The 241,925-nt window shown below is 42.4% G+C and overlaps 3 protein-coding genes across 6 annotated transcripts; 2 read left to right on the top strand and 1 right to left on the bottom strand.

Annotated features, from left to right (window-relative positions):
* The first annotated feature begins 19,081 nt into the window (after nucleotides 1-19,081).
* Nucleotides 19,082-133,345, top strand: CCDC85C (coiled-coil domain containing 85C). 3 transcript variants are annotated; one of them, XM_074908630.1, is made up of 7 exons: nucleotides 19,082-20,197; nucleotides 88,423-88,499; nucleotides 97,941-97,979; nucleotides 104,543-104,647; nucleotides 119,952-120,047; nucleotides 127,929-128,027; nucleotides 129,643-133,345. In XM_074908630.1, the coding sequence occupies exons 1-7, from the start codon at nucleotides 19,483-19,485 to the stop codon at nucleotides 129,730-129,732; spliced, it is 1,221 nt and encodes a 406-aa protein (XP_074764731.1). In that variant the 5' UTR covers nucleotides 19,082-19,482; the 3' UTR covers nucleotides 129,733-133,345. The 3 variants fall into 3 exon arrangements, with proteins under 3 accessions (XP_074764731.1, XP_074764730.1, XP_074764734.1); XM_074908629.1 differs by lacking the exon at nucleotides 97,941-97,979 and having other exon boundaries at nucleotides 19,084-20,197; XM_074908633.1 differs by lacking the exons at nucleotides 97,941-97,979; nucleotides 119,952-120,047; nucleotides 127,929-128,027; nucleotides 129,643-133,345 and adding an exon at nucleotides 118,234-118,317 and having other exon boundaries at nucleotides 19,084-20,197.
* A 122-nt stretch (nucleotides 133,346-133,467) lies between these two features.
* CCNK (cyclin K) lies at nucleotides 133,468-153,009 on the bottom strand. The gene is made up of 11 exons (XM_074908628.1): nucleotides 152,901-153,009; nucleotides 150,539-150,805; nucleotides 149,430-149,511; nucleotides 148,728-148,859; nucleotides 146,748-146,853; nucleotides 146,548-146,605; nucleotides 144,091-144,260; nucleotides 142,196-142,482; nucleotides 138,090-138,123; nucleotides 136,998-137,072; nucleotides 133,468-134,793 (listed from the first exon to the last, which is right to left on the bottom strand). The coding sequence occupies exons 2-11, from the start codon at nucleotides 150,733-150,735 to the stop codon at nucleotides 134,174-134,176; spliced, it is 1,761 nt and encodes a 586-aa protein (XP_074764729.1). The 5' UTR covers nucleotides 150,736-150,805; nucleotides 152,901-153,009; the 3' UTR covers nucleotides 133,468-134,173.
* Nucleotides 153,010-153,424: 415 nt separating this feature from the next.
* SETD3 (SET domain containing 3, actin N3(tau)-histidine methyltransferase) lies at nucleotides 153,425-216,843 on the top strand. 2 transcript variants are annotated; one of them, XM_074908627.1, is made up of 14 exons: nucleotides 153,425-153,558; nucleotides 170,182-170,320; nucleotides 178,365-178,474; nucleotides 180,081-180,173; nucleotides 183,524-183,672; nucleotides 184,738-184,810; nucleotides 185,335-185,591; nucleotides 201,699-201,757; nucleotides 203,554-203,668; nucleotides 207,971-208,045; nucleotides 210,702-210,868; nucleotides 211,511-211,596; nucleotides 213,353-213,513; nucleotides 214,137-216,843. In XM_074908627.1, the coding sequence occupies exons 3-14, from the start codon at nucleotides 178,372-178,374 to the stop codon at nucleotides 214,578-214,580; spliced, it is 1,782 nt and encodes a 593-aa protein (XP_074764728.1). In that variant the 5' UTR covers nucleotides 153,425-153,558; nucleotides 170,182-170,320; nucleotides 178,365-178,371; the 3' UTR covers nucleotides 214,581-216,843. The 2 variants fall into 2 exon arrangements, with proteins under 2 accessions (XP_074764728.1, XP_074764727.1); XM_074908626.1 differs by lacking the exon at nucleotides 170,182-170,320.
* The last annotated feature ends 25,082 nt before the right edge of the window (nucleotides 216,844-241,925 follow it).

Here is a 241,925-nt window from a genome sequence, read left to right as displayed (position 1 = left end):
CCTGCAGTGACAGCTACATTAACCTTTGCTGACAAGCACTTCTCTTTGCTTGTAAAATCAGCTTAGTGAGTGCAAAATTCTTCCAGACTTTAAAATGGTTACTATCAAATGGAGATACACGCCATGCAAAACAAAACAACCTTGTGCCTTACAATTACTTGTGTGTTGTTAGAGCTGCTCTGAGATCACTGGATGGGCTGATACAGGATGATGTCTGGGCATCTGTCTGCTTTGGCTAATACTGAAGAATAGATGTGAATGTAGGAAAGGACACAGGGTTTTTGCTGCATTTCACTCCCTGGGCATTTTTCTGTGCTTATCACCACATTGTCTGTACAATGAGCAACACAGCAGAGGAACAGTAATATATGCTTGGATTATTTGTCTGTTGCTATTAGACCAATGCTTCAAAATTACAGATAAAGCCAGCACGCTTGCTCCTGCACACAGGCACGCATGCACGTGAACTCAGGCTCCCTTCCTGTCATCCTATTTCCCCCTATTAATTTCACATCCTTCTTGCTTATACATGTGAGCCGTCCTTTATATGCGAGAAACTCCTCCGGTGCAAAGGGAATTTTTCTGGGCTCAGGCAAAAGGAGGCTCGCCAGTCTCCTCCCGCCCTGTCACAGCACCAAGCCTTTGAAACTGGGTCACACGAGCTCTGCCACCTCGTCAGAGTCAAGCTTTTAGATCACCTAGGGCCATTTCAAAGACTTCGTAGCCCCATGGATTGAATTTAAACCATGCGGCAGATGTGATTCTGATGCAGTCAGTAATTCCATAATATTTCCATTACATTTATATTTGCTGACCAGAAATCTCCAGGATTAGGATCTTGGCATAAACCACAAGTCAGGATCCCAATCTGCTCCACTCCTGTCAAAAATCTGTCATGTCTAGGAGACTAGATCTCAACAAGGTACAGAAATCCAGTATATCGCTGAAAAGATAAAAAGCGCTGAGGATAGAACAGAATAGAAAAGAAAAAATAAAAAATGCATTAAAATGCTTGAAATTACCTTTTTGAGTAATCAGCTAATTTTGCAGGATAAATACAATACATTGTTATACTGTCTTTCCTTGAAAGCTTCACTGCCAATCCATGACATTTATTGCAAAACTCCTACTGAGCTAAAAGATGCAAACCTGGCTTGCAAACCTGCCTTTGCACCATATTTGGCAGGACTGGAATTGCCCAAGTCAAATAAATGACTGTTAAAACATTAAAGTAAAATATTAAATTGTGTGTGAGAAAGGAGCAACCTTCTGCTGCAAAAGCAATGGGAAATAATTTAGCTTCAAGCACAGATGCAAATCAGCTTAAGTTACTTTTCTAATAGCTTCCAAATTAAATTGCTTTTATTATTTCCATTTTTCTAGGATGTTGGACTCGATAGTTGTCTTTGTAGAGATGCAAAATTAACTGTCAAATTAGGCAAAAAATGCTAAATTTCTAAGCAGCTTGTTGTATGTACTTGGTATTATCAGGTGAAATTTTGGAATTGATCTGGTCTCCTATGTGAAGAAAAAATAATTTTATACAGCAGTTCATTAGGGAAGAGGTCCGTGAACTCTTGCTGAAACTAAACAGAGTGCCTTGTAAAGTATATTTATGAAAATTTGTTTCACAGTGCTTAGAGAGAAAATGATTTTCTGTCTCCTGTATACTCACATGAAGGACAGCCAACATCTTGTTTAACACAGGTATAATTCCATTATTTTGACACCAAACAAGGAAAGCAATCAAAAATAAATACAGCTGTGAAAATTCAGACCCGCTTTCTGTTGATCACAGAAGCACAATCTTCACACATGAAGGTCAATGGCAGCACAGCCCACAACTTCATTTGGGCCAGTATTTCAGCCAGGATATTTTGTCCTCTGAGCTTGCAAGTGAACAAGTTTAAAATAACCCACTAAGAAAGGAAGAGACCATGGATAATGCAGTCAGGGTACACAACTCAAATGGAGTTTGCAGCTGTACACTCCAGACAGCTCATAAGCCAAAACTCTTATCTCCAAAACACAGCACAGTCATTTGGATGGTGAGCTCCTTGGGACTGAAAAATTTGTTGGGTGCTGCTTGTTCAGGTCCCAGGTGCTCCTGCAATACCTCCGAATATTAAACCTAATTGTGGCATACGGGAAGGAGGTTGTGAAAGAGATTAAAGAAGGTATAAACTAGGAGTTAGAAAGAGTTTTTACAACATATGTGCAGTGATGAGCAAAATTTAAATAAAGTGAATGATAGGGCTGACATACCCCTAGAAAGCATTGCAGGAACACTGGTAGGTCACTGCAGGTGGGGGGCCCATGGGCTCAGAAGAAAATGCTGTAGGTGCCGCAGCCTGATGGTGCAAGCAAGCCCAGAGCTGCCTCCCCAATCAGACTGGCAGCTTTGCTGATTAAGCTACCAGAGCTGGGATTCAGAAGTCATTTTGCTTGTCCCTAGGTCAGCAGACACTGGGAGGAGTGGGAAATAACCCTTCCCAGAGGATTCAGGGCTGAGTTTGCAGAAGGGAGCACTGAGGAGGATAATGTTTTTTTTAAAAGTAATTGGCAGGAACAGGGAAAAAAGCATTAATTCAACAAACAGGGTCGAGATGCAAGTCCTGCATGACCATGCACATCACTCCTCGGCTGCTGCCACCAGTGGCCTCCCCAGCTGCCGCCATCTCGTGGGTGAAGAAGGGGGCAGAGAGGCTCAGCCTGCAGCTCCAGGCTCTCCACGCACTGGTTCTACCACCTGGGGTGCGGTTGGCCCCTTGCATCTTTCTGGGACCGTGGTGCTGGAGACTTCAGGTGTATCGGTACAAGCCAGCTCAGGTCTGGCTAGTACTGCTAGCATCAGCTTGCCATTAGCCAGGCCAGAGCCAGGCTTGCTCCATCAAGGCTCAGGGATGTGCGCTGTGCTTGGCAGCACTGCATTATCCATCTTTCCCCCTTTTCTGTGGTACTCCCACCCATACATACCTGAATGCTGAAGATCTGTCTGTGGAGGCCATGGAGCAAAGCACTGATGTGCTGCTGGTGCCAGCAGACAGCCCAACCTCTCCTTCATGAATCTGCAGGCCAAAGATGCTGGGGGGGGCTGGCACCCCGGGAAATGCCACTGACAACTTTATAGACCCCCGAGCTGGGAGACTGAGATGCTTCTTTCATTAATGGACTATTTACAGATGGGAATCCAAATGATTCCAGTTAATGGAGCTAATGAGATTTTAAGATTGTGCAACATGCTTTTTTTTTTTTTTTTTTTTTTTTTTTAATTTCCTGGCATGCCTGTGCATTTAGCAACCTAGCATTAACAACATGACTTGTGATCAGCTACAGGTCCTAAGATGTCTTCCTAAACAGTATGCTCCTTTACTAGGAAAAGAGATCATTTAAAAGGAATATACCACTCGTCCCTTCTGGTTACCTGTCTCCTCCCTGTAACCTTAAATTAAGATAAATATCAGCTGATCTGCTGCCAGAGGCTCCCAAGTGTCTTGGCCCCTCTGTGCTCATCTTACTCAGACTCCAACATCTTCTGGATGAAGCCTGGTTTTATTTTATACCTTGTTAAATTTAGAGATTTTTTTTTTTTTGTTCAGCACCAACAAATAAATCTGATAATTGGTTCAGACAGAAATTACTTTGGGGATGTTTTTGATTTTATTTTGGTTGGTTTGCACCTAAATTGCTATGAATAATAAAATACCGGTTCAATTTCTCAGCTTTAACAGACACAACCAGCTGCTGCCTTTACTTCACAGTTTCAGCTACAAATGAAACTAATCAAAGCATGTAAAGGAGCCATGGTGTCAGAAGAGTTCAGAAAAGGGTCACTAATAATCTAAAATGTGGTCAGAATGCCTGGATTTTAAAGTCTGAAAGAGCCGTGAGAGTGGAACGCTATTTTTTTCTCCACTTAAGCACTTAAATTCACATGTAGAAATGTTGCCTGCTTAATTTCTGCAACTCTTGTGACTTAGGCTGTCCACAGTTTCTGGAAACAAACTAACAAAGCTTCAGATGGGTGTATGGGAAGCAGAGTGATTATTATTCTAATCTTATCCAAGATCTAAAAGAATTTCTAATTTATCATATCAAGGTTTTCTGATGAGTAGTCATGAGGGAGATTTCAAAGGTCAGGAGAAATGAAATGCAGATTTAAATTCAAATTAATCAGAGAGGCAGACTATAGACTGGCTTACACTTAGTTGGGTAAACATTCACTGTGGGCTATATATCACTCCAAAACATGGAAATATAATCTAGAACTGAATTTCAGAGCAGTGAACAAAATATAAACCACAGGAAAAAAGCTGTGACTGAAGGTGAAAACCAGGCAGTGGATACTGGGGAGCAATGGGGCACAGAAAACAGGTGGACATGAGCTCTGAGTGTACCTGGCTGATCCATATCACACACTGGGACAATCTGAAAGCTGCTCTAATTTATGTCATCGTTAGCCTCATGACCTTTGTCCACAGTCTGACCCCTGACTTGCTCCTTTTCTGGGATTTGCCCCTCTTGCAGGATAGGGAGGGATCCCTAAGGACCTGTTGCCACAGCTTTAGGGATGGCTGTGCCATGGCACAGAGACCATAATCCTGCCCAGGTTTAGGGATTTTATATGTGAGCTGTAAGAAGTTTGGAAAGTTTTGGTGAAAAGTTTGTCAGACATATACAAACTCTGGTATATGTGTTTGCTTTATTTAACCCACATGTTTGCCCATTAAATAATTCAGAAGATGTTATATTAAACAGACTTCAGACAAAAGTGATGGAAGTGCATTTGCTGAAGCAAGAGCTTGTATAATGAGACATTCCATAAAAGAAGCCGGACTTCTAAAGTCAGAATGGATTAAGGGCATGAATTCACATGTCCCATGAGAACTTATTACTTATAAACTCGAAGGACATTCAGAGACCTTCAGAAAGAAGCAGCTCTCATGCTTGAGTTTAATTTTAATATCATTGCAGTTGTAAATAAATTGTTTTTACTGTTGTTTTGGTAGAAGTGAGTAAGAATTTTATCTGATCACCCAATTAGCCGTATGGGTTTTTTGTAAAGAATGAGGAATTTATTAGGGATTATTTTACACATGTTCTGGTTTCAGCTGGCATAGAGTTAATATTCTTCCTACTACCTGGTATAGTGCTGTGTTTTGGATTTAGTATGAGAATGATGTTTGTAACACAGAGATGTTTTTAGTTGTTGCTAAGTAGTGCTGATACCAAATCAAGGACTTTTCAGCTTCTCATGCCCTGCCAGAGAGAAGGCTGGAGTGGCACAAGAAGTTGGGAGGGGACACAGCCAGGACAGCTGACCCTAACTGGCCAAAGCAATATTCCATACCATATGACATCATATCCAGTATATAAACTGGGGAGAGTTAACTGGGAGGGCTGGATTGCTGCATGGGGACTGGCTGAGAGTCAGTCAGCAGGTGGTGAGCAGTTGCATTGTGCATCATTTGTCTGTCTTGGGTCTCATTTCACACTGGTTTTGTTATCTTTCTTTTCATTACTATTACTATTACTATTACTATTACTATTACTATTACTATTACTATTACTGTTACTGTTACTGTTGCTATTGCTATTACTATTACTATTACTATTATTGTTGTTATTATATTTCAATTATTAAACTGGTCTTATCTCAGCCCATGAGTTTTACTTGGTTTTGATTCTCCTCCCCATCCCGTCAGGAGGGTAGGGAGGCGTGAGTGAGCTGTTGTGTGGTGCTTAGTTGCTGGCTAGGGTTAAACCACAACAATGCACTACTGAAGAAAAAAAAACCAATTGTAGCTATAAAAATCATGCCTTTCTTTTAAGACTACGAAAAAGAGAATTTAAATTATACCAAATAAATCACTTTTTGAAAAAAGCCAAATATATTTTTCCCTATCTGTGCCATTGTTGTATCATAATCAAGCTTGGACACTGATAACAACCTTCATCAGGTTCATGGCTGATTTCACGTTCTCATACAGTAATAATCGTATTATGATCACTCTAACTACAGTGTTGCCAAGGCTGCGGGAAAATGATAATTTGACTTAAAGTAATACCTTCAGGAGTGTGTAAAAGAAAGAAACCCAAACTGGAAATTTTCCCATTAGTCCCCAGTTGCAGGTGAGGGTTTTGTTCCCCAAACATGGCTGTGGGTGCAGCCCGGGTGGTGAGGATGAGGACAAGGGTGAGGGGGATGGTGATGTAGGGGCCTCGTGCTGCCAGTACTCCACGCTGGTCTGTCCTTTAGGATTATATTTTCAGAGCCTATTTTGCAAAGTGAGCTCCAGTCTGCTGCTTCTCCTGGGTAACGCAGGTAAGGCTCCTTCGCCTCAGATAACGCAGACTTTCTCCTCTCATCCTGCTCTATTTCCCTTTTCCCCCTCATTTTCACAAAGAATTCAGCTTTCCTTTGGCCATCCCAGTTATGAGGAAGTCGGCCTCCTTAGCGGTGATTAAGCATAGTCAGCAACTTAAAAACAAGAGTCCTGCTCTTAGCTGCCACTAATGAGACAAAAAGACAGAGCTGTATAAATGATGTATAAATGGTCACTCTACTTTCACTTTAATTTTTCTGTAGCAGAAATAACATCTCCCCTGGTTTTCTAGAAAAAAGTTTATTTCAAAAGTGCTTTGGAGCAGTTCAACATTATTCCAGCATTGGACACAAGCTACCCCTGTTACAGGTGTGTGCAAAATGTGATAGGATAGAATAGAATATTTCAGTTGGAAGGGACCTACAGTCGTCTAGTCCATCTAGGCTGCCCCTATATGATGGACTGCTTTTGCCCAGCTCAGGCAGCAGACTTTTAGGTATCATCCATCAACTATGCTGCCTGTGAGACACTTTCCTGCAGTTCTTCAGCAAGGTTTGACCTTACATGGCAGGTAAAAGACAACAACTGATCTAAGGCCTGGATCTCATTTGATGAATTCTGCTAATGAAGTAACACGTGGATAGGCACCAGCTTTCATTAGTAGTCCAGTTTTCTCCTGCAGTAACTGCTATGTGTTAGGTTCATAGCCAAAGTTATGCAGGACTGTAAAACAGGGTCTGAGAAGGGGAAATATTAAGCTCTCTTAGGCACCAGGTTGCCCTCTCATCATAATTTTAGTATTGAATAATAATGTAATCAGTTATCATCATGTTTTTCATTAAAAAGTTCTGATCTCATTTATCAACCGCAAACTAATTTCACCTTTCCCCACCTATAAATTTAAGATTCATTTAAGACAGATGATGCTGTAAGTGAAGACAAGTCCTATTCTTAGCCAAGGGAATATTTGCAGTGTGCTTAAGCCTAAAGTGCATTTCTTGCTCTATCAAGCCTTTTGCATTTCAGCTGTCAAATGAAAATATATAAAAGTTGCAGTTTGGATATTTTTAAACCTCTAGTGTTTTTTTGTTGTGGTTTTTGGTTTTTTTTGTTTTTGTTTTTGTTTTTTTAATAAAACTATTAGCCTAATATTTAAAGCACTTTAATGATGCTATCACAAAAAAGTCTCCTTAATTTGCATTCTCTTTGTTTGGCTTCTGTAGATACAGATCTGCCATCTCTTGCCTTATACAGAAGACTCTTGTGGGCAGGGACAATTTCCCTAAGATTAAACCAATAGACTTAAAGAGTCTTTTAGCACTATCACAGTAAAGAGCAGGAACAATAAGGAGTGTGTGAAGTGGTTGAAAAGTGTAGTCTATCTCAAACCCTTCTGTTTGTCACAGGAGTAGCAAAGGGAAGGGGCAGTTTTGCATAAAACATTTTTTCTCCATCAGCATATTCCGCTTCTGACTTGGACCATACTTCCAAGCTCATCCTGGTGACTAATTCATTCATGTCTCCTTATGTCTACTAAATCACTGCCAGGGATGAGGCTGATAATTGGGTTCTCTTTGTGGTGTTGAGATGTGGACACCTGTTAATGAGAAAGTTGACCAAGGACATCGACCCAATTGACACCAGCTATTTAGCAGCTGTCAGGCAGCAATGACTCACAGTCACTGCCTATCTCGCCTGGTTTTGAACCAGTAACCCAGAGACAAAGGGCTCGTATCTCATTATTGCTGGTCCCTTGAGCCACCCCATTCCCTTGCAGCAGATGTCTATTGCTTTAGTGTCAAAAAGAGGTAATCATGTCTAAAAACCTGCACTGGAAGAAGTTTGTAAAGGCACATCCGTCCAGCACCTAAAAGCACAGTCCTGCACCTAAAAAGTGCTGGGATGTGCTGCCAGGTGACAGGGATGTACTGCAGACTCTAGCCCCTGTGCGGGCTCTTACGCTCTCCCATCTCTTCGTACCCCTGTGCCCAGCGTACTTCCAAATGGGAAAGGGACTTCAAGTCTTTAGTATATTCTTATTAAGACCACTATGTGTGGCCTTTTAAAATAGCCAGGGGACAGAGGCAGGGACATCAAATTATAGAACGGTACTACAAAATCCATTTGAGTTAGCCAAGCTGCTCCCAATTATCCCAAGAGAGGATTCAGCTCACCCGATGAAACTAAAATGACTAGGCTTACCTGTCTAACTTACCTGATAAGTACAAGGACTGCAAAATAATCTGCCTCTAAGAAGACACATTAAAATTTCAACAGCCAAGCACACTTTGATTTTGGCTTCAATATATGAGGAATCTGATCCAGCTAGTATTCAGCAGCAAGCACTAGCCCGGCTGTGTTTACAAGCCCTGAAACAGCCTGCCTCTGGGATAGAAATGCCAATAAACCATTACCTGAAGAAACTACATGTGAGCCCTTGCAGCTTCCTCTCTCCCTTCCCCCAGCTTTCAACCTGGCGATGCTGAGCTCTGCCTATGGAACCGATCAGCTCCTGACCTGTCAGGGATGCTGCTCCCATCAGGGCTGGTGCTTGCTGGCAGGCGGGGTCTCCCCCCAGGCCTCTACGGTGGCTTTTCCAGTCTGTCAGGTCAGGTAAGTGAAGCGAAGAACAAAAGCATGGCTGTGTGTGGGAAGGGGAAGGGCTGGCAGCAGTGACCTGTGGCTCCTGCAGCCCACCTGGCCTTTGCCCTGGCCCCCAGCAGTAAGGAGAGACCTTTGCTCAGGGGTTAAAGCTAAGGAAATGCCACTGATGATGGTGATGAGGTGTGAGAAGAGGAGTTGGCATGTCTCTGAAACCTTAGTAGTAGTAGTAGTAGTAGTACTAGTTGTACTAGTAGTAGTAGTAGTAGTAGTAGAGTTTGTACAACAGTTGCTTCTATGGTCCCCAGCTGCAGACTCCAGCCCATGCAGGGTAACAGCACTGACTGCAGAAAGGCTTCTGCCCCTGATCAGCAAGTCTCTCAAGGACACCAGACATGTGTCTACGAACTATTTGATCTTGATTATCTGTGCCAGAGCAGCAACAGGCAACAGCAATCCTTCTGTACAGTAAACTGTGCAAGACGTTGATGTGCTCAGCAACTGAGGGGGCAAGAAAGGGATGTGCAGCTCCTGTGCCGCCACAGATACCACACAGGTGTGGTTCTGGGAGCGGCCAGCAGCAGACAGGCTCCAGGGGATGAGTGATTACCAAGTGGCTGAAGGGGCTGTCCCATGTGCAGGAGCATCAGTAGAGACTCTGATCACTGCTCTCTGCTCCCCAGGTACTGGGCTGGCTCCTGGGGGATATTTTCCTGGGTCCCTGTGGTGGAGTTAGACTTAACCTAGACCACTGCCCTAAACTGCCTGCCAGGATAACTTCATTATTTACACAGGATTTGCACAGAAATGTGCTTCCTGGTTCAGGTAGCATGAAAACTCCCTTTCCCACAGCCTCTCTCCTTCACTGTCCTCTTCAGGTCCCTCAACTTCAAACAAAACAGAGGTACCATGTACAGCAGTAACTACTGTTTTTCTTGACACAGAGAAATTCATTGCTTGGGACTGTTTCTGTAATCAAATATCCAAAGCTAGACTTATTACAATAAGCACTGTTAAGATAAATCTTTGGAAAGTTTATGGACAGACTGGATTCAATCTTTTGCTGGTGGCAGTGCATGCTACTCCCTTGTTGGCACTAGGTCATTTGCCACCACCCTGCCATATTTTCTACCCCTGAGCCACTGGTTGAAGGCCAGCCCAGCTCAGTAGCAGAGCAGTTACGTCAGTCAGCAGAGAGCAGACATCCACAGGGCCCAGCTGGAAGCGCCAGGAGGGTTGTTCAAGCCACTGCACATTTTAATGGGCAGGTGACCAGACCAGGGCAACTTCACCCATAGGGCTGGTCCTCATGGGAGGTGCTGTTGGTAATCCCAGCAATAAGGCTGACCTAAAGAACATGGGGTTAAACTGCAGGGAGCACATGGGCATAATAAATTGGATTTGATTCACTCTGTTCAGCTGGAACTTCAGTTTCTGGAGTTGTCAATTCTGAAAACTTTCCTGAGCATTACATTCACTTCTAATGAAGGCAAAGCAGGGAGTATGGCAAATAAGCTCCAATGTGCAAGCAGAACTAATCAATTAAGCCTGGTACATCCTGCATGCTATCAAAATCAATGTACATCATGGTTTAAAGTAGTATCTGCAGAGCAAAACTCAAGTTAACCCCAAATGTGAATCCTGAAGTTTGCTCTGGAAACAAAGAGAAGAGGCTAAAAAGAAGATCATAAAGATGGGCATCTTTGCTGCTCTGCCTGCTTGGCACTATAATGGTTCCTGATCTGACAGATTATCTCTGCGCTGTTAAAAACGATCAGAGCCCTAAGGCAATTAATTCCTCACTTTCAGAGTATTGCTTCTGTGGCAACAGGATTGCCCTGAACAACAATGTGGGTTGGTGAGGGGAGGGTTTGGAGCAGAGGTAAACAACCGTGAGCGGCAAATACAAAGGCCCAGCAACCTGCTAGCTGGAGGGAAGGGCCCAAGCCAGACCAGCGCTGCTGCAACCCACCGAACCAGGGGGAAGGCAACACCAGGTGGCATCACGCCGGTGACAGGGGCACAGGAGATTTAATGACAGGCAGTGCCATGCTGGGGAAGGCAAGGAGCCTCACCGTGGCAATCCAATTATTCTGCTGCCACCTGGGTTTCCCCCAGGCACCGGTGGGGAGAGCGTGACCTCCCGCCTCCGCTTTGTGTTCAGATGTCATCCCCAGTGGTACCGGTGTCCCTGTCCATCAGACGTGGGCAGGACACACAGAGGCAGCAGAGTCACCTGCCGCCAAGACCTGCTGTGGCCACCCAGGCCAGGGAGGGGATTTTGGCTGAGGCAGTCAGTGTATGCATTGACTGAGAGGAGCACCAGTTAGGAGGTCCCTTCCCCAGCATCCAGCCTGAAATATCGGACCCAGTGAGAGTCATTGGTCCAAACTAAGAGGTGAGAAGCATAAAGTAGAAAACAGTAGAAACTCCAGGGCATTTCTTATTTTCACATGTGCAAGAAGAGAGGAGCTGGAAGTGCTACATTTATATCTGAATTGCAAGCATGATTTCCCGGAGGGCTTTCCCTCATTCAGTTCAGTGTGACATGAGGCTCTGAAAAAAATGTGAGTCTGGCTTTGATCCAAAACATGCTCAGAATTTAGGGCTTTCTGATGCACCAACACCAGCTTATCTCCAGCCTTTGCTTTGGACTTAATTGTTTTTAAAGGCAGTTGTTATCAGGAACAGAAAGTAAGCCATGGCCTGAAGATCTGGCAACCCAGGGTCTTCTGCAATCTCTTTGCATTAGAATGACCACGGGGAAGGACACATTGTCCCTTTTTCCAGTCTGGGTCTAATTTACTTTTGTTTCAAATACCATGTAAATCAAAGGCGAAGGGTAATGTGTCCGACTGCAAAGAAATCCCTCTGTTTGGTGTATCACCCTACATCTTGTAACACTATTATAGTTCTTCCTTGGAAAGACTGATGACAGTTTTTGCGTAAGAAGGAAATTTGTGGAGTTTTAATTTTTGCGTAGGATGTACTAAAACTGGATGTTGTCACTTACACCACTGTTCCTTTAACTTGAGCTGCTTGACACTATGAATTATTCAGATATCCCTATGATATATAGAAGTGGTGTCAGCATTTTAGGGCATGACTCTCATCTGCTATAAAATCCCAGTGGCTTCAATGAGCTATACAAGGCAAAATTAGGTCCTCAGTGTTGTTGTCTTGCAAGCAGAAAATACACTTTACCACTGAGTGAAGTGTACCAACAGGCCTGGCTTACAGTATAAAACTGGATATTTGTATGTCCCTGGTGCATCAATATACCTAAGAGGTCATTTATTCATTTGGAAATGAGAAATGAGTGTGTAATGAAGACAGGGGATAACGTAACATTGTCTATTTTCTCTGTGGAAGAAGTGCTCAGGTTTCATGGACCTCATGCTGCTAATACCAATGGCCTCATCTGCTTGAATAGCAAGGTGTCTGTTCTGTAGCCACCAGTGCCAGGCCCAAGTACGGATCTGTGCCAGGGAAAAGGAGGATGTACTTGTAGAGGAGTGGCAGCGGGTTAGCCCAGAAGAGCCCAGGGGGCTGCTGCATGCCCCAGGGCACAGGCTGCTTGGGGGCATTCTGCCAAGTCCAGAGGCTGATCGGGCTACAGCTCCTCACCATGAAACTGAACACTCCCTGGGAATAGCACTGATAATTTTTCCATCCTTGTGTTAATTTTTCTTGTTTTTAAACCAGTGATGGCAAAGGTAATTCAGCTGAAACTGGTCTTAAAGTTCATTGTCACCCATGGAACAGCACGCACTCTACCTCCCCCAAAACATTTGCAAGGGGTTGTTAGAGTTGTAAGGAAAACAAAAATGGAGGCAGAGAGAGAAAAAAAATACACATGTAATATAAATATATTCTTGGCAAAGCCAGTGTTTAAATCACCAGTGGCTTAAATGATGCAGGTCTAAATCCCTGGAGTTTTCTGAGCCTTCTGCGGTGGATGGGTTCTGTGCACCCAGGAAAGATGCAATTAAAACCTGGGAGTGTTTTTGTCTTGCAAAACAACCTCCTGCAAGTACCTCCAGGTTGCAGGAACCCAGTTCTGCCCCCACATACACAGAGCCTCCTCCTCCTGTGAGCTCTGCTTGAAACTCAGGGCCAAATTTGTCCTCAGTGATGTACCCTGATGTCAGGGTAACTGAGGGGTGCAGTTTAGTGATGCTGAGACAGATATAAAGCCTTACCTTCCATTTCTCCCACCTATTTGTTGGATCACCTGTGTTTATAAAGGAGTATTTACAAAAGGCAAAAACATATGAAGCTACCTCTGACCTTCTTCCCATGTTAGATAGGATGGTAAATATTTTTGGAAGGGTTTTAAATGCTTCTGGGAAGGAGCCAAGTGATACCACACAGCAGAGAGGAGGAAACTCAACCTATGGGCAGGTTTTTCACAGTATTGTCATAAGCATCTGGCATTTGCCACTGGCAGAGACAACACAGGGGCAGTGCTCTGATCCAACCTGCCCACCTCTCTATTCCGGCTACTGGCTGATTTCTTACCTATTCAGAAAAAAATTCATCAAATTTTTGTTTCTTGATACACACTGGGATTCAAGGACTCAGTGGCACTCCTCTTTGGGTAGATGATGGTGTAAGAGGTGGCTCAGCTCACCAGCACATGGCCTCAGCTCACAGGCACATGGCGATCCTGGTGATTCGAATGTTGTAAGAGGAGTTTGGGGATTTTTGTTAATACTTGAAAAAAATCACTCTGATATTGTATGCTGCCTTCTGACTGCACAGTGAAGTTGGATCCCCACCACACACTAAACTAGCAGTGAAATTTTTGCTCTAGCTATTATGTATGAGTTTGGGAAGTGTCACTCACCTGCAGCTCCCAGCTGGGAGCAGTATATGTGTATTGTTTCTTAGGGTTTAGCTTCCAGTCCTTTACAGATTAGGTGTGAGGATCTGTGGAAATGAAGTTCTGGTGAGCACTGTGGGTGAGGTGATTTTTATGGGCTTTTGCTAATCGACTCAAACCAACCACGTACACCTACTCTGTAGCTGCTACTGAGACAAAAGATCTAACTTGCTGTTGTTCCAACAGTCCTGTAAGGGTGCCTGCACAGAGCGGGTCTGGACCCAACACATGAACGCAGACCTCTTGTGTAAATGCAGGACACTTTGACATTGGACTGGAAAATAGCTATAGTTTAAGGCACATCTTGAGCAGAGACACCTCCCATGCCTTCCTTCAAGGATCAGCTCTCCATCTCCCCTGGTCTCCAGTTTGGATCCTGCTCTTTGTAGCACTGTTTAGAGGCTACTGCTTATGCCTTTCGAAGGACCTGTTTTTCTGGCAGGGTGAAGAGATTGCTGGACACAACCAGAATTCTTCTCTGAATATCCTGAAGGCTTTCAAACAAGTTGGTGCATTTTAGAATTTTACTAGCAGTTTCAGGGCACAAAATAAAAGGCTTTGTGGACACAAGATGAAACCTTCCACTAAAACATACTACTTTAACAAGGAGAGTGAATGAACTGGATGGCCCAGTTATATTGCCAGAAGCCAGCATTTAAGGAGTGCTGTATAATCTTCTAAAAGACTGCTTTTTCCTCATAGCTCAGCCAGATGGGCCAGTGGAGGGATGAAGGCTTTTCACAGGAAAGTTCAGCTGATCTGGGAAAAGAAGGAAGAATGATGCATGACAGTTCTACAGATAGCTGCTACCTGGAACAATGTTCTGGCTGAAAATACTGCTTAATCAGGCTAGAAGCGAAGTACCTATCTTGACAGCAGAGATGAGGAGCATTGCACATTTTCTGTTATCGCACAGCTTTGTTACACAAAACAGAGCTCCCACTGTCGCAATCTGGATTGTGTATTTCAAAACATTAATCAAGGATTAGTCCTTGGTGCTGATTTATGAGAAAATACCAATGCCACAGAGGATTTCTAACCCATGTAAATGATTCATGGAGTACATGTTTTATGAGATGGGTCCTCAGCGCACGTAAACTGGAGCATGGCCTTGATGCACACGCAGCGGTGTGTACTTCCGAGGCTGCCTTGGAAAAGAAACGTCCCGGGAGAGTCCCACTGAGATTCCTCCTGCCCCTCCGCCCACTCCCACACCTGATGAGTGGGCTCTGGGACAGCCACCCCTCTCGGGGGGAGAAGCCGTAGCCCAGACCTGGGCTGTGGTGGTGTCTTCTGTAATACTAGTGTAGTCCTGTAGAGGGAATGCTTTGGTAAGACTTCAATGAGGCTGTGTATCGCTGTGTTATACTAGAGACCAAATTCATCCTTTGTGTCACCTGCTGAGTTCAGGAGTTAACATCAAGAGTAATTTTACCCAGTGGGTTGCTGTTTTTCTAAAATTCTTATCATGCTATAATTCGCTTTAAAATTTCATTCCCTGACTGAAGGGGGTGGAAGTGTCCATTTGATTCATTGCAAGGGATGGGCTTTGATGCTGTCTTACATGGGCATCAAAAGCTTAAGATGACATGCATATTAAAAGTGCTTTTCAGTGGCAGCTTGCAGAAGGCCCAATGGCCAGATGTAGCAAAAGGGAATCTGTAGTGTGTTGTTTACCAACTTCTATGCTTCATCTTATATCAGCACTGGCAAATCGTAACGCCTTCTGAATGCCAGGAAATGGGTTCACTCAAACTAAAATCACAAATCCATCAAAATACTCTGATGTTATGTATTATTTCTGTTGATTAAAAATCTGCTTGCAACACTGAGTTTGCTATTGATCATGAAACTGTGCACTGACCTAGTCCTTTCCCTCCAAGGTATCAAGGCACTTAAAAATTTAGCTCATCCTAGCCCTTGGTTCCACTGTGCCCATAGATCATCTGGGCCACAGACGCTTTCTGATACTTCAAATTTTTGCCCCTCTTCTCTAGCACGGCTGCCTTGCCTTTCCAAGATGAAGGGATTTTCCTCTACTGCAATGCAAGGGAAGGGAGAGAAGCCTTGAAGGGAAGACAGAGCAGAATGGGTGACAATGCACGGTGTCCACTCAATTCAGGTCTCACTCACTCAAACCCACTGACCCCATCTTGCTGTCTTCGTTACTCTTGGAGGAGTCTTTCACTGGGTACTCATCAGGACCAGATGCCATCTGGACACCCGGCAGCTTCAATGCCACCTCTAGAGCGTACAGGCTTCTGAATGCCCAAGCACAGCAGGTCACCATGCTTCAACGGTCACCTGGGCACCAGAATGACAGCAAACCCCTTGTGGATGGCAGCAGGGTGGATCTGTGCCATTAACATTTCTGAAAGCACAGACATATCCACCGAGTACTGAAAGCAAGTCTTAATCATCACAGGGACTTCCTCTGTGGATATTAATAATCTCCTCGCTTCCTCTGAGGAGCCCCCCTGTCTGCTGGGCTCAGTTTCTGCAGAAGCATCCAAAAAGCTCAAACTCTGCAAGGTTTCATCTAGAAAAAACAGCTTTTCTTGGGAAAAAGATGAAGTAAACATCAGGCAGGACCAGCAGTGTGCTGCTCAGGCCAGGCACTGCCATGGCATAGCTGCACCTGTGTCTGTGGTGCAGCCCTGGAAGCTTCTCCTCCCCTGCTGACTTCAGCCAGCGATAAACAATTGCTCTGCAGGGTCCCCCTGCTCTGCTCCCCCTTCCCCCAGCCACCGACTGGGAATCTGCTAGTCAGATCAGTACTTGGGAGGGTCTGGGAGAAGCACTTTCCGGTTCCTGTGGGGAAGGATGTGATTAAAGCCTTGTAAATAAAAGGCTTGGCTTAGAAAATGCCTGGGTGACTTCAAGACACGATGCAGCGCCCTGTTACACAGGGTGGTACCTTCTGGTGGTCCAGCTCAGGGTGGTGAGAAGCAGAGGATGGGGCACAGCCTGATCCCACACCACGCTGGCCATGGCCTGTCTGGGACTTGTCAGAGGGGTCCCAGACCCCAGGAGCAGTGACCTCTCAGCACAGACACCTGCTTGTTTCCGTGTCCTGAGGGCTGACTCTGCTGCTGAGGTGGCAACCTCAGGAGGGGCTGACCAGCCACCGTCGGGACTGCACCTTCTGGAGAGCTGCCACCAAGGTGGGCACCCAGGTCAGAGCACAGCTGGTCTGAGGTGGCCCCTACTTTACCTGCTTGGAGCGATCACCCCTGAAGGGAGCAAAGGGGCCTTGCCGCTGGCTTGCACAACATGATTCCCTCCTCTCTGGGGAACTACCTTGGTATGTGCTAGAAGAGAACTGTCCTCCACATCTTCATGTCTGTATGGCGTGTTACCAGGGATCCATCACCTTCAAATCCCACATGAAGTGAACTAGTGTCCATGCTCTGCCCTAAGCTCCTCTTACACTTTTGATAATAGAGATAAAAGCTACTCTGGGAGAAGAGAAGGGCCAACAGTGCCCATGGAGGGGATGAACTCCCTGAGCAGGGAAGTCCTGCTGTTCTCCTCCAGCAGGGAACAGGCAGCTGTCTTGTTTGCGAAGGGTCTGTCCACACACAGAGTCGTGCAGAAAAACATCTAAGAAACTGCAGCTTTACTGACTGAGATTTAGGAAGATAACACCAAAAGGCAGAAGTTGCAATCCTCCATCTCTCTCTGTTCTGAGGTTTCCTCCATGCACAGGCCATCTGCTCTGCACCCCACGCTCTGGCATCGGATTTAATATTTATAGTTAGAGGGTGTCTTGATCAGCTTTCCAGTGTTGTCAGAAACCTAAAGTTGCACTGGGTTAACCCTGGAGTCAAATAATTTGCTGAGGTTTCTGAGGAACACATAGCTGGTGATTCCCTGGGGGTTTTTAAGGGTACTCATGCAGGACATAGCTGGCAACACTGGTGCATCTTTCATTTTTACAAGGTGATACTGGCCAAAAGCAGCCTACAGAGATAACATAGCCCGAGGAGAAGTGCATTGGACTAAAAGTCAGGGGATATGATGCAAGGATATGGGAAATCTGCCTACATGTTGGCTAGGAAATCCACTTTATGAACTTTCTGTATCCTTTACTGGGTTCTGTCCGACATGTGCAGAAGTGATGCTGGCACACCCGGTAAAGACCTCCAGGACTCAGGCAGATTTTTACCAAGGAATAAGCAATATCTGCGTCTTCAGGGCAGTTTCTCCCCGCACCTCCGAGGTCTGAAGGAACACTCCGGCCCCGGAGCAGGGAGGCGGCAGGGATGCTGGAGCCGGCTCCTTCAACCCGCAGGCTCCGGCCGAGCGGGAGGGACCCGGGGACAAAGGCGGCCGCCCCAGGGGGAGGGCGGGCAGCCGGGCAGAGCGGAGCGGGGCCGGGCCCCGATGACAAGGCCCGTGGCAGGAGGGGGCTGCAGCGGAGATGCCCCGGGAGATCCCGCTCCGCTCCCGGCCCGAGCCGCCCGCCCGCGGCCCCAGGTCCCTTCCCGCACCGGGCGAGAGCGGGGCCGGGGCCGCTCCGGCGCCGCTTCCCCGGGCCGCCCCGCGGGAGCGTTTTCCTGCCTGCCCAACCCCGCCCTTCCCCGGGCTGGTGCTCCCTCCGGTAGTTTTTCTTTTTTAAAAAAAGGAAAAAACAACAAAAAGAAGAGCAAAAAGGAGGGGTGGAGGACGCGGGGTGGGGGGGCTGCGGCGGGCAGGGCAGGGCAGGGCGCGGCGGGAGCGGCTCGTCCCTTTGTACCTGCCGTTTGAAGGCGCCAGGCGGCCCCGCATTGGCTGCGGCGGCCGCGGCCCCGGTAACCCGAGCTGGCGGCAGGGCGCGGCGCGGCGCACCGGGGCCCGGCCAGCGCTCGGCGGGGCGGCCGGCGGGGGAGGGCGGCGCTCAGGCGCGGCGCGGCCCGGCCCGGCGCCCCTCCGCCAGCAGCCGGCCCTGCTTCCCCGCCGCTCGGCTCGGCTGGGGCAGGGCCGCGCCTCCCCGCCCGGCAGGAGGTGGGACCAGCCCCGGCGCTGCCGCCCGCCCCCTCCGTCCCTCCCTCCCTCTCCCTCCCGAGGGCTGAGCCGTTCCGGGAAGGCGCCGGCTCCCCCACCGCTCCTCGGCAGCGCCTCACCGGCATCGGCCGCCACCGCGCCGGGCTCGGCCCCACGTCGCCGCGGGGCTGCGGGCGAGCTGCGGCGGAGCGGGGCAGCGGCGGCGGGTGCGCGGGGCCCGGCCTCCCGCGGAGGGGAGCGGCGGGCGGCGGGGGGGGCGGGAGGACAAGTGGACGGGAACGGGGTGGGGGGGCGGCAGCCGCGTAGTTGTTTCGCCCCGGGGTAAGTTGGCCGATCCCCAGCGGAGGCTTCTCCGGGAGGGGGACAGCGCCCGGCTCCCGGCTCCCTGCCGCCCCCAGCCCCCTGGGCGGGGGGGTGCCTTTTTTTTTTTTTTTTCCCTTCCCCCGCCCCGGGTTGGTTTTTTTTTTTTTTATTATTATTATGATGATGGGGTCTGTGGGGGAGCAGATCTTGCAGTCCGGCGTTGCTCTTCTGCCTTGTCCAGCGCTCTGCGGAGAACTATAATATTTCTTCCCCGAGATGCTGCAGTGAATTTTAGTCCCAGGAAATCAAGCGAACAAAATAATCCGAAGAATAACCCGAACCATTTGTTACCGTGTGAGAGCCCACGCTGCCTAGGCACAGATGATGGCAAAAAATTCCCTGGAAGGGTCTAAAGAAGACCTGAGCAAAATTTCGGAAGAGGAGATGCTGAGGTGGAGCAAGGAAGAGCTGGTGAAAAGACTGAGGAAAGTGGAGAATGAAAAGATGAACTTAATGGTGGAACACGGCAACTTGATGAAGGACGTGAACCGGCGGCTGCAGCTCCACCTGCACGAGATCCGCGGGCTGAAGGAGGTGAACCAGAAGTTGCAGGACGACAACCAGGAGCTGAGGGAGCTCTGCTGCTTCTTGGACGACGACCGGCAGAAAGGCAAGAAGCTGTCGAGGGAATGGCAGCGCTTCGGGAGGCACACGGCCAGCGTGATGTGGAAGGAGGTGGGCATGTACCAGCAGAAGCTGAAGGACCTGGAGGCGAGGCAGGAGACCCTCCTGCGGGAGAACGTGGAGCTGAAGGAGATGGTGCTCATGCTGGACGAGGAGCGGAGCGGGGCCGGCTCGCGGAGCTCCATCGACAGCCAGGCCAGCCTGACCAACCTCAACGGCGGCTCGGCCACCCGGGACGTGGGGGACGGCAGCAGCACCTCCAGCACGGGCAGCGCGGGCAGCCCCGACCACCACCACCACCACCACCTCCACCACCACAAGGCCGGCGACAGCAAGGCCGGGGCCATGCGGAGGTCTATGGATGACCTGTCCGCGCCCCTCCACCACCGGAGCATCCCCAACGGCCTCAACGGTGAGCCCATCCCCCCCGCCCCGCAGCGGCGGGCCCGGACCCCGGGGCTGTGGTTTTGGGGTGCCAGGAGAGGGGAGGCCTTGCCGTCCTCACCCCTGCCCATCCTTGGGCCCCTCTTTGGGCGAGCAGGGCCGGGGAGGGGCACCTGTGCGCGGGGGGTGGTGGTGGTGGGAGTGCTCCTTGATTGTGTTGTCGATGTCTGGGGCTGCGGCTTGGAGCCTTTTTTTTCTGGAGGGTTGGTGGTTTGTGTTGATTGGTTTGGGGTGTTTTTGACAAAAACGAGCCCGAGTTTTCAGGGTTAAGTAAACACTGATTTCTCTCTCTCTTCCTCCGCTCTCTCCCCCTTTAAATATTTTGGTTTACGTTTGGCTTGTTTGTTTGCTAGTTTGATAAGACTGATAAAGAGCCTGGATGAGATTTTGGAAGCATGTGATGAAAGTGCAGGTCTGCCCCACAGAGCATTGCCTGTAAGCTCCATGGGCTCTCGGGCAGGCTGGCAGTTTTGGAGAGGTGCAACTCAGCTTGTCCCGATTCCCCCGTTCCGCTTCAGAAACAGGAGGTTTGTTTGTAGAGAAGAGATTGCTCTCGAAGGGACGCTGTACTCACAATTTTGTTCAGCCTAGTCATTAAAGTTAGAAACAAGCTCCACTGTGAAATCGTGCCAAGCCTCCTCTGACAGTCGGTATTCAAGCAAAGTTTCTCCTGTTGTCTAATAGTGATCAGGCATTAAAATATTGGAATGTCTTTAAAATGGAGATTTTTTTTGTCTTTTGAAACCAAGAAGACCAAATGCTTGACTTCTAGAAGGAGTAGTTTGGCCAAGAGGGTTCAATAGCAATCAAAGCAGGCACCAATCTAATTAATTGTTGTATGTAAGACTCCTTTTAATGCTCTTTAATCCTCTTTTCCAACCAAAGACTATTTTCTGGTTGGGGTACCCCTTCCCGTCTTCCAAGCACAGAGGTGGGGCTGGAGCCCAAGAGCTTGGCTCCAACTGGTGTCAGCAGTGGTTTTGTTTACCAGATAACCGTGCCTTCAGCTCCCAGAGCTTTTGGTGGTCGTGTGGGTACCAGAGTGTTGGTCCTTTTTCTGGTGAATTCTGACAAGTTTTTATGCCCCAAGAGATATGAGAGCATGCAGCACTGATCAACCCAGATCTCAAGTTCATGAATTTGCCATGTGGGGTCCTCCAGCTGTGTGTCTCCACTCACAGCTGGAGGTGTTCTGGCTATCTCACCCAGTATGCAGGGATTGCTGGTTTAAAGGGTGATCTAGTCACCAGATGTACAGCCAGCACCTTCACATGTTTGTTGTTCTCTCTCTTTCTCTCTCCACATCCATTCCCCCCCCCCCCCCGTGAGAGTATCTGTTTTTTAAATCTGCAGATGGCTTCTGCTCCTGATGTGACTTGACTTTATTTTCATTAAAGCATTGATTACTCTGCACAGAGGCCTGGAGAGCCCTGGGCAGATACTGAATGTGCCGTTACTGTTTTGGGACAGAAGAGCGTTGCAGTTCTGGTTTGTGAACCTTAGACCACATCCCTTTTAGTTATCGATAGCTGACTAGGACAAAGCCAGTTAAATTAATTCCTGTTAACCCAGGGCTCTTGAGCGTATGGGACACGAGGGTGGCGTCAGAGCTGTCCCTTAAACCCGGTGTGAGGTACTGTGGAATTCTTTGCGTGGGATTCAAGTCATTCCTGTCTGCATGAAGAGGAATATTGCTGTTGGCAGAGCTCAGTCCTCATTGCCATCCTCAAACGCTGTGTGTGGGACGGTGCCCAGCAGCATCATTCGGAGGGGACTCAGTGTTGAGTCTCATGTCCCACCCTATGTAGGGGAAGTGTAGGGGGGTGGTAGAGCATCCGCACATGTATGTGTTTCCATGTGTGCCTCTGCACCCTTTCCCCTGCTCCTCTATAGAAAGGAGGAGTATGGACTCAAGCCTTTCAGATGTGACCTCAGGTTTTAGTGACTTCTGGTTTTGGAGTGTCTGTGGAAGATGATCTGTGGGAAGAACTGAAGCTGCGAACCTTCCTTTCCGAGGGTGGGACAGATGTGATCAACACTTTTAAAGCTAATAATCCTTGTAAAGAGGCAAACAAGTCTGATCTCTCCGCTTAGGTAGTGAAGCTGTAGAATGACTTGAATAGTTGTCATTCTCAGATAGCATCGGTATTCAGCAAGGCCATTTCCCAGACTGTGCCTTTGGAAATGCCTCTCAATACATATGCAAATGAAAGCTTATCAGGCCCCTTTTCTGACTGACAGCATGAAGTCTGGGAGGGGACTTGCTTGGGACCGAGCGGCAGTTCTGTTAAGCCTGTGGCAATGTGGAAGATCCCGGCAGGTGAACGTGAAAAACAAACCCAAGAGTCGAGCGGGTAGTGGGGCTGTCACGGAGCAGCCTTCCATGTCTCCTGGTGCCGGAGAAGAAATACCCGATACCTGCCTTCCGTGCGTGCAGCTTAGATCTCAGCCTTTTTATACTCCTTTTTCCTGATGTTTTTTCCCCCCTGGGGTAAAATGGAAGGGAGGAAGAGGAGAAAGTGTGGCCTTTCATTTTTAGGTTGCCAACTTCAGTCTGGTTTGCTGTTGTCTCATGTCTTTAAAACACTGGATAACTGGCCGGTGGATAAAACAGAAGCTGCCCAACTGGTTGAACTACTACGACAGCGAACAGCCCTTGTATACTTCCCTTACAGGGGGTGGCAGGGGACCTCAAATGGATACAGGGCAGAATTTAGCATCTGTGGTGAGGACACAGCAGAAGCCTTGGACAACTGGTGGAGGCAAGGCATGGTGAGCTGTTTGCTGGAACACTTTTGCATATGGAAAAGCTGGAACGTCCTGCAATGTGCTGACCCTACTAGTGGTATCAGTGTGGCTTTGTGTGGTGCTTCGCTTTTCTAGGTATTAAGCAGGACTGCTTCACTTGTTTAGTGCTTTTCTAAAGGAGTGAGTATGGTGGCTGTTAAGTCCTCCGAGGGAGGTAGCTTTTTAATGAAATCTTAGTGAGCAAAGATGGATTACATAGTTCTCATTTTCTCTTCATCAATCCTTTGAAAGTGACTTGATAAACCAGGGCTTGATTTATTGGCGCCAGTGACCCACCCCAATGTGAGATGATGAACGTGAATTCACTATAAATGGTACGAGTTTAAAAAACAAAAAAACAAAGCAACCTGCGATCCACCTTCCCTTCACATGTCTGTTTACTTTTATAAACTAGTTTTTTGGAAGCTAATACTTGGAACCTGATGATTAATTATCTGCTCATGGCTGATAAGGTAATAAGTATAACTGATAGCGTGAAAACAACTAATGTTAGATCACACATGTAATCTAGCTCAGCTCTGGATAGTCTGCTGAGAGCCAAGAGGAAGTCTGCTCATTCTGAAAGTAAATGGTGTTTCCTTTCTCCATGTGCGAGCTGGGACCTAGGCTGCGGGACAGGGGCATCTCCAAGCTGCATGATGGGAACTGGCCAGTTTTATCCGTGTGGGTGGTATGCCTCAGATCCCACAAATCTGCCCACAGATACAGGACAGAAATCGAGGCACAGTTGCTGTGTTGTGTGTGAGTGCTTTGGCTTTCCTTTGCATGCACGGCAGAAGTCTCTGTGTGCATATGTACTCTTGCTGCCCATCCAGCTTTAGGCAGCCCCAGAATAAAGTTTCTGGAAAAAAATTAATTAAAAAAAAAAAAGACAGCCACTTTGGGTAATATTGACATGATCTGGGGGAAGGAGAAAACCTTCAGGTACCACAGGATATGTCCCTGGACTGTGAGGTATGTGGGAACATTGGGAGGAGTGACTCGAAGCTCCCTGAGGCCAGTGCAACAGCTTCTACTGCTTTTAGCCTTATCTAGATCTGACTGGGACAACTGTTTATCCATCTGCAAGCCTGGAGGCATACAAACTCACTAGCTGGTGATGTGCCTGGGACAAAATCCTGTGCATGCAGGCAGAGCTTTTGGGCTTTAATTTTTTTTTTCCTTCTGTCAACTGAATGTTGTTTCTAGAACTTCACCTTCCACTGAAGCTGTTTGCTCTGGGTTCCCAAAATGGGCATCTGCTTTATTCCAGTTAGGTAAAATGTTAATGCATTTCTTTATCAGTGTGAACAGTTGTTTTGGTTTTTTGTTAATTATTAAAAGCATCGATGCTTAAAAAGAAATCAGAGAGGCCCAGAAGAAAGCTGTGGATATGCCAGATAGCCTGTAGTAGCAGAGATGTTAATGTATGGCCTCTTGCTATTGTCTGCTCCAAGGGAAGAAGAATGGTCTCTCCGGGTGAGGGGGTGGGAAGATCTCTGCTTCTATTGATTCCCACTTGTAAATGTCCACATATTTACCCAGAGGGTAGGATATATTACAGTTAAAATGGTGGCAAAGAGAAATGACTGTTCCCTGTGGATTGGTATTGATCAGACATGCAGCTACCCTGTACTTATTTCTCCTCTTCTTCACACACTCTTTAGGCCAAAGTCCTTTGTTTTTATTAGCATATTTATAATCAATATACATATTATTTACTATGACATATTAATAAGGCCTTTGAGGTGGGAAGATGCAGAGGCAGAAGCAAAGGGTAAGGTTCATCCCATTTAATTTATCTCCAGTGTAGACTTTAACATCTGCATCCCTTTGGGTTTCCTTTATTGGCCCTGTGGAGAAAGGCAGTTGGTGTCATGATTTATGTCTACTATGTCTGCTTTAGAGGGAGTTGTAAGCTAATCACGCTCTTTCTCTCTGCTGATGGGAAGGCAGCCTGGATGGCTAGTTCATATGCAGCCATCTAAAGTCAGGTGAGATCAGACCTATTTGAGGTGTTGTGGTGACCACTGTCCACTCGTCCAGTGTAGCTGTGCTGGCACTGGTGAAAGAGAGGAAATCACCTTTCTCAGTAGCAGTCACATGTCACCCCTCGTAGTCCCCACACCGCCTGGGCACAGCAGCCTGGCTCAGAGAAAGCCCTGTTCTCTGCAACGGAGAACTCGGGGCTCAGTGGACCCTGCCATGCTTAAGCAAAGTTTGGCTACTGGATCAATTAATATCTTTCTTATATCAAGATCATCCTCTGAACATTAGTTTAATTTTTCTCTTTTTGATATGTGGTATTTCACCTGTTGATATTTTTGGTGCTGTAGGTTGCTACATACAGGTTCCTTGTGATTCAGCCAGGAAGTCTGTCCTGGGCTGGAGCACTAGATGTACGACCTCTGTAGAAGCGCCTCTTTGCATCTCTTCTGTAAGTTCAATGAGTTCTGCTAATAGACTTATCAATGCTGAAGTCTCAGGCACTAACAGTGCAGCTTCAGTTTCTTGTAGCCAGTAGTCATTGGCCAGTTGTCCAAGGGGCTTCAGTGGAGTGCTCCACTTGAGGCACCTTTGTTGTTGCCTGCTCCTGCCTTCTTGCTGGGGCACTGCCTGTGTGCCAGCCTGCTAGGCTCCCGAACATCCAGGTAGCTGGTGTCCCTGAAAACAAGGCTCAAGACACTTAAACTAGGTACTAAAATTGGATCATATCTGGAAATATATTCTCCATAGTAGTACACCGAAATTTGCTTTCCTCTTTCAGTTTTCTATAGAGATATCTTACTCTCAGCTGTCCTGTTGAAGGAAAAAAATTTGTATTGATTAAAAGGCAATTTTCTATGGGCCTTTGATGGAATTACCCACTTACACTTGTCAAAAGCAATCAAAATAAGGGGAATAAACTGTGTTGGTTACATGTAAATGATTTGGTCCTCTGGAGGCATTTCATCAAATAAAGCTGAGGATTGAATTAAATAGTGATCTAATTAAGTGGCAGACATGGGAACCCAAAATGCAGCCTTGGCAGGTGTTAAACTCGGTGTATGTGTGGAGATGAGGGACATGAATGAACACTAACGGAAGTGTTGCATCTGAAAGCTCGAGGGTTAACGTTTTTGTGGGGACAAGGCTGACCACATCCATGCAACCTGGGTGATACTGGAGGCCCACCCTGGGAGGCACTGGGCTTGTTATCTGCCCCAGCATGGCTGTGACCTTGCTTGCATCTCACGCAGACATATCCATGCCAGGTTCTGCTGCATCCTTTTGTATTGGGACTGCCATTGGGGATGCTCTGGGAGCACAAGGATGGGCAATGGCTGATCTCACTGGTAGGAAAGTGGAGGTGAGGTGCTTAAACTGGCAAAAATGTCTGTTATACATCCAAAGGTGTGGAGTGGGTAAATCAAAAAATGTATAAGCCCATACACTTAAAATGCCTGGCCCCAGGAAGGCTGAAGTCCTTTCCATGCTCACAATCGGGCCTTAATGCATCCCATTGCAAAACGCACAGCGTTGTTCTCATGGAAGAGGGCAAGTTTGGGGCCTGCATGTCCAGTTTTCCTGCAAATTAGCCACGACTGGCTGGGTTTGCTTCTGCATTTTGTATTTTTAACCTGACTTTTTGTCTGCCAGCCAGAATTCATCCTGCCCTGTCGCCAAATGTCATCATCCCCTTGTGGTTAACTTGCTGCAATTCATGAAACACTTGGCTGCCATAAATAGTTATGTGCAGAGGTTCTTCCGCAAGCGGAGCGGGCAAAAATTCACAGGCAGCGCTGCTAGGCACTCGCACACTAACATGTCCACCAAGAGAAAGTTGACCCACTTCTGCAAATAGATAACTCCTGGCAGAAAAAGTAACACTGTCTCAGAGAATCTGTCTTTCCCTTGCCTACTGAATTGTGAAGCAAAAAGCGAGCCGGCTCCATCTTCTGAATTAACAGCAATGTGAGCACAGTACTCCCTGTTGAAACGAGAGTGTGTAAATCAGCCCTTGATCTGAGGAGGGCTTAAAATGGCCACAATTGATTTGTGGGTTTTTTGTTGTGGTGTTTTTTTTTTTTTTTTTTTTTTTCTTTTCTCAAAATAACAAGTGCTTTTGTTTGTGAATGAGGTGTGTGGAGTTCAGGTCTCAGCTGCTCTTAGGCATTAGGAAACATTTATCACCATGGCAATTGAAGGCTGCTGTACAGGTTATTTTGAACACTTTTCTAGTGATTCATGTCTGGGTTAAGACCATTTATGCCACCTTACTTCGGACCCCATGCATTCAGGCATATGTATACTCTTCCCTCCCTTAATTTGCTTCTTGCCTTAGTATTTGCCCCTCTCAGGAAGCTCATTGCTTGTCCTGACTTCTTACCTCTCTGGACAGTGGCGGTGCCAAATGTTCACCTTGCTCAGGAACTCTCCTCCTGCAAAGGGTCTTTGTGAACGATGGTCCTTGTGAAGTAGATTACAGGTTATTTATCACTTAGATTTAAGGCTGAGACACTCCAAAGCACTGTGTTAAGTGCTGTCAGTATTGTGGCCATGTCGCTTGGCTTAGCAAGTGGCTGTAGATCCTCCACTTCAGGGACCTTGCGGTGAGACTGAAGTATCTTATCTCATTGTCTGCATGGGCTTCTACAGGCTCACAGGACAGGATCTCTCCCGTTTGCCTGGGGTGGGTGTAGTGGGAGACGGCTGTGGTGTCTGTAGCGGAGGGAGCACTGACAGCAAGGGCTGGGCTAATGGCATCAGGGCTTTGGCCAGTTGTAAGCTGCAGTCACAGGGGTGACACGCTAGCTGTCTTATGTGGTTGTGTCAACCCTAACTTGCTGGCAGAATTAGTTCAATCAAAGCTGGAGTGTTCTGAAAAGCCCTTCAGATGTTGCTTCGTCCCTCAGCTCTGTGCAGTGATGCTTGGGACTGGAGGCTGCTGCCTCTCCCCCATTTCATCCCCAAACCACTCTGCTGCTGGGGTTTCATTTGTGTGCCAGGGAGTCAACAGCATCTGAATGTTTGTGGAAGATGGAGTATGTAGTGTGTAGAGCGAATGTATGGAGCAGGGCTCAGGCTGAGACACAAGAGGAGATACTTTGCTGCTGGCTCAGTCTCCAGGGCAGTAGGATGCTTCAGGGTTGCCTATTCCTGGGGGCTTGGCAGCTATGTCTGACCTGCTCCTGCCTTTCTGGGACAATGAAACGGGGTGACACAGTACTGAGAACACTGTTTGAGTGTGGTGGGGAGAGCTGTGGAGTGGGCACTGCTCTGTCCTCCTGCAGCAGAAGACCTGTGGAGAGAAAAGGGGCAGGCAAAAGGACCACTCATAGTAGAGCTGCAAAACCAAACCATTATTCAGAAAAGAAGAAAAAGTAAGCCTTACAGCATTTCCAGTCCCCAAAGCTTAATATTTCTATGGAAACCAATGCAGCAGGAGTCTTGCTGTCAGTCTCTGATATAGTGGGGTTGACTAGATTTAAAAAATGTTTGTCCTTCCCCACATCTTCCATCCTGGATCATCTGAAGACAGGTTGCTGAGTATCACAAATACAAGGTTAAAACCTGCATTCCTGGTTTCCGACTCTCCATTAAGTGCTAAGCAGTCTCTGGAGGGTTGGCATCCATTTTTCATCTGCAGGTTTTTACTTGCTAAGGTACGTTTCATTCATTCTATGACACTTACTGATAATGCCTTGTCCTATAAATGCCACTCCTGTGACACTGTGCTCCTTGAAGGATGGCTGTGGACGGTTCAGTGGTGTGGTACACCTCAGTGCCCAGTGAAGTTACTATGAGCATGCTATTCAACTTGGAGTTAAGACTTTGACTCTCTATACTTGCTTTAGTCTTTTGTTCAGGGGAGATCCATAGTATCTTTAATCTCCAACAATGAACATAATCTGGCCAATTTAGGTTATAGTCCGCTTGATTTTTGTGTAGCCAGAGGACTACCCCTGGTTATATACACACAGCTATTTACTGTTGTCATGATGATCTTTTCACTGGTTTCCCCCCATCTTTGGTTTTAGTAGGATCTACTAGAAATGGCTCCAGGACAACCTGCATAGAAGTCCACTGTTTTATGCCAGACTAGCATTGTCAGTTGCTAGCAAAGCATCAGTCATAAAAATTAACTTATTTTGGTTGATACTGAATCTTTCAGTTCCTAACAAAGGTGTTAAGAAAATCTTATTTTTATGTACAATCTTAAAGCACTTTTGTGATGTACAGTATTCGTTTGTCTTCCTGGTTTCCTTTTCTTATATCACTTACTGGGGTTTGCAGTCTCATATTTATATATTTCCCAGCAGCTGAATATAACTTTGATCTATGCTTTGTATCTGCGAAGCTTTTAATCCCTTTTCAGTGAGTTAAAAGCCTGTTTGCTGTTGAATGTGATATGTAGTTATAGGTTATATGATCTTCACGAGTGGCTCATGCATTGCACAAAGATGGCATATTGTGAAAAGCTCTGATAAAATGTCCCCTTGTTCGTTTTCCTGATTGCAACTCAAACCCAGCATGGGAGTGAGTCAATCGTTTGCTTCTGTGCAGACTGCTGATATACCTGTCCTTTGCTGTTATGTATACCTATATACTTACTTGCTTTATTTCAATTATTCATTCATTTCTTTGTGATGTTTATTTGTGAGGCTGCAAACCAGTTGAGAATTTCAGCCAGTGCAGCAGGTTTTCTGTCTTCCAATTCTGCTACCATTTGCGGTGTTTTCCTTTTTCATCCTCTTAACTGCTTTTTACACCTCTTAAAAGATGGGGATCAGTTTTTAAAGCCTGCACGTTTATTCCTCTTCTGATGTCTTGAAATATGATAATGTATGCCTTGTTTGTGGAGATCTTTTCTGGAGATGCTGCAGGTTCCACCTCAGGAAAAATAATGATTTCTGCAGCTCTCGTCCTCCAGGCCATGTTGATGTAGGTGTGTGTGTATGACTATATTCAACCATCTTCTGAAAGTTGTTCTTTTTGAGGTTTTGGTGTAGCTATTTGCTTTTTGGGTTCTGAGCAGTTTGTCTTCTGACCTCTTGTAAAAATAGGTCCTCTTTTAAGAGGTCAGTTAAGACTGTCTTGTTTCAGGTGTAAGCTTTAAAATAACCAAAAAAGTATGGATGGTTTTGCAACTTAAAGCACTGGATTGGGATGCAGATTTGGTGTCCTTTCTCACTGTGACATACCTTTCTGATGTACTTAGGTAAATGATGGGGTCTGTGATTCTTTTTATACAACCAGGATAATATGTTTCCTTTGTCTTCTCCAAGTTTCTTGTGGTTCACTGGGTCATTTATAACATGCTTGTACAGTGCTCAACAGAATTAGACCCTTACCTCAGATGGGGCCTCTAACCATTGCTATGATACCAGTGATAACAAACAACACAGGTTTTGAGTTATAATGAGCTAGCAAGGAAAGAGCAGCCTTTATAGTAACTCCAGACATTTGTAATTCCCAGTTTTGGAGTTGCTTCAAATCCTGTTTCAACTTTACTGGGATAAAAGCATTTTACATGTTGGAGTGCTTCTTTCTGCAATGTATATACTTGTTGGGACTGCTGGATGATTAAGTATGGACAGTCTCCAGCCAACTGTGAAAAATATAAATTTGTCAAATAATAATTCTCCCAAATGAGAAGACAAGGAACAAAGTAAGATTAAGAGCAGTGTTTGCCTCTTCATGGCCAGAGACAAGTGCAGAAAGATGCTGCTACTGTCACAGCAACAGGTACCTCGGTCTCTTTCAGAGAGTGGAGACAGCATTTGTTGTTATTTCGTCTTAACCGTTCTTCATTGCCCAGTTGAGTGTCATATGTGTGTATTTATATCTGACAGCCTAGTGCAGTTTTGGCTGAGGTGAAGAACCACAACTGTGAAGCAGACGGGTCCTTGTTGTCACGTTGCCCCCCATGTCACTGCGAAGCAGCGGTGTCTTTGTTGTAATTGCTGAAGACACCTTTCCTCTTTCCAATTAAATTCTTACCTGATCCCTCGATTGCTCTATTTCTGACAGTGATAATTTGGTAACTCCTAACAAGCCCTGACTGAAAAGTCATCAAAGTCAGTTTTGGGTGTAAACCCAATGTTTCTTAACCACCTTGGGTTTTTATTCCCATTTGCATAGTGAAATTTGTAGGGAGGATGTATTTGTCAGCATATCACCAAATCGTTAGGAGGGTGACAAGACCGAAGTAACTCTTCCTAGGCAATTATGTATGAAAGATTGTCAGTATGAGTAGTATGGGAAGTTAAAAGCCTTAATTTTCATTTGGAATTGAAACCCTAATGACTTTTCACTCCCACAGCTCATAAAGACCTTGTTTCAGCTTCAAGTTGACCAAGAAAAAGGGGAGGGGGGAGGCTTTTTTATTGCAGACTTTTTTTTGTGCAGGATTTTTATGAAAAAGCAGATTTATGAGTCACTGTTCTTTGTATAAAAGATAATTACTGGAGTACGAACCTCAGAAAAGTGACATTTTATGACTTTGCCGCTAGCCACACAGTGCGAGCTTTTGCTTTTTCTCTTTTCAATTAGTTAAGTTAAACAACATCTTGGTTTGAAAGGACTAATTATATTCCTGTTTGTTGTTTGCCTTATACACTAATTGTTTTCTATATATAAAGCTAGGCAGTAGGGAGGGGAAGAGAAAGGATCACCCTAAATAAATGCTATTTAATTGTTTAAAATGATGGGTGTAGATCCTGTGGGGTTAAGTGGATTGTTGTATTCAGTCACATCCATCACCGGCATTGTAGTAAGGAAGAGAAAGTGGATCACACAAATCCTTTTGTTAACCCTAGGAGCATAATTAAGTTCCTCTGGAAATTTGTTCTTTAAAAACACATTCCACTAAACTGCACTGTTGTTTAATCTATGCTTAAATGTAAAGCTATGTGTTTATCCGCTTCTGTGTGTTTTGCTGAGGTTTTTTTTCTATAAGTAAAGGGAGCATTTCATAATGCTGTAGCATCTGCTGCGTAACGCAAGTGAGAAGTGAGGGTTGGTGTGTACATAGAGGTGGCGTGTGCTTTGTCTCTGCAGCAGCAGGTCAAGAGTTTGCACAATGGCAGGTGATCCGGAGCATCTCCATTTTTGGGGATCCACCTGAGATACCTGAAGGGCATCTTCTGTTCAAAGGACAGGTGCTCAGCATTTTCAGAGTATTAAGTATTCTGAATATGATTCAGACTTTGCTCTTGGAAGTATCTGAGGTGACTAGCTAATTTTCTTGGCCATGTACTTGGCTGTGTATTTGAGAAAGCATTGCTGCAGAGCTGGAAATGCCCTCTGTCTGTGGACAGTGTACGTCCAACAAGCTTTTGATCCCACAGCTGTGGAGGCAAGTCTGCTCGAAGTCCTGCAAGGTGAGGAATGGATCCTGTAAACAGCAGCTGATGCAGCTGTGGGAGAGGCCTCTTACGTTTCCTTTCAGCCTGTATAACATCTTTGCCAGGCTGGCCCGGGAAGGTTTCTGATGGAAAATCTGCTGTCCTGTCCTTTCATTCTGCCTTATTTGGATAAAAATTCGAGGACTTTCCTTTTTTTTTTTTTAATTATTTTTTTTTTTATTTGGCAGTTCAAAGTGAGGCAAATGCAATGTTTTTGGAAAAGACTTGACTCTGGCCCTGTAAAAGGAATGTTGTCTAAAGGGTAAAACTCTCTTGACTGTGTTATGTTTAAGCATAGCGGTATTTGAATTTGACCTTTAATTTTTAAATGAGAGTTTTCATATCTGGATTTAAACCAAAACCATATCAAACACAAAGGGACAGGGTTGTTCTGTTGAAAACATCTGTAGAGCTGGAGGGAAGGGCTGGGAAGTGTGGAGTGTGTGGCCTGGCATGGGGAACTGTGGAGGTGCCGACCTCCTGGACCTGCTGCAGGAGGGTAGAGAGTAAGAGGGCAGTTCAGGGGAGAACTTCTGTGAAGCTTGGCTGAAGCGCTCAAGCAGCCCTTGTGCTGAGGTGGGGGAGAGATGTCTTCATGGTGGGTAAGGGGTGGGCAGCAAGACTAGCCTGTCTAGCTCAGGATAGAGTTGGAGACCACTGCAAAGGGGTGTAGCAGCAGCTTGAAGGAGGAGATGAAGTAAATTAGTCCAAAGATGTGGTTTGGGAGCTAGCTATTATTTTTAACAGACGATTTCATTGAACTGGATTGAACTCCCTCCAGCACAGCATTGATGATGGTGCCTGGAGCTATAAAGATTGTATTTTGATCAGCAAGTCAAAAGCAAGTCTACCACTAGTTATGAATACATTTTCAGAACTGCAAGCAAAGGAGATCCCAGAATAATAATGGGCAGGAAAAGTTGCCTGAAGGAACCAGTTTCCTCGATAAATGCTGGAGGAGGTGTAGACCCGAACTTTGCACTCCTTCCCATCTCAGCTTTTTAAAAATGTGCAAACAGATCTAGTACCCGAGTTTTGAACCTGTTGAAATCATGAGCAGACATAACGCAAGATGGCAGGAAAACCAATAACGGTTCAGTTGTAGATGTGTGGGATAGGTGAGGAAAAAAAGTGCACGTGTGTCCTGTGCTGTATATTGTTGACCCATTTGGTTATTCAATGATGAAGTCTGATCTGTGTGTTTCAAATGACAGATCTGGGTTCTGAAGTGCTTATGATTAGATTAAGACATTGTAGTAAACCTTAATGGTGCATGAAAAGCTACTGCTGGATTTGCAGTAATACGTAGTTTGCTGCCTTAGAACAGCATGGATAATACTTTATGGTTGTATAACTCCTTCCAGACAAGGAGTCTAGGAGTGCTTTATAAACGCTAATGAGTTCGGCCTCATAGCATATTTATAAGCCTGAAAAGTATCATTATTCCCCTTTTTTATGGTTTGGATGTTGACTAGCCTAAGTATGCAAAGAGCTGGCAACAGAGCTTTCATCTTCCAAACCTTAGTCCTGGGCCTTATCTGGAGGACTCGGTAGGCTTTCTAAGTGTGTCTGAGGCATGCTCAGAAATTTACTGCAGATTCAATCCAGCAAAAGGGTTGTTTTTTTTCAAACCTCTGGGTGTTCTTTGTAAAGCAAAAGGCATTGTAATTAGACGGTAATTTCTTGCTTGCTTTTTCGTTCTACAGCAACAGAGAGTGAAGCTAATCCTCTACTGGAATGAAATCACTTTGGGCATTATGAATATTGTTTCCTTGACCAGAACAAAGCTAATGTGAATGAAAACTCCTGTTTTCTTTACATGGGAGTTGCAGGTGGGTAAGGAATGTGAGGTCAGCTGGGATTGAGAGCAGATAATTGTCTGTGTCAAAGGGCAGTGAGGGTGATGCCTGTGAAAAACGCCTTGCAAAGTAGGTGGGATCAGGCACTAGGATGGGCAAACACAGATTTTTCTTTAGCAGCTCCTTCAGATGTTCATCCGAGAATGTCTTCATTATTCGTACAGATTTATATAGCAGGATGTTCTGCAACATGAACACTGTGTGGATTGTAGATAAATTTTACAAATATTTTGTGTGTGAATTCAGTGTTTGGCGACAACTGCCAGAAAGACAGTTCTACAGGGTTAAGTACCTCTTTAGCTGTAGGATAAACATATGCAAGCAGACATTTCACATACTGCTTTCACACTCCTAACCTGAAAAGCTGCTTCCAGATCTCAGTGCTTTTTCATGGACTAGAGACCAGTAAGGATCCCAGTGAGGAGTCTGTAAAGTTCTAGATGTGGAGGTGGTGGTCTTCGTGATGCGGCCATGCATCTGCTGGCAGAGTTGGTTGTTAGAATGAACAGCTTGTGTGATCTCAGATCACAGAATCATAGAATAGTTTGGGTTGGAAAGGACCTTTAAAAGTCATCTAGTCCAACCCTGCTGCAATAAGCAGGGGGTCTTCAACTAGACCAGGCTGCTCAGAACCCTGTCCAACCTGGCCTTGAATGTTTCCAGGGATGGGGCGTCTACCACCTCTCTGGGCAACCTGTTCTAGTGTTTCACCACCCTCATTATAAAAAATTTCTTATATCTAGTCTAAATCTACTCTCTTTTAGTTTAAAACCATTATCCCTTGTCCTATTGCAACAGGCCCTGCTAAAATGTCTGTTCTCATCTTTCGTATAAGTCCCCTTTGAAAGACTGCAATAAGGTTTCCCTGGAGCCTTCTTTTCTCCAGGCTGAACAACCCTAACTCTTTCAGTCTTTCCTCACAGGAGAGGTGTTCCATCTCTCTGATAATTTTTGTGGCCCTCCTCTGGGCCCCCTCCAACAGGTTCATATCTTTCTTGCCCTGGGACCCCGAGACCTGGTCACAACACTTCAGGTGGGGTCTCATGAGAGCTGAGTAGAGGGGGAGAATCGCCTCCTTCAACCTGCTGGCCATGCTCCTTTTGATGCAGCCCAGGATACAGTTGGCTTTCTGGGCTGTGAGCACACATTGCTGGCTCATGTCCAGCTTTTCACCCACAAATAATCCCTTTTGGCCCAAGGTGGTCAAGCCAGGAGACTAAGGGGTTCCTGAAGCTGTTTTTTGAGCTCCAAGTTGGGTGGAATGGTGACTGTAGTGGAAGTTCGGTGGTGAGGATTGGAAACAGGAGAACATACCTGTATTTTCCACATTATTTTTATTAGAAAAGTCATGGGGAATTTCCTAGGAAGGTTTACATGTGGTTGATTATTATTTTGTTGGCACGATGGAAACTGTAATAATAAGCTAGTTGGCACCTGAAAAAAGGTACAGATTTTATTTTTTTCAGAGGCAACTTCTTTGTTTACTTTCTGTCTTTCCACATGTAGATCAGACTTGTCTCAGATTTTGAGATGTTAGAAGGCCATTTTTTGAGGCTTTTTGCATCTAGTTAGCTGAGTTATACCAAGCGTGAATTTGGCTCGTGGTCTTCTGCTATGTGGTTTATGACCATGTGAACATGAAAAGTGTTGTTTGATTTCTAGCAAATTGATGCCAAACATATGAATGGCAGCTGGGGTCATAAGCAGAAGGAAGAAAAGATTTGAACTGTTCAGTAATGGATGTTACCCAAATCATTTTGGGAAGACAATCTCTGGGACATCAGTGTTCCCTTCTACCATGACATCCACAGACCCAGAGGTATGAGAGCTGTACTACACTGTGTGTTTTGGCACTGAAATTGTGTTCATTGTATTGCTGCACTTTGGATGTGCATCTCACTGAATTAAGTGGCATTAAAGCAGCTGGCTGCTTAATATGACTGGTCTGTGTTTTTAGTCTGATCCTGGTATATTAAATGCTATATTGGCACCTTCTTCCTTATCTGGCTACTTCTGAAATGCAACATAGCCTTAGCTCTAAAGTGCAGAATGAATGCTGTTTGTTCATGCCTACAAATAGCAAACTTCAGGTGATTAGCAACAGTTTTTGGCAAGTTATGCAGATACAGAGGGTGTTTCAGTTATGCGACGTGGCAACGTTGCAGAGCCAGGAGCTGGAGAATCCTATAGAGAGGCTCTTAGTTGACTGTTCAGTGCTTAATCTTTCTAATACAGCCCATAATGTGTAGTGAAAGATCTAGGTAATACAAGAAAACAGTTATTTATCTGGGATTAGCCTACATAAAACATTTACATTGAGCAGAAACTAGGCCAGAATACTATTCTTTTGTAAATGGTGATGAATTGCAACCTGATCCAAAGTCTTTTGAAGTCAAAAGAGCCTTTGTAGTTCCTTCAGTGAATGGACTTTGGACCCTGGACTTCAGCTTAGTGGACCCTTTGGACCTCTGGACTTCAGCTTAGTACTACAGTCTATGTGTAATCAGTGTTCTCATTGCAAGGAGGAAGGTCTTAGTTTAAAAAGAAAAAAAAAAAAACAACTTTAGCCCCACCAAGCACCCAAGCAAACATACCAAATAAGCAGAGTGCAAGTAATATCATATTTGTAACAAACTCTCAGGTTGGATAGATTTCAGTGCCTCCTTATGAAGAATAGCCTGCCTTGCCCGCTTTTCTGAATCCCTGCTTTGCTAGTGGTGAACAAGGTGTTTTTCTGATGATTTATTATGGTAGGAGCTACACACTAATCCTTGGTAAATAGATTTATACACGTGACACTACTGAATAGCAGATTTATACTGGTTGTGCTTATTATCATATGATGATATTTCACTGAAATCAATTACATATCTGCTTCTACTCTTTAAAGGCTAGAAAGGTTTCACAATATTACTTTCTTCTGCTCAGCAGAGCCTGTCAAAGAGGCACTTTCCAACGTGATGGATGGGGTTTGCAGGTGGCATTGTCCCTGGTAGGCCTGGTTGTATGAAGGAAGCTGGGTTTTGGCTGTTAGCAAGACTTGTAGTACTGTTATGCTGCAGGTCTTTTAGAAGTTGAGCTTAACCTTGTCAGCTGCCTGAGCTCTTCCAGAGTTCTGCATTGCAGAACTGACTTGATCTTACAGGCTGTTAGTTGGGAAGATCCTTGTAACTCCTACAGGTCTTAGAGAACGTGTAGCTCTTTCCGCTCGAATTTAGTGTAACATATTTTTACCGGCATATTTACCGGCAGAAGATCAGAATAGAGTATTTTCTCTGGCATTAGGAGAATGATTTAGATTTTTATTAGCTAGTATTTTTCACCTAGTTTCTTTGGCACAGATTCTACTGTTTACTGCTGCTTTCTGCTACATTTTTAACCAGAAAATGTTCTCATTAAACTAAAGTAATTTCTCTCTCCTTTTGGAAATCAATATGATGTAAAATCTTTCCAAAACAGTGGCTTAAAGCAATGGGATCTACTAGGTATTTTACTTAGTATAGATATTTTGGGGAGACACTCTGGCTGCACTGAGGTCTGTGGCAAAACTTCCCTTGTCTTTGGAAGGACTAGGATTTCCTTTATTTTCTGTTTGCCTGTAACTTTTCATTCCTGGCTAGTACATATTACATCTTTAATGATTTCATTTCGATGTGGCTTTCAGAAACCGTGACTGTTTCTGTCCACGGTCAAGCCCTGTGTGGCTGCACCCTTGTGCTCTGAGACCTCATTCATAAACATCTCTCCAAACACGTCTCTTTATCCCATGTCCAGGGATGCGAGAGAATCCCAAACAATAGCGAGGCTGAGACAAAAGCAGCCATTGTGGAGGGGACGCTGGGGTGGGAGTGCGGAGGGGCCCGGGAGCCTCGGCGAGCTGGGACCATTGTGCCCATAATTGGATTTCTGCTGGCGGTGGCCAGCCGGTGGGAGCGGGACCTGCCGCGGCAGGCATGCCCACTGCAATAAACCTGGCAATGATTGGAGGAGGCGGATGACCTTTAAAGCTTGTGTTGCTGAGCGAGACCTAATGCAGTACAAATGCACCAGGTTGCAACTTTATTAGTGATTAGACACAGAGATAAGCCTCAGCACATTGCCTAATCTGCAGAGCCTAATTCCAGGCATTGAAGCCAGGGATGCTGATGCAGACTGAGTGTCCATTCAGTCTGAGTGAGCCAGAGTGACTGCAGACAATATGATAGGGAGATTCTGGATAACCTGGGTCTAGAGCAGATTCTGATCAGCCTCTGCTGTCGGGGTGCTGGGACAGGGAGGCAGGCACTGAAAGTGTGGAACTGGAGAGAGAGTCATACAATTGTCTTCAAACCCAGTGTTAAATTCTGTGGTGGCTGTTCAGAAGAGTATTCACAGTGAGCAAGGTTTGGTCCTTCCTGACAAAGGCTACAGGCCAAAGCAACTTGTCAAGGGTGAAACAAACTCTTCCATATTTCCATTTTTCCATCTGAGGCTGTTCCAGGGTGCTCTGGAGCTATTCTGAGTTCTTCTCATCTTCTTCTGGACAGGTTTTCCTTTCCTGCAGCCCAGGGTGAAGGCGTAGATGGGTTTGGTACATGCTGGATGTTTTAGGCTGTGGCTGAACCCTACTGTCTGCATGAATGGTGGTAGAAAAATGTTAGAGGATGCAAGCAAAGATGAATCACCATAGGCCAAGGGTTAAGACAGCATAGCAAGTATGATGCTGTGGTATGCTCTCTTACTGGATTTCCTCCAAGAATTGCTCTTTGAGGAGCTTTGGCCTCACAGCATGCTGCAATGTGCTGCTTGGTGCCATCCTTTAAACATAATGTGGGAGCCTCCAGTTGGATTGTATACAGATCTTGGTCTGTGTTACAAGTATATGTATTGAAATGTTTGGCAGATTCATGCTGCAAATCCAGACAAGCCCATGCAATCTTAACTTTTAAATCTGTGGCTTGGAAATCTGCCTCCGAGAGCCACTGCAAACTTCCTTATCCTGGACTCTTTTGGGTGGCATCTGCTTTGTCTTCAGACCCAGCCTGACCACCACACAAATATGATCAAAGAAACCAGCTTGCTAATAGCCATACCCTCTTAACTTTGTCAATCAGAGGAGCTCTTTTTGACCTTTGTTTGGGCAAACTGGTATTAAACTAATCCTACCTGATCTCTGTAGTGACAGGGTGACCTTTTTTTTTTTTAAATCTTGTAAAATGATGTTAAAGTTACTGCATCTCACTGCCTCTGCCCCTTGCCTTCAGGCAAAACCCATTTGGGATTTCTGCTTCTCTTGCTTCTCTGGTTTTCTCTTAGCCCTTCATAACTGTATTTTGACTTGTATTTTGGAACACCTGGCTCTGTATTTGGGGGTGAAAAGGGGTGAGAAGCTTCATTTGCTGTAAGAGAGGTATCACTGGGATAACATTTACCCTCAAGAGGTGACAGGTCCCAGAAATTTCCTAGAAGAAACCAAAACCTTGTCCTTGTGATGTTAAATTCTCCAGTTTGTTCAGGGGTAATTTGGAGATGTTAAATTTTCTGATGGTCTGTTCAGAACTGGGTAGTGATCTGGCCAAGGCCAGGTTGTAGGTGAGACCTCAGTAGGTCCCAGGTCAGGGCCCCAGTCCCTGGGAGAGCACCTTGTTGGGCTACTGTATCAACTTCCTTGCAGCTTTGCATTGTTTTCCCTTTTATCACCCAGCCAGGGCTTGTTGTCTGTCTTTTGCCTCCAGAGTTTTGGAGAGGAGCCACTGACTTACCTTTCTCTTCGAGGAAGCTCTGTATTAACTAGTCCTCTCCTCTGGCTAAAAAGGTGTGAATCTGAAGAGGAAGTTTCTGTTGCTTTGAGCCAATCTGGGACTGGGCCTGATTTTTTTGAAGTCAAAATCTGTGAGGAACAAACAACACTAACTGCATGTCTGGTACCGGGTGGCATGTCCAGTGCCATTTGGGCATCTTCCGTGCAGGTATAAAATGTGTATTATTCCACCAGCTTTGTGTTTCATGCATCACCTTCCCTCAGGGTAGGATTAAACTTAGTTCTGGGAATACTTGAGGAGGTGAAGCAGGAGCTAAAGTGCTGGGAGGTTGCTCAGCCCACACCTCCATTGCTTGTGTGCAGTGGGCAGTATGTGTGAAGGTTTCCTGGACTGATGCAAATTTTGGCTTTGCACATCTGCTGGTTTTGTTTTCTGCTTGCACCTCATGCAGCCAGAGCAGGCTTTGCTCCAGAGCAATGTTACTGCTGCAGTAGACAACTCCTATGCCATACACTTCAGCTGGAGCTAATTAGAGTAGGATTGGACCTAAATCCTTAAGAGAAGCCTAAAGCCTTATGCAGCATAAGAGGGGAACTCCTGGTTTGCTCTGTTGTCTTGAAAGGTGGTGGTGTGACTTTTTTCCCACCCACTTCCGTGGTGGTAAGGTGGTAGATAACTTGTATTTGCCTTGTGAGGGCGAGTACGTGTCTTGGAAGGAGGGTCGCTGAGCTGCCTGCTCTTCACTGCCTGCCTGTATCCCCTCTCTCCAAGCCGGCAGTGTTGCAGTCCTCTGCTGCCCAGCCCCTTACCCACCTGTGGCGATGGGGGCTCCTGGGGTGTGCCATGGGGCCCAGGGAATACTTTATTCACTAATCTCCAGACAGTGTGGCCTTAGTTAAATAAATCTGTGCCTATAGGCAGTTTTCTGGGGCTCATTATAATACTAATTCAGTTGAATTCTTAATTAGAGACCAGTGGATCATCCACCAAAAGCTACTTTTTGGGGACAGAGGCTGAAATGAGATCAGAATATAAAAGATGTCTTTAAAATACAACAACTGTTTAAAATGTGTTATAAAGATGGTGTATTACTTCAGATCAGCCAGGGTGCGGAATGAGTCTTTTAGTTGACTTTTTGTGCAGAATCAGCAAGAGAACTGTATGAATGCATCCATAGATGGAGAGGTGTCTCTGCCTTGAAATAGTAGGGAGGACAGTTTTCAAACCCAAGTCCAGTGTTATTTCTCTGGATTAGGTGAGAAGGCTGCTTTACATAATTTGAATTAAGATTAAATAAAGATAGCATTCAAAAGAGGGAGAGAATCCAAAACAAGCCCTGCCTGATGCCACAATAGCTGTGAAGAAATCCCAGCAATATACCTTTTTGACTATTCAGGGTTAAATATGTCCAGAACAAGCAGAACGATGATTACAACACATGTATCTTAATTTTCTAAATTGGAAGAAGTAATCTGTCCATACTGTGTTCTGTGTCCTGGTTTAGGCTGATGATCTCTTCTATTTATATTGCCTCTTCCGTTCAAAAGGGCTATGTTGCAAGGGTTTAGTTCAGGGAGCGTTTGAGCACAGGGTTTTGTGTTGGTGTTGCACTCTGTCATTGCTCTAATGGACCTCTGGAGGAATGTGATACAATAGTTAATGCCAGCTATGCTGTTAAATAATAGCTCTTTCAGGAAGGAAGTGAAGAATAATTTATGTACAGGAAAACAGAGCAGGTATACAGAGGACAATAAAAATAGATAAGCTGTGATTTCATTAAAACAGTTGAGCCAGCTCCTATAGCAAAAAGCTGCTTGGGCTCTGTGATGCCTGCTGGTGCCCTGCATGCCACCAGCAGTGACAGCTCCGTGAGGATGGACGGCCAGGGCTCCAGGAGCTCGGGCGCTCGGGAGGAAACAACACGGAGCAGGCCAAAGCCCGGGGGTTGCTCGGCCAGCGCTGAGCACTGGCACGTGCATGCATCCACCAGCCCAGGTGTCTGTGCAGATGCATTTTAAAAGTCCTGCACTTGTCAGGATTTCACAAGGGAAAGGGTGTTACCTCTTAAGTACAGTTTTGGTGTGAGGGGCTGCTGGAACTTGCTTATACTGGGAATGGACTGTAAACTCTGACCTGCCTTTTGATTTTACCAATACATTTGTTCTTGTCTAAATAGATTTGTGCATTAGGCTACTTAATTATCTGCTGGTCACTCTCAATTTCTGTTTGGTTAGCCTTCCTTTTTTATTTAAATGTAAATAAATACTGATTGAATAGATCGGGCCCCATCTGGGCTGGGGCTGAACAGGAGGCTGTGCCCCTGTGGGCTCCTCAAATAAACAGAGACCTTCTCAAGGGCTACCGGGAGAACTCCCCCACCGCTAATTTTAAAAGTAACCTATAAATCAAAGTGTATCTCTTGCTTTCCTCCCTTTGGCATTCCACTTTTGAGGGAAGTTTACTTTTGCAGTGCACAGCTGAAATGTCAGCTTTTGATTACTCCTTGCCTTTAGTCATAGAGATGTATTATTTAAGTGTAAATACATTTGCTTGAGAAGTGGTATCCTGTGTCTAAGCTGTTAGGAAGCGATCACTATTTATCTTGTCAAAGAAACTTCTTACCCCTTCTGCAGGCTTCACCTGAAAACCCCCCTGAGCTCAGCCTCTCTCTTCCCATTTTACATGTGTGATGGGACCCCTCCAAAACCTCCCAAGCAGGGAAGACATGAAAGCAAAGAAATCCCAATCACATTCTTTTAAAAAAGAAGACCACCTACGTGATGGGTGATGGGGCACCTGGGCACGTAGGTCAGCAGTGTACTTTGAGAATGTGAATTACCTGTGATGGGGCCGCAGTTTACATTCCCCTATGTCGGGGACCGGGGTAATGCTATCTGGTACCTGTGGCTATGGCACCGCTATCGCTTTTCTACTAAAGTTCAGATGGTAATTTTAAACCATGGGAAAACACTTTTTCTCTTTGAAGAGCATTGTTAGTCACTTGAAGTCTCCTCCCTTGTTCCTTTGCTGAATGCATCAGCCCTCGATCAGATTGTGTGGAGCCCACGATTCCCCAGGTGGCCTGGGAGGGGGTCGCCCACCGCCGGGGATGGATGCACGGGGGCACAAGGGGGCTGGCATCATTTTTCTTCTGTGTTTGACTCATGTGGGCGTGCTGGTCTGTGTTTGTGGGGGCAGGAATGCGACAGACACATTTGAATTATTCTCAGATCAAATTAACCAACATTTTAGAAGAGGATTTTTACAAATTCACAAATTACAGTTATGTCAAGAAAATACTAATTGCCTGCAATTTTCCATCTACCCCTTCTCACCTCCCAGCCTATATGTGTTCCCTCACTGAATAATATTCCACCTCTCCGGAAATGTAGTCAAATACCTGCATGTGTTTCAATGGAAATGTCATCACAGTAAAAATGCTTAGTTTATGTACAGCCAGATGTTATTGGCACAGGGGGAAAATCTGCACTTTAATAGAGCCTTGGCTTAATAAAGAAGTGAAAATGATGCCTGGTATCTTAGGGTTGCTTTTTTTTGTTTTGTTTTGTTTTTTTTTGTTTTGTTTTGTTTTTTTAAACTATCTCTGCTCTGCTAGGGACAATGCAAATTCACTCTAAAGTACTTGCATTTCAATAGCATTGTCTTTTTTTTTCCTCAATACTGGGATGGGGGAGATCTGATAATGCAGTCCAGGGTGGAAAACCTTGACAACTTGAGCTGTTAATATAAAACAACATACTCGGTTGCATTAAAAGATAAGGCAACAAAGGTGTGGTGCCTTTTTTTTTTTTTTTTTTGTGGGTTTTTCTTTCCTCGAGGCAAGAGCTGTGTTTGGTCATGACAAAGTCAGAGGGGGCGGGGAGGGGGGGCAGATTCGCTGCTGGTGGAATTGCACCTGTGATGAATGCATGCTACCCAGCCACAGATCCTTTTATAGATGTTATAAATATAAGGTCTCGCCTAGAAGGTGATGAGTGATGGTAGGAAGCAATTCTTGAGATTAGTGTAATATTTTTTTGAACCTTTCTGCCTTTTTTTTTGAGACCCTGCAAACTGTTTCTACTAAACATATTTCCAGTCCCGGGGAGGGTAAGGAAATCCCTGGCAGCAGCCTGGTGCGTGGCAGGCGTGCTGCTTGCCCTCACGTTAAAAATAAACCCCCAAACCCCAACAAAACTAGGGCTTGTGCTGCTTCAAACAAAAGGCAGGGCTGCAGGGATGGGTATGCCGAGAATCTGACCCCGGGAGTGCAAAGCCAAAAGGGCAGCGGCCAGGAGCAGGGTTACAGCCATCCTGGTGCGGCAGCTTCCAAGCTGTTTATTCAGTTGCTGTTTAATTAAAAGCTGGGGCGGTTGCAGGCACGTTGTTATTTATTTATTTGTGCTGGTAGAAGCTCTTTTCTCTAGGAAAGTTTATGTTTCTGAGGGGGTTATGGTTTGAATGTTGGAGAAGCATGATTGCTTTTCTGAAGAGTAACTTGTAGGATTGCTTGCTCTCTGAGGGCCTCAGCCCCATCTTCTTTGGTGGGCTCGTTCCAGTAATAATCTCACAGTCACAAAACTGAAAGTAATGTTGTTAAACTAGAATTAATTATAGTAGAATCAGAATCATTTAGGTTGGAAAAGACCCTTAAGATCATTGCGTAAACCTAACGGTGCCAAGTCCACTACTAAGCCATGTCCCTAAATGCCGTATCTACGCATCTTTTAAATACCTCCAGGGGTGGTGACTCAAGCACTTCCCTGGGCAGCCTCTTCTAATGCTTTACAACCCTTACAGTGAAGAAATTTTTCCTAATATTCAGTCTAAATCTCCCTTGGTGCAACTTGAGGCCATTTCCTCTCGTGCTAATTATAAACATCATCTTCTAATGTGAAATAGATACTCAGAAGATGCTTTTGCCTGGTGTGGGAATATTGGTTCATTTAGTTTTCTTTCCCTGGTACAGACTCCAGCTTGAATTGTACCCTCTGTCATTTATGCCCCAGCCTTATTACTGCTGTTTGTGCTCCAGGGAGGTCAAAGGTCCAATCCAAATATCTGTGTGATCTGGGTTTAAATGCCTGGACATTCCCCAAAATGTGATAAGCTGATAGATTTTTTTCAAACGGGTAGAGCGCTGTTGATCCATTGATACCAGAGGATTTGTAGATATATTTTGCTTCTGTGTACCAAGCCCAGTAATCTTGATGTCATCCAGGACTTGATATTTTTTTGAGGTTTTCAGAAAGAATATTGAATTAAAATTCAGTGGCGTTCTACTGTCTTTAATGATACCCAGGTGAAAAGTACAGGCAGGTAATTACACATAATTTTTCACATTTTTTTTCTGGGACAGACAACAATCTTCATATATACTAGGATGAATGGTGCAGAACAATTTGCATTGAGTGTGCCTTAATTAATACAAATGTTAACTACTCTTACAAATAAGTCACATTTAAATGTCAAATACTTGTTATTCATTGACTGTGAGTAATTTTTCATGCTTACGTATGTGTGAATTAAGCATATGTTTTGAAGCTGTGAGGTATCCGAGGTCATAACTAAAAATGGTGATTGTGTATTGTTTGTTTGCCATCAAGAGTGAGAAGAAATTCTTGATCGCAGATGGTTTCTTGCTGCGTGGTGTTCAGAGAGACGAGGGCTCTGAAGGGTTCACGTGGTGCTGTGGGACCTTCCTGAGTGCTGGAGTTTGTAGGTTAGGGCAGATTTTTTTACTTTTCATTCTGAATTTCCTTGTTTGTACAGTCTGTGGTGAAACCATTGCTGCATGGGTGTCCTTCCCAGGTGAAGTGCTGTGAATCCAGATATGCCACTTTAAAAAGTGTGGGAAACAAAGCGGGGTCCTTCTCTTTGCTTTCCCTTTGTATTCATCAGTGTATTTATCCTATTGCAAAAGGATCAGCAAAGAAATGGTTTCCAGCCTTTGCATTTGAATAGCCCTTATATGGAAATAAGTGGCAGCAGTTTGAACCTAGCCCGGGCTCTGTTGGCTTCAACTTTTGTTTCCTGGTAGTGTTGCTCATTGTAGGCAGTACCAGTGTCACTGCAGCCGGAGGAGCCTGCCCTGCTGCAGGCTGACACGGCCGTCAGCTGCTGGGTTGCTGGATCTTGCAAAGGGCAGAGCAGGCAGGGCAGGCTGCCTGTTAGCCCAGACTGCTCCAGCCCCTCACTGCTGGTGGGGACGCTTGCAAGAGTCCTTGGTGAGGATGCTTGGAAGAGTCCGTATTGGGGATGCTTGGAAAATTCCTCATGTAACCAGTCCTTGAAGCTGTGTATTTGGAACAGATGTTGTTTTTTCTTCATTCAGAAATACTTCAGTCACAGCTTTTTCTATTCTAAGAAGTGGAAAGTGAGGTTTTCCTGTGGTGAAGGAGGTGGAAAGGGAAGCTTGTCTAGGAAGCCACAAGGCAAGTGCCAAGATTCTGCTTTCCAGTTGTGCTTTAAGGCTTTGTGCAGCTGCTGTCGATGAGACGACTGGTTCATGAAAATGCTCCTGGAGCTATAATTCTTTCAGAGCAGCCATCTCATAAGCTTGCTTATGGGACTGTGCAAGGAAGGAAGCAAGCTTTCCTGAAGGAAAAGCAAGCTCACTCTGCTACAGAGCCAGTCCGACACAGAAAGGTTGATTTGTAGAGCAAGCCAGGGAGTCAGATCTGCAGCAGTTGGACCTACAAAACTCTTCATTGCTACAATCTCAGCTGAGTTGACTCTTGCCTAAGCTCGCCTTCCATGTCCTCCGTGGCCTGGCCATTGAAGCTGTGCTTGGATGAGATGGAAGTGCAGAGACTGAGTAAGTGCTGTAGGAGTTGGAAGCTGGAAATGATGCTCTGCATCCAGGCATGCTACACGCAAAAAGTATCCAAATTTTGGTCTCTCCTTCAAAACCTTTTGTATCCATTTACACCTCTTCACCATAGTGGAGCCTTTTCTGATTGTAGTCTCTTTGTGGAAGAGACTGGGACAGGGCAAGGGAGAGCAGGCGAGGAGCAGCAGCATGTGGAGGACTTTGCCCAGCTCACGCACCATTCAGTGAACAAAGCTGTGACACTGTTCATGTTGTGGGAGAAAGGCTACCAGGAACAGCGACAGGGGCCGTTGTTTTGAAGCAGAACTGCTCCCCAAAACGTCTTGGTTTAAGGAGACTGCCACATGGACCTGACTAGCCTCCTCCTCCCCTGCCTGGCCCTCTGCTTTCCTCTGATGCTCAGTGCTGAGACTTGGGAAGAGGCCTCTGATTATTTTATTGCTGGGTTTAGAGCTGCTTCTGCAGCTCTCTTGAGCAATGTGGCTTTGCAGGGAGTTAGCCTGTGCTTTGATTAGGCAATCTCTGCTTTGAGCAATAAAGAGCCTTAATTCTGTTACAGTGAGGGTCTTGCAAGGCAGACATCAGAGCTGGTAAAACAGGTATTTGAGTCACAAGGTCCATCCTGGGCCGCTCAATTCCTTGGTGCTAGGTGGGAAAGAAGAATTTCAGTCAGTATTCCTAATCCCTTCCCATAGCATGGTCCTGGGTGACAACAGAAGAAAAAATATTCAAGACTTTTCTCCCCTGTAATGAAAAAATATGAAGGGTGACCCACTGGACTGTCTGTAACATCCAAGCTTGTCAGAGATACTGTGGCAGATTCCTCTGCCAGCCTGGGTTCCTGCTTTGAAACGCCCCTGATTTTTATCTAATCTCTGCTAAAGCATCCTGAGTGATAAGGGATGTTTTTATTTTGTCCATTCCTCCTCATGCTTTCTGAATGGCCGTAAGTATTTCATAAAAGCACAAAGCTGCTGTTTTAGGCAGCAGTATGCTTGTTAGCTACTTGAGTGCCGTCTTCCTCCAGGTTTCATGCAGGACTTAACCGTCTGGCAGCAATAAATAACAGTGGTTCCCTATTGTGCGGATGAGGCTTTTAAATTGTCCTTGCTTGGAGGCAACGAGTCAGACTGCGGGGTTACCCACAACTGGGTTTCCAATGGCTGCATTGAAATCTTTAGTGACGTGGTCCAGTTTGCATCGTGAAGAAGTTGGTGTGTAATGGGGGTGGCGGTCAAGCTCAGAATTTCCATCCCATGAGTGGGGATCATGAGCTGATCACCCTTCAGAGCTGCCAAAATGTGATTAGCTCCAGGATGGATGGACCGATGGACGGATGGACTTTACCACTCGCCAGGCTCCAAAGTTGCACTTGTGGGGCAAATAGAGCTGCTCCCATGACCTGAGCCTTCCCCTAGAGCCGAGCTGGCAAAACAGGTTCAAACAGGCTGCTGCTGCTAATTTGCTTAATGTCTCCACACATAATGGCGCATCATCTGCTGCTGCTGGTGGTGGGAAACGGGGCTGTTATCAGCGGTGCTTTCAAGTGCCTGGTCATGCTGCTGAAATGGATACAATCCAAATCACAGACCTGACCCGGTTCATTAAAAATTGGGTGCGTTTATTTATTTAATTAAAAATAAGTCATTATTTCCTATAAAGAGTTGAACCCTAAAAAGCCCCCAGTCCTCAGGGAGGGGGTTCATTTGATGTCTTTGGGTTTCTTGTGGCATATCCCTGCAGCTGGTTATAAGGGCTCCTTTCTGAACAGAGAGCCAGGAGTGAGAGCAGTGCTGAGAAGGAGGAGTGTGCATGGTGCTAGATCCGCTCTGTTCTCACATGCTTGCCAGGGCTGGAGGTGGAAGAACAGGAACCTGCCAAGGTGTGTTGCCACAGCAGTACGTACCTGGCTCTGTGGGTTTGGTACCTGCCTCTTGTGTTTGTGTAGTTAGTCCTGGCTCAGGCATAGCTTTAGTTGCAAGAACATGCTGTGCATCACTGTGGCTTGTTCTTGGTGGGAAGAGCGTGGTGGTGGTGAATGCACATGTAAGCTGGTGTGATGGCACTGAAGAAAAGAGGGAGGCTGTTGTTTCTGTGGCTGCACCAGCATTGTTATGGTGATGCGCCATGTGTGTTCAGCAAGGCTTTGGGGAGAAAAGTGGCATTTTTGAACCTGTTTGGCCCAGTGAATGAAGTTCTTGGCAGGGTGGGACCAGCCCTTGCTGATTAGTGTCTCCACTGATCTGCCAGTGAAGCAGGTCCCTAATTAAGCAGAATCAGCCGTGCTCAGAGATTGCCTGGATGAACTCTGCCAAACTTGACTGGAGCCAAGCAATCAAACTCCGGGACAAGAGTCTATATTCTGTTGTAAAGGGAGGAACACTTATATTGTGATTTTGTTTGTTTAAATATGTGTATTTGAAGTGAAAGTAAAGCATGAAACAGCAGGAAAAGAAGGCAGAGAAGCAGTGAGCAATGAAGATGTAGAGGAGGAGGAGGAACATCAGCAAAAGAGTCTAGAACATATAAAAATGTAGACAGAATCAAAGAAAATAAATGCAAGGCAAAGGCATGGTCAGACATAGCTCCCCTTGAGTGCAGGGTGTGCAGACCCTCTCGTGCAGGTGGCTGCAGCAGCCCTGCCTGAGGATGCACTGCAGGATCCATCTGCCTTGGAGAGAGTGGATGGTCTCCTGGGTCACGGTCTCCTCCTAACTCCCCTTGCATCAGCAGGGATTTTGTCTGAGAAAGGACCACTTGCTGAGTGCTAGAAAAGACAGCAGCAATACAGCTGCCATCTCTTCAGTGAAAGAGTAAGAGAGTTCAGTGGGGGTTTTTTTTTCAGCCTGCATTTGAAAAAAATGTTGATGAGAAAGCCTTTACTGAAGCATCTTGCTCTTTTCAAAGCCTACGTAAGATTTCTTTTTTCATGTTCCACCTATTTGAAAAGATGTGGGAAGGTAGGGAGTGATCCGCAGCACTCATCAATATGTACATGAGCTCCTTATACAATAGCTAATGAGATTGCTCTCAAAACGTAGTCTGTGATTTATATGAGTGTGGCTGCTAGCATCAGGCTTATGAATTGCTCCGGGATTTGAACAAAGTTTGTATTTTTTAGGAAATGGCTCTCCAAGCCTTAATAAGCAGTATTTCATTGTCAGAACTGAAAAAAGGCCAACTCCCTAATCTGAGGACAGCGTTTCAGCATGTCTCATCCTTATTTGTCTGTGACGTTCTGCTTCAGTGCCACTGTCCTGCCATGGGGTGAGGAGCTCTAGTATGGAAGTCCCAGGGCCTGAAAAAAGAAATCTCATTTAATAAAACTATATTGCTTTCACACATAAGTGGAACCCAAAGCAAACTCTTCCTTCTTAACAGCCATTTAGAACAAGGTTTAATTTGATCTGGGAATAACTTTCTTTTTTTTTCTTTTTTTTTTCTTTTTTTTCTTTTTTTCTTTTTTTCTTTTTTTCTTTTTTTCTTTTTTTTCTTTTTTCTTTTTTTTCTTTTTTCTTTTTTCTTTTTTTCTTTTTTTCTTTTTTTCTTTTTTCTTTTTTTCTTTTTTCTTTTTTTCTTTTTTCTTTTTTCTTTTTTCTTTTTTTCTTTTTTCTTTTTTCTTTTTTCTTTTTTCTTTTTTCTTTTTTCTTTTTTTTCTTTTTTTCTTTTTTTTTCTTTTTTTCTTTTTTTCTTCTTTTTTTTTCTTTTTTTTTTTTCTTTTTAAGAAATGATTTTAATTTTGCTTCAGCAGAACCAACCACGTTCTGCAGTTGTGCAGGGTGAGTTGTTGGCTGCTGTGCTCAGGCTGAGTTAAGAGTTTGCTGGGGCCACCTGAGGCTTTGGAGACCACCATGGTTAATGTCTGCAATCCCACCTGGCTGTGGGTGGGAACTGATCTTGGGCTCACTGCTCAGTGCCTGGGGTAATGGGGCTGTAAACTCTTTAGGAGTCTTTAGGCACTTCCACGGGAGAAATAACAATTAGGTGTTATGCACAAATTGAGGAGAACATAGGCAGATCCCTTGTGTGTATGTGGGAAAGGTGAGATGGTTAATCACAGCCTGAGATGGGGATGCTCCACCACAGTGAGTATCAGTGCAGGATCACATGCACTTGGTGCAGTTAATCTCTGAGCAGAAGCAGGGAGGCAGCCCTTGGAGGGCTCCCACAGTTCCTTGTGTGTCACTGCTTTAGCTGTGATGTCTCTAGTCACTTGGGGATGAAAAACTTGTCTGTATTTTTGTGTCTGAACAGCAGCTCAGACATGTCTTGTCTATGACTAAGTTTATAATGCAAATAACAACATAATATTTAAGCAAAAGATTGGTACCAGGATTAGGATTGCAATCTGTGGGTTTTTTTCAGTGTTTCCTGGGGTTTTGTTGTTAAGTAAATGCTCATCGGCTCTACCTGACTGCTTCTCAGGAAGCTTTTATGGAGGGGGATTCTTGTGCATTAGTAATGTCTTTTTGTAGAGGTTCATGAGATGAAACTCTGCAGCTGTTTCACTTCAGAAATGCTTTGTTCAGTACTTCCTGGGGTTTTGTTTCTCACCCTGTTCTGTCTCTGCAAGGCTGGCATTTAATGTTATTTGGAGCTTTAAAACAGGCCGTAAGATGGCCCTTGCTTATTACCATCCAGGTCATTTCCTACATTTAGGGGTGGAAAGAGGGAGTTTGGACCTTTTAAATTCAGTAGATTTATTTATTTATTTTGCTGAAATCGGACTACTTGCCTCCCCCTAGAAGCAAGATGCCAGATATGGAACTGCCTTTGGGGAGGGGGCTAGGAAGGAGTCTAAGGATCAGGCAGCATTCCCAGCCCCTGGCCGTGTCCCCCAGCCACGGATGGTGGGTCCCTGCCAGACAAGGCTCTCTTCTCTCATCCACTTCTTTTTCTGAAAAGGGTGGCCAAGGGGAGCTGATGCTCATTTGGTCCAGGCCAGGGAGAGGCGAGTGTCTTCCACTCAGGGAGAGGAAGTGGGGGGGTTGGTGGCTTATGTTGATGCCATTTTAGTCCCTTTGAGAGAAGGGGAAGATTAATAGTTGCTGGACTCTGGTTGTGTCCCTACCTTAGCCACAATGGCCCTTTGCCCTGATGTTTTCTGACATTTTCTTAGCCCCTCATGCACAAATGTGGAAATAACCTGGTTTCAGGAGAGTAGGTCCATAGCCCAGTTTCTCAGTGATGTCTAAGTGACATATATATATATATATATATATATGACATATAATGTATACCCATTGAAGTAGAACTGAGTTGAGTACCTAAATGCTCTTTGAGAACGAGGTCCATTGCTTTGGTGTTTTGGTGAATTATTTGCTATATTAGTTGAGTAATGTCCAAAGTCTCAGACAAAGCAGGGACTGACCATTGTGGCAGCAAAAACATACCTGTTCCAGAGTACTTCCATTTAGAGATTGGAGACAACCCGCACCTACTGGGACACATTGTCACTACATATTGTGTTGCCTGGCCCTTATCAGTGCTTCTGTAATACCACTTTGGGAAGTGTGACCAGTAATTCTGCACTTGCATTGGCTTTTTTTGTGATCCGTTTTTCCCTAGCAATTCTCTGAAGTAAGGGATGCAGGAAACTGCAGATCTGGCAATCCCCATCTTGGATCCTCTTGACCCTTTCAAAAATGGAACAAACATCGTCTGACGCTTTAAAACCTTCCCCCTGCAGGGCACTGTGGATGGGAAGCTGAGCATGTTTAGTTCTTGCAGAGATGAGCTCTTAAATTGATAGTGCCTGTAGTTATATGTAGCTCTTGTGAAGGAAAATAAGAGAAACATCTTAAATCTTTAAACCTCTCAAGGCCATTCTTTCCCTGCCATGCTGTGAGAAGTGTGTAACTCTATAATATCAGAAGAAATCCTACATGAATGTAGCCATGCCAAGATGTGCTTACAGATAAGAAGCCCTCTTGTACTGAGCATGAACGAGTGCCTGCCAGGGTTGCTCGTAGGGGTCTTTAAAGGCTATTGTGGGCTGTCGTTAATGTACCTGGCTTTTGAAAGCATTGCACGTGTGTCAGAAAGCCACGGAGTGATGCTGTAGTTGCTCTGTTCACACCAGGTAGATCTCGAAGATTATTAGTTTCTGTGCTGAAATATTGTTCTTGAAATAACATAGCATGTATAGGATGGCATGTATGTCCGACCAGATCTGCTTTGAGTTCTGGAATGAATGTGAGTTGTGCTTTCATTTTATTTAGATCTGGTTTAACTAATGAGAAGCACAAGTAAATGTTGTTTGTTGCCTAGAGGAAGATCTTGAATATGGATCATTAAGAAATGGGGTCAGATGAAGAAGAGAAAATATCACTGTCCCCAAACTGGAACTTGCAAACCCATGCACTGTGCAACGCCCCACGGAGCTGGAAATCTTCTGTCAATGCTCATACGATTGTGATGGTCTGCAGTGCGGATAGCAGTGCCTGGCTTCGGGGTTTGTGCTACCCCTACATGTCACAATCGCTGTGTTTCAGAAGGCTGGATTGCATTTCCTCCTGGAGAGTTTGTCTGATTGCTCACAGCACATAACGATTTGAAAATGAGTTTGGTTTTAGTAACAAACCTTTATGGCTCTTGCAAAGTGGGTCTCTCCAGACTGGTTGGGGCAGAGGAACAGAGCTACAGCTGACCTCTGGTTTGGGAAGACTGCCAGCCCACATGGAGGTAAGGTGAGGTTGTCAGGAAAGGGGAAATAAAAGGGCTTTCTCCCACTTATTCCAAAAGCCCACAGCTTGGCAAAATATATGTTTCTCTAAAATTCTGAAAAAAAAAAATATTGAATTAATTTAGCTGTAAGTTATGTGAAATGAAATCCAAAAGCATTAATTAGAATTGTGAACCATATGGTCACGCGAATCTGGAGACCCACACAACTGCATTTTCATATCTGATGTTGACACATTAAAATTCATCAGTTTGCAGCCAGAGTTGTCTTAGTTAATTTCACTAATACCATAACATTCCTGAGATGCATCATTACACCTCATCATGTAAATGTAAACCAGAATGATTAGGGGAGAACCACTCGCTTCAAAAAATTAATATAGCTGAAAAACTGCTTACAATTTAGAAGAACTAAAATAAGATGCTAAATATGTCTCCTTATGGCTCCTTGTTAAAGCCAGACCTTTATTAGTTTACACGGTACCTGATTTCTGATGGTGTATTGTAGCCAAGGGCTTGTTTACACTTGTTTCTGTGCCATCCTGATGGTCGTGTGTTTGGGGCCGCAGTGCAGGTTCTGAATAGGAGCTTTAAGGAAGAGGTTGTTTGGCTTGGTGGGCTGAATTGGCACCTTAGCTCCAGAAGTGTGTATTCTCCAATATGAGCTGGCTATTGCAGTGCCTTGGAGGGAAGAAATGATGCCCTCAAGGAGAGGGAGCTGGAAGGAAAACTGTTTCAGCTGACATGCGGACTGGGGGCTCACCTGCACTGGGGTGGGAAGTGAAGCCTGGCCCACCTCTGTTGTTTATGACTAGGAGCCTGGTTGGACCTTGTGTGTGATCTTTGCCGTGGGGAGGTGGAAGAGGCTCGAGTCTCCTCTCATGCATCAGTTTAACTGGAAACTGCTCTGAGGTGAATTTAAGGCAGATGCATGTTGCAAAAGAGTTGAGTTCAAAAGCTTGATACGTTCTTGATGTCTGCTTAGACACTGGGTTTTTTTTTCGCCTCATGGTTAACAGTCATGTTTTGGGTCTTAGATATCTGTGCAGTGTATGCACGTACAAGGCAACAGAATATATCCCTTGTGATTATAGCAGTCAGCTTGCAGGTTTAGGTATCTGGCAACAAAAATATTAATGGAAATTTTCCCTCCATTTGTGTGTACAAGGTTGGGGCTGCATTGATGACAAGCTAACGAAGGGACACCAGTTCGGAAGAGCAACAGCTGCACTCCAGAGTTTTGTGTGATTCTCTGCCAGCTCCACCATCATTGGGAAATCTTGTCCTTGTGAGCAAGACCAGCTCTGGACCTCCTCCACTATGTGGAAGCCAATGTGCAAAGCAGATATACTCTTGTGGTCACCTGTTTTGTCAGTAGGAGTTTGGGACCAGCCTCCTACAGAGCAGTAGTCCTGGGAGGACTGGGCTTAGCATGAAATTGAAGACTTCAAGAACAGGCCTCAAAGCAACCAGTTGATTTGAAAATTGTGATATTGACTTGTGAACCACTGTTACTCATTGAGTAAGTGGCAATAGGACATGAAAGAGTCTTCCAGGGGTCATCTAGGCCACCTTTCTGCTGTATGGCAAGACCAGCTCATATCTAAATAGATGTTTCTATATCCTGGTCTTGAAAGCTTCCAAAGGTGGCAGTTCTCACCTCACCAGGCAATGACTTCCAGTCATTCCCAACTGGAAAGCTTTACCTAACCTCTAACCATTACAATTTAGGTCTGGTTTTGCCTAGTCCGATCTGCTGTGAAAAAGGAGAAGAGGTTATTCTTTCCAGCTACTTGTCATGTATTTTAGAGGTAGTTATCGTGTCTATCCTCAGTTTTCGCTAGACTAAACAACCTAGTTCCTTCAGTCATTCTTTGTAGGTCATGTTTTCTAGGCTGCAGAGAAGTCTTGTTCCCCAGTGGACTGTCAAATCAATCTCCTTCCTATTTTTGAAGTGTTATGCCCCAAACCAGCTGGCTGTGTGAAGGCGATGCTAAGCAGAGAGGGAGGAGTTGGTATAGGGTGTCTGCTGGTCACCAAGAGCTCCATGTGCCAGTCTCTACATGAAATAACAAGCTCCTCGAGCAGTGCATCATAACTGGCGCACATAGTTCGTGGCCTGGCCTCAGAGAGGGAGAAATCTCCTCGGTGCACAGGCTGGTGCCTTTGAGGTTCCCACATGTCCAAGAGGGTTGTTAGAGCTTCAGTGGCATTTGCATCCTGGGCTGAGTTTGTTGGCAGGGCTACAGGGTCCTTGAAGTATCTATGAGCAGGTCCTTGCTTTTGTAGTCCCAACTTCCATTTTTATTTTTACTCTTTTCTATCAAGGAGAAATATATGGAAAAAGAGGATGCTGAGGGAAGGCAGCAGAGTACTTTTTTTGGAGAGGGACTTTTTACAAGGGCATGTAGTGATAGGGCAAGGGTTAATGGCTTTAATCTGAAAGAGGGTAGATTTAGATTAGATGTAAGGAAGAAGTTCTTCACTATGTGGGTAGTGAGGTACTGGAACAGGTTGGCATTGTGGCTGCCCCCTCCCTGGCAGTGTTCGAGGCCAGGTTGGAAGGGCCTTTGAGCAACCTGGTCTAGTGGAACGTGTCCCTCCCTGCCCATGGCAGGGGGGTTGGAACTAGATGATCTTTAAGGTCCCTTTCAACCCAAACCATTCTATGATTCTACTTTCTCCCCTTGGCTCATGCAGCAAGTTACCTGAGTTTCCAGAGAGGCTCTCAAGCTTTACTTCTTTAAAAACTTGGCAGGTTGCCATTGCTTCGGGAATTATTTTTTTTTTCTTTACTCCTAGTGTTTCAGATGATTTCGTAACAACTGTTGGAGTGTGGTGTGTGGGGGGATCTTGTGCAATGAAACCAAACTGGAGGACCATCCTTATTGTCTTAGTGTGATAAAGGTTGAGGAACCTCCTCTGCCTTGAAATCACAGTTTATGCTTGGGCTCAAAATAGATCTTACAGAAAGAGGTTGCATGGGAGTAGCCAGCTACCCAGCATGTTTTCTTCAGTGGCAAAACTGGTTGCTCACCAGCCTCTCCTTCCTTGCCACCAATATGCCACAAGTTACCTGGCCCTCCTCTGCAATGACCAGGAATTCCAGCATCAAATTCAAGCCACCTCCCACAGTCACACTTATGGTGAAGGCACCTCAGCAAAGCAAGCTCCCAAAACATGGCCAACAGGTACCTTGCAGCCAAGCTGCTTGCCCAAAGCTGGGCATCAAGCCTGTGTCCCAGCTGGCATTACCTGTGGCAAAGGAATGACTTAAAGGAGCCCTTGAGCCTTTTTCCCAGAGCTCAGGATCACACCCTCATGCATTTTTCTCTCTGCTTGTTGACGGATGCTGCTTCCGTGCTTTCCCCTCCCCGAACCAGTGGGCCACATGCCAGCCCCAGGAGTTGTGCAAGCGCTCAACCTTCTGAGGCTGCCAGGCGTGGGGATGTTGCAAGAGGACACAGGGCTGTTCTTGCAGCGTTTTGAGGCAATAATCCTAATTTCCCATTTCTTCAGTACTGGCAACAGTTTTAAAGGATGGAAGATAATTACTCGGTGAAATAGATTTTATTTCTTACCAGGGCTTTTGTCTCTGCCAGGTAGTCTTAAAACTCGAGGGTTTTGGAGGGAGAATTTCTAAACACACTCAGCAGTCCACGTGTGGATTTGACCTTGGAGTGTTTGTACAGACTTGGTGGAGCTGTTGAATACAAATGGTTTTTTTTACTTCCTTGGTATTTGCTAAACATTTGGGTCTCGATCATCTGCTGACTTGCTCTTTCAATCTGCACACGCTGACAAGCAAACTCTGCCATTTGCACCGCTTATTTCCCCCTGCCACACTGTGGGTTAAACAGTAACTGAGTCGGGACATTCATTACTTGGGTGAAGCATCTCTTGGAGCTTGAAACCAAGGCTCTGCTTCAATATATGGCAAGATTTGTGGCCTGGTGGATAAATTGGATTTAGCAGAGCTGAAGCCATAATAAAGTGATTGTATCAGATTGCAGCATGTGGATATGGGTGTGGGGGTCAGGTGGAGCTCCGATACCTCCTGAAATTATTAACTTTTCTTTTCCATCCTCCTTCTCCTTTAAAACTTTTCTAAAGCAGTGAGCAAAAACAAAGCAGATAGATTTGGAAAGGATCACTTCTGACTGGCTGACTTCAGAAGGATGGGTAATTTTAAAACAACATTATTTCTTTGAAGTTGAACTGACTCAGAGCATTTCTTCTCCCGTTTCTCTCACTCTAAGGGTTAAATTTTATTTTTTAGCAAGTACAGGTCCAGCCTGAGGAAAAAAAAAAAAAAAAAAAAATTCCTTAATAATTTTTTTGGGGGGAGTCCTCATGGAGGATTCAACCTGTGTGTTAAAATGTCTGAGAAATGAACTTTACCTTAGTGCCTTTTTCTTTCTCTGCTCCTTCACTGTCCCTCCTTGAAACACCTGGTACCTAAAACAGGTAAAGTAGTAAGAAAATGCTGGCAGTAGAAGGAAAGGAGGATGGAAGATCAACATAGTCTTCCTACTCTAGCGCTCTGCTGGGATTAATGCTTTGGCCTTTGATTGTTTGTTTGTTTGTTTTGGACAGCAGACAGGATGTTATTAATAAAGTGCTGGATGGAGATGGACCAAAGCTGTGGAGCAAGCCAGGCCAACAGTGTATGCACAAGCATTGATGCATCTGGAAAGGACAGGCCTGTACCTGGCTTCAAAACTCTCATTCAGGTTGTTGCTGGCCCTATCTGAGTAGGTCTGTCACTGTCTACGATGGCTTTTATACATACTTTGGGTTTAACCACCCATTATTAGTGTGCTTTTCGTAGGTTAGAAGGGTGGGCCGGCACCACTTCTGTGTGATGGTGGGAAGCTGGCCCTGTTTGTTCCTGGGTCTCCTCAATGCAGAATAGATGTAGAAAACTTCTTGGATGTGGATGTATGCTCCAGAGTTCCCTGGAAGGGGATGAGAACCAGCCAGCCACGTGCTGTAACATCCTTGGGATGAAGTGATCTCTTCCTGGAAAAAAAGGAAGGAGGGATAGGCATGTACGAGGGCATCACAGAGAGGAGAGGTGACTCTTCCCCTCAGGAGCAAAGCAGCTGTCCTTTGCTGTGCTTCAGAGCTCCAAATTGCCTCCAGAAGCCTCCAGCCATGTAGACTAACATGAATTATCTTAATATAGTCAATCCAAAGCTTAATTTTATGAAGGCTACAAAGTGAACTGGATTGGGGAGGCGGTCAACTTTCTCCTTACAACTGGTTTTCATTAAAATGATTTAGAGGGTGTGCCTGTACCTTGTCATGGAGCGCAACCCAGGGACGGATGGATGCCTGTGGGAATGAAGGCTGTAGCGGTGGATCCGGGCGTAACGTAACCTCCTCCGGGGAAAGTTGTGCGTCAGGACTTGTTCGCTTGGCCACAGTGCTATCCTGCTCTGCTAGATTGAGATCTGCCCAGCATTGCTCTTGTTTCTCCATGCCACACCTTCTGCAGGGAGCAGATAAGCACTTTTGGGGGATGATGTCAGTTTTTCCATGTTTGAATGCTACAACACTGATTTTAGGGCAACAAAGTGAAATTACATCCTACCTAATAATAAAGAATGCTGCTCGGATAGTTTTGACAGCTTAGTTTCAGATCTTGTGCAATTTGGAGAAACAGCCGATCACGCAGGTGATCCCAATACAAATGCAATACTGAGTGAGAGTGGTTGTCAGGGTGCACAGGGGATTTATTTACATATTATATATATACACACATATTTACAGAGGTAATAGTAATAGCCAATCAAGTAATAGCAATAGTTGTTGCAGTCTGAGAGAAGCGTGTCTGGACATTTTGTGGACACAGACATTTTCTGACATTGACGACTATAGTCAGTAGAAACCCTGCTCGTTCCATTAAAAATAATGTTTGTAATTGGTTGGGTCAAATTTCACCAGTACAGATCATTGCTTCCCAGAAGCAGCATTTTATGCTTTTCATTGGACATTGCTTACAGCATCAGTGGACAGTGCAAGGAGAAAATGTGCTCATTAGATATGAACTTAATTGAGAGTGACATGGCTGGGTATTAATATTAGTCTTGCCGCAGGCTTTTCCTTTCCTTTCTTGTGTTTATAGTCATGCTAGTAGATACTGAGCATGTTATCCGTTTACCAAATTCCACAACAGCACCTTCAATAAAAGGGGTAGATTTTCCAGTTTCTTTCTAAATAGAGATGCAGCATCAGATGTCCATCTCCTCCAGATGCGGGAGCAGGAGCAGCAAAGCGGTAGGGCGCGGCTCTGCCTGACTCTGAGCACAGGTCACCCTTGCTACCGATGTGACCTTTTTTTGATGGTATTTCTGTTTGCTGGAATCTGCATGTATAATCGTTACACTGGCTTATGGAATTTAACTTTGCATATATTTTTCTGGGGAACAGACTGGTGACAAGAAGCTGACACAGATTTCTTTGGGGTCCTGTCCCTGGGCACTCCTACCCCTTTCCCCTCCCCCTGAATGTGCTTGGGAGAAGAAATAAATTAATTAGATGAAACGGAGGGGTCCATTTTCACTGACAAGAGAAGCACGCTGGGAAACGCAAGTGAGCACAGGGCTCTGATTGGCGCGGAGGGAGGCGGTGGTTTGTATAAATAGCAGGATGCACTCCTTTGTGCTTGAGAGTTTTCCCGTGTAAGGCAAAGCAAAGATGCCGGGTGTGTTGCTGTCGCGACTAATTCAACTCTTTTTGGTACATAAGCTCTTTTTTGGGGGCATGCTTCTTTTTTTTGCCAGCCTTTCCTTGCCCTTGCTCACTCTGTACGTAGACCTGCGAGGGGGGGAAGCGCAGATGCCCGTGGCAGGGTGGTTTGCGGCTGCACGGTCCCTGGCTCCACACACTCTCCTGCTGCTCACAGCCAGACGAACAATTATCAGAGCGGTTTGTCTCACAAGTCAGTGCCATCTGTGCAGGGTGCCTGGTTTACCAAACAAAAGGATTTGGAGGGGCTGAGGGGCTACAGCTTTGAAAACCCCCAACTGAATGGAAGAAAGGATGCTGTCACCTGCTTCTAACAGCACGCAGGAGCATTGTTCCCTCCTGAAATGTTCAGCATCACTTTTATTACCTGCAGCCGTACCAGTGCTTGGCAGTGTGGTGTTTTGTTTGGGGACAGGGTAATAGATTCAATCATTCTTCCTGTTACTGATATGTTTTGGTTTGTTTATATATATTTTACAGGGTTTAGTCTGACAGTTTTGTCTCCTGGGTAATTAAGCTGAATTATTGAAGGCCCTGAAATTAACACTGTTATTTTTAATAATTAAAATAAAGTACATCTCAGCCTGTTTCACAAGTTAGGTTATTTCCTCTTCCTGATTTTGAAGGTGCGTGTGAACTTGTTTGGAAGAATGTGAGCACTCAGTCAGCTTGGTTTTAAAATTTTGTTTAACAAAAATATGGGGGAAAACCCTATGTCTCCTGTAAGGTCTCCCAAACATCCAAGCCCTTAAAGAAAAGAGAGTGGTAGGTGGGGGAAGTCAGTGTATGGTAGGCACAGCTGGTAGGAGTCTTTTTTGCCCACTGTTCTAGGCAAATACTAGAGAACAAAAGTGTGTTGAAGAGTATCCTGGAGTGGAAGGAGATTTACAGATAATTATTTTAATTTTTTTCTTTAAGTCATAATACTGCCCTCAAAATTTTTACTGGCCCAATTGTATCATGTGGTAGATATTTCAAACATTTTTATTCAAACGTTTGAATTTGAATTTCTTTTTTCAAGTCAATATTGTAATGGCCTATTAGCTGTGGGTTTGGGAATATGCCTCATCTGCTGTTTGGGAATTCTAGGATGGTGGATTTCAAGGAGCCTGATGTGGTTAACTCCAGTATTATGATTGAGGTTCTGGCCTTCATTCCCTAACTCTGGTCCAGTTGTACCCAGCTCCATGTCTATGAATGACTGACATTTATTTTTCTTGACAAGGGTTTACAAAATCTGGCTCTTACCTTTCTGTGCTGGGTTTTATAATTTCTTCAAGAGTTGAGAGCTGTAAGTGTGGGTAGTGACATCCTCCTGTGCATGGAGCTGCAACGAAGGAAGGGGATGCTCCCCATGGGGGTGGTCAAATGGGGACTGAAATGCTCAAGTCCCACCAGTGCTACTGCCTGCCAGCAGTGAGCATTTTGTGGCAGTGAAGGAGCAACAGGAGTCAGAGCAATGGCCAGGAATGGTCCGAGGGCAATCCAGGCTGGAGGGGACCTCAGGAAAGCTCCACTCCAGCCTGCTGTTCAAAGCAGGGTTGGCCGTGAGATCAAAAGAGGTTCCTCAGAATGCTGTTCTGTTGGGTCTGGAAAACCTCAAATGCTGGAGAGCACGCAGCCTCTTCGGGCAGTCTGTTGCAGTACTGAACTGAAGGAATGAGGAAGCTCAGCAGGCCAGTAGGTCTTTCTGTGTCTCTGCTTGTGCATGCAGTAATGTCTAAAGCCACAGAGAAGGTCACAGGTGGGTTAGGGGAGCTGGAGAACAGGAGGAGTGGCTCCAAGCCTCTGTGAATTTAACTGTTTTTTTCTGTGCACACCCAACACTTTTTATTGATAAACATACTGTTGTATTTCCTTGGTGACACAGTCTGTTATGGCAACAGTTGGCTCTGCGTTTGCAGCCTAGAGGTAAGGGAGAGGAGGTGAAGGAGAGCTTGGTACTGGCCAGGGCAAGGGCTGGCTGGGGCCAAGGGGCTGGTTTTTCTAGAGGGGGAAATACGGGCCATGAGCTCCAGTTGCTGCATGAGACTTCACCACTGCTCTCAAAGTTACTGGCTGCTGTGGGGTGCTTGCCAAGGAAGGGCTCAAGGATGTGGCTTTGCCTTGTGAAATGTCAGTAGCTCTTAAGCTTCTGACCGGTCACCACATGAAAGAGAGGAACCGGTGTGTGGTTAAGGCACTGGGATCGGCTGCAGACGCCTTTTATGACCTTAGGCAAGTCAGCTTCTCTGTATCCTGGTTCCCATCGGTGAAATGGGGATAACAAGGCTTCTTCCATTTGCCGTGTCCAGCTGAACCATAAGCTCTTTGGGCAGCAGTGACTTTCCTGGGCATTGCAAAATGGGGCTTCAGACTCTGCTGTGTGTTGTCGGGCTGCTGGTGTCACACCCAACTCCAAGGCCAGCAGTTTAAAAATAAGGAAAATTGCCTTAGGAACCAGGACAACACATTTCCTAAAGCTTGCCACGCTGTAGTGAGTTTGAACAGACTGAGGTACGGAGTGTCTGGTCCCTTGCATTCAGCATGGTATGGGGGATGTCTCTCCTTCTCTGATTCTGCAGAAGGAGATCCTGCTCGCTCACCTCTCCACAGCTTTGCTGTCTGCATTTCGGGTTTTCGGAGCCTCTTTCCTCCCTGCAGAAGCAGAAACACCTGCTTATCCCATTTAGGGTCCTGCATGGCAGCTCAGACCTGCCTGTGGGGGGGGTTTCAGCATGTTGCTTGGAGGATCTCTTTGGGCTGAGTTTACCAAGCTCAGGGGAAAAAGGGGCTGGTAGGAAGCACTGGAGGTGGCTGTGTCATGGTCCCCATTTCCCAGGAGTCTGAAGGCTTCTGTGTTCTTGCTCCATCTTGCACCTATCCATTGCTGCTGAGCATTTGCAGGAAAAAAGGAGACATGCTCAAATAATGCTGTTTTTAAAGCATATATTTTTAAAGATTTTTAACTTTGCCTACACTGACCCATGTTCCCTCTCATTCCCTCTCAGAGGGATGGGTGAAGTGTGAGAGCATCACTTGGGCTGTGTGTGTTCCTGGGCAATATTCACCAGAGCATCTCCCGGATTACTTGCAAAGAAACATTTCAGCATTTAGATGCTGAGCTGGTACCCCAGAAAGCTCCTTCAGATTAAATACTTGGCAAATCCATTTTCACATCTCTGAAACTGTGGGAAGATTTTTTTAATTGGAAAATCTGGTTCAGTCCCTTCGTAATTTTCAGGAAAGACTGATGGAAGGATTATGACCAACCATAATTTTGCAAATGAGGTAAGGAAGCAAAGCCAGTATAATAAAACCACAGGGTAATGTGTCATCTTATGCCCTTTCTTCACTCATTAGGCACATACAGTTTAGTTGTAATGATGTGTGAACTTTTCTCCAAGTAAATGTTCTGGAATATGTTTTGCCAAAGGAAAGAAATCTCAGTAATACCAGATCTCATGATATCTCCCTGTTGTTTGGGGCATGCAAATTATGGGCGAGTTTCTAATGTGTTAAGTTCCCACAAGCCTAAACCAAATCCTTAAGGAGAAACCAGTGGGAAAGACATTTCCCAAGACAGCAAGACTTTTTTTTTTTTTTCCTTCTAGCCTTGCAAAGAGTTCTGGCTTTGGGTTTTTTTGGTGTGTTTTGGTTTTGTTTTGTTTTGTTTTTTTTAAGTGAGCATCGATATTAGTTAAGATTCCTCCTCTTAGGAACATAAAGCATGAACTTTCCCACTGCCACATGGGCATGTCGCCTGAGCAAGGACTGGTAGATTTTATCCTGTTGGGACAGGGTGCTCCCAGCATTTTCATATCAATGTCTTTTGAACATTTGATGCCAAGCAGATGAAAGCCTGGGTGATCACACAGGAGGGTGTGAGGAGCTGCCTTGGGGGCGAGTGGAGGGCAGCGGGGCTGGGAGGTGCAGGGCATGATGCTGACTGCTGACGTGCAGATGGGTGCTGCCAGAGCAGGTTTGGTGTCTCTCAGGGGCTGCGGTGGCAGGGGAGAAACCTTGCTGCAGGGTCACACCTACCAGCCGTGGAAAAGCCCGACTGGCTTGTCCTGCCTATCTCCCCAGCACTCATGTCAGGTTGGCCCTCTAAAGTACGTAGTCTTCCCAGGCAGCTGCTTTTCCAAACTGGTGATCCCCATATCTGGCTGATACCTGCCAGTGGTGTTGTTTTGTTGGTTTCTAAGTGCTGCGTCCCATTGCAGTCTGGGAATCAGGCACAAAGCATTTGCCCAGTATCTTTTTTCCAGGTAAACATTGCTTTAGATGCTGCAGCTGGATTATGCAAGCAGATAGGTGGGGTCAGTCTTTTTTCTGCTGGCGGTAGAAAGGGAAAGTTGTTTTGCTAAGATAAAAGTGGGATTTTCTCCAATAACTTGGTGCACAATATAACACCCCTTTCCTAACTGTGTTATCCTTGGCAGCTGAGGACAGCTGGAGCTCTGTTCTTGGGGGAAGAGGCAGTGGGTGAATCAGACAAGGTTTTGGAAGTTCATCATTTTTGACCAGGGTTTTGACACAATTCCCTGTTCTCCAGGAGAAAGGGAGGAGAGGGGTGGCAGGCGGGGATGACCTGGGTGCTGGCTGTGCCTGCCCCCTCCAGCTGCGAGCCTGCCTGCGTCTGGGCCAGCGTTGCTCTCCTTGCCATCGCTTTCCACGCGCCTGTCAGCTGAGATGAGCTCCCGGCTGTGTCCTCATGCTGCTGCCCTCCCTGGATCTCACCAGGGGTTTGCTGTTGCTGTTGTTGGGGCTCTGCCACTGGCTGCCGGCTGCCTTTGTCTGCACGGCAGACGTCTTCCCCAGATGCTCTCAAGGCTGTTAGTACTAAAATTAGAATGGCGGGTTGTGGGTCCCCGAACGCTGATGGTGGCACGTGCACCACCATGGGGCTGCCCGCTCCCCGCTGTGGGCAGAGCTGCAGGCAAGGGCTGTCTGAAGCCTGGGAGAGCTGCTCTGCAGGCAGCCAGGCAGCTGCCTCACCCCGCACCCCTGGCTCTGCTGCCTCCATGACACCCAGCAGCACACTGATGGTCTGAATAAAACAAAAGTTTGTTCTCTTGTGCAACAGACTGGCCGGGAATTTGGGGGCCAAGAGGGAAGAGGACAAAGAGTTACATTTTCTGTTTTATATCTGTGCTTTCTTGCCCTTGATGGTGTCCTTTATGGACAAAACCACAGACAAGTATGTGTGCATCATTTTAATATCATAAATTATAATTCACAAAGGGTTTTAAAAAGTCAAGGATAACCCAGTAACTCTGGTAAACTCCCTGTGATAAACTTTCCAAGGACTTTGAGTAATGAAGGCCCCATGGCTCTTCTGGTGATATCAAATTCATTGCTTAAGTGTATAGTATTGTAACAAACTGTCAGTCCTTACATGAAAACATGAGAATATTTGTAAAATATTTTGTTACGGGATTTTTTAAGTTATTGTTGCTGAACCTGTGGTTCTGACATCTGAATACTTGAGATTCTCTTAAAAAATTAAGACAATGCCAGCAAAAGCAAAAAAAACCCAAATAGTGAATCTTTACCCTTTGTCCACTTTCTAAGATAAAAGTAGTTGCCAAGAGCAAAAGTATTTGCACTTCATTATATGGGGACTAACTTTTCTGATTGAGGGATTGTGAGACTGTGAAGAAAATTCAGTTCAAGGATGAGCCCAACTTGGAGTTGTTAAGTAGTGTCTGTCATCTTCCCTTCTTCAGTCAAGCTGTATTAATCTGTCTGAAAGCTCAAATTCCCAAGGGCCACCCAGCACTTGCTATACTGTGGCAGTGACCTGAAGGAAAGTGTGTTACTTGTGTTATTTTCTAGAAAAGCTGGAACTAAATTTTTTACCTAACCAAAACCATAAGTGAAACCAGCAGCTGAGGTGCTAGAGGATCCTAAGCCAAGAGACACTTTGGATTCATTGCCTCCATCCTGGACATGCCCATGACTGCATGTGAATGCATTTGTCCAGAAGAGCCATTATCCCTTTGTAGACACACAGCTTACCTGGTAGTAATGAGACATGGGTATTCAGGTTGGCCAGATTCATCCCTGAGGTCATTCCATTGACTTTGGTAGAATAAAACCAGGACTGAATTTGCTCCTGAATATTTATGTTTGCAAATTAATTTGGGTGGAATCTACTTCTAATTATGCCTTAGTTAATTATACCAGATTTACTATCACAAGGGAGGGATGCTCTAATATCCAAAACAAACACAGTGGGTATGGCCATCCCCTTAGACTGTTACCTTGATACTATGTGTGATGTGTGTGTGTATATGTATTTGTAAAGTGCACAAGTATTAAAGGGTGTATGAGACTTATCGGACCTTTGGGGCTGATGAATGCAGTCTTGTGCTATAGTGAGTGCTTCCACTTGACGCTACCTGCCTTCTAAAATTTTTGCCCCTACTGCTTGTATTACAAGGCAGTTCCTGAATCTCATTACCTCCTTTTTGTAATTTCTACCCTAAACGTCTTCAAATCTAGCGTATGTTCATATTTTCGTCCGTTTCAGCTGCTGAATGTTTTGCTTTCCCTGCCATCTTGTTGCCCAAGGCAAATGCTGCTGAGTCCTGAAGGAACACAAATCTGTCGGTGTGAATCCTGAGTTCTGGTTTCATTATGTCCCTTTCATCCTAATAAAAATATCTAACCTCATGATATATGCTACAGATGTCATAGGCAGCCCTGCAAAACAACTCTTCATCCTTCAGCTCCCACCTGGGAACCTGTGCCAGTGCAGTGGGCTGGAAGAAAATCTATAGAGAGCATAGTCAAGGGCACCCTAAAATTCCCAGTTGGTTGTTACATTTACAGAGAAACATATGTGAGGCAGTCCTGGCTCACAGAAAGGGTAATGTAACTCCTTTGATGTGTACTGTGCTGCTGTGCCTTGCAGCTCTCTGCTCAGCATTTTTGGTTGGGGTGGCCCCCCTGGACTGTTTTGAGCAAAGATGAACATTGGTGCTGAGGAGCGCACAGAGTCCTGCAGGAATGTGCAGCGCTGTGTGTCCTCCACTTTGCCTGTGGTAGCGAGCAGGACGTGTCCCTGCCCCACTGGCTGTGCCAGGGCTGTGGGGAATGGCAGGGAGAAGACAACCCGCTGCCTGCAGTGCAGGGCCTGGGGGTAGATGAAGAAGACACCGCTAGTGGCTGTGCTGAAGGCTTGTGACGCACAGCTCTGATCCAGCAAAGCATATGGGTGTATGACTGACTCTAGGTGATGGCTTTTTATCATTCCTCAGGTTACTGAGCTGTTCAGCCAGGGTTTAACACTTCCTTAGCTCTGCAGGAAGCTTCACTTAGTTTTATTGATATGTAGTTTATCCACATTTTTCCTCTCAAGGAGGAGGCCCCGGACAGAGCTTGTGGGAGGGGGGGTCTATCAGTGCCAGCCTGGGACCCAGAACTTTATTAAGTTGTGTGGGAAGTGCTGTAAGTACTATGCAGTGTATTAACAGTATCAGATTTGTTAATGCTGCAGAGACAACAGGTTTGCTGCCCATCATGGTTGGGATGCTACCTGGACTGAACTATGGCTGTATAACAACACATTGTGCTTTTCATTCTGCTTAGCTGAATATCCTGTGCTACAGAGGGGAAAAAACAGCTGGGAGCTATTAGCTCTGGTTCGGAGATGAAACACTAGGCATGTGGTTTTGTGAACAGCTTCGACTGCCCTTGTGTTGGGCGGCTGTGTTGGGTGGCTGCCAAGGGCCAGCGCTGGCTCCCCATGCCCAGCTGCACATCCCCTCCTGCCTCGTGCCAGCCCAGGATGAGCACAGAAGCCTAGGTCTTGCCCATCGTTAGTGGCAAGCTTCTAACTATAATGCAGACTTTCCAGCTTTCAGGCTTTGGCTCCCAGCTTCCCCCATACTCCAGTTCTTGCCCTCCTGCAATCGCTGTTACAGGATTTCTCAGATCCTAAATCTCTAACCAGGTCTGGTATCTTCTGTGGCCGAAAACTGCACTTTTATGCATTGAAGGAGTAAGTAGGAACCCTTTTATTTTTGTGATCATGCTTAATGCATTTTGCTTGAGGAAGCATTTGTTAAAAGGGCTGAATAGGGTTGAAGAAGATAAATTTGGGCCTCTGGGTGTGCTGTAGCTTGATGGGCATGAAGTTCTGTCTCTGCCTCTGTGAGACTTGCAGAGCTGTCATATCAAAGGCTAGCACTGGCTACTGCAGCACCTTCAGCACTCGCTTTTCTTCTCTTTCTGGCAAGAAATTTGCTGGGAACCCATTTGTATTATTTAACTAATGGTGACTAATACTTCGGAGTGGATGTCTGTGTAATGTAGGGTTGTGCCTGTCTGAGGTCTCAGGACTTGCCCTCTGTTTTCTATGCCTAAGAAGACAGCCTTCCCTAAAAAGATAAAAATGAAAAATATTTTGCAGGAATCTTTTTATTCCCTCTTTTTGAGCGTGAATCATCCTGAAAATGAGTTCTTTGAAAATGCCCATTTCACCCAGAGGTGGGCATTTTAAGAGAATTTGCTGAGGCAAAACTGGGTGGTAAGTAGTTTTGGGGGAGAAACAGAGAAACGCTGGAGGCCCTTGTCTCTTTTGGGACATGCTGTCTTGTGTGCTTTTGAGGGGGTTTTGTCCCAGCACTGAGTGACAGACAGATCTTCAGCATCTTCCTCCTTCTGTCAGTTGTGTGTGGAGATAGGAGGGTGTAGGGACAAGGGACACATATCTCCATGGTTCTGGCTCCTGGTGGCAGCTGCAGATGGCTGAGGGTTGCTGGGCTCTGACGGTGAAGGGCAGCTGGGCTTCTGCAGACATATCCCCATGCAGTTCTGTCCTTGTTGCTGCAAGGAGGGCAGCAACCCACAGCCTGGACACCCTACACTGGGCAAGGTCCGAATAACTCCCAAGCAGCTTGGTATGATGGAGCAGTCTCATGAAGCACCCCAAAATTAATCCACTCTGTGGCATGTGCTTCTGGTTGGGCTGAGCTCACCAGGAATGAAGCTTTTGCCTCACTCATGCCATTTTCAAGCACCATGTTATGATCTGCATATTGCACTGCTTTGGCCTGAGCATTCTGCTGCTGGGTACTGAGAAAGCCTCCAAGGTCTGAGAGGTCTCTGTTTAAATTTTTATTTTTTTTTTAAATGATTTACCCAGTTGCAATCTTACTCTTTTCTCCTCATCTCCTTTCAGGACAGTGACTGCTTCCTTCCTAAAGAAGCCATTAGCTTGCATGCTCTGAACCAAAATGTTAGCTCAGCTGTAACAGATGGATGGATACGGGTATCATGTGGCAACTTAATGAATAATATCTATCACCTAATTTCCTGAAAGTTGGCATGTAATGAGGCTGGTGCCATGATTATTACCTCTGTAAATCATGACTTTAAGATGATGACAATCCCTCCTGCCCCAAGGATACAGGACAGCCAGACAATGATGTACATTTAATTGCTGTGTGAGAGAGGCAATGTGTTCAGGAGCATGCCATTGCCTCTAAATTATCTTCTGCAGCACAGACGCTAGAGGAGATTAGTGCAGATTGGAGGGGAGGGAGGGCCCTGCTATGCCACGAGGTGCTGTATATATGAGTGTTTATTCACTTGAGCCAGCTGATGGTGTTGGTGTGAGCTGGCTGAGGTGGGATGGAGGTATGACTCCCAGGTTTGCCTTCTCAGTCTCTCCCCAGTACGGAAGAAGCAGTGTATGGCGTATGGAGAGGAGATCACTCACGACTGCATAGAGATGCTTCCTTTGTTTTTCTGATGAGTGTTTGTGGTGAATACATCTGTGGACAGAGGACTGTGACCTCCCAAACAGCGACCCGGCTTGTGGGGGTGAAAGCTGCCAAACCTCTGACCAAACCTTCTCCCGCTACAGGAAATCTCTGTCCCTGTTTTCTTCCTACCACAAACTGCGGCTGGCCATAAAGCAGAGCCAATGCCCACATTGTGGGCTCTTAGCTTGCTCACGTGGCTGCTTCCTAGCCGAGGGAGGCATCCCTGCTTTCAGGGCCTTCCCAGACCATCTTGTTCCTCAACGATTGAATAACATCTCCTAGTGAAATTATTACTCTGCTGGGCTTTTAAGGTATCTTTCATTAGGTGCTGTACTATGACAGTTGACAGGGATGTGGCTGGTTTGTGGATGAATCAGATGTTGCAGCTGACCCTTGGAAATCACCTACTGCCAGCTTGCCTGTGCTGCAGGTTAATGCTGCTCTTTCTTGCTGTGTTGCCCCCCTTGCTTGAGTATTTCTTTGTGTTTAACTTTTCCTTTCAATTCTGCCCCTATCTCCCTGATGCGCTGATCAACATGGTTACAAGCTGGCTGGATGGGAGGGCAGAGCAATGGACATGCCGCTGCTCTGATCCTCTCCTCCACTTCAGCACTTCCGAGCCATGTGGTGAGTAGGGGTGACAATAGCCTTAAAACTGGGACAGCGGCTCCTTTGGGTTGGACCAAAGATCCCTCTGGCCTGATGTTCTGTCTCCAGCAGTGCCCAGGGGAATTAAACCTAGGACAGTGTGATGATCACATATGTTGATGTGTCTCCCTACAATACTTGCCCAGCCACTGGCGATTTGCAGCTCGAGGACTTCCCAAGCCCAAGAGTGTTACCTTCAGGTCTGGTGGCCCCTGTGCAGTCACCATCAGCAGCATCATGGCTGCTTCCAGTTCCTGCAGCTCAGCCCCCAAAGCCAGATGCTTGCCTGGTTTGCGGAGAGATATTTTAGCTGTAAAAACAGCAATACTGTGACTGCCTGGATAATGTGAGCAATAGGCCATTTCCAAGGCCATGCAGTGCTCTGAACCGTGTGGGATGGCACTGCTCAGCCATGTGACAGTGCTGAAGGGGAGCCGCCAAGGTGCTGGAGGAGGAGACCCACGGTGCTGGTGGACCCCTGTGTGTGCAGGGGGGGTGACATGGCTGAATTAGCCTCTTGTCCCTTACTCATATTGGGTCCAACAGCAGGGACCAGTGTCACCCTCCTCTGACCCTGGCTTGCAGGGCTGCCATCTAGAAGCGCGGGCAGGTTCTGTAGAAAGAGGGTGAGGGTGTGAGCAGCCTGCAGCATGCAGAGCTGAAGGGGGCATGTGCAAATACCTCCCTGAGATCCTTCCATGGTTCTGTGAGCAGCCACCCTCAGGTTTGCTGTTCCCTGAGGGCACTTGCAGCCAAAAGGTAGCCTGGAGCATTTATTTTTGTTCCTTCCTCCAAGAAAGCAAATACCATCCTGCCAGGGCTTTGCAGTCTCAGAAGATGTTCCCATACCTGCTGGAAAGATGTTGCCTGCTAAAGCAATGGTGGCCATGCTGATTGATTTCTCAAAGTAACATCAGTTTCTTCTCTTTAATTCTCTGCAGTGAATTGGCTGCTGTTGGCCTGAGCCTGTGTTGAGCCTTTTTGTCACTAAAGACATTGTAGTGCTTATGGCATTAGCAGTTACATAAGGTGGCTGTCTCCAAGGGGGTTTTGCCCTGGCATGATGCTCCTTTAGGGTTAGGTAAGAGCCAGCCACAGAGCAGGGGAACATGAAAAAAGAATACACATCTGTAGTTGAGAGACTTATTTGAACTTAACGCACTCCGCAGGAAAACCCGGATTTTGGAGTTTTCTTTGGCTCTGCAGATTAGAGGGGGACTGTGGGAAAGCTGCCAGGGCTTGGAGATCAATCCAGCCTTTGTAAATCCTTTCATCTGACTGGCGGCTTCATACAATTGAGTATTACCCAGTTTATTATTGTTGGTTGATTAAATTCCTGTTGGTCAACACAAATAGTGCTGTGCAGGCTGTGTATTCGTGGGATGGAAATTGGCATTGCAAAGCACTTCCTAGAGAAAGGCAGGGTTGACCTGTCATTTAAAACTGCATTCGGGGGACGTTTGCAGGGGGGAAAGGACAAATCCCCCCATGCAAGCAACTTCCCAGGCATTTCTCACGTGCTTGTGGAGGCTGAGCCTGCAGCAAGCGAGTGTGAGGGTCGGGTCCCTGCTTTTCTGGCAGCAAAGGCAAGCAGCCTCTGCAGGGATGTGCTCACCAAGCCCCTGTGTCTGCAGGGTGGACCCAGCGTGTGTAACCAGGATTAATGGGATGAAATTAGGCGAAGGAGAAAGTCGTCAGGAAATGTTTCCTCAAGGTGAAAGCTATTAGGCTGCAGCACAGTTTCTCAAGAAAAGTGATAGGTGCTTACTTACTCAGGTTGTGTTAAAATGAGAACGTGAGAGAAACCTGGCTTTGGGGAGGAGATGGGTGATAGCAGTGGCTTTAGGGGGCTCCAGGGAGACATGACTGCCCCAGAAACAGCGCACTTCTGGGAGGGATGGAGTGGGCCACGTGTGGCACTTTTGTCTCTCTTGCAGAGCAGCATCTTCAGCTGAGGTTTGGGCTCAGGGGAGCTGGGGGCTGTCTACCAAAGCAATATGTTACTGGTAAGGTAGCATCAGGTATTTGTCCCAGTATGAGGCTGAGCTCTGGCAGGTGCTGAAACAGCACTCCCCAAATTTGTTGGTTCTTCATAATACTCTTTCTAAATAATGCCTGGCTTGTAAGAAGGAAGACATAGGACACATGTCTGCAGAGTGGGAGTAATTAGCAAACAAAACTGTTTGGGAAAACTGTGTGCTAGATGACCTGAAACATCTTTGTGCTTTTATGAATGGTGTTACCTTGAATGTCTATGTATTTTCCTTGCCTATCCTTGTGCCTGAACCAAAGCAACCCTCTTTATCTTTGGGTGTAATGATTTGGTTTCCACCTCTATGCAATGTGCATCCCTAAAAAATGAGCCCACCTGGTTATTTGGAGAGGAGATGGGGGATACCAGCTTTAGGGGACCTGTGCTTAGTAGTCTTTTTTTCTTTTATGCGTGTAAGGAAGAGCTAGCCTTTGGAAATAAGATCACCATCTTCTCTCTGTCAGACAGGGGCTCCAGATTATCTCCTGCAGCGAGTAGTCAGGAGATGCCTGGAGTAACACATGGTTGGGAAGGAGGATGTTCATGTGAGGGTCCCTTTCCATATCCCTTCCCTTTGTCCCAGCTCTGCCATGATGTGTGTAACCAGAACTGACTCATGAATGGGACACCGAGGACTGAGCAGGACTCCATGCTTCTGAGAGGCTGCTCTTCAAGGCCAAAATGCAGAATATACAGTTGAAGGTCAGTGTTGCAGGGGTGGATCCCACGGGTGCGTGCATGCTGCTGGAGCGGCGAGGCAGAGCGTGAGCCATGGAGGCTGCCTTGGAGACCCAGAGAAACACGTTAACCCGCCTCATGGGGAGTGGTCAGCCCCAGTCCAAAGGGCTTGAGTGAGAGGTAATAAACCTGTTAATGAGTAACAGGGAAAGCTGGCTGCGTTGCATAGTTTTAATTTCTGAACATAACTTCAGGGAAACATGGTAAAGCTTTGCACAGTCCTTTTACAAAGCAGTAGCAAGCACTCGTTCAGCTTGTGGGATCAGAAAGTCTCCTCCGATCCCCTTCTCTCTGAATCATAGTGGGATTGATCTTATTATCCCTGGTGGCCAAATGCCTGGGCTCTCCTTGGCTGCCCCAGGCATGGTGGCACCACAGTTCCCTGCTTTGCTCTAATCACCAGGGCACTTGTCCTGAGGGATGCTCCCCGACCACCCTCCCTTGCAGCGGGGGTTGCTCAGCATCCCCTGGAAAGGGCCAGCGCTGGCAAGGACTGGCTTTGTAGAGCGTTTCCTAAACTCCTGGCTGAGGGTGACAGCATGGACAAGAATGTGTCACAGTTATCAGGGATATTTATCTGAGGATTGACTTGCTACTTCTAAATGATTTATCTTATTTTTATTGTAGTAGCATTGTACTATTAACTTATTTTAAAACAGGTTTTGTTCCCTCTTGTCTCATTATTTCAATCCAGCCCAGTGATACATTGTAATCTCCTCCATCTTGTTTCTACTCCCTTTAGGCATTGTGCAGTTAAGAAATGCTTGGGTATTGTCTAGCCTTTCTTTCCAGGCATTAATTATATGTTTTCTGTATTCAGATTCTTAAGTCATACCATGTGTCACTCACTTAGGTACCTGGAGTCCTTGTTCTGCTCAGTTTTGGGTTATAGTATATTTTTGGCTGGCCTGCTGCTGTTCCCAGCTGGCCCTGACAAAGCCTGTGCCGGTTTGGCATAGCCAGCACGTTACACTCGACAGCCCTTCTCCTGTTTAATTTCCTTTTGCTAGCTCCCTTTCGCAGCAGGGCAGCGGGTGCAGGCAGGAGAGGGCTGCAGGTAGGAGGTGGGGCATCACTGATTTCCAAAATAAAGATTTCCCTCCAGCCTCGTGCAAGAACATAGGCAACAATCTCTGCTCCGTTTGTGTAATTTGATGGCATGAAGGGGCTCCTCTGCGACACCATTTTTATTTTTTTGGGGTTGAATTTTATCTCAGGTGAAAGCTGGCAGGGATTGGATTCATGCCATCTTCCAGCTTGACACTGAAGTACAGTGAATTAAATGTACATACTTTATCGTTTTTATGCGTGGCTGTTTTTTCCTGTCTGTACTGAGTCCTTAAAGGTGTTTGGGAAGAAACACACCTTCCTCCCACGGTCACACTGCTGTTGGAATGTGTTTATCAAAAGTGGGTTAAATTACTAGGCAATTGCAGCACATAATGTTTAACTACAGTCTGTGGTAAGAGAGCGTGAGGCTGCGTGGTTTTCTGCTGCTGGGTGGAAAGGAAGAACCAGGCAGGGGAAGAGAGAAGAACCACCTCAGAAAATACCCAATGTCAGAGGGGACTGGGTGGAGGGGGACACGGTCCCCTCAGTGCTGTGAACTGCAGCAGAGCTTTACTTCCCAAAACACTGTCTCTCTGGGAGAGACCAGCACATTAAGCCAGCTAACTGCAAAATACACATAGATCCAAAACTGAACTACGGGTGAATGCTGGGACCTGTGCGGGTGCCCATCCTAGCTGGTAGGAGCCACTGGCTCTACAACTGCAGTTATTTTTGGCAAACAGGACTGGGCACAGGGTTTCTGACAGCAGTTTAGCAAGGCTCAGTATCCTCAGCCATAGAAATTTGTGTGTCTGACACAGACACATACAGTCCCCAGCTCCAGAAGAGCTTAGCGTGCAGGGATTTAGACATTCCCTGGTGATTGCCTTAAGCCATGGGCTCACAGCTATTTTAGGCTTTCTCCCTTTTTCTCTCTGAGGATCTGACCATAAATTTCATCCCGAGCTAAAAATTGCACAAGACTGGATGCCTGTGTTAAAAATGATCTCTTGATAAATCAGCATTTTGCTATGAAAAACTGCTTTACCTAAAAATTCCCACCCAGCCCTTGTCCCAAGTAGCATGGCAAGAGTGAGTGACACCATGAAATCATGCATCTTGCTCATCACTTAGTCGAGAGCCCTTCCCTGGCAGTACCAAGTGTGGGAATGAGGTTTGTTACGGTCCTGCCTGGTACGTAAACATCAGCCGTATCTAGATAAATGCTTTTCTCTGGAAAAAGACCAGCAATTTTTACCACCTTTGCTACCTTACACCTTTTTAGGCTCAGGGGGAGACATGGGGGCAGCCAGTGCTGGGGCTAAGGATGGAGTGTGGGGCAGCCTGGACCGGGGCAGGGGGGATAACAAATTCCTGGGCACACAGAGGCTGTTCAGTGAGCGTTGGGCTTTGGCGGGCCCCTGGGTGGAAGGACTTTGATCTGACTCCAGCTTTTTCCCACCGAGGCATCGCTTTTGAATGCTTTCCTGCTCTCTGCCTTGCCGTGAGCGGCAGACAAAGGCGAGGGGAGTGGGGAAGGGGGGGGGGGCGCTGTTTACCCTCATCAGGAATGGTCGAGTGGCCCGAGTCAATAGAGCCTCTTTTTCATTAACCTAATCATTAGATTTTTCTTGCTGCCAATTACATTTTTCCTGTTGGTGCTCAGAAGGGCATCATTTGCATCTATGAGAAATTTTTTTATTAATAGGGGGCTTCCTGGACATGATGGGGGTATTTGAGGAGTGGAAATTAAAGTTTAATTTCTCTCTGGATGGAAGAGGATTTCTGAGTTTTAATTATCAGGCAACTCGGATTCCTGATGGTTGAGGACTGCCTTGGAAGGGCTGGTTTCCATTGTGTGGAGTGGATAATTATGCAGCCCTCTCCCGGGCTCGCTGCATTTATTGTCCAGAAGAATCTTCCCAAGGAAAGGGGGGGAGTAGATTTACAACCTAAAATGAATTTTCAGAGCTTGCAAAAGTTTCAAATTGACTTTTGCAAAGAAAGACTTTTGAAAATATTTAAGGTGGTTTTATTTACCCTTTTAACAAAAAAATCCCCCATCAATTAATCGGGTAATCTGCCTTTCCCCCCACAGGTTGCTTGGGAAGTAGTTTTGTAAACTCAGGAAAGCCCTTCTGCAGCTGGACTGCTTTGTGCTATCAGTTTCTAAGCAGGATTCCTTCGAGGCAGTGAGAATTTCTGCATAAAACCTACTGGGCTATTTGTATGTGCAATGTCAAATACAAGATTTACAGTCTTCTGAAATTTGGCAGTGCTTCTTACCTAGGAGGTAATCTATCCAGGAGAAAATGTTGAAAGATTCAAAGAAACTTAAAATTTCAAAACAAAACTCATTCACAACTGTTTTGTTTCACAAACTTCAGTAGAAACTTCAGTAAAGTCTGGTCAAATAGGGTGAAGCTTTTGCAATTGCATTAACCCTGCTAAATCTTTCAAGGGTGGGAGTAAATCTGCCTGTGTTTGCGTGGGTTTGGATTTGGGGCAAATGTCCTGCACAGCTTTGGTCAGTGTGATGAGTTCAAAAAGAAGAATACCAATTGTAGATGTTTACTGTGTCTTCTTGCTGAGAAGTGGAGTGGCAGTAGTGCAAAATGGAAACCAGGGAGCAGATTCTGGGATACACTTGCATTTATTCCAGTGGATTTGCAAGAGGACATCTGCAACAGGGCAGCTGGGCATACAAACACTTCAGATCTGCCTGTTTTTCAGAGCTTTTTGGTTGTGACAGAGTGGCAGAGGGCTCTGAACCCAGCTTGTCTTTCATTTGCAACTCCTTAGTTTCAGTAGTGCAAACTCAAGAGTCTTTGGGCTTCTGATAGCTACCTTCCTGTCTTGAAAGATCATGTGGTTGTTTCGGGGAAGGTAGCAGCTTATTATGGGGGTTTCTGGACTATTAAAATAGCTTAGGCCAACCTGGCCTCTATTTCTCACATGTTCAGTTTTCAGATTAGCACCTTTGTACTTTCTCTTGTGCTGTGCTGATACTCACAGACGCAGACACAGCAGTCTCTGTAGCCTTCTCCAGCCCATTCCTTTGTCACGGTGCCTATGAGCCTTGACTGCAGTTGGACTGTCAGTGCTGCTGAGGTTGTTTCCTAACCCACATGGGTTCCTGGCATTCCCCAGCTTGTCTGCATTCACTGAGCTCCTCTTTTTTAAGCTCTTTGGCTAGAGACCATATGTTGTTACTATAGTCATACTGAGCCTCGTGCACGTTGGCCTTCTGTGATGTAGGACTCTGAATTTCTGTGGAAAAGCTGGAAACGGTAACTCTGAAAGATAAGCACTCTCTTTTGGGGGGTTAGTAACTCTTGAAATCCCAGGCTGTATTTTAAAAGATCCAACTGTTTCCAGTATAGCCTTTTCATTGCAAACATCCCATTTAGTATGAGAGGGCCCTACCCCAGCACTTGTACTTCTCTACATGCTCTTGACAGCTCTGCTTTCTTCTTTGCCAGCTAAAGGTAGGACTTTCTGCAGGTGATGGAAAGCCAGAATGCATGGATGGTTTCAGATTACGGAATCTGACATGCCAATCAAAAGCTGTTTAGTGATTTTATTTTTGCCTTCAAATAATTGTGGTGCTTGCTTTCTGGAATTTAAGTGATATAACCACAGATTTTCTCATGTGATATTTGGACAGGGTAGTTATGGAAAACAGAACCGATGAGCTCTTGGGGTCACCTAACCCATCCTTTTGCCCCAAGGCAAGCTCAGCTCTCCCTAAACTATTCCTGACAGATGTTTGTCTAACCTGCTCATAAAAGCCGTCATCGATGGCAGTTCCACCACCTCCCAAGGCAATCTCTTCTAGCCCTTAAATATCCCTATTATTAGAGAGCTTGCTCTTCCTGGGTGGACATAGAGAACAATGTATTCAATTAATCTTTTTTTCATGATCATTTACATATTTGAATCCATCTGTATTTGGTCTTTTCTTCTCCAGGCTAAACAATACGGATTCCTTCAAGCTCTCCTGCTAGATTATGCTTTCCACACTCTGATCCTCCTTATTTATCTCCTGAATTCCCTCCAGCTAGTCCACATGAGTCTTGAAGTGTGATGCCTAAAACTGGACAGAGATCCCTACTGAAGATCTGTAATATCACTGATGAAGGAGAATTATTTCCCCTGTTTACATACAGGGCTCTTGTTTCTGCATCTCGATATGATCCCACATAATGGTTTTGCCCCAGCAGGACATTGATTCATGCCCAGGTTTTGAATTGCAGTAGCCTCAAAGATCTTTTTTCACAGATCTGCTGTGCATGAGGAATTGAAAGATGCTGCCACAAAAGTTTAGGTTGAGCTTGGCAGAGGCTTTGAGTGTAGCACACTAGCAATGAGATGGGCTTAGCCTTTAGTTAGTGTTGTAGTGACGGGCAGTGGCTACCACAGCGGTAACCTAAGTCAGGTGGGAGGTGTTGGGTTTTGGAGTTGGGAGGGAGTGTGGACACAAGTGGAAATGAGTACAGCCTGTCTCCTTGGTTTCAGTGATTTTCCCCTGGGACTGTACCCTCTTGGTGACTTCTAGAGGTTGTGGTGTTTGTTGAGGGGTCCGCAGAAGGAGAGCGTGGAGCAAAGCGGGCTACTCATTCTGGAGTATCCACAGCACCCCAAATGTTTTGAGTCCTTTGTAGCCAGTGGAAAGCCACTAATCGGCTTCAGGGCTTTTTTTGACTAGGTCACGTGACAGTGCTATCAAGATTAAAGCAGCACGAGGAAGGAAAAGAGGCTTAAACAGCTGAGGGTGCCTGGCCGGTCATTTTAACCTTTTTGTAATCATTAAAGCTGCAGAATCCCATTAGCAGTGAGTGACTTGCAGCTTCACTCCCCAAAGGAGGGCGGGTGACACAACTTTCTGTTCACTTCCACCTTTCCCCGAGGGAGAGTTTGTCACAAGTAGCTGGTAGGGCTCAAGCTTCAAGCAGAGAGTCTGGCCATTTCTTCCTGTGCATCGAGGAGTCCATCACACCAATGAGAAGGAATCCATGGGTCTGTCAAAAGTGGAGGATTTATCCCTCTGTATCTAAAATTAAACTCCCATGGAAGGTCCTGCTTAGGCCATACTGTGGTAGATCAGTCCTTGCCCATCTGTGGCAGTAGTAGAGAGGTACAGGATAAGGAAGAGTATGATGTTCTGGTTCACTGCCTTGCCACTGGTCAGTGGGCTGTGGCTTTACTATGCTTGGGACTGGTGACAGCAGCAGATCCTGCACTGCTGCAGTGCAGCTCTGAAATAGGAAGCAATGCTTTTTGGATGGAGGTGTGTTGACTAAGGCACGAGGCAGTCAAAGAGCCTCCAGTTTGTTGTTACTCATCTTTTCCTCTCTTACAAGTTTTCATGAGCACAGCATCACATCCAGTAGTCAGTCTGATTTTTCCCTGTCCTTCCTCCAGCTTCTGCATCTTGTGTTTTCTCCCTTCATATCAGCTAGTAAGCACTGATAGAGAAGTGCTGGTACCACAGTGTCTGGAAAGGCAGATAGCTCTGATAATGGCTTCTAAAAAGGACAAGGAAAACGTGAATTCTGCCTGGTGTCACTGAGCTGCGATGGGTGTTACAGGTATTGCAGCACCCAGAACCGATCCAGAGAGCACTGACTCCCTTGGTTAGTGCAGGCTTCCATGTGCAGGGAACAAGAGTGCTGCAGTGGATGTAAATCAGCTTTCCCCTGTTACATGTACACCAGTCAAGACTCTCTGGCTGTGTGTGTCTTGGACATTAATATTTCTATCACTGTGTTTGCTTATTGCATCTAATTACAAGTCTGTCCACTCTTGCTTGAAAGCTCAGTCTGAGGCTGAACCTCAAAAAACTCACACTGATTGTTCTTGGAGCGATGCCCACAGTCAGGTATTAAAACAACTTGTAAGACAAATGCAGTTTTTTCCTTGCTTTTTTACCTTCAAAATCTCTGAGGGATAGAAGGAAAGATTCCCCCAGGAAACCTGGTTGAACAGTAATAACTAATAATCAGGGCTGAGCTGGTCTGTCATGCAGTCAGCGCATCACGTGGGGAGGCATCTGAACAGCCTGGTGAAGGTGCCATCCTCTGCAAGCAGGCTTACAAGGAGAGCTGTGGAAAGCCCATGAGAGCTGCAGCAGCACTGTCTGTCCTTGCCCACTCCCAGCAGCAGAAGAGCAGCTACTGGTTGTCCCCCTCAGGAGGGGGAAGTGTGGCATCAGACTCTGAGTCTGGGAGGTGTTTTACCACCTTCCTGTTAAGCAGGTTTTACAAGTTGAGTAGGTAAGATATCCTCAGATGCAAGCGATTTCCAGTTGTTCCTTGCTGTGCTGTGCTGGGGTAGAAGGACAAGATCGTAATGTAAAGGTCACCCAAGCAGGGAAGGAGAAACCAGTGGCCACTTTCTGATGGGATGAGACAGCTCTCTGCCAGCTGCACTACAGTACATGGGCACAAACATGCACGCGCTTCTCCTTCCCTATCAGCCACCTCCTAATGAAATCCCGATAACATATCAGGAGCTCTTGAGCTCCTGTTGACAGTCATCGCAGTTGCAGACAGATGTTTTGCTGTGTGCGGAGATGATGTCATGGCTGGAAGTCACAGTAGTGAACTGTAAAAGCTGAAGTCAGGAGAGACCTTATCAGACTGTTACAGACCAACTTGAGGCCGCTAAGCTCCCAGACAGGCCTAATGAACTGAAACTGAGTTGGGAACGTGTGGTCTTGACAAACTTCAGAGCTCATAGTTACAGGCTTGCTATGAAATGTTAATTAAATAGCTAGTGGCATATGTTCCATCCTGCTGGAGCAGCACTTTGCAACAGCACTGCCATGTTGCCAGTGCCTAACCACTGGCTTGTGAGAGTTAAAAAAAAAGTGTATTAGTCTGAGACCAGATTTCTTTGTTATTTGTAATTCAACTGACAACACACTTCTCTGTTGTTTTGTCTAGTGTTTGAATACTTACTCTATACCTAAGCTATCTCCTGCATCTTGAAAAATGAGGCCTGATGCTACCAGTTTTATTCAGATAGATGTTATCATGGGTGGTATCTTTGGATGCTAAATATGGGCCTTTTATTTATTTGCCATAGTCTAAGGCTGTGTCTAATCAGTAAAACTACTGCAGTGCCTCAGCTGTGGAAATAACCAAGATTTGGCCTTACTTCTGTTTCTGTAAGTGCCCTTCTAACACCTCTTTACCACTGCCTGGCAAAGTGCAGAGGAAACTACTCCCTCCACAATCCATGGTGAATGAGGTGGTGGGACAAGAGGTAGAGTAGGTTGGTATGGGTTTGCTTGCAGAGTATCTTGCAAAGCTACAGAAGGCTGGGAGCTTCTGTCTGCCATAGACCTTTTTGTTGCATAGTCTCTTACCACATCCCAAGGGAGGCCCCAAATTGTGCCCAGTCTTCTCCTGGAGAGGTGTGAGGATTGGGGTTAGCAGAGTATGGTAGTTTGGACCTGAGAGAAGAGAAGGAGGGTTTACGTCAGTGAGTTTCTTCACCTTACTTTTGAAATACTTCATTTGACTTCTACCTGCCTTTTGTCTGCAGACCTGCCCTCCCACCCACTTACACTTTCACAGCTGTGTTTAGTGATATGTTCAGCAGAGACTAGTTGGGTTGGAGCCTGGATGCCAGGCTGGAGAGCTGCCTTTGTTTAGTGGGGACAGGACCCAAGTCCCTCAGACACTGGCAGCATCTTCCAGGTTCTAGAATAAATGGCTTCTCCCTGAATCAGGGTGCAAGTCACTGCAGAGCTGAGCTTGCCAAGGCAAAACAAGGAGCATACCCTGAAAGCCCTGCCAGCACCTGCAGAACTAAAGTAACTCAGCAGTGGCTTTGCAGCTTCCCTACTCACATTTAAGCCATCTGCTGAGTTAAGCGTGATGTGAAAACTTGCCTCGTGCTCCGGTCCAAAACAGGACATTGGGAACAGGGTTTGCGTCTAAGAGCAGAAACAATGGGGCTGCCTAGAAAAAGCAAGGGGGTGGGTTTGTCCACCTCTCTCAATAATTTCCTTTAATGACAATATATAAACAGATGTGATTTTGATCTGCTTCCCAGCTGCTCTGAAAGAGTAGTGTTGCCTTAATAAATCAACTTCTTTACAAGATGTAACCACTGGCCCATTTTTCAGCCTGCTTGTCTGTGTCAAGAAGCAAAACCAGCAGAGCAATACGAATCTGAAATATGGTGCTGAAGAGCAGAGGTGTGATAACAAAACTGCCAACAAACAGTGAAATATTTTATTGAGCACAGGTGAAGGCCTTTTTATGAGACGATCTTTGATGGAAGGGTAGGAAGTGAAAATGTCAGCATGCCATCATGAGAAGGAGAAGGCGGCAGCTAGCCGCAAGGTGCAAGCCTGGCAGAGTAGCACTTCTTCCTGCGTCTTTCCTCCTTGGGTTTGTATTTGGGAGAATCCCTTTAGGGATGCTGCTTTTTTTGAGAAGAGGAATAGCCTTGTTTGCAGGACATTGACAAAATATAGCTGTGCTTTACTGTCTTAAATCATGCTTAGTAAAATTAGCTCCTAGGGAAAAATTGCAGAGGGAGGCAGCGGGTGTCCAGTCTTGTTGCTGGAGGTGCAGGGCATCTCTGTGAGACACACGGGGACAGTGCTGGAGTGGAGCACCACGCTCCTGACCTGCCATCCAGCACCCCAGCTGGACACTGCGTAACCCCCGCTTTGCAGCAGACATCAAACCTCAGTGGGATGCTGTGGAAGAGGACTAAGGCACCTCTGTTGGCTCAAGTCTGCTCATGCCGAGTTGTTCTGTTTTGCCCAAGCTGGGTGTAGGGACTGTCCTGCTGTGAGTGAGTCCCATTGTAGGGCTCCCAACAGCTTCCTCCTCTCATGGGCACCTACATTAACTTTTTCTTGCATCTCTGCTGTGAGCCACCCTAAGTAAAGAGATTGCATTTTTTCCTGATATTCATTTAAGTGCTAAGGCCTCATTATGAAAAGGTCTTAAATAAATGTGTTTTGATCCCAACCATGTAGCTACCATGCAAACCTCTGCCCTGTGTGCTTGTGGTTTGGAGAAATGACATACAAGGAAAAAAAACCATTTCTTTTGCTACTGTCAAAATAAATGTATAATTCATTGTATTTACTGCTCTTGACAGATTCCTCTGAAATCTCAGATGAGAATCGGAAAGGCTCCAGTGTCTCCAAGTGTCTTTTAAGATGACACTGTTCTGTGCTCTGCAGGCTGAAAGATTGTTTTGATTGTTAAAACAGTTTCTAATTTCTGTTTTAAAAAGCTTCAGGAGCCAGGCGGTTCCCTGCTCTCTCAGAGGCCATTGAGTTAAAACAAGGTAGAGTGATTTGTCTTGCCTCAATTTAGCTGTAATGAGTATTAAGTGGTTTATCTATGTGGAGAAAAGTTACTCAGCTAGATTACATCCAAGTTGAATTACACCCTGTTCCAGATGGAGTATATTTTTTAAGACAGTAAATCTTGAGGAGGGTGGATAATAACAGTAATGCTCCTTCCTGGGATAGAATGCAATGCTTCTACCTCTTGTGGAGATAATGTGTGGAGCTGCATCCAATTAGTTTTTCAAAGGCTTTGTAAAGAAATGCAACTTCAGGTTTTATGGCTTTGTGAACAATTTTGCTTGAATCATTTACATTGTGCAAGTGAACGATGGCTAATGGTGATTATGGTTTTCATCCATTTTGCTGTTGCGTGTAGCAGCCTGGCAGGGCATGATGCCAACTCTCTCCCCGACTTCCTCTTCTGCACCAAGTGTGATGGCTGAGACAGGGAGGGTGTTGGGTGGGAGGTGAGATGTTTTGGTGGGAAATTCCTTCCCTCTGGTGCCATCTGGTCCACCAAGGCTTCCATTGCTCATGCAGCTGGTGCTACGTCCCTGAGCAGTAACTGGACGAGGATGTTGGCCCCACTGGCATCCCAGGCAGCACCAAGTGCCAGAGTATCCAAAAAGATTATCCTTGGCCACAATCATTTTGTGCTTCCCTGATACCTTACCTTCTCTTCACTGTGCCACACTTCTGCAGAGCCAGGTCTGGGAGCTGCTGGTGCCACCAAGGAGAGTTCATTTGGGCTGGTGAAGGTGGAGCAGTCCTCACAGCTGGCAGCAGGCTTTGACAAGGCAATAAGTACCATTAAATTAATTTATAATGAAGGGGATGAGGGGGCCTGAACTGTCAGTGCTTCAGCTCTCTGCCTCTCCTGGGTGGGTCAGTGGGGCCGTCCTTGGCCCATGGCTCTGGGGGAGGCAGGAGAGGAGGGAAACTCAGTGATAAGAGGAAGGTCAGAGGCAGAAAAATGTTGGGAATGTGTTTCTTGATTTAATGCGGGAGAGACCCAGGCTGGGGTTTCTCTGCTCAGCCCAGCAGTGTTACTGCCTGCTGTTATGAGAGTTATGGGATTTTTTTAAACCTGAGACCAAGATGCCAGTGTCTTGTCTGACACCTACCTCAATACAGGCAGGTCCAGAAGATGAAGGTGATGCATCTCTGAGGGCACAGCGAGGATGGTAGCTCTGAGCACTGTTTCTCAGCCTTTGCCTGAGATGGAGCATCTTCTGCTGACAAAACAACTCATTTGCTTTTTTCTTTTTTTTTATCCTCATACGTTTTATGTTGTTGTGCAGTGTTTTCTGGCTAAGGTCAGACATTGAACATGGTTTTGGGGTTGGACAGTGGTGTTTGAAGAATTCTGCAAGTTTCAGAGCAGGCATTCAAGACTGTGGGGTAGCAGTGGCGTACATTAGCTCCTGGGGATGCACAGCTTGCCTTCCGAGGAGTACTTGTTTTTTTGCAAGGGATATGAAACCAAAGTGTGGAAATAATTCTCTCTGCATTTCCTTTTTGTTGGCAGCCATGCTCTGTTCTTTCCACCAACCAACCAGTCAGTCCTTGGAGCATTCAAGGGCCTGAACACAACAGCTTCTACCTCACAATTCATCAGCTTAATCTTAATTTCATGTAGCTGTTAGCAGTGTGGGCACCCACCACTCGCACATGTTGAAGAGCTTGCCCATGAGGTTCAGGTTGCCAGCCTCCACCTTGGGTAACTTCCCACTATGCTTGAGTGCAAAGCTGCTGGAGAGGACCTCCTGCGGTTTCTCTGCCCTCCATGGGCACAGAACTGTGAGAAAGGGCTTGTTTGCATCAGAAATAGTTCCCATAAGCTTTTGGTTTTGGTTGCTGTTCTTTGCATACAACATGGTGTGGTGGTCCACAATATAAACACTTAGTAGTTATAAGAGAGTACAAAGGTGAGGGGGGCACTGCATACAGCAGGCTCCCTGCCGCTTGGAAAACAGGCTTGGACTACTAACGGGCAACAGGCTTAGTCAATACTGTGGTTCTTGTGCAGCCTGTGTTTGTTACGAGCATCACATTGAGATCTTCTTTAGCATTATCTAGCATTTTTACACTTTTTTATGCAAGTGTTGCTGTCTGGGCAATTTAGGCACACAGAGACTGTGCTTCAATCCAGAGGTGTATCTCTGATTTCCAGGCAGGCATGGATTGAGCCTCTCCTTTGACACTGCTTTGGATCCTTCCTTGGAGTTGCTTTGAAAACCCTGACACTTTGAGATAAAAATCAGGATCTGCTGTATCAGGATCACTGCATTCATTGTGTGGAGGCACTCAGCTCTGCTGCTGCCCTGGCAGCATGCGGGTACCGGTGAATCTGGATGGAAGGACAATTCACCTGACCAGATCTACTGATGGAGGCTGTTGTATTTAACACACCAGTGGAAATGGTGGAGTCTCTGGTTGCCTTCAGACAGATCTGGAGACTGTTCTGGGAACTGTTTAACCGAATGGGTATTACTGGGCTGAATTTAGGGGTATGTTAAAGCATGGTGGTCTGGGGCACAGAGGAAGTCAGACCAGAGGGTCTGTGGTCCTCCTGGCTTTGTATTTGAATTTCAAACTCCCCTCTCGCCTCGCTGGAAGACAGGTTCATTACTAATTCAGTAAGTTGTTCAAACTGGTGCTGAAATCTTGCTGACTTAAGCACCGATCTGCAGCATTATACTCATCACGTTTTGATATGCATGACTAAATTCATGATGCTGTGAGGCAGGAGGCCTTTGTGGGGAAGGTGCTATGGATTGATCCTGTGACCTACTTGGTTTGCCCTCTTCTCTAACCTGGAGACTGCTCCCCTGTTGGGATAGTTGGTGGGCAGAGAAAGTTTGTGGTCCTGCAGCTGAAGGTAGTATTGCTGTGAACCTTACCACCACTTAAACTGCTCACTGAACTTACATAGCTTCCTACAGTGTCTTCTTGACCTTTTTCATGACGACTCGTTTGGATTTCCTGGGTTTGGACAAAGCACAATTCAAACAAAAAAGTGAGCATGTTTCCTCTGAGAGTGTTTGTGCTTTAGATGGGCACTTGACTCTGATCTGTCCTGCTGTTTCTTTATGTGTGGTTTGGCACTTGTCTGTGGCAGCACTTTTTCAAGCATATTCCAATTTTTCTCTTGAATGGTCAAAGCGCTCTCAGTGATTAGCTGTAGCTTGCACGCTAGCTCTTCTGCTAAACTGCCCCCAGAGTGGCCGAGAAGCAGCATTCAGGCTTGTGCCGACTGCGTTTGGCAGCTACTGGCAAAGGCAAAGATAAGCTGTTTAGTGCAGTGCCAGCCTAAACCTTGCTTGTGTGCCTGGGCATGCGTCTGTGTGCGCAGAGATGCAGCCAGTGGTGCCTGCTAACCATGGCGGGCTGATCCTGCAAGGTGCTGGCAGTCAGCGACGTGCACCGGCATTGGCACGGTTGTGTGAATGCCCGGTTCCTCGCTGATTCACGCGCAGCAAGCAGTCCTGTGGCTTTTGCAGTCATGCTGTAATAAATGAAATGATGTAAAATGTAACTCCATTTTGCATTTGTGTGGAAAGTGTTTGAGTTTTTTTTATATGCTTAAGCTGCAAAACTCTCTCCCCCTTTTCCTCCTGCTGTAACAGCTTACAGCCTCTGTGACCAAAATTACAAGTAGAGGAGAAATTTTGCAAACATCCAGATGGATGGGAGGAACTATTGCAAACTGCTAAGCTATAATGAAAATGGAGAAAAGGTTTTCCCAGGTTCCTTTATTTTCTTCCTTGTGAAACATGCAAATGAGTTGCTTCAAAGCATGTTTCAAAACAAAAACCAGATGTTTTGGAGAGCAGTAAGCCACCCACAGAGCTCTCCAGCAAGTTATCTTCTACACCAGGTCACCCTGTCTGGTGCTGCTGTCTTACTGCAATGTTAAACTGGCCATTACATTCCTTCAGGTTGAATATTACCATTTTATTGAGGTTATTCTGTATTTTATTGTCCTGGTAATTTTTCTGTTTAATTTCATGGGCTTCCACTAGAAGAAACAGATGTCCTGCATCAGCACTTGTGTGCATCAGGATGTATACATGCTGCATCTCTGTGGCCTTGCTGTATACACTTCTTGCCCTTCTACAAGCGCTGGGAGTTCTGGCAGTGACCTCCTTGTAGAGCTGTTCTAGCAGCTTATTTCTGTGAGTTTTTCAGTTGTTTTTGAAAGAAGGCGGCACGTGTGTGGAGGGGTTGTTTATTCAAACCTAAAAGGAAACATCTGTTGTGTTCTGGTGCATTTTAGATAAATGAGAATGACTTTCAAAGCTAGGAAATTACTTTTATAAAATTATAAACCACAGTATTTCAACCTCACTTTTCTTCTGTACCCCCAACCTGGTGGCACTGATACAGATTCACAGAAGATGTTGCTGTTGCTGAATCTCAGCTTTTTAGTGAAAAAGCCTTTGGCAGAATCCCCTCCTTACCCTATAGACTTGGGGTTTTATTTGTTAGGTCTTTCCCAAACTTGTCTTCCACAGAGTGGGCAAACATATCGCTGTCTGACAGTACTTGCCTGTAACACAAGAAGCTTCAACATATTTTTTCTCTTTTCCTAAAGATTCGTCTTCCAACTATATCAGGCAACTTGAAACAAAAGTGAAACTGCTGGAGGATGACAACAAGCTTCTTTCCCAGGTAAGTTTTTTATTGCCTAATAGGTATTAATGTGGCTCAGTTCTCCTGTTTCCATATAGTTGTGTCTGCCCATGTGAATGCACAAGGGCTTTCAGTGGACATCCTACCAGAGGAGAGCATAATGGTCTTTTCATATCAACCCCCACTGATAGAATTTGGTCTCCTTTTGTTTAAAAAAAAAAAAAAAAAAAGAAAGAAAGAGAGGAAAAAACCCCAACCCTCTGTTATTGTCTGTGTGTATTTTGGAGATGCATTAATGCCTCCCTGCAGAACACCTTGCTGTGAGGGTCTGGCGCTGCCTGTGCCCCTGCTGTAGGATTTTGTCTTGCTTGCCCATTTACATTGACTTTTATCTTGTTGAAAGAGGAGGCTGTAGTCAAAGGACAGCCTTGGGAATAGTTTTGTGCATTGCTGGCTCCCAGCTTTTTTGTAAGATCGTGCTTAAAGCCCAACAGACCTCTCTAAACTGTCACTTTTTGCTTGCATCTGCCCTTCAAAGTCTATTCCACGTGCCTCTGGCTTTTGATCACTCCTGGTGCTTACCTATCTGTATATAGCAACATCAAGCAGAGGGAAGAAAAGAGTCATTCTGTCTGGGATGTCCCCTGGGTCCCCCATAAAAAACAGCACTTGGTATAAACAGGGACAGCTTTGCCAAATTCAGTGAAACACTGTCTATTTAAACCATCGGAAGAGTTACCCTTTTTGTCTTGTTCTTTGCATTCTTTCACTGTTGTATGTTCTACCTCCCTGGCATTTAAAAGTTTTTTTTATTCTTTGCTTCTTACTTCAAGCACTGAGTTTCACAGTCATTTTGTTCCAGGTTCTTTCCAATTATAAGGACAGGAAATAAAAAACCTTGCTCCTAATTATTTTTTTTTTTAAATACCTTTTTGCCAGTTTATGTTTTGCAGTTCTTTACATTTCACTAAGTCTGAAGATAGACTGCTTCAGGATCACGTTTCTAAAACATTCCTGTTCTTTTTTTAAAAAAAGGCTCTATGCGTTCTGAAATTTCAGTAAAATGATATTGTCAAACCTTACTTTTACGGAAATACACATTTTGACTGGACTCTGAGCTTTCTTTAAAGATTACCCCAAATTTCCAGTGTAGTCATGGGCATCGCTAGCCATGAAACAAAACTCACAGAGCACCAAAGGCTTAAAACCCCAAAAGGGTGCTCAACAGCTGATGAGTGGCTTCATGTATTAATCAATTGCTAATTTAATTTTAACTCCCTCCATCTTTCTCCCAACCTGTGAGTGAGCTGGTGGCAGTCGAAACCCCGAGACTGTTTAATTGGAGCTATTGATGGGCAGTTGGGATGCACATGGGTTCGGGGACAGTCTCAATGTGCCCTTGGCCCAGCTTTGTCCTGCCGCAACTGAGCACGGTACTCCATCAGATCTACCTTATGAGATCAAAAAGATGTGGTTGGTAATTAATGGGTGGTGAATTAATAAGCCCAGGCTTATTGCATCAGGAGGATGAAGCCCAGTTAGTCTGGGGGTGCATGAGCCTGAAGCAGCCCCATGCATCAGCCCTTCACCTTCAAGTGGGAAAGCTGTGCTTTTTCCTCCATGCACACAACTGTCCTCCGGTGTCCTCACCTTTCAGTCTGTGTCACCACAAATGCTTGAATCCAGGAGGGAGGGAAATGATCTTAAAATCATCTGTGCTTAAAATCTGTGCTCTGGAGAAGGCCAGCCGCCTCCCCCGCAGCAGCAGGCACTGCTGCCAGCCTGGCTGTGACGTTCTGTGCAGCCTTGTGCGATATCTTAATGGCCCTCCAAAAAGGCCAGTATCCAACCTATTGTAGGTCACTCTCAGGAAATAATCTCTTTTTATTGTAAGCAGGGAGACAGCTGTTCTTAGGGCAACAGGAGAAGTGTTGAAGCTACCATGGTCTGGGTAAACTCCCTGGGAATACTGAGCTGCATCACCTCCAAATCTGTCATGCTACAGACCTAGATTTGGATTTTTTCTCTTCCAGTGAGAAAGATGAGGAAAATCTTTATAGTCACAAACTGACGTGCATATGTACATGTTGCTCCCAGCACTTTCCCGGAAAAGTATAATCCACTTATCGTATTCTTACTTGCTTCATCTGATTGGAAAGTGTTTAGCTGTTACCATGCGGATCTTGGGATGAGACTAGTCAAAAAGGACCCTGGTAAACTTTCTCCTGTTTTTAAAGTTGCCAGGTGATCCTGGCTGTTTGAACTCTGCAATGCCAAACTGGCTTGTCAACACCAAAGTCACATTTTAACTCAGCTTGGCTTTCTCCCTGGGAGTATTGACATTGCAATAATATTTGCAGTCTGGTGTCAAGAAGTTCTATCACCAGCATGCTGAGGAGCAATGAAACCTGACGTCCTAAGTAACAAACAGTGCCTGTGCATTAAAGGATTAACAAATCAGTGGTGGTTATGGAAGTCTTCCTGGCCTCTCTCCAGATGCCAAACATAGAGCTGAAGTAGTGCTTCATCCAGAGAAACCCGAGAAGGCCGGTGCTGGCAATGATATTGCAAGCTTTACAGGAGGATTTATATTAGTGGACAGTGACACAATGCCCTTTGCTAGCTGGTCCATCCTGAGCGAGATTTGTTGCTTTATCTTCTTCGGCATCTGGGGTGTGAAGCTATGCTAAGAAGTCGTGTCTTTCTACCACCTTCGGGCATGGAATTAAGTTGGTTCAGGGGTTCCCAGCCTGCACTTTTTCTCCTGCTTCCTGGCATCTCCTTTCTCCATAAGCACTTGAGAAAAAAATTTCAGTGGGAGAGGTGAGAGCTTTCCAGCCCGTGGCGAGGTGGCCACATGCGTTACCTGCAGCACAGGCGTGCTGGGATTCACACTTACGTTTTTCTGGTGACTCATTTGAACATAATAATGGAGAGAGCTTTTCTTCCCCTTGGGAGATCAAGAAATACCATCTCACAAGCCACACTTTGCAGTAGGAGGAAAGTAAATGGAGAAGTGGATGTTATTTATGATAGCTGTATATGGATTTTTTTTGGTTTTGACTTCTGCTTTCTAGGGAAGAAGATGTGTATTTCTAGTTGGGAAATGAGCTGCTGACATTGCTAACCCATCCGTAATCATCTCTTTTCCCTTTCTCTGAGGAGAAACTCCAGTTATACACCTTTCTTTGACTCAGGATTATACTATAATGTTTTGCTGGCATGGCTGTGTTAACTACAAAGTCATGCTCTTGGATGGCATCACTGTTCTGGCAAAATCCCTGGCAGCAATTCTGACAACACAAAGCTTTTGTTGTCCTGGTTTATATCGTCTGGAGAGATGCTGTAGAGAATGCCGCTACCAGAAAGTGCTGGTAGGCATCTGTTCTGTAAGCACAGTGGCAAAGACCCTGCAGAGCAGGTGGGGACCTCAGCGTCCTGGGATTGATGGTGTCGGCCTTTCTCACAAGTGTAGCTGATTTCTGGAAATTTTAGTCAAGATGAACATAACGTCTGATAAATGTTTGGTGTTGGCTTTGGAGAGCTTCACAGGCATCACTTTTATAATCTCAAAGTCTCTAGGGAAGACGTGCACTAAGTTCTGCTGTGTGCATGTAGTTCATCAATGCAACATCACGTGGAAGAAGTCTTGTTTTTCCTCTTTGTTACTGTGGGGAGTGCCCAGGAGAGCTGATGCTAACCTCTCTTTCATGGTGTCTGGTTGACTAGATGAAAGTACCTTCCATATTACTAAGATATAACCCTTGAGATGGAGACCATATTTGCTTTCCGTTCTTCTGTACTGAAAGTGTCCAAGCAGAAAATAGATCCCTTAAGATACCTCACACTGCCACTTAAACTAAAAATGAATTTGGAATTACTCCCTTTCCCCTCAAAAATAGAGAAACCTCTGTTTCTGAGCTTCAGGAGCTCCAAAGGTCGGTTTTGGTTAGTGTTATAGCTAACTAACTAATGTAGTGCATTCATTTTAGAGATAATAACAGTGACAAACTTCTGGCCATTCTTTCACATTCTTTTGCATTTGTAGCTGACTGTACAATGGCAAAGATTGGACACTTTTATCTAAACCTGAAGTTTACAGGCCTTATGAACTCATCACCCTCTTCTCTCTATAACTAAGTCCTGTGCACTGTGGCCTGGCTGTCAGGGCTTCTTTTGGTTTATAGTCTGTGCTGAGCTGTGTGTGGCTTTTCCCTTCAGAACAGGAATGCTAGAGGCATTTTGCTACTCAGAGATGTCTAGGGCAGGTTGTCCACCTTTGTTTCAAAAAGCCCAGCTTTAAACAGAGCAGATGTATTGGGCAGGCAAGACTCTTGAGTAACTGGATATTTGACAATGAGGTCCTGGTGCATCTTTCAGGGAAAATTTCAGATCCCCTGGTGCAGAGCAGAAATAAAAAAAAATTCTTCTCCAGGGAGTGGACAAGCCTTGGGATTTATGAGGAACAGCAGTGTGTTTAATTAAAATTGCCAGATAGAATTCATATTACCAGCAGTTAACAGCATTTCAGTATCTGCCTGCTAGCTGACTGGGATTTAGAGTATCCTTGGAAGATCTTAGAGTGTCCTTGGAAGGTCTTGAAAACTGTGCTTAGTCTTAATTTTAAGAAACTACATGCTTCACCTGTATTAAAAGAAGTTTGCAGCTGTACAGATTGTAAAATGTTAGTAAATAATGCCTGTAAATGCTGCTATTATAACAGAGTGGAGGTTTTTGAGCTAGGAGCTTCCATGGTAAGGGCATCTACAGGCTGCCTCAGTTCTTCTTAGGGAAAAGTGAGCTTGGCACAAACATGCACTCAGCAGTCAGTTTCTAACATATTGTTCTGAAGATGAGGGATAAAAACTGGACCCCGGGACTGAAGAGAGCCTGAGAATCATTAGTACTGTGAGGAACAAAGATGTAAATGCCATTCAGTGGAGAGCTTGATCTCTTCCTGAAGAGCAAAGGACGGAAGAGAAGAAGAAATTGTCCACAATGTGCTGGCTGGCTCCGGGAGAGTTAAAGTACAATTTCCTCTGTTGTTTTATTATCAGTCACTTTTCTGCCAAGTCTTCCATTAACAGTTCCTGCTTGTGGAGTTGCTACAGGGTCTTAATGTTTGGGCCTCTCCTTGAACTGCAGCTCTGGAGTTTTGTTGTGAAGCCATGACTTGCACCGGGAGTGTTGCACATGCTCACCACAAACGGCCCAAAATTACAAACCCATCTTATTTTTGAAAAGTCTACCCACTATTTGTGTGTGAGGAGTATAAGTATAATTGCTTTAATTTAAGGTCTCACAAGGGAAACTGGATTTTTTTGTAACAGAGAGCAACTCAGACATGAAAGATTTCCAGTGCGTTTGGTCTTCATTTAAATTCAGAATACTGAACGGGACATGCCCTAGGTTACTATATTACCATTTTCATGTGCTGTTTAAATGTTTAGCTGCATATTAATTTTAACTAATCAAAAAGGAGATGCCTATGTAGGGCCTCATCCAAATAGTCCTTTCAAGTCAACGGTGAGACTTTCTTCAGGACTCCGTGCATTTTTGAGTACAGTTCACGCAGAACCAGATTTTCATGAGACCTTCTCTCATGAGACCTTTCATGAGATCACTCTCCAAAATTTGATTTAGGCCTCTAATTGCATTGTATTGCTTACATCTGTAAATGCAAAAAATGTTAACAGAATCCCTGAAATGTAGCTTCCTTAGCTGTGGCAAGCAGAAGCTTACAGAAAACATAACATGCAAACCCAATCTATGTCCACGTGTGTTTCATTTCAACTCCTTTGATGAATTAAAATGACAAGACTGAGCTGACAAATTTGCTATCAAACAAGTGGACTTAAGATTTAAGTAAACAATAATGTATTTACTGAATAAAATGTTTTTTTCCCCCCAAGTAAGACATGTACAGTTTTATAAGAGCAATTCAAAGACATCTCAAACTTGCATCCAAAATACTTTCACGCCCTTTAAGACAATGGATTTCTTTCTGTTGGCTCTGGACATTATGGTCTTGTGGTGCTACCTACCAAAATAAATATTCTCTTGATACTCACCTCCCCTTCATGGGTAGGAGCACATCTAAAAAGCAGGATCAATGACAGAAATGAGCTTCTGCAGCTTGCAATGAAATCTGGATTGTGTACTGTGTGTTCTGGGGCTTGTCACCTGTGGAATGAAGGGATTTTATGAGAATGTCACCTGGCACATAAATAGAGTTCCCCAAAAACCTAGGAAATACAATTCAAGAAGTTCTGAATCCAGAAGTTGAATAACAGACAGAAACATTCAGTGCTTGTTGAATCTTAGGAATTTGAGACAATCACGTAATTTCTTGAAACTTAACTTGTAATTTTTGAAGGACTGGAGCTGAATTTCTGTGTAAGAGTGTGAGTGTGAGAGACGCACACATGCAAAGCTCTGCCATGCCCCATTTGTTTCTGTTGTGGGTAAGCAAGAACATTGGTTTTAATGAGGCTCAGTTTAACCTCCAGCTGTGAAATGCAGGATTAGTCATATCCTATGCTTAACCAGCTTTGTAATAATTTTACTAGATTCCACTTTTCTCTGTATTTGAGGACAGGGTCAGGAAAAAACCTCTTAATTGCAGTTAGATCAGGCTATGAAGCAGCAGTATTTTGTGCCTTTGTAACACGTAAAGACATTCAAAGTACACAGATTCTCAGTGGTCAGTCCATCTGAGGACAGAAAAAATGTTTTAAGGGGAAACTAGAGCAGAAATAGAGCTTAAAAACAGATTTTTACAATAAGTTTGATGCCAAATTCAAGACCAGCTCAAGAAAAATTCGGTGTCTGATATCTAAAAACAACTTGGGGAAGCATGGGAAAGATGTTAATCATTCATTGCTCTTAAAAAAAAAGAGGCTTTACCTGAAACTGTAAATTTGTGACAAAATTTTCAGTTCTGTTTTGCTTTTCATGAAGCCAAAAATGCAGATTTAAATCTTTGTACAAGACTTCTAAAGAATATTCAAACTATCTCATAAAAATTAAGACTGGCTGTAACTGATTCTTCTTGACTATTTGAGTCCTGGTTCAAGCAGGGAGCTTTGAACATCTAAGTGTTCCTCCAGAAGAGAGGGGCTGGAGTGTCCATCCTGCCCTGAGCACTTCAGAAGAAGAGAGAGAAGGCCAGCAGAGCATTAGTTAAAGCCTGCAAGGGACTTTTTCTGATTTATGAGGAAGGGATTCAGATCTTTGCCTTCCTCATTACTAGGTCCCTCGTTTTATGGGATGTGGTGAGTGCCTTGAAGGCAGCCTCAGTGGTGTTTGGCTGTGGCTGAGCTTTTGGGAGGAGGTGCAGTGGTTCCCTCTGACCTCATTGCCTGGAGTGCAGTTGACAGGAGAAAATGAAAGGTGACTCCTGGGGATGTCCAGTCAGTTTATACATGTGCTGTATAATACTGCATCCACATCTACATCTACTTGCCTGGTGGAACTGGGGCAGCATTCCTTAGCTGATTTTGATGCTAATGAGCCATGGATGGGCTCCATTAGTCTGAGACTCCTAAACTCATTGCTTACACGACACAGGCTACACTAAATGTCAATGGTTATAGCTCCATTTGGCTTTGTTGACTATTGAGCTGCATTTCTATTTGGGTTATAGGCTGTGATGCTTGAATCTCAGCTGTGCCAGCCCATATTCTCTCTTGAGCAGAGCCTGCCAGTTGTGTGATTATAATTATATACTTCAATTTGGTTTGAGCTGATTATCTGAGTCTCTCATGAGTTATGGGGTTGATCTTTCTCTGCTGATCTAAAACAAGAGGAAAAAAACCAGACACTCTTGAATATTAAGGGTGTACTGAAGTTCCCTACCTCAGTTGCTAAGAGAAGGGAGAAGTTTGAAACTTGCACTGCTTTTATTACCTGTACCCCACTGAGATACTAATCAAAATATTTTTCCAGGGGTAGTTTTACATGGCAAAATCTGCTAAGCCTCTTACAGACTGTCTCCTGCTATTTATTAAGCCTCTCCCAAAGTGTTGGCTCCCTTGACAATAGAGAATTCCAGTTGTCACCATTGCAACCAGATAAAATCTGCTGGTTTGCGCCTCTAGCTTGTATGAATACAGCTCATGATATGAGGGGAAAGTCAGAGTATAGGCAGAAGTGGGGATGCTCATTCCTGCATTGTGTTTGCGAAGGGCTGAGATCCAGCCGTGGCACAACATCCAAATGCATCCTTACAGCTCCCTGTGCTGCTGCTGTACAAGGGCTGTGCACCTCATTCTCAGGGTTGTACCATTTCCAGTTCCACATGAACAACTGAAAATGGTTTTACTGATGAAACAGGCTGAGGTTGTTCTTGTGACCTGCTGGCTGAATACTGGAGAAGAAATTGGGACAGTAGGTGTCTTAGCAGACCATCGTCTGCTAAAGCCTTTGTCACCAGTCGAAGGAGTGATCCCTGAATGTGATGCATGTACAACAGGGATATGAACCCATGTAAAGGAATTTAATCTCTCCTGTTACAGAAAGCTCATATTATTACATGACATGGAAGATGTTAAATAGTTTTAATCTCATCCCTTAATTTTTTTTCTTATTTGCAGTGTTCTTTCAAAATCAAATACGTTGATTTTTATTGCACTCTCATGTGTGTAATTTCTAGCTTGCCTGATAAATGCCGTTGAAGCTAATGGGACTCTTCACATATACTTATAGTCAGATATGTGCTTTGCTGAGCTTATTTTTGCTTGAATATGTCTTGTAGTGACAACTGCAATTATTGAACCTTAATTCAATTATTTTCTAGCTTCACACAGTGAAGTCACCCATCCCTCAACTTCCTGGTGCATGAGACCCTAAAACATGGATTAATGAGATAAAGAGGAAATCTTTGTGCAAGGTTGTGTGGTAGAGGATATTTACTGGGGCACAAGGCTGCCTGAAAGGGCCACTCGTGTAGTGCTGAGGTCATGAGAAACCAGGGCCATTGCCCTGGTGCCCATGTGGGAGCTGTGCAAGTCAGGTGTTTTAAGCATCTCCTTCATGTTGTCTGAGATGTATTTCTGCTTTACTTTACCTTGGCAAAATATTGCTGCTCTGCTGGACTTACTAAGGGTATCTTGGGCCAGGTCATTCTTACAGAGTGGTGTGTTCTGATAGTGCCATTGAACTCCATAGGTACGGTAAAATGTCTGTAGTTGTGAAGAAGAGGAAGGTGATCAAGCTTTATCAACTGTTTGTGGGGTCACCATGCTCTGAATTGGGCTAGTAAGATGTTAATGTTTGTGCAGATAATAATGGGTTCTGCAGGACTTCATAAATATGGGAAAAGGGGTTGAAGTTCAAATAATACTATCTTGTCAAGTGCTGCATGTAAGACCAGCTTGTTTTGGTCATCTGTGGTAAAGACAGAGTTTTTTCCAAGATGATAAAGTAACTTTTTTTTCTGTTAAGTTTCCAAACATATAATGTTCTTCTGTTCCCTTCTAGCTGGCTGACTGCAACAGCTTGCCACGAAATTTCAGTAAGGTAGAGAGAGTTAATGCATCCACAAACAGCTTCTTGGATCTGGGGGCTGCCGTTTAATATTGCTGCTGGTTGTTTGGGGCTCTGATTGCTTGTTCTTTCACATGCTAATGTTGGTGATTTCCATTTTTTAATCATCTGAATGTATTAAATATGCCCCTAATTATTTTTTATTTCCCTTCTGTACTTGTGCAAAAGACATTTGGTTAGTAATATCTGAGTTTTGACCAACTTCAAATCAAAGCCATTTACCTACATGAAGAGGAGTTGGTACTCTCAGCTAAATTGCTGCAGGAAATAACAGGAAAAGATTTTGAGCTAAACCTTCCATTTAATTACCCAGTTGCAAACAATGAGTTGTTGAGTGTCAAAATTGAGGCAGTTTCAATTACTGGAACAATTATGGTGTAGAAAATTGTTGCTGGTAGGTTTAAGAATTTATATTATGGTGACAGGCAAGTAATTCAGGTAATGGGTGGTACAGGAGTCCACAAAGATGAAGGCAGCTTGACCCGGTGGGCTGAAATAAAATGTTCCTTCTTTTTCTTTTCACAAACATCTATAATCAAAAGCCAAGGCCTCAGCAGAGTTTTCCATCAAACATCCAAGATTTATGGGCTAAAACTAGAAGGTGAAGTAAGAATGACAATTTTTTCATATAGCCTTTTTTTCATATAGAGAATTACCCAGATCATAAGCCCAAATCCTTATGGTCTTACATGGTCAGGATGGGATGCTTGTAAAAAGGTAGAGTAGCTGCTCAAAAATGGAAATTGCTTGTCTCTCTCAGGGCTGGGTGATGGTGTGGCATGTTCATTTGTCCAAAGAAAATCTCCTGAACTGGTGTCAATAAGGGTATCTTCTTTTGCCAATATTGACTTCCTTTCTTTCCATCTAGTTGCATTTCATGTTAAGATACATAATTTCTTCTAAAGTTGTGTTGAATAGCAGATATAATATTAATACATTTAAGTAGTGCAGTGTGTAATCTGCTGTCTCTTGAGCTTAGTGCCAGTGGGTCTGCGTTGTAGGAAAATGAAGCTGATTATTATAAAGCCTCTGAAATAACAGTCCTCTGGGAAGTCTGCTGTCGGTGGCTCACGTATGCTTGATTCTCCTCTTCATTCTGGACACATTTTTCCATCCCTTTATAAAGGGACTCCCCAGAGGCAAGCAAAACATGGCTTTGTAGGACATCTGCCCTTCGAATTGTTGCTTGTTTTCTTTAAAAAACATGTCTTGTGGACCAGGAGAGGAAGCTTTCACAATGCAGGAGGTTGCAAATGAGTTAGAAAGTAGTGAAGAGAGCGGCATCTCAGGTGCTCAGTACTCCTCAGGTGTCACCAGGGCTGTCCCTCCTGGCTCCCACCACGAAGCAGAAGGATGTAGGTCTCTAGCAGCAATTCATCCCATGTGCCAGGCCTTTACGGGTGCCTTGGCATGGCATGCCCATGTGTAGACACCCAAATTGCTCTAAGGTGACCCCACAGACCGTGGGGACAGAGGAAGCTGTGACTCTTTGTAAAGGCTTTAATAATTCTGCAGAGCACAGGGTCAAACTGATAATTTATGATTAATTTTATTTTTTATTTTAACTTCTGTTCAGTCTTCAGCTGTTACAACTTATGTGAAAGGAGAAAATAGTGTTTTCAATTAAAGGCTACTTATGTAACAACCCTGTTTTGAATGCTAATTCATGAATTACTGGAAGCTGGCAGTGTCGCTTTTTAATTTTCCTCAGTCACTTCAGCACATAATTCTAATTGAAATAGTTCTCTTTTTTTCTAATCTCTTTCATAAATGCTGAGAAATATCTGTCAAGTAAATTTCTGTCTTTCTGTATTTAATTTCTGTTAAGAATGATCCATTTTGTTGCATCAAAGTGTTTTAGAATTAAATCCTTGTCTTTTTTTTCTCCCTTCCAGCAGAAGTAACACTGAAGGGTAACAGAAAAGATAATTTGTCTAAATTGTCTATAAGTTTTCAACACTTTATCTTCACAGTTGGTTCAACATGGCCACAGGACTGATCTGAGTTTACTGGACAGAAATGGAAAGGAAAATAAATGTTTCTTCATAGTACTTTGACCTTAAAATACCACAAACACCATCCATCTTCTTGTGTTATTTGTGTTATTTTCAAATTGAATCACTCAGCACATCAGGTCAAAAAGTCAGAGGCCACCATTTCTTCTCCCTGCTGGCAGGATAGAAAGCTTTGATAGGAACATGTGTTTGCTGATTTTTAAAAAAATGTAATTTCAGGCTTTGGTAAGCACCAAGACTTTAATTTCTATCCAAAGTATTTAAAATGATACATTATTTTTTATGGAACATTTTAACCACTTTCCACTCATTTTAGTAATCAAATTCCTTCTGTTTTCTAGACAGAGGAAAAAGTTGGATTTGCAGTCCATTTTTACTAAAAACTCAATTTGTTGGTCCTATTCTTTTCTCACTGATATGACTAGGCAAAACTCCCTTCCTTGCCAGGAGGGGCATGTTTATGCTGACAAAGATCTTGGGCTTTGGTCCAAGAATAGTATCTTCTGGGGTCACTTCAATTTCTGCCTAGTTGAAAAATTTAGCAATAAAGGTTATGTCATGTCATTATTTCCAGATAATGAAGAGTTACTGTGTCCGAGGGACCACTGCAGAGGTAGTACTGTCACTGTCAGCAGTGGTAGTATGTAGCACAGGTTTGCACTGAAGGTGAAGGCATTGGGTCTTTTTTTTTTTTTTTTTTTAATGTTTGGGTGAAACAAGGGTTTGAAAAACTTCACAGTAAAAGAGCAAGACCACACCAGAGTAGTCAATGGACAGTTATTGGTGTTTGCTTCAGACAAGTGTATTTCAGGTTATGCACGTTGTAAATTTGATCAGGTTAAGTAAAGACTGACTGTGACTCTCCTCATCTCTCTCTTGGTCTCCTTTTCTGTGTCCCTTTCTCAGCTGCTTCTCAGCTTAGAAAACATTCCCAATAAAAGTTCAACCGACACAACACTCTCCCATGGAGAATTACTTAGATGAAAATGATTTTGCTGATGAATTCCTTGAAACTCCAGAAATGTGAAGTGATTTTACCTGAAGGGTGATTTATTATAGACATGTTGCCCATTAATTGAGATAATCTCCAACAATGATGATGAACAGAGATGATCAGGGATTGTACTTTTAAAATGCCGTTCTGACTAGAAAAGCAATTTGGGATCCACTTACACCTCAGTAATGAAAATTGGGTAAGGTAATAAGAGATTCCATTTTGTGAGTGAATTGACAATGCAAATACCAGGATTTTTAATTTAGGTCTAAGTGGAGTAATGGCCACTCATTCTGATGCATCATTAGTCATATCGCTTTTTAATGAGGGATTCACTTTCTTTTCCTGGTTAGCTCTAACACTGATAACAAAGCCCAATGAATGCGTAAATGTTTAGAGAAGTCTGATGAGTATGTGTTACCACATCATTTTAATTTAAAAAAGGAAGAAAAAGCAGTTTTCCTTCTATGGTGAAGAAAGACACATTTGCTTTTAGTGCAAGAAATAAATAGTGCAGAACTGTGATGGGTAGGCTGCTGTAAAAAATACTTAGCGTAAGATACATTTTGAAACCAATTCTAGAAAATAGAGAAGAAAAATTTCATTGAGTGGAGTACTTGTGAAAGGACTGGCTTTCTTGCTGATAGCAGTAGGAAAAAGTGGTAGTTTGGCCATCTCCAACACAGCTGCATTATAAATAAGGGCAGCTGAAGATTGTTTTTGCCCTACCAAACCCACACCATGCCCCAAGCATATCATTCTTCTTCTGGATAGATCTCTGTCCGGCATTTTTATGTCTTTTATTTTCTATTTATTTTCCTTTTTTTTTTTTTTTTCTTTCCTGTCTTTAATTAAGAACTTGTTTTGATGTTCATTGAACGCAGTGGGATTTTTTCTGTCAAATTGAATGCATTAGGTCAGATTCATAATCAGCAGTCACCTAACAATAGTTTCGTCACACACAAGTTCACTGTCTTAAATGGGATTTGCTTAAAAAAAGGAATAGAACGAATCCATTATAAACACTTGTTAGAGCAGAGTTTTGACTGTATCTTATATTTACCAACATAATTTCAACTGGTTTAAGCCAAATTGAAATTAATGCAGACGTTTACTCCAGGCAGGAGCGTGGGGCAGTTAAATTAAATCAGTAGAAACTAGCGTATTTTTAGCCACAGTAGTATGATACTGTGTGTTGACCAGACTTAGGTCTGTTTGCCTTACTTCCTTTGGTGGGCGAGGCATTTTGACTTTTTAAGAGGACAAGCTGTAGTGTGATGAAACACATGCTACATCTAATGTAGACCAACCTGTTCAGATTTGGGGGCAAGAGAACAAACAAATGTCCACCAAATCTCTCATTCTCATGCCCATTTCTACACTCCTATGTCTCCATAAGCACGTGGCACCTTGTCTTGTGCTTCAGGCAGTTTGCAGAAGCCTGAAGCAATCCAGGGCCTCTCAACACTGGCGAGGCAGTGCATGTCCTTCTGGAGCACAGCCTTCAAGGAAATCTGTGGCCTCTGGAATCTCCAGCATAAAGCTACAACCTCGCATTTTTGCTCTGCTGTTTCCTTCTGCTTTTCCCCTGCCTGTGCAACTGTCCATTCATCACAGATGTCAAGGAAGGGTACATTAGCCCCCGAGCTGACAAACTAAAGGAATGGGTAGCAGAGTCTAAGAACCTCTCCAGGAGGTTGCTGTCTCCCCGTGCACATACAGTAGTGAAGAAGAGCTTGCACACAGCAGGGCAGTGGAAGCGTAACAAACCAGGGTAAAATCCTTACAGGATAACAACTAAAAGACCCCTACACATCACATGCCAGGGACAATGCCAGTAAAAGAGTCTTCTCATCATCTTCCTTTGTGACCTTCCCCTGAATGTACTTATCTCCCAGGCATGGTGGAGGAAACTCAGTTTTGCAGCGGTTACTTTTTAGCATCAGAAGGAGTTATCTGCTTCAGATCTTTCTGTCTCTGACTCTCTATTGTGAGATACAAAAGAAATGTAAGCCATGATCTTCTCCGATACTACCTTGTTTTCAAGGGAATCCCAGATATCCAGTATGCTAAAGCCATTCTGTATCACTTGACTCCATGTGAGGCACACCAGTTCCCAGCAGGTTGGGTGATACAGGACGAGCATCCATTTCTCGTGATGGCTTTCTTGAAAACTGCCCTTCTCTTAGCAGCTTGTAAAAGGAAAGTTGATAGGGTGAGTGTGCCAGAATGGTTGTGAAAGCAGTGGGTCACACTAGATGTTTTAACCTAAGAAAACAACATTTTGAAATAAAACCAAAGCTGAACATGTCCTAAAACAGGCCATGTAGCTACAAGATGTTTCTGACACTGATAGAAAATGATGTGTCTGCTCTGAATGCACCAATTCTTCTCTGCTAAATGGGAGCAAGAAATGGAAATGAACTTTCCATGTTTCCAGAGATCTGTGCATGGCCACAGTCCTCAAAGTCTCAGTTATGGTCAAGCTTTTGGGGTTACTGAGGGGTTTTTATGTACAGTTGTCTGATTTATGAGACTTCCTGTTAAATTTTATTGCACCAGCGGCCTTTCTTTGGTTCTTTTGAAGTAGAAAACATCCTTTCTGCAGCAAATGCAAGTCAAAAGTCTTAATGGAGCATAAAAATCTAAGAGGACATGATTTTATAGCTTTAAAATAGAGGACAATGCACTGCTTGATACTCTTAAAAATATGAAAAGTTATAAGGGTGTTTATCAGTAATAAAAATATATAACCTTTTCTCAGACCTTTGATTTTGGCCACTTGTGTATTGGCTTTTTATGGGTGTACTTTTATAAATGAGAAACTCTGCTTGTTCTAGGACCATCCTCTTTCAGAATCAGAGAACTAATAACATGAGGCAGAAACTTTGTCCCAGGGATATTATTCAGTACTCTTGACACCCAGTGCTCCTCCCTTTGAGTGAAGACTATTGAATGCATTTATCTGGTTTCTAGGGTCATATAGACTACTTTTATTTATTTGACTCTATTTAAGACCTGTGGGTGCATGCAAATTTATAACCTGTTCCTGTCACACACATTTTGCAAGTTTAGGTGAATCACAGTAGTGCTGTTTACAAATTTATTGCTTTCCACATGCAAGTGATTGGAATCTGGATGCTGTTTTAAAAAGAAAAATCTAGAAAATGTCTCCTGGTGGGCTTCTATTGCTGAATTTGATTTAATCTGAAGTCTTTAAAATATTTTTTCATTTGTATCTTAACAAGTGTTTTTAATGAACATGTAGGAACTTAGGTAAAATAAAAATGCCTTCTTGCTATATCACTTAATGCAGTAGACCTTGAATGGTTCATCTCCAACTTGCTTGCAAATATTTTCTCTGGGTGTAGACATAAAAAAGCATTTTATTACAATGTTCAAAGTCACTGCTGTTGCAGGGACAAGTAAGGGAACAGGTCACAGAACAGAAGTCAATACAGCAGGAGGGGAACAGCTTTCCTTCTTGTTAATATGAGCTGTCCTGTTTTCTGTTGTTGTCTTTGCAGCAGTCCAGCACAGGAGACCTGAGGACTCTCAGGAAAGGGTTGTCCCCGTACCACTCTGAGTCACAGCTCTCGTCACTGCCGCAGTATCAAGACACCCTGCAAAACGTAAGAGATGTTTCCTTACCTGTACAGACAAAGCTGCGGGTTTCCCCAAAAGAGGGCATGGCTGGAGGGGCACACATGAAGATTCTGGGGGAGCTCACCCAGCTGAGAATTCACCCTGAAACTGGTCATGCAAACGTGCAGCTGAAAACCGCAGCTGTTGGGAGGGTGGGGAGTCCCTGAAAACATTGATCTTTACCTGAGTTTGGATCATCAACATCCCAGCATAGGATTTTCAGTTAACTGACAGTCACTATTGTGCATCTTTAAAAGCAAGGGTTTCTTGTTACACCTGCAGCTCTTTCTTTGTAAATGCCCTGTATGCCTACTGTCAAAAAGCTGGTTGTAGATGAGGTGAAAGATGGTTTGCCAAGTGTCTGGTAGGACATGGTCGGGGCTGCTTTAATGATGTTCTTAAGGCTTTCATGGAATATTTTTCTGTATCATGAATGAGGTTTATGTTTCCTAAGATTTGCCTGCATTGCTTGTTCTCAAACAACAGAAGTTTACTTTTTAGAGCTGTAAAAAGGGGGTAATAACAATTTAAGAAAGTTTGTGTAAATAAAACTCCAGTATGAAAGTAGAGCCCCTTTTTATCCCTGCTGAACTGTGGGATGAATGGAGACCCTCCAACCAAAATAAAGAGACAAAACCATGCAAATTAAATGGAAAACTGTGGCTGAATAACCAGTTTTCTAACTTTGTGCCCCATATATAGTCAGGAGACTTTTATCAGGAGGGCAGAAAGATCTGGGCATGGAGATGTTTGTCTGTGCTGGTGCCTTACAGTTTTGGGGATTTTGCTTTGCTTGCCTTGTGCTCAGGATTTTGATCCCCAGCTTGGTTCCAGCTGGGAGATGCTCAGTTGCCCTGTGCTGATTGTCCCAAAGAGCGTGGCTAAACACAATTTTACATTTATCTTGTGGATCAGGCTGGAACACAGCCGGCAGCTTTCTACATAGGAGCTGTACCTGAGCTGGGAGCTCACAAGAGGCTTCTCTGCCTGAGCACTGGCCCCCGCACCTCAACGGTGCTGCATGAGGGCTGGCAGCAGACGGTGCTGCCTGCTGGAGCCCTTCCTGGACACTTGTCCCTGCTTTTCCTCCTTCCTTAAGGAAAAGGTGGCACCTGGTGTTTATGGAGAGGCCTGGGTGCTGCATGACACTCATCTTCATCTGTCACCCTGGCTCTGTTCTGCCTTCTTTGTGGAAAGATGATAGAGGAAAAACAACACCAGCTCTGGATCCAAATCCACTTTGTCTGGAAGACTTACATAGCCATTTATTTACTTCTTGTTACCAAAATCCCTTTGGTTTGTGGCTTCACACAGTAGATTGTTTTTGTGATAAAGGATAACAATCACAAATTCATGCAGATGTCTTTAAATATCTCAGGTACCTCCCAAAAAGCAGACAGTTAGACATACCTGACTTTCTCTGCAGCCTTTTTTTTTTTTTTTTGGCAGCAGGCACAAGTTTGTGAGAAATCATTCCTCTTTGTGCTTGTCCAGTCTTCACGCAGGTGAGTGATGGACAACTAGTGTCGGCTCCAAAGCTGTCATCGTAGTCACTGCCTGTGCAACTCTTTGTGGAAGTTCCTCAGCACATCCCTCACTGTCACAGTTGGCACGTAGACATTACTCCAGCTCTTCATGGTCCTGATGTACCTCAGTGAATGAAACAGTTTGGTGTTTCTAATGGATCCTAGATCATGGACAACAGTGAACACTCAAGGTGCAGAATCGAAAGTCACTCATAATTGCAGTCTGTGCACTGTTTAGTGAGTGGTGCATCATGCAGTTGGTGACGTATAGATTTGCTCTGTGGTCTGCAGCTACTAAATATCCATGAAAAAGCAGTCCCAGGGGATTAGTTCTGACCTACAAGCCTCTGGCCATTGCAAGGGAAGGTGTGACATGTATGTTAGCTTGAACTGATGGCAGGCTGGTTGAACTCCCCAGCCCTGGGAACTACAAACCAGAGTCATCTTGCAGGGTACCAGAGGCTCCCTGTGTCCTTTGGGAGGTGAGGGTGATTCCCTTGAGCTCAGACTCTCGAGTGAGGCACGAGAGGAGGTGGCAACAAGCAGCTCCTTCTGGGACCTGCCATTCCCCTGGGATGAGAGGGGCCGGCTCCAGGGCAAGCTGGTTGGGCTGGCTTGATCTTTCCCATCACCAGCAGCCACCAGACCTGCTCAGCCTTGGGCCAGATGATGTCTGTCCCCATGCCATGATGTCCCAGGCATGGGAGCTGAGTTCAACATACCTGTAAGCAGTGCACTGCTGGGGATCCAGTGGCCAGCTCAGTATCTAGGTGTCAGTGATGGAAATGATCCCAAAGCATCCTTGGAGGGCTTCTGCTTGCATTTGCTAGCCCAGGCTGTTGATACGTCTTCAGTACTGTGCTTCTCCATGGTAGCTAGAACAGATTTTTTCACCCATGTTTCATTCATGTCTTGCCTGCGCTGCGTGTGTTCCCTTCATAGCTCCTCCATGTGCATGTGGCAGCTCTTGGGATGAGTTCCGGCACTCAGATTAGCAGCCCTACAATTTACTGCAGGAAGCTGTTGGAAGAGTAACACTGGGGAGTCTCAGATGTGTGACTGGAGTGCACAGAGAAGGTGATGCTAAGTCTGTCCTGGAAACTCTTCCAGCTCAGAACTTTTCTGGAGTTTATCAGTACCAGGTGGGAGTTACCAGTTTTGTTTGTTGGCATTGTCCAAGGAGTCTGTATTGCCAGGTCATACGGTTTCACCTCTGATTAGTGAGGTGGAAATTACATTTTAGTAACATTGAGAGTTTTAGGAGAATAACAGAGGTTTTGGGTAATTGCTGTTGCAGAGGGAGAAGCTCTGTTGGTGCAGTGCTGTGAATCATGACTGGGAGCTGTGCCTGCCACTGTGGAAGGACTCCTGCAAACATATGTACCTTCTTTTCACCTCTCTGTGCCTCAATATATCCCTTGAAAGAATTAGGTGAGAAGTCACTCATTCCATAGCATGGTTTTCAGGCAGTTCTTTATTACTAAGCTAAATAGCACCAAGTGCTTCAGGATGCTCCAGGAGTGGACACTAAAAGGCAGTGTTTAATTTTTGGAACAGTATAATGTTGCTGGAGAGCTCACTTGTTTCTCTCATGGGCTTTCTCCAGTGCTAATCAAATGATGAGTGAAGGCTGGGAGGTGGAGTTGTCCACACTTGGTGTCAGCTCTCAGGTCTCTTGCTCTCCATAAAGCCACCCTATACAGTGCGTAACCCTTGGTCACATCTAATTGCTACGTTATGTTTCTGACATGGGGAGAATGTATGATGGAAAAGAAAATTCCCCATCCACTGGGAAAATAAGACTCTTATTTTATTACTAATAATCATTCAGCAATTCATTTTCTAAGAGGTGAAATCTCAGCTGCTGACTTCTGCAGCATTTCAGACCCCTGTAGCACAGCTGAAGATGAATGCAGAGGCCGAGGCACAGCCCGGAGCTTGCATCTCTGTCTCTTCTCTGCAACCTTTGGCCTCTTCTTGGGTGCTCCAGCTGTCCACGTGGACACACGGTCCCTGCAGACCTTCGCGTTCCTGCCTGCTGCCCTGTGGCTGTGCCCCAGGCACATCTCAGTGCCTAGGCATGGGAAGGTGGCCTGAGGACTGCTTATGTTCATATGGTTGGAGGTACTTTCACCTTGAGAAGCTCATAAGCCAGCTGCCTGGAGAAGCCATTTATCCACATTGGCATAAAATGCCATTAAATGTGAACCATCCTTTTACTAGCAGTTGGAGCTAGCCTGGCTGTCTTAGACTCAAAATTTGATATTAGCGTTCACATGGTTTATAATAGGAATCCTGCCTTTGGTGAAAGTACTGTAGAGGTTTGTAATGGAAATAGTGTTAGTGTGTATGGAGTGTAAATAGAAAAGTGTGTGTGAAATCACCAGCAGGAATGCTAGAGCAAGGGACACATAGCCTGTGATGATGACCAAAGACACAACCAGCAGCAAAAAAATGAATAAATGGTGCAGGATGTGTGGTTTGTGACAGGACCAAGGTTACGCTGTGATGTGCCATTGAGCTTCCTGTGGTTCCGAGAGGAAGGTTTAGATAAAGTGCCCAAAATGAGGGAAAGGATACAACAGGCACCAGCTTTCCTAGGGTTTATGAGGGGTGAGTAAACAAGATGTTGAGTTAAAGATCAGCCTGTAATAACTACTGACTCCTAAAGCATGTGAAAAATATGTCCAAAACCCCGTACTTTGCTGTCAATGAAGAGGGACACCAGAGCTGTCATTAGGACTTGCTAGTGGATGTCCCTTGTCCTCTGTGTCACACACAGTGACCCCAGCCATGCCACATACACATCTACCTTTTGGTGAATGTGTGTGTGTGAGGTTGTAGGTGTGCAGGTGTGAGTGACATGTTGGAGAAATCAATTTTACGTTAAAATAAATATCACTTTCCCCTTACTTAAGTTTTTGTACTGAATTTGTACTGTGGTAGTTTTCTGTGTGACCCCTTACTGAGGAGCAGGAGCTCCCAGCGGTGCCCCGGCCAGGTGTGGGAGGATGTGTCTGCAGGTCGTGGCTGCAGGAAGGGACCTGTGCTGATCCAGGGTCTGGAGCTGGGAGTCCCTGGGAAAAGTGCCTGCAGATAAACTCTGCAAGGACTGAGCAAAGCTCCCTGTTTTGAGAAGACAGTGATGATGGTGCCATTGCGCAGACTTTATATACATCCCTAGGGACTACAAGTATCTCTGGAAAAAAGGGAAATTTCCATTAGGGTATTCAAAGCTGCATCTCTCAGAAGTCTGGTTTAGGCTACAGGCCAGCATGGGAAGAGACAATTCCATTTTCCTCCCTAAATCTACTCCAAAACCAGTGAGGTCCACAGGAAAATGCAAAGAAGCAGAACAAGTGTGGTTATTTGATAGAGAGCACTTGACTGAGAGGAGCGCCGAGTCCCTGGCTTCCCAGCACTGCCTCTCAATGCATTTTAATCAGTGCCTGTTTCCAGCAGGATGCAAAGCCTGGGAGATGGCTCTGGCTGCCTGGCTGCAGCACACTGGCTTCTTCGGCTCCTTCCCTTAATTCCCACCACAGTCACAACCAGCTGTATTTTGTAGCTCTGCCTTGTAGCGATACTTGTGAGAAGTGTATTTCGTTTTGCCATATGGCACACCCACTATTATAAAAACAAACCCAAATGTTTGTGGTCTGTAGGTGTAAAGGGAAGCCGTTAGATGGGTTGGGAAGGGATGATAAGAGAGTCCTTGGCTAATGTGCTGGTTGTCTCCTGAGCCTGTGAGAGCAGTGGCGAGGAGAGGTGATACGAGGGCATGTAGTAGCTAAACCCCAACCCCAGTGACAGTCCTGTCCCTTCCTCCTGTCTGGAAAGATGGTGGTCTCTCATCCTCTTCACATACAAGTGCGAAGGCAGAAGAAAAGTGAGAAGGTATCTCTCCCTCAGCTCCCTGCAGAGGAAGAATGAAGCTAGCCCCTTTGCCAGGCTGGCATAGGCAGAGAGACATGGCTGTGTCCCAAGCCTGGTCTTGGGTCTCACTAGGGGACCCAGAGCAAGTCTGCTAGTGCCTTCCTCAGCCTGCATGGGAGTAAATCTGTTCCTCTCTCAGGGGAGAACTGGATCAGCTTCTTCAAGCCAACCTGACTTTTAAAATCAAATTTGAAATGGCCAGAGACCACTGTTCCCATTGTGGTGCCCAGAAGAGCCAGGGGAGCTGTCTGGGCATTGATGCCCCTGCAGAGTCACCCAGAGCACAGGGTACCTTATCATGGCCCTGAGGTGTCCCTGCGCAGCACAGCGACCCTGCCATTACCAGCATGGAGCCCCCAGCCCCTCGCTGTGCTGCACAAAGCCCCAGGGCACGGGGATCCCTGGGCTGCCCAGTACCTCTGGCATCCCCAGGAATGCTCTTTGCAGCTTCAGTGTTGCATTGCAGCCTCTCAAAATGCCTTCAGCCCCTTCTGTCACTCCACCAAGCCCAAGGCAGTGCCCCAGTGGTCCCCTGCCTTCTCCCATCCCCTCAGCCCCGTGTCTGTCAGTTGAGCTGAGCTCTGCTGGCATGTGTTGGAGGATGACCCCAGGTCTGCTTCTTACCTTCCCCCAGCAGCGATGATGGCCGCGGTCCTTTCTGGGCAGGGGGAAACAAGGATCGAGGAGCGCCGCAGAAGGCAGCTCCTTCCTGCCGGCAGCACGGATACCACCAGGATGCTATTTAGCAGACAAAGAGAGAAATTCAAGGCAGCCGTTTTGCTGCTGCGGCAACAGCGACTGCGGAAGGGAAAGTAAAATGAAAGGTTTGTTGGGATTTGCAGCCCAGGGAGCACTATTGTGAAGCTTCAGTATTACCAGCAGCTGAGAACAAACCGATCCGTTTTTGGAGGCAGCTGCCCTTCATCAGCAGTTACTGTAGCGGCTCTGAGCGGCGGGTGGCTTTTTTCCCCACAGCAGCCAACCACCACAAAGTTTGTCAATGACAAAGTTTGGGGATTTGATGAGCGAAATAGGCATTGACAGGCCGTGTTCATAAACCACCCTCACAGGTAACCACAGGAGGCAAGTAAAATTAATCTGCTTTGAGGATCTGCTGTAGGTTCTCATGCTCACTTGTCACATGTGTTTGTGTGGGGCTGGCAATGGGTCGGGGGAGAGAGTTAGGGGCACAGCAGACCCTCGCTCTGCCTCAGGCTTGGGAGGAGGCTGCTTCACCAGGGACAGCCAGGGCAGCCAGGCTGAAATGGGAGCCCTGGAAGGGTAATACAGATGTGCGCAGGTCTTCTGCATCTGTGTGCATCCTCCACCCACCCAGAGCCTTTCACCTGGGCCATACCTAAATCACATTTACTTCAAAATCAGGGAAGTCTTAAAAATACCCACTGTTTCCTTCTGAAATCAAATGTACTTGATGTTCCTTTATTAAAAGAACTAGCACCTCTCAAAATCCTCACGCTGATAGTGCCCCTGTGAGTCGGTTGGAGTTAGTGCACTTTGTCCGTGTGTTCAGCATGGGCTCGCTCTGTCGGTGGCAGTCAGACGGCTTCTTGTTTGCTTGTATCAGGTAGTTACCGGCTGAAGCTGCTCTGAATATGTCATGCTGGTAACAATTTTAAAGTCCAAGTGGGCAGCTGAAGGTGCCGGTGGGCCGTTTCAACAGCCTGCACCCATTTCAGCTCCCCGGCACTGGTACCAAGGCAGAGAGCAACCGCCCTCCTCTCCTCTCCCCTCCTGCCGCCGGAGGAAGCTGCCTCACCCGGAGTTTCCCAGGGCTGGAGCTGCAGTCCGCTGTTTGTGCGGTGCTGAGAAGAGGCACCCTTCCTGTTTGTAAATGAGATCCAGTTGCAAACAATGTCCTGACTTTGTTTATCCTGTCTGGGGCAGTCCCTCAAATCCTCCCTTTCCTTTGGTGCTCCAGCACAGCCCGTACAGCCAGTGCTGTGTCGCGTGGGCCAGGGAGAAGAGCTGCTTCTTTCGCCAGGCGTCCTTGATGTTTATGCTCAGAAAGAAATGAAACAGTTAAGTTGTTTCTCTGTTAATCAGAAGGGCTGTGTAAGACCTTTGTGTTACTTAAGTAGATTTCCTGACCTCTGCAGAGGCTGTGAAGATGCAGGAGGTGGTGGCTGAGCCGTACAGATGGGCTCTGCCTGGCTCCTGTGCAGACCCAGCAGTTAATTCATGGATTTGAATGTTTACATGACCAGCTGCTCTCTATGATTAAAGGCAGCAAATTAAGAATGCCAAAGGAGATTAGCATCTGCAATAAAGTCCCTTGATTTGATAGGGAAGATGCTAATACAGAGTACTGATGGCTCCTGCACTCACTCCTGCCAGTGGTCAGAACCCATGTTGTGCTGGGGAGCCGGTGTCTGTCTGCGGGACCTCTGACATGTTCCTTCTCCTGTGCCTGGTGGCAGGGTGTCAAGCACTCGCAACTGTGACTTTGGGAACTTAGGGCTGTGCAGCCATTTAAGTGCACAAGGTGGGAGCGGGTGGTTTGTTTTGAGCTGCATGCTGGCAGGCTTTCTGCACAGTAGACACGGAATAACAACAACCAAGTGTCACCATCACTTTGGATCATCTGCCAGGCAGACTGGACATGTAGAGACCTGGGTGCTCCCTGGCTCTGGTGAGGGTGTCCTGCGCTCATCCGCAGCAGGGTGGCAAAAAGGCTGTGCTTAGCACAGTGTGGTTTGCAGAGGAGCCGGCACCAGTCGCTTCTTCATGCCTCTGGGAAATCTTGCAGCCAGCAAGGAGCCCTGGGGCTGCTGCCAGGGTGCCTTCAGGTAGCCTTGGCCCTGGGAGGCTGTGAAAGGAGCCGGACCCCTTCAGGAGCACCATGCGTGGTGACAAAGACAGAGCTGCCATGGGCATGAGAAGATGCAGCAGGGACGGAAGGGGCTTCAAAGGAAGGGAGGGCGAAATGTCAGCCTGGCGTCATGTCACGCTTCAGCGCTGCACAGCACCACCGCTTTGTTTCAGCCATTAACCCCCTGCAGCTGCAAGGCAGCAGAGGATGGGAAAGGTGGCCCGGGCTGCAAAATGATGAGGGGGTCTGACCTACCTTTGTGGGGCCCAGGGAGTTGCTCAGTCTGGTGGTAACGGGAAATTTTTTGGTGTGTGATCTCCTGGGGATGCCACTTACCTCTACGTGAAGGGAAATTTTTATTTCTGAATGGACCAACTGTCTGCATGAGCCCAGTGCTTGCACTTGGTGGTGCCTGTGCTGCATTTTTGACAAGGACGCTGTGCTTTGGGGCTTCAGTGTGTTCCCTGTGAGGGTCTGGGGATGCTTCGCCCATGCTAGAGTGGTTCCATGCTCTTGGTCCTTGATTTTGCTGCTGGTTTTCCCCATCTACCCCCCAGCACTGTCTCTGGCTGGAGCTCCTGCAGGCATTTTCTAAACTTTGTAGCCACAAGTGCCATTCACAAAACCAGAATATGGTGGGCTCCCCACTCCGGCAGCATGCTGGGGCTGGGATTTGCAGTCAGACACGGCACCTTTCCGTGTTATCGTTTGGCTCTGCCACCCATTTTCCATGTGGCTGTGGGCATGCCTCTTGCTTGTCCTTTAACAGTTCCTAATTTACAGAGCAGTGTCAGCACCTTTATTTATGTCAAACACCTGGATGGTGATGGGTGCTAAAGTAGGGCTCAAGTATAATTCAAACCTGGGTAAGCAGGCTGCAAACAAAGCCACTGTGAGATAAATAGACGTGCCTGAGAATTTTATTGTGAGTTGTCTGACAGTGCCTGCCTGTAATGTAATTTTCCTTGTTCTGTCTTGGCAATAAAAACTTCACAGTGTCTGATAGGACTCCATTTAGCTTTAATGTTGTCTGTGGTATGCCATTAGAAAAGTGTGGTTTATTTAATTGGGTTTGAATCCTAACTGTCTGCTTGTTTTTTGAAATGGTAGACAAAAATTAATAGAAAGCAAGGAGAAGATGTGAAGTTCAGAAGCACTGACACTTGCTCACACACTCCATGTTGGTCTGAAGCACCCTCAGTGCCTGGGCTGTGACTGTTAGGCGAAGTAAAAGCAGCATGATGCTCTCCTCTGGCTTTTGAAACTTAGTCTTTTGCAGTCTTTCTGCAGATCAGGAATAGCTCTCTCAGAGCTGAGGTAGGAAAGGATATCATTAGAAGACAGAATATAATTGAACAGAAAGAGATTGAAAACTGATGGCAGGACCAAGGTCTCATGTCTTTTCATATCCCTCGAGGAATCAAGGAGAAATTGTTTATTGCAATTTCTTTGTTAGTTTTTGAGATTTCTAACCCAAAACCTCTAAAAGAGCAGACACATGTCATCCCCAGTTAGGCTCTTTTCTTCTTGGGTTCCAAAGCATTCCCACTCTTATTAAGAAATGTTCATATTTTAAGCCTTATTTTGCCTCTGTGGAGGTGTGTCATTATCAGAAGTTCCCAGCGTGCCTATTAGAGAGAGTCCTATTAATTTTGTTCTTCCAAACACGTTGGAATGGAGTATTGATGGCAGTGCTTGTCAGCATCCATGGTATCCATGCAACCAGATAGAGCCAGCAAGGACTCATTAGGCAACTTGGTTTTGGACACTGGCAATGCCATCATGGCTTGATACAGAGCAGCAGATGTTCTCCAGCAGCTGCAAGTTGAGGCCTTTGCTTTTCATATTTTGATAGAGCGACTTGGTGGATACCTGACATTTAGCCAAAGTCATACCATCACAGTCTCAGATTAAAAAAAATCATTGGCGGTATTTATGGTCATCAGATTTTATTTCTCACATCAGCGCTGTTGCTTTGCTGATTGTCTTTGGGTTCTCGGCTGTAGCAGTGAGTGGGGCTAGTTCGGTTTGTTTTCTGCTTTGGATTTGAGGCGGTCACCAGGTCAAATGTCATTCTTAGCAATAGAGAACTGGGGGATTTATCCCTTGTGCATGACATACTGCTTCAAGGATGCTCTGGCATAAGAGACTGCAGAGTTCCTCTCTCTTTTCTTTAAATCTATTAATGACACAGCTGGACTGTGAATTTCCTTACAGACTTGGAGATTGAACCATAAACTCTGCAGGCTCCAGTGAGAGGTTTCTGGAAGGGTCTTGAACAGAATTGGGCTTTCCTGGTGGATTTGTGGTTTGGGAATGCAGGGTGTGGGACTGGTGGAATGGGGAGAGGGCTGATGCTACGTGGGAACAGAAAGGTCAGAGAAGTGTGTTGGTCCCATCAGAGACACCAGGAAATATCCAGCACTGATCTGCTTGAAATGGAGGAGCAGGCAAGGGCTGGAAGGAAAATGTATTCAGTGGTGCTTCAGTACTGCTGTCTCCACAGAGGCAGCAGAGGAATAGCTCTTGTCATGGTTTCTCCACTGGGAGAGGGGCTGGGGGGGTGTGTACTTGACACTTGACTCCCACGAGGGATGTGAAGAGCCTCTTCAGGGGCCTCTCGGGACACCTCAGTCCCAGAGCCATCTCAGCAGCAGAGGCAGAGCTGCTCTTTCCAGGGCTGTACTCATCACAGATCCATGCTACAGCAGTCTCAAGTGCTCTGAACTGCCACAGTGGTTTGCAGAGCAGCAAAAGCACCAACTTACCTAGGAAGCATTGGATGGGTCACACACAGCTCCATGTTAGGTTCCCTGGGACTTTTGCTTCTTAAAGACATCTCTTGAAGAACTATCTCTGGGTCTCAGAGGTGCAGTGGTCAACAAACCCTGTGTGTAGGGAAGGAGGATAAGGTGCTTCCTCCAAGCACTCGGGAACCCCAATGCATCAGATACATAACTTAGAGCCCCCCGCTCTTAATTAGGCTGGTAACCTAACCGCTGGGCTGCTCCTTTTGGCAGTGTAACTGTGACTGTGGATGAAACAGAAAGTGGTGTGTGATGTAATTCTACCCGGGTGACCATCTGACACCACAACATAGATGTACAGTTGTTTTCTTTTTGAACTACAAATTCCTTGTATAAGTGATGAGTTGAACAAGCTAACTTCCAGTCTTGTCTCTGCTGCTGTAAACCTGAAGCAACTCTAAAGTTAGTTGACGTCAAAGAGAATAAGAAACTGCATTTTGAAATGACTCAGCAGAAGCAGAAGCAAACTAGAAAAACAGTCAAGCTGGTGTTTCTCAACAGATTTATTATAAATAAAAGAGCACCCTTTTTGGTGACTTCTGAGCTGTCTTTTAGCACCATTCATTTATATAATTATGTGACACCTCAGCCACATGTCTGAGGATGAAGAGTGAACCATCTCTGAGCTACCAAACACTATGAAAACCGAGCAAGTGGAAAAGCCAGAAGTCCATGTAACACGGAGAGTGCATGTTTGACAAAACCAGGCAGGAAGAGGAAATTGAAAGTGATACATGCCCCCAAACACACTGTATTGCTTTTTGCCTATATGGGCAATTTCTGCTTCTTAGGATGTAACCAGATTAACCTTGCTATTATTGTCCATCAGGGTGCTGAGTCAGTTGTGTTCCCATGGCTTTGAGAATGTCAGCTATAGGGAATCGGAAGGGCTTGTGTTTCTGGAGTGATGGAGGTCCTCAGAGTAGCTGAGTTAGAGTGCTGGGGTGCAGCTGTGGTAATTCTTAGCGACGGTTTCCAAATGTGTCTATTTTAGGCATGAGGAATCTCCACCATCTGCGTGATTTCAGCTCCTACCTTAATGCTGACTTCCTGAGATTTCCCCCTCCCTCCTGCCCTTCTTCCAATCTCCTGTCTCTGGTTCCCCCTCTCCGGCATTTCATTTGAACTGGTTTCCTGCTGGGTGAAATGCACATCCTCTTCTTTCTTCCCATCTCTCCCACTGTTGGCAGTTTTCCAGTCCAGAAACCTTGACCTTATCTCCAATTCCTTCCATTTCCTCCCCTTTAGCTAACACTATTGGTGAACTCTGCCCATTTTCCTCTCCTCCATCCTCCAAAGGCTGGCCATGCATCCTGCTGGATATGTTGTCATTTCTTTCCTTGCTGACTACCGTCCCCTCTTTTCTGGCCTCCTTTATGTATGCCTTTGTGCAGGAAGCTGATAGGAGTTTGGCTGAAGATTTTTTTTTTTTTGTGAACTACACTGGAAGCAGTGGGAATGAAGTACTCACCCCCCTTTATAAAACTCTGACCCTTCGTGTGTCTGGAAAGAGCCGTTTCTCAGGGTGCAATTGCACAAAAAGAGCTACGTGTAATGATAAATATTAAGCCACCCTTAGCAGTGTAGGTAATTTTACTTGTTACATCCTACAGTTGCAAAGAGCGGGGATGTTGGTGAGATCTTTGCTTGCTCCCCCACTTCTTCACATGCATGTTTGGCCTTTTGTAGTAAGTCTGTGGACTGAGGCATAGCAGGCCAACAGCGTGGTTGTTTGGTGACCATTGCACTCATCAATTTGGATATGTGTTTCAGCTGGTTGGGGGCTTTGGCTTCCAATCTAAGGATCAAGTATCATGTCTATTTTAGAAATGAAATAATCTGTTACTGAGACTCCAACAGCAAGTTTTGGGTCTACCTCCTTTGCTGCATCCCTCAGTCTTTAATTTAACATTATTTTTCTCTCTTCAGTCAGATTCTCTACCTGTGTTCAGGAGAAGCTCAATTGATTGCCCTTGCCAAATTTCAGCCACTCATCTGAGAAAGAAGGTGGCCCTTTGAATGTTTTTTGTGTGATGCAACATATCTAGTGCATCAGTGTGCTTGCAGGATTACTTTTATCTTGCCAGCATGGTCAAGCTCTTTAGAAAACATTTCTTTCTAATTATTCTGATTTCATTTGTATTCTGGAATAATTTTGAGAGTGATTATAATAATGAAAATGCTTTGTAGCTCATTAGTGACTTGAGTTCTGTGAGGAGAAGCTGCTGAGTCCTGTCATGCAGGAGACCTGGTGATCTACTGTAGTTTGGTCAGAAAACACTATTTAAAATATTGCCAGCAGCAGGATCCTGCAGAATTTATTTTACTTTGTCACATTATTCTCAACTCAGAAGAAATATTGGATGTTAGACCTTTGCTTGGTATTCCCTGTGTTACTTCTAAAGAGGGATGTGGGGGAAGATCCATATCAAGTATGGTTCATGGCCATAAACTCCTAAATATTCTGCTTTCAGTTGTCATGATCTTGGTCATTTATGGAAAGAAGGCAACCTTCATGCTGAAGCCAGAGGAATTATGCATGTATTGGTGTCTGACCTCTGTGGGATTCTGGAAGGACTCTGTTGGATTTACCAGCTATGTGAGAAATTTGTAACCCATTTTGGAGTCTTAAATGGCAGCTGTAGACTGGTTGGACCTCGTCTCTGGTGCTCCCTCCCCAGCCTCTGCCTTTTCTCTGTGACATTATGGACAGGATGGCTGAGGACATGTCCCCAGGCAGCCACAGCTCCAGCAAGCTGTAACCCTCTGCCAGCAGGTCCAGAACCCTGCCCAACTTGTGAGTGTCTTTTGGTCTCTGTGCTTTGGCAGTCTGTTAAATCTTCTTGGAGAATTACCATGGAGTTATTAAGTCTAATTTTCCTTTTTCTGAGATGCCTGCCTCTCAGAAAGAAAGTTTTTGTAACACCAGCAACTCCGCTCATGAAGATCGCTATTATGAGTAAATGGCTGTTGGTCATGACATGGGTTAAGCACAGATCAGTGGCCTAGGCATGAAAGGCTCCATGCTTTTCATGCTATCTTTGTCAGTAGCCTAATAGATTGGCCCATCTTTTTCTTTAATATATGCACATGAACACTTTTATTAGTAAAAAGTCCCCCACAACTTAAAACATTTGAAGAATGAGAGGTGGCAAAGTGCCCGTCGTTGGTCCTCCTTTCTGGCATGACTAGCTTGCTGGCCTTAGCTTAGAAAGCAAAGTGATGAGATGAAGCATAAAACATGCTGTGTTTTTAAACGTGGAAAAGATGAGAACTGAGTGCCTCGTGTGTTGTATGTGAAAGCATTCCTCTGATGGTGCTACATGTCGCTCTGCCATCCTAATTTGCTTTAGAAGCCCCCAGTATAATAATTCTTTGTGTTTTCTAAAGGATGTGAAGACTAAATGCAAGTTTGGTCAATGGTTTCATTGTTGATTTCTCCCACTGCTACAAAGCAATGCAAAAATATTAGGGACAGGCAGGGTGCATCTCACTGAATAAAGATATTGTGTCTCTCATCATCCAAGTCAGATGGCTTTAAAAAAAGAAAGCCCTATTAAAAATGCTTACAAGGCTGTTTGGACAGTAGAAATCTTTCGTAAAATGTAATTTCGGCATCTTTCCCAATGAGATCCTTCATGCAGGAGGGATGGCCGGCATTTTGGAAACAAACCCAGCCAACATTAGGTTTGGACATCTGCTTATTTTAAGGTTGCTTTCACAATTTTCTCTGTAGCTGAAGATTGGTACTTGATGTCTATGTGAAAATGTTGCCAGAAAAGCAATGAAGTTATGCCAAGTGTTTCTTTCATGAATGTAGCTTCTTAGAAATGACCACTTTGATGGAAAATCATCTTGTTTGCATTGCTTTCTTGGCTAGAAGGATGAGAACTGTTTGATCTTGTTCTTGTACAAAGTTATCCTAAGTGAGCAAAAAATGTTTCTTCAATCAATGTAGCTTTAAACCAGGGTGATCTCTTGACTGAGTACAATTAGACTGAGTGATGGCAGGCTTAAATGGCATTAAATCAAGTGACTTGTGAGGAAGGGGTAGTGGTGTCTTTTGTCTTTGCAGGTGGCTGAAGGGGGTTGAATTTGAGAGAAGCTAGTGCTCAAATTTTTTTGATATTTTCTTCCTCCTTGCTTAAATCACCCAAATGGAATTAAAACATATCTTCTCTTGTTTCAACAGGGACCAGCTCGCATGACATCTGATCTTGCGTCTTCTCCTGCAGCAGGATACATCCCTGTTGGTCAGAAACCAGAGGCTGTTGTGCATGCTATGAAGGTGAGGATGCTGCAGATCCCCACAGGGCTGTAGGGCTGTGCTGCACAGCACCATACAGTATGGTGCCGTGTGGGGCAACAAACTCCAAAGTGGGAGAACTGGATTTTTGCTCTTCTCATGGAAACACAACTAGAAATAGAAAGTTTGTACTCAGGCAGATTGTCAGTAATAGGCACCTGTATCATGATGAATAATCATTGTTTCACATAGTTGTGGAGTGAAGTAAGAGCATGTGTGACTATTTTTTTGGGTGGGAAACCTCCAACAAAAGCTGCTGATGCTGAAGGTCTTGGTTACCCTTTCTTTTCATCAGTCCTGTGTAAACTGGGTCTCTGGGTTGACAGTGGTGAATGAAATGCTGTTTTTAAAAGGTACACAAAACCTGCAGTTCCTACATAGATTTTGTTATTGAAAATCCTGCAGCAATCTTCAAAGGAGAGAGTCTTTATTTTATGTAAATGTACAGCAAACCATGGCATCATATCCATGTAGATATGTGCATCATCAGTGGGGATTAAAGCCAGGACCACTGGCAATAAAAACTGTGGGACACTGCTAGCTGAGTTAAAGGAAAAAACTTGCACAGTGATTTCACAGCTGTTGTCAAGTCCTAGTGACCATCCATTAGCAGGAGAAATGTAATACCCTGGTATTTGTTACATGTTTAACTAGTTCAGCAAGTTATCTCTGAGTATCTAAGGGATATGGAAGCACAAATCCTTTCCAAGGTGCCATGGGGTGGCTGGAAAGTCTCCAAATTAGGCTCTGGCTGGAATATACTGATTTCTAAATTTAGATTTGTTGAAGCTGTAAAATTTTGTACGGGGTTAAAAAGCTTTCATCAAATCAAAGGATGGCTACTCTGGAGCTAAGATCCCCATAGTCAGTGCTGTAAAAAAGGTTCAGCAGTGGCATTGATACTAGCTTAGCCTGTCCTAGACCTGGAGACTGGTGCTTACAAAACTCTTTGCTTTGTATATTTCCACATCTGACAGCTAAATAAATGACACAGTTGTTACTCATAGCTTTGATCTACAAGTTAACTAATTTTTCTTGGGTTTAGTGTTTTCATCTTACTTTTTTGTGCCTGTCCAGGGTCTCTTGGCTCCAGGAGGTGGCACATGGTGGTGGTAAAACTGACAAGTGTCAGGAGAAGCAGTAGTGCAGCTGGGAAGGATGTTGGTTCCACTGGGCATCTGCAAGATCCTTAGTGGATATTGAGTGTCACTCTTTCTCAAGTAGTTCATCTTCTATGTATTTATGGTGTGTGAGGAATTACAAAAGACAAGTTTGGTTTGGATCAAATTTTAATTTAAATTATAAAAGATCCTTCAAGATGAAAATCTTGATTTTTCAGCTCACTTGAGGCTTTATATACCCAGATTCAATAACTCATTGGATGTGAAGTGTTAGTAGCACCTTCAAGGATTAAAAAATACCTTCAGTACAGTTTTTAGTAGTTCCCAAAAGAGCCCTCACCACACAAGTGGCAGTTCACTTGCCTTGGTGTATTTGTCCTGTGTTTTCCAGACAAGTTTCTTCTGTGCTTGTTGTGAATGGTTCTGTGCTATCAGCAGGTTGTTGTGCTCCATCCTGTACTGTGCTGCATCGCACTTGTGACATTTCTCCTGTGTATATACATGCATATGGATCTGCTAAACTGGTGCCTTGAAGAACTCATGTGATACCTTTGTTTTTCTGACACTTTGTACTAATCCAGTTTTGCTTGTATTTAATCATCCAAGCCCTCATACAGTCCAGACTACTGCTGTTGCCTGTTTCTTCCCAAACTGTGAGGTTCATACCTTTCTGCTCCTGCTCTTCATTGCCTTTGGTGAGGTGGTGGTGACGGACAGTATTAAGCAGAGTTGATAATGTTTTTAAGTTACAAGATCAAATAGTTGTAAATTGAGTATGAACACATTCTGGGGGGAAATTGGGTTCCTATTTGCTTTAGGGAAGACAGGACTGAAATTCTCAGTAAAGGCAAGAAACATAAATGGTTTTAAGATGCAGTTTGATAAGCTTATGGAAGGGATGGGAAAATTAATGAGGAAGATTCTTGGAAACTGGAAATTAAGTTTGGGAGGTCTGGTGCAATGATGCATATAAAGGGGTTGAAAGGAAGTTGGATGACTGCTTGCTTGCACATATCGTCGTTGTTAGTAATGTAATAATAATAATAATCATCATCCTCCTCCTCCTCCTCCTCTACTTCAGAGCTTTATTGATCCCTAGGAAGGTCTGGAAGGAATCTCCTCTGTATTTTCATAATTTGGCCAATGGGGTACATTTATTTGTCTGTTTTAAAAACCCTGGAAAGTGCCATGGCTGGGGTCAGTGAGCAGGTGGCATAGCAGTCACATCTCATGGGGCATAAATGATCTCATGTGATGTGTCCTGCTCACACACTTAAGGTTAAAAATATTCTCACATGTGAAGTGAGGAGGAAATTATCCTATAGGTCAGTGTGGCGGGGAGGGATGAGAAGGTGTTTATTTTTCCATCCTGTAGCCCATTTCCAAAGGTCAGCTGGAAGTTGAAAAGACTGAGTAAACCGGTCATGGTCTTGATCTCTTCCCTCTTGTGGCACAGTGAAATTGTGGCTGCTGGTCTCCAGCTGCAGATCTTAAACTGGGTAGAAGATAACATCTTTTGGCCACAGCATGCTATAGCATATGGAGTAGGTCTTATTTGCACCCTGCAGAACTGGGCAGCTTTTCCAGTGCCAGTCCCTGCATGTGGGAAACTGGATGCAGCTACCAGCTTAGACTCTCACCACCTGTGATATAGCTCATGACCTTCCCTTGAGGAGAAGAGTGTAGCCTACAGATAAGACTTTGCACTTTGGCTATACCACATCAGATAATAGAAAAAACCCTTCTTGGTTGTGTAAAGAAGTCCTATGTGTGTACCAGGCTACCTCCTTACCATGAGGAAAGGAGAGGAGAGATGGAAGTTGGCGTTGCTTGTCTTGCGGGGTGCTTGCATGTGAGTCTGTCCAGAAGTGATGTGGCTGCAAGGATGTGGCTCTGCGCCCAAGCAAAGGTCACTGAGGGGCTGGGCACTCTGCATGGACCCACAGGGCTTCTGGATTGCCTCTGTCTGCACCCATCTATGTAATCTCCCCTAGGCTTTTTCCTTGGCTTTTTCTGGCAGCTGAATGCTAGCTATGTGGCTGAAGCATTGCCTGCCATTTAGTGTAAATTCTTTCTTGAACATGTTTAGGGGTTTTCTTTAGTTTTGCTTTTGAAATAGTTTTTGTTTATTTGTGCCTACTAAATAAGGAGCAAGATGACAGGTTGGCACTCCTAACAGCTGTTTTTGTTAATGAGAATAAAAGGTACATATGCTACAGCTCAGTATCTTGGTGAACATCAAAGCATATTTCTTAGGAATTGAGCAAACCTGCTGAAGTCATGGGGAGGTGAGGAAGAGAAAAATGTAAGAGAATGATGTTTAGCCTGTATCCCAACTCCCCCTGTAGCAGCAGCCTGTATCTCTCCCATGTTCACAGAGTCATTGAACAGGTGATTAGTCACTTGTTCTAATCTTGGATATGGCAGGATTTGGCTCTGCCAAAAAACAGGTATAAGTCCCAGCAGGGCACATAGACTGTTCCCTTGCTGAAGCAGGATTCTGTGTTCCTTAGTGCATTGTCCATTTAATTTGTAAATCAATAAAATCAGTGAGACTTGCACCCTTCAGAAAGCATCCCTCATTCGCAGGGTGCTTTCTGGTACAGAAATGCTTACCTCAACTTTCAACTCTCTACCAAAGCTGTACTGCAGTCGTCTGGAGTTTTTGGTGGGGTTTTTTGTTTGTTTTTTAAATATGCATTCCATGGTCATCTGGGGCCAGTACAGCAAGTCAGAAGGGAGGTGGATATGATGGACTGGTGACTTTGAGGTGACACTGCCTTGGTCACAGACATCAGAGCAGTCATGAAGGACAACTAAATATACCCAAGGCGTTCCTCAGAGTTTAGGTGTTGGCAGGGAGAAAGCCAGATGAGCCAGCATGCTCATCGAGAACAAAGTGTGGGTTCTTTGGGAGGTGGCGTCCCCAGGCAGAAGAGCAGCATTACCTGGTCCAGCCCCATCCCCCTGCATGGGCCATCACCCCATGCCTGAGCGGAGCAGGCTGCTCTTGCTGACCAGTGTTTTACCCAGGGAGACCACATAGCACTGGTGCATCCGTGAAGGGCCAAGTGCTGTCAGTGTAGCGTGATGAAGAGCAAAAAGGAAGGGATGGCATGATCCACTTCGAGCCTGGGGTATACTTCTCTGTTTTCCTTGCGCTCCTGGGTTGGGATGGGGCTGAAATCATGGGAGGATATACCTCAGTTTCTTAGATCCACACTGAATCCACAGTCCTTGATCTTCAGCTGAGCCATAGACAATTTATGTGAGGCTGTATAGTCCTCAGCGGTGTAACCAGAGGAACATTAACCTGGTCCTTCTAAACAGCTGAGACAGTGCCTGGCAGGATCTGAGAATGGCTGGGGCTCGGTCGGCACTAAGAAGCCTTCCTGCCTTTCTTCAGGAGGCAATTTCACCCTTCAGAATGTATTTTTTTCCATCATGCATTTCCAGGACAGGCTGTTGAGTTTTAACCCCCTGAATCCCTTTTTCCCATACCCAAGATGCTAACACATCTTTACAAAGTGCCTGCCCAGATGTGGGGTGGGCCTGGGGAGCAGGATCTTTTCCAGGGTAAATGAGTCCCAAGTCATTCAGAAATTAAATATAACCATAACTTCTGTTGATCGGCTTTTGGCTCCAGCTCTGCCTTCTTAACACCATTAAAAGACACATTCACTGAAAGAAAGGGGCTGCATCACCCTTCCACACCTCCTGGACTAGGGAATGTGGTTTTAGTTTAAACACAAGTAATAGAAACAGTTTATTTTTGTCCGCTGAGATTTGTGCATGGCTGATGGAAACAGAGGCTGGAGCCGATGTGATCTTTAACTAAGCTAAACCGTAGCTGTCCTTGACACTTGCCCTGTGGACACAGCCGGTGTTTAGCTGCCAGCCAGACAGCCCTGGTGCTCTGCACGGGGATGTGATCCTGCAGGCTGCTGCCTTTACAGCCAACCATTGGAGGCACACTGACTCCAAGTGAGTTCGATGTGCGAGTCCAGCTGGATCAATAATTAATTCTCTCCTCTTTAGCAAAAAATAGATGCTCTCTGTCAGCACATACATGGTTTTTGCATCCCTCTTGCCCTTCCTCTCCTCTTAGAAAGGACGTGGATAATCCTTATTTGTGCAAAGACTGGTTCCAGCTATGTTGGTTAAACTAGCTGGTGCGTTTTAGAAGTAGGTTAAGGGCCCTAGGAGAATGACCTATTTTTGTTTGTAACGCAGTTCAAGTACAGCTGTACTGAGGCAGACCAGGGATAATCTACCCTGTTATCCCATTTTGTGGAGCAGCCGGTGCTGTATGCCTCAGCAGAGGGTGAAACCCATCTAGCGCTGCATCTGGCTCTGTTCTTCCCTGAGAGGTGTAGGAGTATTTATGCTCACAAATACACCTGCTGTACTGCTTTATATACATGTGGATGTATCGTGGTGAGTAAGACCATGTGCTGTTTGATGGCATTGGATGACTCCAGGAACTTTGACCCTGCACACTGGGCTGAACACCTTTTTCATCAGTGGCAAAGCCCTGGGTGAGGTATGTAGTTCAGCTGAGGCACAGCAGTAAAATCTTGAGGCAGTCCTGCGCAGTGAAATGCCCAACTCGTGTAGCATGCCCATCCGGAGGAGCTATCTGAATGCATGCATGCACTATGGAGGGGGTATCCTGTGGGTCACTGTGTTTCCAGAGGGAAGCAAGGGCTTCCTTGAGCCCCAGGCAGCCTCATCTCTGTGATGGAGGCACCACTGGGGCACAGCCAGGCCCTGCTGCCCTGGAGGTGCTCTGGGACAGTGCGTGCCCCAGGTGGGATGTGGGGGCTGGCTCCCCACTGCTACAGAAGTGTGGGGTGTGGGCAGCGCGTGGTGGGATCCAGCAACCACATAGACCACATGTGTGGCCGGGGGATCAACGCTTGGGGAACATGTCTTCAAGTGCTATTTAAAAGAAAGAGGTTAAAAATCAGACTTTTTCCATTTTTAGACATTGTCAACCTGAAATCTAAGAAAATAAGTCACAGGCAGGACATTTCCACTGTTTTTTGCTGTGTCCTGAGCTGCTTTCACAGCACATTTACTTGTTTTCCCAAGGCAAATCTGCAAGTGTGGCCCAGCCACCAGTGTCTGAGTGGCATCCAGGGGGCCCATGAACATGAGCACTGGACATGTCAGGTCTGGGATGTTGGTGTGGAGCTGTAACATCTCTGTCTCTGCAAGGAAACCTGGTTCTTCCCAGATCTAGGGGTGCCTGCTGGAGTTGCTCTCTGAGCCGCAGAGCATAGCCTCCTTGGAGAATCTCAAATCCTTCACCCTGCCCCTCTCAGGCTATTTCTATTCTTTTGCAGACATGTCTCCATTTTTTGCAGTGCTTTTCTCCTGTTAATATAATGGGAAAATACCCCTAGTCATGAGCAGGAGGGAAAGGAAAAGCAATGCCCCACTCCTCCCGAGGCTACTGCAGGCAGGGTGCTGCAAGCATGTATCTGGGTGCGCTGCCTGTAGCCAGGCATGAGAGGAAAGACAGCAAACCAGAGCTGCTCCTGGAGGACCAGACAGGCCTGGCACCAGCACTTTGTGGTTATGGCCTGTATTCATCAGCATTTGTACCTGCTGAACTCACTGAGCGGCTGGTGAATGTTCCCCTGTGGCTGCAATCCTGGGTGTTCAGAGGATGTGCATGTGTGCCAGCCCCGGCCAAGGGCCACCTATTCCCTGACCTTTATGGGGCATGCGCTGTGGGAGGACATGGTGCTGATGGAGATTAAAGTAAAGCTTGGGCAGTCGGGGCGATTATCTCCATCTTCAGAGGGCGTCTGTAGCACAAGGAGAGGGTGACCCAGATTCCTCACGGCATTCAGCACTCGGTGGGGACGGCGCCTTCAGAGGACTGTGGTCAGCATGCAGGGTCCTGGCAGGCTGTACGTTTTTTTCCTCATCCCGTTCCCATTCCCTTCGCACCCTGGCTGCATCCAGCGGGAAGAGGGAGTGGGTAAGAGCCAGGAATCAAATCGGGATCTCTGAGTCCCAGGGCTGTGTACTAACAGCCTGTCTCTTTCTTACTGTCATCATGGACCTCTGAGGGGTTCCCTTGAGAAACTAAATGTGTTAAAAACAATTTTCAGCCAAAAGGTGAGTGAAATTGGCTGTGTCTGTTTAAGATCTGAAAGTTCATGGCTGATTGGAGACCACACACTTAAGCTGCACAGTGGGTAATACTCTGCTTTTCAGTGGTACAAATCTGTTTGCCTCTTTCCCTGATGTTTAAAACCCTGTTAGACCTAAAAGCTGCTGGCCTAGGCTGACCACAGTAGCCTCATGACTTACATTAGTAGAAGGGAGTGGAGAAGTGCCACTCCTGCGCAAGAGGGGAATGGAGGGAGCTTGAGTTGCTGGGGGAGCTGCCTGGAAGCTGCCTTGAGGGAGCTGCCTGGAAGGTGGGGCCACCAGCAGCTTTCCTGGAAGAGATGTGTTTGTGTGCACAGGCAACTTGCTGCCAATTATCACATGGTCCCCAGGACTGTGATGGCAGCCACACCATGCAGGTGGTAGGACAGAGGCATTCCATCACCAGGGAAGGGAGAGGATGGAGGTGCCCAACCTGGTGTCATGCTCATCTTTGCAGTGCTCTGACTCTCAAAGATTTGTGAATCCTACCAGTTTAAATACTAGTTAATGAGGTTGTTAGGAACACTTAATTATCTGAGGAACATAATACTTTTGTAATACTGTTTTTTTGTAGGTCCTTGAGGTCCATGAAAATTTGGACAGGCAAATGCAAGACAACTATGAAGAAGACCTGAGTGAAAAGGAGAAGGCGATCGTTCGTGAAATGTGCAATGTAATAACTCCTCGCAGCATCTCTAGGGTTTCTTTTGTGTTTGTTAGAAGTACAGAGGAGCAGAGTTCTGCTGTGTACAAGCCCTGCTTGATGCAAGATCCACAGGCATGAGGAAAGAGTGGAGGCTGTGCTGGCCACCGCTTTGGGTATCAGTAACCCGAGTGCCTCGTTCCCTTTGCTCAGCAGATATTTCCCACTCTGCTGCCTTCAAGGGTGCAGAGTAGCTAGTCTAGCTGATAGAGCTGTGCAAATGTCTCTCCCTGCCTTGGAGAGTCCTGTTAGTAGTTGACTTCAACTGTGCCCTTAGGGACTCAGTTTGGGCTGAGCAGCAACTAGTTGCTACTTTAGAGCTGTACAGCTTGAATGGGTTTGAGCCTAAACCATAAGATAACATGAGAGAGAGAATATTCATGTCTGAACAGCATCATAGTATGCAGGTGCTTATAGCACTACCAACATGTTGGTCAACCACACTGTTAACTGAGCTTGCCACGTCCTGTACAGTGAACATTTGTACCAAACCTCTCCTTGGTGGTGTCTGCTTCTGTGGCACTGCCTCCAGCTTCAAAGCACTTTGGCCATGCTCTAGCTTTGAACAAAGAGTTTGGGATTTCTGCTAGAACGTGGCTCGATGCACATTGCCTGCAGTCGGGGATCTGCCACCAGCAGTGCCCACAGTCAGGAGGAGGAACCTTTATGGAGCCTTCTCTTTTGGAAGCCCACATTGGAGGTCAGCTCAAGTGTCAGTTTAGTGCCTCACAGCAGCAGAGAGGAGCCTAACCCTCCGTTTAAGTTCTGAAAACCACCTCAACCCTAAAAAGTGTGAAAAGAACACAAGTGCATCTTGCAGACTTAAATTCTTGGCAAGGGCTGAGGCACTTCACTTTGGTTGCTGTATCCCTATAAGCAAAGTGCAGACCAAAGTAAATGAAGGCCTGCTTTTTAGGATATTTTGTCTGCCTAATGCCACATTCCCTTGTAGCCATGCAGCGTGCAAAGTTAAAAAGCCATAACTTTATCCTCCCAAATGGACTCATTTCTGTTTGTGTATCATCAGATGTTTTTTCTTTAAATATTCATTTTATGTAGAGTCAAGACAGCTGTGAAGTCCTTTGCAGTTTCTTATTTTTTAAAAATAACCTCACTTACCTTATTGGTCCTAGAGTGATAAAATATTTGTCTTTTTAGAAAGTCATATATATATATATATATATATACACGCATACATATCTATATGTGTATATAGATAAAATGTTAATCATTATCTTTTTCATTATCTTTTCTGTTCATGGTAACATCATTTCTGTAAGCAGGGCACAGTTGACCTACCATTGAACTTAGCTTCTGAACCTAGTGTATTTGTTTTATACTATTACCCCAGGCAAAAATGGTTCTAATTTCAAGAGACTAATTAGAAAAATGCATCAATGTTTTCCTTGGAAACTGGTGCACAGATGCCATCCAGTGGCTCTTCTGAGTATTACATCCCAGCTCTGGGAAACGGCCTTTTTTGACTTGCAGACTGCAATTAATGAAAATACTGTAACTCCTTAGTGGCTTTGCAGTTTTTAAATTCCTGTCTTTCTCCCCCCCGCCCCTTTATTTTTTCTCACAGGTTGTCTGGCGAAAGCTGGGTGATGCTGCGAGCTCCAAACCCTCCATCAGGCAACATCTTTCGGGAAACCAGTTCAAGGGTCCCTTGTAGGAAAACTGTCCCGGAGGCTGGAAGTGAATGATTCTGTGAAGACTAAAGAGGCAGAGCTCAGCGTTTCTGGCTGCCTGTTCTTTGGGAGTTGGGGTTGAGTTTTTTTTCAGGGTTTCCTTTTTTCTTTTTGCTTTTTTTGTAACAATAGTGTAAATATGGCAGCTAAAGGCCTGATTTCCAGGCTGTGGTGCTCTGGAACTACTGTTCAATGGGTAACCATTCAATAATGCCAGACTTGCATCATTTGTATTGTAGTTCAAACCTGCTTTGTTGTAATGGTCTGTTTCTAGAATTGACTAACTCAAGAGAATTTCTAAGAGGAACAAGAAGACCCTTTAACCTGTGGAGAGGTCACAGTTTATATCGCTCCAGTTCACCTGCTTGTCAGTGAGTCATAGCTGGGTTAGTGGCTCCAGGCAGCACCTTCCAGGGAAAGAGGACTTTAAATTCATTGGCTTACTGCCTGCCAAGCTCCTGAGCTGCTAACACTTTTTTTGGAGGTCCTTCTTTTGAAGAATGACATGCAGCTGTTTTCACAAGGCGCTATGTACAGTATTGAGTGGTGAGCTAAAAACACTAGTACCACTTAGTACACTGTACGGTGGTAGTCACCACGCAAGCACACAGAAAGGCTTAAGATTCTGTATCAGCTGTTAATGAACTATTTTTCATGAACAAATGACACAAGATTTCTGCAGTCATAATGTGAATGAAGTTACTTAGCCACACACCAGTATTCCCTACAAATATGGCAACAGTTTTTTCCTGTAAAGCTTTTACTACAAAATAATTCAGCAGAAACTGCCGTCCTAACAGTGCTAATGGCTGTCACAGGGATCTTCGAGAGCAGCTCATCTTTCACATAAGGAAGATTTGGGTATTTCTTTTTAACGTTCTTGTTGATCCCTCACCTATAATAGGTTCCTGTGTAAGGTAACCAAACAACAACGTTGCAGAGCTGAATAAAAGACAGGCTGTTGGGTGAGACTACTTCCTGCCATTCAAGCTTTATTTTTGTTATTGAACCAAAATGAGTGGGTTTTTCTTTCTTCTAATGGTTGTATATAAAACAATGGGACTTATATTTTGCTATCGTGGAGTAGCTGCTTGTATAGTTGTAAGAATTTGACCCCCTTTTCCAAGTTGTCACAGCAGCTGTCCCTGTATTTTATTAGCTGTTCTTTCCCAATAGTCCAAGGAAGTGGGGCTTGGTTATTAAACTCATTGGTGTAAAATAATTTTAAAGACAGGCATGTGAAAAGATCAAAGCCTCCTCTTCAAAAGTTGCATCGATTTTAGTGATTAGTTTGAAGATCTAATGACCTCAAACACCATCACTTTCTTCTTATTCTCTGTAAGGATCAGTCAGAGCTACAGACAGCTGAATTAGCTGGACATTAGCTGGACATCCTCTTTAATTAATTTGTTCTACCAGTTGAGTTATTAATTTGTGGTATTGTATTAACATGGAGTGCAGATAAAAATACCGAGGAGCCCATGCTGCAAGTTATGAAAGGAAATTGGTCCCATGGTATACAATAATTTAACTGCCTGGGTAAGGAATTTGGAGTGTCAGAGCAGAGATCTATAACCAGTAAAAAAACAGAGAAGGAATACAACCAAAATACATAGTAATCAGTAAGAGTAAGCACCACTTTACTATTCATTGCAGAAATAAAAATGTAACAAGTCGAGTAGGTTATTTGAAAAAAAAAAAATAATCCAAGAACCACCCCCATACATACATACTCTTACACACTCACCAGTAGTTTATTTCTTACTACTGTCCAGTCAGCGAATGCTGAGCTAGCTAACTCTAATAATATTTACATCCTATGCAGTCTTGAAAAATCCATTCTAGAGTCTGTCTCCTTTAAAATATGGCATCTTTAGAGGATTCCAGATTTCCTCCTCTTTGCTTTTTGTTTTGACCTCGAGTTTCTGGTCACCATTGATTACTTGTCTTCCTCCTGTACAATTTATACCTTAAGATTTTTGTACCAGAAAAGGTGATGCAAAGCAGAGGCATCGTTCTTCCTTAACATCTAATGTAGAACAGAGGTTTACTTTAATCTATCTGCTTGAAAGCCCATTTTAATTTCAGTGGCATCTAATCACTGGATTAAGCAGAGAATTTAAGCATATTGGGAACAAGGTTAATTTACGTCAGTGAATTTTAACTCGAGCAACGCAAATGTTGCCAGCACTTGTAGAGAGTTAATTGTATTGATGACGTGCTTGCTATTTTAGGATATCAGACTAGCAGGTCCTCTCAACAAGACAGGAGCTATACTAATCAAACTACTAGTCTCACCAGCTATGTAATTCTCATTCAGATATTCCTTACTATCAAATCTCTCTCAAAAATCTATTCAATGACTTCAAGCAAAGCTTGTTTTGATCCACCTGCAGACCTCACCTACAAGGGAAATAGTGGTACAATGGAAGTCCATCAGTGCTGCAAATCCCAAAGAGCCAGTTTACAGGGTAGCCACTAGTTCAGCTGAACAGGCTTGATACTCTTAGAGTAGATCCTGTTTCTTTAGGATTCTATTTGGCAGCACAGAGCTTCAATGCAAGATGTGCATCGTTGATTTTGCAGAAGAACACGACAGCGCTGTACATGGGAGTGTTATGCTCGGGGGTGTTTAGGCTTGCTACTCTTCATACTTAGCTTCATTAGAGCTATAAAGTGTCTTCCTGACTAAAATGACACTCAATGACTTCACAGGATGACTTGGGTGCTGCGTTTTCAGTTGTCTAAAAAAGATGGTTTATACGCATATTTAAATTCCCTTACCTATGCGCTAAGTCTTCAGTGAAACCTACCTGAGGAGCTTTGTACATTATGTTGGAAGGGAGCATCCTATGAAATAGCAGCCATTAAACTGATATATTTGGGGCAGTAGTCCAAGTTAATTTCCTCGAGATTGAAGTCCTGGTTCTGCAATCCCCTGGCAAAGAAAGCATCCACTGTTTACAAATGGACTTTGCTTGCTTAAGGAAACTAAAATCACATCCTTGACTTTTGTTGGAGTGACTGAAGCAGCGTTTCCATAAGTTTCTGAAACGCTGCGGTGTAACCAGCTTCAGTTGGCTCTTTGCACCTTGATAAGACTGCTGAGCACAACCTTGTTGAGAATGGCACATTTTTATCCAAATATTAGATATTAAAAGAAATCAGTGTTAAAGTGACCTTTTATCTTTTTAGAAACTGTGGGGGAAGAGTACTACTGATCTTTTTCAAAGTGCATGACTGTAAAGTGATAAAATTGTATATTTTTCATAATGTGGGGAAAGTCTATTTGTGCTGCTTTAGAAATCAGTTTAAAGTTTGATTTCTGTTAAACCTGTGATCTTACAGCCCTGCTATATTTTCTGTATATGATTTACAAAGAACTGGAAAGGTTAGCACCTGCTGTTGTGTATATAGCAAAATTCTTTAGACCTTAGCACGCGTTTTTACCTATTATTGAACCACTCTGGCTTTTTGGGGGAGGGAAAGTAATAGTACAGATTTTTTTGATAATGTGTGTAAAACATTCATTTGAAATATTTTAGTAAAAATGAAGTAAGATATTGATTGTGATAGTGTATACTTCTAGTTGAATAAAATAAAATACATTCTTTTTAAATAAACTGATTAATAAGATTTGGGAGACAACTGCTGAAATACCTTGCAGCAAGTACCACAGTTATGAATTCTGAATTAATATGAAAAACCTGGAAATCCACTAAGTTCAGAACCAATTTTATTTGGGTAGGTGTGAACAAAGTAGTCCCATTTATAACCAGGATGTACATCACAGTAGGTTGTTACATTCAGACTTTCACACTTAGAAAATATATATATTATGTACAGGAATTTGCAAATAGGTGTAAACATACAATACTTTAAGATACCAGTACATTCCAAAACAAAAATATCAGCAAGGCAAACACCTCAAAATGATTCCAGTCAGCTAGCATTCAGAATCTCTCTTAAATAAAGTAGCTTTTATGCTTGATATCGTGTTGTTTTAATTATTAGTAAAAGTGAAGTTTCTTACTATAGATCAGATTTCATGGTATCTGGCTATTTTGATAGTCAAAAATAGGCACTGATTTCTAGAAGGAAATTTTCTTCTTACTGATATAATTGAGCCAATATGGCTGGTTTTGCTAGTACAAAGTAATCCAGTGCTGGAATAACTCAAGACAATTTAAACTTAAGTCAAATGTATAAAGTTAGAATAGATACTGCAAAGCTGATTAAAATCTAGAAGCCTATATAACTCACCATAAACAATACCGCAAACAGATCAGCTAAATTTTCATTTCACTGCCTCATTTCTTCATCTAAATTATACAAATTACCCTCCTCTTCATCTTTACAAAGTAGGTTTTGGCTAGCTACTCCTGCCTAGTCAACATAAAGGGACATCGTGCAAATTACCTCATGCTATCTCATCCATGTAGCACGTCCAAGTCCTGCTACAGGTGGCATACCAGGTGGTGGAATTGGAGGTGGCACAGGTGGCTGACCACCTGGGGGAACAGTAGGCGGGGGGTAACTAGCTGGTGGCATTCCCAGCCCTGGAGGTGGATGAGGTGGTACTGCATGAGTTGGAGGCAGTCTTGGAGGTGGGAAGTTAGGGTTGTATGTAGGTGGAGGAGGATATCCAGGAGTAGGAGGTGGAATATTGGGCGGGGGGAATGAAGTAGGGGGCGGAGGTGGAACTGGTGGTGGAGGGTTGGGAGGATAGACATGGTGATATGGTAGATGAGTTGGTGGTCCATAGGCTGGTGGTAAAGCTCCGTAAGTTGGTCCTTCTGTTTTCATCATTGACTGAAGACTTTGATAACCCTCCCCTGACATGTAAGAATTTGTAGTAGACATCCCTGTAATATAACTGGTGGGGGGTGGGGGCGGGGGACGATGCGGCAGAGGTGGAGGTTGATGTACTGGGGCAGGGTGAGCAGGAGGAGGAATCTGGACCTTTGGCATATCTACTGAGTCCACAGTAGTAGATTGCTCTGCCTCTCCCATTGAAACTGCAGATGCCAAAGGAGGCTTGCGCTCTGCAAAAGAAAATGTATTTTTTTGAAGGATAGTGGCAATAACAGCTTCTGAATACTTCATATTTTCTTTTAGTTAATATCTCAAAAGAAGACTTGATTCTCTGTCTCTGAATGCTGTATGGTATCCAGTCAGACCTTCTTATACCACTAGAAAATAAACAAGCTGCATAACAAAGCTCCAAGTTCAGCTTTTCCCATTCTAAAAGTTAAATACAACTTCCATTCTTATTACTATTTTTTTTGTAATTTAAATATTGCTCTACAATCAGCAGAAATTAGCAGACTGGAGGGACAGAATCACAACTAGCAGATTTAAAAAGTCATGGGATCCAAGATACCAAAAATCTTTTCATCAGTGCTTCAATCTTCATTAGTCCAGGCCTCCCTTCTACCTCTCTTATACTCCAGGAGGTGGCCTGGGATTCCCCTCTGCACTTCACTTGCCTCCGATGTTGTGAAATACTATTTGAGAATACATGCCAAAGTATCAGGTCTTTAACACTCAGTTCTAAACTCGTTTACCAAAAGAAACAAAAAAGAAAACCGGAGGGTAAGAAAGAAAGTGTGAAAAATTGCTTGGGACTGGCATCTGATCAGCTTTGTTCCACTGATTAGTTTCAGGGAACTCAGTACCTGACAGTCTAGGGAAGTTCATAAAAAGGTCAGAATTTACAATAATATACTTGGCCATTACTGGGAAGAACATGCTTTAAACTGTCTTCTCTTTAAAGAACATTTTTTTTTTTTCCTCTTAATGCAGATATAGTGGTATTCCTTACTTTATAAGAAGACTGACTTAACGGCAACATCTCTGTATGGTCATACAGTCAGTATTAAAATGCTCAACTAAAAAGATTTTGGGGCATCTTGACATCCACCTTGCTTGTATATATAAACATCTAAAACGATGTTCAGTAAGAAAACATATAGAAGCAAATATAGGGCAGTAATTTCCAGTGACATGCAACTGTCACTAACTAAACTGACAATGCTAAACTGAATTTGAGATAAATCCACCTTCTAGTACTTCTGGTCAATAAACATTCTTAGATTCCACCTGTTTTTTCCTCAGAGCCTCAAAAGACAAGAGTTGGCTTCTAAAGACTGTTCTTAAAATGTTTCAGTGCTTATACAACAATTTGCTTGTATAAACAAATTCTAAGAGGAAAATTTTAGATAACAGGGGAATCAAATTCATTACCTGCCTAAATAGGATTTACCTTATCGAAGCAGTCATAATTTTAACAGCAAAATTGTCCCCCAGGACAGCTACATAATTAGATCATGCAAGGTGGATACGCTGGCTGTGTTACCTATGATTTCAATGACTTCTAGTTCCTAAATTACAGCAGGCAATCATTTCCCCATTTGCTCATTTTCAGAATCACTGTGGATGCAAGATGTGCATTCAAGATTTAACAACTGAAGGAATAATGCACACGATACTTAGAAGAACCCCTTTCATTCTTAACTAGATTTTAACAAATGGGGAAAAATGAGTCTACTATATTTCAGAGCACTGTTTTTCTCTCTTGTAATTCCCTGTTAGAAGCTGTCATTTTACAGTTACATTATGGACCTTACTCTATAAAATATTTATGTCATATTTAAGGGTCACTGGAAGGACAGCTAATGCATCAAGGTGCCGGAAGCACATTTTTATAACAGTACAGTTTATTTTGCAAACATAAAGGTATGTGTGCAGCGTTAAAAGTTCTTTGGCAGATCAAAGTCCTCTTCTGGGACACAGCAAAAAAAGTATCCCACTTATTGTTTAGAAGTTCCAGACCTGCAGAATTTCTGTACTAAAGATGTAACATGGAGGACATCTATATGACAGTTGCAAGCTACTCCAGTGATATAATATGGCATCTGCCATCCTTTTGAGAATGTAAGTCCCTTTTTGGCTGCTACTGACAATTAGTTTTAGTCTTCCAAGCCTTTAACAGTCACAGCTTTGTTTTGCCTTTGTCCACCTATTATAGTCTTGTTTCCATCATAACTTTTTTGTGTCTCTCTGGAAAAACCTGTGCTCTGTGCTACTAAGATGAAATTCCTTCTAGAGCTTATCCACCTAATGCTTTTACTTGCCAAGCTGATTAATCAAGGCAACAACCCCTGCCCCCACACTGTTACCACCATCTGAATGAAAAGCAAGGCGATTAACAGCAAGAATAAATGTGTTAAAGAAAATAAAAGCTTACCTGGAGGTGGATGTGCAGGAGGTATCGGTGGATGCGAACTTTCAATTTTAGGAATTTTAGATGGTGGTGGTGGTTCTAAAAAACATTTGAAAGTTCCTAATTGGCTATTGCTCTGCAATACTTTACAAATTTAGTCTCATGCTAATGATTATCATATCATATTACACTATGCAAAAGTACAGTGGAAATGCTATGTACTGGGTATACTTAATAAAGAAAACTAAAATCAGGAACACATGCCTACGAGTTCAAGCTATGTATTTTATAACTAGAGACAAACTGTTCCAATAGCAGTATGTAAGTGAAGATGAGCACGTGTACATTTTCTAGTATAAAACCGTAACTTGTAAAAAGTTAAAACAAATCTCAGAAATTGAACTATGCTCTGCTAGGGGAACGTGGGTCTAGAAATCAAGCAAAATGGCAATTGCACCAGAAAGAAGAGGGAGAAGAGACAGTTCTCTGCAATTTATCTACAGAGCCAGAGAGGGAGAAGTGCCAGACTTAGGAAATGTTACAGAATCACATCCTAGCTATCCTGAAATACATTGTTCCAAAACAACAAAATGAAGGAAAAAACCCCAACCAACCAACCAACCAAACAGAAAGAACTAGATGTGATCACTGCAGTGAAGCATTTCTTAAGCTAGACTATATATTGATACAAAATGCTTTCACTGTCAGCCATGCCAACAACTGATTACAAACGTCACTGATTACCAACAGACTTATGATTAGTGCAGCTATTTAATGACATGGTACCTTCAGTCACTTCAAGGTCCCACAGCTTGCTGAACAACTACTCCAAATGATGCATGGAGTTATAAATTGAGAGCTGAGTAATTTAGCAAGACTTCTACTGAACAGACTGTATTAAGGGACTCTTGGGGCACAGTTATACTCCATTTTTTCAGGTTTTGCAGTTACAAACACTTTAAATATAGCTACGGTATATATTTAAAGATGCATTATTAGGATCAAAATAGTTTAGAACTGCAAAGCCTGTAAGCAAACTAAGCACATGTCAGCAAATTACTTACTCTGGTTAAAACAGTAAAATGAAAACAATATGAATAGAATATTAACATTTACCTGATGTCTTTGTTTCTTCTTTTGGAGATACAGTCTATTCAAAAAAGAAAAAAATGGAAGTAAGACCACTGCAAAATACAAAGCATTTTAAAATTATAACAGCGAGCAAAATAGGAAACAATTCTGAAGAACTTTTTACAGATCCGACTAAACCAGAAGCAGCTTCCAACTCAAAACCAGCTTCCTCCTCCCTGCCCTAAAAGGAGGCAGGACAAACACAAACCCTTTATTTGCTTCTCTATTTTTATTAGGAGGCTAAAATCTCTTTAGACAGATGCAACGCAAACACTGAACAAAGTCAAATCACACTGGGAAAGCCCAGCTTAACTGGCAGAATGAAAAGACTGAAAAAATAGCAATTTTAGATACAGCATTTCCTGCAGTTCTCACTGTTAAGTATTACATCTTGCTTAATTTATTTATCATCCACTGTATATACATCATGCTCTGGTGCACTGCTCACTGAGCTGAAAGCAACAGACTTGGCCTCTGTTCCCAATTCTGCTTTGACCTGTCATTCAACCTTTGCCAAAATCACTTCAGGCCTTTATGCTTTATTTACCAGGACAGGAGGGCAGTGAAAGTGTTCCTCAGTGTAAAACATTTCAGAAGTCTTCAGATGAAAAGCATTGTATAAAAGCCAAATGTTCTGCCAGAAAAAAAAAATTATGCACACTGAGCAAAACCCACAAAACCTCACATCATCCTTCCAATCACAAGCTTTTGGTCGGGTTTTTTTGTTGTTGTTATGTTGCAGATTTTTTAAAGAATCAGGCCAAGGGAATAATTTCCAGCTTACTTAGTCCAACTGAGATGTCTAGTTGATGGTCTCTGAGAAAAGCAGAAAAACTAACAAATTTTAAGTACAATAAGCTTAGTTACAAATGTATTTAAAATTAATAATAAAACTCAGAGGGGTATGGTACATAAACTTTTCTGTCTTTTGAATGAAAGGTGGTTTTTTTAAGGGACTATTACCTCTAGTGGCTTTACCTTCATGAACAGTTGCTCAGTTCCCATCACTTTACTTTCCACAGCAAGAACGGACATAGATTTCACTCCAACTTGAACAGTGAATTTTCTTTAATCCTCATGGGTATTCTCAATATTTTTGCTGTCCAATACAAAGCTACCCAAGGCCTGCTTCAGGCTACCTTATTCTTATATTCCTTTGATAGTCATTTGTATTCACTTTCAGCCACCTTCTGGCTGCTTTCCTGCTTTTTAAGGACAATCTTTATTCTTCCCATTCCAAACATACATACTTTTCTGGGTGACTCACACTCATCTGCTGCCTTCATTTTACTTGGGTGGTCTTTTCTCAATTTTCTAGTACTAAATTCCTTGCCAAGGAAACATAAACTGTATGCACTGTATGCAATCATCAGATCTCCCCAAACTTTCAAACAGAAACAAGTCTCTACTACTTACTGCAACGTTTCCAAAAAAAATCACACATTCTGGGAAGTCAGTTGATCACTTCAAGTGGCAAGCAATTCAATTATTGTACATTTGTTAGCATGAAGCAACGTTCAGAAAATAATGTCATTGAGGTACACTATTAGAATGGAACAAGCAACTGGAACCAAATACCTCGTGTGACAGAAAAACAAGTATCACAGAATCATTCAGGTTGGAAAAGACCCTTGGGATCATCGAGTCCAACCATCAGCCCTACTCTACAAAGTTCTCCCCTACACCATATTCCCCAACTTATCTAAATGACCCAGTTTAAGCTGTATTTAAATTGAGAAAAAAAGAGGGGAAAAAAAATAAAATCAAGAAGCAACAAAACCAAAGTCTATAAAAATTTAAATCACTTCTCTAATAATGGCAGCTGATAAAATGGAGATGAACTTTTTTTTTGGTGCTTCTACTGCACTGTAGTTTGTATTGCTCCAGTCATGACATCCCAGGGTCAACATTATTTATTAGTATGCTGACTGTTATTTAATACTTGCATAATAAGCTCAATCCATACCACAATGGAACTGTTGTTTTAGTGCTGTTTCTATGCATTAAAATCGTTCCCACTAACAATTTCTAGTTTAATCAAACTAAATATATTATTTACATCTAATGATTCACAAGTATATTTTTAGTGAAGTCAACTGAACATTCAAGTCTTCTTCATCACTAGAGATGTAGAGGACATGCAGATGCTTCAGACATCTGGTACAGGTCTGTAAGTCATGGGCCAGTGCCTCAGCTGCTTGAAACTGTCTTGGCTCAGTAGAAGGTAATGGAGTTACAACAGTTCATGTAAATGGAAAATCTGGCCTCCAGGAACAAAGTATATTTATGCTTTGTACAAACCAAAGGAGAAGTCATGCAAAGCCCTATTTACAGAAGGAGGCAAACATTTTCATAAGGTTTATGGTACACCTAACTGAAGAAGATTTTAGAAATACCAAGTAAAACACATCTTGTTCTCCTAGACTGCTTTCTGGACAAAAAAATTATTTCAGATCATCACATCTGTTTTTCTCAAATTCATGCTGTTTGTGCTGTTCTCCTACTAAACTCCTACTGAGTAATCCTTTGGTTTTGTATTTGTTCTGGATACCTACATTGTACCAGAACTTACCTTTTTATCTGTACTATTCTCTTCCTTAATTATTAGGTGATGGACCTCAACTTGATTTCAAGAAAATCTAAGTTGCTCTGATGGCTTGACCAAAGGTGATTGTTAAAGAAAACAGATACTATTCATGCAAAAGGCATCACTTTTCCCCATGACATAGCCCATTAACACATGGGATGGGATGAAATTGGTAGCACTGTGAAGGTAGAGCCTTTACATGAATGAACAAGCATTCATAACAGCTTACAATCAGATGGACACACATAGAAAAATTCAAATTGTTATTTACAGTTTCTGATGTGCCAATTTGTTCCAGGCATTTTTGTTAAAATAAAATAAGAAGAGTTCCCTGCCCGACAGATTTGAGAACCCTAGCAGAATTTGTGCTGATAGTAGAAAAAGTATGAAAAGAAATACATACTACCTACAAAGAGCTCTCCCAATTTTCAAACTAATTAACACATTTCATCAGCTTTCTATCCTGAACAACTCTAAAGTTCAGTGCAAGAAGTGTATATTTCAGTGCAGATTTTTTCCTCTTGGAGTAGGCTGTATCTTGCAATCACAAGACCAAGATTTTACAGAGTTACATTCCAATTCCATTTCATTCTATCATTTGTTGCTTCTTCCCGGGTTTTTGGTTTTGTTTGGGTTTTTTTTAACCCTTGATGTCTGTTCTCTAGTTTAGGCATGCATTAATTATACCTTAGAGCAAGAGCTGTAAAAGCTGTACAAAGTTTACTTCCTAAATAGACTTGTTCCAAAGATTTTACTTCTGAAAACACTCTTCTTACTAAGTACATACAAGGAAATTTGGGCAACACTTTAACACTTTTTTAAAAATCTTTATAATTTACAAGTGGAAAAAAAAGCACAAAAAGTCTAGATTAAAGTCTGAAAGCTTCATTTGAACTTGATGACTATGGAAAAGCACTCAGAGTACTTGTGATATTATCTAACTGCTAATCTACCTTCTTATTTTCAATGATTAGGTCATAATACAGACAGAGTGAGACTTTCAAGTATTGATGCATTTGTAGGCTTCTACTGTTACTAGATTATTTTGAAAGACTTTTGATGTATTTTTAGAAGTCACAAGTCTCTTACATTTGTAAGCAAAGACCTGAGTCAAATAATGTCTTCATCAGCATTGTGCACATATCTACATTCTGGTATGGCACAAAAGACCTTCCCTAAATCAAGCCTGCTTAATAGCAAAACCAACAAAATTCAATAGAACAGAACCACGAACAGTTAGAACCTTAATAGCTCACGCTGACTTAAAAGTCTCTCCACTGGTTTTGCCTCAACTAGAGTAAGAATGTGGTATGCGAAAACCATGAAGGCTGTTCTACACTAACATACTTGCCATATAACCAACAGAAGTCTACCATACAAAATTAATCACCAAGCTCACTCTTAAAGCAAACACAAGACTAATGCACGCTGGCGCCTTTAAATCAAACGGACATCAGATCAGCTTTAAAATAAAATGCAAGTTAAAGTTCAAAGTTAAACTTACTGCTGGTCTTTTAATCTGTCTAGGAGGACTTGACTGGGGAGAGGGCTTTTTAGACTGCTGTGCTTGTGTTTGCTGCTGCTGCTGTTGTTGTTGTTGCGCTGACTGTTGCGATTCTTTTTGTTGCTGAGTCTGCGATTGCTCTGAACTCTGGGATTGCTGTGATTGCTGTACTGTAGGTGCCTGGGGTGTAGATTGAAGAGATGGTGGCTGCTGTAACTGGTGAGGAGTATGATGAGGCATTTGCTGTTTTCCCTGTGAGTACAGGTCCAGGATCTGATGACAGATGTCTTTAAAAAAAAAAAAAATCCAAAATATTACACCCCCATAATGTACAAGTGTTTATTTAGTACGCAATTACCAACTAAGCTTTTTATTTGAAGTTAACTTCAGAAAAATTCATTGCAAATATTACTCACTGTTATAATGACCACAGATTTGACTTTTCTAAACACACTGTTTTTCAATTTGTACTTGCTTTTCTGAGTTTCTTCTGCCTATGCTGAACAGTATGTAGGGCTATATGCACACCTTCCAGAACAAAGTGTCTTGGTATCAATATTCCGTATGTCATTATTGTGTGACTGAAGAGCCAGGTAACTACGTAACAACAGGATAGTAATACAGTAAGAAAGTGAGTGAAAGAAGATTATAAGTTAAAACAGGTCTAGTTAGGCCAGTAAAAAAAGTTTCAAGAAACTAAGTAAAGGACTGGTACTAAATTCTTCTTCCAACATATTAGAAGCTAAAGGTCTGTAAGAAAACACGTAGGACCAACTCATAACCAGGTGCAGAGCGGCACTCAAGGAAAACAAAACCTTTCTAGAAAAGCTAAATTAGTTCTTTCCATGAGCATTCACTGATGCAGCAGTAGTAGAAACTGGAGAGATTCCCATTCTACAACCCTCCTTCAGTAGAGGGTCTGAAACGGAGGGAATTCTGAAAAAAGCCGTAATACAAACAGAGCAAGTAACCATTTAAGAAATCATCAGAACTGTAGGGTATTCACCTAGAAGTGGTAAAAGCAACAAAGGCTAAACCACCTAAACAGTTTAACTTAAAAAGTTTAACTTAAAAATTCCTTAGAACCCAATGCCAGATTGTGACAAGCATCAATTTTTAAAGAAAGTTTCTAAAGCAATTTATGGAACTAGAAGTATGCTTAGCCTGGCATGTGTACCAGGTAAGTCAGTAAAAATTTTAATGAAGACAAATTAGTGGCCACATAACCACAATTTACTTAACAAGAGTCAAGAAAGTGCCTGCTTTATTTTACAAACTTTCTGGGGCTCCCTTCTTCAAGAGGGCAAGAGCAGGTGAATATGAGCAATATCTACACACAAAGGGAATAGTATTCAGGTATTTGTATTGAGGAAAAGGATCCATAATTCATCCCCTATCAGAATTTACTCACAGACCAGAATTCATCTCCCCTAATCTGTTCCTCAGTTGTGGTACACCATAAAAAAAACCCCCAAAACCTAGCGTAATTTGGTTAAAGAGTCAATCATCAATGAGAAAACCACTGAAACCAGGCTCCATTGGTTCCAGTGTTCGCAGAGCTGCTTATTTAAAATGAGAAGGGGATAATTAAAAAAATAGAAAACACACACCACAACAATTCAGGAGCTAATTATCTGTGCTAGAAACTAAACAAGTCGTAAAGGAAATATTCACCCAAAGACTGATCGTGATAACTAAATATGCTTCCAGACTAAGCCAGTCTAATAAGTATAATTTAAAACCTGGTTAAGGCATAGCACACGTGATCTGAGTTACATACTCTACACATGATTATTTTTGAGTAAAACCTAGATAGAAAGCAATTTGCATTTATTCATGACCTAGGTGACAGTTAAAGGAAATACTCCTCTCTATGTGGAAGATGTTTTTCATACCTTCCAGAACATCAACAGGAACATCTTGGACAAATTGTTCCCACCACCGTCTGTACATCGGTTTTGATGTCCATTCCTGTATTTCAAACTTACACAAACGGCCTGCTAAGTACATAACTGCAACAGCTATAATCTCAGGTTCCCACTGCAGTGACAGTGTAGTGCAGAGACTGGAATATAAAAAAAGCAAAACACAACATAACCCTGAAGATAATTCTGATTGTCAAAGTACACCACCTTAATGTATGACAGCTATAATTAACAGGATATAAAATCCCACCATGCTAACATCTCAGGCAATTTTAATTAAGAGCCTTGTTAAACAACATTTTACAAACTAAACTGTTTCTGCGCTACTGCAATCATGAAACAAGGCAATTTTACACAGATAATACAAAGGGCATATGCCTGTAGAAGTAATACATCACATAGGAACATCAAGTTTGGAGTTTAAAAATAGAGACTCTAACACTATATGGGTGTGGAAAAACAGAGAAGACAGCATTATATTCCAAGTGTAGGCAGCTACATTCCACTGTAGTCTCACCTGTTGCTACACAAGTGTGCTGTCACTGCATTACACTGCTTAGGGAATGGTATCCACATTTGAATTTTAGAGTTTCTAAATGTTTTTTACTAAAATGTAAACAAGTACTAAAAAAACCCACAGAACATCCAGCACTTGTAAAATAACTTGTCAAGCACAATGAAAGTTTCAGACCAAGACGTAAAAACGGGAAAAGGTTGTCTCTTGAATAGCCTTTGTTAGTTAATGCTAAAATAACTGATATTACTGGTATTATTGATATTAACTGAGTAAGTCCCTGTCATAAACTTACTGCTTCCTGATATTAATTTTAAATTTAAAAATTTGGTTTTATCTTTTTTCCCTTTTATAATTTTTCGTCCACAGAGTCTGTAATGTAAGATTCACTTGAAGTATTTTAGATCCAGCTAGCCAGCTAAGTTTCTGAGAATTCACTGATTAATTTATTATTATGTCCTTAAATGCATCAAAATAGTAGCCTGGAGAGTAATTTAAATTCATTTTCTCTCCAGTGGGCTACATTAAACTGAAGGCCAATGGGATACTTAAACACTAGCAGAATCAGGGCAGGTGTAAGCAGTAAAAAAATACACAAGAACTAGCTCTTAAAACACTTATTTCTTATTACTACTTTCATGGCACTTACTTGGGGGTGTACTGTGGCTGCATAAGAACAGAACCCCCGTTCTAACAGCCATTAGTGCAAAGTACAGAATTATTTTCCCAGGATCCTAGAAAACAAGTACATTTCTAATATGGTGTCTATTAAGTAAACACAAGACAGCCTTTCAAAACCAGAGATAAGTATTATTTGAAACAATCACTCCAACTTCATACTAACGTTTTCTGCAGGTGCATTTTCTTGAATTATTAAACACCATCTACTTCCAAGTACAGTAGTTTCCAAAGTTGGATGGATACATAACAGAATTTTTCCCTGACAAACTTAACAGTGACAGTCAAGCTGTATTTTTGTTCCACCTGTAAGATCATCACCTGCAAGACTGACAGCAGATGAAGTAAACCTCTCTTGACATCCAAATATGCTAAGCAACCTTTTACTCAAATTAATCTGGAGAGTTTAGGTGGTATCTACAGAATCTGCACCCACACTAGGCTGCTTAGACACGTGAATGAAAATGCACCTCTTTCTTAATGGCGCTCTATTGCTATAGGTATGACGTATTTAACATTTCTGAATAGTGAGGCCACTTACACATTTTCTTAAGGATTTGCTATGGAAATTTAAAATTACATTTAACTGTCCTTGGTGAATTAACTTGCCCAGCTCTGTAGAATCCTCCTTAACAAGGCTAAAGCATATCAAGTTGTTTTGCTGTTGGGTTTTTTCCAGTGACACACTACACATGAAAAGTGCTTCTACACACACTCCTGTTAATTGATGTGATCCTTGTATTACAAGTCCATTATTCAAGAAATTGCAAATCTAGCACTAAAAACTGTATCCCTCACTGAATTTAATGGCTAGTTTACCATTACCAAAACACCACTTTAAAAAAAAAATACTGACCAACACAATGGAATTGGGAAGTGACTTCTTTTCCCAGAATGTGTCACATATCTCTGGTTGGGCAAGAAGCCAGCTTCTATCCTGGAGATCTATAATTCAGTTTGGCCCTTTTAAACAGTATTTTTTTTTGATGCAGCACTAAATCATTACCACAAAATTGCAAAGGTCTTCATGGTCTACTTCTATACTTACCCTAGATTCCCTGCTCAATGGACCTATCATGGTAATGATGGAAAGAAAAACTGATGAACATGATTAAGAAAACATATAACAACCAGTAAACTTGTAACAAACAATTGTCAAGGAAATATCTAATCCCAAAATAAAGTAAGCAACAATAACTATTTCACTTTCAAAAGATTTCCTAGAAGTATCTTACCTGTCATTGACAAATGTCCATGCCATCTGAACTAGTTTTTGAATTTTATTTTTGTCTCCTGGAAAACAAACAAAAAAGTTGTAAGAAATAAAATTAGGAAGGACAAACAGTTTGGAATAGAATATTCTTGCACTGTTAATGTAAATTAAGTTCTGAGAATTAATAACAGGCATTACTTTGCTCACCCTGTAATATTTTACCTTTGAGTTGTTTGGCATACTTGAGAAGAAATTGGTATGGATGTTCCACTTGCAAATCAAACTTTATTGTTTGTAGTAAGATTCTTTCAAGGACCATCACTTCTTCCTAGAGAATGTTACAAGGTAACCACAACATTATTCCTTCTTTTATCCACAAATATTTTATGCTGGTATAAAGCACAACTACGTAGCACCTCCATGCAAACATGTTTGTCTGCTTTTGTTTGATTAGGGTTTGTCTCCAAGGAGAACAGAAATCCCTCTGACTTAAAACATTGTTTTAAACCCAGATCCTTTTTCTTCACATTTACTTAAGTCAGAAGAGGGGATGTGGTGTTTACAAAAGAAAAATGAGAAAAAAAAGTAAAAAACTGGCTGGATGGTCAGGCCTAAAGAGGAGTGGTGAATGGAGTTCAATCCAGTTGGTGGCCAGTCACCAGTGGTGTTCCCCAGGGCTCAGTACTGGAGCCAGTTCTGTTTACTATCTTTATTAATGATCTGGACATGGCAATCAAATGCACCCTCGGTAAGTCTGCAGATGTCACCAAGTTGGATGGGAGTGTTTTTCTGCTTGAGGATAGAAAGGTTCTTGAAAGGGATCTGGACAGGCTGGATCGATGGGCAAACACCAATTGTATGAGGTTCGACAAGGCTCAGCACCAGGTCCTGCACCTGGGTCACAACAACCCCACACAATGCTACAGGCTTGGGGAAAAGTGGTTGGAAAGCTGCCCGGTGGAAAACCACCTGGAGGTGTTGGTCAACAGCTGGCTGAATGAGCCAGCAGTGTGCCCAGGTGGCCAAGAAGGCCAATAGTATCCTGACTTGTGTCAGAAAGTATGGCCAGCAGGACTAGGGGAGTGATTGTTCCCCAGTATTTAGCACTGGTGAGGCCACACCTTGAATATTGTTTTCAGTTCTGGGCCCCTCACTACAAGACAGCATGTCCAGAGAAGGACAACAAAACTGGTGACAGATCTAGAGAACAAGTCTTTTGAGGAGCAGCTGAGAGAACTGGGGTTGTTTAGCCTGAAGAAAAGGAGGCTGAAGGGTGACCTTATCACTCTCTACAACTGCCTGAAAGGAGGTTGTAGCAAGGTGAGTGTCAGTCTCTTCTCCCAAGTAACAAGCAGTGGGACGGAGGAAACGGCCTCAAGTTGTGCCAGGGGAGGTTTAGACTGGATGTTATGAAAAAGATTCTTCACTGAAAGGGTTCTCAAGCATTGGAACAGCCTGCCCAGGAAGCGGTTGAGTGACCATCCCTAGAGGTCTTTAAAAGATGTGTAGATGTGGCACTGAGGAACATGGTTCAGTGGTGGAGTTGGCTACGTTAGGTTAATGGTTGGACTTCATGATCTTAAAGGTCTTTTCCAACCTAAATGATTCTTATGACTCTAAAATTCCTTCTCCTCCATGGAGGAAAGAACTGAATCAGACACAGCATGGAAGTGCCAAATATATGAAATAACAACAAAAAGGTTAGCTCTCACCACATTTCTCTACCAAGTTTCAGATCCTTCTGCTATTTATAAGCAAATTTTGAGAGAAGCATAGTTTTGCAAAGTCACTCTAAACAGGAAACTTCTCAATATTTTTGAGATGTAGTTCTCTTACTTAAGTTTTGCTATTAATTGCTTCCTAAAATGACATTAAGACTGCCAAATATGATTTATATCTTGAAGACACTTCTAGCTCTGACTGAAATGATTCAAATTTACTTTAATGTGCAAAATACCATCACAAGTTACATGAAATCCAAAGTAAACTTTTTATACAATTATCCCAGTAGGCTCCCAAAGCTTGTATTAGCAAGAATTATTTTCATAGTTATCTATCCCATTACCCAGAAGAGCCATAAATGCATGCTAAACATATAATTTAATTTAGAAAAACTGCAAAATCAACTACTGTTCTAATACATGTATGTCACTTTGCTGGAGTATTCTAGGATTAAATCAATTTCAACATGAGTACTTTTACCTTTGGGTCATCTCCAAACTGTCCAAACTGTACATCATTTAGCAAGCTACGAGCTGTTTTAATTATATCTTTACATTTCTTAGGTGTTTCTTCAACTTTTCCTGCTAGGAAAAGACAGCAGGCTCCTGTCACCTAGAAAAGAAAGTGCTTTCAAAAAGTTGTCTGCATGTAGATATGCAATACAGTATAGCATTGTAAAAGCACTGTCATTTTCCATTAACAGTTCTGCAAAAGTTTCCCAGGAAAAACTTAATAGGCAAATTAATTTCTCATTTTATTACACTGTTAAACTTTTACTTTCTCAAAGAAAAACTATAATTTGGAGGACTGTTCGTTTTACACAACTTTATTTCAAAGTCAGAAACCCAAAGCAGAATTTGTCCTGGTTCAGCATTGCCTGTCAAGCAGTTTTAAGATGGTATTACACTTCTTTTTTTCTTTTAGCCAATAGAGTGTCAGAACTATAGCTCTTAAGTCTTTCTAAAGAACAGTATCAGCAAGACATAACTGCAATGTCAATATAAATGTTTCTAAGCATAAATAGAAATGTGTAAATGAGCAAGAACAGTGTATTTTATGCTGCAATGATTAAAAGATACAAATGCTTATTTTTCATTATTCAGAGTGGTGGCCAGCAGTAGTACCCAAGTGACATCACTAGTGCAATCGCTGTATTAAGTCATCAATATTGTAAATACTTACATATCTTGGGAATTGTTTGAAGGAATGAAACATATAAAATCGATGGAAATAAATTATTCCGGTTGCTAGAGTATCATAATGTCTGTGGTGTAGAATAAGGACTTTCAAACAGGGCATAAACCAAATTTAAAACCAAACACACACAAAGGAAAAGATATATCAAGTACCTCAAGTAACTGTCTGTTCAGAAACTAGTTAGAAAACGCTGCAAGTAAAACAAGAGCTTTAGGAAAAAAAAGCCACAGAATCCCTTAAAGCTGTTTAAATACTATGATTCAGTCCAGATACAGTTGATACCCAAAGCATTTATTGGAAGTGTGCAAAGTCCTGATCATGTTTATAGGAGGATCCACGCAAGGCCATCCTCGTGTTAAACCATCTCTCTCAGAGAAGGTCAAAACCAGCAGTAGGTACACGAAGGAAGAGAACAACTATCACTTCACATTAAAGTGCTGGTGTGGAAGACAGTTACTAACTTTTCACACCTACAAATGCAAATACAACCTGAACATGCTTCCTACTCTTCTCTTTAAGAACAAAATTTCATCTTCACTGGGTTTTATTAAACGAAGAACTAAGGAAATCAAAACAAGCATAGGAAACAAAAAGTTTAAGTGGCAGTGTATGAGAGAGTGGGACAGTGAGGAGAACTTACTAATATATACAAAGTTGCAAATCCCAACCTAAACAAACAAAAAAAAACCCCAAACAAACTAAAAAACTCAGGAGCAAGGAGGCAGAGGTTAGAAGCCTCTGAGGAAAAATATGTAGAAAAATTAATGCAAAATTCAAAATATGAGAATTTGCATAGGTTAATGTAGTAAGAGACCAAGTCTGTAACTGCCAAAAGTTATCCCTAATTGGCAAGTCTCTATCATCTTACTTCTCTCTCTTTTGCCAAAATGGTTCAGCTGAAACCTTGTTTATCCTATGAACGGATAAAAATTGTGTAGGAACACATTACATCAAAAGTCAAGTAAACTATAAAAAAAAATATTTTTGATTAATGATTATGAAACATTTGAACTGCTCACTAAGCTCATAACATTTCCTGCACATTTATCTCCATTCATAAAGATATTTCACACCAAAGTGAGTTTAAAGGATACAGCCCTAAACGTGTTCCCACATCGAATATGAATCTGGCCCCCTCTCTGCGGTATCGTGCCTCAGTAGCTGGATCAAGCCCTTCTAGCTGTGATGGTGTATGTGCCAAATCTTTCTTATCCCAGTACCAACATGGCTTTGTATGGTCCAGGTTTGCCAAGTTTACAGAAGGGCTGGAATTTTCTTTATTCTCCTTCATTTATTAAAACAGAATTGTTCTTGCTTCTCAAGTTTTCAAAAAGGAAGTCTTCAGATAGTTGCTTCAGAACCTTTAAGAAAAGTCAAAAGGATTTATTTAAAAATGGAGGGGACTTCCCCCTGCCCCCGCACAAAGATGAGTAAAGAGGAATACTGTTTAACCTTGCCTGTTGTAGGAAGGGACTTTTTCTATGCTCAAAGACATGTAATATTTAAACTTGCCCTTATCCTCCCCACATACTGCAAAGTCAATTCAAAGAAACAGACACAGGTTATCTTTGCTATTACCTGTTTAATAAAGAAACTTCAAGAATGCATTATCAACAATATCTGCTACTTCTTAAGAAAAACTTTCACCTACTTTGTTCACAAAATAAGGAAAATAGTGATGGTAGCAGCAAAATTTGAAAAGTTGGGGGGATCAACTCACTATTCATAACTAGGAAACGCATTCATTAGGTCAGTCTGAATGGCAATTTAAATACCCAGCTGGTCTCCCAAATATCCCTGCTGGTAAGATAGCAGCAACCACTTGGCAAAAAGCTTTGTAAAGTGATCTGTACTTGTATTGCTCGGAAAAAAAAGGTATCGAAAGTAGTGTTCTTTGACATACCAAGATCAAGACAGCTGATGTGAATCTGTATGGTAAGATGGCATCTAAAGTCATCCCCAAAACAAGGCAGTTGATTACACTGACAGCGTGTGCTACTTTCCTGTGTTTACTAGCACTTCAAGGATGTATACTTATACATCACAAAGCTCTCCAGGCAACTTTCTGGTGTTTGAGTTATGACTGATGTTCAGACATGCCTCAATTTAAAGATGAATTTAAAGACAGAAGACTGTCTTGCTGCCTTTTTTTCTTCTGGCACAAAACCACTCACTGCAATTCAATAAACTGCAAAGCTCTGCATAACAAATAATGATTAATATACGATGCAATCTATTTGCTCAAAGCAAAACAGTCAGAGGAACACCCAAACTTAAAACTCTTACAATCAAGCTGTTAATTTTCTGGATGTTCCCCTTCTGACAAGGGAAGAAAGATCACCTAAACTGCTAGAAAAATGATGCCTGCCATCAGCGTCTCACTCAACTTCAAAAAGTTTCAGAATAAAGGAAATCATCTTTCTTCCACGTTGGATTTGGAAGAACCTTCACAACTAAGGGTACCAGTTACAAATCAATCCACACAGTCATAAATAAGTGAATGGCTATTTACTTTATCAGGGAGTGTAGTGATAGGATGAAGGGTAATGGTTTTAAATTGAAAGAGGGTAGATTCAGACTAGATATAAGGAAACAATTCTTCACGGTGAGGGCAGTGAGGCGCTGGCACAGGTTGCCCAGAGAAGCTGTGGCTGCCCCCTCCCTGGCAGCGTTCCAGGCCAGGTTGGACGGGGCTTTGAGCACCCTGGGATAATGGAAGGTGTCCCTGCCCATGGCAGGGGGGGGTTGAACTAGAAGATCTTTAAGGTCCCTTCCAACACAAACCATTCTATGATTCTATTTAAAACCACTTCCAGAGCCAACAAAAGAGCACCGTGCCATGACTACGCTTTCTTATCATATTTACCAAGAAAATATTATTTTTTTACAACTGCTATGGTTCTTCTTCCTTACATGTTATTTTGCTTCCTAACACTCTGAACAGTTTAAAACACAATTAACACTAAAATCGCCCGAAGCAACGAGGCCTGCTTCGATAAGCAGCCAAAGCACTTCTGAATACAAAACCAGGAATCAAAATCATCAAAACACCCTAAACGAACCATCTCAAGCATCCCGACCCAAACCATGACGACCGAAAAGAAGAAGAAAAGTTTTTCTTCTGCCTTTTTACCCATCCCGTCAACACACTGAAAATTTTGGGAGCTCAATCTGGCTTTTTTACATCCTACCGTAGACGAACCAGCCGACCGGGAGCCCAGCTCCGTCCTCTATTGCCCGCCTACCGGCGGGGGGTGTTCAGCTCCTCATTGACCCGGGCAGCCCGCCCGCAGCAGACGATGCTGCCGGTGCCCGGGGAGGCGCTCGCTCCCAGGCCCTCTCCCCGCTCCCTTCCCCTCTCTCTCAGACCCCGGCTCCCGACAGCGGGTGGCCCGCGAAGGCGGGCGGCCCAGGTTGCCGGCGCCCCGCAGCCCCACGCGAGCGCGGCGCACTCACAGCCCGCGCGCGGGAGAGGAAACTCCGCCGGAGCGCAGAGACTCTAACGACAGCGCAGCCTCCGCGCCCTGCGCGCCGCCATCTTGGGAGCCAGGCTAGGCCGCTCGCGCGTCATCGCGTCAGCGTCACGAGGTCACAGCGCGCGAGAACAGCGCCCCTGCGGCCCAACGGCCAATGGGAAGCGGCAACCCCCACCCCCGCCAATCCCGGCCCCTTCAGCGGCTGCTGAGCGCGAGGAGCAGGCGGGCGACGTCCTCCCGCAGTCTCGGAACGGACCAATCAAAAAGCCAGAGGGGGAAGATTGCAAGCCGGGGAAGCCAGTAGAAACCTGGAGTCATGGGTTAAGCCCCAGCCAATGGGGGAGCGGCCATGCCTTTTTTTAAGACCGGTAGCGAAGGCGCAGGGGTGGTCGCTGGGGATTGGTCGCTGTGGGCCCCGGAGGGGGTGGGGCCTTCCGGCTGGATGCGGTTCGGCCAATGGCGACGGCGGGGTGGGTGACGGGGCGGGGCCAGCCGGCGGGCGGGGCCGGGCCGGGAGTGCGGGGCTGGGGCGAGCTCGGCCGCCGCCTCCCCACCCGCGGGCAGCGGCGTCCGGCGCGAGGGGCTCGGGCTCTGCGCCGCTCCCAGCAGGCGAGGCAGGAGCTGCCGCCGCGCGGGAGGTAAGGCGGGGCCTTGCCCGAGGCGCCTTCCTCCGCCTGGGCCGGTCGCCCCACGCTAGCCCCCCGCGCCCCGGTGTGGCCCGGGCCCTTCCCCTCAGCTTCCCCGGGGGGGCCTCGCCTCGCCCCGCCGCGGGAGGCGCCGCTCTTTCCGGACACCCCCGCCGCCCCAGGGCACGCTCCGCGGGCCCAGGCCCCGCCGCCCCCCTCCTTCCCCCCGCGGCGCCAGCCCCGGCCTCCTCCCTCTCCGGGCGGCCGTTGCCCCACGCGCGGGGCGCCCACGCGCCACGCCCCTCCGCCTGCGGGGCTGCGCCCGCCCCTTCCCCCGGGGCGCTGTGCCCCCGTCCCGCCGGTGCCCCCCCGCGGCCGCCCGTCCTCTCTCCCCCTGAGTCGCCGGAGGCGGCTGGCGTGCGCCCCGCGGCCCACCGCCGGCTCGCCCTCCTGCTCCGCCGTGGGTGGGTCGGTCTCGTTTCAACCCGGTCTGCGCGGGTTTAAAGTGAGCGAGGCGGTGACAGGCGCCTCTTCACGCTCCTTTCCCTCGTCCCATCCCCCCCCCCCCCCCGAGAGGCTGATCAGAAACCAGACTAAAACAAACGGCTTAAAACTGCTTTCCTCGTGATGTAATTCCTTTTTTTATATGTGACACATTTTGAATACTCCCTACTCCTACTTCTTCGGCTTTCCAGAGAGCCTCCCGTACCTCCAGCTCTCGGGGTCTGTCTCAGGAGCGTTTCTGCTGGTATGTGGCTCCTCAGAGTTCTCCTCTGGCAGGAAGAGTGCTCTGGTTTCTTTCCTTTTCTCGCCCAGTCTGCAACCTGCTTTAGTAAAGGAATTAAATCTATTTAGAGGAAAAAAGGTGGGTTTTAAAAATAGAATAAATCTTTGACTCTTAAGCCAACTGTCATCTAAACTGTTTATGTATGAGGATGTTACTCCTTAAACAGCCTAGGTGCTTCAACCTCCCTCTGTTACTACAGCTGCTGAGATGGAACTTTTCTGAACGCTTCCTCATCTTCCTTCTCACCCAGCAGCACTTCCTGAGAGTTGCTTAAGCTGAGTCCGTGCTTTGCATTTGTCTTTATATCTTGACAAGTTCCTCAATTTTGAATTCAAGTGGCATTTGGTTGTTTACACAAAGGCGATATGTAGCAATCAGAACAAGCTTAGTTTTTTCCTTTTGGAAGTTGTGTCTCACAGCTTAGTTTAGTTCCAGGTTGGTCTTCTCCCAAGCTCGATAGGCTCTTGTCCTTGGAATCTAAGCTTGCTCATGAGATAAAGTTGAAAGCAAATTGCCTTTGTCCCTTCTAAGAGCATGTAATGTAAGCACCTGTCTCTTAAGGTGACAGCTTTGTTCTGTGAAAATTGTTTCTAATGTTAGCATAATGTCTCACAGATGTCTTCTGCTTTCAGTTGTTGTAAGCTTGTAGCTATAAAGTAAAACATAGTATTTCATAGGTGAGTGATCAGCTCTAGCATTCCGCAAGTCCGGTATATGCTTCCTGGCATAAAATAGTAAGCCAGTGTACAAGTTGTTGGAGGGAATGGTGTGATGGGCACAAAGACGGGGGTGTTTCCTGATATTTTTGCTCAGTTAAGTAATTTAATATGGTAGAGATTCAAGCATGCCAGCTTGTGCTTTAATACAGCTTTCAGTTATGTTTAGCAAGCTGGATTGAAGTATATATTGAAGTACAGTTGAAAATAACATCCGTGGCATGGTATGCCTAGAAATAGATTTAGAGTGTTAGGGGAAGAAATGCCGCCAATCCTGAAATCATTTGTAGTCTGTATGTTACTGTTCCCAGTTAGAGATGGCCTGATCTGTAGCTGAAGTCAGATCTGAGTCTTGAAATAGACTTCTAATTTCAATATTGTACATGATTTAAAAATAGGCCATATTATGCCTCTCTCTGTGGAAAAGTGTACATCTTGATATTTTTTTTGTAATAAATATAATTAACTTAGACATGTCTACTGTATCTAAAATATTACATACTTTATCATAGTGGTGCTGATTTTACAGTTAAACTGATGTATTGGTCAGTTTTCAGCAAATGAGTGTTCTAGTGGTTGCTCTTTGAAAGAAAAAGGCATTTTAAGGGTATTGGAGATCCTGGGATTTCTGTATCTTTACTACCAGAATGTCAGTGTTCAGTGCTTGTTAAAGGACACACCACAATGCCTGTGACTTAAGCATCGAGTGTTTTTGGAGGCCTGGGCTGTTCTGTTAGGTCTGTCCATGCTGATGACTGAAGTCAGAGTGACTTGCTTGGCTCTCAATTAGGAGGTATATTTTATGAAGTGAGGTTAATATTTTCTAAATGAAGAACATATTTAGAAACATGCAAATAAAACCAGTACATTAGGCTTTTTAATTAATCTGCTTAAAAGGAATTTGGAACAAAAAGTCTGTGGGAGTCTTCAGGAGGAGCTAAACTCAAGCAAAGAAATGAAATGACAAAAGTAGCTTGGCAAAGTGATAGAGTTTAACAGTCCATTTATTGCTGCTTTCCTGCAAAGTGCAAATATTTTTTCTGGTCAAATAGTTGTTCAAGGAGTTAAGTTTGAAAGAGAGGCAAGGGGGTTAATAATCATTGTGAAAGAGGTTGAGTTGTTTCCTGTGGGGCAGTTAGCAAGCTATCTTCCCTAGAAGATCAGTGAAGTGTTTATAGTAAGAAGCTTCAGCCTAAGAAACCTTTAGGGGAAGGTGGAGAGATATAGGGACAATCCTATCCTTATAATAGTCCAAAATTAGCAAGCTGATAAAAGTGATAGTAATTATGGAATACTTTTCTTTTGGATGTTGTCTTGGGTGTAGCCATTTTCCCCCCCCTGTTTTACCTTCAAATTAATAATTTCTTACCAGAAGTTTATATTTAATTTGAGGCAGTCTTGTATTTAGTATCTAAGTTCGTCTGCAAGGGGGAGGGAATAACGTCAAACTGACAGTACTTACTTTTTCTTAGTAGATCTAGGAGTATCTTGAGCATCCCAAGACAAAATATTGTCAAAATGTGTTCTCTTTGATTCTAATTATAAGACTAAATGTCTTTGGAAGTTGCTTCCCAACAATTAGCTAAATTTGTTGGAGTTGGTGTTTTTCATAAATGCATCAAATAAACATTTAGTTTATTTTAGTAACTTATTTTGATATTATTCTGAAGAGTGACTTCTTCCCAGTATCACAGTAACATTTATATACTCTCCTTTTTTCCTTAATCTGAAACCAAAATGGGATGAATAAAGTTAGTTCTTTGCAGGGTAGGGGCATGCAGTGTATACAGCAGTGGTTCAATCTTCCCCCTTTTCCAGATGCTTTAGACGTATGCTAATGTTGGCAAACCTGTGATGGTACAGCTTTTCATAGCAAACAGGATTATTAATTTAATTCTGGCCGTCCTTTGCCAGCTAACTTATTAGAGACACTTCAGCTTCCTAGGCCTGGTTTTAGATGTTTAATAATGTTTTAAATAAGACAAGTGTAAAATATGAGAAAGGACCTCTCAAATCTAAATAAAGTACACTAGTTCTTCATTGTACTGTAAAATTGCCCATTAGTGTTGTCTGGCTTTAGTCTTGTGTGTTTGGAGTTAGACTTTGAAGAGGCTTATGTTATAGTAATCAAAAAGCAAGTTCAGTGCCCAAGAGTGTTTTAACATTGCTTTGACCAAGAGTGTTTTCACATTGCTTTGCATTCTTGCTCTTGCCCTTCCTCTCCTGTAACCTTCTTTGCTCCCTTTTTCTGTTTTTAGCTGCTCTGCCCTACATTGGCTCTTGCCTGTATCTCTTCCACCAAATGACTGTTCCAGTTGCTTCATCTATCCCTGTCTGTCCTTTACCACTTCCCATACTGTTCAGTAAGTCTAATGCTTTTTCTTTCTTTGAAGTAGGGAAGAATTAGCACTGAAGTCTTGCATTTCAATTCTGGGATGTGTTACCAGGCTAGAGCAGCAGACCTGTCAGCTGCAGGGAGGATTCCACCTGTCTTTCTAGCCTGGGCTGAAGCATGCTGAGATTTGAATAACTGTGCTTGAGATCGGTTTTATCTCCAGTGAATATGTGTGAACAGGTGTTTACATGCTCTGAAGCTGGTCACATCTAAGTAATACCTAAGGCAGACATAAAGCAAAAGGCATGCTTTGGAGACTGTAACTGCTAATATCCTATTAATATAACTTCTAATTTGAGAAATTTCTTTTACTTTTCAGAAGGAATTTTTGATCCCAAAGCTAGAGGCTGTTATATTACATATGAGGTGCTGACAGATTAGTATCTACTTCCTGTTTTGTTTTATTCTTGGATGTCTTCCCAATATTTCTGAAGGAATTGGCTGACCTGTCCTGGAAGTGCCTGAACAGCAGTGCTTAAACCACTGTGGTTTCCAGCCAGTGTGTTAATGTAGGCCAAAATTGTCTGTGTAGCTGAAGATGGACTGTAAACTGTATCAGTTCTAATAAATTGCTTTTCCATTGTTTCTTTTCTAGACTGTGATCAACCTGCACTAGAAGGTGAGCCTATCTCTGGGGCTCTTGTATTAGCAGTCTGATTCTAGTCTTTTGCATGTGGATCAATTTTTAGGTTTTGTTTTTATATATATTTGTATGTATTTTAGGATATGATATACAGTGATGCAATTATGCAACTCCTAATAAAACTAAGTCTCTTACCTTGCAAATGCTCCTGTATTTCTTAGCAAGTAGTTAATAGAAATAGCAGAATCTTCCCTTGTCTTTAATGCTTTATAGCACTGGCACCCAGAGCTTTCACACTGTATTGTTTTTAGTGGAGTGGGAAGAGGATGTAATGTGTGGGTTTCCACTTCCGTGGAAGCTGTGTTGATGGTTTGCCACCTCCCATATGCTGGGTCTTGCTCAGTGTGCCCATACTGAAGATAATTTATGAGTTGCTTTGCAGAGGGGGTCATGGTGGCAACCAAGCATGAGGTGCAGGCTATTCCCTGCCCCTGCCAGGCCTTCGGGGGGGGGTGGTGGTGTTTGGATTAATTGTCTTTTAACCACTCTTGGAACCATTTTGTTATCTTTACTTGATGACAAAGCTTATAGATGTAGTCACATAATTACTTAAAGTACTGAGAGAAGGAGCTTCTGTGTTTAAGAACTTTGGTATTGAAATATTTCTGACAAGGACTTCTGAAAGATCTAGTTTTTCAGATTTGCTTCTAGGTAATTCAAGTGAACAGTGTCTTAGTGTCTGCAATCAGATAATTTGTGAATCTGTATGTATACTCTGTCCCATTGTCCAAGTCATCAGTGAAGATAGTAAACAATGTTGTTCCCAGTATTAATCTCTGGGGTACACCACTGTGACTGGCCTCCTGCTGGACTTTATGCCATTCATCACAATCTCTTGAACCCAGCAGTGCAGACAGTTTTCAGTCCACTTCACTGTCCTCTTATTTAGTTGATACTTCATCAGCTTGTCTATGAGGTATAGATATATCTAGATATATATGAGGTATATCTTGAAAGCCTTGCTAGAGATGAACAGCATCCACTCTCTCGCATCAAGGTTACAGGGTTGGTCAGGCATGACTTCTTCATAAACCCATGCTGACTATTCCCAGTCACCTTGCCCTTCATATCTTTGGGAATGGTTTCCAAGTTTACTTGCTTCAATAGCTTCCCTCCACTCAGAACTGGTGAGGCCACACATGGAGTACTGTGTCTAGTTCTGGGCTCCCCATTACAAGAGAGACTGAGCTACTGGAGAGAATCCAGTGGAGGGCCACTGAGATGATTAAGGGACTTTCTTCATATGAAGAAAGGCTGAGAGAGCTGAAACTGTTCAGCCTAAAGAAAATAAGGCTCAATAGAATCTCATCAGTAGATATAAATACCTGAAGGGAGGGTGCAAAGAAGGCAGAGCCAGGTTCTTAGTGGTGTCCAGTGACAGGACAAGAAGCAATGAGCACAAACTGAAACAGAGGAAGTTCCCTCTGAGCAGCAGGAAACACTTTTTTACTGTGAAGGTGGCTGAGCACTGGCTGGTGAATGAGTCTCCATTCCTTGAGATATTCAAATGCCATCTGGCAGAGTCCCAGGCAGCTGGCTCTAGGTAGGATTTGGACAAGTCGACCTTCAGTGATCCCTTCCAATGTGAGATTCTGTGAGACTATTTTTTGAAGCTTGTTTAAACGTTTCTTCTCTTGATCCTCTGTCACTGAGGATAAGTCTTCCTTATACCAGAGGTCTCAGGGCCTGGGATTCCTGAAGGCAGATCTTGTTGGTGAAGAAGGCAGAGAGTACCAGAGTCTTTTTTTTCTGTGTCCTTTGTCACCAGGTCCCCTGCCCCATGCAGCAGCAGGTTCGCACCTTGCCTAGTCTTACCTTCCTTTAGTTCCTGATGTACCTATAGAAGCTTTTCTTACTGTCTGACTTGTCATGTCCCTTGCCAGATTCAACTCCAAGTGGGCTTTGGCTTTCCTAACCCCATCCCTGCATGCTCAAACGGTGCCTTGCTTCTTCCTGGGTCACCTGGCCCTGCTTCCATCTCTTTTGATTCTTTGACTTTCGTCAGGAGCATCTTGTTCATTCATGTAGGCCTCCAGCCACCTTTGCTTAACATCTTGCACATAGGGATGGACCGTTCTTGAGCCTGGAGGAAGTGATCATTGAAAGTCTCACCTCTTTACAGTTCTTAAAAATGACAGACTAGTAGCAGAATAGCTTTCTTTCCATCCTTCCATTTTCAATTGCATGCCCTTAGAAGAGGTGAAAGTAGTAGGCCACTAGAGCATATTTTGTGAAACCAGGAACAGGTGCCCAAGCTGGTCAACACCAAGTTATCCTCTCACATCAAATCTCTGGTTCTGGGTAGATATATAAGATTTGTTGGAACATTTGATGCAAACTTTTTAAAAAATAAATAGACTATGATTTATAATTTTGAAAACTTCCATCTAAAGGTTAAAGTGTTCCTTTAGGCATATGAATGACTTGTTACATTTTAATACTTGTATAGGCAGCATTTCAGTGTTCTCTTTTTACTGCTTTGATAGACACTACACCTTATTCTGTTTTTAAAACTGTTTTTCCAGACCTTCACTGGAATGTAATGAATCGTTGCCAGTATGTTCTTCCATTGACTATTGATGGAATGGAATAGAGGTCGATCTAAACGTTCACAAAGTTGGACTTCTTAATTCTTCAAAGCCAGTGACATAATATTCAGATCTTCCAGTCTTTGATACCCTGCAACTATTTACAGGTTAATAAATTAGGTTCTACCAATTGAACCCTTGATACAAAAGCATTTCTTTAATATATCTGTGTAAGTTTTTGTTGAATATGTTAGGAAATAGCTACTGGTGTGTATCTGAAAGCCTGTGACCTCTTGTCTATTTTTTAGGTTTTTTTACACAAACAAAACTGGCTTTTCAAAATAGTCTCACAACCTTCTGAGTCAATGCTCCATTGCCTTGTACAGGCTGTAGCATCTGGGTGGTCTGTGAGCTTCTAGATGGCACAGCTAGAGCTGCTACAATTCAGGAACTTGATGAGACTTAATAAATTTCAACAGTCCTTCTGTGGTACTCCATCACTAACTTCTCAAAGCCAGCAGTACTTCTGTAACAGTGCTCACTGTGGAGGGTAATACTGCCAGGGTTTGATATTTGCCGTTATGTCTTAATGTTTGGAGGCTGTCATATACATAACTATGATCTCGTGACTGGATAATCTTCTTTGGAAGCTGCCTTCTCCAAATAAACTAGGTCTCAGCAGGAAGCTGAGCTGTGTGTGGATTGATTTTCTTTCCTCAAGGAACTTTACTTGCTGGAATAGTATTTTTAGACTTGCAGAAAGTAGCAAGGGTTAGCTGGGGAAGAAGGAAAAATGGCTGTCTACTTTGGATGACCAGCAACAACATTTAATCTTCCACTTTGCTAAGCAGAGTTGCATTGATAGCATATTAATATATTAACTCTCCTTAAAATAGAGAAGCATCCATTCCCTCTGGAGTATGTTGCACCTGATTCTGTCAGTCAGGAGTAAGTAAAATGGATGTTGTCAGACCAAATTGAGAGGCTTTGTGTGCCGATACAGTGAAGAAGCTGATATAACTGTAGAGCTTAGAGTTGCAGAAAACTACTGTGGGTTTTCAGATTGGTATCTGTTCTCTGCCCCTTTTTCTAAAAGTCAGCATTCAAGCAGTTATTTCTCACTTTGCTCCCAGCTGATGCTTGGGAATAATAGTGAGCTCTCTAAGGTTCACGAAATTACAATTTTTGCATTTCTCCATGCTCTCTTGTTTTGCCAATTGTTAGGCCTAGCTTAAAGGACACAGCCAGCATAAAGATGAACCAATAACTAAATTGTATTTGATACAAAAGGGTCAGTACATGAGTGAGCACTGGGGGTACAAACAAGTCAATCGGATTATACATAATCGACATCAATCCCACTGACCCCAACAACAACACCGCATGACCAACAATGGGTGGAATAAATGGTGAAATGCAGTTTCCCATAGAAGGGTCAGGAGACAACCGAGTCAACAAGCCAAACACATAAGACCAAGGAAGCCACGTACTGAATCTCTACACAGCCTGTATTTACAAAGGCCAGACCTGACTGGAGCCCAGTCCCAGGGAGGTGGAAGGTCCTCCCCCAACAGGGAACTCTGCACAGGGCATCCACCTCACAGACAGACACTGCCCCCCCTGCAAGTGGTCCCAGCTTTTATCCCTCAGTGGGACACCTGACCTTTGTTTACTTAATGCAGACCCCTGGGGTCATTTACCCAATGGCTCTGTCTGCAAGGCCGGACCCACCCTGGAGGGAAGCCTAAAGGCAAACTCACCCCCCCACTTTGTGAAGGGCTGTGGGAATCACCCATATGTCAGCCTTAATTTGGGGCTTGGGGTTGAAACCCCAGCATTTCATCTATAAAAAATAGAATTCCTGCTTTCAAGACAATGACAGATAATGTTGTGATTTCATTCTGTCACTGTAGGATGCCTGGCTTGTACAGCCTGTTTCTGTGGCTTATTACATCTTTGAATCAATGCCTGAATATAAAAAATTGTCCCAATGCACTTTGAGTTTGGGCATTCAGAAGACTAAAATGAAACAATAGTCTAATGTGATAACTGTTCCCTTTATTTTGTGGTGTCTTGTAGTTGGTCTCTGCAAGTGGTCTGGAGGTGTAGTACAGAGTTTTGTATAATGATATGAACAGCGAAAAACTTGAAAATTCTAGCAAACAAAGGTCACAGTCTTAAAGGTACAGTGAGTGCCTGCTTGAAGGTGAGAAGTTAGTCTAGTAATGCAGCTTTAATTTGTTTTACTGAGGTTTTACTGTTGTACTTGAAGAAAGCAAAATTGTGTGCAACTTTGAGGAACATTTTACCTTCTGTAAAGATACAACTTTATCTCTTCCAGAAAACTCTCAGAAATGTCAGATCAGATTAATAACAAAAAACTGGTTTGAGCACATTTCTGCAGACTTCTGCCCTGACAGTATGTGACACGTTGGCCTAAGGCATAGGACACGAGCAGTCTAGTTTTGGAAAGTACTGCTGTTCCCAGAATGCATTTTTCTCTGGTGGATAGAGATTTACCAATATCACCTGCAGCAAGATGTCAGGAGCAGCTTCTCTATGATAACTGTCATGGTGTTCGTATTCAGTTTTGTCCTTTGTGTTCTGTAAGGAAGAATTGGTCAGACTGGAAGTCATCTCTCTCTATCTAGAAATTTGCCAGACCAGTAGATAGAGTTTCTATTTGTGGAAGCAGGGAACTCAGCTACAAGAACTGGGAAGCAGAATATTAACAGTATCAGCCACTCTTGTCAGGAATCTGCTTTCTCATTCCTGAGGTCATATCAGGTAGGAACAAATTTTTGTTCTGGGCTGATGGATATAAATTTAATTTTGCAAGCATTTCAAATGTGGCTTAGTTGTTAATGCAATGTTCAGTTCATGGCCCTTTACCAGAGAAGAAGACACAGCAGTATTCCTGGTGAAGGAGATGGCTCTAGCTGTGGCAACAGGCCTTCAAGCTGCTTCTTGAGCTGTGGCAGCACAGGAAGCCATGTAGGTCTAAGATGAGATTGAAAGGTGCTGCATCACCAGAGGCCTGGGACTGTTGAAAGTCCAAACTGTTGGAATCTGGGGAAAATGGGTTAGTTATGCTGGCTGTGCAGGAATGAGATAGCCCCAGGAAAACAAGAATGCAGGTATTTAAAAGTAAGAACATTGAAGTCTCAGTTTGGAGGGGCAGAGGCAAGAGATCCCCAGGCTTCCTAGGGGTTCACAGGGGGACCATAGAAATAGCTGCAGCTCCTTAGGTGAACACTTTGGAATATTGCTTTTAGGGTCTGGTCAAAACCCTACTCTGGGTTTTGGTGCATGACCTGCTGGGAGTCAGAGAGATAGGTTGGTGACATGGCTAGTGATTTGCATCAAAATAAGTCAGGGTAGGAAAATGGATTTTCAGCAGGCATGTTAACAGTGCATTAGTATACCTTGTGAAAAGATGCTGTTCAGTCATTCTCCCTTAATACAGAGAAGAGGGCTTTGTTCAGAAAGTGGTGTGGCCTTCCTGGATGTCTTCTGGGACTGGAGGGGGCAATGCATTTACTCTGTGTGTGCTAAAGTAAATGTTCAAAATATTTCTGCCTTTGGTCTGTTTTGTCACCTGCAAATATAGGAGGGAAAAAAGTGCTACCTAGCAGATCTAATATAGTTCTTCTGAATTGTGAGGATTAAAATTCTGAAAAGCTGATGGCGGTTTACAGTGCCTTGTGGTCTGTACACATTTTGGTTATTACTTTATCAAACAACTGAAAGCTCAGGGGTGAAGCCAAGTAATACTTAATATTGCTGCATCTTTCTTGTTCCTGACAGCCTAGTAAATGCCTTTCTTATTTCAAACCTCTGCAGTGTCACTGGTTTGAGTAAACACGGAGGAGACTCTAAAGGACTCAGGATGCCAACTATGAATGCCAGAAGACGAAAAGGGGCTTGGGTGTACCTACTTCTTAATTTTCAAGGTCTAGAATAAAAAGATCAGAAAACTGCCAGTATTTCTTCTAGTCACAGTTTCCAGAATAGTCACCATTTTAACCACTAGATAGGGAGTGGGCTTAAGGCAAGTAGGTTTGGAAGGTTTTCCAACTGTTTTTAAGCCCTCAATTTCATCACTTATCAAGCATTCATAGCAGAAGCTAAATTATTTTTTTTTACAGCATGCATAGCACTTAAATGTTGTCAGAAGTTCCTCTCCAAACTGTCAAAATAGTATTCTTTTGGGATTTAAAAATACTGAATGCTTGGTCTGCCATACGTGTTTTCCAGGGTCACTGTAATTACAGTATCTTAAAGTGTAATTGTAACTTGGGCTTGAGGCCTTCAGTGAGAAGCCCCTAATCATTAGCACCTGCTACCGGCCAGGTCTGTAATAATTTTACTGGGGAAGTTTTTTCTTTGAGCTATTAAGAAATACACCAGAGGTGCTCTTTTTATCGCTTGCATTGCAGTAAAACTATGCACTGCTACAATTTATACATTGGCAACCATTACACGACCTTATTGTAGCAAAGAGCTCAATTTTCCTCAAACTTCACAAATGATAGTAATGCTGCTTTGTTATTTTCAAGAATGACCAGTGTTATGGTTTTTTTCTTATATACAACTAGGTGATGTCACTCCTCACCCACAGCAGGAATGCAGGCAGGTGTACTATCTGGGTGTGAAATAGTGCAGCACACTCTCACTGAGGTGGAGCGCTACTCCAAACTTCTTTTTTTCTTCCCTATGATCATGAACTCATTCCTCTTTCAACATGAGCTGTCTGGTGCCTTTCAAAATTGTACAGGGCACACAGCATCATTTAACAGCAAGCGCATTAACTGGCATAGATATTCCTGCATGTCCTAGAAAGGTTAAGAAAAGGCACAAAAATACCCACTGGAATTCTTCATACCATTATCTTTTCCTTGTTCACACTAGTTTGTACTGTTGTTCCTGGCTGCATCGTGGAAGTCCTTGGCATTGATTATGCATTGAATAGACACTTCTGTACTGTTCGGGTGTGTTTTGTTGTTTGTGGTCTGATAGTGATCCTAAGCACTGCTGGTCAGGGTGAAATGCCAGCAGTACCATCTATGAGCACACCTTTAGGGAATTAATATGCTGTGGGCAGAAGCTTGATGGAACAGCTGTGCTTCACTCAGCTAGAGAAAAATACAGCAGTTATTTTAAAACTGCTTAGATTCTCTTCTGTAAGGACAGGGTATTCCAGGAAACAACACAAAACTGTAGCTGAATTCAGATATTTATAACTTCAAGCACAATTTAATTGTGCACACTTTGTAGTGTCAATTCAGTGTCCAAATATAGGTCCGTAAGTGTTTTTTGGTTCCAGCAGTGGTATTGAAACATTCAGCCAATTTAAGTTGTTACAAGACATGAATGTATAATGAAACTCATTTTGAGGGCAAGAATCACATATGCCGCCACACAGCATAGAACAGGTCTTAAAGCTTGTAGAAACTTGTTCCTGTTTCCTCCTTTTTGTTAGAGAGATTTGCAAGACTTTTTTTTGTCAGTTCATGTAAGTATTGCAAGGACAGTGTGGGTAGGAAGCCCTTCTGAATGAAAGGGCTGTGGTGTATCTGATGTACGGTTACATCTGTATCATCCAGCCACTCGGAAGAGAAACTTCAACTGCGGATTAGTTACATTAGAAGGGCCCAGGGACTGTGGCGATCACTTTTATAGGATCTGCTGCCTATACTGTGATTAGAGATGTGGGTTGTCAGTATCATGGCCCTACATAATTATCTGATTGGAAAGGAGCAGCCTAACAGGCAATAGTAAATCATATTGGAGTTGCAAATAAGTATAGAAAGCAGAGGGTAGGCAAAGGTGTTAAGACAAAAAATAAGCAGAACTGATAGGAGAATTTTTCAGTGCATAGAAATAATCATGGGCCCAATTGCTATGAGGTTGCTTGAGGGCATTCCACTTAGGTGGAATTATTGTTGCAATTAAACAGTAGTCCTTGGCATTAAGCATCTTCGGCTTTAAATCTCTTCCTTGGAGACAGTCCAGTTAATTGGAATATATGTTATTGCCTAGTTTTGTATTATTTATGCCATTGACTATAATGCAATTAAAAAAGGACTTAAAAATCTGTACAGTGATACCCAAGGAATTTTTTTTTGCTGTTCAGCTAGGCTGTTTCTTCTGCTCTGGCTGTTGAGTGAAGCAGATGCAATAATATAGTGATACATATCCAATATACATACCATTTTTTTGTGCATCCTAGAGAATTTAAATACAAAATATGTATCTGATGCTACACACACTTTTTTTTTTTTTTTTTTTTTTCCCCAGTAACACATGGAGGAGTGAGTTAAATTCTTGTTAGAAGTTTTCTTCCACCTGTTTAAAGAGGTGCTGCCTCTTTGGTGGTTTAAAAAATGCTTCTTAGTGACTAAGAAGCAGTTGCAGTGAAGACTGACCCATGTGAAATGTACATTTTGGGGTAAGAAAGCCCAGACAATTCCCATTGAAATGATGTAATGATGTGTGCTTAGCTGTCATCATCCTAAAGTTTTTAACTGCATCTAAGGCTTTGTCAAAATTTCAAAGCATGTCAGCTGTCTTGAATGGGGATGAACTTCTGCTCTTTGTTGTTCACTTTGTGGCAATGTAATGGATGCTATACTGTTTTGTTGCATGTAGTATTTCTGTATTTTAACTCTTATTCATGCCTTCACAGCCATCAGCAGTGACTTGATTTTCTTACTGTTGTCACTTTGTCTCTAAGCAAAATAAAGGAAACAGTGATAAAAGGTCGTAGTTTTTGATCGCATAAGCCATAGTTAATATTAAGGTTTACACAAAGTAGTTTTAGTGACTATCTGAATTTACTCTGTGAAGTACATACGCTTTGAGCATACTAGTGTGGTCCAAGAAATCACTGTCTGAAATGACGCACTAAAGTGATTTTGAGCATTGTTGGCACATTGCAATGGGAAGTAGAAGAGGTTGTGTTAAGCCATCACAATAAAATCAGATGCATGAACTAGATTTTTCTGTATAAGTACAAAAGCAAAAATGTTATCTCACAATGTTTTTTGATGTACTTAGTTGACATTAACTGTTTTTAAAGTAGTGACAAATGCATTTACTGTAACTACTCAAACCCCTCCTGTAGGAAGAGAAATAAAGCATTCATTTGAAAGCATTAAGAATGTAGGCATATGTTTCTAATGATTTTTTTTTTTTTCTTCCAATAAGTCCTTTTCAATAGTGAAAACTTGAAACATTTTCAGTATGGGTCTTTTTTTTAAAATCTCTGTTTGGTTTTGCTCATTTAGTGTTTAAAAATCCATTCTTAATCCATTAATTTTAGATGATTGTACTTCTGATATGATACTGTGCTGACATTAAGGAACAACAAAGCTTATAAACACTGACTTAGTAGATTTCTTGAAGAAAATACATGTTTGTGAGAAGCAAGTAGCCCAGAGAGTGATGACAGAGGTAAAAGGTACCTACCTCCTGAAGGGGATGAAATCCATCTGCTAACTGATTGTGAAATAAAAGGTGTCAGGAGGAATACATGAATCAAAAAACATGAGGTTTGCAGAGAGCTTATCTCTGGAAGACTGCTCTTGTGAAGAAGTAACAGGAACAACCTATTTCATTTACCTGAGAGAGGAAATGTGCAGGGTGCCATTACACGGGTCATGTGGCTAAATCAGGTCTTTGAAAGGAAAATAAAGCTGAAATTCTGTATGAAGTAGGAGAAGCTGACCTGGGTAACTTCACAACCTCGTGAAGAAGGGAAGTTTACTACATGGGGCACTCTGTATTAGTTGAGCTGTGCATTGTACTGATTCTGAATACAGCATCTTGCCGCAAGGAGCAAGTGTATCAAGGCTAGCTCTTAAAGAAGGAAATAGTGTGGGTTATGGCTAAGAGAGTTCTTGAGAAACATAAATTTACATTGCACGTTAAGTGGAATGCAGTCTTAAGTTGAAACAGTATGGTCTTTTCTGTCATTAATCTTATCAGTGTTTTCTGTAGGTCATTTTTGTCAGCATTGTCGTCAATGTTATGACAATACTTCACATCCTGTTTAAAATAAAAAAAACAAACAAAAAAGCGCTGCCTTGTTATAAGCACTCTGTAATCACAGGAGGTCCCACTTCCAAAAGAATTTACAACTTAACCAGAAAACCAGAAACATACTGGAGAAATGAGGTACATAAACAGTGAACTGTGATGACATTGTATTTAGCAGAGATTTTTAGGCAAGTTTATAGAGGAAATGACATGGAAGAAAAAGGAGAGTGCAGTGGTGGGAGAAGAGAATTAGCAGCAAGAAGAGAAGGGGTAGAGTACGGTAACGGTGAGAGATTGAAAGCTGGGGGGAAGGGACTGAATCAGTAACTAATTAGTCATTTATTTAGTGGGAACATCTAGATTAATACCTCAAGGGTGGTGAGAGTGTTAATGTGGTTTCCAAGTGACATGATGTAGGTGGTTTTCACAAGCAAACATAGTGTTCATTGTAAATGTATAAGCTGAATTTTTCTTAAAGATCACAGATCTCTTCCTCCACCCACACTGTTCTTACACTTCTTGATTTCATGCTTTCTATTTGCTATAAAATGTATTTATCTTTTTACCAGCAGTTATAAGATTCAAGTTTAGGAGGAAAAAACCACAACTTGATCAGTGGAAGCAAAAGATCATATTCCCTGTAAACCTGGTCATATCAAGTGTAAAATTGTGTTCTCCTACATACAGGTTGGAGAACCCCTGTCAGTTGACTATAAGCATTAAACTTGTCCCTTAAGACCCTGGCTGCTCAACATATGTTGATACGAGAGATGATACACTTCCCTCTCTGAAGTAGGGGGAAAATGACTTAGTCTAGGCAATCAAACTTAAAAAAAAAAATTGCAAGCCTGGTTTGTGTGCATCCTACTCATCTGTCCTCCCTCTTGATGCAGCCAAGGAACATATCCCACAGCCACCTACAGTACTCACCTCTCTGTGCTCTTGGCATGGCTTGAGAATTCCCTCATCTTCTCCTTGTCTGCCCTTGTCGACCCGTATCTGTCCTTCTAATACTGATTCTAGATCTGCACCCCTCACCTTCTGTGCTAGTATATGCCAAGAAGATGCGTGGGGTGGGAACTATTATGTAATGAGAACATAATGTAATTAGCATCTACAAGGATCTGAATTAAAGAAGTTACAGTGTTAAGATACTGCATTGGAAATATACTGAGTCCTTGAAGCAAAGTTAAACTTGAACGGATAACTCTTGCTGTGGGAATTCCTAACTTGGTTGTTATTGTAAAAGCTCAGCAAATTTGTGAGTAGCTGGTTTACTACTCTGAAAAGTAAAAAGTAATAGCTGAAGCAAATAAGGAGCATGTCAGTTCTGTCCACTGGTCAGTTCTTCCCACTTTATTCATCAACTTGTTGGACATTTTCAATCAGTTTTGACAGAATGGGAGAACTCAAACATAAATTGGTCCACTTGCTGGATGAAAAGCTGTGTTGAGAATAGTTTATCTGCCTGGCCTGTTTGTTAGTCAGTCAACATGTGTGCTGATGTTTTTGCCCAACATGTGCAGTTATATCGAAACCTGCAAAAGAAGATGCTGCCTGGCTAGTAAGATCATGTGGGGAGGAAACTGAAAGCAATGTGGAGTCCTGGAAGAGATGAGGAGGGTAGCTGAGAACACTGCAGGGATTCTGGGACCACTGAAACAGGTGTGTATAAGAAAGGGAGAGGCACATCCAGAAGAAATCAGGCTGTGTATTCTGCATCATGTAGGATATATTCTTTAAAACCAACACAGTTAAATACTTAAAAATTAATATGGTGTTTTCTTAGCATAATGATTATATTCACAGTTTTGTAACAAAGGTTGCAAGCTTGCAGTTTTACCCAAAGAATGAGACATAGGTATCCATAGTGCCTTATGATCCTTTTTTTTTTTTTTTTTTTTTCTGTCAAACTTAACTGCAGCTCTATGTAGTGCTGCAATGAGCTTCTTGGTGGTCATGTGAATGTGAAAAGCTGTGGGGGTTTGTTAATGATTAAATGGATTTTTTTTTCCTGAAGTATTGTTTAGGAAGATCCATAGTTTACTATCCAAGCTTGGCATTGCTTCCATAAGGAAATGTGGTTCTGTGATGTGCTCAGGTTCTCTAATACTACAAGTATTAGTTTTCTTAAATAAAATGTTTAAGCCATCATGTCCCCGTCCCCCCACCTGCCCCCCCCCAAAAAACCCAAACCAGAACAAACACATGCAGTTGATGGCAATTCTTTAAGTACTTTTGGGCTTTTTGTACAGACTTCTTATGGTTACCTTCTAAAGCTGCTAGGCTCACTTTTTAAAGCTGTAAGGCAAGGGAGGGAATGTTTTACAGCTCATTAAAATATTATTTGTATGTGATGTGGAAACAGGTTCAAAGTCTGACACAACACAACTGCTCTCTCATAGCAGTATTAGAGGGGGGGAGATGGATCATTTACACCCCTCACTGCCAGTTTTGGCATGATTCTTTTTGCCCGCCCAGCTGATACACTATATTTGGAAATGTGGCTGTGTTGTGTGTTACCAAGCTTATTCATCACTGCTGTCAGCGTACTCTCTCTTTGCAGAATGCTTTCAGGGATTTTCAACAATGTTCACTTGAAAGGAAACATGCATAGTACTTTAAAAAATATTCACCAGAAGACAACCAGAAAAGCAAACTTGCAAAACGCCCCCCCCCCAAAAACCCCAAACCACTTTTCCACTGAAATGTGTATTGCTGCTTCTTCAGATATTTATGAAGTCTGCAGTTCATCTCAGTTCCTAAAGGATTTTGGTTTGTTTTTTCTCTGCATGTCGTGCAGCTATATTTTATATTGCTTTTTCTGTTGTTATACATCTACTGGCAAACCACCTGTCCTTTCATTGCTGTGTTGAGAAGTGGACTCATACTTCATTTCTTTCTAAATAACAGTTTTAGTCACTTGCAAAAAAATTTTATTCCAAATTAAAACCCCCTGTTTTTTCAGAAGTTACAAATCTTTTTGGAATTTCAGGGAATTCAGTGGAATTGAATTCTAACTCTAAAATATGTTTCTTGAACTGTAATTTTTATTAATGTAATTTTAATTACAAGAAGTAGTTTAACAAATGAACCCCACTTTCTCCATATTTGGTCTCATGTTATCATTATAACTCATCATTTGCTGGTTAAATACAACAGAGAGCATTGCTCAACTAAACTGTTTTTTTGCCAGATGTGAAATTGGATTATATACTGTATGTTAGTTTTCAGAAATTTTGAAAAAGTTTAATAATCTGTTTTTATCTAAAATGTACTGTCTGATTTGGTTTTTTTTACATGAGGCTGCTCTGCTAAATTAGTATTTGGAATATGTTTGCTGGACAACCATGTGTAGCAGCAATTCCTTTCAAATTATGGCTTTTACTTAAACAATACATCTGTCAGATGCATTAGTTTTTAAATAGTTATAACTGTTTCATGTAGCTGAGAAGTGAATGGAGATAAGTGATGTAGGAAGTGGAGACCTACTTTTCTGATTGAGAATTAGATTTAAAAGTACAGTTTTTATTAAGATAGATGATTCCTTAAAAGGAAATATTTCCATAACAAGATATCTCAATATATCAGTCTGCTGGTCTTGCTTTTTTGTGCAATATAGACTTGATGATGTAATAGTGCATGCAGAATGTTTTCCCTGTAGAAATTCTGATGATGAAGAAGCAATAGTTTAGACAAGATACATACATCAAAGGAGAAAGCAAAGATACTTACAGAACTTATTTCCTGTTCATATACTGGTAGCATCCTACTGAAAAAATGCATTTCTGGTTATGTTGCCATCAATCTAATGAGTTGTGTTCACCGAACTTGTGTTGTTTTTTTTTTCCTGTGATATCTTTGCTGCATGTTATCTGAGCAGTAGGACTTGAGGAAGGTCTTGTAGTAGCCTTGAATTTCTTACTTGCATAGAGAAGATTTCCGCTAGAGATTATTATTTTTGCCTCTAAAACAATATTCACCTACTATAGTAATGCAAATGCTTAGCATTCAAATTTTTCTTTCTGTCATATTTGGGAAGCTGAAGTTCACATACTCTAAAATCAGCTTTATCTTTAGATGTAACTCTTGGCAATGCTTTCACCACAAAAATAGGTTCTCAGTACTAACACGTTTCATATGGGGAAAAATTTAAAATGTAGTCCTAATTGTGTACCATATTCATACAGCTTCATGTGTATCATTGTTATGAAACAAAGAAATTACCTCAACAGTCAGAATCCAATAGAAGTGTTAAGCAGGTATTCTTTTATTGGCAGTGCTGGGCTTGACCTGGGGATTCTCCGCCATAAGGGCTCCCAAGAGTTAGCAAGGGACATGAGTTTACATACACACAGATCATAGATATTCATTAGATTTCCTAGAAAGGGGTGTCTTATGATAATGAGTTCCCAGAATTCATTTGCATAATCTGAACATGTGTAGTGAAAATAGGGTGAGGGTCTGCAGTGGTTGGGGAAGGAAGTAAGTAGTCTTCTTCACAGTGTTGGCTAGTTGACCTTCTCTGCAGAGCGTGTGCTGTGAAGTCCAGGTGTCTCCCTCCTAAGCCAGCAAAACCAGTTTCCCTATAACAGGGTCTCGGTGTCTCTTTGTTAGAGCCCCCCATAGCTCATTCTAGGAGTTGCCCAAGTGTCCACTGAAGGCCTTGAGTCTGCCACCAGTGATTTATGTAGGGAGCCTAATGAGCGTTTCGATCTTTCCTAAACGGACAAAGGGACCTAAGGAAACAGTTTGATATCTTTCCATTCCCTTTCAGTTCTGATTGCATCATGGCACTTTTCATGTCTCCATGTATAATATGTGCATGGTTGTCTTTGGGTTTTTTATTCTCATAAAATCTTGATGGAAGTTTTCTATCCCAGTTGTATTTCTTCTAAATACAATTTAAAAGGAAAAAAAAACCCAAAACACAGTATTTTGGTAGTTTTGTATACAGAACACTTACTTAGACTACTTTTCCTCAATTTATTGGTTGATAAACGTACGTTGCTCTTAGAAACGAGAAACCAAAATCCATCCAAATAATTTCAGTTATTCAACTTAATATTTATGAGCATCTTGATTGATATAAACTCTATGTCATCATAATTTGCAACTTGTAACATGCAATACACTGTGTGAGTGTGTTAACTTTCTGATGATTGCAAAGATGCAGGGAATTGTGCTTAGAGGGAATGTAGAAAACCAATTGTATGAATCAACACAGAACTGCATTGTTCTTGCCCCAAAGATTTAGGACTCTGTCTCCAAACTTGCTGTTGGATCCATTACAAACCATCTGACTTGATTTCTCTTAAAAGCAGAAGGATCTAAAATAAATGTAAAAGGATGGCATATGAGAGAAGGGAACACTCAAGTAAATAGGTGATGTACAAATAAAGTCTTTGTGAAGGTTGCCTCCTGTACCAAGAGCCCTCTTTGTCTTTTTACAAGTATGAGAGCATTCCTGGGGGGGAGGGGGGAAGGAAAAAGTGTGTAATGGGAAGACCACGAAAAGAAACTTTTCTAAGGTTTTTTTTGTTGGTATTTTTCTTCTATGGCTTTGTCTTACAGTATATTATGGCAGGTTGGTCATTTATATTGATCCTATTTCCGGTTTGTACTGTTATAGATTCAATATGGATCTCATAATGAGCATTATTCCCTGCTTCATATGAGCTGAAAAATGTTATCAAATCTCGTATCAAATGCAACTGCTTGTGGTAGTGTCTTTCAAGAGGATGTCCAGTGTTAATTTATAAACTTCAGGGGGTGTGACCAGCCAGTGTGATTACACTGAATCTCTCCTTACCAGCCCGCATATGAGGGCTCTTCAGCAGTTCAATACAGAAGCTGTACTGGACAAGTTAGTTATGCAACTCAAAGAGGACTGATAAAATTAAGCAGTGCAGATGGGTAGTTTGAGCCTCTGATATCTGCTAGAGAGAGCTAAAACTGGAGCAGGGGGGTTACGCCCCAGGACTTCAGTCTACATGTACTCGGGGATAGTCTTGTTCCTTGCACTGTCTTTATTGCTGGAAGATGAAAGGATTTGGTTTGTTTGCTTTCCTTTTTGAAAACACCTTATAGTTTTGGCTTAGATTTATTTCCCTTTTGTTACAAGGTGTTCTCTTTTCAGTCAGTTTTGAGCTCTTTTTAATTTTGAATTAATAAGTTAACACTGTTAATTTGCTTCTTGATCATTCAAAGTTAGTACTTAAAATAAACGTTGGGTTTGGTAGTTTCTTGTTCACTCTGGGAAAGGAAAGCAACCAGATTATGTGCCTTTCCCAATAGAAGTTTTTTAGTGTTTAGCATTTGTATTTTAAAGATCTCCCCTATACAGTTACTTAACATATGGATTGCAATTGTTTCAGCCTTGGCCAGTGTGGAGAAGCAGCTATCAGCTGCTGGTCGATACATTCCAGTACTAATATCACCTGCCAAAGAACAATAGCTTTTGATATGAGTATGGGAGGAAACATTTCATTTTGCATAAGCTAGCTACACTGACCAAGGATAAAAGGATCCTTTTTATATATACAGAGTGCTCAGAACACCTGGAATCCAAAATACTACTTCTATACAGTGATGTTTAGCATTTTTATGGATTTTTCTGTGCAGTGTGTGATAACTTACAGCTGTTATGGCTGAGGTGATCTTGATGACCCAGGCAGTTGAAAACTTTCCGATGTCCAAAGTTACCTGGATGTGTCTGAGTCCCCTCTCACTGCGAAGTAACTGGACATAAAATCTTCAAAATTGTACAGGAAGATATTATACACCATATAGACTACATAGGCTGCCTATACACAGGTGAAAATATTGTTTGCAGTAAAAGGTAGAAACATAGAAAAATGTAGATGGGAAAGGACCTCTGGAGATTGAGAAGCTCAGTTTTCTTCAACTTCAAAGTTAAATCAGGTTGCTTAGGGCCTTGCTGAGTCAAATTTTTTTAATTCTCCGAAGTTGCTTGGAGATGCTGTTAAATCGCCATACTGTTCCAGTGCTCAACCACTCTCATGGTGATGAGTTTCCTTACATCTGTTTTGAATTTCCCTTGCCAGATCATGTGACTGTTGCCTGTTGACCTTTTTCTGTTCTCACCTGAGGAGAATCTGCCTCCAGTATAACACCCTGTTACATAGGTGAAGACACTTGTGGACTCCTTTTCTTCTCCAGACTGAACAAACCCAGCTCCCTCCTCATGTCTTTCATGTGTCAGCCCTTTTGCTATTTTAATGGCCTTCCTCTGGATGTGCTCCAGTTCATCAGTATCTCCTGTGCTGCATGGTCCAAAACTGTAAAGTACTCTAAGCGTGGCCTCACCAGCAACAAGCAGAAGGGAATAATTACTACTTTGACCTGCTGTTTCTGCTCTTGCTTATGCAGCTCAAACTATAGTTAGTTTCTATCGCTTTAAGGGTGCTCTTCTGGCTTATGTTCAACTTGCTGTCTGCTAGAGTCTCCCAGTCCTTTTCTGCAGTTGTAATGCTGTATAGGGTTTTTTTCCTTTCCAAATGCAGGACCCTTTACATTTGTCTTTGTTTATAAAGTTCTTGTTGGCCACTTCCTCCAGTTTGTTGAGGTCTCTCTGAGTGGTGGCTCTGCCCTTCAACGTGTTGGTTGTTTTCCCTGTTTTATATTATATCTGTAAAGTTGCTGAGGATGCTTTCTGTCCTAGCATCCAAATCTGATGGAGATGTTGACCAGTACTGACCACTGCTTTTAACCAACTGCCAGTTAGACTTACAATTATTAACCACAACTCTTTGAACTTCATGGCCCAGGGAGTTTTTACTGTCCACCATTCAGTGTACATCTCCTCAGTCTGACAGCCAGGATGCTATGGAACACAGTGTTAAAAGCCTTGCTTAAGTCAAAGCAGTTGGCAACCACTGTTTCTGCCTGGTCCACGGAGCCACTTATTTCTTCAGAAGGCAGTCAGGTTGGTTGTACATGGTTTGCCTTTAGGAGTCTAGGTTGTCTCATCCCAGTCACGTTCATGTCCATTGTGCCTGGAAATAGCTTCTCTTTAGGATTCATTCTACCTTTTGTACAGCAAATGAGGTGAGACGACCATTATCTAGTTCCCTGGATCCTTTATCCCCTCCTGCCCCAACTTTCCTTTTCTCTTGGGTTTTGTTTGTTTTTAAGTTACCTGTTCTCTGTCAAAGGAAATCACTGTGACTTTCCAAAAGTGATAGCCAGCAGCCTTTCAGTGGCATCAACTAGCTTTATCAGTACCTTGGATGTTTCCCATCTGGTCCTACAGACTTGTGTAGGTCCAGCTTACCTAAATAGTCTATAACTTGATCCTCCCTTCCTCAAGATTTGCTACTAGATGCAGGAACCTGGGAAGCCTGAGAGCATACCTTGCTGGTAAAGACCATGCCCTAGGTGTTGGGTACCTCAGCTTTTTCTGTACCTTTCATCACTAGGTTGCTTCCTGATTTTGCAACTGAACTACACTTTCCACAATCTGTCTTTTGCTGATGGTATACCTGTCAAGTGTTTCTTCTTGCCTTTCACATCCATCTTTAACTGCAACTCCAGACAAGCTTTGGCCTCCCTAATTCAGACTCTGCTTGCCCAGACAGTGCATCTATATTCTCTTTGGGTTGCCTGTCCCTGCTTCTACTTTACATATGTTTCTGTTTCGTTTGAGCTCAGTCAGTGAGGAATCCCATGTACAGTCAGCTGGCCTCCTGCTGTGACTCCTAATTTTCTTGCATGTTGGGAAGGCTTGTTTTTTTTCTCCGAGGAATGTTCAGGAAGATGGCTGGCTGTCGTGGGTTCCTTTGCAGCTTCCCAGGGCATTCTGCTTACCATTCCCTGAACAAGCACCAACTCTCCTGTCATGAGTCCAGGGTTTTTAGTCTGCTTCTTTCCTTCCTTTCTTGCCTCAAGGTCTTATACTACCACTTTATGATTACTGCATCCAAGGCTTCTGTTGCCCATCATAAACATGAGCAGTTCTTCCTTATTCATGAGTACCAGGTCTTGTACAACCCCTCCCCTAGAAGCCTGTTCAGCGCCAGCATTAAAATTTGCTCCCAGTGCGTGCTAGAAATTCCCTGGCTATTTCACACCCGGCTGTGCTGCCCCTCCAGTAGATGGTGATTGAAGTCCTCCATGAGAACAAGGGGCTCTGAATATTGGAAAACCAGCCTAGGATGATCTGTTTTTTGTGGTAACTGAAAATAAGTTTTCCTTAACTGGTTGTCTTGAACCACAAGCTGCAAAGACATACATGTGATATTTTGATTTTATTTTGAAATTAAGTATTTAATTTTCTATTAATTTTGTATTACTACTTTAGTGCAGTCACAAATACCAGCTCAGCTGTTATCCACAGTGCAGCTGATGAGGTAAAATAACCTGGTTTTGTATAGCATGGATACTTTGCTATCCATATTTGTTCATAACTAATGAATTTGCAAGTGATCAGAATGATGTATTTTTTTCTCTATATAATTTCTAGTTTCTAATTACCCTGAGGTAGTTAATGTGCAACTACATGAAATATTGCTTCAGATTGCACTGTGGTTGTCTTGCATTCAGGCCATGCAAATAATACTTGCACCTACCTATGTGCCAGAAACGACTCCTCATCTTCTTTTGAAGTAAGAGAAGATCTTGCCCATTCATCATTATTGTATTTTGTTTCTTAGTAATTGGTGACAATTTGCTTCTTAATCTGTTTTAGTTGGAAGATGGGGAAGAAGAGCCGAGTAAAAACTCAGAAGTCAGGTACAGGAGCCACAGCAACAGTATCTCCAAAGGAAATGTTGAATCTAATTAGTGAGCTATTGCAAAGTAAGTTTCAGCTTTATGCCTCTATGGGAAAGGGGATGGTGTGGAGACCACTCACAAACATTCTCTTATTCTCTTATTGAAGCTAATGAATTCTATGCTTTTCCTGTAAGTGGCCAACTTGCTACTTCATCTTGCTTAAGATAGTATAGTATGTATCTCAGAGTATATAACTCTGTCAGTATGTACCATTATTGGTTTATTTATATGTGTATGTATTGGAAATACAGTATTGCTGGCAGCTTTTGGCTTTACATCTCAACACAGGCATAAATACTTGTCTACTCTAGGTAATGTGACATTGCAGTGTTGTCAAAAATGTTTTTCTTGTAAACCTCAAGAGCTACACTGTTTCTGTTTAACTTTTGAAGACTTTGAACTGGTATCAGAATGTGGGAATTAACTGTGGAAAGCAGCAATGCAACTCAGTTTGACTGCACTAATATTTTTGTCTCCCCAATAAAAATGTTTTTTTTCATGTTGTTTGGAAACTTTTTTGTAGTGTTTGGTTCTTGTGTATCGATCAGAGATTGTTTCACTTGTTGAGGAAATTTGAATTCATCCATTATTTCTAGTAAATATGAAAAGCAGAGCATAATTTCATATGGTAGTGCTAAAATACTGTTCGCTTTTGCTACTGTCATTAGTAACTGTGCTGAGCTAAAATTCTTGAAGCACAAGTGTCCAAATTTTCATATCCTGGACACATCTAAATGTTGCCTTAGAAAAACGGGAATTTTTCTTTAGCATTGCTTGCAAAGAGGAGACAAGGAATTGGCAGATCAGTTTGATGCTTATGCTACAATTGGCCTCTGCTTTGCTACCAAAAATAAAACGTAGATCTAATTTTCTAAGCAAAGACATGTATCAGCTGTTCTTTTTGTCAAGCTTCCATATTTTATTCAATGCAAAGATTTTTCAAATCAGTTGAGTAAAGTAATCTTCAGCTGTCCACTTGGATTTACATGGCTTAGATCAAGAAATCCACACACTGGCATTTAGAATATTGTCAGAGACACTGTGGATATAATCTAGAGCTAAAGCTTGGCTGTAAGTGTTCCTTTGCTTGTCCTTCCAGTACACATGCATCTATGAAAACACTATTGACTAGGCAGGTCAAATGTATGTACCAGCAAATTTCTCAATTGCTAAGGTAAGCTCTGTGCTATTATCATCTGCTTTCATTACAGCAAGAATTATGGCAAGCAGGCTAATGTAAACAGGGTGCTTTGCTTGGATTACTGAAACTTTTTTTTTTGTCTTACCTAAGGGACTATCTGCTTCAATGGTCTGGTTGTTTACCTTTTTTTCTTCCTAGCTTGTGAAACATTTAACACTTCTTATATCTGAAAGAATATTAAAAAATAAAATAACTTGAGGTACATTATACTGTAAAAATTTCAACTATGTCTATTACGTATCAAAGAATGGGATGTTTATAACAATAGAGATTACAGTGTTTACCATGTAAACATGTTTGAAGGACAAGTAGTACTAAGGTTCAATTAAAGTTACTGTTAAACTATGACCATTTCTCTCATGTTAATACATATATACAGACACACACTATTAAGAAAAAAATGTTTTCATTTGGCATTTTTATTTCCAGAATGCAGCAGTCCTACTCCAGGTCCTGGTAAGGAATGGGAAGAATATGTACAGATTCGTTCACTTGTTGAGAAAATTCGCAAAAAGCAAAAAGGTAAATGCAAGAGACTGTAAGAGAAGGGTGGCTCAGAGTATTGATGTGCCTAAAGAATTGTCTGTTGACAGTTAAAAGTAATATTTTTGTTGTTGTTTTATAAATATTATGCAATCCTATTATTTTGGGACAAAAATCTTAATTCTCTGACATGCAGTTGCCTTTTACACTTGCAAGTGTTTCTGAAATGTTCTGGTGGTCATAACTACTGGCATTAACCATTTTAATACTTAGAATTCTGAGTCAATATCACAGTCAAGTGATCGTGTGATAATTCTGTCTGGTAAGTGGAAAAAGACCTTGAGATTGTAATGACAATCCGAAGAACTAGAAGTAAAAATCCTTTGAGAATAATAGGTCTTTTCGATTCCTTACTGCATAGTCTGCCCCTCAGCCTCTATAAATATGAACATTTCAAATTTAATTTTGTAACTATTTTATTTTAACCTGAATGTTTTACTGAACATAGAAGCAGTTTCAGCAATTCAACACCATGACATTAAATTACGACAAAAATATATAAAAGCACAAAATAAACACATCAGCTAATAAATCTGTCTGCTATAAATCAAACATAAAATTCAAGTAGAGAAATGACTGTGGTACCACAGTTAATATGGAGTTTTATTGCCAATTTTCCTAAGTTAAGGTACTATTTTTCAAATAAGAACAGTTTCCTTCCAGTATGTTCTGCAACTGCTCACCATTGTTGATTTTTTTAAAATTTTTTTTTATTTGGAGGCATGCTTTAAAAAATGCTTTCCATGTAATTTTAGTAAAATTAGCCTCTTTTATGACTGCTGTATTTTAATGACAGAAAAATAACTTCTTAACATGGGAGTGAATGGATTGTGGCTAGACATACCTGAAGAAGTCCTGAAACAATTCTTTCTTCTGTGATATTTATATGATGATGGCAAGAAAGCCAGACTGCGTTTAAAATAGAGCTTGTTCATGTACTTGCTTGAAGAAGTACTTAGAGGCTTGAAATGTCCTTTTCACACCTGTTTTTCATAATTTTGACTAATGCAGAAGAATCTTACTCATGAAGGGACTTTTAAAACTCTGAAAATCAGTTATTGGCAGAATGCATATGGAAGAATAAATGATACTGTTTGTTTGAGTGTAGCTCTGTAGAGGTGAACTTGATTCATTGTTTTCCTGTCCCATGACTTCTATAAATGTATGGTACATGTCCTGGGTTTTATGCTGTAATACATGTGTTATGATAAAACATAATTTAGGTTAATAAGAACAGATTTAGTGTTAGGGTTGGGCTGCTCACTGTATCTTTCTTCTGCACCAGAAAGACTGAAACATTCATGGGGGAAATGGCTGCTATGGTAGAACTAGTCTAACATTATTATTTTAACAGAACACATTTTTTTCCCTGAAAGATGCAAAACCTACTAACCACAGCACTGTTGACATATAAATGGCTTTTAATGTAACACTTTTACATACATAGTGAGTATGAATAGTATGGTGTCTTTCAAAACTATTTTTTAATGGAACATAGTAATTTATACTACACAGTTTTCTAGCTTAATAAAGGCTTTAAACAATTAGCAAAGGAAGTATAAATTGCTTTTGGGAACTGTAAGATGTACAAATGAATATATCTTGCCTAAAGTGTCATACTATGTGCTTTTCTTGAATAGAACACTGGGTTGCAGAATGTGAACTAAAATGATCTTAATTATAGAATCTTACTTTGAAAACTGAGTATTTTTACTTTTTAAAATTTTTCCTTGTTTGACTCATTAGCAAAATTTTTAATAAATCTAATTTTTCAATATAGATTTTTATCAGTATAGCTATATTTTGTTCAGTATAGAAATAAATTTTTCCCCAATAGCGCTTGTAATTTAAAGAAGCCACTCTTCTCTTTACTTTGGAAAAATGTGGGAAGTATTGACCACATGATATATGAGGAACAGAGGCAGAATTTCAGAGATGCTTACAGAAAGGTTCCAAATGCAAGCTGGATGTTAAAAGCTTCTAGTAGCCTTATACAGTAGTCAGTGTTGGAAATCAGAAGAGCAAAGTCCCAGACAGTATAAACACCTATAAAGTTCTTTAGTAAGACTAGTTGCATAGCTTTTAGATTTGTGAGACCTTAGTTCTGAATCTCTTCTGGAGAAAATAGCATACTGAAGGGAGTATGAAATAAAGGGAGAATGCCAACTTTTTTAAAAAAAAAAAAAAACAAAAAAAAAAAACCAAAAAAAACAACAAAAAAAACAAACAAAAAAAACAAACAAAAAAACCCCCCACCCCAAACTTCTGTACATCACATTCTCATTGCATTAAAAAAAATAGTTTATTGAGTTTTTCTACTGCATCATCAAAGACTATAGCTTCAGATGCTACTTGGACTTTTATGTTAACTGCAGATTTGATTGGTTCTGAGACTTGAAATGCATGACTTGTAATATTCCCTCCCACTACAAGTACACTAATATTACTTTCCTAAAATCCTTTTAATCTAAAGATGTATTTATCATCTGTGCTTAACCAAAATATCTTCAGATGTAAGCAACTTGCTGATGATGTGTTGTCACTCCTAAAACGGCCTGAGCATTTCATGAGTTTTTGGACATTTTTAACATGATCTGACACTAGAGTTTGGGTTGAAGAGAACACAGAGGCAAAGAAACATAAAAGATGCTGGCTGAGTAAAGCCAGGAACTATAATGCATATGTTCAAATTGGATGATGGTAAAGGGGAAAGCTGAGGAAATGAAGGAGGCTTGTGATTCCACCAGGGGACCACAAGCCTGTTGAAGCAAAGTGGAAAAAAATTTGGACAAGCTCTGTGATGTCAGGAGGATCAGTCTTTAGTTGTCTAAGTGGATCCATATGCTACAGAAAAAAGCTAACTGCTTTGTATGTGAGAGAAGGAGCTTGAGATCTGCTTATTGTCATTTCCAGTGCTGAATTAATGAAATTGCAGTTTGCCTCTCAAATTCCTCCTTGTGTGTGAATGTATTAACATGTAGTGATTGCATTTATCATCAGTATTAAGCTGGGAAGTATTTTTGCTCAGCTTATTTAAAAGGGAAAGAGAAGGGGAGTTTTACATTTCATCACAGCTCAGTTTAGGTGGTTGTGTTTTTAAGATGACTGGTAAGCCAGTGTGGCAGCGTATTTAAGTTGATGAAAATTGGGTATGACATTTGTATACTATTGAGTAACACTTAACAAAGACCAGTTCTGACTCAGCTACTTCAAAGCAGAACTGCTGTGGGATAACAGATAGCTTTTTACATGTGTTTTTATATTGAACTTCTTTATCTTTCTAGATCTTCTTATTTCTGCATTTGTTTTTTAATAAATTGTGTGTATAGGTTTGTCTGTTGTCTTTGATGGAAAAAGAGATGACTATTTCCCTGAATTGATAAAGTGGGCAACTGAAAATGGAGCATCCACAGAGGGTTTTGAAATAGCTAACTTTGAAGAGGAGGGGTTTGGTCTGAAAGCAACAAGAGAGATAAAGGTGAGCATGTGAATATTTGACTTAGATTAGAAAATCGTGTTTGGAATGTAGCTGCAGAGCTCTGAAACACTCACCACCTTCCCTTCCCCCTCTTGACTGCTTATGAAACTGATGCTCTGAAATACTTTCAACTCCATGTACTTAAGAAATAAAATTACTGATAAAATTTAGTGTTATTTTTGATGACTATTAGATAATACTGTGAATTTTAATCAGTCTTTTTTTTTTTTTTTTCCTCTATATGGCCTATCAGTTTACCTAATCACCAGAGCAATCTACCCCATTGATGTATACATCTCTTCCATGGTTTCTAACTACTTAGTCTCTTCTTTCATGTCCCTTCTTTTAAAGCACTGGTCTTTTGCTCAGAAAGAGGTATTTGCAATACTTATTTTCCAGTGAAAACCAAAAAAACCAAAATTACCTGATAATTATAGAGTATCTTTTGATCATTAGGTAAGGAATATAGACACACATGATTAACTAACTGTTAAAGGTAGGCATTTAAGATTGCCTCTTTCCATTCCCATTTTACAGATGGGAAACAGCTTTGAAGAACAATCATCTGTTGTAGAGAGAATATTAGAAAATTATATTCTTTTTAGGGATTTAGGAGCACATAGTTAATAAGGCTAGCGCTGCTGACTTGATAAAAAGTCCTGAACAGTTCTTCTAAAATAGGAATGAGTAATGTGAAAAAACCCCTATTGAGAGAAAATATTTGATCACACAGTTAATAGCAATATAATATATGTGGTAGATTTGAGGTTGTGTGGGCAATCTACATGTTAGCAGTTCCAAACTGAAGGACTTTATTTTGTAATCTCTTTGTTTTAAGTTTTCTGTAATGCAGATTGGAACATCTGCTTACTACAATATGAAACATAGCATGTTTGTTTAATTTGCAGTGGAAGAGAAGGAAGAATTTTGATTTAGAATAATTCTGATTTTAAAAAGAAAAACAAACAAAAAACAACCTGTAATTTAAAGGTGATGTATATTTGAGGCACTGGGCATATCATATAAATGCTAACTGACCCTCTATGTATTTTTTCCTTTCTGTAGGCTGAAGAGCTGTTTCTGTGGGTTCCTAGAAAACTGTTGATGACTGTTGAGTCAGCTAAAAATTCAGTATTAGGTAAGAGCTTAAGGAATTTCTTAAGCAAGAAGTTGATATGTATAGGAACATTTAATAGGAGACTTTATTTTTTTAGCTGATCTCCTTTATTACAGGACTTGCTTATCATGCTGACCGTCAGGTCTGTAATACCTAGAAGCTTGAAGTGTCAGTGGAAAGAATTTAATTTTCCTCTTTGTTTCTGGCTGAGCACACTAGATATCTTCCAGAAGCGTGTGTGTTATTTTGAATACATATCACATAGCTTTTATAATACTTGGTGATAAAATGTTCTGAGATACTGAGAGTATTGTTCTAGTTTCTTCATGTCTTCCATCATGCAATTGTACGAGGCATTTATGGTGTCAAATAACTTGCAGCATAATACAGTGTGGGCAGCTTAATATTTTAGAAACCTGAAAAGCTTTCTTTTCCTTTGTTGAAAATTCTTATACATTATCTCATCATGTTCATTTAAAGTAAATCTAGAATGATATTTTCCATGGACAATTAATTTAGTGCCTCACCTTTCTGGGTTAATTCAGGATCACTGTATTCTCAAGATCGAATTCTTCAAGCCATGGGCAATATAACATTGGCATTTCATCTTCTTTGTGAGCGAGCCAACCCCAACTCTTTCTGGCTGCCCTACATCCAGACACTCCCCAGTGAATATGACACTCCTCTCTATTTTGAAGAAGATGAAGTGCAGTATCTTCAGTCAACTCAGGCCATACACGATGTTTTTAGCCAATATAAAAACACAGCTCGACAGTATGCCTATTTCTACAAAGTTATTCAGGTAAGCATCTTAAATGCAATATAAAGTATGTATTGTCCTTATGATGATTATTGAGGAAGGTGTGAAAACAGTGGTGCTAAATAATAGAGTGTATTGCTCTTAAAATTTTGAATCATTGAAGTAATTTCTTGCTGTTTTTTGAACTGCTGTTAAAATTTCACAGTTCAGTAGGCTTATGAATATATAAGAATGTATTTAGTTGGTTGAGAGGAGTGATTACTGCCCGTTGTTTGGCACTGGGTGAGGCTTCATCTGGAATACTGTACAGTTTTGGGCCCACCAGTACAAGAGACATGTTGACAAACTGCAGTGAGATCAGAGGAGGGCTATTAAGATGTCATTTGCTTCAGCCCTTTATCCCTACAAGGAGAGACTGAGGGAGATGGATTTGTTTATTATGGGTAAAAGGAGATAAGGGATGATCCAAGGGATGATCCAGTTATTATTTTCAACTTGCTACTGGTAGCCAGACTCCAGAAGTTTGCCTGTGGGAAGTTGGGGTAGGTGACCTGCAGAGATCTACAACCTATGCCTCTGTGACTCTTTGAAAAATATATGGTTTGCAGTAAACAAAGTAAAATTATAATTGTTAATTGACATAGAATAAAACTATTGCATATGTTGTGTTTCCAGTGACTGTGGATTAACTGTTCTATTTAACATAATTAATTTGATTGCTTTCAAATGCAAAGATAAACTCATCTGGTAATGATTTGAGTATGGGGAGGCTTGAGATGGGTGAACTTTTCATCATGTTCTGAAATAATGATTTAAACTGAGTTTCTATGATAGAACTATTACTGACTGATGTCTAGACATAATTGATGTGAATGGTGATGTGTGGTTGTCAAGGTAGTGCTCAAAATCTAAACATCCAAAGCTTTTTCTGACACAATTTGTGTAAAAAGCATATGACTCTATGTACTGAATTTCCACAATTGTGTGGTCTAGAGACGTGTCTTTTGGCTATAGGAGAGGTCAGAAGACATAAATTGATTCTATTCTTTTTTAAAGTTATCAGAGTTCCAAAGCTTTTCTATTAACTGTTTTAAATCAACAAAAATTACTTTGCATAGCTGTTTGGTGTTTGAAGAACTCATGTTTCAAACACAGTGTCAATCTACCAAGTATAAGGAGCAGAGGGATAAATTTTGAAAACTAAAGTACTTGAAAATAGTAGGTGAAAACAAAATAAGATGCACTTCATTTTTGAGGCAAAGAGTAGGGTAGGAACAATGGCTTTATTATTGGGAAGGAACAAAATTCTTCCTTCCAGGTGTCACAATTCAGGAAATTATAGTTTAGCCAACTCTTTTCTTGCCATGTGCTATTATAGGCTGCCAGTCTGCAACTGACCTTCCAGCTTTTCACTTTTTTTTTATCAAATTATACTGCTTGAGCAAACAGAGCTGTAAATTTTATTTCTTTAGAATATCTTTTCCCCTAAATACTTCTACTGTTTTAAAGAGTTATTAGCAGAATATTGTGTAACATTATCCAATTCTTCCAACTGCTATTCATGCTCTTGCAGTACTTAATCAGATAACTAATCTATCACTATGACTAGTTTCATCATTTTCATTGACTAATCCTGCACTAGTAGTATTATGTGAGAGGTTGTGGTCACAACATTAATTAAAAAAAACCACTGAAATACAGGACAAAGGAGTGAGATCTGGAATGACACCCTGGATTTTGACTGTCATGTGTCCAGTATTTCAGAACTGCTTTTTAGGGATTGATGAATACACGCAGACTGATATTAAAGTGATGCAAGCACAACTGAAGAATGTATATAAAATGCAGTGGTGTAACAACAGCTGAAGCATGAGATGCCTATTATGTGAAAAGCAGCTTAAATGTTTGACAAAACATTTTCTGTTTGTGAAAGTTTCATGTGGCACATAATCAGTCTAAAGATGGCAAATACACACTAATATTATCTCTTAAAGCTAATCAGAGATCATTTGTATATTATTTAGGCTGATGTCAAAGTAATGTCTCACTGAAAAATAATGTATATTCCACATCAAAGTCCATGCTGTTGACTGTTATAAGAAAAGCTACAGTTTGAGCAAAGAAAATAGTGTACATGAGATGACTTTAGGGTCAGACTATCTTTGGAACTTCAGTGATGGTGATGTGCTTTAACAAGCCTTTACTGCACAGCTCTGTTATATTTTCTGTCTTACCTTTGCAATTCTATGGAAGCTGATACAGTAGCTCATGGAGGAAGACTTCTCAGTCTGATATTGTTGAGAATGTTTCAGTTCGGTTTGATCTGCAGCAGTGAGAAACCTTTGTGGAAATACTGTTTAAATAAATTTCAGTCTTTCTGAGCTTTATATTAGTATACCCAAGAAAGTGTTTAGTACTGTGCTGTTGCCTTTTATATGACTTGTTAAAAGGTGGGTTCTGGTCACTTGTGATCAGAAATCAAGACCAAATATATTTTTTTTTTTAAATTCTCATGATAAATGCTTTTCATGATGACGGTAGATCAGGTAGGAATCACTTCCTTTATTCACTTGCTCTTTGGAGAATGAGTGTTAATAAATATTAGGTAAATTTTAGGTGTGTTCTGATTGATTGGTACCATGCTTCAGCACTGCCACATGACCACAATTTCAGCTGAATATTTCTATACTAGTATTCAGTAAATGTCACATTAGGAGGATATATCATTTCAGCTGGCTCCAGGAGTGCCAAGTGAATGTACTGGGTACCTGTTATTAATGCTTTTGATGAATACTCATGGAAAAGTTTTAAAACTTTTTGATTTCTGTTTCAGCTCTCAAAAATAAGAGCTTGTAATTTATGAAATGGTGGAGAAAAATCTTCACAGAAAAAAAAGGACCTCTTTCTTCCCTAAAACAAAGTACCATTTTTCATTATTCAGAGAAGCTGAAACGAATTTTAGTATCATCTTGCATGTACTCGTATCGTTTCATGAACAAAGTTGATCCACAGAATACTAGCGCTAAGGGTAATGTTTTTGGAAATTCATGAGCATATGGAAAAGAGAAGAAATGGGGAGAGAAAAATTCATCATACAAATGAAAAAAAGCAAAGCAAAACCACTTTCCTGTGAAATGCAGTGTAGTCTGCAAGCTTCATGAAAGTGAAAGTTAGCTTTTTGTATAGCATCATTTCATTAAGTACTACTACTGCTTTAGCATAAGCATTTTAATGAAACCTGGCCTACGTGACCAGGATTTTGATACTACTTCAGGTATGCAGACTAGTATTTTTTTTAAATTTACAAATACACTTTTTGTAACCAAAAAAATTATGTTTACTTTCTTGATAGCTGTTCTGCTGTAGAAAGTAAAACAAGTATTATCTTGAAATAAAAGATGTTTGATATTTGAAGACACAGAAAAAGGGATTATTTTGTGCAGGTAAAATATTTAATTCCTTTGCAGCATTTTTAGTCTGCAAAATGTTTCTAATAACTGGAGGAACAAAAGAGTTAAGAAATCATTTAAGTGCTTCATTTTCGTTCCAAATAGGATTGCTATACTGTTTTTAAAATAATTTGGCTTCTGATAGGTGTGCAGTTTTAAACATTGTTTGACAAGTGCTGGTCTGTTTTATTTCCCTAGCTTCTCCATAAGGGTGGCTTTCTCAGAACGCTGCAGTTCTAACTCTTTTCTTCAAGTGCTTAGTCTGGATACACAGGAAGAATGGACAGATTTATGAATTTCACAGCTGTTGCAAGCTAAACTGTAGTCTGGTTTGATAAGCAGAAACAGGTGGGATGTTGAGTAGACAAAAATAAACCCTTGAGCATGTTAGCCAGGCTCCATAAACCACACTGACACCTTTCTAAACATATGTAATTTGATAACTAAAAAACAGTTAAAAGTTCTTACAGATGTACTTTAAAGGCACATTTGGCCTCTGCATTGCTATCAAAATACAGCGAATGGTCAAAGGAGTACTTTCATTGCAGCAGACTTGCAGTTTGCAAGATGTTTTTGTAGTTTGTTCCAAAGAGAAATTTTGTAAGCTGCAAACTTCCCCTGGAAGGTATGTGTGTGACTTCCATTAACATTTACGGGCATTGCATGCCTACTGAAAGGGTGAACAGAGCCCAGATATTTATGGCTTAATGTTAGAATTCTTTTTGCACACTGAAATGTGGTATAACAGGCACAAGAGGGAGCCATATAGTTTGCAGACATTCACAGTGAGATTATGTTTCTAAAGAAAATACAATCAAGTTTGAACCTTTTTTAAAAGAATATGCAGTGATCTTCATGTTTCACTTTCAGTTGCATCTGCATGCCTGTTTGTAGTCTACTACAGAGAAGTTTCTGTAAATCAAAACAAGACATCAAACATCTCTTAGAGAAGGTGGAAGTGCCCGAATTACATTTTGGACACTATAAGTCCGAAGCAGTGTTGTATCTTTTCCCCAGGTATAGTAAAGGCTGTTATTACCTACCTTACTAAAAGACAATTTTATGATAATTTTAGTTAACTTTTAAAACCTTTGAAGTGCTAAGTCTGAAACTAGCAGAGCTTATCAGCTAGCCGTAGCTTTTGCCATGGTAGCCTGCTGTATGCATTTGGTTACACTCCATGTGTAAGTAGTATCTGTATATAGCTGCCTCACATGCTGGAAAAAGGGGCAGTTTTGCAGGACTGTTCAGGATGGCAGTTTGGCATTGATTTAGACAGTGTTTTTAGCCTGTAGTTTCTGGACCACTGAGGGACTGCTGATTTTTCTAAAGGGCACCAGCAAGCTAGCTGTCTATAAAAAAAACAATATGGGTGACATTGCTGTGGGCATCTGCTATAGGCTGCCTGATCAGGAGGGAGGAGGGAGTGAATGAGGCCTTCTACAGACAGCTAGAAATAGCCTCACATTTGCAGGCCCTGGTCCTCATGGAGGACATCAACCACCCTTATATCTATTAAAGGGACAACACAGCAAGCTATAAGCAATCCAGATTTGTGGAGAACAATAACAACTCACCCAAGCAATAGAGGAGCCAATGAGGAGAGGTGCTGCTTGCATTCATGGACCTCATACTTACAAACAAGGAAGGGTTTGTTGGGTTGAAGACAGCCTTGCCTGCAGTGACCATGCGATAGATGGTGGAGTTCAGGATACTGAGAGAAGGGAGCAGAGCAAAAAGTAAGGTCACAATGTTGGACGTCAGGAGAGCAGTATTGGCTTCTTCATGGATCTGCTTGGAGTGTGATAAGTCTCTGGAGGAAAAAAGGATCCAAGAAAGAAAACATGGATAATATTGAAGGATCACCTCCAAGTTCAAGAGCCGTCCATCCCGATGAGCAGGAAGTCAGGCAAAAATACCAGGAGGCCTGCATGGATGTAACACAGAGCTCCTGGCAAAACTCAAACACAAAAAGGAAGCATACAGTGGGTAGAAGCAGGGAGAGGTAACCTGGGAAGAATACAGAGACATTGTCCAATCATCTAGGAATGAAATTAGGAAAGCTAAAGCCCATCAGGAATTGAACCTGGCAAGGGATGTCAAAGGTAACCAAAAGGGATTCTAGAAGTACATAGGTGACAAAAGGAAGACTAGGGAAGATGTGATCCTGCTGCTGAATGGGGCAGGGGACCTGGTGACACAGAACATGAGAAAAGGTGAGGTACTGATTGCCTTCTTTGCCTCAGTCTTTACTAGCACGACCGGCCTTCAGAAATCCAGGTCTCAGACACCAGGAGGAAAGGCTGGAGCAAGGAAGATGTACCCTTGGTGGAAGAGGATCAGATCAGGGAATCTGAAGCAAACTGCAATATACAAGTCCATGGGCCCTAATGGGATGCACCTAGAAGTGTTGAGAGAGCTGGCTGGTGGATGGGATGCCATCCAGAGGCACCTAGGCAAGCTCTAGAAGTGGGCCCATGTGAACCTCATGAGGTTCAACAAGGCCAGATGCAAAGTCCTGCACCTGGGTTGGGGCAACCACCAGTAACAATACAGGCTGGGGGATGAAAGGATTGAGAGCAGCCCTGCAGAGAAAGACTTGGGAGTACAGGTGGATGAAGAGCTGGACATGAGCCAGCAATGTGTGCTTACAGCCCAGAAGGCCAACCATATCCTGGGCTGCATCAAAAGAAGTGTGGCCAGCACGTCAAGGGAGGTGATTCTGCCCCTGTACTCAGCACTGGTGAGGCTGCACCCAGAGTATTGTGTCCAGGGCTGGGCTCCCCAGTACAAGAGAGATCAGTAAAAATTTTAGAATTAAAGGGAATAGAGAAAGCAAAGTCACCTGTTTAAGTAACATTTTAGCAAGTGAATTTCATTTTCTTTGACTCAGTTTTATGTTTCTTTGCTAAATTAATGAGCAAATACTTGCAAATGCGTTCTTTGCCTTCTGTCAAGCTACTGTTACTCAAGAAGGCAGAAGCTGCCCCATGAATCACACCTTTTCCTTTTTCTTTTTTTTTAATTTTTTCATAGAATCTGTTTGGTAGAAGTCATTAATACTTTTAGATAGTATCTGTAGTCTGGTTTGTATCCAGTGTTCCACAGGAACACTGTCATAACAGTTTTCTGACTAGTGTGTATTGACATCTGGACAATGCTTGTGAAAGTGTTATTGTAGTCCCATTGTGAATACAATCCTTGCAGTAATCTATCCAGAGATGTTTTGATCTGTTTGTGTGCACTGTTGGACAGAAATTTCCTGGAGGCTGTAATCCCTTTTGATCAGATACTAAATTTGATTTATTATTCATATAAAATTTGACTAATTGATTTAGTGTGAATGAAATTCTAAAATCCAGTTATTAGCTGTTGGGCACTGGAATAACATTTTAGTTAGGACGTTTTAACACATTAAGTTCTAGATCTCAAAATAGTATTATAGCATCTTTAAAATCTGGTATCACATTTGACTCTTCAATATTGGGTATATTAGGTGAGATTTCACATCTCTAGCTTAATTTTTGACACCAATTTTTGAAGTTGTGATGATATTTTCAATATGACTTATGCCGCTCTTACATTATTTTTCTGTACTGTTTCTAATCTCTCCTATTCCAGTAAGCATATGATTTCCAGGTCAGCGTGAAGTAGAACGTCTGGTGCCTCTCTGTACTTGGCTTTAAGATACCACCACTTAACTTTCATGTGCTAAATGTTTGAGTTGAATGCAGACAAGTATACTGCCTTTTAAGACACTCTAAACTATTCAAATGCTAGGAAGTTGTTTATTATTTTTAAGTTGATATAATAGAGAATAATTTAATGCTTCTAAAGACTTCAACCAGTATGCAGTCAAAAGCAAAGGTATTTGGAAGCAGAATACAGTTTTGATCATGTACCAGGTAGGTCCTTAGGGTTCTCAGTTTTCCCCCCTACTTGATTTATACTCTTTGGCATGCTGATCAGATATTTTTTTTCAGAAGTGTCGTCAGTGACACTGTAAAAAATGGGTGGAAGAAAGGTAGCAGAGTTGTAAACCCTATGAAATCTTTTCCTTTTGTTTACTTGTCTATTATACCTGTCACCTTAAGCAGAAATTTAAAATTCCATGGAGTGGGTAGTTACAGAGGTAAAATAGTGTTGCTATTTCATTTGCTTTGTCTGAATTTCAATGCCTGAGTTGTTCTGCTTGATCAATAATAAATCAATAGGCAGTTAATAATGGAATATATTTATGCCTTTCTGTGTTTTTTCCTCTCTGCGAGGGCCAAAATATTGTCTTCATCTGTTTTGCTGGCAGCAAACTGAAGGTTGACTGTGCTTGTACTGTACCACTTAGTGTATCTACCGTAAGGTGGTTTAGACTTTGAAAACATGCGCCAAATTCCCGATTTTTGTGTCACTTCTGGTATATCCCATGCCCGGCTATGATGACAATAACGGCAGATCCTGGGGCTTCGTTGGGCCATTCCTGTGGCTGCCCCTCTCCATTGCAGAAGCAGCTACAGGCTCGCTGTGTTGCATCTGTCCGTCTCAGACAAATGAAGAGCTCAAGTCCTTGCGTGGGTAGGAGGTCTGCTGCCTTCTTCCCCTGTTCCTTCCTTGCCTTCCACAGGAATACAGCGACAGCTCTGGGCTTTGAGCCAGCCGGACACAGGAGGAGGTGTTTGGCTGTTCGGGCAGCGTTTGCTCCTCAAACAGCTGTTCCCTATCTCCTCCAAGGAAAAGGTGGCAGGCCATATGGAGGCATCCTGTGGTCCAGATTCAGCTGATGGGCGCCAGTTGGACCGTGCTGGCCTAGATCGAAATACAGGCATGTCCTACTTGGTGTCTGCTATTTCTTACAGTCAAAATGTTTTAAAGTTGGAGGACAGACAGGATAAAACGTATCTTTCATTTTGGATATAGATGTTATCTTTCTTTGGACATTCATTGTTAAGATCTTCTAATCAGTAGGTTTTAATTTATTTTATATTCCGAATGGTTTGGATTCTGTTGTACTAGCCTAAACACCCTCTTTCCTCTAAAGGAGCAGAGATGTACTTCAAAGCATATATGCCAGTGCTAAACAAAATTTGTTTCTGCACAGTTTAAGCTACATTTGGGAGGAATAATACGTTCTCTTGATAGTATTATGGGGTTTAAGGCATTTTTTTGGAAGATGGGGTTCTCAACCACTCTTCTGGTTGAGAATGCAGATAAGCATCTGTTTTTACAGCCAACAGAGTGGAAAGGGGTTTTTGTTTGCTTTTCTGTTAGTTGCTTTTATTTTTATTTTTTAACTTGAGTTGTACTTTCTGGGGTAGTTAAGTTTATCCCCAGAGATGTTGTCTGTGTCTTTTGTGGAAATGAGTGCCTCAGCAGACACCAGGAGATCATCATGCACTTACAAGTATACTTTCTCATATAAAGTTTGTACTTATTGTTCAGATTTAATATTTTTCCTGATATAATAGCAGTTACAAATGTTCCATAAATTTAAAATATGATAACAAGCTGATGTTTCTTAGAATGGAATACTCAAAGGATGTATTCTTTAAGCACTGCAAAATTATACAGGGGACTTATCTTTGTTAAAATTAGTAATTTAACTAAATTACAAAGTGGATTATCCTCTTCAGTCAGACCCAATGCTAATACCCCACACAGTAGGAGATTGATAAGTTGCTAAGTAAACCAAAGTTTATTTTCTTGTGCTATGGTTTGAATGCGATTTGAAGAGGAAGTGTTAAGTTTTTAGTTTTGGATGTGTGTACACTATAGTTCTAGTACATCTGGTTCCAGGACTTACCATGCCCTGTGTGCCATGACAGTTGTGCAGTGCAGTACCTTAGTTATAAGATGATTGTGTTCCAAGCTTCTACTCAAGTGGCTCCTGGTATGATTTATCTGTAAACTTGAGTAGTCAGTTCACAGGTAACAAAACTGTGGCCATACTGCCTAATATTAATGCTTGTTAGAAAACTCTCTGGATGTGGAGTGGTTGTGAATAGGAAATACTGTCCCTGTCCTTTTAAAGCAGATCACTTCAGGCTTTCCATCACAACATTTTATTTGTGGCTTGTGATTCACTGAATTACAAGTAGAGTTGTGTGATGAATTTGTGTGTGTACAGTGCACAGGTGTTGCACTAAAAAAAAATAAACAAGGTAAGCCTTGTACCTAAGGAGGAGCCTAAAGAGTAAATGATATGTCATGGTACGCAGGCATAGACCTTTGCAAGGAAACTATTTACCGTGGCTATCTTATTGTACCTGCGTGAATGAAGTACTGCAGACAAAACCTATCAATCTAAGGCTCAATGTGAACACTAAGCTTGTATTTTGTGAGATTTACCACAGGAGATAATGGACCTCGTGTGTCTTTCTGTTCCATTAATGGGGATGGGAGGGACTGGGGAGGCTGTCTCATTGCAAAACATGTCCAGTCTCAGGCCAGCTTCATCCCTTCAGCCCTTAGACGGGCTGCATTCCACTCTAAGTGATTTTGTAAAAGGACAGGAAAAGGTGTATATATAAAAGGAAAACCTGGTCACTCATTTAACTGTCGTACCTGAGTACTGCCTTCTCTGGGAAAGATTAGTATTTTTAGAATTCTGTATGTTAAGAAATATTCTGTAAATGGAGTGATCAAGAAGTGGATATTAAAAAATCTGTCACTGTCTTGCCTCTGTTTAATAAAGGAGATGCCACCGATCTATAGGCAGACTACTGGTTTGCAGTCAGTTCAAAATTATTTCTGTGTACTCCATCAGCCAAGTGGTAATGTCCACTTTGCATGTGAACTGAGTTGTCAGTCCTTCAGACCCTTGAGTGAGTTGTTGATGTCATGGTTTGAGCTGTCTGTTATGCCACTGCTGTCTCATTAACTAAGAACAATTTTTGCAGGTAGAAGGTACAGAAAAAGGGACTGTGCAGTTAAATTCCATTGCACCAGAAGGAGTCATTCCACACTGCTTCCGCTACATGAATCCCCTAATAGTCTGGAACAGTGCTTTCTTGTGTATATTGGCAGAAAGTAAATAAAAATTGCTGACATAAAGAATAAGCAAGTATGTTATTTAGATTTAATAAGTTTCAATCCTGTGGTACCTTTTTAATTTTAGGATTTGTTCTATTAGGTTTTGCAAAGTAGGATGATCTTTCTTCCATTACAAAAGTCATATAATGACACAGGTTTGTGGACGTAATTCCCAGTGCTTGGTGAATTGGACTGTTTGAAAATTCCAAAGCATGCCTCTGTAGTTATAAACTGTTATTACAAAGTAAAATAATCTTTGGCTTTGTCTCCTGTCCTGTACAGTGAACTGGCTTTCCCTCGTTAGGTTAGGCAGAATATGTCCAATGGAAAAAGTGAATTCTTGTTTCCCTGCAGATCACTAGGATCCTCCATTCTGAATACTTTATTTTACTTAGCTTTAGGGCAGTTAAAGCCTCAGCAGTTCCACAGAGAGGAGTTTCTCTTCAAGGCTCCTGCTTCAAAGGATTTCCAGAGCTGGGAAAGGGACAGTAACCAGCAAATGCTGACAGATCTTCCTGCTTCTGGCCCTGAAAGTGTGTGTGTGTGGTGTGTGTTTGTGTTTTGTACACCTACACATTGGCCTGAAACCATCAAGTAGCATCCAACAAGGCTCATAATGAAATCTCCCCATGTTAATGAGTACATTGGAAAGAGGGGAGAATCCGCAAAGAAGAGGAGGAAAAAATTGTTTGGTCAAAAGGAACAAACCCTTGGGCTTTATGTTCAAAGGAATGAAAGTTAACAAGGTGGAAGCTTAAACTGGTTTTGGCTTTAACTGTTTCGAGCAGCCTTAGCGTTTTGGGGGCTGAGAGTGGGGGTGGAATGACAGCCTCAGTATAATCTCAACACTTGGCATGATGCTTTCCTGAGATAGAAATTGAGTTGTCTCTACTTCAACGGTACACAAGAGGTTTTTGAGAATATTGAAATCTTATTAAGTAGTATTGATGCAGTGATTGCCCACAACTTTGCCTTGGACTTATGAGTACTTGAAATATTCTTCAACCATCTTTGTGTCTACAAACCCAGAAAACCAACAAAAACATGGATTTTTTTGTTTTGTTTTGTTATGTATTGCAGTGGAGTAGTAGATGACTCTGATGGTCACCTTATCTCAGCTGAGAGGTGATGTCTTTTCAAAAAAACCCACTAACTTTGATCACATCCAGTGATTCCATTAATTTTTTTCTTACTTGGAGTATATAAGGACTAACAGTACAAAGGAATATACTGGCCAATATGGCTTCACACCAAAATACATCAATTCTGTTCAAGACATCTAGTAGCACAGATATGAACGCAAATTTAACACTATGTAAACTTGTCTGAGTACAAGTTAAAATTAGAGTACATTTTATTGCATGTTACAGTAACGGGATTTGTATTTTGTATTGCTTGGAAAATAAGCAAATATTAAGCTAATTTTAATGGAAATTTCTCGCCACAATTAGGAGGTCTGATAAATGAGCTTTGGCATTTTGTGACTGGGTGGGGTAAGGGGTTACTGCCTCCAATAGTCTGGCCACTCTTTTACAGGAGGTTAATGCTCTTGCAGGCTGGATGGCAGAAGTGAAGGTTGGGAAGGCTTCTCAGCTGGAAAGGCACCCACCCTTTCTACACTGAAGCCTTTGTGCTGTCCAAATAAAAACAAGCCTTCTCAAAAGTGGAGGAGTCCCTCTAGCATCTAGTTTATCAGACTTGAGAATCGTTATCTTGTGATGTCCATCCAAAAATACAATGGAGAAATTATTAGTGCAAAGGTCTCTATGGGCCATCAGGAGTTGTGCTTGTAAAACATTAAATGTGAGACATGAACCCCTGGATATTACTGCTTCCCAGAAAGAGGAAAATGTCTGAAACGGTCTTTTTCTTTTCTTTTTTTCTTTTTTTTCCTACCCCCCCCCCCCTCCCCCTTTCTCTGATTGCCATACTGAGTAACTGGCTTCTAGTCTGATAGTGTTTTAGGTGACTAGAATAACAGTCTGTCTCTTTCCGCAGTGGCTGCAGACAATCTGGCAGCAATCACTGTTACTTTTTAATATTTCTGGTTATTTTGAGATATCCTCCAAATGTCTCAAAGAAGGCTTGGAACGCTGAAGGGGAAGAAGCATTTTTTTTTTTTAGGAATAGCAGCATCAGGAGGAAAATGAAATTCAGCATGCCACTATTTGTTTTTGCAGTGGTCATCACCCTGATTGCCAGCTCTGACAATATTTTCACAGAAAGGGTAACGAAATAGATGGTATTTGTTCTTTATAATAACTCTTTCAGTAGAATGTCAGGACCTGCATCTAAATGAATATATTCACATTTTCATGTTCCCATTTTTTATTTAAAGCTTCCCCTCCCAACTTTCTGAAATTACTTCATACAGACTTGGTAAGTTAAAATTAGGGTTCGTGTAGTGGATAATGTCACATTTCAAAGCTAATCTGCAGAGACCTAGCTGCCTGAACCTATAAAAGCTAGATCTGATTTTTTTTACGTATTAAGTGTTTGTTTAGTTTAAATATGTCTGTATCTTTTTTGATCAGCCTGAGCAATTTGCATGCTATGCAGCAGTCATCTTCTATACTTTATTAAATATCTGTCAATTATAAATATCAAGGTTTTACATTAATGTCAAGATAGTACATCAAAAATTCATGGAATATGTGACTTTTTTCAAGGGTATTTAATACTTAATGCATTTGTGTCATTTTTCTTTCTAGATATATTGACAGGTTTTATTAAGTGTTTGTTAGGGAGATTTCATTTTTACCAAGGGACTATAAAGAGAAGCTGCATACTAAATCAATTTTTTAATCAGAATATTGTTCTTCTTTTTTTTGTGGGTCTTCAGATTCTTGTAATCTATAGAGTTTTTACGTTACGTAGTAAAATAGTCCAAGTCAGAAATCTAGCATGATCTATTATGCTGAGTATCTTAACTTTAAAATAGCTACTAGAATATTGTACCATAGAATGTTATAATACATGGTAATTAGTACACTGGGTTTTTATTCTGCCTTATGTCTTTTAAGACCCAATATTTTGTCCTTTATTGTAATTTATTAGTGGTTTTGTGTGAATTGTGTCTGGAGGGCCTCCGTATAGGGGCAGTCCCTAAGTTTCACGGATTTACAAACAGGGAGGCTTCCAGAGTGTTTGGTGGCATCCAGAATCTTTGCGCATGGGTTGCACGTTCAAGTTGGCCCCTTACGGAGGGACTACTTATGTCAAATGAACTACTAAGCTCCCTGCAATCTGCTGATTTAATATAGACTTTTCTCATGGAGAGGACAATGGCAACATGTATCTATCTTGCTTTCTATAGGTATGAGCTCTAAGTTAGGGTTGAGCATTTTGGCTGGCACTCCCTGTGTAGAGCGTGAGTAGGAACTGTGCACAGGTAATGTGTTTATTCCTCAAAAATCACTTTTACGCTGCTAAGCCCTTTTTAGTCTCTGTAACACCTTTTTACTTTTAGTGCGTTATGACCGTAGTAATTACTGCCGTTTAAAAAATAATTTGTTCTGTGGCAAGCTGCTGTTGGGGAAGAGGAAGGAGAGCAGGAAAGGGCAGCGAGGAAAGACGGGGCTGCGAGGAACTCGTGTCTCAGTTTGAGCTAAGGCAGCTTTCACTTACACCGCGGGCGCGTTACCGAGCGAGGGCTGCAGAGCCTTGGGTTAACGCCGCCGCCGCGGAGGAGCCGCACGCCGCCAGCGGGGCGCAGCGGCTCGGGGGGGCCGGGGCCGGGGCCGGGGCCGGGGCGGGCGGCGCGCAGGCCGCGGCGGCACCGGCAGGTGGCAGTGCCGGCCCGCGCGGGGCCGCCGGCGTCCCGGCAGAGGCGGCGGGGCGGGGCGGGGCGGGGCGGGGTCTGAGCGCGGCCCCTGCTCACGCGAGGCCCGCCCGTGGGCTGCGGAGCGCCGGCGGGGTCCCAGCTGGGCCGCGCCTGTGGGAGCTGCAGAACTCGGGTGCGGGAGGAGATTTGCGTTGTCACCCAACCAGGAGTAACGAGATGGAAGCGTTGCCCTGTCCTTAAAGCGATAGGCTGGTATGCCTCAGCGTTGACTTTTCCCCGCTTAGTTTATCAAGCTCCTGTAAACCAGATACATAATACAATAAAAGTTGAAATTAACTCGTCACAATATTTATTCAACAAATTGAATAATATAGGGTGGTGTTTGTTTTTAATCGTTATCTCCAGATGAAGGAGAGTAAGTTTCTACGTCCATTTCTGGAATCCGGTCTGGACTGTTGTACCGCAGCGAAGATACCTCCTGAAATTTATTGGTTTGGGCTTCAGTTCTGGTTTTGGACTGAATGTTTTTTGGGAGAAATAACTCTGTAAAATGGTGTGGCTACAATTAAACTAGAGGGAATTTGTTATACAATGACCACTTCATCCACGTGAACCAAAAACCATGCGGGAATGTAGGGTGCTTTAAAAAGGGAAAAAGAAAAAAGTGAGGGAAGGGAAAGGAGTCTCTGGAATTGTTGACTTGTGTCATGTTTCAGAGAAAGCTCATCCAAAGGGTTAACTGGAGGGGCTGAGGGAGAACAGGCACCTGGGACCTAACACCCAATTGGCAGTCTTTTGTAATATATAATTTGCCTAAAATTGCGCACTGAGCACAAGCTTTTGTTTTCTAATTGATTTACGGTTTGAGCCACTTTTACTTCATCCCCTACTGTCCTGCACACAGTGCCAGCAAGTACATTACAGTGAGAAATGATAAATTACCATGCACTTGTGATGCTAATGCATCAAGAGTAAAAAACTGCATACTACATGGAGCTTCATGCATTAAGAGTGTCGCAAAGATAGAATTATGCAAAAAATCATTTGTGTCTTCTGAAATAACCATTTGATCATTTACTTCAATTCGTCTCTGAGACCTAATTGAACCTGAAAATTAAAATTTATGCTATTACGGCTTTCCATTTCTGAATTGGAACAAAGTTCTAAAGAAAGTGTGTTGAGTGTGTGCTTTAAAGCTACCAGTATTTTTTAAACTTTTAAGAAGTTGATTGATCAGACAAGTAACAGGTATTACAGCTTCTTAATGCCTTTTAAAAATCTAAATATTTTGCTTGTTAATGACACAATATGCATTCTTAAATGGCATCACTCCCCTTTTAGATAGGAGCACGCTTAGATGGGTTAATGCAGATATGGTCTAATCAATGCTTGTCACCAAAACTATTTAAATATTTTAATCTTTTTTTTGTAGTACAACTTTTACTGTGTAACACCTTTACAGGTTATTGAAAATCTTATTAAATGTTTCTTGGAGAAGAAGAAAATGTGGAAGTTGGGGAAACCTGATGTATGCCTATTGTCTAATTTCCACCCCCTCACCCCACCCCCACCCCCCCGGATCAAGGGCTGGATTTTGTTTTACCTTCACATACTCAGTCCACCTTAAATTTTTTATTTTTGTACGATGTCTGTGGGTTCCAGTCTTGAAATATGAAGAAACAGATTTATGGCGGCTGCTGGGCACAACAAATTAAGTTGACAGTGATGTATGAGAGCATAATAGCATGATGATCCCTCTGTAGCGCGGCTGGACGCCTCCTGCTTCATTTGGCTCTTGTTAGGATCTGTTAGGCAGCTAAATAATGAAATTCTGCTGACTGATTTCTGATTTCTCTTTTCTTTTCACCTTTTTCTGAAACTTGCATTTCCCAGACCCATCCTAATGCCAGCAAACTGCCCTTAAAGGATTCTTTCACTTATGATGACTACAGGTTGGTCTGTCTTTTAATTCTCTCTCTTTTTTTTTTTTTTTTTTTTTTTTTTAAATAATATAGTGGACTATGGGGCCCTGGAAATGCTTCATTGGTGGGAAAGCCCTTTTGTTCCTGAAATGTGAAATGTAGGATTTGATACTGATACACTTTCTTAATGAAGAAGAAAGTAAAATAAATATGCAGATTTTAATTGTTACAAAGGAATAGTCATTATGAGCAGTTAATTTAGCCATTTGGCACTCTAGTCTGAGATTAGTAAGGTAATTCGTTGTTTCTTTAAAAAATACTTCAGATGACATTACAGGAGATTTGGGGATTATTTTTTTTTAGTTTCTTTTTTATAAAAAGCTTTACTAGCATGTAGTAGTAAATAATATTTACAGTGGCTGCTGAACAGGAGAGCTGGAGAATTTAAGTTGTACACACAAAGCATGAGTGTCACTTGGAGGTGCTATAGCGGGTGACAAAATTAAGACAAAAATAAGAATAATTAAGATAACAAGAGCTTTAATTCTATGAAAGTGAGATTTCCAAAGCCTGCCTCCTTCACTTACAGGGTCACTGAGAAACACACCAGCTTACATGCAAAGTGGTCTAAAATTTTACAGATAAATTACAATAATTAAAAAGAAACATATTGCTGTTATGTTTCAAACAGTGTTTGTATATCAAAATTATCCACAATTTTAACTTGCTTTCTAGAAATTAAGTAGATTTCAATTTGACGGTATCTTTCTAAGCAATCTGTAGTTCTTCTGAAAAAATCCTTCTGAAAGTCTAATTCTGTATATTAAATACTTGTTAGTAGTGGTGTCTGTGGGAGTTAAAATTATTTTGACCTTCTCCTGGTGGTAGTCCTTTTTTTTTAACTTCCCCTCAAAAAACCCACAACAAATATATGTATTAAGGCCAGAACATAGTGAAACTAAGAAGGGTTTTTTTCCTCTGACATTTAATATTAATTTTTGTCTGTAATAAAATAAAAATGAAATTTTAGAAAATAATGAAATGTTAAGCTCTTATGAAGATACTTATGTTTGAATAGATAGCTGGCATTTAATTTGCTTAACTGGTCTTGGATGGGTTTTGAATGATGTCTGTGTGCTAAACTATGTTATACTTTCTTCACTTTTTTTACCTGGGTATCTTTTGGAGTATTTGGGCTTTGTTTCCTCCTTATCCTGCTAAACAGAAAATTTAGCAATATTGATCTAAGCCAAACGTTTGCAAACTGAAGAGAAGCTCTTACCAAAATGTCATGCATGTGTTAGGTGATGACACTGGTTTCCAGTTCATGCAGTACATAAGCTTTTTAGGGAGCAAGTGGAAGAAAAGAGTCCTGGCTCTTAGAAGAGTCTGCACATTGATGAGAGCTACTGCTGCCAAGCAGTAGCTGTGAGCTACTCTGAAGCCTTCAGGAATAGCTGACCCCAGGTTTGAGATGTGTGGTGAGAGGTATGTGTGCAGTGAAGGATTGGGGAAGCAGAAGGTGACATGGGAGTGGGTCCTGAATGTTCTAATGAAAGGTGTGAAGGTTCTGTTGCAAAGAGTGCAGAAGAGGGGTGGGATTGCAATCCTGATTTGGGAATTGGTCTGTGTGCATGTCTTGGAAACCAAGGAGCTGCTGTTTCTCCTGCAAGTGGTATTGCCTGCTGCGTTACGATAGTCAGTGTGATCTTTAAGAAAACTAAGTTTGGAAACTCCCAGCCTAAATGGTTCTTTCACGTTGAACTACAGCCAATTGTATATTGATGTTTTGAACACTGACCATCTAACATTTTTAATTTTTGTAGATGGGCGGTTTCCTCTGTTATGACACGGCAGAACCAGATTCCAACAGAAGATGGTTCCAGAGTTACATTGGCTCTAATACCTTTATGGGACATGTGTAATCATACTAATGGACTGGTAAGGATTTCTTCAGTGTTGCTGAAAGGCTTTAGGGCTTAAGTGTTAAGCCCGTCAACTGCCGTAGAACAGTTTAATAACACTTTTCATTATGCTTCTTAACACAGGAATTTTGTCTTCCCAAGTGACCCTAAAAACCTAATATATGAAAGAAAGATGTCAGTTTCTTAAATGTCTTATGATAGCTTTTCAGGGAGAACTTATTTCATCTAGAGAAAACTTTAGAAGAAATTGGATACTTGCATTGAATTATGTCTCATATACATATAATGTACCTTTAAAAGTTGTCAGTTACATGATACCTTCTTTACAGCCAAGTTTGAATATTCTTCTGACATGGAGTTTTGTTTCTGACAGGCTGAAAAAGACTCAGAATTCTGGATAGATTTGTTCTGAGAATAGGAAAGCAGACAATGATGGAGGTTGCCTTTTGTACCTACCACTAGGGAAAGTGGTTAGAAATTTGCAACTAAGAAATACTGCCTGATCTCCTAACCATGCCCAAAGAGCCTTGTTACAGAGACAGCAACAACGAGAACAAAGCCTAGTTCAACAAAAACAGTACATCTGTTACTACATCAAAGAAACAAAATGCAAAAATACTACTTTAGGGCATATTAAACATTTAAAAGGTGACATATGTATATAGAAAGTCAGACCTGCTGACATTTTGGCTTACGTGAGCTAGTTCAGAGGATGAGGTCTTGATTTCATTAAAGACTAGTTAATGTTGAAGTGAGGAAATGGAAACCCATAAGAGAAGGGACTATCAGTATTATTCAGCCTCATGTGTTTAGTCTCATGTACGTTTCAGAATTCATACCCTCTAATTGTGTTATCCAGTAGATAGTATTATTTATTGTAAGCAGTGAATGTGACCATACTATTCAAGTAATCTGTTTTTTCTGTGCTAGAGTTGACCAAAGTATTGGGACAGCAGCATGTGTTAGTATTGTTGGTATAAGAAAAGCCTGGTTTAAATTAACAAATTGTAAAGCAAGTTGCTTTTCACTTGACATTTAGCTAATTTATTGTTACTATGACTGTACCAAATACAGCATGATAGGCTAGGCTACAGAGTTGCAAGTGTTTGGGGTTTTTTATTTGTTTATTTTTGCTTATTAAAAGGTGATTACATGTTGTTCTTTAACAATGATTCATGCCTTTCACTATTTGTTATGCAATCTTATAACTTTGATTTAGCAATAAAGCTTGTGTGAGAGTCTCCAATATAAAGAAAACTGCTTAAAATTCAGAAATGTATATTTTTGTAATATAAGTCTTAGCTGCAAGCATCAGTACTTCCTGTACCCTTTTCCTGCTGGGCATCTCTTTCAGATGCTTTTGCAGAGACTTGTCTGTATTCATTAGACAACTCTTAATGAATGCCTTCAAAGTTGGGATTAGAGGAAAGAGGAAGAGAATTAAGGTTCTGGGAGGGAAAAAATTAAGTATCCTATATTAAAAGAGCAGCTAGTTATGTTGTTTTAATCATTCAAACTTCTATTTAAATTGATAAAGTAATTTTTATTTTTATTATGCTTTAACAATGGGTTTGATATGGAGCCAGCCTCTGGAGCCAAACCTGCTAATGCAGTAGTATATCAGGGTTGGAAACTTTTTTTTTTTTTTACGTTGAAGTGTATCCTAAAGGGCAGGGGGTGTGGGGGGCAGGTGTGATTCTGCAATTAAATATCTTGTATGTATATACAGACTTCACTCATCTGTTTCATATTTCTACAGAAGATAGTTTAAGTGGTTATAGATTTAGGAAGGATAGACAACTGTAATATTGATGATGGGCTAAGAAAAGCTACTGAACCTATTTCTGTTGTGTGTTAGTTTCCTTGTAGAAATAGGGGAAGAAATGCTAAGATAACTGTAAGCTGCTAAGATAACTGTAAGCTGTCTGTATTGTAGTTTATATTATTATAGAGTGAGATGAGGGTGCGTTCTGCTCTAATCATAGCACATCCCTTTAAAGTACATGAAGACAATTGTTCTTCATTGCAGGAAAGTAAGAAACAAAAGATGGCATTGTATGCGCCCCTGTTTAGTCTATTCCAAATGTAGGGTTGAAATACTTCTTGAGTCAATCATCTACTCTATATCCCTGTTCTTGCTTTATTCCACAGGGCCCTTTTCTATGAGCTAGATAATAAAATGCTCTTTGGGTTTTAACTGGAGCTAGGTCCATCCAGCTTTTTCTTGCTTCTGACACTATTAATTAGATCAACCTGCCTCTAAGAACTATATCAAAATGGTTGTCTTCATGCATTTCTCATTGTTATTCTTTAGTGAGATTGTATTATGACAGTCAGAGGTTGATTACCAGTTCTGACAGAGCTTTGAATAAGCTATGTTCTGCCTGTTGGGCTGGGTCCATCCTTAATCACTGACCAAGCAGACTATTGCATGCTTTATACACAACTTGAAATTCATGTATCAGTCTGCTTCAGAAATAAAACTGAAGGGATGCAATTTGTCAGTTATCATGTGGGAAGAGAAGTAAACACCCTGTTAATTCTCTTACATGACTGCTATTAAAAGAAAGAGGAAATAGGAGTCTAGCACTCCATTATGCTTTATAGAAAAGCCTTTCAAAAATGCTGCTTTTTCTTTTTTTTTAAGGCAAAAATAAAAAACAATACCAAAAATGAGCAGTACTCTAGGGAAGCATGCTTAAACTGACAGAATTCTTTTCCTAACATACTGGAGTTTCCCAAGTCCTTGAAAGCCTCCTGCTCCACAGGCATTTCAAGAGACTGGAATGGACTTTTCACATTCAGAAGTGTTTAGCTGAGTTTACACACTAAGAACATTTCAGGACAGGTCAAGTGCTGTCAAGAGCTCCCTTTTTTTGAATGGAAGTAACAGTTTTTCAGAAGATGACTATATGAACTTGGAAGGTACATTTTTCATAGCAAAGGTAAATCCTCTAGCACTCATAACCTGTAATTCAGGGTTAGATAACCTCCTAAAGGAGAGACCTTAATAATTGTTCAGTCCGGCATAGTGAACATACATTTCTGTGTTCAAGTACTACAGCCTGTGTTTTGCAGTAGGCCATATTGCACGACTCTCCTGTTCTCTTCTGATCTCAACATACCGCAAACTCATTAACAGAGCTGAAGTGGTGGCATCCGCATGCAGAGCAGGTCTGCGAGCCTCTGCAGGGCCAGGCTGCCCGTGCTTGGGGCTGCTGTTTTGGATTTGCTGCATCAGACACAAGTTCCCCATGCTCACTTTGAAAGCACTGTTTTGGCTGACAAATGCATGCTTGATGATGCAAGCAGCATAAAAGTATTAACGTATAAACCAAGCTTTCAAAATAATCCATGGAGTCCTGTCTTTGGACAAACTGCATCCAGGGTGGGAATAAGGGTATATCACAACTCAGGTGTCAGTTTACAAACAAGTGTGTTTTCATTTACAAAGGTTGAGAAAGAATCTTTGGCTTCTAGGTTTTTCCCTGGGTCCAGAGCACATTTTTCAATAAGTTAGCTCTGTCAGTACTGCGCTCAGAATACCTACCATAAAAGTTGCTTCCTGAGCGTTCAGCAGTTTGTTCCATCCTGTGGCTGCATCTGTGGCTGCATCTTTGGTAATACTACTCAAGAACACACTGTCACTTTAAAAAAGTATTATGTTTTTATGGTAGCTTTACTTGTTTGTGTGACTGCTTTACAGTTTTGTAATTTTTTTTAAAGAAGTACAGGTTTGTTAAGGAAGTTTATCCTCTTCCATTGCTACCATCAAAAAAAAAAAAATCCATTTAGCATTTTAAGAGTATTACTTAACTTTAGATAAAGGGATTATTTGCAAGTAAATTATAATTCTCTGAAGATTGTATCCCCTAAAGATCCAGTTATCTAATCCTTTTTCATTGAGAGATCAAAAATGTGCTGGCAGTTGAAGGATAAAGCACAGCATATAGAGCTGTCAGTGCCTTGCTCCCTTGGGCCTCATGGGAGTGACTGAAAGCTCCAGAACTTTATAACAAGCTGCCGGCTTTAGCATGGGACTGTCTGTGGTCTATGGAGGGTACTTTCCTCAGAGCCTTCTGTTCACTTCAGGTAAGTTATTTCCTCCATTGGATTTCTTTAATGCAGAGAATTTTTAAAAATACATTGCTCGGGAAGCATAAAACAATCACTACCAGCTATATTATATTGTGCAGCAAAAGAAATATATACAATTGCTGTTGTTAATATCTGTTTCCATTAGGACAACGTTTTGTCAGTGGTGGGAGAGATAAATAGAAAATGCTAAATGTGCTTTTGTTACTCTTTCTATGGATAGATCACTACAGGCTACAATTTAGAAGATGACCGGTGTGAATGTGTAGCGCTTCAGGATTTCAAGGCTGGAGAACAGGTAGCATGAACAGTTATCTACATAAATGTTCTTTAATTAAGTTTTGTGGACACTTGGTAACTCCCTACAAAATTTTAATAGCAGAGTGTTGAGGATGAAGCCTTGCTACATTTGAATTTTATTATGCTGAGCTAATTTTGTGTGAAAATACGACCAAACTAAGTGCATGCACATTTTTCAGGATGTCTTCTGTCACTTGGTAGACCCCAACTTTAGGAGAGTTTTGATTCCTCATATTTTAGAGAACTAGTTGAAATGTTTAGTCACTGGTAAATGCACATGCACAGACAGTGAGTTTGGTATTTTGGATGAGATTAATAAAAAACCATAACCAGAGATAAATATATTTTAGATTTGGGGTGTCACTGTCCGCAGTAACAAATTCTAGAGTCTTTCTTAATGATATTGGTTTATGTTTCTTGTTAGTCTTCATTTAACAGGGGGTTAAATGCAGTATAGTTGCCAGTCATTTTACCTTTGTCATTCCTAAACTTAGTGAAAATGTGAAAGGACTTCAAAATACACTCCCTCCCTTTCACGCAGGCATGTATGCAGGTACGTACCCCTTCATCTTGAAACAGAATGTAGCACCGGAGTCTTGCAAAGACACATGGAATAGTTCAGAATCCAGTATTTTGTTCAGAACTGCTAAGAAACAAAAATTAGTGTTAAAACTAGTGATGCATTGAAGACAGTGGTTCCAGGAGTGTAGGAAGTCTCTGGTAGAAGGGTTCCTGTGCTGTGTCAGCAGCCAGACAAAGCCCTCAAGTGTAGTAGCGCTCCATTTTTCCTACTCCTTGTGCAGCTGCAGTCAGCATGGCCAGAAAAACACATGAAACATCCTGAAATGTTTTGTATCTCAGTCTCTGAGTTATTACCTTCAGTATATTATTTTGCCAGTCTTACACTTTATATTTTGATTTTCATTTTTCTTGCATATTGTTATCTTCTTTTTTAACAAAGATGTGTCTGAAAAAAAATTTTAAGTATGTCTTTCCAGAGGTGTATTTATCCTCATTGCTATGCTGGGGTTTACAGTGTTTGTATATTTTTTGTGTTGATCTTAGAATTTGTTATGGTAGTCAAATATTTGCTGTTTTTTCCAATACCAGTATGATGAGTTAAGAGGTCCACAGTTTTTCCAGAAGTGATCCAATTTATAATTTTCCACAGCTGGCAATGGATATGTCATATAGCTGTTCTGGCTGCTCCCTCTATTTCAATTTTATTTTAGTAATTTCACTTTGTATGCTCTGTCAGATTTTTTTTAAATATCTGTGCAAACTTTAACTGTTATTGACATAATTAAAGCATTTTAATTATCTAATGCTTCAGTCTTTTAATATACTGTGCAGATATTATTTCTTACAGTTTCAGCAGGAAGAGTGTATGATCCCTTCGTTTACTACTAAAAAATGTGAGGCAGCAGAAGTCCACAGAATCTATCAAACACTGGCCTTCAATAAAGGAGCTTTCTCATTCTGTTTGTTAGCCAGTCTTAGAGTGTAAGAGCCTACCGTGTAATCTACACATGATAGTTTAATGTGAGATGTATCACAGTAGTTTCGAAACTTGAGAGGGTTAGCAACTCTCTCCTTAACCGCTGCCTTAACATATCTCGGCATGTAATTTGCTCATTATACAAGTGTGATACAGTATAATGTTTCCTATAATTTAATATCACTCTTAGGCGTTTAGTGCTTAGAATAAATAATTCTAATCTAAAATTGAAAATAAAGCAGTAAAGGACATCATTACTGTTGTTGAGCCCTTAGAACACTGTGCCTTGCTGTGTCAGATAGAGAGGAATGGAAGCTTACAGGTATCCAGAGCATTGCTGTAGCCTAAGGTTAAGAGGAGAGTTCTGTCACTGTTGAAACTTTTTCTGATTGACAATTCTGTTATCAAACAAAAGGCAAAAATATCCTCTTGGTAAAGGAGAAGACAACTGCTACTCTGACCTATTGTCCCATGTACCTCATACAGCCTAGGCCTGAATTAAACACTTTTTGCAGGTTTTATTTAGGGACTTTGTTTTTAATGTGACTTAAAGTAACCTCTGTGCTTTAGATAGAGAGTTCAGAGTATAACACAAAAATAAATACTGGCTGAACACAGATCAGTTATCTCTGTATTATATACTGGTATATACTTGCCTTAAGGTAACATTAAAACAAAGGCAAAGTTGATCCATCACCAGTGTAGGTTGCTCTTCTGGGAGGCGGTATGGGGGGAAAATGACCCCGGAAACACCATTTCTTTTAATTCGGATTTTTAAATCTCGGATTTTTTAGCCTTTAAAGGGCATAGGAACTTTGAAAGCTTTTTTCCATATACTGATATTTTATGACAGTGTGAGAAAACAAAGTGCTTGTTTGTTGTTTGGTTTGGGTTTTTTTTTTAAGTATAGAATAAGAACCTCTTCTCTCCTTTTGAAGTCTCTCAGTTACATGGATATGTTTACATCTAACTTTAAAGTATATTGCTACACTATATACAGCATTTGAATCGATACCAGAAAACAAAGTGGTTTTTTTAATCAAATATACCTTGTACTCAGTAACTCTTTCAGGAAATAACTTTCAAATTATGTCAGTTTTGTGAGCTGATCTTAAGCTTTTTTCCTGTCCCTTCACTTTTCTTTTCATCCTTCTAGATTTACATTTTTTATGGCACTCGGTCAAACGCTGAATTTGTGATCCACAGTGGTTTTTTCTTTGATAATAATTCACATGACAGAGTGAAAATAAAGCTTGGCGTGAGTAAAAGTGACAGGCTGTATGCTATGAAGGCAGAGGTCTTAGCTCGTGCTGGTATCCCAACGTAAGTAAAACACAATGCCATGGCTTTTTAAAAACACTTCAGAAGTATATAGTGTCCAGTAGAGCATATATAAAGCTGTTCTATGATCATTTTCTTAGGTGTAATATTTCTCCTGTTTGTATAGCAAATTAAAGTTATTGTAATAATATTAACAGAAGTTCTCTGAGCTATATTATCATCTAATTTAGAACATATATAAGGAAAAAAGCCTTTGCTTTAATAACCATTTGAACAAAAACAGAGCAAGGATTAATTTGAAGCAATCTGTGGTTTTTCTTTCTTTCCTATCCCTTGCAGACATACTACAATGCTCAGTATGTGAACCACAGCATTTTCCTTTAGTCTTTTCAGTCCAGAGGGTACTGTTAGGAGCAGCAGACGTGAAACATTGCATTTTCATGAATTTATTAAGAAAACCGTATAAAACTAATTGTAACTGTAAAATTATATAGATAATTGTTCTTTTCAGATACAGATTAGGGAAGCTTTTCTTCAGTTTAAACTAGTACTACCAAGTTTTTTTTAAAGTTACTTTTGTCACAGTGCATTTGTTGTATACTTGAAGGCCTTTTATGTTGAAATATGTTCGAAGGTATGACAATAGAACTTGCGTTTACTGTTATTGTTTGTTTCTTTTATTAGTTCTAGTGTTTTTGCTTTGCATGCCACTGAGCCTCCAATCTCTGCCCAGCTTTTGGCTTTCCTTCGAGTGTTTTGTATGAGTGAAGGTAAGATGTTTTATAAAGATAACCTAATTTATGTCTGTTGGGGGGGGACAAGGGGGTGTTTGGGTTTTTTAAATGCAGGAATGTGATAGACATTTATATAAAACATTACCCTAGAAGATCGGAAGCGTTGAGGAATTGAGGTTAAAAAGGCATCTATAAGATAGTGAGAAACCCAATCTTTGGCCATGTTGTCTGAGGGAATATTTCAATTACATAGGCCTTTCTGGAACTCCTAAAGCATGGGGTGATACAACTCCTTTTTTTTTTTTTTTTTTTTTTTAAATCTCCCAGGCTGTTGTAAATGAGTGAGCTTTGGAGCTTGATCTTTAGTTCTTAAGTTTAAAAATGGTTCACAGAACAAGATCATGTGAGAATTAGGGGCTTACATGCTTAAAATCGTAGCATATTAGCCATCACTGCTAGAATCATTTGGGTATGGAATTGAAGTATTCTGTACTGTAAAAGAAATATGGAAGAGACATTTCAAAGTTGAATATTTTAAATATTTTGATAATTCATAAAATAAAACCAACATGTATTTGCAAACTGTCTTTGTAGTGTTTCTCTTGGGTTATTTTTGGGGGAAATATGTGTACAATTAATAAATATTCACCTAATTTGTGCATGTGAAACTTCTGATTAAATGTTTGTAATAGCTGTTTGCTGGTTAGATGCAGTTTTGGAGGTTATAGATGTGACAGCTTTTCATGACAGTAAGAGAATTCCCTTGCAGTTAGGGATGTTGTGCAGATGATGTGGATTTGAATATGAGTAGGAATAATGAAGTTGTTAACTTTTTTCATGTGCTCTATTTGCTTTCTGTAATAAAAACAACCTACCTTATTTTGTGTCATGCCTTCACTGTAGCCTGTCATCCATCTTTTAGAACTTATTAAGAAATTAGAATAGAATAGTTCAGTTGGAAAGGAGCTACAACAATCATCTAGTCCAACTGCCTGATCACTTCAGGGAAGGAAATTCAAGTAAAGGAAATTTTAGGATGCTGATGAGGGGGTGAATTTTGACTTGGAGAAGAAAATATAGCTAGTGAACATTTTAATTGCGTTTCTCTGACATATGATTGTGCTCAGACTATTCATATGTCATAAATACTGTATAAGAAAACTTTATTGAGAAACTACATGCAAGTGATGTGTGAGGCTTGTGGTATCTGCTTTGCAAGAGTGAAATTTGGTAATTAAAAGATTATTGGAATTTGTGTAACGTCAAGGAGCTGTTTAAACATTTTTTGCTCTGTGTGAGGTTGGTTTGATGGATGTCTTTTCTGTCCAACTGTAGGGAGTTTCTGCTACTGAGAAAAATTACCAGAACCGTAGGAAAAATAATTCCATTTCTGTTTGCAACTTCTTTGGCCTGTTCCTGTTATTATCAGAAGGTTCACTGAAGTATTTAAAGAATTACTCTCTCTTGTTGATCAAGTATTTTACAAAACATTCTGTCTCACTGTCACAGAGTTATGCTATGTGTGAGAGGCTACAATATATAAAGTATCTTTATTTCTGAGTGAAGGAGAAGGTCCATTTTCTGCTAACCGCAAGACTTCCAGTTGCCTCTTTGAGGAGAAACCTAGAAATAACCAGCATATCTGATAATTCTCATTTGAGGAGAGGTTTGGGGTTTTTTTTTCTTAGCGGCTCAAAGCTATACGGCTGAAAGTAAACCGTTCTGCAGTTTGTCAACTGACAAAGTGAATGAGGAGATTGTTTTTAACAGATTGGTTTTATATTTATTGCAGAAGAGCTGAAGGAACACTTGATAGGCGAGCATGCCATTGACAAAATCTTCACTCTGGGGAACTCTGAGTTTCCCATTAGCTGGGACAATGAAGTTAAACTTTGGACATTCCTAGAAGCCAGAGCATCCCTTCTTTTGAAAACCTATAAAACAACTGTGGAGGTAAAATTATCATTATATGTAATTTAAATGTCTGAAATGCTCTGCGTTATGATTGTAGGAAAAGATATTTTGTCCCCCATCTTGTCTTTACAACATTAATCTGAATGCTAGTACATAATTAGTTCTGTAGTTTTTAATGCATAGAAACAGATTTGCATTATCTAAGGAAAGTCAAATAAGATTGCAAAAAAGAAGATTTTGTTAATGTAATTTTGTTAATGTATTTTTTCTTTGATTCCCCGAATAGAGGCTGCCTGCTTTTTCTCTGCAAGTAAAATGGGGAATTGGTTTCAACTTGTCTCTTAGTTGCATTCTCCAGACTGTGAAGCGATGTGCTACTATTGCAAGCCTATAAGTGAACCTACATGTTTCGTATGTTTGTAAAGTCTCTGGACTTTGCTTGTCATGCAGGCTGATCTATGTGGAGAAATTTTTGTCTTCTTTATGGATTTTTGACAAATTTCACTGTACTCCATGCAGACCTCCTCATTCATATATGTCCATTTGGCTCAACCTTCAATGTCACTTATTGTTAACACATAGAGAAAAGTTGAGGGATATATTTTTTTTTTTTTTTATTGTGTTGGTTGTTACTAACAAACTTGCCTTTTCTTTCCGAACAGGATGATAAATCCTTCTTGGAGACCCATGACCTCACTTCACATGCGATAATGGCTATCAAATTGCGCTTAGGTGAAAAAGAGATCTTGGAGAAAGCAGTGAAGAGTGCAGCTGCTAGCCGAGAGTATTATACCAAACAAATGGCAGATGGAGCTCCACTTCCTAAATACGAAGAGAGCAATATTGCCTTGTTGGAGAACACTGTGGCAGACTCTAGACTCCCTATTGTCTTGAGAAACCTAGAAGATGTGGAAGAGCAAGGGGACTTAAAGATTGATGAAGCAATTGATGCTGAAGTCACAGAGAATGGGTTTGTAAATGGTGAAAACTCTCTATTTAATGGGACCAAATCAGAAAGTGAAAATATAAATAAAGAGAAAAGCAACAGAGAGACTGAAGATGCCAAAGAATCTTCTTCAGAAAGTACTGATGAGGTTAAAGAATAGTCCTAAAATTTTTCTTTCTTGTGAAATTAAGTTAGCTGAAGTTTATGAACAGTGCATTTATGTTGGTGTGTTTCTTTGTTAACGTTTCTCTTTCTGCAGAGAAAAATGTTTTTGCTGCTTTATATAAAAATGAATTTTTAAGTTATTTAAAAGATTTAGCATCCCTTTTCAATTAAGATTGCCATCTTGCTTTCAGGCAAAAACTGGGGAAAGAGGTGCCTTTGGAAGATTTTGCAGCCCTTTGTTGAACCAAATGTATTTTCTTCCTGGGGAAGAATTAAGCTCTTCTATCTGCTGTGCTTTTGTTGTTCTGTCACTCTGACTACCGAAATTAAAAGCTTGCTCTGCCTCCTGCCAAGAAAAGCAGAAGGCAGGACTGACTCGGTATTCAGCATGAAGGTGGGAGAGCAGTACAGCAGAAAGCTGGATAAGAGGATCAGAAACTTGGGAGACTGGAGGAAAACCTGTTTAAAATCAGGTATGCCAGTCCAGAAAAAGGTAAGGTGGCAACCTTATGATTGGTAGTTTTAAATGTTGATGAGAATCCAAACTGTATACACTTAAAAGTGATCTCTGAAGATTTCAGTTGACTTTGTCTTTCGTTTACTGTATAAAAATATCTCATCTTTCTTCTTCAGTCAGAGTTAGACTGCTACAATACAACATTCACCAACTTTTAAAGGCTAACTTTTTTTTTATTTCCAGGCAATACCTTTTAGTTACAAGGTTGGCAGAGCTACTGGAGAGTTTGAAAGCAGATAGGCCAAGCCACAGCTTTAAACTGTACTGTTCAAAGTGAGGTTGCTTCCCAGCTTCTTCAGGTTTTCACAACTAGGTAGAGATTTTCAAAGCTACACTTTTGACGAAACTATTATTAAAAGGAAAATATGATTAATATTCCTGTCTGCTACTCCTTCATTTCCGTGTTGTTGGATGTAACACTGAATGTGACATGGTTACCTGATCTTACTCAACTTCATTTTTTGGTTAAGATATTAATTGATGCTGCTTTCTTGAAGGAAATGGCAGGCAGGCTAATGTATTTTTGGCTCAAGTCCAGACCACAGCCAAGTCTGCAGTACACTTTGCCATTTAGATTGTGTCTCCATCTGATGCACATTTCTTGGGATACCTCCACATGTTAAGCAGGTCTACTGTCTCCAGCAGTTTTGGTCACCCTCATACTATATGTTTTAACTTACAGGTGGAAACAGTAGAATCCTGTAACAGTGCAATATCTGAGCAAGGGTAATTCCAAGGCTTGACTTTGAAATTACCTGGGTACTGGGAGGAGAGGAGGGCGGAATATTTTTATTTTATGGGTGAATGGAGAGGAGTATAAAGTGATTTAATTCTGTTCTTAATATTAAGGACTTTGTCTTTTACCTTTGTATCCTTAAGTTTAAGATAATGCATAGAATGGACAAGCTTGGACATTTGTTTAAATCTCAACAGATGTTGCAACCTGCTCATCCAAGATCAGTTGCAGTAAAATGTCTTATGGCATATTCATAGTTTTATTAGATTTTGCTTCTTTTATACTGCAACTTGGAATATGTGTTTTTGCATAAATATTTGGTGCAATACACATGATAAGTAGTTACTGACTTTCAGGTTGTCATAGCAGTTTTGGTGTTCAGCTAGTATCAGTGTGGGGAAAATAGAAAAAAATAGTTTTTTAAAAAATATTTCACTAAGAATGGCACATTGCCATTGCACCTTGGATATTGCTTCACCACTAACAAGATGCTGGACCAGTATTTTTGTAACTATATGCTGCCTTTGGTAGAATGTTATGAATTGTTGTCTTGACAGTTTAAATGTCATACAAAAGTCATTGCATTTCAGTTTTATTAGGACCAATATTCCATTTCTGTTTCTGCCACTTACATTGCACAACATTGTATTAGATACTGTGATGCAACTCTGAAACTAGCCTTCCCTGAAAATTATAACTGTAACTCAGAATTTAAACGCTTTGGTTCAATCCGATACACTGTATTTTGTTCCAGTATTTGCTAATATCTGTGGCTTAGCAAAGCCTGTGGTCACCACAGGACAGAATGTGTGGGGTTTCTTGAATAAAATATAGTTCTACCATGTCTTCCCTAGTGAGTGTATTATACAAACAAAACCTCTACCTGCTACCAACTGCTGTATCTTTTGGGGTCTGTGGGGAGAGGAGTAACTTTTCAGGTGTACAGATGAAGATTAAAGGAGAAATAGCTGGAAGGAAAAAAAAAAAAAAAAAAAAGAGGGATTCTAGTAAACAGAAAGGGAAAGTGGTCTATTAAGCGCATGGTCAAATTCTTACTCTTCATCTGTTAGTGTTATTTAGAAAAATATGTTGCACACAATAAAAATAGTGAGTAATCTAATTTTGTAATTTGCATTTTTCCTCTATGCATGTAATGGTTTCTCAGAAGCACTAACCTAAAACTTAAGCTTCTCAAAACTGAGGTGGAAGCAAAAAAATTGGCACTGATGAGCCCTTATTACCATCTGTCATGAAAACAGACCTTTCAAAGCATTTTAAAGTTAACTTTCTTCATAATGTTTGGTTAAGAGGCTGTTCACACTAATCCCAGGCTAAATGCCAAATCTTGCTTCTGTTTAGCTAGCTATCTGAAGCATTCCTGTAAGAAAGACATCACTTGGATTTCTCGGACTGTTCTCCAAAAACAAAACAGGGGGAAAAAAAAAAACCCTTTTGAATTTTACATGAACCTACCTACTGATGCATCGTTTCCCTAACAACCTATAACTACTTTGGCTCCATACTGCAAGATGATGTCCGCAAAGCCCTGTTGATAAAGTCAAACATGCAAAATTGAGCAACAATCCCCACGGGAAAAAATGCTTGAAAAGTAGATAAATGCAACCTTAGCTAAGTGCTGTCATGAGTAAATGAGAGCTGAGAGCCTTCTGGCCGTGGAGGTAAGGTGGTTTAGCATCCTTGGCTAAAATAAATTGTGTTTTAGCATTTTGGCTAAAACAAAGTATTCCTTCCTTTGAACACTACTAAAAGGCGATATGTACAGAAAATCTGTGCAGCTCAACAGTATCGGCATTCTTGGGGCTAGTCTGCCTTTAGAGAGGAAAGATCATCATGGAGTCATGGAACCTGGATGGTTCAAAGGTACATTAGAAGAGTTTGATTACACAAACTGTACTTCTCTAGTTCACATGTTTAGAAACAGTATTTAATATCTGCAGCTGCCACTTCTATCACCCTTTTTTTAATAGAAGGACATGTGGAGTAATAATGAAATGTAATTTGATGTGTTTCAGTGTGACACACCAAAATGGCTTCCAAACCCCCCTGCTCTTTTCTGATTTTATGGACTGAAAGTCGATCCTTGCTGTTTCTTGCACTCTGTGCCAAACAGAAGTGTTTAGACAAAACATTACTTTACCAAATATATCTGATGGAGCATCCTTTTTTCTCTAGATTTTTCACTGATCTGTGTTGAATTCAGATATCACACAATTTTCACATAATTACCGTCTATATTTAAATAGTTTCTAACACGCTTCCTTCTTCAAGTGCATTGCTTGCTGTACAAAGTACAGCACATAAATCGGTGACTCACGGTTAGAAGAGTTTCCTTAGCATTTCTCGGTTTTTGCATCTATTTCCTAACGAATGCCACCAAGTTTGGAAACCGTGTGGTGGATTTTTCAGTTAAATAAATCTCAATCCATACTTAAGAAAAAAGCCACAAATGGTCCTGGATTTTTTTTGGCTTTGTCTCCTTAGGTTCACTGGTGTATTCAGTGTATTTCAAAACTGAATGAATGACTGCTATAAAGTTAGTGTAGATGACATAAACTTGAGCGTTAGTAATACAAATTAAATCTTAATTTGTTTAGTGAAAAACAGAAATTGAAATTTTGCCAAATGCCAAGACACCTATCCTATGGTATCAAGCAGAAACCAGCTTAGTTTTTTTCCTTTTTTTGTAGCCTTTTGCTGAATATGGTGTGCTCTAGTACTTAAACTTCTGGATTATCAGTAACAGGCTTTGAAATATGCTTGAAGAAGCTTTGTGAATAAGTTTTGTGTAGTGACATACATTGAGTGGTATATGGTACTCATGTACTTCAAACAAAATGTGATTTTTGCCTTATAAGCTGTCTTTAGTCATTAACAATTATCTTTATTTTCAGTGTATGTAGACGTGAAAATTTAGTTACAAATGATTTTTTTTTTTATATATGAACTGGACCTTGCCGTTTACAAAAGCAATCAAGTTGGTCATCAGTGTTTGCACTGCCTGGAAAGTGTTGCATAGTCTGGACTGGAATGGTTGAAAACCAGAAAGCATTTGAATTCTGCCTTCATATCTTATGCTAGGAAGCCTTAACATCTGGAGCTGGTGCCATTTTTCATCATGAAAGATTAAGCTAGATAGGGGAAGAAAGCAAGGAGATTTCCTTTCTTATGTGGAAATGAAAGCTGGACAACTGAACACTGGCTAGCTTGTCTCAGAGGCAGGAGTTGCTATCCTGAAGAACAAGATCTTTTGGAATTATTTCAGTGAGGGTTCAAAAAAACCCAGTATCTCCAATTTGTACTGTAATTACTGTGGATTTTTAATTTCACATTTAGACAATGGCTTCACTTTCCCTAGGGACAAGTGAAAACATATGAACTACAAACTGTTGTCATGTATTAAACTAGCAGTGAAGAATGGCTGTAAGTGACTGCTTGCCTTGCTGCCAGCTCAGTGCTGAGGGTAACCTGAGTGAAGTCTGAGGTGGACTCAATGTTGTCCATTAACTTGGTCCTCTGCCACTGGAAAACTGCTCAGCACCGAAGGGGTAAGGAAAGGCTTATGTGTCCAGCATGGAAGGATTGGATAAAGCCACAGAGAGCAATAAGAAAGTAGAAGATAGTGTTTTATTCAGGACACTCACCTGAAACATAATGTGTCCAGACTGAGGGACCTTTGTCCACATATTTCTATGTATACGACTGTTTTATTGTATGAAGTTGGTTAAGCACAGAAGAGGATTTTGAACCTTAGTCTTCCATCTTCCAGGTGATTAATTCTGTTGACGGTGCTCTGAACTCTTTCTGTATTTCTGATTTTTATTATTTAAAGATTTTTGGGTATGTCCATGCAGATTTTTTTTTTAACTTAATTTGGAGAAACTAGACAATCATTTTCCAATTAAATCCAGTTCAGACATGGCAAAATAAGTAATGCTGACCATAACTTGTGCCTTTGAGCAGCTTAACGTGATTTGGAGTGAAACAGACCTGTAGCCCTTTGAGACTTGACTTTGCTTCTTCAGAAAGTTGTTTAAAATCTGCATGAAGATAGGGAATAAAATCTTGCATGTGTGAGCAATGCTGATTTCCCAGCTGAGTCACCATTACTTATGCACAGATTCAGACACCAGTAGAATTAGATAATTGAACCTAAACACTTAGCATTTTATTTAATATTAAGCATATATTGTTCTTGAAAAATGGGCCAACTTGACAGCCCTGACACACAAATCATTTGTCCCTTGAACAGAATCAACAGGAGCAAAAATGAAGTTTCCCTCTAGGATCTTATGTGTGGCAAGACCAAGAGCATCTCGATTGCACCGTGGTGCCTTGTTTCACTTACAGATGTTACTGGCCAGGTAGCCTCTTGCTTTGTGTCAGGCTGGGGCCACTTACTCATTCCCTAGATGCCCTTGCTCTCCACAGAAGAAATCCTGGCTGTCCTGATCAGTTCATCTGTGTTTGACATGGTCTGTGGAAGTCAGTAGGTTTTCTGTTGTGCTGCTGACTTGGATCCCTGCAAATGGAGTTTTGTTTTGGTTTTTAGCTTTCTTTTTGTGAATGCTGTTTGATTTAAATATTCTTCAGTTTATTGTCATATTTACAAAAGTTGTCTGTTTTTCCTGTGTAAGGCTGAAATCTGGGAACTACGTAGGTGTCCTGCATCCCACAATTGCTTTATGGTATGGGTTAAGGCAAATTCATTTCCCTTTGCTTTATTCCATGCTGGTTCACCACTTTCAGCGCTGTTAGTAACTCAGCCAAGGCTCCTAATTTCAGCACTAATAAGTGGGGTTGTATACAGATTTGTGGTCCAAAGGTATGAATAATGTGCCTCACAACTGAAACAGACATGCACAAACAGCCTCCTATGAACTGCAAAGGAATTTTTAGATTAACTTGAATATCTGTAAGAAAGCCCCACTGCCTTGCAGCAATTAATTCAAGTGATTGGATGCTAGGAATGGTTTATTATAATTGCACACAGGTAGTAATTTATTAGGGTGGCTGTTTCTTTTGGCATATGTCAAGAAGGTCAGAGTTTAGACTTTTTTGGACATTAACCTAGTCTTCTGAAACTCTGAAGTTCCACTTTTTGGTCATTAATTTCATACATGCTGAGATTGTGACAATTAACCCACTTAATAAAGGTCAAGTTTCAATTTTTTCCAATTTCTGGAACACTTAACTTTATTCCTTCTTGAAAATGGGCAGATACAGAATGATAAATAGTTATTAAATGAGAACGAAGATGTAGTTCTGCTGTCAAGATACTATTGAACGGTTAGTAACAAAAGGACCAAAACTGCTGTAGATTTGAAGGGAAAGGAATAGGGTAAAATGGTCTACAGAAAAATGAAAAAGCATAGATCACAGTAAGCTGTTTAAAATAATTTCTGCTAACATCCCTGTTAACTTACTCTACCTTAGCTTCTAATTATGCAAATACATAATTTGTCCCTTTAATTTTTTTCACGTATATGTGTGATTTTTTCCCACAGCTCTAAAGCAGCATCTAACCACAGCTGACAGGCATAAACAAGCAAAGTGAATAAGGAAATGGTGGTGATGTTTTGAGATGACCAAAGCCTAGTTATACTGCATTTTAATCATACCTGGATTTCAATGAGCCACAAGATTAAATAATAAGCCATTGGTTCTGTGCAGTGGCATCAGTTTTTAAAGGATACATTGGTATGTTGGGTCGCTTAGGGTTTCACTTCAAAATTAGAACTGAACTATGTTGTCATTTTTGAAACCTCTGAAAAGTATCCATCAAAAAGCATATTTATTTATTTTAAATTGCATCATCCATTGAAGGAGTCCCTTTCTGTGTTAAAAAAAACCATTGCACCTTTAGTATTATGTCAGTGCTGAGTGATTTTTGGAAACCTATTTTTCATGTATATTTTTATGTAGTTTTTAGTTATCAACTAAGATTGTGAGTCCTGGAGTATTACTGCAACAGTTTTACAGGTTGACGCTGAACACTTCAATGCAGGAATGACAAAAAAGTCTCAAATAATAAGAAGCTGTGGATTGAAAATAATAGTGTTTCCTGTAAAATTTTTTTCATGAAGTAGTACAAGTACTATTACCCAAACCTTAGAAAGGGAGCTATCATTGTCTCAATTTCTCAGTCCTGTTTTGTGGAAGCTGTAGCTCTGGGCTTCTGAACAGGCTCACTTCAAGTACAGGGGTATAAAGTATCTTGCACTATTAGTGTGTGCAGCCGTGTAATTGCACAACATTCATATTCTAATATCATCACTCGAGATTAGATGAAATTATTTCCACCCTGAAAAAAAAGTGTGGCTTTTGAGTTTAAAATACCACAATACAGTGTGGCACCGATGTGGCTTATTTTTCACAGGAGAGGTCTAGCTCTTGCTTTAAAAACTCTTGCATTGTCCCCAGAAGTTTTTATGCATACACACGCACTTGAGGTACTCTGACCCTTCTCTCTTTGAGAGGACTTACTAGCCTGTGCTAATGCTGTCTAAATGCTTACTAGTTAGTAGCAGTACTTGTGGGACAGATGATTTATAGCCGCTTGATTCAAAAGATTTTCAGCTAAACCCAAGTAATTATTTCAAATGATCAAGTATCATCTGCCATGAGAAGCAAATACACAGTACAATGATGGTTATCAAGCCTACTCTCAGCAAAGTATATTAATCTCTTCTTGAGATTTTACTTTTGGGAGTAGTAATATTCTCTGATAAAATAATTTAGGACACTTTTAAGATTCAGCTAGACAGAATGCTGGGCCATCTTGTCTAAACCATGCTTTTGCCAAGACAGGTTGGACCAAATGATCCTTGAGGTCCTTTCCAACCTGATATTCCATGATTCTATGATCTTAAGATGAGTTTCGAGAAGCAGCAGTATTTTTTCCTCCGTTAAATGAGGTTCAATATGTAGAACTTCAGCCTAAAAATCACGTGCAGTCTTGAGATGGGCCTCATGATTTTGCATCACAAGACATTAGCTAGCCTTTTTCTCTTCTTTGTCTTTATTAAGAAAGCTATTTTTGTTGTCCATATTGGGCAACTGTATAAAAATAGGCAAGTTTTATATCTTGGCAGGATTAAATGAGAATTATGTATGTCTTTTTTCATATCCTTGAATATCAAAACAAGACAAGCTTATTTAGGAACGAGAATTTTATTGCTTAACATATATTTGCATCACACAGTGAAGACATTCGCTTTCATGGCACGTTTTCTCCCAATGGTTTCCAAATGCCTTGCAGCTCTCTCAAAGCTGAATTTTTGCAGTACTTTTCTGAGATGAAGCAACATTATTATGTTTTCTGATGTGAAGAAGGGGCTACAGTAGGGTGGCAGAGCCCAAATCTGTGGTTCTGGTTACAAGAGATGGTTTTGTTAAATGTTTTCAAGATCATGTGAAATAGTTTTGTGAACAAACGACAAGATTTTTTCTAGAAAGAGAAAAAAGATGTGCCTGCTACTTGTTTAGAAAAAAATGTTTACTAAAATAAACAGTTCATGGAATAGAAGATCATTAAGCATTAGGGTTTTTTTCTCCCTAGCCATGGATTGGGGGAAGAAAATAATGTTGTAACAGCAGCACTTAAGCCTCCCTCAAGGACAGGCTGGCATTCATAGGTGTAATTATACCTGTTCTGATCTGACGACTTCTTTAGGTTTGGTGGTGGCAAATGCAAATAAAGTGTTAGTTTGAAAAACACTGAAAAGCACATAGTGATGCGGTCTGGTATCCAAGAAGGATACATGTCAAATTGAAATAGATAGGATAGATGTCAACTACAGCTGACAAAGACAAGGTGGAGCTTCTGTACGAGAGAGCCTCTAGAGACTTTAAGGTAAAGAGTACTTGTGATACAGGTACACAAAGTAACAAAAGGTGCTGTAGGGAAAGGCATAGCTGGTTGATTTAGTGTCAGAAATGTTCTCTCAGGAATGTGTTGGTCTAAACCGCACAGTTCTGCAGGAAATGGTGAGATTTAGCATGTAGACAACTTTTGAAAACACCGGACGTGTCAAAACATCCCGTTTTGATGTTTCAAGGCTGATTTGTTAAAGAAACAAAACCCGGGCAGTGACATGATCTCTTTGCATTCCCCTACATGTTACTTAAGTGTTTCTTAAATTACTTAAGTCTCAAGTCTTAAGAATTTATTGGCCATCTTAAAATTTGACAAAATTATGGAAAGCTCAGAGATTGCCAAGTCCCATGAAAATCACCAGCCAGGTAATGTCCTGCTTTAGAGACAGACCTGCTTCAGAAACTTGTATGCTGTTAGTCTGCAGAAAATCCGTGTGGAGACAGCCCTAATCACAGTTCATGGTCAACCATGAGAGCCAGAAGAAAACCATGCCTTGATCACAAAAGCGACTTAAATTTAAAACCTCTGATTTGGGTTTGAAATTACCTTTTTTCAGGAGTGTAAGCTAGTATGATTTAAAGATTTCAACCCATTTCTTTGAGACGCTGAAGTGATTGATATCTTAATAGCTTTTTGCCCTCTGGTGCAAATAGTTAAAATTAATTTTGCTGCAAAGTGAAGAACAGACTCAGATCTGAATTGGAAAGTTGCTTTTTGGTCCAGCCCCAGTCCTATTCATCCTTATCTACATAGGACTAATGGCAGGCTGAAAGGCAGAGAAACTCAAACTGACCCAATGAAACGTAGTTGACCGCTGACACTTCATGCTGTAGCAAATAAAACAAGAAGCCCACACTCAGGAGTCTGAAAAGGCAAAGCATTGGCCTTCAACTCTGTTAAAGGAAATAGACAAAATTAAGACAATTGGCCCTCAGCCCTAAGATTACAAGCAGATTCAGGTTGAGGGGGGAAGGTAGAAATTTATCCCATGGGCAGGTAATTACGCAGTTGTCTAAGAAGCAAGGTTTTTGCATTGCTTTTGATGCTTTTTCAATGCATGACAGAATGGAAGTTCAGTGGTCTGAGCTGGATTTCCTACATTCCTCAAAAGACCAGTCAGACCAAGTCTTTGATAACAAACTCATCAGTTTGGCAATATGGAGCTTGAGGAAGTGTGCATAAGTTTCCCTCCTATTTTATTTTATTTGACAATCTTTTTTTGAAGATCAGAGCATACTTACAATTTTTATAGAACTCCTAAATCATTAATCTTACCACATATGCTTATAAAGGGCTTTTGTAGTCTGCTTCAGTTTTTTTCATATGCTGGGTTTATATCAGGTAAACTGGAATAAATGCAGGCTCCTGACTCCCACCTGATTCTCGATATCCTCATGAACACCTGCTGGCAAATTGAGTTAACTTCCTACCACTTGAAATAGCCACGAAATAAGGTCTGTATGCTTTTCAGCTTTCTGACTTTTTTGTCTAGTTATAAGTCAAGTGGAGCATGTAAGTGGTATACTAACCTCAGCAGAGACTGATATGGCTGTCCAGCATCTCCAGCCTTCACAGGCTCCTCAAGAGCACAGCTGCTTTGGTCAGCTGGCATCTGGCTATAGGACCTCACCAGTTACTAATATGAAGGAGGAGAATGTGAGTAGAGATGTGCCACTGAGGTGGCTGAAAAGTCTGGGATGAAATAATGCAGATAGAACAACTGTAATGAGTCAGCTGAAAACATAGCCTCAAACACAGAAATGTTAAGACTAATAAGCCTAAAAATTTGAAGTGTGTCAATTTTTCTGTTTGTTTAGGTTAGTTGGGATTTTTTTAACATCTTTCATATTTGCAAGATCTCTAAAGACACCCGTGCCCTCTGCTAAATGGATAAATACGGTACTTACTGGAATGAGATCTCATTTTGTTCCATTTCAAACCAAATAAGTGTGCTTTAGAGATCACGGCGAGTCTGTAAAGGGATTTACCTCCAAAGCTAACAAACCAGCCATGGAACAAAGGGAGAATAGCCCTTGTTTGAAGTCAGTGGTCACCAAAATGCAGTACGTTGGCACTCCGAGTGCCAGTTTTTTCCTTTATAAAGCATGCTGCAATATTCTGGAGCAAGTGCCTCATGTTGTGGTACAAGATCTTTACCTTTGTTGTCCAGATTTCTCCTTTCATTGACGTGCACAGAAAACTACAGCATGGACAGTCTTCATTGCATCATTCTCCATACCTCTAAGCGGAGTTTCAGATGTTGTGCTACTTCTGTCTGGTTCAGATGGGTCACAGGACAAGATTATTTCATTACTAAATATAAGAACTGCAGAAGGACCCGGTGTTAGCTGAATCTCAGGCCAGAACCTTAGACATGGGCTCCAGATTACCCACTCAGCCCACAGCAGGGAGCAGCTGACTCTAAATGTCCATCCAGAAGTGCCTAACTTCAGACATGACTGAGTTAAACTCACAGGGTCGGTGCATCCCTGATTTCAGCACAAGTAACATCACCATTTTTTAAATAAAAGGACCTGACCATTTCCTGTGCTCTCTGAAGGGTCTGGAAAAAAAACCTTCATTCACAAGCTGTTCTGTTGTGTTTCTGGCTGAATCTCATCAGGCAGTGGCTGGTGCCACGTTCAGAGCACTATTTCTTAATTCTCTCTCCTTCACTTCATACTTATCTCACTTTAGAGAGTGTGAAATTTTTCAGTTCATTATGTTCTGAACTGTTATTTAATTGAAGCCCCTAATGTTCAGTCAGTACACACTGCACACAGTCATTTAAAATATTCCAGCAGTGCACATTTTTTAGAAGAGGTTCAATTGGAAGTGATCAAGGTTTGAGACTTCCAGCCTATAAAGGCTTCTGCTGTGGAAATGTGAAGTGCTGCTCTCAATAATTTCAAACTGCTTCCTAAGCAGGCCCTCTGTTCTGACTGTCTTAAACTGCAGCATAATTTCTCAGCACAGTGTTTGCCCCGCACCTCCAGTTAATGTCTTGCACAGAAAGGAGCAAACTGCAGGATTTGATGAAGCCCACTAGCTGTGGAGTGTGGTGGGAAGCTCCCTTCTATAAACAAAGAGGTTGAGTAGGAAATTTTTGTTTCCCTCTCCCCAGCTTGTCCACAAGTACTGGAACGGAGTGACTGCCCTTTCTCCTCTGCATGGTGTGTGTCACGCTTGCAGCTTTGTCCTTGGTTCCATGAGATCTTGTGCGTGACTGAGATACAAGAACAGGGAGTCTCTCTAAATGGATTTCCTCCAGCAGTGCACTCTGAAACGCCAGTGTTGTAAGGAGGATGGCACCCTAGAACAAACTAGGAAGAAACATGGCATCAGGAGCTCAGATCACAATCAACTGCGGCTTCACTGCCCCGAGTGAAGCCATGGTGAAGGGAAGGTACTACCCCAGGGATTGGGTGCTGCACTACACCTATTTAAAGTTTACTCTGCCTGTATTTCAGACATAGCTGCAGCCTGTGGCCACACAGACTGCAAACTTACTTTTCTTCCATTTTCCATAAACTGTGTGTTGATAATAAAAGGAACTGTGTCAGGGGGTGGTTGTCTTCAGTCTTCCCAAGCCTGATTCTGTCCAGCAAAGGAAATGCTCTACTTGTGAGGAAGAAAATGAAGCTCAACACTCTCTTCTCCTGCTGCTCAGAGCAAAATGATACTCAGGGATTACTAGCTGTCTGTTGTGGTGAGGCAGGCTAGTGACAGTGGTAGACAACACTGTGTACCATACAGAGAAGAGTCTCCATTACTTTTCAGCGTTCAAACTAAAAACCGAAGATGAGTCAGAGATTTCAGTTTTATTGAAAATGCTCAGTAATCTCTAGTAATGACCTAGTCTAACTAAAGAGCAAGCACTCGTTAAAGGTCATTTATCTGAGCAGAGAAAAGTGTTCATTTTCCAAGTGCTGTCATCTTCTACTTTAATTAATATCAGCATGTATGTTGCTGGCAGTGGCTTCAAATATTGTAGCATGGGAATACTGGACATCCAGTGACATTTTTAATGAAAAAATATAAATCATCTCTCATGAATGCTGTAATCAAGGTGTTCATTAGCTAACCCTGGACTGCAGAGGAACACCTATAGAAACATGATGAATTGTGAATCTTGGATAATTTTGTAGGAATGACAAGTCTGGCAGATATAACCCAGTAAGTTGCTATCAGCTAGGGACATGTCTGAAGAGGCATGGTCCAGGTAGCCGAAAAGATGGATGAAGCACAAGGAGGCAGGATCCACACTACCGATGCTTAATGGAAATGTAGAAGTGGCTCAGGAATCTGCATATCTGGGAGACTGCTTCTGTGAAGATCCTGATCCTTTAAAGAGATTGATGAAAGCCCTGAAGCACAAGCAGAAGCTATTATATCCTTTCCAGAATGCACTAGGAGTAACAACTCCAACTCCAGATTAATTCCTTGAGGCTGGAAGGGCCCAGTAGATCACTGACCCTGACCTCCTCACTTGCGTGCAGGTACCTGGTACATGTCCATAATGTGCATTTGGCTAAGCCAAAGACATCCAATATTGATACAAAAATAGGAAAAGATGGTTGTTCCGTTGCTATTCTTGGCAGCTTGTTTCAACACTTGATCACTCTCACTTTCAGAAAGAATATTTTCCTATTGCTTCAGGTCCTAATGGTAGATTTTGTACTGCTTTGTTTTACTGGATGCAAAATCTCTCTTTCTAGTCCCTGGAAATTTCCCTCTGTGAATATACTTGTATAGAATAATCAAGTTTACCTCCCAGGCTTCTTCTTTTGATGAGATAGGCAAAGAAAGCCTCCCAATGTAAGCTGTTTCCTCCACTCTGAGATTCATTTTGTGGTGTCCCCTCTGTGTTCCTCTAATTTTTCAGCACTCTTCAGAGATTTCTCCATTGCAATATATGTTGGTACTTTTAACACCAAGGCTGTTTATAGTGGTATTTATGTATTTAATTGCCATTTTACCTGGTCAAATATCAAAGTATTTCAGTAGTCCTCTTTGTCTTAGTACTTCTTGAAGCTCCCATTGAGTTCCATGCTCATGAACTACGACTGATGACAGTTTCCACAGTTCACAGGTGGAGCCTTTATTCTGATTTCTAGACAACTGGCTTTGAATTCAGGTGCATTAAAAAGTTCTCAGGTCTCATGATCCCATTTTAGTAAGAACGTTGGACCAGAATGTAAGAGCTCCATGATTATCCTCACTTATCATGTCTGAAATTGTTATGTCTTCTTCAATTCTTTTTTGAGATGAATTTTCTTATTTCTATAAGTCCAGTGTTGGGTTTTTTTAATCTTCCTAAGTTCGTGTGCTGCATGCCATGTTCTGACAAGAAGCTCTATAGTCAAGTTTAATGTCTTCTGGAATATTTTTACTTACGTAGATAAAAATAGGGACATGTTCTCCAGTACATTTTTTTGGAACAGAGATTGCTAAACTCCACACTTTTCACATTTAGTCATAATTTTAGAAAAAACAACAGTACAGAACTGCTTGGAAAGTTTGTGAAGTTCAGCTTCAAATTCAGTTTTCCAAATAGTATGTTTCATCAAAACTTATTTCTCCAGGTACCTTCACTTTTTTCTGTGGACAAGGACTGTACAACATGAGTGTTTATGGCTCTTGATAAATATCAGCAGTTAGTTTGTACAGTCATTCAGTAAGAAAGAACATGGATCATCTGCACTAGGCAATCCTTGAGGCAGGCATCTCCTAGAAATGGTCTGCAAGAAATGTCTCTGCTCAGTCAGGCTGTGTCAGGGCAGAGACATTCACAAGCTGTGTTAGAGCTCTACGGTTTCTTACCAGGCACTGTGCAAGCCTTCACAACGGAGAAGAGCAATTGGACTCTCAAAGGCAAATTGCACCTTCAAATTGACTTACAAATCTCAAAATGTGCAGGTTTTACACTTGCTCATATGAAGGGCTGATGCGTGGCAGGTCTTTGGTGGCAGAGGAAGGCTGGGTCAGAATTTAACAACTGTGAACTTCTGGAAGGGCAGTAGGAGCTGTTCACCTACTAGTGAAAGCTGCAGTTAAGGGCTGAAGTTATGCAACAGAGGCACTCCCTGGGCAAGTGGAAAATGGTCAGAGAACAGGCAAAGGAGAATGGGAAAGCTCTGATGAGTGAGGAAAGTCTTTACATTCTCTGTTTTCTATCAATGGGATAGAATATTTAGATTAATTTTAAACAAATGTTTTCTTGTGCGTGTTTGCTGAAAAGAGCTTGGCCTGGATTATTATCTATCTTCTTTTGGCTCTCAGTTTCCAGTATTTCCTAACACACTGTGAAGTGACAGAAAAGGTGGGGTTAGGCCCTGTTTACCTCCCACAGAAGGTGAGTGTCAAGCTCAGCCCATCCACATTTAGTTCCTTGTTAACTCCAGTGGATCACCCCGTGTTTTTGCCTGAGTTGCTGTACTGAAGGTCACCTGCAGAAAAGACCACGGCCATGAGTGACCTGAAGTTGTGCAAATAAGAGTGGGATCTGATCTGAGCAGGATACTGCCAAACCACAGATGCGTGGGGCAGAGGTGCAGCCCTGCCACCCCTCTCCATCCTGAGATTCTTTTCATGTTGCTTGGTCATTTTTTTTTCTCAATTCCTCCTGTGTTTTCTTCCAGACACTCCGCTGTGTACCTACCATCACAGATGCTGTAGTCTTTGTCCTTCACATATGTCCTTTGCACACATCCCACACAGAATTCAAACACAAAACTGAGAACCTAGGTCATCTAAAAGTGTGAAGTATTTCCTGGTTTTCCATGTGATTCACATTTTCCTGTGTATACATGAATGTCAGCTTGTAGCATCTTCTTGTGATGTTGAAAATGTATACTAGAAAGTTTTGCAAACAGCTGGGAAAAGGAAAATGTAATGCTAATTATTTGTACTGTACTGGTGCTGGAGGCCACACTAGAAACAAATTCCAAAGAGCTCTTAGCCTATTGTCCTGTCATTGTTTTGTCTGAACCTTACATTCCAAATCTTAATGACAAGTCACTTAGTAGAGACATAAAGCTCTGGAAGAGAAAATTTCTAAATGAAAGATCACAGGTCTTTCCAGTGTATACGCCCCATTAATACCCAAACCCCCTGGTTCATGCTATGAACAAGACGAGCTAAAAATCTTCATTTCACCATGAGGCTGTATTTGTACCCAAAAACTTGCAGTAAAGATCTCAATGACAAATTTATATAGCATTTTTAAAAATATCTTGGAAGAAGGTTGAACCTTGTTTGCTTAGGGTCAAGCAGAATCATTATTAGCAATCTGAGATGAAAATTGCTCCCTACTTTCCTTCAAAGCTTAAACTAAATTAATAAATATTTTAATTTTTTTAAGTTCAAAATAACTCTTTTCATTTTGACTCGAGTCCATTGTAATTGCCTGGTGTCTGAATCATAGAAGTCTTAGTATTTAGTCACCTTGGAACAGCTACCATAATCCCCAAGATGGGTGGCATGCTTACTGTAATGAGGATGGGCAGAACCTCTGTATTAGTAAGTCTGGTCCCCTGAAGCTACTGGTTTTAATATTTATCTATAATACCATTCATAAACTCAAAGTTACAGTTTAAAAACAGTTATGTTTCTTGATCCCACTGCCTGACTTAGGAGTTGCTTCCTAAAGCCCAGCTGATGTGGACGTGAAGAGTTGATTTCTTCTGCTGTTGAAAACTGGGTTCTTCTCCAAAACACCAAGAATGGTTCAAGAGATATTGCTGTACATGCAACTTGTTTAGGCTGAGGCTAGTTTTATTGCAAGAAGGGAAAACACGGTCAAAATGCAGTGAATGAAAACATATATCAGCACACTGTACTTACAGGTGCAATTAAAGAAGAAATACTAGCAATCTCTGTGAACTGTGACATACCTGCACTGCCTTCACTTAAACTCCTTCTGCTTTCACACTGCTTTAAACATCAGCATTTGAGCTGATTTTTATGGCGAAAGTTGCACTAAACTACACATTTCTACAGAGTGACTAGCTTGTGCACTCTTCCCTAGCAGAGACGTGTAAAATCCAGTTGAGAGCTATATTATGGGGGCATTCCTGATATTTTTTTAGAGTGCAGATTTCAGTAGATCCTTCTGGTAATACAGCCCTGGGAAGTTTTAACAGCTGTAAATGCTTGAGCTGTCTAGGAACCAAGTTACTTGGGGCTGTTGAGCAAAGTTTAAACAACATCTTGCAGTGGCTCAGCTGATGAGATGACCACAGTGTGTGGAGGTGGTGCTGCTCAGAAGTAGAATGCACATTGAGAGTCAAGATTCCCAGCTCTTCCACTGCCCTACCCCGTGATCCTGAGAAAGTTACTCTGTTTTTCTGTGCCTGCTTCTCTGCCTATAAAAAGACATTTTGAGATAAGGGCTTTGAGAGTAACAGATACTGTCCAGAGAGTCCCTGGAAGAACTGAGCTAATTTGCTATCTAGGATGTAGCAGAGTCAAGCCCTGTTTGGTAATATGGTGGTAGGACAGCACTGGTAATACTGGGAAAGAAACACTCTTTAAATCCAGCAGTATCTTCTCCTTGTGAATGATGAGTTTAGGTTTAAGGCTACAGTGTAATTTCATATAATGAGTAAGAAAGGAGTCTGTTGAGCTCTGGCCTAAATTCCCTCCTACATTAAAATGGGTAACAATGTTTGTAGCCAAGCGTGAATCATGGTACCACGTACCACAGTGCCATGTACCGCGACAAATCATGTCATCACTGACAAAGTAGCACAATGGTACTTCGTGCAGAGTAGGTACTACGGACCTGCATTTAAGGAATGTTGTCCACTTACACTGCCAGCCCAGTCCTGAACCTTTTTGACTCTCCTGTTAAATCCAGAGGCAGAATTGTTAGAACCAGTGGCTGTGGGCAGGCTGACTTCCGAGGAGCCATGTGGTACTTCTCCAGCACCAGCAACACCCCACTGAAGGGATGCAAACAAAAGTGGTGCATCTAACCTCAACACTTGCATTTATCTGAAAATAATTAGCTGAAGGGAAAAATCAAATGCCTTCTATCCTTGTGAAGCTGAGAGGAAAGGGAAATACATCCAAGATTATTTCAAATGAAACAGCGAGGCTCAGAGGAACCAGAGACCTCTGTTTGTGTGCTGCATTCCTTACTCCCAAGACAAGTTTATGAAGGAATGGAGTGTCTTTAATCATTTAATTTGGTTAATTTAAAGCTACATATGCATAATTTATTTACAGAGAGGTAAAAACCTCTAATTCCTGCATTTATTATCGTAACACACTGTATTAGAGTGATTTTTTTTTACTATTGCAATCTGCACGCTGTCTGAGAGTGTTAGTGTTCTACACGTCATGCTTGAGCGAGTGTGTTTGAGGGGGTTTGAGACTCCAGTTCACATATACTATCCTCCATAAATTATGTACATAACTTCCATTTATATACAAAGGCATTGCAGAAATTATAATACAAATTAATTTACAGGGCTTTCATTCCCAGCCATTGTTTTATGCTCCTTGTCTTAAAGGAAAATAAAAGGTCTTCTATTTCCTACTCCACAATATAAGGGGGATTTGGTTTTAGTGATACTATAATAGTGCCTTACGTGGTAGAAGCCTTTAGCTCATTCACAGCAAAACCCAGGAAACACATCTTGTTGAAACTATCTCCAAATACAATTTATGCAATCTATTCATGTAAGTGGGACACCTTTTCTAATTCTAGCTCATAGGAATTTAATTGCCAAGTCTGAGCCTTTGTCAGGTTTTCAAGGACTTCATAGGTAGGTAAAGAATTCAGCAAGGTCCAGATCTTTTACAAGGCTTGACAACTAATTCTGACCCTCTCGATGTGTAAAACGTGAGCCCTGGAAGCCCTGGCTGAGGCAAAAAAGAGAGAATTGATTCCAGAGCTGCCTCATTCCCAGGGAGCCTTAAATTATGTTCCAGCCTGACCCAGAGGGTTTCTCCTATGTAAGTACCAGCCCACTCACCTTTAGATAGCTGAATTTTCCCTCATTCATTTTCTGACCTGGGCTATACTTGGAGCAGCCATCTTCACTGAAGGCTTTGTGTGTCCACCATAATGCCTCTCATCACTAATTCACAGTCCCTTGGCATGTATGAAAGCTTAAATTATTTCCTGCAGCATGCATTAGCTTGCACATGTCTATGCTGAATTTCATCTTCCATCATGCTGTCTGGTCAAGTCTTTCTGGAACATGTTGTAGCTCCCTGTAGTCTTGAGTAACCTAAAAAATTCTGTGTCATCCGGACATTTTGCTAATTCACTATTTACATACCTACTCCCAGGTCACTAAGAAACATCTCTTACTACAAACTTCGGGCTGGCGGGTATAAATTCTTAATGTGTATTGAAGCCATGAGCCAATCTAGGGCTATTTTTTAGTTTGATTTATTTGAAGTAACTTTTAATGGCTTATCAGTAGCTGTTGAAGGCAATGAAATCTGAGGTAGCATTACACGTTTTACTTGCTTGAGCTGGGGTTGCCATTGGAGACAGTGGGGCTCACACTCTGCTCCCCTGGACTAGAAGATAGCTCCTTCCTAAACCTGTGTGGAATGTGAGCCTCTTCCCTTCACTGTATTTTTCCTGTGCAGGGAGGATAACAACTCCCAAAGGCGGCAGCAGCTAGTCGTGGTGCAGGAGAAGTATGTCTCTATTCTAGGAAACTGGGTTGACCTATTCCGCTGCCTGCTCAGAGGTGGTTGGCACAAGAAGAGGCAGAAACAGGGTCTGACAGAGGCAGCTGAGACCTTTCACAGGGGCAGGGAGAAGGGATGTGGGCCAGTCCTGGCTGTTGTTGAGCCTCCCACCAAGGTTATATCTTCCCTATCCCTGCTTGTGCTGAGAGGCAGTTATTGACTTGCCCCTGAGAGTATCTCCCAGTCTGCTCTCCGTGGAAATGCTAAAGGCAATGTGGTGATACAGTTCTTTTTCCCAAAGATGAGATCCTTAGGACTGATGGGCCATGTTGACCATAGCAGGTGCGGTGTCCCTTGGAAAGAAAGTGTGACATGGTCTCATCCTTTAGTGTGGGATGCATCTCAAGAGATTCATTTAACACACATGGTTCCTCACTTGCCTTTGTAGAAACTTTATGTTTTACTTTGTAAATACTCTTTGTTTCTTCCTAAACTATGCTGTCAATGCTCTTAGTTTTGGGTGGAGAGAATGAGATTTCAGCAATGTAGGTTATTTAGGAGGTAATGTTGGATTTTAAATTTGAAGAAGTAGAATTTACAGAGAAGGAGGAATCTCCTTTTTCTCTGTCCCTTACACAAGATCTCACATGATCTAAAATATTTGAGGGTCATGAACTCTTCTGGCAAAGCCAGCACCACACTGAAAACTGGTTACCACCAGTCTCTGTCATGATGTCCAGCAGCAGCAAATTAAAAGCATGGGCTGAACACTTAAACTGAGTTGTTGCCACTAGCAATGGGTGGTTTGTTGACAGCAATAGCATGGTATCTATTTCTCAGAGATCTTTGTGGTTTCAGGATATATGCTGGCTTGAGTATATGAGACTGATTTGGATTATGGTCAGCAATACTTAGAAGGTTATCTTTGCGGTCAGAAGAAAAGAGACTTTTAATTACAAGCACAGTAACACTATCAAGCTGGGGGCAAATCCTGTCCCTAATTCTGTGCTACTGATCTGGGTTTTAACCTGGTTCAGATTCTCATCTTTGGCTGATTCCTCATGAAATCACTTCCTTGGCTGGATGTTTTTGATAGAATCATTTTTCAGTAAAATGATGGAGGGCAGAGAAATATTTGACTCTCAGTCTGAGCATGCTTGGGAAAATACTGTTCTGCCCACAGCCCCTGTCTGAACATGGGAAGAAGGCACAGAGCTACACAGGTGCCTTTGCAAACCATCATTCATTCATATCATGGCAAGAGACTAGCATCCCCCCAGACACTGGCTCAGGCTTCTGGTCCTGCTGGGGAAACCAGCAGCATAAACCCTCCCCAGGCTGTCCCAGCATCGCACCAGATGATAAGGAAGAAAAGAAAGTCTCTGATTCCATCTTGTCAACACTACTGTACGGAGCAATGCTTGTGCGAACTTCTTCCTTTGGTGTTCAGCTTTTCACACGTGGGTTGCATTGATTCAGGGCGCTTTGGCAGCGACCTAATGAGCTCTGTTACCTCTGGGTGGGGGCTGCGCCGCAGGTGCTGTGAAGGCATCTGTTTCCCCCATATCATGTTCAGTCACCTGGCTCCCAGCCTGGAGGCTCTGGACAGCTCTGCTTTAGATAACATCTCCCACTCACATCATCCTGCACCTCATCACCTTCTCCACCCTCCTCCCTGTCCTCCAGCCTTTCCTCTCCCCTCCCGCCCTCGGCCACCCTCCGGCTGCCTCTCCAGCCATCCCTGCTCCCCTGTCTGCATTCCTCTCCGTCTGCCCTGTTTGCCTCCGACCGCAGCATCTGAGACCGTGCCTTTCTGCGGACAGGCCGGGGCAGTCACCTACACTCTCCATGGGGTGCTGGTTCCCAGCAGGCAGCAAGGGCCGTTTTCCTTCTGCTGTATTTGGGGTGGCTCATAACTTCCCGGGGGCTCTGTGAGCACTGGAGCAATCTCGGGGAGCTGGAGTTCAGCAGTGCGTCTCCCCAGCAGGATTTTGTTTGGGGCTCAGGGAGGTAGGGTGGGCAGGCTGGGGGTTGCCTTGATAAAGAGGGGAAGACTATGGGGTCTGTGACTGAATGAATGAGGCGGTGGGAGGGGGAGCAAGGGGGCAGGAACCCCGAGGAACAGGGTGCGCTCAGGGCTCAGGGCTGTTTGGGAACTGTGGTTTCAGGTGCGAGCTCAGCCATGAAGCAAAACTGCCTCCAGCACTGCCCTGTCAGGGCATGGAAATGTGGCCAGCCCCTGCTCAGGGGTAACATAAAGTCCCTCTTCTTCCCATGGCACCCAGGCAAGGCCTGCCCCTACTTGCTCTGCAGAGGGCTGTGCTCCCCGCAGGGCTGGCAGCCCTGGAGGGGACCCAGCCGCCGGGCTGCGGGGTCCCACCAGCCGGGAGCTGAGCCCGTCCCCTCGAGAGGCCCGCAGAGCCGGCGGACCCGGCTGCCTGGGCTCCCCCAGGCTCACCGAGCTGCATGGTGTGTGGTGGGTGTTCGCCTGGAGCTGGGGCTTTCACGGCACTTGGGTTTTGTTAGAGGAGGAGGAGTTTCTCTCTTGACATTTTCACAGCTCTGGAAGGAACAGGAGGGATTGATGACTCTGAGCACAGCAAAGACAAAGAGGTGATCCTGCCCTACTGGGCTTTGATAAACCCAGGCAACCAGCCACCACTTGTTCTTACAATCCCTCACTCCCACATATGCACAAGAAACACTCTTACGGGGCTTTTTCAACATTAATACATGCTTATTAACTGACATGCTTTTGTTTTCTATTAAAAATCTTGTTTCTAAACCTCTCCTTAAAAATCACCATATAGATGCACACACGTACTTATTTTTCTGTCAAAGAAATCAGATCTGTAACATTTGAAGGGGAAAGAAAAGGAACGCTTTTCTTTTTTTTTTTTTTTTTTCTTTTCACAATTTTCTTTTACCAAATTACTCTTCAGCTATTAATTTCACAGACATTGTGCTCAGTTTCAGTAGCCTGCAGAGGTCTGTTGAGGTGTGATTGGACAAGCCTTTTGCTAGCAGAATTCTATTCATTTTTTTCTCAGAAGCACAGCGCTTGCACCTCGCAAACCTGACACTGGTACTGAGGTGCAGATTTGTAAAGGTATTTTGGCATCTCCCTCCAAGCAAGTCAGACTCAAAGATTTGGCTTTTCCAGTACAATAGTTTGCTCTTTTATTGGTTGAATTTTCCTTCTGTCGGAGGAAAGGCAAATATGAATTGACTTCTCAGGGAGACAAATCACAGGAGCACAAGGTAAAATTCTTTACAAATATCTGCTGATTAACTCTTGCAGATGCCTATCAGGAAAAACGAACACTTCAACCCAGTTTGTCCCCAGAAACCCCAAGGTAAGGCAACCATCTCAGAATATGAAAAACCATCTAATTCATGGTGATGGCTACCTGCTCAGATGCAGCAACATGGAGATAGATCGAAGAAAACGGGGCACAGCATCTTCCTAACAGGACTTCATGGTTCCCAACACCTGAGTGCTTTTTCAGCACTAACTCGGTAATTATGCAACATGGACAGGCCTACTTTTTCGCCATCACTTTCTACATTTCACTGTAACTTTGCAAAATGATCAAATGATCGAGATCTAGAAAGTTCATGCTCTTCGTCCTCTATTCAGACTATTGTATGACACTATTGTGCAATTTTGACCCTTAGAGAAACTAATTGTGTTTGCTCCTGTCCTGCCTAGAGGCCCATGGAGAACAGGACCCTGTTGTGCTAATTTCTGGATAAGCACATAATGAGACTCCCCATTCTGATGAATCAGTTATATAAATGGAAGAAGAGACCCAGAGAGAGCAGGGACACAAAAGGTAGTGAACAATCCAGGAGTAGCGAATGTCGGGTCAGTGGGGATCTCAGCTTCAGGATGTCCTGCTCCCATTGGAGGTCCTCCGAATAGCTTTCACGGGGGGTGGGAGTCTGTTGGATGCCCAAACCACAGCTGAGGCTGGAGCTCAACATTTATGTGTTTTCAAAGGGAATGTCAGGCCTGAGATACTCTGCTTGCTGTGTCCTGTAGGGTGCTGCATCTGAACAAGATCATTTCTGCCAAGCACCTCTGTAAGAGAACCTGAAACATTATAATTCCCAAACATCCACCAAATCCCAGCAAACTACTGAAATGCAATTGAAATAGCAGAATTCTGATGCAGTCAATTAACCCCCTGCTACCTCAAATCCCAATATCTGTGTAAATAAAATGAAAGGTAATAGTGCTGGATCACTGGCATATCTGGGGAGGAAAGCAGTGATTCCATGGTATGGATTCTTATGAATTATTTATTGGGCACTATGATCAGAGATAAGTTTAGCCTCTGCCCTGCTCTAGGTCATCACAAGTATATACCCTATGCTCTCACTCAAAGAACTAAGCAGCCATGCCAAAGACAGGATCTTTGCATGACTGCCTCTAGATCCCAGCACATACCCGTGTAGCCCCTATAATGGACAAGCACATGTATTATTAAGCAGCAGAAAGCACTTGTACAAGGCTGACGGCACACATGACTTATTTACACTGACCTAAAATAGCAGCACTTTAAGTGATACAAACACAGAAGACTTTAAAGTGCTCCATGGAGATTTGTGAATACGGGAGAACCCTTTGGCCAATCCTGAAACACTGTTTTCTTAAAAAGTCAGCTTGTTCTCTTTTATGCACTTGCCATTACTTTCCATACCTAGAACTGACTTCCTTTGGTTTTCCCTATATATCAGACTATTAGCAGCTTGGTTAATAACAATCCTCATACTTTTGTTGGCAGATGCAGCCTTTCAGAGCTGACAGTTCCTATGGGCTTAGGAATACTCTCCTGCAGGATTGCATGGGGTTTTCCCTTATTTTAGCTGGATTTCCTTATGGAAATTGACTTTAAATGGCCCTGTTTTCAGCTATGCCCACTGGCCAGGCTTGGCACAGGTGGTCCCTACTGTCACTCGATATCTGTTTGGGGATGGGGACTGGATGTCCGGTGTCCCTTGGGAGGTGTGTGCCCAGACGAGGAGGGAGGTCACTGCCCGGGCAGCTGGGGAAGGCTCCTGGGGGTATGCCAGGAGCGTGGGGTGAGAGGCGAGAACCAGTAAAACATTAAAATGTATGTGTATATGTGCGGGGGGGGGACCTTAAAGATTATTTAACCAAAAAAAAAAAATCTCAAAGTCTGACTTATATGAAATTTAATTTAATTTATTTTTACACCAGCAGCTGTCAGTTCAAAGAACAAAAACAAAGTAGCCATCTGTGCTTAATTTCATAAATCTACTGTAGATTGTCACATGATAGTGGAACTTGGACAAAAACGTGTCATGTGACTGGGTCCGGTCCCTTTAAAGTCATGCTTTCATACATAGTCTGATTTAGCTGCATCTATACGCATGAGGCCCGACTAAGCAGGCAGCAACCTGTCATGAACTGAGCAGGGTCAATTTGACAAAAATCCTGATTTCTAGGGCTTGTTACATCTTCCTCTCTTTTTGTGGCAAAAATGTTTTGTTAGGTTTTTTTTTTTTTATAATTACTATATGTTTCCAGCATTAGAGCAAAACTATGAGTCTATTCAATAATAGCCATGTCTATAACATGAAATGTAGCACGAAATAACTCCCCTTCCATGAGAGCTGCAATGACATGGAAAAATCAGGATGTCAGGGAGCGGTGGTGGACCGAGGGTGGTTGCAGAGCCAAGCAGCCGCACGTCTCATCGGAAGCCCTTTCCTGGCTCTTCAGCTTTGAGGAAAATAGTTTTCTTTAAAGCTCCTCAGATCACAGACAAATCAGAGAAATATAAAGAAATGAATTTTGGTTTAGCCATTCTAGAGGCAGGGCTAATAGGAAAGTCAGAGTGTGTTTACTCTCCAAATTCATATTACTAAGAAAGTGCAAGGGAGAGAGATCAGAGGGGGTGTAATTAAAATACAGATCAAAAAGTCACATTTTTCAATTTGCCATGTGAAAAAAAAATAACAATCAGCTTGTCATATTCTCATTAAATACCAGATGGTTGAGCATGAGTAATAGATCTCTGGCTGACAGAAATCTGCAAACTCTTTTCTTTAGAGAGTTTTTAACTTAAGCAATCCGACCGTATCGAATAATCAATAATGCTCTCAAGGTGAATGTATTTGTTTAGTATTTGCGTGCATGTATTTGTCTGTGCGTGCCAGAGCATACGTGTACGTTGGGTGGAAACAAGAGCAGAGCCTCAGAGAAAGTAAAATTAAATCTTAGCAGGTAATTTTAGCTGCCTAACACTTCTACTCTTACTCTCACACTCACAGACACGAGAGTTTCCTGAGGTTTTAATGCTTTCCACCTTCTCAGGGGTAATTAAGTAATGACCACACCTATCCTGAAAGGAAAAGGCCACAGCTCCCTTATCTAATGCAGCTACATAACCATAAATCAGGTTGTTGCTCTCCTGTCGAGCCCTGCAGATCAATTGCTTTCTCACAGCGCTGCCGTTCCCCTCCGGCGGGACGAGCAGGCAGCTGCCGGCAGCCCTGCTCACTGCCTTCACGGGGGCCACCTCACCCCCAGACTAACTCCTGCAAAAGTTTTACCACGATTGCATTATTTCCCTGGTTTGTCACTATTAGCTCTCTGTTACAGTAACACCGACAGGATCTGGCCATAGACCACCACTGAGATGGTGCAAACACAGAATTAACAAGATGCTGCTTTTCTTCCTCACATGATTTACTCTCTCAGTGTGCGACCTGAGATAGCACATGGACACAGTCAGGTGGAGAAGCTCAGACCTAACTGCATCAGGGGGTGCTCATGGAGACAGCACCGGCGGCATCAGCACTGCTGGTCTGCTGGAGGCAAACCTTTATGGAGCTGAATGCCTGTCTTGATCCCAAGTACAAAGACGCATCCGATCGCTACCTTACTGGACTTGAGCCATTTGTAAGGCTTGATATCAGTGCAGCCAAATGACTGGGAGTCCTGGAAAGCCAATGTAATAAAGGAAACATTTAAGCCTGCCAGCAACACGTGGAATTTCAAAGAAATTCTCTGTGTGTGCAAAAGCAGCAACCATTTTCCTCTTGCCTGCTCCAGCCTGTTGCGGAAGCGAACGCGCGCTGATCTCTCTTGGAGTCCTTGCATTTTATTTTAATTCCCCCCCCCTGCTTCTCACTGCTGTTTTCCCTTAATCTAAAAGAAGTCATTTTGAATGAAAGTAGATGATCTGGTCCTTGTATATGGAAAAACAGCAATTACTGGCAAAGAACAACAGTCTTTGTGGTAGGAGTGTGGTAGCTTTATTCTCCTACAAGTTTGGGCTGGACTGCTACTTGGAGTAATAAACGTTAATGCCAGAAAAGAGCTTGTGAGGTTTTTTGGCTTACTCTTTTTGCCAGCAAGATATTTTTCCCTACGGGATATTGTAACCAAGCTTTAATTAAAAAAATTAGAAGGCATTAAAGCAGCACAAAGTAATAGCCTCCTTCGGTGTACCTCACATTACCAACCAACCTGTTAGTCTCAGACCTTCCTCGTTCAACC

Source organism: Athene noctua, chromosome 6 (genome assembly GCF_965140245.1).
Source record: "Athene noctua chromosome 6, bAthNoc1.hap1.1, whole genome shotgun sequence".
Taxonomy (NCBI): domain Eukaryota; kingdom Metazoa; phylum Chordata; class Aves; order Strigiformes; family Strigidae; genus Athene; species Athene noctua.
This window is presented reverse-complemented; position numbering and strand designations above follow the sequence as displayed.

Coding starts and splice junctions, on each gene's coding strand:
- CCDC85C (XM_074908630.1), top strand. CDS start 19,483: ATGATGGCAAAAAATTCCCTGGAAGGGTCTAAAGAAGACCTGAGCAAA. Junction 20,198..88,422: donor CATCCCCAACGGCCTCAACG/GTGAGCCCATCC, acceptor CTTTTCCTAAAG/ATTCGTCTTCCAACTATATC. Junction 120,048..127,928: donor CTGTTGTGCATGCTATGAAG/GTGAGGATGCTG, acceptor GTTTTTTTGTAG/GTCCTTGAGGTCCATGAAAA.
- CCNK (XM_074908628.1), bottom strand. CDS start 150,735: ATGAAGGAGAATAAAGAAAATTCCAGCCCTTCTGTAAACTTGGCAAAC. Junction 149,512..150,538: donor GTGGGAACACGTTTAGGGCT/GTATCCTTTAAA, acceptor TCTACACCACAG/ACATTATGATACTCTAGCAA. Junction 134,794..136,997: donor TCCTGCACATCCACCTCCAG/GTAAGCTTTTAT, acceptor TTTCTTTTGCAG/AGCGCAAGCCTCCTTTGGCA.
- SETD3 (XM_074908626.1), top strand. CDS start 178,372: ATGGGGAAGAAGAGCCGAGTAAAAACTCAGAAGTCAGGTACAGGAGCC. Junction 184,811..185,334: donor AGCTAAAAATTCAGTATTAG/GTAAGAGCTTAA, acceptor GGGTTAATTCAG/GATCACTGTATTCTCAAGAT. Junction 210,869..211,510: donor GCTCGTGCTGGTATCCCAAC/GTAAGTAAAACA, acceptor TTCTTTTATTAG/TTCTAGTGTTTTTGCTTTGC.